The 288,358-nt window shown below is 42.0% G+C and overlaps 2 protein-coding genes and 1 pseudogene across 2 annotated transcripts; 2 read left to right on the forward strand and 1 right to left on the reverse strand.

The window, feature by feature from the left end:
• Positions 1 to 27,230: 27,230 nt before the first annotated feature.
• On the reverse strand, positions 27,231 to 154,684 carry LOC124776704 (WD repeat domain phosphoinositide-interacting protein 3). The gene is made up of 8 exons (XM_047251814.1): positions 154,477 to 154,684; positions 154,214 to 154,390; positions 153,905 to 154,087; positions 124,266 to 124,456; positions 84,854 to 84,939; positions 56,094 to 56,195; positions 55,657 to 55,778; positions 27,231 to 27,625 (listed from the first exon to the last, which is right to left on the reverse strand). The coding sequence occupies exons 1-8, from the start codon at positions 154,541 to 154,543 to the stop codon at positions 27,519 to 27,521; spliced, it is 1,035 nt and encodes a 344-aa protein (XP_047107770.1). The 5' UTR covers positions 154,544 to 154,684; the 3' UTR covers positions 27,231 to 27,518.
• On the forward strand, positions 75,429 to 75,546 carry LOC124778458 (annotated as a pseudogene).
• A 28-nt stretch (positions 154,685 to 154,712) lies between the features above and the next one.
• Positions 154,713 to 225,678, forward strand: LOC124776705 (rRNA methyltransferase 2, mitochondrial). Its single transcript, XM_047251816.1, has 4 exons — positions 154,713 to 154,982; positions 155,055 to 155,194; positions 204,037 to 204,326; positions 225,318 to 225,678. Exons 1-4 carry the CDS (start codon positions 154,792 to 154,794, stop codon positions 225,459 to 225,461), a joined length of 765 nt encoding a protein of 254 aa, XP_047107772.1. The 5' UTR covers positions 154,713 to 154,791; the 3' UTR covers positions 225,462 to 225,678.
• Positions 225,679 to 288,358: the final 62,680 nt, after the last annotated feature.

Here is a 288,358-nt window from a genome sequence, read left to right on the forward strand (position 1 = left end):
GCTTCCTCTTACATTTCTTAGCCCCAATCCATATTCACCTACTATGTTTCCTTTTCTCCCTTTTCCTACTGTCGAATTCCAGTCACCCATGACTACTAAATTTTCATCTCCCTTCACTACCTGAATAATTTCTTTTATCTCATCATATATTTCTTCTATTTCTTCGTCATCTGCAGAGCTAGTTGGCATATAAACTTGTACTACTGTAGTAGGCATAGGCTTCGTGTCTATCTTGGCCACTATAATACATTCACTATGCTGTTTGTAGTAGCTTAACCGCATTCCTATTTTTTTATTCATTATTAAACCTACTCCTGCATTACCCCTATTTGATTTTGTATTTATAACCCTGTATTCACCTGACCAGAAGTCTTGTTCCTCCTGCCACCAAACTTCACTAATTCCCACTATATCTAACTTTAACCTATCCATTTCCCTTTTTAAATTTTCTAACCTACCTGCCTGATTAATGGATCTGACATTCCACACTCCGATCCGTAGAATGCCAGTTTTCTTTCTCCTGATAACAACATCCTCTTGAGTAGTCCCCGCCCGGGGTTCCGAATGGGGGACTATTTTACCTCCGGAATATTTTACTCAAGAGGATGCCATCATCATTTAACCATACAGTAAAGCTGCATGCCCTTGGGAAAAATTACGGCTGTAGTTTCCCCTTGCTTTCAGCCGTTCGCAGTACCACAACAGCAAGGCCGTTTTGGTTAGTGTTACAAGGCCAGATTAGTCAATCATCCAGACTGTTGCCCCTGCAACTACTGAAAAGGCTGCTGCCCCTCTTCAGGAACCACACGTTTGTCTGGCCTCTCAACAGATACCCCTCCGTTGCGGTTGCACCTACGGTACGGCTATCTGTATCGTTGAGGCACGCAAGCCTCCCCACCAATGGCAAGGTCCATGGTTCATGGCGGTGGGGGGGAGGGGGGGGGGGAGGGGAGGGGGAAGTTTGCATATAGACGTAATTTATTTGAAGTGCAGAGGAGATACAACTTGTAATCGCAATTATCAAGAAAAAAAAATTTCTCTTATCAGAAAGAAGGTAAATATCATCTACAAACATTTATCTGATGTTAGGTCCCCAGACCTTCATAAAAACTATTAGTTTGTCTAGCAATAGAGTGCACAGTGATTTCTTTGCAAATTAACAATACTGGGAGAATCTGCTACTATCACGGTCTGAACGATGCTAGTGTGTTAAAGACGCTCCCTAAGCGACCAGTTTGTTAGTCAGAATATATCATACTGCTACTGTTGTTCAGCCTTCTCAATCTGAAAGTGTTTTCAGAAAATCTTATGGTGACTGTGAGTACTTTAGCTGCCAAGAGAGACGGAGTCTTCATTGAGAGTTGTAGCAATTTTCTCAGACCTTGCCTGGCATACTCAGAGAACTGGAGAAACAGAAACCTCCAACTGCCAAATCATCCTGTATGTAACCGTTCTCTCCTTACAGCAACCATGAAGAAAACATTATCATCTATAGTCAAATTGTTTTCACAGGTTTTTATCGTAGGCAGGTAAAAACTTTTTAAATGTATGCATCTAGGCAAAAAAATCAAAAGAGAGTTTAAATGCAGTACCTGTCTTATCTGTGTCAAAGTCAAAGGTCATGTTATTTATTTATTTTTATTTACATTTTATGGCCTTTATTGGACCACTCTAGCCAACTTTACAGAAAGAATTTTCCAGTTTTCTGTCAGCCCAGTACTTCTTCATTCTCTCAGATGTTATCCTTCTTTCTTCATCAGAATCATCCTTCCTATTGTCTGTTTGTTGATTCTTGTTTGCAGTCTGGTTTGTTTGTCTGCGAGTCTCCTAGTTTTGTTTCTTAGGTCTTCCAATGTAATCTGTAGCTCATCCATATCTTCCTTGATTTCTGTAATCCACTTAATGTTGTACTTATTATCCCACAATTTTTCTATTATTCTCCTGATCATCCTGTTCTCTGGTGTTCTGATTAGATGTCCAAAAAATGAAATGCATTTCTTCTTGATTGTACTCATTACTGGTTCTGTTTCCTTGTATACTGTTCCATTTGTAGCTACTCTCCAGCATCCATCTTTCTGGTACGATTTGTTGGTGCGCGTTTTGATAATTCTTCTCTCTATTTTGAGTATTCTGTCTGTTTGTGCAGTGTTAGTTGTTTTAAAGATAGTTTCACTTGCATACGTTATTTCTAGGTGAGTGACTGTTTTGTAGTGTTTTAAGTTTGTTGCTATTGACAGACACTTTTTTTTTTTTGTAGGTGTTCTTGGTGATATATTGTGCTCTAGTCAGTTTGTTTATTCTGTTATGCCATGTTGGCATTTCATTGAGGTTATATGTTATGATTTCTCCCAGATATTTAAATTTATCTACAATTTTGATTTCTTGGTTTCCTATGGCAATTATGTTTATGAGTGATGGGTCAGTTAACATGATGACTGCAGTGAGATAACACTAGACTCTAGCAACAGTGAATCACGATATGTGACGTAGTTCACAGAAGTTACCACATCCAGTTGAAGGCATTGCGAGTATTATCTTTGAAGATGAAATTTTTGGCGGGCAGAAAGATCTGTGTTTGTTATTGTTTTTGTCGAGGTGGTATATGCTGTGTGGAACTTTTGTAGTAACTAAGTAATAGGCTTCGTGGTATTGTGATTTCTAAGAGACGAAAAGTGGAACGAAAAAATTGTTGGAGAGAAAACAGGAAACGTCATATAAATTCACATTCTGGGAGGCAAACAAGCTGATCGGTTAAAATGATTGTGGTTAGAATATCGTATTTTCTCAAAGAATATAAATGTATAGAAGTTATTTAATACTGAGATGTATGTGCTCAAGCTGCCTGTGTAGTGTTTTACTTATGAACATTATAAATGGCTGATTTAGCTCCACAGCTGTGTGGTATGCAACTTAGTACTGTGGTAGTGGCTGTTGGAAGGGCCAGCCGGAGTGGCCAGGCGGCTCTAGGCGCTTCAGTCTGGAACCGCGCGACCGCTATGGTCGCAGGTTCGAATCCTGCCTCGGGCATGGATGTGTGTGATGTCCTTAGGTTAGTTAGGTTTAAGCAGTTCTACGTTCTAGGGGACTGATGACCTTAGATGTTAAGTCACATAGTGCTCAGAGCCATTTTGCTGTTGGAAGGCTTCTTCAAAGGTAACGCTTGTTTAAAAATGAGATGTTGATTAATGGAGTTGTTGGACTTTATTTTTAGTCATTGAAGTATATAGCGATGAAGCTCGCTTTAAACAGGAAGAAAAATGCAGCATAACTGAAGATACATTGGGAAATTTGCATTTGCAAAACAAGATGCTAAAATAGCAGGCAAGGATTCATACGAATGTCTTGCCTGACATTCAGAAAATTCACAAATCAAATCAATATCTAGTAAATTCACTCCTCGTTATTAATCATAAGTACCACTAGGGAGTAAATGGTTTATGATGTAAGTATTAGAATTTCAATGTAAGAGTGGACAATTTTTAGTTTTTAGCTGCACTGCTTAGAAAGAAAATGCTGTAGGACAGATTGAATAAAAGTATTCTGTTTGTGGGCCAGTACAGTGAGAAACATCTCCTAAGTGCAAAGCAGGCAGTACTGGCCTTCTTGTGGCGTACCAAAAAGATTCAAACTCTGAACAAATGTTCCAACAGTAACCAAGTTTCATTCTTGATAATTTAGTCCTGCTTTCTTGTCAATTTGCAGTCATTGCATCATCACTATTTCCTACCTGAGGCTAATGTGAGGTTATTCACTCAAGATCAGGTGCTGATGCTACATCCATCTGCTTTGACCCATAATGTCATGGTGAGCCTTGATGTTTTTGAGTCTTTGTCTTTGTAAGTTGTGTGTTGTAGTATTTGGTGGCTCTCTGTTGTGCTGTATGTTTGTTAGTGATTAGTTTGACATTAATTGAATGTTTCCTGTTGGTATTGAAAGAATTTGTGCTGGCTTTCTGGTGAGTTACTTTGAATTTGCATATTTTAGCTGATGGATTCACTTTTATGTTTGGAAATCTTAGTGCAGTATGTTTCTTGTGGCCGGGGATTTAATATTTTTCTTTTTTCTTCTGTGGTGAAGAAGATATAGATATTTATGAGTAGCTCATTGCTTGTTGCAATGGGCAAATTTGTTAGTGTATATTGAAATTGGTGGTGATGAAAGTTTTCATGAATTTTTGGGATTTCCTTGTTAGTGTTTTGTAATTGTTGAATTGTTATTGGTAGGTATCATGGGTACTGATGTACCATTGTTGTTTAGAATACATTTCTGATATTAGTCATATGAGCATGGTTTTGTTTGTTGTACAGAGAACTTTGGTTTAGATAGAGTAAGTGAAAGGCTTTGCTTGAGCTTTGTGGGTGAAGTGAAATTTGCAACACCATGTTTTAGAGTAGATGGTTCCTGGTATCAAGGGCTTTGTTGGCGCTGTGTAGCTCAAGTGAAAATTGTGTTGAGTTTTTTAGTTCTGTATGGGTTACTTGTATTGAGGTCTTCATTTGAGATGTATAGGTCATGTGAAATTTACAACACCAATAGTTTTCATTTTTGTAATTTTTTATTAAGTTTTGAGTATTTTGTGTGCTTCATTTTTGGTTGAATATTTGTTTAGCAGTGATGACACTATTCTTATTGTCATTTATTTAGTTTGTCCTCTTCATTTGGTTGTCCTGTTAGTTTCATTCTATTGTTGGAGTGAAATACTTCACATGCTATTTATGTTTGTTCGCAGGTGTAATGAGTGATGTGTTCACCATATTGTATGTGTTTGAAATAGTGTACACCTTGTTGATGGCATTACTGGTCCAATGGTCCAAACAGCCAGGTGGAGTCATGACTTTACACCAATCTACCTTTTATAATTGAGAAGTAGATCACTTTATATAAACTGATTTTGTTCTTCGGATATAGTTTGTGTGTGTTTTGATTAGTTAAAAATAATGCTGTGTTCCAAGGACCACTGGTCTGTTTCTATCAAAATGGTGTAGATTACTTTGCATTTACACTCTGTGTCTTTGTTTATGGCTACATACTGGCTATTTACAGATTACCAGCTAGCTTAATGTGGTAACAGTAAACTGCAGGAGCATCTATAGAAAGATCCCAGAACTACTCTCATTAATAAACGGTCACAATGCCCACATAGTTCTAGGGACAGAAAGTTGGCTGAAACCAAATGTAAACAGTAATGAAATTATAAACTCAGATTGGAATGTATACCGCAGAGACAGTCTGGACAGTGAAGGGGGAGGCATGTTTATAGCGATAAAATGTGCAATAGTATCAACGGAAATTGGCAGAGATCCGAAATGTGAAATAATTTGTGTGAAGGTGATGGTTAAAGCAGGCTCAAACATGGTAATTGGATGTCTCTATAGATCCCCTGGCTCAGCAGCTGTTGTGGGAGAGCACCTGAAGGGAAATTTGGAAAATATTTCGAGTAGATTTCCCCACCATGTTATAGTTCTGGGTGGAGAATTTAATTTGCCAGATATAGACTGGGAGACTCAAATGTTTATAACAGGTGGCAGGGACAAAGAACCCAGTGAAATTTTTTGAGTGCTTTATCTGAAAACTACCTTGAGCAGTTAAACAGAGAACCGACTCATGGTGATAACATAGTAGACCTTCTGGTGACAATACTAAATGTCTTTTTCCAAAGCTTTTTCACAGAGGAAGACTGCACTGTAGTTCCTTCTCTAGATTGTCACACAGATGACAAAATGGTAGATATCGAAATAGACGACAGTGGGATAGAGAAACAATTAAAATTGCTCAAAAGAGGAAAGGCCGCTGGACCCGATGGGTTACCAGTTCGATTTTACACAGAATATGCGGAGGAACTTGCCCCCCTTCTTGCAGCGCTGTACCATAGGTCTCTAGAAGAGCGTAGCGTTCCAAAGGATTGGAAAAGGGCACAGGTCATGCCCGTTTTCAAGAAGGGACGTCGAACAGATGTGCACAACTCTAGACCTATATCTCTAACGTCGATCAGTTGTAGAATTTTGGAACACATACTATGTTCGAGTATAATGACTTTTCTGAAGACTAGAAATCTACTCTGTAGGAATCAGCATGGGTTTCAAAAAAGACAATAGTGTGAAACCCAGCTCACGCTATTCGTCCACGAGACTCAAAGGGCCATAGACACGGGTTCCCAGGTAAATGCCATGTTTCTTGACTTCCGCAAGATGTTCAATACAGTTCCCCACAGTCGTTTAATGAACAAAGTAAGAGCATATGGACTATCAGACCAATTGTGTGATTGGATTGAAGAGTTCCTATATAACAGAACACAGCATGTCATTCTCAATGGAGAGAGTGATTTCAGGTGTGCCACAGGGGAGTGTCGTAGGACCGTTGCTATTCACAATATACATAAATGACCTAGTGGATAACATCAGAAGTTCACTGCTTTTTGTGGATGATGCTGTGGTATATCAAGAGTTTGTAACAATGGAAAATTGTACTGAAATGCAGGAGGATCTGCAGCAAATTGACGCATGGTGCAGGGAATGGCAATTGAATCTCAATGTAGACAAGTGTAATGTCCTGTGAATACATAGAAAGAAAGATCCTTTATCATTTAGCTACAATATAGCAGGTCAGCAACTGGAAGCAGTTAATTCCATAAATTATCTGGGAGTAGGCATTAGGAGTGATTTAAAATGGAATGATCATATAAAGTTGATCGCCGGTAAAGCAGATGCCAGACTGAGATTCATTGGAAGAATCCTAAGGAAATGCAATCTGAAAACAAAGGAAGTAGGTTACAGTTCACTTATTCGCCCACTGCTTGAATACTGCTCAGCAGTATGGGATCTGTACCAGATAGGGTTGATAGAAGAGATAGAGAAGATCCAACAGAGAGCAGCGCGCTTTGTTACAGGATCATTTAGTAATCGTGAAAGCATTACAGAGATGATAGATAAACTCCAGTGGAAGACTCTGCAGGAGAGACGCTCAGTAGCTCGGTACGGGCTTTTATTGAAGTTTTGAGAACATACCTTCACCAAGGAGTCAAGCAGTATATTGCTCCCTCCTATGTATATCTTGAGAAGAGACCATGAGGATAAAATTAGAGAGATTAGAGCCCACACAGAGGCATACTGACCATCCTTCTTTCCATGAACAATACGAGACTGCAATAGAAGGGAGAACTGATAGAGGTACTCAAGGTATCCTCCGCCACACACCGTCAGGTGGCTTGCGGAGTATGGATGTAGATGTAGATATAGATTGGCTGAAAAGTAATGATAAGGAACATATTGGTCTCTGTCACTGCTCATGTTACTGTTACAGAATGTTTACGTCTACTTTTAAATAGCACAAGCAATCATTGTAGTCTTTTTATACCACAAGGTTTTTGTTAAATATGCATCTTTGGAGCAGAAGTTGCCAGAAGCAGCAATTTCAGTTCCGATTTAAATTTTTGTAAAGGTTTACAGCAGCCAGTTGTCTTTGGTTTTATTCTTTCGTTTCTATTTACTATGACTGGTTTTAAATTAACAAGCAATTTATCATCAGATGGTACATATTTACTGCATATTTACAGCATTCTTGTGGATCATGTAGTTATGGCAAGAGAAAGAAACATATATGCACCAAATTTGGTTAGAAGTATGTACAGTTCACACCTGGCCACAGCTGCACAACTCCAACAAAGCTGTAAACATGCAATAAATATGTACCATCTGATGATAGTGATTCAAAACTGGTCTCGGTAAATAAAGATTGAAAAATAATACAAATGGTGGCTGACAGTAATTTCTGGAAAGTTTTTCTTCTTCTTCATCCTCCCCCCCCTTTCTTTTAGCACCTCTCAGATTATATTAGTGGGACAATAATAAAAAACTTTTTTGGCTATTGTTGAATGCTTTTGTGAACCTTTGGCAGACTTAGGAATAAACAATGATTATGTTTTCTTCTAAATTTTGATTAAAATAACCTCTTGGTTGACAGACAGCTATGGTGGTGCAGAGTCGTTCGTTATATACTCATTCCACATACTTAGAACGAACAAGAGCTGCACATGCAATGCAAATAGAGCAAAACGTACATTCAGATTACTTTTATTGTTGTCATTGTCAGTAGCAGTGGGAAGTACATCAGTGGGGATAGTGGATAGGGCAACAGTTGTCTCTCGCCTTCCTGAGCATCATACTGCAGCTGTGTGGTGCCTAAAAAATCAGTCATTATAGCGGGCACATAGGTGTCAAGAAAGAATGGCAATTGGCTGACTCTTAGCCACTGCTACAATCACGGAGTTATTCTAATCAAGGCATAGTGTGGTTGTAAAAAAATCAGTTCAACCTGAAATTTGATCTGCGCTATCAATACAAGACAGAAATATAACTTTTGTGTAAACTTTGCATCCTTAACTAGGATTTAACAAAGTTATGTACTATGGCATGAAGATATCTGAGGAGCTCCCATCTGACATTCAAGAAGTAATTAGCTATCTCAGCAACTCCAAAGAAAAATTTAAAACATATCTCATTAGTGACTCCTTCCACTGATTATCTTAGTGCAAGGATTTGATTCCTTCTTTAGATGAATGACAGGTAGTGTGTTGTAAACTGTCCTATGTAATTACATATTTAGGTTACTGTTTTCTTTGAAAAAAATACTTGATTAATGAAGTAAATATTATGTTTCTTATAACACATCCTGCAGCTACCTAATGTAAGTGAAGTAGCAGCAGCTTTCTTTCTAATTCACTAGAACACATTTAACTAGCATAAACAGGACTAGCATTAAGCAGTATTGTGATAGTTTCTCGTTAATAAGCAATGTTTGGTTGTCTTTTGTTAATGTTTACCTTCACTTGCTCCCTGTAGGTTCACCTTCTTGGTGGGATGTACAGAATATGATGAATGAGTAGAATAAATTTCTATTCTTTTGAAATTGTGATGGTTTATGTGTGTCAAGCCACGTTAGTAAATGTATATAATGTGAAAGTGCTGTTAGAATGTTTAATGCCTTGAACACGCACCTACATATTGACTGTTGGTAAATCTGTAGCATCACTATTTTCAGCAGCCCATTTGCAATGTGAATTCAATACATGATCATATTAGCTGATTATATGTTCAGCCATTTAACAGCTTAATATGTTCTCAAATGTAGGAGTTTTTATTCCTAGGTACTTCATTTGAGATTGATTTGCACCTCATTGGTGACAGAGTGGTGTATTCTACATACAAAATTCATGTTACTGATCAGTACATACTTAATTCTTTTCTAATTTGACATGTGGTGATGTTATTCTAATTGGACATCTAGTAATGTTATTCTACTTACTGTTTGTTCTTTCCATTACTGCCAGGTTCTATCAAGAAATATTCAATAATTCATTCAATACATCTTTGATTTGTTTTCAAAAACACATTGCAAATCCAGCTGGCCGGTGGGGCCGAGTGGTTCTAGGCGCTCCACTCTGGAATCGCAGGACCGCCATGGTTGCAGGTTCGAATCCTGCCTCAGGCATGGATGTGTGTGATGTCCTTAGATAGTTAGGTTTAAGTAGTTCTAAGTTCTAGGGGATTGATGACCTCAGAAGTTAAGTCCCATAGTGCTCAGAGCCATTTTTTGCAAATCCAGTACCACAACAGAGTGACTATAGGATTGCACAACTAAACGTTCTCTGCCACCACCCTATATTTTCTGGAATGGTTACTAGGGATAGGCAACAGCCAGTACCCAAGATGATTATTTTTATTTTAGCATGTGTGTCAAATTAATTTGTCTGGTAATATATTAATGTTATATTACTGTCTGTAGTAGTATCATAGATACACTTTAAGAAAATGAAATGGTTTACATTTCACTGCGAAAACCCACTGTCATAAAATGTTTATTGGCGTGGATGACACTTGTATCTCTTGTGTTGGAGTTACTGTTGCGATGAATGTGAATTTGTAATATGACATGTCAAAAACAACTGCAGGAAAATAAATTTGTTTATTGCAAAAGGAGTTATGTCTTTTACATATGTTGTATTGTCCCATTTTATATGCGTGTTGTTCACAATCCCTACTCCCATCCCCACCCAGAGAAAGTAATTATAGAATCAAGAATCATTGCATAGTGTGTGTGTGTGTGTGTGTGTGTGTGTGTGTGTGTGTGTGTGCAAGGGGGGGGGGGGCAGGAGAGGAGGAGGAGCATCCGCTAATGATTATAGGTTCAAGGATAATATTTTTTGGCTGAGTTGCTTGCCTTTATTCAAAAGTAAAACTGTAAAAAGTATGAAATTAAAACATTTTGTGATTGGTTCTGCATGGAATGTTGAATGTTTTGTTATATTGTATTCAATTATTCAATGGTTCTGCATGGAATGTTGAATGTTTTGTTATAATGTATTCAATTATTCAAAATTTATTCGTTTACTGTGAACTATCAGACTTCAGCTGTATTAGGTATATTAGTGACATATGAAAATTTCTGCCGGACTGCAACTTGAGCCTCATCAAAGATTCACTGTGTATGTGTTTAGAATACGGTATAATGAGCCAATTGTAACACATTCAGCCAATGATAGCTTCTTATTTGGCATGTGTTCAGTTCTTTCTCTTTGATTCTTTCCACAAATCACCTCTCCTCTGCTTTTCACTTCAGATTGATCAGTCTGTGAGTGTACATAATGAGCCATCAAAATGAACACTTATTTACAACAGTTTCTTCTAGATATGTTCAGTTTGGTTTGACCTTTTGGATGTGACATGATCTTGAAGAAATAAAACAAGTAGAAGTAGTAACAGTGCTTGATTTATAAGAAAGAAGAGGTACCAATACTGTGACTTAACAGAGGTATCGGTATGGCGTACCATCACAAATCGAGCACTGGTCATAACAACAAAAGTTGTTGTTTGGTTTAAAATAGTGATGCCTGTACCTGGATTGCTTTGTCTTCTCACAGCAATGAAAAAGGAAGATTTATGTTTGACAGTATTATGAAAAGGATAGTTGCTACCCACCATATAGTGGAGTCGCTGATTCGCAGATAGGCACAGCAAAAAGTCTGTCAAACACAGCTTTCGGCGAAACAGGTCTTCATTAGATTTAGACAGCACACAACACAACACACAAACACACCATGCACAGATGTGGCCACAGTCTCTGGCTGCCAAGGCAAGACTTTGAGCATCTAGCACTGCTGCTCACATTCTGGCCTTGGCAGCCAGAGACTGTGGTCAGGTATGTATGTTTGAGTTGTGTTTATGCACACTGCCACCCAAAGAAACTGATAAACAAAATTGGTCTTATGAATTTTTGTGTGGTGGAGGGGGGGGGGGGGGGGGGGGGGGTTGCACTGCTCACATGGAAAAATCTGTCTTAGTATGTGTTAACTAAGAAATCCCAACCTAATCATGGATCTGCCATTATAGATTTATCATTGAGTCAACATAACAGAATTAAAAAAAATTTGAAAGTGATGAATGAAATTAAAATATTTTGTGATTGGCTCAGCAAGGGATGTGAACCATGTCACATTTGTCTTTTTTTTTTTTTTGTAATATATTTGGTTACACTGAAGCAAAACTTCAGAAAAAGTACACAAGATGCAAGCTCCATGAAAAGAAGACTGATGGAAAAAAAGTAAGTTAACTATTTAATATTTCAAAAGTAATCACCATAGCTGTGAATACATTTATGCCACTGTGAGACAAAATGGTCAATCGCTTCATGGAAAAATGTTTGCAGTGTTCTACAAAACCATGGTTGTACCCAAGTGTGCAGCTCTTGGTGTGAACCAAACGAATGGCCAAGAATGTTTCTTTAGGGCTCCAAAAATATGGAAATCACATCAGAAGAGATTGGGACTGTATGGAGGTTGTGTGAAGGCTTCCCAGACAAAACTAGGTGCAGCATAGTTTAAGAAACCTGCCAATAAAATGCCTGCCAAGGCTGTATAGGGTACGTTGTAAAAGTTTTGCTGGGAAACACATGTTCTCCATAAAGTCCCAATCTCTCCCCATGTGATTTCCATATTTTTAAAGTGCTGAAGAAAGAAGTTCATGGCTGTCCCTTTGCTTCAGAGAAAGTGGTGTGTGCCTGGCAACATTTTTCCACAAAGATGTTGACAATTTAAGGCAATTACAGTGGAATAAATGGGTTAACAACAAAGGCAAGTACTTCAGTATTAATGAATAGTTTACTTTCTTTCCACCTTTTTCATATTAATTTGACTGTCCTTGTATGCCACTCTCTTAAGTTTGCTTTTGTAGATCTGTGAACTATGTACACAAGTGCTCTATCATTATTTTACAGCATTTTATTTTTTTTAAATGCCATGTTCCCCTCAGAAACTTGCAGCTGTGTGCTGGGTTAAAGATATCCCAAATTTGATAGGTTTTCATAATCCAGATAGGTTATCTGCAGTGCTAAAGCAAGTAACAGTAGCTTCATAGACACTGATTGACATGCACCATTATGGCTTTGAGAACTGTACACTCACTTTTTTAAGGTGGGGACAGTAGAATACGTACTTCTATTGTACAAGTGAGGAACTTGAAACTTAACAAGTTGGAGTAACTCCATTTGCTACAAGTCTACTCCTTAGATAACGTTCTTATTTCTTTTTTTATATTTTGCTGGTAGTAGATGTACCACATTTACATAAAGCATCAAAATTCCTATTTAGGTGATGTTTCAGTAAAATTCATTATCTATCAGTTTAACTGATTTCTGCTAATGCCGACACTGTGTGTGTTCTTTTAAGAGAAATCTGTAATTTGCTTTATTCAGAAGCCATATGCTCTGGAACGTATTGTGAGCTAACAATTGTTTATTTCTAGAATGACATAAATTATTTGAAAGCCCTCATTTCACTCTATCAGTAAACATTTTATTATTTGTGAAAAGTCATTAACTAAAATGTTATTCATAATTAAAGTTTTCACACCCAGAAAATAATGTTATTATTTGGACCTTTAGTATGTTTATAAAATCATAGGTTTAGTTATAATTTTCTTGCTGTAATTTTTCTGAACTAGAAAATAGCTTTGGTTATCAGAGTAATTTGACAATTAAGAAACGGAGACAACTACTACCCTGTTAAACTTACAAGAGGCTTGGTAAATTCCCACAGCTTAATATGAATAAAATAATCCACCCAACTTTTTTTATTTCCCAATCATCTATCACATAGATAAACCTAATTATTAGTTGCTTCCCCATAATGTCATTGACACTAATTTCAAAATTGTTCACTTTATATAGCAATAGGAATATTGGGCCTAGTAATCGTTACAGTAACTTCTCCTCGGCAGAGTCACAATTAGCTATTTTCATCTTAATATCTCAATGTAAAAATCCATAGAGTTAACTCATCCATTCCACATTTCAATGTCAATGTCACTAATATGAGCAGACCTTACTGTTACAGTCACTCAGTGTAATTATTTAATGCACTTGTTTGGAAAATCTGTCTGTAGTCATCCACATAACTTCTCTGTGTTAAAGTGTTAGTAAAGCTTCAGTGACTGATTTCTTTCAAATGCTATTTTCTGAAGATTTACTTTTTTGTAGACTTGGATGATGACTTCGCCATGGAAAGAACCTGCCACAGTTTAGAGTTCATCAAGTGTAGTAGCTGACTTGGTCTATTTGAACTATACAAATAGTTATAGCAGAAGTTAATCTTCATCATTGTGTGTTTTGCACTAAGAAATGTGAAATAAACTCATGTTTAGATCAATGATGTCATGCCCATCAATGAACTAGAATACATCTTCAACCAATTTCAGAGAATGTTAAAAGTGCAGGGAGTGTATCAGGCAGCGCAAACGTCTGCCTGAGGGCAGTTAAAAGGGGACAGTCCAACAAAATGTAGACCACTGTCAACGCAGAACCACAGCAAAAGAGGGGTGGGTCCTCGCTGTGCAGTAAATAACCGTGTGTCAGCCAGGTGTGGCCAATGTGTAGCCGGCAGAGTACAACGGAGTCTTTGTGAGAGGCCCGCAAGGAGGAGCACTGCCCACCGGTAGTGTCCTTGATGGCCTGAAGTGCGTGACTGGAGATCACACTCTGGAAGGCCAATCACCAGGGCCAGTGCACTGACAGACTGTTTGGTCAGCCTGTCAACCCGTTCATTGCCGGGATGCCGAGATGATCCGGGATCCACACAAAGACCACAAAGCGGCCGCAATGGGCAAGAGTGTGGAGGGACTCCTGGAAAGTAATCATCAGACAAGAGTGAGAAAAACACTGGTCGATAGCTCGTAAACAGCTCAGGGGTCACTACAGATGACGAAGGACTCACCTGGGCAGGAGCAGACATACTCTAGGGCAGTGAAAACACTGCAGCCATCCATCAATGACTATTGTTCAGAGTGATCCCCAAGAGTAAAAGCATAACCAACGTGACCAGCAGCCATCGAACCGTCGGTATAGACTACAGTAGAGCCGGGAAACGCGGCAAGGATGGAAAGAAAGCAGCAGCGGAGGGCCTCAGGAGGAACTGAGTCTTTCGAACCTTGTGCCAAATTCAGCTGAAGGCATGAACGGGGCACACACCACAGGGGTATACGGGCATGGGCCCAGAAAGGAGGTGGGAGAGGGAAAAACTCAAGCCCAGAGAGAAGGGACCAAACGCGATTTGCAATAGGACACCCTAACTGGGGCCACTGATCCGGAAGATGGATGACTGAGTTGGGGAACAGGAGACAGTAATTGGGACGCCCGGGCTAGCTACAAACATGCACAGCATAAGCGGCCAGCAGTCACTGGTACTGGATCCGCAATGGAGGGACCCAGTCTCCACAAGTAGGCTGTCGACAGGGCTCATGAGGAAAGCTCCAGTGGCAAGTCAGATCCCGCAGTGAAGGATGGGGGCAAGCAACCACAACACTGAAGGCGATGAAGAACCATAAGCCAGGCTCCCATAACCGAGACAGGACTGAATCAATGCATGATACAATCGGAGAAGGGTAGACCGATTGGCACCCCAGCTACTGTGACTCAAGCAACAAAGAGTGTTAAGATGGCACCAGAATGTTTGTTTATGCTGCCAAATATGAGGGAGCCAAGTCAACTGGGCATCAAAAAGCAAGCCCAAAAATCAATGCGTCTCCACCACGGCAATAGGTTCGCCGTCAAGATGTGTCTCAGGAAGAACAGTGCGACACCGGCAGAAATGCATGATGCAGGTCTTGGTAGCCGAGAACTGGAAGCCGTGCGTGACGGCCCAAGACTGTGCCCTGCGGATAGTGCCCTGTAGCTGCCTTTCAGCAACCACAATGCTAGTGGAGCTATAGTACAGCCAAAAGTCATCAGCATACAAAGAAGCTGATATGGATGTTCCCACAGCTGCAGCTAGCCCATGATAGCAACTAAAAAAGGCAGACACACAAGACAGAGCCCCATTCTCCTGGACTCAGGAGGAACTATGGGAGGGACTACCTTGCACGTGGGAGCAACAAAGTGACAGAAAATTTTGAATAAAAATTGGGACTGGGTCCAAACACCCGACCCATGAAGCGTGGTGAGGATGTGATACCATCATGTTGTATCGTATGCCTTCCACACATCGAAAAAGATAGCAACCAGATGCTGACAGCGGGCAAATGCTCTGCGGATGGCAGAATCCAGGCAGACCAGATTATTGGTAGCAGAGCGGCCCTTACGGAACCCACCCTGTGATGGAGCCAGAAGGCCCTGATACTCAAGTACCTCCAGCTCACTATGCATTCAAGCAACTTGCACGGAATGTTGGTGAGGCTAATGGGGCGGTAGCTGTCCACCTCCAGTGGATTCTTGCCAGGTTTCAACATGGGGATGATGATGCTTTCCCGCCACTGTGATGGGAACTCACCCTCAACCCAGATATGGTTGAAAAGGTCTAGAAGGCGTCACTGGCAGTTCGCCAAGAGGTGTTTGAGCATTTATAGTGGGTGCGATCCGGCCTGGGAGCTGTATCAGGGAAAGCGGCTAGGGCACTTTGGAATTCCCGCTCATTGAGTGGAGCATTGTATGATTCGGGGTGGCGTGTATGGAATGAAAGGCTCAAAAGTTCCAACTGCTCTTTCAGGGAGTGGAAGGCCAGTGGGTAATTCGTAGAAGCGGAACTCTGAGCATAATGCTCTGCTAAGAGTTCTGCAATTATGTCTGATTCAGTACAGACGGCTCCATTCAGGGAAAGCCCACGGACGCTGACAGAGGTCTGAAACCCACAGAGTCACCTAATCTTGCTTCAAACCTGATGGAGAGGTATGGATGCCAATGGTGGAGACATACCTTTTCCAGCACACCTGCTTCCGTCAGCCAATAAGACGACAGGCTCGTGCACGGAGCCGCTTAAAGGCAATGGGGTGGTCCAGGGATGGGAGCCTCTTACGACATTGGAGGGCCCGCCTGTGATCTCGAACTGCCTCAGCAATCTCTGGTGACCACCAAGGCACAGTCCTCTGCCAAGTGGATCCGGAACAGCAGGAGATTGCAGATTCTGCCGCAGAAACGATTCCAGTGGTGACCGTGTGAACTACCACATCAATGGCATCTTGAGAAAGAGGCACAATAGTGGCAATGGAGGTAAATGAGTCCCAGTCAGCCTTATTCAAAGCCCACCTGGGGAGGTGCCCAGAAGAGTGATGCTGCGGCAGTGACAGAAAGATCGGGAAGTGGTCACTACCACACAAGTTATCGTGCGCACTCCAATGGATGGATGGTAGAAGGCCAGGGCTACAGACCGAAAGGGCAATGGCTGAGTACATGCTATGCGCCACACTAAAATGTGTGGAGGCACCATTATTTAAGAGAGAAAGGTTGAGCTGCAACAACACATGCTCAACAACAGTGCCTCGACCCATTGCCATCAATCCACCCCACAAAGGGTTATGGGCGTTAAAGGCATCCAGTAACATAAAAGGTGGCAGCAGTTGGGTCACCAGCGCAGCCAATACATGCTGCTGGATATCACCATCCTATGGAAGATAAAGGCTGCAGACAGTAACAGCCTGCAGGGTCCATACCTTAACAACAACAGCCTCTAAAGGTGTTTGAAGAGGGACATGCTCAGTGTAAGGAGAGTGAAGAATGTAGACGCAAACTCCACCAGATACCCTCTCATAAGCTGCCTGGTTTTTATAACAACCCCGATAGCCACAGAGGATGGGGGTTCACAGTGCTTGAAACCAAGTTTCCTGGAGTGCAATGCAGAAGAAAGGGTGGAGGCTGAGAAGTTGTCGAAGCTCAGCAAGGTGGTGGAAAAAACTGCTGCAGTTCCACTGGAGGATGACATTGTCCGCAGCCGAAAAAGGTGTAAAGGGACTGAGGAGGCAGATTATGCCACTGGGTCATCGACAGCCACCGAAGGGTAGCCGGAATTGAAAATCATTGCGTCTCAGGCAGCGGCAAGATTGAGGTCGTTGGGGGATGCCAAAATCTGCAAATCGTCCTCAGACGCAGAGCTGGTAGGAACAGGGGGGCACAAAGGCAACCTGCACCTCGTCCGTATTACCCAGCCTATTCTTCTTCTTCTTCTTCTTCTTCTTCTCTGCCTCCTTCCGCTGCTCCTTTGGAGCAACCCAGGAGGGAGTCTCAGAAGGAGTGTCAGGGACAGACAAAGAGCAGGAAGCTCTTCGAGCTGCCGCTCACGGCTCCCTGAGCCACTGACTGATGTCAGCTGTCGCACTGGAGGATGCCTTACAAGGTAGACATCGAAGGGACCGTTTCCATGTGAGAGAAGCCGGAGGAGGCTGGCATACCTCTGGGGGTGGGGGTCTGATATCCCCATCAGTTTGGAGGGTAGGTCTCCCAAAGGAGGTACCTTGGGAGCAAAGTCCCCCATCACTGACACGGGGGAAGAGCCAGGGCAGCACCGAGGACCCACTGGAGGTTGAACAACTGCAGGGACAACGAAGTCACAGTTGCAGCACATGATGTAGTCATCTGCACAGGATGAAGTCGTTTGTATTTCCTCTTCGCATCCAGATAGGTGAGCCTGCCCAGGGTTTTGATTTCCATGATGCGCCGCTCCTTACGGAGAACAGGGCAGTCAGGCGAGCAGGGGGAGTGATGCTTCTCACAGTTGACACAAGTCGGAGGAGGCACATACGGAGTGCCCAGGTGCAGAGGATGACCACAATCCCTACATGTGGCACTGGAAGTACAATGAGATGACATGTGACCAAACTTCCGACACTTGAAGCATCTCATAGGCATATGAACATATGGTTTTATGTCACAACAGTAAACCATCACCTTGACCTTTCCAGGCAACGAGTCACCCTCAAACGCCAATATGAAGGCACCGGTAGCAACCCTGTTGTCTCTGGGTTCCCTATGCACACACCGGGCAAAGTGGACACCCCGTTGCTCTTAAGTTGGCGCGTAGTTCCTCATCTGACTGAAAATGGAGGTCGCGATGGAAAATAAGACCCTGGACCAAATTAAGGCTTTTATGGGGAGCAATTGAGATGGAGATATCAGCCAGTTTGTCACAGGTGAGCAATGCCTGCGATTGGACTGGGGAGGCTGCTTGGATCAAAATAGCCCCGCTGCGCATTTTAGACAACTCCGCCATTTCCCCAAACCTACCTTCAAGGTGGTCTACGAAAAACTTGGACGTCGTTGCCTGAAAGGTCTCTCAGTCCTGCTGCAAATTAGTACCGAGGTGAATATGGCTCTCGTGATCTGGTTGCCCTACGGTCCTCCCAAGGTATAGCCACGGAGGGGAATGATTGGGAATCATAGGTTGCAGCATAAAAATCATTTCTGACATACTTGAAGACTGCTGGGGCTGAGTGACCACCAGCATGATTCGATTTAACCTGTTTCATTGCGGGTCATCCGTCCTGATGCCACCCACTCCGACCAGGGGCTCTCCCCATGGGTGCCACCCAGCCTCAGCAAGGGCCACCTGGCGGGATGGCCATTGCTGGGAGTCCTGGTGCCCCAGAAGGATGGGCACCTACTCCTTGGCATACACAAGGAGGTCTCAGCTCAGGCATCAGCAGTGCGATGCCTGTATTGTCTGGGGGCTACCACCAAGAGGGTACATGACAACCCCACCACAACGGACGGACTGGCTACCGCGCTGGATTTTGGGTGTCAAAATGGTAGAGAATGGTCATGGGCGTGAAGGATGGTACAGTGCAGGAGACGAGAAGTAGGCAACCTACAAGAATGAGGGGGCCAAGCCCGCCACACGTAAGGCGTCCTTCCCCAAATGGCACGTACTATCAACAGAAATTTGGAAAAGGTGGAGGTGAAATCCAAGAGGGGACCATCACAGAAAAGCTGAAACTTTGGAGACCCCTTTTAGTCACCTCTTAGGACAGGCAGGAATACCGCGGGCCAATTCTAACCCCCGAACAGCCCAATTCTCACAAAGGGAAATAGACAGGAGTATAGACTATGGAAGCAAGGAATTTGCTAACAGGACACTGTCAAAATACAGGTGCTGATATGGAAGATCCAAGGAGGAGATGTTGGCTCTTGTGTTAGGCTTGTTGAAGGTCCATACTTACCTGGAGGGATATGAGATGGTGGTGTTAACTGACCAGACAGCAAAAACCAGTCATAGGAACAGTTTTTTGAATGGGAGGCTGCTGAGATGATTGATGCATTGTTACTTTAGATAAATATGAATGTGTGGAAGAAGGTGAACCACAAATAGAGTAAAAAAATGTTGTATGTGAAAGGAAATTAAATCTGTGTTTAAAGATATTAGGCATTTTCTGAATGAAGAATGCAAACTGAAATTAGCAAAAATATATTTTAATAGGAAAATGTATGCAAAGTTATAGTACTCAGGAGAAAACATAAAAGCTGAGAACAAAGAGAACGTATTCCTCAGGGAATAGGTCCCTATCTTGATTTTATGCAATGTAAAAGCACACTGTGGCCCTAAAAGTGTGTGTGTATGTCATCTTATAACTAAACACAAGAGTTAGAAAAATAACTGGCTCCCTGTGATAAATGGAAATGTGTCAAACAAAGGGTATAAGGAAACTACATATACAAAACTTTAGTATGTGCAGGAGATAAAGTGAAACACTTTTTTATGTGACAAAAATGTCACATCCACACTGTTTCCCTACTTGGAGTCCTTGAAGGTTTTGACACTAGTGAGATTCTGAGATGGCGTTCAAACTGTCGTGTGATGATTAATGCTCTACAGATGCTGCTAAAAATGTCACACATATATATTAATGCACAACTGACATTTACATGCTAAAACAATCAAAACAACCAGGTATTAAATGAATAATGGTTGCATCTTCAGATAAACAGGCAACCATCTCTTCTGGAGCATCTATTGGTGTTTCATACCCTGAAAGCTCCATCTCATCCCACAAAAAGGAATCCAAACGAGTGAGGTAAGGAAAATGTGGTTGCCATGGTACTGGCCTGCCCCTCCTAACCCAACAATGGGGAAAACATCGTCTAAATGTTCTCAGACATCAGCAATGAAGTTTGGTGAGGCCCTGTCACACTGGAACCATAATCGTTACCTGAGTGCAAACAGGAAATTCTCTAACATTTCTGGTAGTACTTCATGGAGAAAGATCAATAACTTCCTCCAGGGGTGGATGGTTGTAGGACACCCCTCAATAGGTCAGGTGTGTACTACACACTGGAAGCTGCTACATGGGTAGCACAGTACTTGTGGCATGCACATGGGGGTCTTTTTTAAGATTAGGTTCCTCCCCATGGGAAACAAACTGTTGGCCTGAAAAATTACCAGTTCATGACACTGATGTGGGTGTGCGAACTGTAAAAATTATTAGTTTGCCTAAACAGGTCATTCCAAAGGATTTAAATATGCTAAATCTCACGTCAGTAAATAATCGAAGTGTCTGTAGCAAGATCCCCAAGTTACTCTCCGAAATAAACGGTAGTAATGCCAATATTGTATAAGGTACCAAAAGCTGTTTGAAACTAGACACAAATAGAAGTGAAATTTTGAACTCGGATTGGACAATGTTTAGGAAGGATAGGACTGACGCTAGGGAGGTGGTGTGTTCATCGCACTTAAAAGTTTGAACGCAGTTGAGATCGATACTGGGTCAGATTGTGAAATAGTCTGGATAAAGCTGTCAATCAGACAAGGAGTGACCATTGTACTGGTATTATGATGTTTTTATAGATCACCAGCAATCGCAACAAATGCCGCAGAACGTTTCAGGGAAAGTCTTGAGTACATAGGAAATAAATATCCAAATTATCCATTAGTTATGGGTGGAGACTTAAATCTGGTGTCCATTGACTGGGAAAATTACACATTTACCACAGGAGGCAGAAGCAAAGACTCGTGTTAAGTTATTACAGGAGTGCTCTCAACATACAACCTTGAGCAATTGGTTAGAAAACCAACTCGAGAAGGGAACATATTAGATATCTAGGTGACAAACAGACCTGATCTTTCTGAGGAAGTTAATCTAGAAGAGGGTATTAGCGACCTTAATATCATTGTGGCTTCTAAGTCAGTGGAAGTTGCACAAAAAAACAAAAAAACCAGAGAAACAGTGTAGAGCTTCCTTATTTGGGAAAGCAAATAAAAGTGTCATTAATAAATATCTTCATACTCAGCTCTAAACATTCACCGCGGAACACAAAGATATTGAGCATCTTTGGTCGGAATTTAGAGGTATTGTCCACCACGTGCTAGAGAAATGTGTGTATAGCAAAAATATAGGGGAGGGAAAGGATCCACCTTGGTTCAACAAACATATTAGGAAGTTGCTGAGAAAGCAGAGAATTTTGCACAGTTGTTTTAAACGTAGTCACTGCCCCGCTGACAAACAGAAATTATGCAAAATGAAAGCAGCTATCAAAAGGTTAATGAGAGATTCTTTTAATGAATTTGAAAGCAATATTTTATCTGCAGATTCTAAAAATAACCCCAAAAAATTTTGGTTATACGTAAGATCTATGAACCGTACACATAATTCAATACCTTCTCTTGCTGACAGCCAACGGCCTTGCTGCAGTGGATACACTGGTTCCCGTGAGATCACCGAAGTTAAGCGCTGTTGAGTGTGGTCGGCACTTGGATGGGTGACCATCAAGGCCGCCATGCGCTGTTGCCATTTTTCGGGGTGCACTCAGCCTCATGATGCCAATTGAGGAGCTACTCGACCTAATAGTAGCGCCTTCGGTCAAGAATACCATCTTAACGACCGGGAGAGCGGTGTGCTGACCCCACGCCCCTCCTATCCATATCCACCACTGAGGATGACATGGCGGTCAGATGGTCCCGGTAGGTCACTTGTGGCCTGAAGACGAAGTGCTTCTCTTGCTGACAGTACGAGTAATGTAACGGATGATGATAAACAGAAGGCCAAAATTCTAAACCTAGCTTTCAAAAACTCGTTTACAATAGAGGACTGCAGCACCATTCCGCCTTTCAATTATTGAACAAACGTAAGGATGGTTCCTACCTTCCAGACTTCACAGAAGATCTCCTGCGACTCTTGCAAACTTGGCGAGTTTATGGTTCTATTCATACTACAATCATATTTGTACACACAATACTTTGAAAAATACAGAGCTTTGAAATCAAATGAGTTATTAATAAAATATTATCAGGTTTCAGACCGTATCACGTGGTTGACTGCCCACAAAATTTAGGCAGAGGCCTTTTCTATCATTGTCAAGCAGTTGATTGTCGCCTGTAGCTGCTGCTGATGTCACTGGTGCTCAGTCTGACGCCATATGTGGTATGGGTTTGTGGTGCAACTGTCACCCTCACTTCAACTCGCCAATCACAGGATCCCTGGCTGCAATCCACCATCTTTATTGATGGCTTTAACTGATATTTTGATCTCTATTGCTTTGTTTATTACACTATCCCACAAACTGTTGGTCTGTTTGATAATAAAAGTCTCATCAAATGCAATTTGGTGTCCATTTTCCAGTGCATGTTCTGCTACAGCTGATTTATCATTATTTATAGTAGCTCTCTATAATTGTTTATGCAGGGGTATAGATGCTGTTTGTAGTTATGAAAACCTGCCCTTACTAGCAGCAAGATGTAACTGCGTTGCAATCAAACTACAGCATCAATGTGTTCCATTCAAAGCAATCTAAAGAACTGGGAACATTGGCCTAACAGAAATCCACCATCAAAGATTCCTAGGGTGAAATGGCGCACCTATAATACTGGCATCAATTAACTGAAGTGTCCCTTTTTCTCCCCTCTTAACTCCACAATTTTTTTTAATCATACTGGATATAGGCTGTTTCAAAAAGATTCATCTCTTTTCATGTAGAACACGAATGACGATAGGAACTTCTGGTGAATTTTAGGTTAAGCAAAGGTGTACAAATGGACCATTCAATTCTACAGACGTATCCCTTTTACATGCTTGCACATACACCCTTGGGGCATTTTTCACCATTGTGATTGGAACTGAAGTTTTTGTTTGTCTTTCATAAATGTTCAATGTGTCTCCCACCGGATACACAACACACATCCAGATGACAGTCATACCCTTTCCATACTTCTATGATAATGTCTGGAACTACCTCATTCACTGCTGTCGCTGTATAATGTCACACTTCACTCAAAGTTATTGGAAGGGCAGACACATACGAGGTGTGATTGGAAAGTTTTAAGAATGGGCTTGTAATTATGCAATGGTGGTACTTACATGCTACTGTGATGCATCTCCCTCAAAACAGTCACCTTCTGACTGAACACACTGACTCCAACTGTGTTTCCACTTTTGGAAACATTCCTGGAATTTTTTTCCTTAAGTGTGTTAAGGGTGCTGTCCATATTTGCCTGGATGTCTTCAATCGAACCAAATCGCTTCCCTTTCAGTGAAAATTACAGTTTAGGAAACAGTTAGAAGTCCGCAGGAGCCAAATCAGGGGAATATGGCAGTTGTGGAAGAACAGGAATTTTAAATTTGGTCAAAAATTCAATGATGGAGAAGGTATGATGAGCCGGAGTATAGTCATGGAGTAGCACCCAACTTCTGTCTTTCCACAATGCAGGCCTTTTCTTCCACATCTTTTCACACAAATGCTCAAGGACACATCTGTAGTATTCCTGGTTAATTGTCTGTTTTCCGGGGGTAAATTCATGATGCACAATACCGGCAGAATCGAAAAAAATCACCAACATTGTCTTCACCATCAACCGACTTTTCGGTCGTGGTGAAGCTGGAGTCAGACTGCACTTTGGTTTCAGGATCATATCCATATACCAACAATTCATCACCTGTGATTACCCTATTTAACAAATCTGGGTAATTTTTAGTCTGATTCATCAGTTCTTGGGACACTTCAAGTCGGTGTTGTCTCTGGTCACTCGACAACACTTTTGGAATGAATTTTGAGGACACTCGACGCATATTCAGATCGTCAGTTAAAAATAGCTGCACTGCATAGAAACTTAAATTAAGTTCATCAGCCATCTCCCTAATTATAAGTCTATGATCAGAGCACACTAAGTCAGGAACTTTCACAGCATTTTCATTCGTTTTTAAGGTGGAAGAACGGCCGGACCGTGGTTCATCTTCAAATGATTCATGGCTATTTTTAAATCTGTTGAACCAGACAAAAACATTTGACTGGTTGATACAATTATCTCCAAAAGTTGTTTTAATTGTTTGTCTCAGAAGCTGATGTTCCGGTTTTAAAACAAAATTTCATACAAACTCATTGCTCTGTTGTCATGTCCATTTTCACACAGATAGAATCCGGCAACAAGCCCTAACAGACCCGCACTCAACCAGTTGCCACAACAAACTGAATGAAGGAAAAGGAGTTTCCAGGAGGGCGTTCAAGGACAAGTCAATGACTCACCCACCACGCTCTGTGAACCTGCCCGCCAAACCAGTAAGCAATAGCGGATCCATTCTTAAAACTTTCCGATCACACCTCGTACTCGGAGTCTTTCACAAAACCCTTCCACAGTGTCTCGGCAGTTAACTCTTAACTTAGAGGCACTATGACAACTCTTAAGTAACAGTGGTAATACATTTGAGTTGTTGAACAGGAATTGATTTGTGTTGTATTTACAAGAATACAAAAGTAAAAATTCTACAGAATATGATTTTAGTTCTCTGTTTACTGAAACTTCAAGTGAGCACAACAGCCTTGACATATTACACACTGTTGTTTACTCTGTTGGTTACTCTGCTATATTTCCTAAACCCACAGTTGTTTATCGATGGAATTTAATTAAAAAAATTAAGCTGCAAATGATATTACGGGCACTAGAATAGATGAGATGTCACTGCACCAAGAAAGTTCGTCTTCTCTAGTCCTCCTTCAGAATATACTGCATACATACTCAGCAGACACTTATGCCCAGACTTTGCTGGATTCCATTCTTACATTCTGCTGGTTACCAGGGAAGTTAGCTGCTTCACTGCTAAGGATAATTGTATATCAGAAATGCAGAGACACACTAGGATCACCCTGTCCAAGTAAAAAGCCATATATCAATGAAATTGATTATCTAGTTAAGGCATGGCTCATTCTAGCCACAGAGAAGAGAGAAAATTATTCCCACGATATTCCAGTTAGCACTGTTGCTTGACATGGGGAAGACCCATCGATGTGTGGCACTCATATTGACAGAATACAAAATGTTTCCTAATGAAAAAGATGTCCAGGGTCTCAAGTAATCAGTGCTCTTCCTTTTGTGCAATGGCAGAAAAAAAATTACATTTTTCAGCTCACATTCTCATCTGCAAAATTTGACAGGTAAGACCACTGTTTCTGTTCTAATCATAATGTTGTCAGTATGCCATATCTTCCCTTACAGACATATTTTTATAGTTATTTAGAATTATTTCTGCTTACAGATTTCTTTTTCACCCCTGTTACTGATTTATGACCTTTAGTGGTGCAATTTATATTTAATTCGTCCAAAGTGGAGGTTGCTAAGGTTAGCACTGTAGTGCGTCCTTAAACCCACAACAACCAATGAAACTTTATTAAAGTGAATAAAAATACATATAGTGCAAGACTAAATTATGTAATTCAAAGCATAGAAGAGTGATCTTGAAAAACAGTATAATAAATGTAGTTGAGTATTACCTCTTTCTGACTCCAGTGGAAAAATTCAGTAAGCATGAACTTATGCCCGTCCAACTATTTAAAAGGCCAGTAATCATTTATCTTCCTTTCATGTTAAAACTAAGATTTTTGACATCTTGTAATCTTGTGTTTGTGAGGAAAATATTTCATGTTTTACTATTGCCATGCAGGCTTTACTGCGTAATTATGAAGGGAGCTAAATATGGTTAGCATCAGTATGACATTTTATGCATTATAACAGCACACAAAACTGTTAAAGAACTATGTTCCTTATATCATTTAGGGAAAAAAACCACACTGAATATAAGGTCTTCAATAATTTGTAACATATATTTTATATTCTAAAATGCTAGACACACTTTAAAAAATTTTTAATGACAGAATGACATTTTAGCTATATAGTTAAAAAGCTTAATAACAAGGCAATAAATATACAGGACATCACTTTCAAAAAATTCCTAACAATACAGTATTTACAAACATGGTCTAGCGCAACTTTTAGGGGTTTTATCTTATTAAAGGAACAACAATAATTTTGTAAGTCATTTACAAATCAAACAACTTGTGAATTACATAATAACAAAATTTATATAAGTATCATTACAGGTGGTTTTTACAGTGCTCTCACAGCACAGACCATTTAACATCTTGATGCACAAAAAAATTTCAAACATAAGAAGGTAATAGATATCACTACATAAATAAATTTTTTAAGAGGAACATCATGGTACTGTGGCAGTCATCTTGCAATGTCATTTTTCTGAAGGCACAAAGTATTCAATAAGCCCATTGACTGCAATGCGATCTTGGTGGTTTTCGTACTGCCCTGCACCACCCCCCCCCCCCCCCTCCCGCCCCCAGCGAAATGTTTCTGCTGAAAATTGCTTTACTGAGCAGAAGAAAAAGGCACAGATAATAGTTGAATCTTTATGTGAAGATCTCTTACCACCACATCACACAGCTCTATTACCATCATCAATAACACTAAACACTTTCTGTTCTCATTTGTACACTTTTCCAATGATATCAGTTCTCTATGTTTCACTGATATTCTCAACTTTTTCAGTCACTTTTCCCTGCCGTAAACTCTCAACATCAATTTATTGTGAGAGTCTGAACCTAAAAATATTTTTTGAAAAAGTACATGGAGCTGATGTGCATGAAGACACTGATAGTCTAATGACACATTTTACATAAATGCATTCAGTACAAGCTCTCAAACACAAGAACTACAGCTGCAGCACAATGGAATGCAGTTTTCTTCCAGGCTATAAAATAATACCACTTAAAAACCACACACACTCTGATAATTGGGAACTAAGGAACATAAATGCTTGCTTGTCCATCAGGTGAAAGAGAGAGAGACTGGGAAACCTACATAACTATTCAGTGCACCTGATTGCTGAAGTAGCCACATTATCACATAGAAATATTACTCACAACTGATGAGCTCATTCACAATCACAGTCTGAATGCACCTGACTTTTCACAATATTGATGAAGTGCTCATGGTACTTATGTTACAATTTATCATCTGTCATTTCTAAATATTGTGCATATACATCTCTAGAGCATTCACCCTTGTTGTTGAACAGGAACTTGTAGTAACTGCCATCTGCACACACAACTGCAAATCAGAAAAGAAGAGTCACATGAAGGTGTTTCAATTAGAATCTAAATTTTTAAATATGTGGAACTCTGTCTCATTTCTACCATAAACTGCAGTTACAAGAAATTAAAATTTTGTTAAATATTTGTGGCTATCAAGAAGTAGCTGACATGTTGAAACTTACCAGAAAAGCGATGAATTTTTGAATATCATGAATTGGTTATGACAACAGAAAATATAAAATGGCAGATGTACACTAGTCAAAATTCATCTCAGTGGTGCATGCGAGCACCAAAACACACACACACACACACACACACACACACACACACACACACACTCCCCTGCCATTTTTGAAGAGCACAGCCTGTGATCTGTCACACTACTACAATCTTCTGAAGATAATAAACATACATAAAAGATTCCAATTTCTTTTGTGCTCTTGTTTACGATATCTTTAAAATAAATGGTGACTGCCACTTATACAATAGAGAGTCTTGACACTAAGCACCACCTTTCCCCCCCCCACCCCCCTCCCTCTACCCCACCCCCACCCACTCCTGATCATAGAGATGACATTGCTGTTGATGCCTTTGCTGTCTAGGACTCCTGATGAAAGCAGTGCCTCTAATTCTCAATATAAGCTTAATTCCTTTACAATGTGAGGCATCACCTAGTAATCCACAAAATCACAATACTTGATTTACAATACCTTCCATATGTGTGATTATTAGTTTTTAGTATGAGCATAGTTAAAAGCTGAGGTGAAAAAACTAAAGAGAGCTTTGTTAAACAACTGACTGATTTAAGTAATTGTCAGTGTCATGAGAGGAAAGATATGTTTATATTTCTTTGCATGAGTATCTTTACTATGAAAATATGTTTGTATTTCTGGAGCAGTACATAAAATAAGGGATTCACCTACAGTGGATGAATGCATAGTGCACAGTAACACACAACAGAAAACAGCATTCACAACAGCTTTTAAGCACTAGCTCTTTTGCAGAAACAGTATACACATTTACACACACAACCACACAGACACCCAAACACACACTCCCGTGGACACAACAAGACTAACTGGTACTTGATTATTGAAAGCAGTTACCTGAGCGGGTGAAGGGAAGGGTAAAGAGGTATAGATGACACATTGGGCTGCAGATAGGCACAATGAAAAGACTGTCACACATTAAAGTTTTGATCAAGCCTTCATCAGAAAAGAGGTGCGCGCATGTGCATGCGCATGCCCATGCCTATGCCCCCCCCCCCCCTTACACACACACACACACACACACACACACACACACACACACAATCATACAAAAGCCTCCTATCCTCCTGATATGGACTCAGGGACAGGACATCTTATCCTCATTTCTTCACAACCTCAACACCTTCTATGTAAGTCCATCTTTACACTGGATGGTTGCAGGACCTCAGCTTTTCACCATAAAATGTCAAATCAAAACACCTTCGGCCATCTAAATTTCCAGTTTTATTTTATTTTGGTACCAGTTTCAGAGTTGCACTATGCCATTTTCAGGCCCCATAATTCATCCTACATGTCTATCAAAGGGCCTGAAGATGGTGTAGTGTATTGCTGAAACTGCAAGCAAAAATAAAATAAAGCTGGAAATTTAGACAGCTTAAGGTGTTTTGATTTGACATTTCAACACCTTCTCTCCCATCCATTTCACTTTGACCTTCTCAACGCAGAGTGCCACATTTCTGGACATTGAGCACCTCCTCTTTGAGGACTCTCTCCACATTAAGCCCACAAACCACCAACAGTTCCTGCATTTTGACAGTTGCCATCCCTTCCACAACAAAAAAACTGCACCATACAGCCTAACCACCCAGGGACAGTTTTTCTACAGTGACAGCAGCTTCCCTGCCCAGTACACTGTAAGTCTCACAAAGGCCTTCACAGACAGGCTCTATCATCCAGACCTAGTCTGCAAACAGACATCTCATGCCACATATGAACACACCCCAAATCCTGCCCCCCTCCCCACAGGAACCAGCTACAAAAGAGCGCCCCCCTACCCCCAGTCACCAAATACCACAATGAAATAGGGAATAACTGAACCACATCCTTTGTCAGGGCTTGGATTATATATCATCATGCCTTGATAAAGAGGGACATCCTACTCCTCCTAAAGTGGTATTCCACTGCCCCCACAACATCCTAATCCATCCCTATGCCACCTCCAACCTCAACCCCTTGCCACACAGACAGTATCCCTGTGGAAGACCAAGGTGCAAGACCTACCCAATCCACCCACCCAGCACTCCCTATTCCTGTCTTGTCAAAGGCTTAACCTACGCCATCAGAGATTGGGCCAACTGAGAAAGCAGCCGTGTCACGTACCAGCTCTACTGCAATCACTGCTCAACTTTTTATATTGGTAAAACTATGAAAAAGCTATCTATCAGGATGAATAACCACTGCCAAACTGTGGCCAAGAGTAAAGTGAACCACCCTGTTGCACAATATGTAGCTGAACATAAGATGATCGAGTTCAATGGCTGCTTCACATTTCAAGCTATCTGGATCCTCCCTTCCACCACCAGCTTTTCTGAACTACAGAGATGGGAATTAACCTTACAACATATTCTCCACTCCTGAAATCATTCTGACCTCAACCTACAGTAATCTACTCTCTGCAAGCGATCTGTCCCAACAGTTTCTGCCCCCTCTGTCCTATCAACACCTCCCAATTCAAGTCCCCACCTTCACTGCTCACCACTCTCTGCCACTGCACCAATTGACCTTCTCCCCTTCTCTGCTCCTTTCCTTTCCACTCCCCTTTTCCCTTCCCTCCCTCACATCCTCCCCATGCAGCATCAGGTAGCCTTGTCTACTACCTCTAGTCCCTGCCTGCTGCATCAGGCAGCACTGTTCCCTCTTCTGCCATCTCTACCCTGCTACCCCTTCCTCTTCTTACTATGGACTGTTGGTCCCATTCAACATGTTTCAGTTTCAATCTGACATGAGCTGCTAGAGGAAGTTGCTCACCTCATATGCAGTTACATTCGGGCTTAGTGCACACAGATGACCATGGACATTTGTGTGTGAGCTGTGCTTGTGTTAATACATGAGTGTGTCTGAATGCATGTGTTTTCCTCGTTTCTGATTAAGGCTTGGCCGAAAGCTTAATGTGTAACAGTTTTTTTCATTTTGCTTATCTGCAACTCCATGTGTCATCTCTGCAGTGAGTAGCAATCTATTTTTCCACAACAGTAGATATCTTATTATTCTATTAAATGATTTGTCACAAAAATGACATCACGGAAAAAATCTTTCCTCTTTCACAAAATTTTTAAGTATCTTGTTTGGCATTCATTGAATATGCCAACCTTCTGATGCGGCATCGTTCTTCATTTATAATCACAGAGTTTTTAGGGATGGCTCCACTTAAACCAATACAATAGTGACAAACATTCTTGTGTTTGTACAATATCACAATGTGAATTTTCAAGGGAAATCTTTAATTTAAAACAATGGAAAGTGAATGATGTCATAACAATGGAAAGTGCATGATGGAATAGCAACAATCTGTAACAATTCCCTAGTTCCTGTCTACCACCAACCTATCACCTTCTCTGCTTCCACTCCAGCATTACACAAGCCTTCTACACCACTTACGCACCTATTGTCACCCCCCGCCCCGTATGCACATGTGCAGCCCCGGTCCCATATGCACATGTGCAGCTACCCAATGCTGCACCCTGCAGACCTATCCTGTTCCCACCATGTCCCTCCATGCTTCCACAGGCAGCACTTATTATGTCCCCCCCATCCTACCCTGCTATCCTGCCCCTCCCTGACCTGTGCCTTTTCCATACCACCACTACCAACCCCACTTAGATTGCTGTGGTGTGTGTGTGTCCATGTTTTTCTTTTTCAGGAGGACTTTCTTGTTCGAAAGCTTAGCCCCCGTCTTCTTCTTGTGGCTGTCTGTGGTCAGTACGAATCTTTAATTTCTTTAGATAGGGATGATGGTGTAGCTTAATTTTGTCATACATCACTTTCCTGGTGTTTTTATGTGGCAAAACCAAATTGTTAGTCACTTCATATTTTTAATAATATGCATATGAATGGTACTAAATTACACTAAATTATATGCAAATGATACTGGTTTTCAGCCTTTCAGAAAATTTTTAATGAAATTTTCACTTCCATTTCTTTTGATGTGTGCAATGTGTGGATGGATTTACAGCTAGAATTATTGGCCCAAAGTGTGAAATGCAGTTGCTTGACAAAGTCCTTCCTCTTCTGTTATGGAAAAGACCCTCTGCCCATTCCAGCCACAGAGGAAATTGTTGCCCAAGTTCCACTGCTCTTTCAATGTCTCTTCAACCATTCGACATATGAGATGAAATTCCTTCTGGTAATTTTCTTTCCTGCATTCTGTTCAGTGTGAGAGCTATCTTTAATTTCTTTGATTTTACCTCCTATTTCACATATATTCAGGTCCCTCCAAACTAAGTCATTTTTAAAGCTTTTTCATTAATTCAGAAAAGATTTTGACTCAGTGCCACAGCAAAGCTCATTAACCAAATCAAACTAAATTTGAGACTGGATTGGGGATTTCTTGTTAGGGAGGTTGAAGCAAGTTAGTTTGGAAGAAGAATTAATAAATACTAACAGAGAGATAGAGGGGCTGGCCAGTACTTACCTCAGCTCAGTACAGCCGATAGATACACATAAAACAGAACCGAAAATTTACGTTCCTAGCTTTCGGAACAAATGTTCCTTCATCGGGGAGGAGAGAGGGGAAAGAAAGGGAAGAAGGGAAAGGAGATTCAGTTACTCACAACAATCTCCCTAACCCTCACAAACACCAACCACAACAGAACCTTCAACAAACACCCCTCATAGCCAACAAACCTAGCCTAGCCACTCTACTCAATCTCCCCATCCCAGCACATACCCCACACAGACCAAATCTCAACTATAACCACAGTCAAATGCCACATATCACCAGTCCCAATTCAGTCCTAAACCTCTCATCCAGATCCCTCTCTCCTCCAGAGACATCTGTTCTATCAAAAGGCTTAACCTTTAGCCCCACGCCTAAATTCAACCACACTGCCCTGGTTAAAGATCTCCTCTCATTCACCCGGAACCTCAACTGGAAATATCACTTCACTACCCAAACACAGCCCCCAGATACTAGACCCAGTGTTGAACCCTGTCTAGAACAGTTCCGACTGCCTTCTCAAAGGGATCCTCTTCCCCTCCCCCAAAACCATCCCTTGCAGACATTTCAGGAATTCCTCACATCCAGTGTTGCCTCCCAGTCCTTCTTGAAGAACATCCCAACAACCCCCAACATCACCCCAGCTGAATCCCGTGCCATTAAGGAGCTGAAAATAGACCGCTCTATTGTCATCCTCCCGGCGGATAAAGGCTCCACAACTGTCGTACTTGACCGTGTGGAGTATGTGGCAGAAGAACTGCGTCAACTCTCCGACACCTCAACCTACAAAGCTGTTACCCAGGATCCCATTCCCTCCATCCAGACTGAGCTGCAAAAAATCCTAAAAATCCTAGGTCCCTCACAAGGCCTCACAATGGCTTCCATAGACTTACTCACTCCACCTGAGCCACGTACCCCTACCTTCTACCTATTACCCAAAATCCACAAAGAGAACCATCCTGGCCGTCCCATTGTGGCAGGCTTCAAAGCCCCAACCGAACGTATCTCAGCTCTGGTAGACCAGCACCTCCAACCTATCACCCGCAGACTCCCATCCTACATCAAAGACACAAACCACTTGCTAGAACGCCTCAAATCCATTCCCACTCCTCTCCCACCTGAAACCTTTCTTGTCACCATAGATGCTACATCCCTTTACACAAACATCCCACATACCCATGGTCTCTCTGCCCTTGAGCACTACCTCTCCCAATGCCCACCCGAAGATCTTACAAAAACCTCATTCCTTATCACACTTACCAACTTCATCCTCACCCATAATTACTTACCCAGACCTACAAACAAATCAGGGGAACGGCCATGGGAACCAGGATGGCTCCGTCCTATGCCAACCTCTTCATGGGCCGCATGGAGGAGGCTTTCCTGAAGACCCAACAGCTGCTTCCCCTGGCCTGGTATAGGTTTATAGATGACATCTTTGTGGTCTGGACTCATGGTGAAGAAACACTCCTTAATTTCCTCCATAACCTCAACTCCTTTTCGAATCTGAATTTCACCTGGTCCTTCTCCAAAACCCAAGCCACCTTCCTGGATGTTGACCTTCATCTTGTTGAAGCTCACATCCACACCTCTGTCCATATCAAACCCACAAACAAACAACAGTACCTTCACTTTGATAGCTGCCATCCTTTCCACATCAAACGCTCCCTTCCCTACAGCCTAGGTATTCGTGGCAAACGTATCTGCTCCAGTGACGAATCCCTCAACAATTACACCAATAACCTGACCAATGCTTTCCTCTCCCGCAACTATCCTGCAGACCTTGTCCGCAAACAGATTTCCCGAGCAATACATTCCTCCCCATCCAACAACAATGTTCCTACCCCAAGACCACACAGAAGCATCCCCCTTGTCACCCAATATTATCCTGGCCTCGAAAACATCAACAAATTACTCCGCCAGGGATATGACTTTCTCAAGTCAACCCCTGAAATGAGATCATCCCTTGACAAAATTCTCCCCACACCACCCAGAGTTGCCTTTCGTCGCCCCTCTAACCTCCGTAACATCCTTGTTAAACCCTACAATATTCCCAGACTACCTTCCCCACCCAGCGGTTCCTACCCCTGTAACCGACCCCGCTGCAAAACCTGCCCCATGCATCCCCACACAACCACCTACTCCAGCCCCGCTACTGGTAAAACATACACAATTCAAGGCAGGGCCACGTGTGAAACTACACGTCATTTATCAACTGACATGCCTGCACTGCACAGCCTTTTACATCGGCATGACAACAACTAAACTGGCTGAGCGCATGAACGGACACAGACGAACTGTCCGCCTAGGCGATGCCCAATACCCAGTAGCGGAGCATGCCCTCCAGCATAATTCTAGGGACCTAGGAACCTGCTACACCGTATGTGCCATTTGGCTTCTCCCACCCAACACCAGTCCCTCTGAACTGCGGAGATGGGAACTTGCACTCCAACACATCCTTTCATCCTGTCATCCCCCTGGACTGAACCTACGTTAAACAACCTCAATCCCATTTACTCTTCAGTCTTCTCCTCTTTCCCTTTCCTCTTTAGCCATTCATGCATCTTTTCATCCTACATAGTTGTGTTTATCTTTATACTATATACCTCTTTACTTCTGTATGCATCCTCTTTGGTTTGAAGCTGGCACAGTACTTACAGTAGAATATCTTTGGCTTCCCTCTGACAACCATGCCTCCATCCTTGCTACCCTCCCTATTTTCCTTTCCCTGTTGCTTCATAACCTGGGTTGTGAGTAACTGAATCTCCTTTCCCTTCTTCCCTTTCTTTCCCCTCTCTCCTCCCCGATGAAGGAACATTTGTTCCGAAAGCTAGGAACGTAAATTTTCGGTTCTGTTTTATGTGTTTTATGTGTATCTATCGGCTGTACTGAGCTGAGGTAAGTACTGGCCAGCCCCTCTATCTCTTTGTTAGTATTTGTTTCACATATCATATGAGATTTTCCATTAATCATTTAGAAGAATTAATAAACACAGGTGTGCACCAGGAAAGGTTTTGGGACCCTTACTGTTCATGCTGCATATTATTAATTTGGCAGACAATAATAATAGTAATCTCAGAGTTCTCGCCGGTGTTGGAATAGTGAACAAAGATACACCATCTGCAAAAAGCTTGATGACATGTTAAATGGTGCAAAGACTAGCAACTTGTTTAAAATGTTCAGAAATGTTAAAAGCGCATGCACACACAAGGTAAAGTTAAATGGCTTGTTCCATGTACAACCTTGTACTTATTCAGTTTGTGACACATCTTGTTCAGCCAGTCTTGGTCTTTTATGCAAAATTTCTTGTTATATACTGAGCAAATCTGTTGAAAATAATACACAGATCTCTGAAGGCCATCCTCAGCTCCTGAAGAAGCTGGTTAAGAGGCTTGCATACGTGCACTGCCTGGTGAATGAAATAAGCATAATAAGAAATCTTCCCCAAAAGACTGGGTTCCTTCAGCTTCTTAACTGCTAGCAGGCCTGACAATAGACTCAATGTTGTCACCAGTGAGGATGAGACCACCTTTACTAAGCAGATGAACCAAACAATGCACCTTTGTGGAGAAAAATCTGCACTTTTCTAGCTTGCTATTTTCCAGGAGGCATTGGAAAACCATCTCAAGGTTCTGTAAATGAACCTCCTGCACATAGGGCCCTTGACCCAGATGTCATCAAGGTAATGTTCTGAATCAATTGTTCCAAATATCATAGGTAAATTCCTGGCACAGATGAGATTTCAAAATGCAAGTGATTAAATTGATAAAGCAAAAAAGGGAAGATGAGGAAGAGGCAAGTCTGAGAAACTGTGTCCAATAGTAATGGCCGGTGTACGAACCTGCGACACATTGTTGACTGTTTGTTTAAAATCACTGCAAAGGCACATGGCACCATCGGGCTTCTGAATTACCACCAAAGGGATGGTCTACTGACTCGACAAAACAGAATGAACACACCCTGAATGTGCCAACATTGCAGTGCAGCCTTTACCATGGTGACAAAACTTTGGGAGCACCAACAGCTTAGGAGAAATATGTGCCTCAAAATTTTCTGCCTGGCTATACGTACTCTCAAGCAGCAGGCTGTAGGGCCGCAGTAAGAAGTCCAAATCATGAAAAGGAATGGAGAAACTAAATGCACTTTGTCCATGGTCTGAAGGCCAAAAACAGAAAATGCGTCAAATCTAAAGATATTTTGCACCAATGGTGAATTGACTATTAACAATGTAAGTTACCACTAGACATTTTATTAACACGAGGATACGGAGAACTGCCCTTGCAAGGGTATGCACTGTTTACTTTAAGACGCAACCTAATGGAGTTGATCTTGTAACTCTGGGCACCCCAAGATCCCTGTATGTCACACATCTGACAGTATACCCCACATATGGCCTTCACATGCAGACAGTCTGGACGAAAATGCAACAAATGACAGTCAGGGCATGACCAGTGGCTCGCCCAATGAGTGGAAGGAGAACAATGCCGAGGACTCACGAGTGCTTATGTGCTTCCATAATTCATCTGCAAGAGAGTGATTGCCTGTCAACAGTTTTTGCTAATTTTCACATAAAAAACTAAAAACTTAAATAATGCTTAAGCTGTTTCCAGCCAGTAAGAAAGTACAAACTAACAACATGGCCGTATCTTTTAGGCCATGGTGATAGCTGTTATGTATAGTACATGTCTTTCTCTCAATATTGCATATTTTAGGCCAGATATATTATTAGTATGGGAAAGAAGAAGAATACTGTTTGCATAAAGGTCAACAGGATGTTATCTTCATGGAAATAATTATATGAAAAGGAGCTGACATGACTACTCAACAGGAATACTCCATGTCTTGTAACCCTGCTACACATATCAATACTGTCGATAAATCTCACAATACCTAAATACACTGCAGTCACTCTGAGCAGTGAGCATCACAGCATCTCTGGCTGGCAGGTTGCACAGGCAGTAGCTCGGCCAATCAAAGGCCAAGTGGCTGCAGGCAAAATCTCACTTCTGTTTGCCAGTTGATGCATTCCTTGCCGTGGACAACTGAAGTATTGCCAATAACTCTGCGTGACACTTTATTCTTTGGACTTCCAGTATTATGACTGGGCCTGCTGGTAATCTGTGTGTAAGTGACTGTCTTCTGGCTGCTATGAAGTTCTTTTCCAGTGGACTGTTTGATCAGTTGGCTAAGTGATTCATTTCTGCCAACGGAAACTACAGGCTGGAATATCAACAATACTACAAAGAGAATAGATTGCTAGTCACCATAAAGATCACCCACTGAGGGTAGCACTCTATCCTTTTCCTAGTATGATTGGTTGAATTCTGCCTCACCTATGAGCAGTTTCCACCGCAGTATTTCAAACTGTGCCTACATAACTGTTTTCATTTGCAGTCCTGAGAACTTCTCAAGATCAATAACTTTTTTCAAACGATGTTGAAGTGTATTTAGCAAGTGTTAATAAATGTCTTTTGTGCTGTAAATTGGGTACTATAAATCTATGAATGGTCTGGTCAAGTCATTGAAATACTTGCTTGGCAAAACAATAATTTATTATTAGAACTGGTTCATGACATGGCAAAGTTTTAGCTGTAACAGTGACGTGTTGCACTCATTTTACTTAAAACTTACAACAACAAAAACTTCATTGTCACACTCTAAAAACATTGCTTCACGGAAAACTGTTAGGTTATGACTAACTCTCAGAATGGTATACAAGATCAGCCCAGCTTCATGTTACCGTACAGCGCTGTAAATAATTTACCCAAATGATGAATCACTAAAAACAATATGAAATCAGAAAAAAAATTCACTAACAAGTTTAATATCATAAATAATTTGGGGATTTATACTATCATGAGTCGAGGTGCTTTTTCCGTTATTGTTGTTGTTACTGTTATCGTTGTGAACTTTGGTCTGCAGATTAGTGCAATTTAGCTTTAGGTGTTAGTATATCCTGTGCAAGCCTCTACATCTCTGCACAACAACTGCAACCTACATCCACTCAAACTTGCTCACTGTAGTCAAGACTACATTTCCCTCAATGTTTACCTCCTCACATGCCCCTCCATCACCAAACTGACTATTCACTGATGCCTCAGGGTGTACCTTATCAACTGCTCCCTTCTTTCCATCAAGTTAATTCCCCTCTTTTCTTTTTTATTCTCTCCACTTCAGCCACTGTCTGTTATTTTACTGCCAAAATAGCAAAATTCATGTACTACTTTTGGTGTCTCATTTGCTAATCTAATTCCCTCAGCACCTTCTAATTTAATTTGATTATCCACTCTCTCTCTCTCTCTCTCTCTCTCTCTCTCTCTCTCTCTCTCTCTCTCTCTCTCTCTTTTAATACCATGAATCTCATAATCTGTTTTCTGGAAGCTATTCATTCCATTTAAGTGTTCTTCCAAGTCTTTTACCATCTCAGACAACTGCAATGTCATCTGCAAACCTCATGATTTTTATTTCTTCTAGCTGAAAATCAATATGCTTCCAGAATTTTTCTTTGGATTCCTTCATAGCTTTCTCTGTGTACAGACTGAACAACATGACAGATAGGCTGCAACCATGTATCACTTCTTTCTCAACTACCACTTCATTTTTAAGTTCACTGACTCTATATACCCGCAGTCTTCTTTCTGTACAAGTTGTAGATAATCTTTTGTTCCCTGTATTTTATCCCTGACACCTGCAGAATTTTGAAGAGTGTATTGCAGGCAACTCTCCTAATAACTTTCTCTAAATCTACAAAGGCTATACACTAAGGAGTGCCTTACCTGAACCTACTTCCTTAAGAGGTCATAAGCTCACTATTCTCCCATGTGTTTCCACATTCTGTAAAACCCAAACTTATCTTCCCTCAGATTGGTTTCAACCAGTTTTTCCACTCTTTTGTACATAATTCACATCAGTATTTTTCAACCATGATGAAATTGATGGTTCTGTATGATTCAAAATTGTCATTCTTTGAAAATGGGATTATTACAGTCTTCTTGATATGTGGGGGCATTCCATTTTACGTCTCATATCTTGCATACAGTTGGTATAGTTTTGTCATGATGGGTTCTCTGAGGGGCTCTTCTGAGAGAATGTTGTCCAGTCTAGTTTCCCTGTTTCTACTCAGGACATTCAGTGTTCTATTAAATTCTTTTCACACTACCATATCTTCCATCACTTTCCACAATACTGTCTTGAAGTTTATTTATTTTGTATCACGTTTCTTTAAATTACTTTCATCTTTCAGCCTTCCCTTCTTTGCTAAGCACTGGCTTGGTATCTGGTCTCTTGATATTCTTATAGCTGCTTCTCTTATCTTCAAAAGTTTCTTTAATTTTCCTGTTGATGACATCTATCTTTCAGGTGGTCAGGTGGTCAGGCATGCTTCTACAACTTTTCAAATCTCTTCTAGCAGTTCCTGCTTTGCCGTTTTACACTCCCTGTTGATCACATTCTTTACACATCTGTATTCCTTTCACATGCTTTATTTGCTCTATTTTTATATTTCCTTATTTTACCAGTTAAATAAATTTCTTATTGTGTCAATGAACTTTTTAAATTATTTTGTGAATATCTCACGTGTTATCCAAAAATTTCTATTGGATCTTGTCTTTTTTTCCTACTTGGTTGCCTGCTGCCTTCGGAATTCTGTAACCTTCTGGTTCTTTCAATGTATTCAGGCCCTATGTTCTTAATTTCCTACCCACTGTTTAAAAAAACCCTGAACAGGTATTTATTGAGCCCAGATTAATTATTAAATATATATGGAGGATTTATGATGAAGAAAAGCCTAAAGAACAAGAAATATTGTTTCTCATCTGCCTGACTGACTTAAGTTTTAATAACAGAAACAATTGCTTGGAAATGACCAAATATATCAAAAGAAAAAAGTTAAGAGAAAAAGTTAACTCAGAGAAGGATTTTTCCATTTTATTGGAGGAAAAACAAGGGTTCTTACTACATTATTCACTGGTTAAACTACCTAAACTCCTAAGATATGTGATCAAGCTGTCTATGACACAAAGCAGATGCACTGTTACACTTTCGATGCCGTGAACTGTTGATCATAAGACTGCAGTGATACAAAAACCTAAGCTGTCTGATGAAAGAGCATATGCAAAATAAAAAAATGTAAGTCCAGAATGGCATAATGACAATATTGTGAAAAGGACAGATTGGTACTCGCCATAGAGAAGTGGTGATGAGTTGCAGACAGGAACAACAAAAAGGCACCACTGTGTCTGACAGCAGCCAGAGACAGAGGCCATGTGCATGCTTGTGCGAATATTTTCTACATCAGAAGAAGGTCTTTTGGACAAAAGCTTAGTACACTGCAGCTTTTTGTTGTGCCCACCTATGACTCAATGTTTCCTCTGTCGGTGAATAGCAATCTATCCTTTTCATTATACTGTCAAAATAGCATGTGCTGCATACAATGATTTTCAGTCACATCCAGACCAATAAGCCTCACCGCAGACAGACATTCAAGGCAAAACGAAAACATAACTATGTCATCAATGTGTTACAAATTACTTTTTGATGTACTGGCTGTAATAGAAAATGTTTTAGTGCAAGTACATGGCAACATTAACAGAAACACAGACAACAGAAAGTAGGGATAATTATGTACTATTCCAAACCTAATGGGAAAAGACAGCAAGTGATAGCCTATTCAATTATAATTGTAATGAATTTCAGGTCTATTTGCCCTCTAAGTGCATGTTCCGGATGTATGATTTAGTGAAGCTGGGGCTTCACAACTAAGAAAGAATTACGGTAAAATGTTCCAAAGTTGGCACATCTGAGGCTGATCCCTCTGGTAGGTTCTCAGAGTCATCCATGGAAGAAATAAAATTGACATCGTAAACCAATGTATATGTTTTGCATATGAGATGCCACAGCAATTCATGTTTGTGACATGTAAAGACTGCTAATGTATGAAACTGAGAATACTTGAAAATATTACATGAAGTAATCTTAATTATTACTATGAGTATAACAGTGAAATAGGACAGACCGCATAAAGGAGGCAATGAGTGGCAGACAGGTACATTTAAAGGTAGACTAAGCTATTAAACCAAATTCTTAGTCAAGAAATTCAGGCCTCAACTCAACGACCAGATATGGTCATTTGTGTGTGTGTGTGGGGGGGGGGGGGGTGGAGGGGGGGAGAGAGGGAGAGAGGGAGAGAGAGAGAGAGAGAGAGAGAGAGGGAGAGGGAGAGGGAGAGAGAGAGGGGGGGAGAGGGAGAGAGAGGGGGGGGGGAAAGGGAGAGAGAGGGAGGGAGGGAGAGAGAGAGAGAGAGAGAGAGAGAGAGAGAGAGAGACTGACTGACTTAGACTTTGCCTGATAGCTTAGTCTACTTTTAAACGTGGTTGTCTGCCGCTCAACATCATCTACCTTCTACATGAGGAGTAGCATTCTACCCTATTTCACGGTTGATTCATCCTTGATTTTTCATTGTTTAATATGAATGTACTTGTCCACCCACTGGGAAAGTTATTGCCTGAAATGTGTAAATTTCCCAAAGTCATCATTTGAAAATTACAGGAATATCTTACATTCATAGACAAAGCATTGGTTGCTGATGTCAGCATTTTTATGTTAATCAAACAATGGAAAATACAGGCTGGAATGTAACAATATTATGAAAACGATAGTTGCAACTCACCATATACAAGAGATGCTATGTTGCAGATAGGCACACCAAAAGGGCTGCTGGGAAGTGAGCTTCCAGCTAACAAGACCTTTTTCAAAAATGGGCAAAACACGCGGGCATGCGCACGCACACACATGGAAATGCAACTCACACACACATGACCAGTCCCTGGGAGCTGATGCCAAAGACTGTGGCCGTACGTGTGTGAGCTGCATTTTGGTGTGTGTGTGTGTGTGTGTGTGTGTACATAGTCAATTTTCAACAAAGGCCTTGTTGGCCAAAAGTTCACTTTTTACTATCTTTTTATTGTGCCCATCTGCGACTCAGCATCTGCGCTATATGGTGAGTAAAACTATCCTTTTCATAATATTTTTTTGTTAACAGCTTAATATAGGGGTCATCTTAATTCTCAGATGAAGCATTGGCTGTTGAGTTCACGTGCAGATTGGGCAATTTTGGAGATGTGGGTGAAATGAATTGCAGTTACATCAACTTGGACGAATGTATGGAGGTTAGTGGCAAGCATGCAGAAAATTTTGATGTAGTGCCAATTATAGGAATTCATTCAGAAATATGTTCACACATAACATTCAAAATCTGGCACAACACATGAAACACTACTAAAGCAACTACTGCTCTACAGCATTGATGTTTTTCAAGGATAGCAACAAATGATGAAGTTAACCCAAAGGGGTCCGATTTCTGCTATTTCAGTCATAGGGAGCTAGTTGTTATTAAGTTTGCTTAATGGCGGGAGATAAGCAAATTGTAGCTATCAGTAATGGATTCAAAAACAGCCATGACTGTTGAGAAACATGGATCTACAAGTTTGCAGTTCATAAATGGCTTATGTACACAATATTACACTAACTTAAGTTAATGTGTTATTCATGAAGCAAAGGCTACAAACTACTATGCAGCAGGAAGAAAACTTATCATCACAGAAGTTAATGTTCTTAGGTGGCATTAGATGAAAAATAAATTAAATTAATAAATTAAAGGTACCCAACTCTACAGGTCAGACTGTCAGGGGACCAAATCAGGTGAGGATTCATGAATTGGAGAAGCAAGTTCTTCAGCATGTGTGAAACAAATGCAATTAATGTTTCTGGATCACTTGAGAAATTATCCAAATGAAAGCACTGCAGACAAAACGGAACTTTCTAATTGCATGCAGAATTCAAAACCTAGACCCATAATAGTGAATGTGAGGATCTCACTTCTGAAAGACTACAGATTTCAAACATTGTGACCTCACGATCTGAGCAACAAAACATGTGGACTAACAACAAGTTAACAGTCAACACCGAAAAAGGGAAAAGATCAGTCTCCAAGGCAGATGAACTCAAATGCCTGAGCTTTAGGAGCGAAAACATCTGAACTCTTGCTGCCTCTAGTTTTTGTGCGTTTATTTTTCTCTCTTTATTCTGTAAACAAACAATTTATTTTTTGTAATACTTTCCTTTAAATAGTTTCATGTTACTATCATTTGTTTGTTTAGGTTTACTTTTAGTACTAATTATAAATTTTCTGCTCAATTCTCATACTTTCATTACCAATATTTCTTTAAAACAGTTTCATGTTATTATCATTTGTTTGGTTAAGTCTACTTTTAATAATAATTATAAATTTTCCGTTAAATTCTCATACTTCCAGAAATAATATAGTGTGCTATTCCACTATTATTTCAATATTCTCCCACAACACAGATTCAGACTATTAATTTACTCTCTTTCTACCATTTTTATTTACTGCTGATTTACCATCATATTACTATTGTTACTCATCATTAGAACCTCTTAATACACACTTTTTTATTCTGTTTCTCTTGCTTTCAATCTGTTGTGTACAGATTACTCTAGTGTCGTTTAGCAAGTTCTGTTTCCTGTCTCCAGTCAGCTGTTCAGTGACTGGCTGGTCTTGGTCGCAATTCCTCCCCTCTGCCTGAAGACGCCTGCCACTTTTTACTTCCAGAAATCCCAATCCTCTACCTCCCCAGGAAGCTGCTTCAGTATGCATTGTTTCCTCACTCTCACAGGCCCACTGTCACTAACGTCCACCAGCAGCATCCTTGCAAGCTTTGTGACCGAATGAACTACACACCATATTGCACACTGTAATGAGACAAACCGTGTATATTAACTGAACATTACAGCACACCAAATTAGTATACAACCTGATACCAAACATCTGACATCTCTGTGTATTTTACTTAACTGTATTGCCACAAACTATATGGTGGAATGTAATATTAATAACACTTGTAAAGAAACAGATTTTGAGAACTGCCAGAAATATGAAACTCACCGAGAAAACTGGAAAAGATACATTACTTTGACTACCTAATTATCTAGCTCTTAATGCAGTGACACAGACAATGAGGAACATGATAATGTCACAGTTCACACTTGGAACATACATTTACTGCTTTGTGAAAAGACAACCTAAAGAATTTAAATTGTCATGTTATTGTGGACATTTAGTGTACACTTATCCTGCTGTAATAAGTTATATAAAGGAAAACCTAAAAAGTATATTGTACCTATTTTCTGATTCACATTCTATAGGAAAGATAATTTTTGTCATTAAGTTTCAATTCATAGTTACGTAATGATTATTATAAATACTTCTATATTTTCGCCAATACAGTTTCTTTGTAACATGGTAGTTTGGAATTTGTGAAATTCCCAAGTTTTATTGAACTCTTTAACTTCTGTACAAACACAGTCATTTGGTATTATTTCTTGTGATAATTCTTCTCATTACTGTATATGCGTATCTGCCTGCTGCTATCTATTATCGTGGTACCACTGATCATGCTGGCAGCACCTCATGCATGCAGCCCTGTATTTACTGCATGGGCCACATGGGCCCAGGTCCTGAGTGGCATATTCTTAGGGGTGGCAAAATCTTGTGGGAATTATTATTAGCTTCATTCGAGTTAGGTCAAAACAGTTTTGACTGTGCTAATGTGTTTGAGTCTACTTCAGACTCCGAGTCTCTAATGAAACAGTGGTTTGCAAAACTTATTTGAAGGTGATATACTGAAGACAAATTATTTAATTATACTGAACAGACTATCCACAGAGCTCAATAATCATCTTAGTGTCTACAAAGAGCTTTCTGAAAGGTTCTCTTTCTTACCCAGTTTGATGGAAATGGACCCTGCTGAAGTTTATATTGCTGCAATTAACAGCTGCAGCATATTTACTCTGGGGATATACATCTACATCTACATGATTACTCTGCTATTCATAATTAAGAGCATGGCAGAGCATTCAACGAACCACCTTCAAGCTGTCTCTCTACCATTCCACTCTCGAATGGCAAGCGGGACGAACGAGCACTTAAATTTTTCTGTGCGAGCCCTGACTTCTCTTATTTTATCGTGATGATCATTTCTCCCTGTGTAGGTAGGTGCCAACAGAATGTTTTTGCAATTGGAGGTGGAACTGGTGATTGAATTTCATAAGAAGATCCTGTTGCAATGAAAAACTCCTTTGTTTTAATGATTGCCACTTCAATTCATGTATCATGTCTGTGGCACTATCTCCCTTATTTCGCGATAAAACAAAACGAGCCACCCTTCTTTGAACTTTTTCGATGTCATCTGTCAGTCCCACCTCATGCGGGTCCCACACCGCACAGCAATACTCCAGACAAGTGTAGTGTAAACAGCCTCTTTAGCAGATCTGTTGCACCTCCTAAGTGTTCTGCCAATGAATCGCAGTCTTTGATTTGCTCTACCAACAACATTACCTATGTGATCATTCCAATTTAGATTATTTGTATCGAGAATGAGATTTTCACTCTGCAGCGGAGTGTGCGCTGATATGAAACTTCCTGGCAGATTAAAACTGTGTGCCCGACTGAGACTCAAACTCGGGACCTTTGCCTTTCGCGGGCAAGTGCTCTACCATCTGAGCTACCGAAGCACGACTCACGCCCGGTACTCACAGCTTTACTTCTGCCAGTACCTCGCCTCCTACCTTCCAAACTTTACAGAAGCTCTCCTGCGAACCTTGCAGAACTAGCACTCCTGAAAGAAAGGATATTGCGGAGACATGGCTTAGCCACAGCCTGGGGGCTGTTTCCAGAATGAGATTTTCACTCTGCAGCAGAGTGTGCGCTGATATGAAACTTCCTTGCAGTTCTGCAAGGTTCGCAGGAGAGCTTCTGTAAAGTTTGGAAGGTAGGAGGCGAGGTACTGGCAGAAGTAAAGCTGTGAGTACCGGGCGTGAGTCGTGCTTCAGTAGCTCAGATGGTAGAGCACTTGCCCGTGATAGGCAAAGGTCCCGAGTTCGAGTCTCGGTCGGGCACGCAGTTTTAATCTGCCAGGAAGTTTCATATCAGCGCACACTCTGCTGCAGAGTGAAAATCTCATTCTGGAAACATCCCCCAGGCTGTGGCTAAGCCATGTCTCCGCAATATCCTTTCTTTCAGGAGTGCTAGTTCTGCAAGGTTCGCAGGAGAGCTTCTGTAAAGTTTGGAAGGTAGAAGGCGAGGTACTGGCAGAAGTAAAGCTGTGAGTACCGGACGTGAGTCGTGCTTCGGTAGCTCACATGGTAGAGCACTTGCCTGCGAAAGGCAAAGGTCCAGAGTTCGAGTCTCGGTCGGGCACACAGTTTTAATCTGCCAGGAAGTTTCATAGGTTATTTGTAATTGTAATACCTAAGTATTTAGTTGAACTTACAGTCTTCAGATTTGTGTGACTTATCGTGCAATCGAAATTTAGCGGATTTGTTTTAGTACTCATGTGAATAACTTTACACTTTTCTTTATTTGGTGTCAATTGCCACTTTTTGCACCACACAGATATTGTATCTAAATCATTTTGCAATTCATTTTTGTCATCTGATGACTGATTTCCATCTATTACTACAAAGTGTGACCTTTCTGACTGGAAATCACAAACCCAGTCACACAACTGAGGCAATATTCCATAGGTACGCAGTTTGGTTATAAGACGCTTGTAAGGAACAGCGTCAAAAGGCTTCTGGAAATCTAAAAATATGGAATCAATTTGACATCCCTTGTCAATAGCACTCATTACTTCATGAGTATAAAGAGTTGGTTGTGTTTCACAAGATAATGTTTCCTGAATCCGTGCTGACTATGTGTCAATAAATCGTTTTCTTCGAGGTAATTCATAATGTTCAAACACAGTATAGGTTCCAAAAACATATTACAAATTGACGTTAGTGATATGGGCCTATAATTGCGCAGATTAATCTTATTTCCCTTTTTGGGCATTGGTGTGACCTGAACAATTTTACAGTCTTTAGGTACAGAACTTCCTGTGAGCGAGCGGTTGTATATAATTGATAAATATGGAGCTACTGCATAAGCATACTCTGAAAGGAGCCTGACTGGTACACAATCTGGACTGGAGGCCTTGCCTTTATTAAGTGATTTAAGTTGCCTTGCTACACCGAAGATATCTACTTCTATGTTTCTCATCTTTGCAGTTTTTCTTGACTGTAATTCGGGAATATTTACTTCAGCTTCTTTGGTGAAAGGGTTTAGGAAAACCGCATTTAAAAACTCTGCTTTAGTGGCACTGTCATCAGTGACTTCACCGTTATTACGTAGTGAAGGTATTGATTGCATCTTGCCACTGGTGTGCTTTATATATGACCAGAATCTCTTTGGATTTTCTGCCAGATTCCAAGACATAGTTTCGTTGTGGAAATTATTAAAAGCATCTCGCATTGAAGCACACGCTATATTTCGAACTTCCGCAAAACTTTGGCCTTTGTGTTCTTTTAAATTTGGCATGCTTTTTTCATTGCTTCTGCAAACAGCGATCTGACCCTTTTTGTGTACTATGGCGGATAAGTATCATCACTTATTAATTTATGTGGTATATATCTCTCAATTGCCGTCGATACTATCTCTTTCAAATCATTCCATATCTTTTCTACGCTTACGTGATCAGATCGGAAGGAGTGGATACTCGTCTCTTAAAAAGGCATTAAGAGCATTTTTATCAGCTTTTTTTAAATAGATGTACTTTGTGTTTCTTTTTTTGGCTGTGGGTGTTACGGTATTCAGCCTAGCAGCAACTGCCTTGTGGTCGCTAATCCCTATATATGTCATGACGCTCCCTATCTGTCCTAGATTATTTGTTGCCAAGAGGTCACGTATGCTTTCGCAACCATTTATGCTTCGAGTTGGCTCATGAACTAATTGTTCGAAATAATTTTCTGGGAAAGCAATTCTTTTGGAACAGAATGTATCCACCTCAAAAGCTTCCTCTTCAGTTATGGATATGAGAATGGTCCTTCTTTACCAGTCTTAAATAAAATGCTATGGAGAGAAATATCTCGTTGATATTTATCCAAAAATCAGAATCACTCTGCTGAACGCTCCTTTTCAGTTCTTAAGAACTACTTGCATGCTTCTCAGACTCAAGATCGTTTGAATGCCTGGGCTGTATTGGCAACAGAAAATGATGTGACTGTGAAACTGGACTTTGAAAATGTGATAAATGTGTTTGCTGATAAGGCAAAAAGAAAGGCATTGAACTGATGACATTCTTTGTTGATATAATAATCAGTTACCATAATTTCATTCAAAGATGTAAAGTGGTGTTAATTTTTAGGAAACCTAGGTCCCATAAATTATGAACACACACACTCAAAGACAGATTTGTACCCTAAATTCTATGTGAAGGACTACCAAACATGGGAGGATTCCAACATACTAAAGTTATGCATAGTAACACTATTTGTTTGAAAGTTCATCACTGGTTTTATTTAAAGTATAAACATCCATCCTTGATTAGTATATGGTATATAATAATATGACAGCTCATCTCAATTAATTCCGTCATTTATTTCAAGACACAAAAATCTGTATTAACACTTCTGTCAGAGATCTGGCGTAAACCAAATACTCCCACAAGTTCAGTAAACATAGTCAGATGTAACCAATGAGTGGGTGGAGGACAGGCATACATAAGCTCTGATTTATCACATACTGTGCTACACAACTCCAACAATAATGAAGACAAAGAAGTGGAATGCATGTTCACAGAGATCAAATTCCTGAATAGGAAGTGACAGATGTGTCTCCCATACAAACCACCTAAAGTATGTGGATTTGCCTACTGCGAAACTGCTCTTTCACGTCTCGAACTGATATACGAGCACGTAATTACAACTGGTTGCACTAATAGAAATCTTCTATATCACAATCCATCCATTGTGAAATTTAAGCAGACGCTTTCTTTTTCAAATGTGAAATTACTTCAGCTTGCTCCTACCCATCACACAAACAGTAATTACATTATCACGGACATATTTCCAACAAAACCCCCAAACATAGACATTTGTATTTCTCAAATATCTGCATGACATAATTTTTATGACACACTAGCTAGAATGTCCAAGAAAGAAACTGCAACCGACTACATACAGACTCTTCAGACACATTAATTTATCTGAAGTTGCAACTGATGCACACGAAATAGCTTGGGGACATCATCTATTTCTTTCTCAGATATGAAAGAAAAACTTCATAGGTTTACTAACAAACTTACTGAACTATATGATAAATATGCCTCCTTAAATACTATAAAAGTAAAACCAAAACTTACACCTTAGTTAACTACAGAACTAAAACAGCTGATGAATCTCAGAAAACTGCACACTGGGCATACAAACAGTGTCTATCCCACACCTGAAAATCATATTACTTACAAGCACAAGCAGAACAGATTCAGTCAAGCTGTGAGAAATGCAAAACTCAGGCATACCCATGCATTGATCGACAACAGGAATAGACTAGCTGTGCTATGGAAAAACCTGCGTGGTCCGGGTATATGTGAAGTAAAAGCTGCAGCTCATCCCGCTGTCCCAGCCAACGACAAACTAAACTGGTATTTTACATTGCATATGACGACAAACAAACCACAAACAAAACAAAGACTCATTGATTACGTCATGAGGGTAAATGTCTTCAGCCAAAAAGTTTTTTATCTGAAGCATGTCACTTGCAACACTATCAAAAAAGTCATCATGCGTATCAGATCAGCATCTACTGGACACGAATGATGAAGCTTATTGCTGACCCACTACTGCCCACTATAACAGATATTTTCAAGCAATTCTTAACCACACGTGTTTTCCCTGATGCTTGGCAAGATGAACTATTTAGGCCATCACCTAAAAAGGACACTGCCACAGTACCCTCTGATCAACGACCTATGTTCATTCTTCCTGCACTGTCCAAGACCTTAGAATCTATAGTCCACAACCAGCTAATGCACTACCTAACTACAAACAACCTACTAGAAAAATACCAATCAGCCTTCCATAAACATCACAGCACAACCTCTGCCTTAACAAAGGTAAGACATGAAACTTGTCATGGGTGCACAAGAGACAACTATCATGTGCTTTCTAGACTTTATGAAAGTCTTTGACACAGATGGATATGACACTTACTTGCCAAACTCAGCAACCTAAATTTCGCTCACACCTGATACCTCGCCAGCACCATGAAGTCACAATGAGGGAAGGTAGTATCAGGGGTTCCCTTGAGATCAGTATTAGATCCTATACCCTTTTCATTGTGAATAAATGATGAGTCATCAGTTTCGTCCTACTGCAAATACCACTTGTGTGCTGATGACATCCAGTTGTATCTAAGTGCAGAACCAATAAATCTGTAGACAGCTTTGAGAATCTCAATACTGATTTGTGAGCTTCCAAGCAGTTCTGGTTGGTCATTCTTCTTGAGTCATAAGCCCGAAATACCTGAAATCCCTACCATCTTTAACCCTAAAATGGGAGAAATATCAACTTCACTCCTTCAGCAAAGTATCTAGGAGTAATAATATAAGAAAATTTATATTTGACTGAGCACATAGCTGGACTGTGTGTGAAGGCATCAGCAGCTTTCCACGTCCTACAAAAAATGAAAAGCTCTTCCCTCTTGGCTTGGAAAAGAAACTTGTACAAACACTTATACTTCCAGTTATTCATTACAGCATTCCTCAGGAATGCTCACGGCACCTGGAACTGGTTATGAATTCCTGTGTTCATTATATGTCATTTCGATTCTATGATCACATTTCATCATCATATGCACACCTATCCTGAATGCATTCAGACAAGCGCAGAGATTTCCATATTGTCTGTCTTCTCTACTGTCTTATCACTGAACACTGCCTTCATCCCTTTCCTCGGTCTTAATGCTTGTGTCTAAACAACATGGTGGAAACACCTGCTCCCATCAGAGTAAAATTCTTTCTACCCAACTAAATCATTCAGCCACCTTCTTAAAGTCCTTCTCAGTAGCAGGAAGCTGACTCTGAAATAGCCTCCCACATTATATGAGAGAACTAAGTAACATCTCCAACTTCAGAAGACAGGTAGTGACATATCTGCTAAAGCAACAATAAGGCTTATCATTGTCCCTGTAAGCACTTATTACCCTTAGAGATCACTCCTTCCAACCTGATTTTCCTCATTCCTCAATATTCTTAGAGGACACAGTCTTCTTAAATTTTCTTTTCCCAGAACTCACCTTACAGAAAACTTCTATTTTGTACACCCATAAATTCATCTTTTATATGCCACTATCATTACTGTTATTAATATACAGTTCTGTTATCATCATCATCAGCAGCAGCAGCAGAATATGCAGTAGTACAAGTAATGATGGTATTGACTTTATTAGTTCGTAGTCAGTATAATTTACTCATACTGTCACTTCAGACACTCAAATCATTTTAATACTAGCTGTCATATTATAATTTTTATTTCTTAGGTAACTATGATTTAATGGATACTGTAGGTGTGAAACCCTGGTTCAATGTAAGAGAGGGCCTTATGGCCCTAATCAGACCACGTTAAAGAAATAAATAAATAGAATAAGATAAAATAAATGTAGCAAATACCAGCTGGTGTGCGAAAATGAAGAAGATGCGGTGGGGTGTGAAACAGAATATCACTAGCTTAGCGAGTTGCCTTCCTGTAGTCTTTGATGAACAGCTACATGAGTATAAGAATCATATAATCTAAGAAAACACCACAAATTGTTTACAAGAGACAAGATTAACTTTTTAGGCAGCCTTAAGACACTTTATATCACTAAAGATATGTTAAAATTAATCAAGAAGCCTCTTCAAAGAAAGGACCATCTTACAGTTGGGTAAATACAGCATTTACATAGTAGAGGAGTCCGATCTACTTATCTTGTGACAAAAAGACCATTCAAATTTGGCTACCAAACTGACAACAACAATGAGGGTAACTGTTGTCATTACCAATGTTTTGCTTTGGTTGAATTATTAACTCATGTGACTCAATTTAAAGTAAAGGCAAGATTCCAACAGGAATCACTCTTTCCTAAAAGAAACTGCATATTAATTCCTCAGAGGTCATAGATGTTTACAAGGAATAAATAACAGTAACACAGTCCACATAGGAACAGTTCATATTATTCTTCTGGTTGTTACACACTCAGTTACTAGCAAACAAAGTCTTCTTAAGCATTGCGAAGAAGATAATAAATTTTGGGACACAACTTCTCTTGAAAGAATGTCATACTACTTTTTCAGTATTACGGATCAGTGATAAACATAAATGAAAAGCTTTTGGCTATGTGAAAGGTCTTCAAACAGTGATCTCTGAAATTGATTATATTAAATCAAATGATGGGCAAAATGTTACAACTCCCACCACACACCAAACCCATACTACTAACAGACACGCAGCAGTGTGACCATTTATCACCCACTATCAGATTACCATAAATACCTACAGTATTTTATGGACCATACGATGCTATGATCTACAAGACACATCTTCACCTCTAAGCAATTTTTTTAAAAATAACATTTTTACCACTTCTATTATTAGACTGAAAAGGCAGTCTAAAAAATTTCTTAGTTTATAAAACCAAATTGCCCTTTAAAATCCCCGAAAATCGTCATTTGAACCTCCTACTCCTACTTCTTCTTCTTCTTCTTCTTCTCCTCCTCCTCCTCCTCCTCCTTCTACCTCTTTGTTGTCATCATTGTCCTCTTCATATATAAGATGGTGTTCACCGCCTTCGAGAGCCTTACTCATGCCACACTTCTTGAAAGATTTAACAATAATGTCTTCTCTCACTCTAAACCACAACTATTTTATCTACTGACACACTTGTTTGATTGTAGGTGATTTTAAAGTGCACTTTGGTGTGAATTCATGATCCATTTGTTCCATTCCTCTCTCATATACACTATATCTGGTTTATTTATTAAGACATCACGAGGTGGCAATTGTGAAGCAAGTCCTCCCAGAATAACAGCAAGCTCTGTATTTCCCTGTCTCAATTTCTCGTTCAAACAATTTTTCAAATGACTACTAAACTGATCTAATACAAGAAGAGAACTCTTCTTCAATAAAGCAACCTTTCCTTCTCTCCCACACACTATTAATCCATAACTTCATACCAGCCTCATACATCCAACCCTTCTCAGATATTGTTTTGCGTTTGAAAATGATCACTGGATTAAGTTTAGTACTGATGGCACAACATGAAAGGACAAAAGTGTAGTGCATTTTTTTTTTCATGTTCACTTGTTTTTATAGTTCCAGTTTCAGCAACTTTCATGGCAACAGTTCTGTTACTTGTCACATCAAATGTCAGAGGAGTTTCATCCATATTTGCTATTTGGCTTAGTTCCACACTGTTTTTCTTTTGGTGTTGAATAATAGAGCAATGGGAAAATAATATTTGCTCTTCATACTCTTGTGGTATTTTCTGAGATATTTTAGCTTTGGTTTTGATAAATCTGTAGCGCCAACCAACTACACCTCTAAAGTATGTTAAGTTTCACTGTATTGCTTGCTTACAAGTGTGTATTTGAATCATTTGTGTATCAATTCCAATGCGATTTTGATGGTGTTCTAGAATCCATTTCAATACGTCATCTTCTCGTTTAGGCAACTTTGCATTCAGTCCTCTACACATTTAGTGTTCCACATTTTTTTTACTTCTTTATTGGCCCATCAATCGTGTATTGTTTTTCTTTGTTGAAGGGCCAAAATGCTGCTCAGCTGCTCTGTTTCCAAATTATTCTGCATATACTATTAGCTTCAATGTACAGGCTGCATCATGTGAATATCTTTTCCCTTTTTTTTTTTTTTTTTTTAGTGAAACCTGCTACCAACAAAAATAATGTGCTGTTAACAACAACACAAATCACTTTCAATTCATTTTACTAGCACTGTAGAATGGAATGACGCATCATAGGCTAGACAGTGTTCTGGATTTATGATGGCGGGGCAGGAGGGAGTCATTGTTAACAAGCTTGTGAATTACTGCAACTCATGTTCATTGTGTCAGTGCACTGCTGCTGCCAGCTGAATCCAATATTGCCAGACAGAGATAGGTTTCCAGCAGCATCAAATACATGGCCCTTTTAAAGACTGGTGGGAATTTTAAATCAAACAATGGACATTTTTATATTAATTTCGAGTATAAGATGTACCTGCATTGTGGAGGCAATTTTTCGAAGAAAAAAGTACATCTTATAGTCCTTAAAATATGGTAGACAGATATACAGATACGAAGGGTAGTCATACAGTTTAATTATCACTTCATGAGGAATAATAAATACGTCATTAATTTTTTGTTTGTTTGCAGGTACATGTCTGGCATTTTGGTAGTGTAGTGCAGGTGGCTATTCCTACAGCATCAACTTCAGATTTGAGAAATTATGCATGCCTGTTATGCCCAGCAGGTGCCCTTATGATTAGCAACCAGGCAAGAGTGTATGCTGTAGTGATTATACTACTCAGATGAGGTACATTATATGACAGGTTTTTGTTACACAACAAATACAGGCTTCAGAAGTTCAGTTTTATTTCAGAGTGTATTGCCAGCAACACATACTATTCTATGGACTTAGTTAGTTTTATTTTTATCGGTTGCATCCAGTGATTACAAAACATATTTGGCAGATAAATTGGGATCTACCAGAGGTAGGATGGTATATCTTTTGTCACTAGCCTGGCAATAACATTTTTGGGTATTCTTTTCTTCATCATCTTGACGATGATTCACACTGTTCCTATAACCATGTTTATCAGATATTATGATGACTCATATCAATATCTAAATATTCCTTAAAACAGTTGCTGTGTTTGACTTTCATTTCCTGGTATTCATATTTAGTTGAATTTTCGCAAAGTGTGTAACAACTGATCTATGGGATTAACACTATAATCAGACTGTTTAATACTCCTTCTATCAGAAACAAGAGCAGTACTGGACAGGTTTATTTCCTTCTTCAATATTTATCAAGTCCACTTAACACACTTCTTTCATTTTACCTGAATCATGTTTTCACATACTACCATTTTTAAATTAATGATTATATTGAGTTTTTGACAACATTCATTATTAAGTGATGGTGCTGTTTATACTCATGCAATGAAATGAGTTTATAGCCTCCGTTGTTATGTTTATTCTGATAATGTCTGGGATTTACTAACTAGTGGTGGTGAGAATTCTTGTATTTTTATCTTTCATAATAACACATCAATGAGCAGTTATTTTATCATTCATAACCTATTTGCATCCATATATATAAATGTATACAGAAGGACAATATATATACAAGAGGGAGAGGGAGAGGGACTGACTTCAGAAATCTAAATGTGTAGACAGCAGAAAAGGTACCATACCTATGACTGAGTTGTTGTCTGAACCAAATGCACACATACATTGAGGACCACCTGGAACTTGGAATTTGCAGAAACTCCAGCTTGAACTGAAGTACTTTGGTAAAAATGTAGCAGACGCCAAGCTAAAAAAAAAGTGATTGAAAATTACACCATTTATATGAGAGGACTGGGCTAAAGAAAATAGCTCAGACCACTGCACATTCATCATAAAATTCAGCAATCTCAAAATGCCACATTTAGCAATTCAGTTTTGGAGCATAGTTCAAAATATTCTTGTATGCAAAATATGTTCATATAAACTTCATTCAATATGTTATATTTAAGGAACAATATTCATTCTGAAAACTGCAGATTTTAAAAATCCTCTCTATTATAATACAAAACATGCTACATTACTACAGAATAACGTACAATAAATTTTATATTGAAGAACTTACCTGGACTGCTTATTCAGTTTCTGATCTTCAACTGCAAATATATGTACTGTCCCATGATCACTTGCCACACAAAGACATGTGGAATCATGGTTGAAGTTTATACTGAAACAATTTTAAACAAACTTATTTTAGTGGTGTAGTACAGTAGTGTAGTGGAAAGTGTCTGTAGAAAATGGGTAGTGTCTTCAACTACCAGTCCAAAGGACCTGGGTTTATTTACAGACACTGTTTATATTCTGAATGAAAATCATACAAACTGGTGGCCAAATACTCCTGGTATACAGAGTTGTCCACATTCTACAATTATTGTCAAAAGAGGGTGGAGGGTACCCTCTTACCTTTGGGTTAGGTAGCGGGCCCTAAAGGTGGAAAAATTAGCATTGATCAATGAAATGAGGAGCAATAGGTATTAGAAACCACTGCATTAAAGACAAACACAATGTAATCACAAGATATGGACTCTTCATAAAATAAGTCCAAGATTACCACTTCCTTCTCAAACAATTCCTCACATAAACTAGCCCCCTTCGGATCTCTGGGCAGGAACTGTCCAGGAGGGGATTTTCAAGACTAGGATAAACAACAACTCTACTGTTCTACAAATTGGAGCACGGAATATTATATGTACGAAACTTGTACGGGAACTGAAGAATCTGGAAAGAGAGATGAGAAGGTTCAATTTAGACTTTTATGGATTAGTGAAGTGTAATAGAAAGAAAAGAGAGATTTCTAGTCAGACGATTATAGAATAATAGTAACAGCATTGGTGACTGGTGTAACAGCTGTTAGTATAATTATGAATGGAAAAGCATTTAACAAGTTGAATTATTATGAGCAACACTGTGGCCAATTTTTCTTCTGAGAACTGAAACTAAGCCAACACCATACCACCATTCCACACAGTTACATGATCACATCACAAACTGATGGTGAGGAAATGAGAGAATGTATGAGGACATGGATAAACTGATAAAATGCATGAAGGGTGATGAAAATTTGATAGTCCTCTGTGACTGAAACATTATTATAGGAGAGGTAATGGAAGGTGAAGCTACTGGATGAATAAACTGTAAAACCATGTCAGCCACTGAGGCATTGTCTGCTAACATCAAGGGTAGCAAGTCAGCAAGGGAGAGGGGGGCAAGAGACTTCTACAGTTCTGTCACAGGTTTCAACTGGTTGCAAGAAACATCCTTTTCCAAAATCACAAGAGACATTGGAATAGACTAGGAGACACTTGGAGATATCAACTACATTACATCATAGTAATGGTAAGATCTGGCAGAACATAAATAATATAGGTTGGTTGTTTAAAGTGTTGAAGTGATCAAACTATGAAGGCACTAGTCTCCTCTACCCACAACAGGCAAGGCAACAAAACTATGCACCAAAGAACAGTACAGTATGCGGAATCCAAGGAAGGAAAACCCCAAGGTCTAGCAAAGGCCAACAGAGCCTTGATAAAGGAACGAGGAAGAAGAAAAGGGGAAAAGAAAGAAAGATGGGAAAGGTGCACCATTCACGGAACAGCCACAGGTCCTCAAAAGCAGACACTACAATGGGGACGTATGCCCCAGCACTTACCAGAGGCACCCCACCCAACAACATAGTTAAGACTAACAACATGGACAGAGCGAGTGAAGCACAGGAAAACAGAGGAAGATCACCAAGTCAGATAGAACACATGAGAAACAGAAGAAGAGCAAAAGGATGAGTAGTGTGGAGGCTGGGGCAGACCACCTAGCCTAAATAGCCATTGCCCAGTCAAGTCTGAGGAGGTAACAGGGTGTCCTGCCAATCCCTAACTGGACTGACAAGTCTGACGTGTTCTCTCTTAGAGAGAGTGACAAAAAAACCCTCCATGAATAAACTGTAAAACCATGTCAGCCACTGAGGCATCGTCTGCTAATATCAAGGGTAGCAAGTCAGCAAGAGTAAGTGTCTGCCGCAGGTAGGCTAGGTTAGAACAGTCCAGCAAAATGTGGACCACCATCGAATGGGCAGCACAACAGCCGGGAGAATCTTCATGATGAAGGAGATGACCATGGGTTAGCCAAGTATGGCTGATGCGGATCTGGCAAAGGATGAGAGAGTCCTTGCGAGAGGCCCACATAGAGGACCTCCACAAATTTGTGGTCTTGAGGACCTCCACAAATTTGTGGTCCTCTTTATTGCCCATAGTTCGTTTGGCGACATCAGAGTATGCCTTTTTGTATTCCAAATCCTTAGAACTTGACGGAATAATGCCAAGCAAAGATCCACTGCTGGAATATAGATATCAAAACGCAGCTTGGCAGTAGCCAATTCGGCCAGCCTGTCAGCAAGTTCACTCCTGGGATCCCAATATGACCTGGGGCCAAGATAAAAACATCTAAGCGTCCATATTGTTTGAGGGTAAAAAGGGAATCCCTGGTTAGTCAGAGCCAAGAGATGCCAAGAGTAACACTGGTCACGAGCTTGTACACTGTGCACAAGGAGTCGCTACGGATGAGCATTCACTGGTGCTGGAACAGATATGCTCAAGAGCACGGGAGATTGCTACCAGCTCCGCAGTGAAAACACTGCAGCCATCCAGCAATGAGTGAAGTTCCTTGTAGCCCGTAAGAACACAAGCAAAGCCTGTGTGGCCAGCAACCATCAAGCCATCAGTATAGATGACTTCTGAACCCTGAAACACACTGAGAATGGAGAAGAACAGGTGGCAGAAAGCCTCAGCGGGAGCCGAGTCTTTCATATCTTGTGGTAGGTCAAGATACAGATGTGGACAGGGGACGCTCTATGGAGGTGTATGTGAGCAGGTCAGGTGGACAGGTGGTAGAGGGGAACATGAAGTTCTGAAAAACAGGACTGAATGAGGATGATGATTGTAACCCCACACCTGGGCCACCATTGCAGAAGGCAGATCTATGTACCTGCAAAAAAGATGTGTCTGTAATGTCAAAGGTGACGTTGAGCTGTATGTGAAAATCCTGTAATCTAGACAGAACTGGACCAATGCTTTGTAAAGCCACAGCAGAGTAGAGTGGTCCATGCCCCCATTGATATTACTGATGGATCGAAGAGCATTCAGGTGCAAGTAACATGTCTGGTTTAGTTGACTAAAATGGGGAAGCCATGTCAACCGTGCATCAAATACCAATCCCAAAAAACTATGAGAGTCCACCACATTGAGGGACTTGTCATCAAGGTACAGATCTGGATGAGGATGCACTGTACAGTGATGACTGAAATTCATAATTCTTGTCTTTGGCATCCAAAAATTGAAAGCCATGAGTAAGAGTCCAAGATTGTGCTCTGTGTACTGGTCACTGCAGTTTGTATTCAGCAACACCCATTATTGACGAACAAAAATAAATGCAAAAGTTATCAGCATACAAAGAGGGGGACACTGTAGGTCCCACAGCCACCACTAGACCATTGATAGGCACTAAAAAGAGGAGACACTCTAAACACAACCCTGCAATACCCCATTCTCCTGCATATAGGAGATGCTATGGGAGTCACCAACATTTGCCTAAAAAGTGTGACATGAAAGAAAGTTCTGGTTAAAAATCAGGAGCAGACCATGGAGGCTTGACTCATGTAATGTGGCAAGGATATGGTGGCATCATGTGGTATCATAAGCTTTATGCAGATCAGAAAAGGCTGCAACAAGGTGTTGACAACGGGTAAAAGCCATATGGACTGCAGACTCCACATGAACTAAATTATCTGCAGGACAGTAGCCTCAGTGAAAACCACCCTGGATTGAAGCCAAAAGGTCCTGGGAGTCAAGTATTCAATACAGCCTTTGACTCACCATACATTCAAGTAATTTGAAAACAGCAGTGGTTAAACTGATCAGGTAACAGCTGTTCATCTGCAGAGGCATTTACCCGATTTCAAAACTATAATAATGACACTTTCTTACCACTGGGAAGGGAATTCCCTCCCGCTCCAGAGACGGATGAGAAGGGCAAGTATATGGCATTGGCTAGCCACCAATAAGTACTGAAGCATTTGGTTGTGTACCCAGTCTGGTCTGGGAGTCATCTTGGGGCAGAGAGTGAGGCCGATGGTGAACTCCCACTCACTAAATGGTGTGTTACAAGGCTTCAGATGATGGGAAACAATAGATACAGGGAATCGTTCCAGACAGTGTTTGAGAAGACAGAACACGGGTGCATAGTGGATCAATGCTGAAGCCTGAGCAAAATGCTCAGTCATAGGAGTTTGAGCTGGTGAGGATAATACCATTTAGGGAAATTCCTGGGACACCTGTTGGAGGACAGCGACCACACATGTGCCTGATCTTTGCCCGTACCTGCGAAGAGGGAGTATGCAGCCCTACGGTAGTGACACATTGTTCCCAACAAATCTGTTCCTAACATTTAATTAGATACCAGGGCCAGGCATGAAGCCATTTAAAGGCCAGGAATTGGTCAAGAGAGGGATGCCATTTGTAGCTTTGGAAGGCATGATGGTGGTCTTTACCAACCATAGAAATTTCAGGGGTCCACCAAAGGATAGTCTTCCATCGGGTAGATACCGAGGAAGAGGGAACTGCTGAAGCAGCTGCTGAAAGGTTGGCATCAGTCAAACTCTGTACGAAGTCATCAAAGCCGCCATATGGTGGAGTGATTTGGATGGCAGCCAAAGAAAAACATCCCATTCCACACTAATAAAGGCCCACCTGGAAGGGCATCCGGGTGATTTATGCTGAAGAAAAGATAAGACAATTGGAAAATGATTGCTGTCACACAAATCATCATGAACTTCTCATTGAATGGAGGGTAGGAATTGTGGGCTACAAAGGGAAAGATCAATAGCTGAGAAAGTTTACCAACTTGCTGCATGCTGCACATGAAAAATAGGTCCGCAACTTGTCTTATAATTGAAATAAATAGTTGTAGCTCCATCACAAGTTGTATTGTGAAGTATTTATTTTTTTTTCCTTGATGGTGACTAGTTTCGGACACTTGTGTCCACTTTCAAACCATCCGTAAGTGTGACAAATACAGGCAACAGCCCATGTGCAGAAACTGCCCCTGAGGTGATGAAAGCGGTCCTATGGCCAGCTCAACAACAGTCAGTCATAGTACCACCTTGATCACTGCAGGGCATTTCTGTACGTGGATTATTGCCTGTATTTGTCACACTTACGGATAATTTGAAAGTGGACACAGGTGTCCGAAGCTAGTCACCATCAAGAAATAAAAAAAAAAGATATTACTCAATTCAACTTATGACAGAGCTAAACCACTTATTTCAAGCTAAAGAAGTGCCATGTGCCATACTGAAGTATGTGGGAGCTTCAGTCTCGTTGAGGCAGAGATCATGCTCTGCCAGCAGCACCACCACACAGAGGGTTCTGATAAATGAAAGTTAGAAGCACTGATGTCCAGTTTTGATTTGATCTCGAAGGTAACATTTCCAATAAGAATAGAATGAGATAGTGCAATAGTGACTGCTAATTTATTTTTAAATTGAACTATCTTTCATGAAATAGATGTCAGACACATAATAAATGTTTTATCTAAACAAAATTATCAAATGGCAGTAATAAAGCAAATTCAGTTTAACTACGGAGGGAATAGCACAATTTTACAGAATCATAAATGCTGACTTAGTTGCACTATTTATGGACAATTTACAGAATAAAATATGGAAATAGGTTTCCTTGGAAACACAGAAGATGAGAAATTACAATAGATCTGGGACAACTACAATGGAAGTGTATAGAAAGTGTGGCTAATATCTGGATCTTCTGCAGCATGAGAGAGCTTAACTGATTACAGGACAAGCCCTAATCAAGACTTAAAGATGTACTACAAGTAGTATTGAAAACGTAGTCATCATTTTATCAAAATGGTGAAAAGCACATACTATACATGCCAAAATTCAATATTCCAAGAACAAAGAAAAGGAAATGTTGAGAATTATAAGGAATGAAACTAATAATCTCAGTAAGGCAGATGATAATTCACTCCCTGATGACAACAGTAGTGACAAAGATAATATTAAACTCACATTATTGACCACTAATTTCAATAAACTCTTCCAGACAGCAGCTGAAAAAAAGGGGAAAAAAGGAACCCTTGAAAGTTTACTTAGCCAGGCACTGCATACACAATCCCCAAATAACAGTTCAGCCAAATCATCTGTTAGGAAATTGTTGAGGATTTCAGGGCCACTTGTTGATGCACTGCCTATTGGCTTCCATCTCACAATTTTCACCAAATGTCTGTTCAATGAATTTCTTGATGTTTTGTCTGCACAAGTGGCTGGCACTGTCTTAGGTTCACCCTCCATTGATGATGGTACACTGGCATCAAGCCTATGGCTGGAGATTATATGTACCTGTGCACACCATTGCCTCAGGGCTTTTCCCTGGCCATTACAGCTGTGGTTCCTCCCTGTTACCTGCAACAGTTGTTCGCTGCAGTAAGAGAATCCAGGGTCATTGAAATTTACACTGTCAATTTCTCGACATCAGCTGTATTACTACAAATAGTGATATATGAGTATCTGTGCCAGATCGGGACTCGAACCCACATTTCCCACTCATCGTGAGCAGTCATGTTAGCCATTTCAACCATCTATGCATGTTCCATGGAACAACCCAAACTTTCACATGTCACACTTCCTACATCCTTCTATCACAATCCAGTAAATTCATAACCTTATGCTCGCAACATTAGTTGGATTCCTGCACAAAGAGAAGAAGACAAGAAGGAATTGAGACCAATGTTGCTGCTGTTGTGTGGCTGTCTTAGCTTGTAATAAATTGTACAACTGGGATTGAGTGCAGGTCCAGCACAGATTTTCACATGTCACTACTGACTAATAGATCTTTACCAAAGACAGCTGACGTTAATGCATTTGCAGTCAATGAATAAACTTCAAAGTATATCATGGAGCTGTGGTTTGCCAACAGTGTCTGTTCTTTCAAACATGCATGTAAGTAATCCAGGATCTGTTTACTTGAGGCTTTCTTCTTTCTTGTTGAAACTATGCATGTTGTCCGTAAATGCTCCTGGTTCATCGACTTTCACCAACTACTGAAACACTTGGCCCCTCTGCTACAACCACAATTGGGAAAGAACAAAAGATATATACAACACTAGGGACATTTCATTCAGAAACTGAAGAAACTAAAACTTGGACCAAATGACACTGGTCAGCTTTGAGATTATTTTTTTTTTATAAAAATGCTATCCAGTGACTATCTGGAGCATATCAGTTCCCTTTCCTAAGCTCTTTCATGCATGTCTTACCATGAACTACTTTATCTAGAATGGCTATTTCTACGAGCAGCTGGAATGTGACGTTATGGGTATTCAACTCAGTTCAGTGGTTACCAATCTCTTTGTGGAGCGATCACAGAGTTAATGACCAGAGGAAAGTTCACAGATGTTTGCACGACATTTACCTATAATCTCTGGCCACTGGCTCAACTCCTGACTGCTGCCAGCAGTGATGGTTGAACCTCTGAAATTCGGGCCACTTGTGCTGCAAAATCGTTCAACAAAAGTCCCCTGAAGATCCCAAGACAGAAGCCAACAGGCAATACATTATCTCTTAGGAACATCATTAGTTCACTAAAGGAAGCAGTGATTATTAAAAAGCAATGCTTTTCTGGCTATGATGGTATTTCAATCCGAATAGTACAATATTGGCCTTACTTAGTGGCATCCTGTATTGGATCATCTTTGTAAATGATCAATGAGACAAGGAATACTTCCTGAAAGACTGAAGCACAAGATACTAGTAACCATTTATTGAAGTGAGTGACCTGTAATGTGACCTGTACTGTTGGTAGCCCTGCACCTGCTATACAGACGTCTGAGTCACAGCTCTCGTACAAGGTAAGTAATTTAAGTAGTAATGAACTGTTTTTACCACTTTAAAAATTAATTTATTAGGCTAATTATAGTGCTCTTCAAGCGTACCATTAAAGGTTTTTGTCTTACTCGCGATTTTCACAGTAATCACGTAAAGTTCGTTTTGTTTACATATCGCGGCCAGGCCGAACTTTTGAGCTTTCAGATGAAACTTCATACTGCAATTTTAAGTGCATTTACTGATAGCTTAGTGTGCTAAATACGTTTGCTGCCCCTTTATATCTGTAGAGTATCGTCATCTCTTAAGTAATTTCCAGTAAAAAACTTCTGAACCACTGTTTACATAGTCGCGAGTAGGCCTAATTTTTCATACACGTATTTTCATTGTTTTCCGGTAACTTAATTGTCTTTCTGTCACTAAAATCGATTTGTACCATGAGTGTAAAGTGCCTGACATGCCGTAGAATCGTTAGCTCCGGGGTCTGGTGTGATGGATGTAGTAATATTTTTCATTGGGGCGATTGTAGTGGCGTGGGAATTGGGAAAATGAGCGAGACTCATCAGTGGTTCTGTAGGCTATGCAGTAGAGATAGAAAGATTGTGGAACAGGAGGGGAAAATTGCTGCCCTTCAGGCTGAGTTAGATGAGGATAGGCGAGAACTGGGCAGGTTAAGGGGGGAGAAGGGTAAACAGGGGTGGGAAGTGGCAACAGGCATAAGGAACAGGCCAAGAAATTCTTCTGACAGCTTTGTTATTAATGTACAAAATAGGTTTGACCTGTTGCCTCTGTCAGAAACAGATGAGCCTCTCACAGAAGTAGATGTAGACAGCGCTCAACAAGCTTTCAGCAGCAAATTGAATAAGAATGTAGGGAAGTATGCAAAGAGAAAGAAAGTCTTGTTGCTACGTAGTTCGCATGCTAGGGGTGTGGGCCAACTTCTGCAGGATGAATTAGGGTCAGAATACCAGGTCACAAGTTTTTTCAAACCTAGTGCTGGACTGGGGCAGGTTACAGAGGATTTACGTTCACTATGTAGAGGCTTTACTAAGGAAGATACTGTGGTTACTGTGGGTCGGCCGGGCAACAGTATTGACAGAGATCCGGGGTACAGCGTAGAGTGTGACCTGGCAAAGATTGCATCAACATCGAGTCATACCAGTGTTGGGTTTGTGTCGGTTCTGGAGCGCCACGACCGACCTCATTTGAGCTCTTCTGTCAGGAGAGTTAATTTGGAGTTGGAACGGCTACTTGGATCTGGTGCAGGGTCACACATTGGTGTGGTTTCTGTTGATTCACTCTGTAGGTGGGATTATATATAGACATGGCCTACACCTCAACAAGAAAGGGAAGGGTAAACTGGCTGGGCTGATAGCAGGAAATTTAAAGGGGGGAGGAACTACCTCTCATGGTGGAAACTCTTTTTTAGTGTAAGATCAGTGTCCAGTGGGAAACCCAGCCAGGCAGGTACTAAAGATGTTAAAAAAGTTAAAGATACACACAAAAGTAAAGTGAAAAATAATGTTAGTATATTTCATCAAAATATTGGGGGGTTGAAGAATAAAATTGATGAGCTTCTGCTTTGTTTAGAAGATATAGAAACTGAGAATGTAGTAGATGTACTATGCCTGTCTGAGCATCACATTGTCACTGATATGCAAAAGGTTAGCATCAATGGGTACAAATTAGCTGCACATGTAAGTAGAGATAATATGATGAGAGGAGGAATTGCCATATATGTCAAAAGCTTCCACAGTGTAAAAAATTTAGAAACTAAAAAATTTTGTGTAGAGCAACACATGGAAGCATGTGCCACTGAACTTAAACTAAATTATGGCACTTTCATAATTGTAACAGTGTATAGGTCCCCCTCAGGGAATTTCCAGCTATTTCTAGAAAACTTGGATGCTTTGTTGTGCTATCTGTCAGACAGGGGGAAGCAAATTATCATTTGTGGGGATTTCAATGTTGATTCCCTGAAAGAGTGTAATAGGAAGAATGACCTTTAGTATTACTCAATTCTTTCAATTTGAGCTCCGTCATTGATTTTCCTACTCGGATAACAAAGAACAGCAGTACATTGATAGATAACTTTTTTATAGACCAAGATAAGTTTAAAGACATAAATGTTTATCCTGTTGAGAATGGTCTTTCAGATCATGGTGCACAGCTAGTTACAGTACATGACATAGCTCCATGCAGTATATCAAATCAGACTTTCAAAGCAGTGCGTTCAATTAACAATATAAATATTGCAAACTTTAGGATGCAAACTTGAAATATAACTTATTTCACGATACATTTTTAAGGGTATTTGAAAATTGTTTTCCCAAGAAAATAGTTAAACATAATTCCAAGAAAACATATAAAAAACCTTGGCTAACTAAAGGAATAAGAATATCTTGCAACCATAAAAGAGAACTGTATCTAACAGCAAGAGGGAGTACTGACCCCGAAATTGTTCAATATTATAAAAACTATTGTGCGGTACTAAGAAAAGTTATTAAAAAGTCCAGAAGCATGTGTATCATGTCTGAGATCAGTAACTCTGATAATAAAATTAAAGCAATTTGGAATATTATTGAAAGGGAAACAGGGCAACCAAGAGCACAGGAAGACTTTAGTGCCATAAAAACTGAATGACAAGTGTACTAACAAACAACCAGAAATTGAAAATATTTTCAATAATCATTTTTTAAATGTTGTGGAGAAAATATGATCTAGATCTTCACTAGAAGAGGCAAGGCTACTAATAGAAGAGGCCGCACCTGTGCAGTTTGAAACAACTGTAATTTCACCAACCTCTCCCTCTGAAATCAGTAAAATAATAAACTCACTGAAAAGTAAAAGCTCTTACGGAATTGATGGCATTTCCAGCAAGGTACTTAAAGCTTGTTCACCACAGATAAGTAGGATTCTCAGCCACGTATGTAATAGCTCTTTGGAGCAGGGCGTTTTCCCCAATAGACTGAAATATGCCATTGTAAAACCATTGCACGTCGGATGTCAACAACTACCGCCCAATCTCTCTTCTGACAGCTCTATCAAAAATTTTTGAGAAAGTAATGCATTCAAGAGTAGCCTCCCATATTTGTAAAAATAAAGTACTAACAAAATGTCAGTTTGGTTTTCAGAAAGGCTTTTCAACAGAAAATGCCATATACACTTTCACTGATCAAATATTAAATGCTCTGAATAACCGGACATCACCCATTGGTATTTTTTGTGATCTCTCAAACGCCTTTGATTGTGTAAATCATGGAATTCTTTTAGATAAGCTAAATCATGATGTGTTGTTTAAAGCTTTCCCGGCGTACTGATTGTTCCATAAAAACACGGGAGAACTGCCGGATATCAGTAACTTCCTGCCACGATATTTCGGCGCAGAGTCTTCTGGCCATCTTCAGGTGAATGCCACTGTAGTAGTACTACAGCAGTACTACTACAGTGGCATTCACCTGAAGATGGCCAGAAGACTCTGCGCCGAAATATCGTGGCAGGAAGTACTACAGCAGTACTACTACAGTGGCATTCACCTGAAGATGGCCAGAAGACTCTGCGCCGAAATATCGTGGCAGGAAGTTACTGATATCCGGCAGTTCTCCCGTGTTTTTATGGAATAAATCATTATGGTTTGAGGGGGACAGTGCACAAATGGTTTAATTCATACTTAACTGGAAGAATGCAGAAAGTTGAAATAAGTGATTCATGTAATGTTAAAACAACAGCTGATTCCTCAAACTGGGGGGCTATTAAGTACAGGGTCCCACAGGGTACGGTTTTAGGTCCTTTATTGTTCTTGATATACATTAATGACTTACCATTCCACATTAATGAAGATGCAAAGTTAGTTCTTTTTGCTGATGATACAAGTATAGTAATAACATCCAAAAACCAAGAACTATGTGATGTAATTGTAAATGATGTTTTTCACAAAATTATTAAGTGGTTCTCAGAAAACGGACTCTCTTTAAATTTTGATAAAACACAGTATATACAGTTCCGTACAGTAAATGGCACAACTCCAGTAATAAATATAGACTTTGAACAGAAGTCTGTAGCTAAGGTAGTATTTTCAAAATTTTTAGGTGTGTCCATTGATGAGAGGTTAAACTGGAAGCAACACATTGATGGTCTGCTGAAACGTCTGAGTTCAGCTATGTATGCTATTAGGGTTATTGCAAATTTTGGTGATAAGAATCTCAGTAAATTAGCTTACTATGCCTACTTTCATTCACTGCTTTCGTATGGCATCATATTCTGGGGTAATTCATCGTTGAGTAGAAAAGTATTCATTGCTCAAAAACGTGTAATCAGAATAATTGCTGGAGCCCACCCATGATCATCCTGCAGACATCTATTTAAGGATCTAGGGATCCTCACAGTAACCTCACAGTATATATATTCACTTATGAAATTCGTTGTTAATAATCCAACCCAGTTCAAAAGTAATAGCAGTGTACATAGCTATAACCAGGAGAAAGGATGATCTTCACTATGCAAGGTTAAATCTGACTTTGGCACAGAAAGGGGTGAATTATGCTGCCACAAAAGTCTTTGGTCATCAAAAGCCTGACAGATAGCCAACTAATATTTAAAAATAAATTAAAAGAATTTCTAGATGACAACTCCTCCTACTTAATGGCTGAATTTTTAGATACAAATTAAGGGCAAAAAAACAACTTAAACATTAGTGTCATGCAATATTTTGTGTAATGTAATATCTTGTACAGACATCTTTTATTAACCTGACACGTTCCACATCATTACGAAGTGTCTATGGAACAAGTATTAATCTAATCTAATCTAGAACATCTCTATCTTTCCTGTGTTCTTAAAAACTTTTGAGAAGGTAGCTTACAACAGAATAAAAAATTGCCTTTCTGAGAATAACCTTTTAAAAACGGCTCAGTCAGGCTTCCAAAAAGGCTTCTTTACTAAGAAAACAATATATAATGTCACACACTCAGAATTAGACAAGTAAAATTATCCGAGGTTTTGTCAATGCCTTCAAACAATATATAATGTCACACTCTCAGAGTTAGACAAATAAAATTATCTGAGGTCTTGTCAATGCCTTCAACTGTGTAAATCATAAAATTGTACTAGGGACAGTACAACAGTATGACATTTAAGGCATTCCTCTTGTGTGGCGATAGTTAAGAACAACAGAAAACAGAGATTCCCATTAACAAATTATATGATGATACAATAGTAATGAGATTACATTCAGAGTGGTGAAACACAAAAACATGATGTTCTACAATGTTTGGTCCTTGGGCCACTCCTGTTCTTGCCCTACATACATGAATTATCTGCAACACTGGGGAGCTCTTCAAAATTGTGATGTCAGCTGATCACACAAATATACCGATGAAAGACTCACATACATCCACACCACACACTGCCAGGAGAACAATGGCAATGGTCTACAAATTGTCCACAGTAAATGGTACAGCCATTAATCTTACAACTCACGTTACACAATTCTATATGAATAAAAATAAAGACATGAGACTTCCCAAAAACAAAAATAACTTACATGTGGCAAAAGTAGAGATCAATGGACACATGCTGGGCATCCAGAATATGAATAAATTAATCAAAAAGATCAATAATGGAAATTCCTGGGTGGAGAAATATATAACATAAGGGAAAGGAAACCACTCACCTATAGTAGGTCAAAGTATGGAGCACAGTAACACACAAACACTTAACAGAAAACAGCATGTGTTACTGTGCTCCACACACTTATCTGCTCAATTCACCCCTGGCATAACTCCCTTTTAAAATATTGGTGTTACAAAAAGATATCTGTGCCGCATTCTGCTTTGGGCAACAACTTCTACCCTGAATGATGGTATAAACTTTGTTAAAAAGATAGCCACACTGGAAATTGTAACTTAAATTTTTAACTGTATTTTGAGTGTTGCTGTAGCTACTCAGCTCATTAGTTAGCTAGTGTTTTGGCCTGTAAAAAGCATTTTCAATTGTGCTGCTGTATCAGCATAGTCTTACTAAGGAAGAGCTTTTGAATATTCTGGAGAACTCAGATACTGAATCAGTTATCAGAGTCAGATGGGGATTTTCTGCCACTGACGATGATGAAGAGGCGGAGAAGATGCCATTAGTAGATGTCTTCCTGTTTCAAATCTTTCCCCAAATTATTCCGAGAACTCAGCTGGTGCAGTGAGGTACATGGCTAGAGATGGACTGAAGTACATGATCACTAACACACCATTGCCTGCTTTGAAAGTCCTGAAGGAGAGAAGAGGGTTCACTGCACTAGTCTACCACCGAGTGGGTGACTTCGTAATCAGTGCCTTCAGATTTCTTTTTGACAAACTGATGCTGCTTATCATTAAAAGCTCAGAATACAATGCCCAGAATGAAATGAAAAATGGCACCTGGACAGTGTTGTTGGAGGAATTAAGGCAATGATTAGTACCACTTATGCCAGATGTGCTTTTCTGTACTATAGGTGTTACCTTGGATGACATTTGTTCACGTTCTTGGGGCCTTAATTTTATCAGGGATAAAATGGCAAGAGACAGATTCTGAACTGATCAGATTACTTGCCACTCCAGTGGGGTGCGCGCTGATATAAAACTTCCTAGAAGATTAAAACTGTGAGCCGGGCCAAGATTCGAACTCGGGACCTTTGCCTTTTGCTACAGACTGAAAATCTCATTCTGGAAACATCCCCAAGCTGTGGCTAAGCCATGTATGTGCAACATCCTTTCTTCCAGGAGTGCTAGTTCTGCATGTTTCACAGAAGAGCTTCTGTAAAGTTTGGAAGGTAAGAGACGAGATACTGGCAGAACTGAAGCTGTGAGGATGGGTCATAAGCCGTGCTTGGGTAACTCAGCTAGTAGAAGACTTGCCCGTGAAAGGCAAAGGTCCCAAGTTTGAGTCTCAGTCTGCCAAACAGTTTTCATATGCCAGGATGTTTCATATCAGTACACACTCCGCTGCAAAGTGAAAATCTCATTCTGATTTAGCAGTTACTCCCAAACAAAGCCTAGAGCAGATTTACAAACCTGACAAATGTGGCATCCAAGTACAACTGTAATACTTTCTTGGGCCTTGGCAAGAATGAAATTGACCAGACAACCAGCCACTGGGACACAATGTCAGTTTTTGCCTCATTGATTCATTTATAAATAAAAGGAATAGACAAAAGACAACTTTTTCACATCCCTTCAGCTTGCTAAGAAACTTCAATAGACGAGAACTTTCATAGTGGGAATATGAACACGATTTGCTGAGGTATCTCCAAATGCATGAGCAATTCTCACATTACAAAATTGTTAAGGCTTTCGTGGCCACTTGTTGACAAACTGCCTATTGGCTTCTGTCTCGGGTTCTTCGGCCGACGTTCATCTAATGATTTTTCTGATGTTTCGCCAGCACGAGTGGCTGGCATTGTCAAAGCTTCACCCGCCATTGCCGGTGGTGAACTGGAGGGCAATGGAGGGTGAAGCTTTGACAATGCCAGCCACTCGGGCTGGCGAAACGTCAGAAAAAATCATTAGATGAACGTTGGCCGAAGAACCCGAGACAGAAGCCAATAGGCAGTTTGTCAATTCTCACATTCCATCACCTCACTGGAAAAAAAGAAGAAAAATAATAATAACCCATAGTGCACCCTGACAGTGTACTAAAGAAAGGAGAATAAGAATGTCACAACTATCAGCACACTACATCCTGAAGAAGCAATGAGTGAAGAAGGGAAGAAGAAAATAGAAACTGTTATCCTCTATAACATCACAAAGTATGGTTCCGATCATGTTGATCAAATTATTCATAATTATGCAACTAAAATTACTCACAGAAGATGGTTGATGCATGTCTTTTAACAGTGCCCTAGATGTGGCACTAATAAATGCATGGATTATCTGTAATCAATTATTAAAAAATAATCTGAAGAGAAATGTTTCACTCTGCAGCTGGTAAATAAATGGGAAACAACAAAGAGCAAAACAGGAGCAATAAGTCAGTTGAGGGCCGGACGAAAACAAAAAAGTGGAAGTGTCGAATTGGAATGTGCAAAGGAAACAAGAATGAGAAATGCAAAAAATCTGGCTTTGCAAAATGTGTACAAAAAGTAACATTAATCTGCCCAAAGTGCAATTTCAATGTTTGTTTCAAAATAATGGAAATAAATTAAGAAATTTCAGGAACTCAAGAAACAGGCTGCATTTCGGGGATATGCAATGTGTTGTACCCAAAACAGTAATCTAAAGGTGTTAGAACTCTTGAGGTACAGCTTGAGTGAAATGTGTACAACATACAAATGAATGGAAAAAAAGGCCTTACTTTAACCATCTCGTGGATTTTTATGCACTAACTGGCCAAATGACCCCTTACCGCTGCTGTTTGCCCACTTTTACAATTTTGAGAAAAACACATCAATAAATTCTGGGGGGAACTCATCTCTGGGAAACAACAAAAGGATGCCATCAGAATAATACGTGATGCTCACCCACAACTCTGTTGCAGACAACTATGTAGACATAGTTACTTCAACTAGAACATCAAATTACATATTTTCTTCCATTAAATTTGCTGTCAATAGCCCATTAGAGTCCAGAAAAAAAATGATGTTGTGCACAACTGCAGCTCTAGACAAAAAAGACTTATTCTTCTTAAACTGACTTCAGCGTAGAAAGGAGTTAATAATCCCACTGCCAAAAATCTTTGATTATATAACCACTGATTAGATGTTTGGCAGTGAAGCTAAATTTGAAAATGAGCTAAAAAGTTCCTTCTGGTGACCTCCTTCAGAAGCATTACATACATGTCTCTGTTATTAAACTAAATATTATTTTAATTATGTGGACTCATCTGTGAATGGTCATCTCATTGGCCATATTTATTAGGTGTAGTCAAAGTTTTAATGATCACATCTCAAAAAATTTCAAATTATGACCTTCAAATTTGGTGGTGGTGTGAGTCCATCTTTACGTGTTCACCTTTCGTGTAACATTTTTCCCAACTTTTGGATGACTCGGGATAATTTTGTTGTAGAGGTCTGTATCTTGGCTGTATACAAAACATTCTGCCTCAAAAATCACCTTGTAATCATTTAGAATTGCCTACTACACAATGATTTCTTCTTCCAAAAAGGAGGAAATAGTCACTGGGTGTTTTGTCATGAGAATACAGGTGCTGAGGCAAAATTTGATAGCCCAAAGAAGCAGCATGTGTGACTGTGCCCTGTGCAGAATAAGCTGGAGTACTACCATGGAGCAAAAACACCTCTTCAACAGCTTTTCGTGACACTTGACCTTAACAGTCTCCCATAACCTAAAAAGAAATTTCAGCAGTATACTCCTGTGACAATTTGCCCATATAAGGGTAAAAATAACAAAGGACGTCCCATAGGGTTCAATTCTGTGTCCACTCCTATTCCTTATATATGTGAATGACCTTCCACTTACCATTCAACAAGTAAAATTGGCACTTTTTGCAGATGACACTAGTGTTATAATAAATCCTAATACAGAAAAAGCAGCATGAGAGTTAGTAAATGATATTTTCCAAATACGAGGGCAGTTCCATAAGTAATGCAACACATTTTTTTTCTCGGCCAATTTTGGTTGAAAAAACCGGAAATTTCTTGTGGAATATTTTCAAACATTCTCGCTTCCTCTCGTATAGTTTCATTGACTTCTGACAGGTGGCAGCGCTGTACGGAGCTGTTAAAATGGCGTCTGTAACGGATGTGCGTTGCAAACAACGGGCAGTGATCGAGTTTCTTTTGGCGGAAAACCAGGGCATCTCAGATATTCATAGGCACTTGCAGAATGTCTACGGTGATCTGGCAGTGGACAAAAGCACGGTGAGTCGTTGGGCAAAGCGTGTGTCATCATCGCCGCAAGGTCAAGCAAGACTGTCTGATCTCCCGCGTGCAGGCCGGCCGTGCACAGCTGTGACTCCTGCAATGGCGGAGTGTGCGAACACACTCGTTCGAGATGATCGACGGATCACCATCAAACAACTCGGTGCTCAACTTGACATCTCTGTTGGTAGTGCTGTCACAATTGTTCACCAGTTGGGATATTCAAAGGTTTGTTCCCGCTGGGTCCCTCGTTGTCTAACCGAACACCATAAAGAGCAAAGGAGAACCATCTGTGCGGAATTGCTTGCTCGTCATGTGGCTGAGGGTGACAATTTCTTATCAAAGATTGTTACAGGCGATGAAACATGGGTTCATCACTTCGAACCTGAAACAAAACGGCAATCAATGGAGTGGCGCCACACCCACTCCCCTACCAAGAAAAAGTTTAAAGCCATACCCTCAGCCGGTAAAGTCATGGTTACAGTCTTCTGGGACGCTGAAGGGGTTATTCTGTTCGATGTCCTTCCCCATGGTCAAACGATCAACTCTGAAGTGTATTGTGCTACTCTTCAGAAATTGAAGAAACGACTTCAGCGTGTTCGTAGGCACAAAAATCTGAACGAACTTCTACTTCTTCATGACAACGCAAGACCTCACACAAGTCTTCGCATCCGAGAGGAGCTCACAAAACTTCAGTGGACTGTTCTTCCTCATGCACCCTACAGCCCCGATCTCGCACCGTCGGATTTCCATATGTTTGGCCCAATGAAGGACGCAATCTGTGGGAGGCACTACGCGGATGATGAAGAAGTTATTGATGCAGTACGACGTTGGCTCCGACATCGACCAGTGGAATGGTACCGTGCAGGCATACAGGCCCTCATTTCAAGGTGGCGTAAGGCCGTAGCATTGACTGGAGATTACGTTGAAAAATAGTGTTGTGTAGCTAAAAGATTGGGGAATAACCTGGTGTATTTCAATGCTGAATAAAACAACCCCTGTTTCAGAAAAAAAAATGTGTTGCATTACTTATTGAACTGTTCTCGTAATTAGTAAGAGGTTCTCTGAAAATGGACTCTCACCAAATTTTGAAAATACACACTACAATCAGTGTATAGAGTCATACCAACAATTGATGTAGCACAGGAGCAGGAATCAGTAACTATGGTAGAATGTAATTTTTTGAGGTACATATTAATGAACATTTGAACTGGAAGAAGCATATTACTGAGCTTCTGAAACAAATAAGCTCAGCTATTCTTGCTTTTTGTATAACCACTAAACTCTGAAACAAACATATCAACCTCCTGACATATTTCAACACAGTACTGTCGAATAGATTAATTTTTTGGCGTAACTCATCACTTAGGAAGTACTGATTGCGCAAAAGTGAGCAGTAAGAATACCGTATTTAACCGAGTATAAGATGACTCTGAATATAAAACTACTCCCATTTTTTTAAAATGCTCCTCAAGAAAAATTTATTTTTAACATATTCTGACTGATCAAAATTACAAACTGTTTCACTGATATAAAGCATTCGCCAAAAAGTTAACATTATACATATTCTAAACTTATGTCATTTACTGACTGTCTACATTTTGATAATACTGGGGGAAACAAAATAAATAAAAAGAAATGGATACATTAATTTTGCTTACTAACCCTGTGCCAACGGCCTTGCCACAGTGGTAACACCAGTTCCCGTCAAATCACCGAAGTTAAGAGCTGTTGGGCTGGTCTAGCACTTGGATGGGTGACCATCTGGTCTGCCGAGGGCTGTTGGCAAACGGGGTGCACTCACTCCTTGTGAGGCAAACTGAGGAGCTACTTCCAGTGATGCCTGTGGACTGAGGATGACACAGCGGCGGTCAGTACCACTGGGCCTTCCAAGGCCTGTTTGGACTGAATTTAGTGTACTAACACTGTAGTCTGTGTTATCACTATTTTTAATCATCATCATCATCATCATCCTAATACGACAGCTGCAAAATTTATATCTTCACTGTCACAAATATCTGGTTGTTTCTTCCAAATATGTTGCTATTTCTGAGGTTGTCGTTTTGGTGGGACCAGAGAACACAGCCTTTTTTTTGGAGGGATAGATATCGGATTTCGCTTCTATACTGATGATGTGACGAAGCAAGCTGGAATCTTTTTACTTCCTCTCTTGTTTTGCCATCTGCTTCCTTAAATTCATTTTTTCATTTTTAACTAATTACTATTATCATACGTACGTATAATCTGCATTTTCATAAAGAGAAAGGATGACCCTCAGCTTTAAAGAATATAGCACCAGATCTAATTTTGTGCTTATTTTTGTGTATGACAACAATTTCCTAATTTATTTTGACTATTTCTAGTTAATATCTTTTGTTATAGGGTGAAATCAGTAATTGTTCTGTGACTTAGATTCTATTGTTGACTTATAAACACACATAAATTCTGTATCAGTTATAAACGAACCACTACCATTCTTTTAGTATTTATTTGGCTCTATTTGAAAACGTGTTAGCAAAGCCAGCCATTAATTAATTCCAAAATAATTACCACATTTGTCAAAAGTATTGTTTGTATAACTATATCTGTTAATTTCATCATTTAAACAAATAACTTGGTCTATCCCTTGTCGTAGAAGAAACTGTTAAAAAGAAGGAATTTTTCTATATATTCAGTTAACTGAATGAGTTATGTTATAATTGTAATTTCTGTAAATGAAACATCGAACAATGTATAGTTTCAGTACCTGTTATGAGGTTATATAAAGGCCCAGTTCTTGGTCCCGAGACAATCAGTCTATGACCGATTTTCAGACGAGAAACCTGTATTGGTTAGAACAACAACAATGCATCAACTTGTATGCTGACATTTACCTGCAAACTATTAATGAGGCTTATCAAAAGTTAACCAATAGTGAACTGGCCACGTTAGCTGTGTAACATTGGGGGGTTGTGAACAGTGAAAGTAAAGAACTGTTAAATGCAACTGTTAGCTACATATTTACAGTAGTCAGCGTTGAAGACAAAACAAGTGAAATTTAGGCTTGTACAGATGGGAACGAAACTAACTGACAGTGTTACAGTAAATGGTACTCTCCACATTCACGTTATGGTGGCTTGTAAGAGTATTTATGTATGTAGATGTACAGGTAAATGCATATTAGGCATCTAAAGAAGTCATCTGGATTGGCCTGATATGGCTGCTACACTTCTGCTGCTGCCTGAGTTCGGCGGGCTTTATGAATGAGTGTGGGCAGCCACAGAAATCATCAGTTGGCGACATCTGTCATTGCAAGATGTTGAAAACTGATAAATAACTTATTTTCAATTTTTCTACTATCATCTTGAATGTGACACACCAGTCTTCAAGCACCTGGACTTCCACTTCTCTTGGAATTCCCAATTCTTCAGAAAGAGATAGTCTTTGTTCTTCATCATTCAAACTTCTCTGATCACACTGGAAACATCTGTGACATCTCACCACTGCATCATATGATGGTGCATTGTTGCCATACATTTCTACAAACTCTCTGTGGATTACTGCAGCTAAGTTAATAACAGGCAGACCTTATATCCAGTAATTAATATTATGTATAAATCAACTCATTTTGTGTCATTACAACACATCAAGCAAATGACCCGTGGAAGGGAGGGAAGGAAGGAAAATTAGATTTAACATACTGATGATGACAAGGTGGCTAGAGAAGGACCAAAAGTTGGGACTAGGGAAGAATGAGAAAGAAAACTGGCCAATGTCAATTTCAAATAAATTGTGTGATAAACGGTGAGTATAATTTAACTGAGTAATAAATGCATTCTCAGAAGAGCACCTTGAATTCTGATTCCCCATAAGAGGGATGTAAAAAAACAGACAAGACATCCTGGCAGCATTTTATGCGACAGTCAACCCTTTGATTGTGTGGAATATAACAATTGAATACTGAAACACTATGCCACTCCTCTTGAAAACATCAACCCTTTGATTGTGTGGAATATAACAATTGAATACTAAAACATTATGCCAATCCTCTTGAAAGCACTGAGTGTCAGCTTCATAATAGGCAACAGACAGTCAAAATTACAAGCTGTGCTGCAGTGTAAAACTTAACATAGAATAAGAGAACATAAAATATGCTGTCCCACAAGGGTTTGTATTGGATTCAGTCCTACTCTTAGCTTATGTAGAAGACTATCCAAAGCCTTTAAGAAACTGTCCAAAAGTTGTAGGGTTTGCTGAAGATACAAATATACTAATCAAGAGCCTCAACACACCCAACAGGGCCCATGTGATGGCTGAATAGGGCCATGACTGGTTCACAGCAAATGCTTTGTATTTATCTTACAAGAACTACAACATTACTTCAAATAAACAAAAGTGTTCCCCTGGTTCCAAAAGAATGCATTAATGAATATTGAAACAAAAAATAAAGCAGAATATGTGAAATGTTCTGTGTAGTCAGATAATAAGCTACAATGACTGTTTATAAGCTATCAAATTACTTAGTTTGCATACATTCACGCATTTCTTGACAATCATGGAACCTATCAAGAAGAAGATTATTCTGGGATGTTTAATGATTCAAGATATAGTGACAGAATCTTCTTGGGTGATCAGTTGATTGGTGGCATCATCTTGTCACAAGGTTTCAATGAGTTTCATAACCATTGCCACCTGGCAAAGAAGATGGGTACAAAATTCATTGAAATGTTGCGAGAAGATGCCACCACTTGGCTAATCACCTGAAAGGATTTAATCACTGGAATATGCTGACAAAGCCTGCAATCAAGATATACACTGAAAACAGATACATTAAGATGTACATTAACAAAAGAGAAGCAACATTTAGAAACTTAAGCTGTACACCATATTAACAGGAAAGTACCACTACATTGTGCAGTAGCCACCAGAAAGATCGCGGGAGACGCACATCGGCACGGCGCGTCATGGACAGTAGTTGCCGCAAGTAAAGTCCCGTCCACCAGAGGGCATGCGAGAATTCGGCTACGCCCTCTGCCGGCGGAACAACAACAACTCAGGCAGCACGGGCCGTGCCCAGTCAGTTTTACATCGGGCATGCCTAGCAGACATTCCCGGTCTACACTATGTGAAGTACGACGGACAACGTGTTTCGTGTTAATACACAACTGGTGGCGAGTAGGGTCGTTCTTTCGCGTGTTGCGTCGCCGTTACGGTTTCGCAGCTTATCCACGGCACGGAGGATTTAGTGCGGGTTTTGGTTGAGCAGCAGATGGAGCTCATGGCAACCATGAAACAAGCACTTCTGGCGTTGCTCTCCACGCAGTCTGCTCCGGCGCCGTTCCCTCCTCCCTTTCCCCTGTATGATGAGACGGCGGAGGATTGGGACGCATATGAACATTGCCTTTGGCAGCATTTCCAGGCATTTCATGTTTCCGATGCAGTGGTATGTCGTGCCCTTTTCTTATCTTGGATATCTCCCTCACTGTATCAAGTTTTGCGCCAGCTAACGACATTGCAGGAACCCTCATCCTTCGCCGCCGCACGCATGTTGTAGCGGCTAGAGTTGAGTTCTATCAATGCAAGAAACAGCCCCATCAGTCTTACCGGGCGTGGGCCGCTACCCTGCACGGTCTTAGTCGCAAGTGTCACTTTGTCACGGTGCAGTCGCGAGAGTCGTATGCCCATGTTATGGTGTGCGACATCATTGTTCGTTCGGCCCCTGATAGGGAGGTCCAGTACCGAGCCCTGCAGTTGGAAGACCCTTCCCTCGAGGAAGTCTTGTCCATTGCTCAATCGTATGAAGTCTCTCACGCCCCTGGTCAACAGTTGGAAGCGTGGTGCGACGTTGGGGTGGTTCAGGGCAGTGCGGCCGTGTCCACTGCATCCGGGATGGACAATGTGCGAGTGGTACAATCTGGCCATTACGGCCGCTCCCGCATGGCGCGTAAACAGAGTTCCAGCCGCCGGCCCGTTACCGTCCTGTGCGTCGTACTATGTACATCATGATCGGTCAGAGTGTCCCCAGCATTGGGCCATTTGTCGCAAATGTAATATAAAAGGACACATTGCTAAAGTTTGCCACTCAGCTTCAAAAGACTTGAAGGAAGCAGGTACAGAGGACATGGACGTTGACATTCAGGAAGTTTCATCGGGCCAGGCTCCCGACGCTTTGGCACACAAACTCTTTATCGAGGTGTCAGTTCGGTTGCGCCGATTACAACTGCAAGTAGATACGAGCGCGGCAGTTTCCTTGTTGAACGCACAAACTTCCTCCGACCTTGGGTCGCCCCCGTTGGCACCAGTTTACCAGTGTCTCCGCAGTTATGGTAAATAGTTCATTCCCCTACTGGGTCAATTCACTACCGACATTACTTACAAATCAGTCACTCGGCCTCTTACTTTTATTGTTGACAATGATGCGAGCTCCGCTAACCTTTTTGGATTGGATGCCTTTCAAACTTTCGGTTTTTCTATCGCAGACACCATACAGTTGGTCTCCGAAGATGTTCCCTATCAATCATTGGATTCCTTGACCTCTGACTTTAAGGATATCTGGGGCGTGTTTCAGACTTTGAAGCTCACTTAACATTGAAGGCGTCGCCTCGCCCGCATTTTCTACGCACGAGGCAGATCCTCTTGGCTCTCCGCCTTCAGGTAAAAGCAGAGCTAGACTGGCTGACAGCCCTTGGGATCATTCTTCCCATCTCTTCTAGTGGGTGGGCTTCGCCCATCGTTATTGTCAGGAAACCCTCGGGAAAATTACGTCTTTGTAGTGATTTCAACGCCACCATTTTAATTCCCAATTGGTGGTGGACACCTATCCCTTGCCTCGTTCTGATGAATTGTTCTCCCACGTGGTGCGAGGCCAATATTTTTCGAAAATCGATCTTTCGGAGGCTTATCATCAGATATCACTTGATGAGGACTCCTAATGGCCGGCGGTCGTCAACATCCCTCATTGTATTAATTACCTGGACGACATAATTGTCACAGGCCACAGCACGAAGGAACACTTGCACAACCTTCGCACCCTCTTTCTCAAATTCAGGTCCATGGGCCTGCGTTGCAACCTGCGTAAGTCAAACTTCTTCCAACCGTCCATTGAGTATGTGGGCTATACCATCTATCGGCACGGCGTCCAGCCGCTAGGAAGTTTGGTCCAAGGTATCGTCGACCTTCCACGGCCCGCTTCGCTGAAGGAGTTACAAGCTTTTTTAGGCAAGATTGCCTATTACCACCATTTCATTCCCAGGGCTTCCACCACAGCCCGCTCCCTGTACTGCCTTCTGCGCAAGGGTGTTCCTTTTGATTGTTCGCCTGCATGCGAGCGCGCATTCACCTCGTTGAAGGGCCTCCTCATGTCAGTGCCTTGTTTGGCTACTTTGGCTACAATAAGCTATGGCTACAATAAGCCATTGGTCCTGGCTACAGATGCTTTGCAGTACGGGGTTGGGGCGGTCCTGGCCCATGGCAATGTGGATGGCTCCGAGTAGCCACTGGCGTTTGCGTCCAAAACTCTTAGTTCCGCGCAGGCCCATTACTCCCAGGTGGAAAAAGAGGCTTGGCCATTGTCTACGCTGTTACCAAGTTTCACCCTTTCTTGTATGGCACTAAGTTTCAGTTAATCACTGACCATAAGCCACTAATATCATTATTTGGCCCCACCTCTCAGATTCCGGATAGGGTGGCCCACAGACTGCAGCGCTGGGCCTTGTTCCTCTCTAAGTACCATTATGACATTCATTTTCGCCCTTCCGGACAGCATGCCAATGCCGACGCTCTTTCCCGTCTTCCGGTGGGCCCGGATCCTAAGTTCGATCGGGAGGAAATTATGTTTTTTCATTTGGATGTGGCGTCCCACCAAGCGGTTGATGGCTTTCCGATCACTAGTTCTAGAGTCGCCAGGGAAACGGCAGTTGACCCGGTTCTCCAGCAAGTAGTTCGCCTCGTTCAGCAGGGGTGGTTGCCGTGACCCCCAGGCTGGGCCTCGGACCCTCTTCGTAATTATTTTGTTCTACGAGACCACCTCTCAGTCTTGGAAGGAGTTCTCCTTCTGGCTACCGATGATACGGCTCCTCTCGTGGTTGTTCCTGCAAGTCTGTGAAGGGAGGTCCTCACGTTATTATATGAGGGGCACTGGGGTGTTTCTCGTACTAAAACCTTGGCTCGCAGACATGTGTATTGGCCCGGTATTGACAGAAATTGAGCACTTGGTGGCCACCTGTTCCCAGTGTGCGAGCCAACATGCGTCTCCCAGGTCAGCATTCTCTTCATGACCGCCTGCAACCCAGGCATGGGAACGTGTTCACACAGATTTTGCGGGCGCGTTTCTCAATGGCTTTTGGCTCATTGTCATTGATGCTTATTCCCAATTCCCATATGTGGTTCGCTGCTCCTCAACCATTTCAGAAGTTGCAATCCAGGCACCCGCAAAAATCTTTTCTATGGAAGGTCTGCCAGTCACCCTGGTATCAGACAATGGACCTCAGTTTATTTCGCAGACCTTCCAGGATTTTTGTAGGCACTTCGGCATTCGGCACGTTTGCTCTCCCCCCTTTCATCCACAATCGAATGGGGAAGCTGAGCACATGGTGCGCACGTTTAAGACGCAGATGAGAAAGTATGTGCACGAATTTCCTGCGAAGGAGGCGTTGACATTTTTCCTGACGGCATACCGGACCACACCGATGGGAGAATGCAGCCCTGCAGAGCTCCTACATGGGCGCCAACCTAGGACTCTGCTGCACCTCCTCTGGCCAGGTCTTCACCAGTCTTCACCAAAAGGGGTACCGCTATCCACCGGGTATGTCGGTCTGGGTATGTGGGTTTGGTCGCAATCCACGTTGGATACCGGCGGTGGTCCTGCGCCGCAATGGCTGCCGGCTCTATACCTTGCAGGCAGGGGACCGGGAGGTACGTCGTCACCAAAATCAGCTAGGTCCACGTTTGGGCACCCACCCTCCGACCCCTCAGGTGCTGGATTCCCCATTTCTCAGGGGACGCTACAGCCCCTCCCAACTGTGACTCCACCACACTGCGACGGTTCTCAGCCTTGGTGGCTTCCAGTAGCTCCAGCACCGGCATCGCCATCGTTAGAGATGTCCCGGCGAGAGCTGGCCCCCCTCGCAGGCCCGGTTTCTCTGGAGGCTGGTTCACCTGTGGTCGTGCCTTCCCCATCGTCCCCGCCACTGGGTCTTGCCCCTCCTGAGGTGGAACGGGATCCGAAGTTCGACAGCTTGTCACCCGTTCTGTCCCGGGCTCCAGTGGTGGGACGACGGGGGCCTCTTCGTGTGGGTTACTTCCAACTGTATTCGAAGGTTCGGGCTCGAGGGTTGACAGATCCCCCCGACTCCAGCATTCCAATGGATGTGGAGGTCATCGCTACTACACGACACTCCACCTTCCGACACAGTGGATCACAGTGGCTTCACCTCCCGAAGGAGGAGGAGTGCAGTAGCCACCAGAAAGATTGGGAGGGGCGCACATCGGCACGGCGCATCACAGACAGTAGTTGCCGCAAGTAAAGTCCCGTCCACCAGAGGGCATGCGAGAATTCGGCTGCACCCTCTGGAGGCGGAACAACAACAACTCAGGCAGCACGGGCCGTGCCCAGTCAGTTTTACATCGGGCATGCCTAGCAGACAGTTCCCGATCTACACTATGTGAAGTGCGACGGACAATGTGAATCGTGTTAATACACATTGCATATATATGTTTTTGTAATTACTAAATGTAACTAAGTAAAATTCTACTTTGGAAACAGCTGCTACTTTCTCAGCAATATTAAACAGCTGCTTTTATGTCTTACAGCCAGCTTAAGATTTCCATGAATACAATGGCATTTTCAGACTCACTTCCCAATACAGTTACTCATTAACTGCAGTTTTTCTAATAATAAAAAATACATATTATTGAAGATTCTGGATGGGGTACTGAATTATGGTGAGTGCTTCAATGAGCTGCCTGTAGGCTTAAGGGGTAAAAATGAAAATGTCTGAGAATCACAAAAAACATTAAAAGCACAACTCTTACAAAGTATCTCACCATTTAGATTCACAGACTGAAAACCGCTGTCAAGGCACACTCACACATTGTCTTTTTCTGTTCTACTTCGTGCCCATGCTTGGTCAATTTTATAATGAAAGGAAAGCATGCATTTCACACAAGAGCACTTAACTGAAAATGGATGACATGCATCAAAGTGCAAAGCTTGTTTTTATTGCTGGGAATCTCGTGTGCCATTATATGTCAACAACCAAATGTGATTAGCCTGTACATAACAGCTCAATCTTGGGTATAAATAATAAGCTTTCAGGTAACTAAGCATTACTACCAGCCTTAATGTCAATGGAAATTGTCTTATGCAACCTTACACTGCTTAGAGACAGACATTGCTAGTTTCCCAACCAGAATACGAAAACCTTACAGTGGATTACTATAACTTTGAGATAGCATGTGGATGCCATACTGACCACATTTCCACTGTGTGCATTCAGCCAATATATGTGCATGTCTTTTTGCTCCTGGCTATTGTGTGGATGTACCTTTAGCAACTTGATAAGCAGGTATGTCTGATGTATATATACCAACATTTTTCAGTAACAACTGTTGTCATAGTCATGCAAATAACACAATACCATTTTCCAAACAGTGGCTTTCTGACAACTGTGTTATGTTAATTTACACTGGTACAGTGGATCAATGCGACTTAATTCTTAATACAGCCTACATTACTGGTTTCTCAGAGCTACTTTTCTCTGGCAATGTATACCCTGACACATTCAACATCCTGATTAATTATTCCCTATAGCACATTCCATAAAACATGACGAGTGAATCAATATCATTTATGCTAACTTCCAAGGTGCCAAATAATTAGTAAAGCTGTCATCAATCACAGTCTTGTTGGGATTAGTAAGCCATCCTCTTGCCTTTGAGAATTGACGTACCCTGCTAGTTATAGGGGGACCGAAAGTTCAACACGGATTTCAAACCACGGTGCAATTTGGAATTTTACATATCAACAAACATTGCCAAACGATCATTTACAGTAAAAATGGCACTTTCTGGGAAGTAGATGCTAATTAGTACTTCAGCTTATTAAGAATAAACTTACCAGTAAATGTTAGCAGTGTGTGCCCCTCTACGAAGTTCATTTATCATCAACCCAGTAGATGTATCGAACACACGGATTAATGTTCCCTGCAAGAATAAACAATACTAAACAAAAAGAATAGCTATTTTAACAGAAAATATCAAGTCTAATTTAGCTGCTCCTCACTGGGTAATTGGCAAGTATCTATATCCAGAGTTCTGCACTATGGAAAGGCTAGATTGCTACTCAACACACAGAGAGTGCACTGAATCACAGACAGGTACAATGAAAAGAAAGCTAGAGATATTCAGCTTTCACACAAAGTCCTTCATCAGAAGCTGAAAACACACACATATTAGCACAAGCACAACTTACAAACACATGGCCACTGACATCTCTGGGCACTAAGGCCTGATTACAACTGCATCTGGGGTGGGGAGTGGGAGTAAGGTAGTCGCATGGAGCGGAGAGGGGATGGGATGGGATGGGATGGGATGGGATGGGATGGGATGGCAGGCTAGGGTTGGGGGAAGATGCTAGTGCTGCCTGTGGGACCATGCTGGAGCATGATGGGAACAGGATACACCTGCTACATGCAACATTGGAACAGAAGGGGAAAGGACTACATATGTGCACTGACAGGATGCATGGCATGTACAGTACTAGAGTACAAGCAAGGAAGGGGATACGCAGCCAGAGAACAAGTGCAAGTAAAGATTACAACCCAGAGGGGTTATGGGAATAGAAGGTGTGTTGTATGGGGAGTTCCCACCTGGTGTCAGTGGAAAGAATCCAGAAGGCACAGGCTGTGAAGCACTCATTAAGGTGAAGCACATTGCGTTGTAAGGCATGCTAAGCAATGGGATAGTCCAGCTCTCTGTTGGTTGTCATGCCCAAGTAGAATGTGACACAGTGATACCCCTACTCCCAACCCCTTACCCTCTGCCTCACGCCTCATATCAATGCAACAGACTTATATGCAAGACTTATCTCATACTGTCACCCATTACCACCTACTCCAGTCCTGGCACAGGCATCTTCTACCCCATCAAAGACAGGCCCACATGAGAAAACAGTCACATGATCTGCCAACTTAGCTGAAACCACCTGTAAGGACTACTGCTATCTTCAATGTCATAATTTATTGATATTGTACTCCTTAATTATAGGTGGCTTCTCGAACAGTAATGAGAATTAACTGTGAATAACAGTTTCGAGTATACATGTGGAGAAAGTAATAAAACAGCTTCATCGCAGACAAATTCTGCATGAAACAGAAATCTACGGCATCTTCGATTGATATGGTTCGAGACGACCATCATGACAACACAAGGGAGTGATGCAGGTTGCAGCATTAAACACAGCAACTAACAGTCACCATAAAAAGTATATCCCTATAGCATGATGGAGAACAGTTAGTTAGGCTTGTGTTTTGTACTTTCGAATTTTGAGCGTAAAAATCTCATCAGCGAACAAACAAGTACCAGTAGTTAGTCTTGTACGAATTCAGTTCAAAAGTAAGACAACCGGGGAAGCACGGAAAAGGGTTATAGAAAAGGAGATGGATGAGAAAATGGAGGAATTGCAAAATGCATCTACTGTTCTTACAGACTGTATGTCACCCGAGGAGTCAGATTTTTTAAGCAGATTTAGACACCCACTTGTTCACTGAAATGCCTAGTTCTGACATGAACATGTCAAGCAGAAAGTCAGCTAATGCAATTTTAGATGTTGAAGCAACTAATACATGCATCAAACGTGATAATAATCAATCAAATGCACAAATTCCTGGTGTGGATCCAGATGTCTTTTTCTGTGGGTAAGGAGCATACTCCACAGAAGAATATTCAAGCAGAGGATGAGAAGGTTATTATTGCACAGAAGCCGGAGCAAAATTATGTGGGGGAAAGAAAAGAGACTCAGAAGAAAAATGTCAGAGTCTGTCAGACTTTGATAAGAAACATAACGATATGTTGTCTTTGAAGGAAGAATAAGAAAGTTTATCATACACAGAGGAAGGTAAGGAGATGTCCTTGGGTACTGTAAAGAAGACAGACTCAAGCAGCTGATACAAAGATTATCATCATATGGAAGATGGAGCAAACTGGTATGAAATAAAAATAAGATTTAGAAAAAGAAAGTCAAAGTTTGTTAGACAGAGAGAGGAAAATTGAAGATATATTGTTTAGGAACCAAGAAGAAGTAAACTAATCATACGAAGACGTTGAACAGATGTTCTTGGATAAATACCAGTCTAAAAACAAGAAAGCTGCGAGTTTAAATTTTATTTGCAATGATCCATACTACCAGAGATATGATGAAATGTATGCAGAATTTTTGGGAAAGGAATTAAGAACCTACCAGTAGTTTTTTAAGTATAGTATTAATAGAATAACATCGTAAGCAGGACGAAGTAACAGCTAATATGAGATGTTTGTGGTGTTCTGCCTGGTGCAACAACCGGAAAAGTAGAGCAGGTATTACAAAGACCCACAGAAAGCAGAACAGAGAAGAAGCAATGAGAGTCAAGAGGAAGCACAAGCAAAAGAAAGAAGAGAAGACACAATTACCACCGTAAATAAGTGCTAGATTTTTACGGCGTGCTGCTTTAAGGAAAGAAATTCAGAAAGAAGTGGAATTAGAGGGGAGCGATCGGTCAAGGTCAAAGGCATGCATGAAGCAGAGCAAGTCAAGCTGAGATGGCATTGTTGGTTGATCGCTTACAAGGACATAAATATTACGCAGTGGGAGAGGAGAAAAAACTACAGGGAAAAAGAGATCAACACAATGTGTTGTGCCTGAGTGGTACTTGCAACTAAAAGAATGGTCAAATATTTTTGAACAGTGATTTGTTTAGCAATTTTATATACAGTGCCAGTGTTAGGCTATCAGCAATGTAGACTGTCATTACAAAAAATAGTAAAATTTCTTTTCTGTTTGGTATTTCGTAATCCTGTCACCTACAAAGTGCATGTGTTTTTTCTTGTTGGGCATACAGACATTAAGCCATGCTAATTGTTTTCATGTTTGCTACATTTCGATGTCAGAGAGTGGGGGTTCCAGTAACACAGTCAAATGGCTCTGAGCATTATGGGGCTTAACATCTGAGAGCATCAGTCCCCTAGAGCTCAGAACTACTTAAACCTAATTAACCTAAGGACACCACACACCTCCATGCCTGAGGCGGGATTCGAACTGGTGACCATAGTGGTTGCGCGGTTCCAGACTGAAGCGCCTTGAACCGCTCGGCCACACCGGCCGGCAGTACGCAGTCAGCACTACCAATTTGGCTCTTCTCATCTGTTGCCTAGTAGATGGGGGAGCACTGTTTCAAATGCATACTAGCAGTGGTACTCTTCACACGCTGCTTCCTTCACACAATTGATGTCACACGGAGAGATCTGTGCACTTGGTACATTTACATCTCATCCAGGCCACTGGAGGACACTGAGTTTCATTTGCACAGCCGCTGCCTATATGATGCTGATCACTGCCGGTACCCTACTACACAGCCAGCAAGCATAATGTTTCCTGCCCCCTGCCATGATACAAGAAATGATGACTTTTGGCCATGTCATCAGCGGCTATCCAGAAAATCAATGCTCGCAGTGCCCATATGGTGTCATGAATCAGCCACTATGTCCATCTGTCAGTGAGTGTGTGTTGCGAAAGGAGTTTTGTGGTAAACTCCTCATTTGTTACGTGATCCATCCATCTAATCTTCAGCATTCTTCTGCAGCACCAGATTTCAAAAGCTTTTATTCTCTTCTTTTCTGCACCATTTATCATCCACGTTTCACTTTCATACACAGCTACAATCCATACAAATACTTTCAGAAAAGACTTCATAAGATTTTAATCTAAATTTGATGTTAATAAATTTCCCTGCTTGAAAAACACTTTTCTTGCCATTGCCAGTCTACTTTTACATCCTCTCTACCTCAGCCATCACAGTTATTTAGTTACCCAAATAGCAAAATCTACCTACTACTTTAAGTGTCTCGTTTCCTAATCTAATTCTCACATCATCACGTGATTTAAATCAACTATATTCTAATATCTTCATTTTGCTTTTGTTGGTGTTAATCTTGTATTCTCCTTAGAAGACACTGTCTCTGTTCAAATGCCCTTCCAAGGCCTTCGCAGTCTCTGGCAGAATTACAATATCACCGGCAAACCTCCAAGTTTTAATTTTTTTCCCCTGAACTTTAATTCATACACCAAATTTTTCTTTCGTTTCCTTTACTGCTTGCTTCATAAACAGATTGGATAACATTGGGGTTACGCTACAACCCTGTCTCACTCCCTTCTTAACCACTGCTTCCCTTTCATGGCCCCTTGACTCTTATAGCTGCCATACGGTTCAGCCTGAGCCAGTGTGGTGAGCTGCTGTCACACGCTCCACTACTAAGGCTGAAGGATAGCTCGTGAAGAAGTGTCGTGCTGTGGTTGTGGGCAAAAGTAGCAACTGCCGTGCATTGTTCTCACAATGAAGCAACATTGTCATGTTTCTCTTCGCCACAGCATGGTCGGAAAAGGTGGACAGAATAAAGCTGCTACCATGAAGAGGCCCTCGATCAGGGCAAACCAGTGGGCATGCCGAACGGTCCAAGAAGATCCGAGAAGAAGAAGAAGAGGAAGAAGAAGAAGAATCTTATACGTCTTTACCCCCCCCCCCCCCCCCCCTCCCTTGTACACTGAGTGCAAAGGTATTGGGTGGACAGAGCTGTATGAAAAAATGACAAATTGCTGCAAGAAAAACATGGCAATTGAGTCTGTCAACTCTGACTCACCCATCTGCATGCAAGCAGTGAGCACGGTTGACCAAAGGGCTATCAGGAGCACTGTAGCCGCCCATATCGTCGACATTCTGCAGGTGAGAGAGAAGATAACTTCAAAGCAATCAGAGAAGCTGACCAAGGTACTTTTAAGGGGGCTACCCTGGTGTTGTCATGAAGGGGCAGTCTGAGAAGAGCTGCTATGCACTGGGTTTGCTAATGCAGCAGTAAGGCTGCGTAACAGGAGGAACCTATGCTATTTACTGTGACCATGCTAGCGGCAAGTGACTCAGGTGACATCATCTCTCTGTGGAAGCTCCTGAGCTTCTTTGTGACTATGGAAGCTCCCCCGTTCGGCATGGACCCTCAGCCCCAGTGCTTCAGGTGCCAGGAGCGAGGGCCATGTCGTCAAGTACTGCCGTTATACTGTATGGCATGTGAAGTGCTACGGAGAGCACAGCAGCTGCACCTGCAACTGCGGTAGACACATCGTACCAATGTACACTTGCTGTGGTGGGCTCCTTGTCGCCAGCTGGTGAGGTTGTCTAGCTTTCTCAAGCAACAGCAATACTACTGCTCTTACTATTCATCCAGAGTGTCACAGAGGTTTTTTCCCTTTGTGCTTGCCTAGGCACTTTTTTGCCCTCTACCTTTAAACCCCCTACCCTCTGTTCACTTTTCGATCTCCATCCCCTACGTGGGCCTGTAATAGTGGGTCTCCACCCTTTTCTTTTAGTCTGGTTTCTGTAAAAATTGTAACTAGTCTTTCACCCCTTGTATTTCACCTCTGCCACCTTCAGAATTTCAAAGAGAGTACTCCACTCAACATTTTGAAAAGTTTCCTCTATGTCTACAAATGCTATAAATGTTGTTTGTCTTTCCTTAACGTATCTTTTAAGGTAGTTGTAGGGTCAATAGTGCCTGGTGTGTTCCAACAGTTCTGCATAATCCAAACTGATCTTCCATGATGCTGACATCTACCAGTTTTTTCCATTCTTCTGTGAAGAATGTGTGTTAGTATCTTGCAACCATGACTAATGGATATAATATTATTTTGCTTAGGCTGATCAGTGTTTGAGTACAAAAGACCACTGAAGTATTGTAATTTCCAATCTTATGGAAGTATATTGCTACAATACATTACAGTTACAAAAATGTAGTATGTAACTTCTGCAGACTTACATGGCATAACGGTAGAATGGTTAAGACACGTTGTATGTTATATGCATTTAAACAGATTGAGTTTAACTTTTTTTTTCTTCACAGCCTGTGCCATCTGAATTCTTTCCAACAACACCAGCTTCTCTGAGCTGCAAAATATCCTTCATTACCTTAATTACCCTGGCGTCGATCTTTTAGTTTTCACCAGCCCCCATTCTCCACCTGCCTATCTGCTTCCTTGCTCCCTGCTCAGTACTACACATACCTTCTGTCTCATCAATGCAGGTCCTTTCTCATACTTCTCTCCTCTCCCGCCCCCACTCCTCCTCCTCCAAGTGCAGCCTCCCAATGCTGCATCCCACAGCCCTCCTGCCCTCACCACGTCCTGCACGCTCCCACAGGCAACACTAACATCTCCCTCCACCCCTATCCCGCTAGCCCTTCTCCTTAGTGTCTCATGCATTTGCATTTGTGTGAATGTGTTTTCTACTTCTTATTAAGGATTTTATCCGAAAGCTGAACATTTCTAGCATTCTTGTCATTGTACCTATCTGCGAGTCAATGCCTTCTGTGTGTGGTTGTTATAAATCCATCATTTCCATATTGTTGTTATTCCGTACTTTAGTTTACATTGTTTGTTTACATCTAGTCATATACTCCACAAGCCACTGTACGGAGCAAGAGGAAAATTTCTGTGTATATTCTTCTGTACATGCTCTAAGATCTATCTTTTTTCTTGTGCTTCATGTGTGACATAAACAACAAAGACAACAGAGATGTTGCATAGTCTACACCGAATACTGATTTTGTAAATACATCCAACTGGCTTCCATCAAAACAAATTTAAATTCAATAAGCATTTCTTTACTCCTTTGGTTTGTCAAAAATGCTGACACAACAAAGGCCACAAATACAGGGACAGTATTCTGGAACAGCTGCTGTTTAATTGACATATAAGCTGTATTTTCCCAGAATTCTGCAAAAAGTTTATTTTTATGGAGCATATCTGTTCCATAGAAATGATCATGGATGCAGTCTTCTTTAAGAGAATAAATCGTAGTACATAATAGTAATACTTCTTAAAATACTTAGGAAACAATAGGCCTCATTTTTTGGTGTCAGTTCAAATTACTGCAACAAGAAATCCATAAGTGTTATAAATCTGTTAATAAGTCATAATAGTTATTTCTGTTAACTAAGAATGATAGACATAACAAGAGAAAATATTTTTGGATAATCAAACCAACAGATTTCAGTTGCAACAGACAGCTAACTATCACAAAATGTTTGATCAAAGAATAAATACGTCTATTCCACTAATGGAATAACAAATGGCTTCAATTTTTTTTTTTTGTATGTTTGCATGCAATGGAAAGTCAAGGTTAGAATTACGACAACAGGGCGTATATGCTCCAGGACATTTGTGAAAAAGCCCGGGAATTTTTTCATCTGGGAGAAAACCAGGAAAAACCCAGGAATTTTTCATTGTTTAATCTTCAGGTAATTTTTTGTAATTTTGACTGTTAAGAACTTATAAACAGCAACATGTGACAAAGTCTTTAGGATGAAGACTACAGAATACTTCATAACAATAAACTGCTGCCAGCGAGCGTGACATCAAAACTGTTTACATTAAGTTCGTTTGAGCAGTTGCCCGCAGGCAGGCGCAGTTGAGTTGCAGATGGGCAGTACCTTCTCCCACTTCCGGCTACTTGAAGTGTGGCTGTTAGCCATATCAGCAGTAGCAACAAGCAGCCAGAGGCTACCCGGAAAAATTTTCTGGCCTACCCATGCTGCCAGATTCGCGCATGCGCATAGCAGTCCGGGTTGTAGTGGGGAGGGGGTTAGTCTCCACGTAAGTCGTGTTTATGTTTAGTGATTTTACTGTTTCCCCTTCGTTTATACTTCTCACATCAAATGAAAACAAGACGGATTTCTGGGTGGGTGGAAGCTATCAAGTGAATTAAAATACATTCACGTAATTACGGAAGGCTAAATATTTTATTAGTTTCAGTTTTCTGATTTTATTTTATTTCCACATTTTTGGCAGTCAAGCATTAAACCACCTTACAGAACAGTGAAGCTATTTTTGTTGGTTTGTGAAATAAATGTGACTTTTATTAATCTTTTCCCTAGAGGCAGTCAGTTCATTGGAAAAAGTGTTTCCGCGCTACTGGCTAGTTTCAACTGTTCACTGAATTTTAAGTGCACATTTGCATCTTATGGCACATATGGCATTATGCCATAATAAAGAACTACACATGAGATAATTCAGTATTGCTACTCCAAGAAAATTTGCATCCCGAAAATCGCACTAAAAAGCTTAATATCAGGTTGGTGCCTACTTCACTGTGAACCTGGACATATGAAAGTCCACTTTCAGCATAATTATGCATTTTAGTATGGTTTATGGGGACAATGGTCTTGCCGCAGTGGACACACCAGTTCCCGTCAGATCACTGAAGTCAAGCGCTGTCGGACGTGGCCGGCACTTGGATTGGTGACCATCCGGGCTGCCATGTACTGTTGCCATTTTTCGGGGTGCACTCAGCCTCATGATGCCAACTGAGGAGCTACTTGACCAAATAGTAGCAGCTCCGGTCACAGAAAACCATCATAACGACTGGGAGAGTGGTGTGCTGACCACACGCCCCTCCTATCCGCATCCTCAGCTGAGATGACACGGCGGTCGGATGGTCCCGATGGACCACTTGTGGCCTGAAGACGATGTGCTTTTAGTATGGTTTATGAAATTTGAATGCTCTTAAGAGTATCCTCTGATGACCTGTTTCCTTTATGACGTAATGTAAGCTCTCTTAACACTATACAGGCTTCCTACGTCACTGTAGCTGCCCACGAACAGTAACACCTGTTTTCTGGCGCTTGCTGGCAACTGCTGAAGCCACGCTATTTCTAAAAGGTCGCAGGAAAATACTGTGAATGGTGCTTTCAAAAGTGTTAGTTTCAAAGTAGATTTCCCTTTATGCAAAATGAATTATGCTATGCGTGTGAATGTGCAATGAATTTCTTAAATCAAAGAGCATTTGACTCTCATTTAAAACTTAACACATTGACGACTAACCACTTAGAAAACCTTCGAGCACAGAAGACCAAACAGTATCATTATTTAAAATTTTGTGGAACATTTGTGTGATGTATCATAAAGAGCAACACACACAAAAAAGACAGTATTATACGTGAAAGCTTAGCTTTTCTTGTAGCTACACTATGTACATTAATTTAAACCATTAACTTTTCCTATTTGTGTGTTCACACTACTTAACAGTGATATTGCTATTGGCTGGCTACATCATCTTTCCTCTGCTTGGATATCTGCTGTCATTGGCTAGTGAGATCAGGTGATATAAGTTATGAATAGCTTATGAAAGTGCTTTTCAATCCAGATTTCAGTGCTTCGGAAACTAATGTGATGTGTTTAGCGAAATTTGAATCTATATTTTCGTAGATTATGAAAGCGCTTTTCAATCCAGAGTTCAGTGCTTCGGAAACTAACGTGCTGTGTTTAGTGAAATTTGAATCTATATTTTCGTAATATGAATACTTTCATATGCAGCATATGATAATATGAAAATATGCAGTGCAAACGTTGCTGCACATCACAGATCTTTGTAATTTTTTTTTTTTTTTTTGTTCTCTGAAGTTCCACTCTGGTGTATAAAACCTTTACCATTCAAAGGATTAATATTTTTACAGCTCCGAGGGAAAGTATACTGTCATTTATCATGGAAAAAGCATATTTTTCACCTTGGAAGAAGTGTACTTTCACATGGGAAAAAAAGCGTTTTTAACTGGGGAATCTGGAAATTTATTTATTTATTTATTTTCTTGTCCACAGATACACACTGAACAATATTATGCGGAATGAGTGGTGGTGGTTCAGTCAACAGAGGGAGGGTCACATGTTGTGATGCTTGATTTAAGGGCAGCTGTGGCGGTCACCATCTCAGTCAGTTCCAAGCAGACAGTGAGCTGCAATGACAATGTCTTCAGGGCCGATGGTAGGTTTGGGCAGCAGCTACACTTCAAATGCTAGTCTCTACTGTTCCAATGTTCCGGTCATTGTTGTTTGGCCTGTCAGTGTCACCCAGTGGGCACCTTTTTCTGACATGGTGGTTGAACCTGTACTTGTGCTTTGAGTTTGAATATCTGAAGGAACCCTGTGTCAGCTTTAGTAGAAGGTTTGGCCATATGCTAATGGTGGTTTATGGTCTGTTGGATCCTGAATGACGCTCAATGGTAAAAGCACCCATTTGCTAGCATGTTATTTGGGGGCTGCTGTTGATTACCTCATCAATTCTCAGAAATGACGGTGAGCTTTTTTAAAAAATTTTAAATGTACCGAGTGTCTTCTGAATTATACTGATCAGGAAGTTATATTTAAATATTGTCCCAGACAGAAATATCCTTTGTGTCACCATAAGCACCACAGAATAGTGTGTTCAGTTACAGAGAACAGGTCTCCTCTTCAGCTGTCTCACTTGAATCCACAACAGCCTAGGTTCTTATTACATTTTTAGAACAATATCCTGAGGTTTTGATGGATAGGCTTGGTGTCACCAAAAAGAATTTAGAAAGCTATGTATCACCTTATGTGCCCTAATATTTTTGATACCCAAGGCAGGTGGTCAAGGGTACCATCTGGTGGTTGACTACTGTCAGCTGAATCTGAAACTGATCTTAGAATCAGTCCCACTTCCAGATTAGAATGACTGTTTAACTTGTTTCTTGGAGGCAGAATATTTTTCCGTGCTTGACCTAAACCAAGCATACCATCAAGTACTATTTACGGAAGAGTCCAAGCCCCTGACTGCTTTCCGTACAGACTGGGCTTTATTTAAGTACAACTGAGTGCCCTTTGGATTGACCACAGGGGCCGCAGTCTTGTTCCACATTTAGATTCTATTTTGGGTGACTTAAAGTACGAGAATGTATATAATTACTTTGAAGACGATGTTATTTATAGCTAAATATTTGAAGTCCACGTGCACTGTGTAAGGCGGGTATTATGCCAGCTGCGTTAAGTCATCAAAAGTTAACCTCACGAAGGGGAGGTGTTCTTCCCAGGTCACGTTGTTTCAGTCAGTGGTGTTACGATAGAACAAGACTGCAACAAAGCCTTCCATCAGTTTCCATTGCCCAAAAATAAGTAAAAAATGTTAGGTTTAATGACTTCACAGTGTTTTTTTTTTTTTTTTAAATTGGTCCAGAACTTCTCCCAGCTGGCACCTCTCCTCAACCAACCAATGTTAAAGGGAGAGGTTTTAAAATGGGATGAATCTCAGCACACACATTTTCATGCTCTCAAGGTTGCATTCAGGAATTGTTGTGGTCCTCTCACAGGAAAGTGAAGGGGAAAGACAACGCATCACTTACACCTCTAGATCTTTGTCTCGTGCAGAGAAGAAATATACAGTATACGAATTAGAGGTACTAGTGCTGTTGTTCGAGATAGAACATTTTAAATTCTATCTCGAAGCTAAGTTATTTAATCTGGAGACACACAATCAAGCATTGTTGTGGGTGCTGGCTCGACCCCATACGACTGGGTGTTTAGCCATATAGACACAGATTTTCGCCTCCTGTTGTCAGGCACATCACATAAAGAGTACTGACAATCAAGTAGCTGATGCCCTACGTTGAATGCTTTTTGAGGAGCATGAGTCCGGGGAACCCAACGAATGTATCCACCAGCATGTTTGCATTGGAACAGTGTTAAGTGATATTCCGGCCTTGATTGGAGATTTAGGGGAGTGGCAGAATGCAGACCCACAGCTACATCAGCAGAAGCTCTGAGAAGGGAAAAAAGTTTTGGGGCATTCCCTTAAAAAGGGACACACCCTTTCGAACTCAGTCGATGGGAAAGACAAGTTATATCTCCTCAAGAAGTTGATTCCTGCTATGTTCAAATATTTCCCAGTCATTATGTGGTGCTCATTTGGGAATAAATTAAACTATTTACATTTACACTGATTACTTTGCAATTCACCATTAAGTCGCCTGGAAGAGGGTTCATCAAACCACCTTGAGCTACTTTTCTCTCACCATATAGCGGAGATGCTGAGTTGCAATAGGAACAATAAAAAGATTCACACAATTAAACCTTTTGGCCAGTAAGGCCTTTATCAGCAGTAGACACACACACACACACACACAAATGCAACTTGCACACACATCTGCAGTCTCAGAGAGCTGAGACCACACTGCGAACAGCAGCACCAGTGCATGATGGGAGTGGCAACTGGGTGGGGGTAAGGAGGAGGATGGGGTGGGGAGGGGGAGGGATAGTATGGTGGGAGTGGCGGACAGTCAAGTGTTGCAGTTTAGACGGAAGGCAGGAGAGAAGGTGTGTAGGGGGGTGGGGGTAAGTATAGGAAAGGAGAGAAATAAAAGAAATTAAAAGACTGGGTGTGGCAGTGAAATGACAGCTGAGTGGTGCTGGAATGGGAACAGGGAGAGGGCTGGATGGGTGAGGACAGTGACTAACGAAGGTTGAGGCCAGGAGGGTTACGGGAATGTAGGATGTATTGCAGGGAAAGTTCCCACCTGCGCAGTGCATCAAAAAAGCTGGTGTTGGTGGGAAAAATCCATATGGCACAGGCTGTGAAGCAGTCATTAAGATGAGGGATATCATGTTTGGCAGCGTGTTCAGCAACAGGGTGGTCCACTTGTCTCTTGGCCACAGTTTGTTGGTGGCCGTTCAAGCAGACAGCTTGTTGGTTGTCATGCCTACATAGAATGCAGCACAGAGGTTGCAGCTTAGCTTGTGAATCACATGACTGGTTTCACAGGTAGCCCTGTCTTTGATGGGATAGGTGATGTTAGTGACCGGACTGGAGTAGGTGGTGGTAGGAGGGTGTATGGGACAGGTCTTGCATCTAGGTCTGTTACAGGGGTATGAGCCACGAGGTAAGGGATTGGGAGCAGCGGCTGTGTAAGGATGGACAAGTATATTGTGTAGGTTTTTGTGGATGGTGGAATACCACGATAGGAGGGGTGGGAAGGAGAGTGGGCAGGACATTTTTCATTTCAGGGCATGACGAGAGGTAATCAAAACCCTGGTGGAGAATGTAATTCAAATTTTCCTTCTCTGGTACTGTTACATTCCATCCTGGATTTTCCATTGTTTGACCTACTTTTCTTCCATTCCACTCTTGCACGGCATGCAGGAAAAACGAACACTTAAATTTTCAGTCACACAACCAACACAATACTCCACAGACACCCAATTTAATTAGAAGTTGCTTGTGAGGGACGGTGTCAAAAGCCTTCTGGAAACCTAAAAATGTGGTATTAGTTGAAAACAGTCTTAGTTGCAATTTTAGTTTTTTATTTACCAACTACACGTTTCACTTCATTTAGGCATCTTCAGGCTGATCTACATAGAAAACAGAGAACAAATATATTTATTTAAGGATCGTGACCACGTTGTGCAGACTTGGATAACCTAAAACCATGTATAAACAGATCAAATACTGAAAAAGCAAATACCTTAATTTGGTATTTCTTAGGACGATCCTTTAGACAGTGTAGCTAAAGGGCGTTGTCGAGTACATCAGGCCAACGTCGCCTTTGTTAACCTCAGTAAATAGTGGAAACATAAAATAGTAAAAATGGATAAGAGACTTGACCAATGATCGGACACTCAGAAATGCAATCATATTGCCGAAGCCTTATGATAAGGCTTCACATTTCTAGATGAACCTGAGTGACTCCAAGAGCTGCTTAACGCGTACACGTTCACAGGAGCAAACAATACAATAAGATGGGGCTTAAGTAGTTTGCAAAATGCACAACAGTGTTGTGTGGTAGTACTGATGCCTATGTTTTATGTGCATTATAATTATAAAGTTTTAGTGACAATGTATATCCAGTTTACAATCTCTCATTCTTACCAGCAGCTGCGTGGCAGCGCCATCTAATGAGGTGATTCTGTACTAGGCATCAGTACTAGCACACGACGCTGTGGTGCATTTTGCTAACTACTTAAGCCCCATCTTATTCTATTATTTGCTCCTGTGAACATGTATGTGTTATGCAGGTGTTGGAGTCACTCACGTCCAGCTAGAAAGGTAAGGCCTTATCGTAAGGCTTTGGCAATATGATTGCATTTCTGAGTGTCCGATCATAGGTCAAGTCTCTTATCCAGTTTTACTATTTTATATTTCTAGTATTTACTGAGGTTAACAAAGGCGATGTTGGCCTGATGTACTCGATGATGTCCTTTAGCTACACCGTCTAAAGGATTGTCCTAAGAAATACCAAATTAAGGTATTTGCTTTTTCAGTATTTGGTCTGTTTATACATGCTTTTAGGTTATCCAGGTCTGTAAAATGCAATTGTGATCCTTAAATAGATGTATTTGTTCTCTGTTTTCTACGTAGATCACCCTGAAGATGCATAAATAAGGCAAAACTCGTAGTTGATAAATAAAAAAATAAAATTGCAACCAAGACTGTTTTCAACTAATACTATTAAACACTGGTTTGCTGACTCATGCCACAGATGGATTGGAAAAATTTCTGTAGTATGCTGTCTAGTCGGGCAGAAAAACGTGTGGCTTCATCTCTGCATAACATCAAAAACAAGATTATGAAAGCCTCTATGAACATTTCATTTAATAAGGAGTGTTTAGAGTGTAAGATGATTCCCGCTTATGTGTATAAGTTTCTTAGAATGGCAAAAGGTTGTTATCCAAGTAGCATTATGCTTAAGTGTGCACACTGAGTTATGTTGGGAGAAATTAGACGCTGGTAGGCTATAAAAAATAGATTGAATGTGTTGGCATATAATTTGTATTTTTCTGTGGTGGCGATATTTGAGCCGGTCTCTTTTGATTTGTGTATGCAACTCACAAATGCTGTCATGTGGGAGGAGAAGCATCTCATCTTGCAGAAGCATGCTTATAAATTTGAAATACTTAGGTTGCAACGTCGAACTGCTATTTCACAGCAGTATATTACTCCTAAAAATGCCTTTACTTTCGCTAAAAGAGTGATTCATCACACCCAACTTACATTCGATGAAAAAAAATATCTACTTCTGAATAAAGGCCTAAAATATAGTATTCAGCCTAAGCTTGATGGTAGTAAGATCGCTACTTTAGTAGCAGATGTAAAAATGGTCATCGATGCTTCGAAGTGTACTAAAGAAGCAGATGTCAAATTGGCCTGTAGGGTGAGTGATATAACAACTAAGGCAGTAAAAAGGCAAGCCCATAATGACGAGATGTCAATTTTGAGATCTATAAACAAAAACTCAAGGATGAGGAAGCCCTTGTTACTCGCGCAGATAAAATAAGGAAGGTTTCCCTATCTGCCCGTTAATTAATGCAAGAGGGAATATAGGAGAGCCTGTGCAATGATTTCTTCTGAAGCTCTTGAAAAAAGAATTAGTCTTTGAGGAGACTTTGACGTTAACAAGTCGAAAAGAACTGGTTACGTTGTTGCATGACCAGGTCTTCCCAACAGGCTGTCGGCTGTTATCCCTTGACATACAGAATTTATACACAAATGTACTGATAGAAGAAACCATTATGATTATCCAGGAGAACCTCTTTCATAATAAGCGACTGACAACAGAAGAAATTAGTGAGGTTATCTCTCTCCTTCGAATTCTTACGGCATGTAATTTTTTCTCGTTTAATGACAACATGTACAGTCAGAAAGATGGCCTGTCTATGGGCAGCATTTTGGCTGGTTTCTTACCTAATGATTTTGTTAACTACATTGAACTCTAGGTGTATAAAAGCAAGTCCTATTTCTGTCAAAAAATTCTACTTTATCGGCGTTGTGTTGACGACATTCTGATCATGTTTAATGGCGATGAATCAGAAATTTTGGGTTTAGTTGATGAATTTAATGCCCTTCACCCGAAGATGATTTTCACACATGAGGATATGAATATTGACGGGGTCCTCAATTACCTAGATCTGCAGTTACAGCTACGTGATAACAAAGTATCCATAGATATTTTTAGGAAATCCACGACCACAGATGCTATTATTCATGCTTCCTCCTGCCATCCTCGCCAGCATAAGGTTAATTTTTTCAGAGCTATGATCACGCGTCTATGCGAATTGCCATTATCTGAAGACACCATTAATAGAGAACTTGACAATCTAAAGTATATCGCCCTTAATAATGGCTACAGTATCGCGCTTGTTGAAAAATTATACCAAGACTAAATAACAATGCCACTTCGGAGTACACCCATTGCAGCTTCTGTCAAGGAGCACAATTACACTTCTTTGCCATTTATGGGCAATTCTAGTTATGAACTGGCAAAACTTTTTCCGGGAGTGAACTCTCGTATAGTATTTTCCGCTTCTGCCAATCTCCAGTTTATGTACATAATGAATCACCTACAAAGAACAACCATTTGGCACTGGGGGTATATCTGCTGGATTGTCACGATTGTAATGTAGGATATGTTGGACAAATAGGCAGAACCTTTACAATTAGATTACAAGAACATCTCCTCAATAGATGGGGACAGGTAAAACAGAACTCTGCTTTGCTCAACACCTTAAAACCAGTGGCCATAGTCCTCTGCAAGCACAAAATCTTAATATTTTGCATTTTGCACGAAAGGGTAAGAAGTTAAACATTTTGGAAGAAACTGACATATTTAGGCATATGGAGGACAAAGATTTGTCCCTCCGTAACGACCAAATATTTGGCGCTAATCAGTTATGAAATCGGTGTTATTAATTTAAACCTGGGACACTCGTATTTCTGCCTAAATATAAGCCCTTTTCCTGTCTCATCTTTTTAGCCAAACTCTTAGAGTTTTTTGACTAGAAAATGATATTGTGAGTTTGTCACTTCAAATGTCAACATATCTTACATATTTTAATGTAAATATAAAATGGAAATGGGAAAAAAGTTCACCCGCATCATGTCTCCCTCCTATGCTGGTGTGTATCTTTTATGCGTAATAATTTTACTTTGTTATTTTTGTAAAAAGAATTTTCTTGTTAGTTTGTTAGTTAGAAGTTCTTACTCTATATGACGCGTTACTGTGTGTTATTGGTGGGCTTCTGCATTCGAAATTATGGTCCTGTGTTAGTAATGTTTTCGTTCTAGTGATATATGATACGTAATAACTGATTAGGCACCGCATCTGTGTGTCGTACTATACACCCTGGTATTATATTTTAAATTTACTGCCTTCTTTTGTGTTTTTACTCTGTCATAATTTTTGGATAAATTAATGCACAGGTGTTGCTTCTAGCAATTCTAGCTTATTAATGTTTATGTGCATTATAATTCTAAAGTTTTAGTGGCAGTTTACAATCTCTCATTCTTACCAGCAGCTGCATGGCAGCGCCATCTAATGAGGTGATTTTGTATTAGGCATCAGTACTAGCACAATACACTGTGGTGCATTTAGCTAACTACTTAAGCCCCATCTTATTCTACTATTTGCTCCTGTGAACGCATACGTGTTATGCAGGTCTTTGAGTCACTCACATCAATCTAGAAAGGTAAGGCCTTATCATAAGGCTTTGGCAATATGATTGCATTTCTGAGTATCCGATCATTGGTCAAGTCTCTCATCCGTTTTTACTATTTTATATTGCTAGTATTTATTCAGGTTAACAAAGGCATTGTTGGCCTGATGTACTCAACGATGCCCTTTAGCTACACTGTCTAAAGGATTGTCCTAAGACATACCAAATTAAGGTATTTGCTTTTTCAGTATTTGGTCTGTTTATACATGCTTTTAGGTTATCCAGGTCTGTAAAATGCAATTGTGATCCTTAAATAGATGTATTTGTTCTCTGTTTTCTATGTAGATCACCCTGAAGATGCCTAAATAAGGCGAAATGTGTAGTTGATAAAATAAAAAACTAAAATTGCAACCAAGACTGTTTTCAACTAATACTATTAAGCACTGTTTTGCTGACTCATGCCACAGATGGACTGGAAGAATTTCTAAAAATGTGGAATCAATTTGAATGAAGAACTAGTTGTGTTTCATAAGAATGACATTTTCTGAATCCATGTTGGCTATTTGTCAATAAATCTTTTCTTTGAGGTGATACACAATGTTTGAGTGTAATATATGTTCCAAAATCCAACTGCAAATCAATGTCAGCGATATGGTTCTGTGATTCAGTGGATTATTCTTATTTCCTTTCTTGGGTATTTATGTGACTTCTACAATTTTACAGTTCTGGGCACGAGTCTTTCTACGAGTGAGGGTTTTATATGATTGTTAAGGAGGGGGAGGAGGAGATTACTGTTTAACGTCCCGTCGACAACGAGGTCATTAGAGATGGAGCACAAGCTCAGATTAGGGAAGGATGGGGAACGAAATCAGCCGTGCCCTTTCTAAGGAAACATCCCAGCATTTGCCCGAAACAATTTAGGGAAATCACAGAAAACTTAAATCAGGATGGCCGGACGCGGGATTGAACCGTCGTCCTCCCAAATGAGAGTCCAGTGTGCTAACTACTGCGCCAACTCGCTCGGTTACGATTGTAAAGCATGGAGCTATTGCATCGGCATACTCTGAAAGGAACCTTACTGGTATACAATCTCGACCGGAAGCCTTGCATTTCATAAGTGTTTTAAGCTCGTTTGCTACACCAAGGGTATCTATTTCTCAGTTACTCATGTTGACAGTTGTTCTTGTTTAGAATTGTGGACTATTTACTTCACAATCTTTTGCAAAGAAATTTTAGAAATGCGTGTTTAGCAATTCTGTTTCAGTGGTGTATCATCAATAACTTAAACATTTTTATCGTGCAGTGAAAGTAATAATACTGTCTTAGCACTCAAGTACTTTACATACAGCCAGGATCTCCGGATTTTGTGCCAGATTTCAAGGCAGAGTTTCATTGTGGAAACTATTAAAAGCATCTCGCATTGAAGTTCGCACTAAATTTCAAGCTTCTGTAGAACTTCACCAATCTTGTAGATTTTGTGTCATTTTAAATTAAATTTGGTATGCTTTTGCATTGCTTCTGCAACAGTGTTCAGACTGGTTTTGTGTATCATGGGGGATCAGTGCCATGTTGTTGTTGTTGCTGTTGTTGTGGTCTTCAGTCCAGAGACTGGTTTGATGCAGCTCTCCATGCTACTCTATCCTGTGTAAGCTTCTTCATCTCCCAGTACCTACTGCAACCTACGTCCTTCTGAATCTGCTTAGTGTATTCATCTCTCGGTCTCCCGCTATGATTTTTACCCTCCACACTGCCCTCCAATGCTAAATTGGTGATCCCTTGATGCCTCAGAATATGTCCTACCAACCGATCCCTTCTTCTAGGGAAGTTGTGCCACAAATTTCTCTTCTCTCCAATTCTATTCAATACCTCCTCATTAGTCATGTGATCTACCATCTAATCTTCAGCATTCTTCTGTAGCACCACATTTTGAAAGCTTCTATTCTCTTCTTGTCTAAAATATTTATTGTCCATGTTTCACTTCCATACATGGCTACACTCCATACAAATACTTTCAGAAGTGACTTCCTGTCACTTAAATCTATACACAATGTTAACAAATTTCTCTTCTTCAGAAACGCTTTCCTTGCCATTGCCAGTCTACGTTTTATATCCTCTCTACTTCGACCATCATCAGTTATTTTGCTCCACAAATAGCAAAACTCCTTTACTACTTTAAGTGTCTCATTTCCTAATCTAATTCCCTCAGCATCACCCGATTTAATTCGACTACATTCCATTATCCCTGTTTTACTTTTATTGATGCTCATCTTATATCTGCCTTTCAAGACACTGTCCATTCCCTTCAGCTGCTCTTCCAGATGCTGTGCTGTCTCTGACAGAATTACAATGTCATCTGTGAACTTCAAAGTTTTTATTTCTTCTCCATGGATTTTAATTCCTACTTTTGTTTCCTTTACTGCTTGCTCAATATACAGATTGAATAACATCAGGAATAGGCTACAACCTTGTCTCACTCCCTTCCCAACCACTGCTTCCCTTTCATGCCCCTCGACTCTTATAACTGCCATCTGGTTTCTGTACAAATTGTAAATAGCTTTTGCTCCCTGTATTTTAGCACTGTCACCTTCAGATTTGAAAGAGAGTATTCCAGTCAACATCGTCAAAAGCTTCTCTAAGTCTACAAATGCTAGAAACATAGGTTTGCCTTTTCTTAATCTATTTTCTAAGATAAGTCGTAGGGTCAGTATTGCCTCAAGTGTTCCAACAGTTCTACAGAATCCAAACTGATCTTCCCCGAGGTCAGCTTCTATGAGTTTTTCCATTCGTCTGTAAAGAATTCGTGTTAGAATTTTGCGGCCGTGACTTATTAAACTGATTTTCGGTAATTTTCACATCTGTCAACACCTGCTTTCTTTGGGATTAGAATTATTATATTCTTCTTGAAGTCTGAGGGTATTTCGCCTGTCTCATACATCTTGCTCACCAGATGGAAGAGTTTGTCAGGGCTGGTTCTCCCATGGCTATCAGTAGTTCTAATGGAATGTTGTCTACTCCCGGGGCCTTGTTTCGACTTAGGTCTTTCAGTGCTCTGTCAAACTCTTCACGCAGTATCATATCTCCCATTTCATCTTCATCTACATCCTCTTCCATTTCCATAATATTGTCCTCAAGTACATCGCCCTTGTATAGACCCCTATATACTCCTTACACCTTTCCGCTTTTCCTTCTCTGCTTAGAACTGGGTTTCCATCTGAGTTATTGATATTCATACAAGTGGCTCTCTTTTCTGCAAATGTCTCTTTAATTTTCCTGTAGGCAGTATCTATCTTACCCCTAGTGATATAAGCCCCTACATCCTTACATTTGTCCTCTAGCCTTCCCTGATTAGCTATTTTGCACTTCCTGTCGATCTCATTTTTGAGACGTTTGTATTCCTTTTTGCCTGCTTCATTTACTGCACTTTCTCTTTTCATCAATTAAATTCAATATCTCTTCTGTTACCCAATGATTTCTACTAGCCCTCGTCTTTTTACCTACTTGATCCTCTGCTGCCCTCACTATTTCATCTCTCAAAGCTACCCATTCTTCTTCTACTGTATTTCTTCCCCCCCCCTTCCTGTCAATCATTCCCTATTGCTCTCCCTGAAACTCTCTGCAACTTCTGGTTCTGTCAGTTTATCCAGGTCCCATCTCTTTAAATTCCCACCTTTTTGCAGTTACTTCAGTTTTAATGTACAGTTCATAACCAACAGATTGTGGTCAGAGTCCACATTTGCTCCTGGAAATGGCTTACAATTTAAAACCTCGTTCCTAAATCTCTGTCGTGCCATTATATAATCTATCTGAAACATGTCAGTATCTCCAGGCTTCTTCCATGTACACAACCTTCTTTTATGATTCTTGAACCAAGTGTTAGCTATTATTAGGTTATGCTCTGTGCAAAATTCTACCAGGCGGCTTCCTCTTTCATTCCTTACCCCCATTTCATATTCACCTACTACATTTCCTTCTCTTTCTTTTCCTACTATCGAATTCCAGTCACCCATGACTATTAAATTTTCGTCTCCCTTCACTATCTGAATAATTTCTTTTATCTCATCATACATTTCATTAATCTCTTCATCATCTGCGGGGCTAGTTGGCATATAAACCTGTACTACTGTGGTAGGCTTGGGCTTCATATCTATTTTGGCCACAGTAATGCGTTCACTATGCTGTTTGTAGTAGCTTATCCACATTCCTATTTTCCTATTCATTATTAAACCTACTCCTGCATTACCACTATTTGATTTTGTATTTATAACCCTGTATTCACATGACCAGAAGTCTTGTTCCTCCTGCCACCAAACTTCACTAATTCCCACTATATCTGATTTTAACCTATCCATTTCCCTTTTTAAATTTGCTAACATAAATTTACTAAATTTGTTGACTGGAATACTCTCTTTCAAATTCTGAAGGTGGCAGGGGTAAAATACAGGAAGCGAAAGGCTATTTACAATTTGTACAGAAACCAGATGGCAGTTATAAGAGCCAAGAGACATGAAAGGGAAGCAGTGGTTGGGAAGGGAGTGAGACAAGGTTGTAGCCTCTCTCCGATGTTGTTCAATCTGTATATTGAGCAAGCAGTAAAGGAAACAAAAGAAAAATTCGGAGTAGGTATTAAAATCCATGGAGAAGAAATAAAAACTTTGAGGTTCGCCGATGAGATTGTAATTCTGTCAGAGACAGCAAAGGACTTGGAAGAGCAGTTGAACGGAATGGACAGTGTCTTGAAAGGAAGATATAAGACGACCATCAACAAAAGCAAAACGAGGATAATGGAATGTAGTCGAATTAAGTCGGGTGATGCTAAGGGAATTAGATTAGGAAATGACACACTTAAAGTAGTAAATCAGTTTTGCTATTTGGGGAGCAAAATAACTCATGATGGTCAAAGTAGAGACGATGTAAAACGTAGACTGGCAATGGCAAGGAAAGCGTTTCTGAAGAAGAGAAATTTGTTAACATCGTGTATAGATTTAAGTGACAGGAAGTCACTTCTGAACATATTTGTATGGAGTGTAGCCATGTATGGAAGTGAAACATGGACAATAAATAGTTTAGACAAGAAGAGAATAGAAGCTTTCAAAATGTGGTGCTACAGAAGAATGCTGAAGATTAGATGGGTAGATCACATAACTAATGAGGAGGTATTGAATAGAATTGGGGAGAAGAGAAATTTGTGGCACAACTTGACTAGAAGAAGGGATCAGTTGGTAGGACATATTCTGAGGCATCAAGAGATCACCAATTTAGTATTGGAGGGCAGTGTGGAGGGTAAAAATCATAGAAGGAGACCAAGAGATGAATACACTAAGCAGATTCAGAAGGACGTAGGTTGCAGTAGGTACTGGGAGATGAAGAAGCTTACACAGGATAGAGTAGCATGGAGAGCTGCATCAAACCAGTCTCTGGACTGAAGACCACAACAACAACAACAACCTACCTGCCCGATTAAGGGATCTGACATTCCATGCTCCAATCTGTAGAATGCCAGTTTTCTTTCTCCTGATAACAACATGCTCCTGAGTAGTCCCTGCCCAGAGATCCGAATGGGGGACTATTTTACCCAAGAGGATGCCATTATCATTTAACCATACAGTAAAGCTGCATGCCCTCGGGAAAAATTATGGCTGTAGTGTCCCCTTGCTTTCAGCTGTTCGCAGTACCAGCACAGCAAAGGCAGTTTTGGTTAGTATTACAAGGCCAGATCAGTCAATCATCCAGACTGTTGCCCCTGCAACTACTGAAAAGGCTGCTGCCCCTCTTCAGGAACCACACATTTGACTGGCCTCTGAATAGATACCCCTCTGTTGTGGTTGCACCTACAGTATGGCTATCTGTATCGCTGAGGCACACAAGCTCAGTGCCATCTCTTATTAATTTATTTGGTATATATCTCTCAAATGCCACTGATACTACTACTTTGAATTTAAACCACATCTGGTCTATCATATTGGAATGAGTGGAGACTGTCTCTTAGGAAGGTTTCACGTGAATTTATCCCTGCCTTTTTAAATAGATGTATTTTGCATTTATTTTTAGTGGGTTTGGATGTTCCAGCATTCAGTCCAGCTACAACAACCTTGTGATCACTAATCCTTGTATCTGTTATGATGCCCCTTATTTGGTTAGGAATATTTATTGCCAATATGTCAAATATGTTTTCATAACCATTTACACTCTGAGTATGCTCCTGAACTAGTTGATCAAAATAATTTTCTTAGAAGGTGTTCAGTATGATTTTGGGTGGCATCTTATGCCTACCACCGACTTTAAATATGTATTTTTTGTCAACATATCAAGTGCAGATTGAAGTCACTGCCAACTATAATTGAATGAATGGAGCACCTATTTGAAATGATACTAAAGTTTTCTTTGTACTGTTCAACAACTGTATCATCTGAGTCAGGGGGTCAATAAAAGGAACTAATTATTGATTTATTCCAGTTGTCAGGTATAACCTCTCCCCATACTGACTCACAGAAACAGTCTATTTCAATTTCACTACAAGGTAAAATGTTTCTCACAGCAATAACAGTTCACCACCAACTGTATTTAATCTATCCTTTCCGAACACAGTTAGGTCCATTGTAAAAATTTTGGCTGAGCTTATTTGTAGCTTTAACCAGTTTCCGTACCTACAATAATTTGAGATTTGGTGCTTTCTATTAGCACTTGGAGCTCTGATTCTTTCCCAACACAGCTACGGCAATTTACAACTACAATATTGATTGTTCAATGAGATTTAGGGATTGCAGCCGGTTGCAATCCCAAAACCTCATCGAACATTCAGTACGCTGGGAAAGCTTCAAGAATCACACAATATTGATTGTTCCAAAGTCTACCCTCTTCCTGTGTTCATTCTGCACCCTTTAAAACTGAAGCCCTTTGTGCACATTCCCAAGACTGTCTAACCTAAAAAACCACCTACTCCCCTCCACACATCCCCCGCTACCTGTATAGCCACTTCCTGTACGTAGTTGACACTTGTTCTATTTAGTGAGGGCTGGAAACCAACCACCCTATGGCGCAAGTCGAGGAATCTGCAACCTACACGGTTGCAGAACCATCTGAACCTCTGAATCAGATCCTCCACTCGACTCTGTACCAAAGGACCACAGTCTGTTCTGTCGATGACACTACTGACGGTGAGTTCCGCCTTCATCTTGCAAGCAACACTGGCAGCCTTTACTACTTCAGCTAGCCAGACAAAACCAGAGAGAACCTCTTCTGATCCAAAGTGATACACAATGTTAGTACCAACATGAGCCATCACCTGCAGTTGACTGCACCCTGCACCTTTCATGACATCTGGAACCACCCATTCCACATCAAGAGTGGCTCCTCCCGGCATGCACACAGAGTGCACATCAGATTTCTTCCCCTCCTTCACTGCCATATCCCTAAGGCGGCCCATTACTCACCTAACATTGGAGCTCCCAACTACCAGTAAACTATAATGAAAATAAAGCAACACCTAACCTGGCCAACCCTGAAAGGGGATGTTTGGAAGCTAGTGAATCAGTTCCAAGACTGTAACAAAGCACACCCCAATCTGAACACATGTAGAGGACAGCTTGCTTCAACATGGAAGGAAAATCCAATGGACAACATTTCTGTAACTTATCTTGGTTCCTTACCGCACACTATGCAAGAGAACAGCAATTTATCTGTAGTAGCTGATGCCATCCCTAGGTTTGTGTGGCTGCGGCCGGCACACTGGAGACCACTGGAACCCCGATTGAACATCCAACTCGGATATTTGCTGTGTTTGGTCCTTTCAGAGTACTAGTGAGTGATAACACACTGGCCTGCCTCAAAGGCATTCAATAAGTTCTTTCTCTGATGTGAGATATCCCATGTGAGAACAACTCTCCACTATCCTTAGCCCTTTTTTGCCACGCAGGTGAACTGTAATTTAAAGTTGGCTCTTACCAACTTTCTTTCACAGTCACACGCCAAATGGCATCACTCAATACAGTGGTTAAATTTTGTGTTCATCACAGTTGCTCGTGAGGCCCACAAGACAGCTCCTGCTAGCTTGATTTACACCTTCACTGTGAATCTGCCCCTCGCCAACTTACGTGGAATCAATGATTTACCACTGGAGGACAGTGATACTCATGAGAAACTGGGAGGCTGCTAAGAAAAACATTCAGTTGGCATGCAGAAGGGAGGCCACTAGCTATAATCAGAGGACGCATCCTATCTCACTACAGGTGGGCAGTGTGGTATATTTAAAGAACTTCTGGGTGTGAAGTAAAGGGGCCCTGAAGATCACCTCAAAAATGCTACCTAGATTACTGGGGCCCCATAACGATGTTAAATCCATTTCCTTTGTCATTCCAAATAGGTATCTCTCTCATCCAATTACAGTTGGCAGTGACTTCGAACTGCACTTGATATGTTGACAAAAAAACATATTTAAAGTCGGTGGTAGGCGTAAGATGTTACCTGATATCATACTGAACATCTTCAGCATCCATCTTCCCCAAAACTTATTAGGGCTCACATATATCAACTTAAAGCTGCCATGGATAACCACGATAGCAGGGTAATGTCTTGCAGTTAACCCACTCCACCCCCTCCCACCACCCCACCTGTTCAAGCTTAAGGGGGCAGGGGGAAATTTGTGACATGTGGATATCTTTTCTTTTTGCATTCTATCAATTGGTGCCTCAGGTTGCACCAAGGCTGGTTGTGGCAGTGGAACGAGTGGTGGATCAGCCACCAGAGGGAAGGTCGCACATTGTGATGCAGGATTTAAGGGCAGCCGTGTTGGTCAGCAGCTCAGTCAGTTCAGGGAAGGCAGTGACCTGCGAGCAAGGATGGCATCTTCGGAGCTGGTAGTAGGTTTGGGCAGCAGCTAAATTTCAGACGCTAGCCTATTCTGTTCTGATGTGCTAGTCATTACAGTTTGAACAGCATGTTGGTCGAACCTTTACTTGTGCTTTGATTATGAATATCTGAAGGAACCCTTGTCGGCTGTGGTGGCAGGTTTGCTACATGTCAGTCAATTCCAATTACTGTTTGTTGGGCTGACTGTGCATTACAGTCTGCTGGGTCCTGAACAACAGATATATGGCAAAAGCACCCATTTGCTGGCAGACTTGTTTATTTGGGGGCTGCTATTGGTTTCTTCATTATCAGAAATGACAGTGAGTTGTGGTGTTAAATGACCTTGCAATCTCTGTGGTCACTGTGTAACACCAATATCGATTAGAAATAGGTTTATACTATGTAACAATGTGTCTGTGATTATGAAGTATTTGTTCTTTGTTAATTAATGTCATTGATTTGTGTCAAGAAATTTAAAGTTTGTATTGTATGTATGAAAAAAGATAAATGACGTTTAAAATAATGAAATTTAATCAAATATGTACGTTCATAAAGAAAAATTTGTATATTGGAAGCTGTTTCATGCTTAGGGAATTTGTATTGTGAAATGTAAAAGCTGTTAGGAAGTGTAGTAACACGGTTCACGTTTTCCATCGCACTTCACATAGCGTAGACTGGGAACTGTCTCCTAGGCATGCCCAATGTTAACTGACGGGGCACGGCCCATGGTGCCTCTGTTGTCGTTGTTGTTGTTCCGCCGGCAGAGGTCACGGCAGAATTCTCGCGTGCCCTCTGGTGGACGGGACTCTACTTGCGGCAACTACCGTCCGTGATGCGCTGTGCCGATGTGCGCCTCCCGCGATCTTTCTGGTGGCTACTGCAGGAAGCCCCTCTGCAACGGAAGTGGCTTGGTGCAAGGTGAAAGGTGGTTTTGGTGGTCAATCTGGGTGGCTCCTTTGAGAGAACAGCAGGCAGGCAAGGGCCAGCCGTTGCACGGTAAACATTGAGGGTGCCAAGGGAGGCATTTGGAAGCCATTTTGCATGGAAATTTGGCTGTTGCATGGTGCTATTGGCAATAAGGAATGGCTCTAATACGATATAAATCCGTCACCAAGAAGAAATTATAAAGAGCATTCAATATCAAGAGCCGTGAATACAGTTAGCCACCATGTCGCTTGCCACCACTATTTCGCCACTGCTCCACCAACTTCAGGCACGCAGATATGCATTATAGCATGGGCCAGATAATTTGTGTGTTTCCAATAATAATCCAAGTGCTATAAACCTTTGTTTTGAACCCTAACATTATCCCAATCATGAACCGATGCAGGATCCCCTCCTAAGTGTGCAGAAAACTGAGTATCCTGTTTCTAACAAAATAGTGATTAGTTTCTGTGAATTAAGTGTGCAAAAATTCTGTGCCAGTGTGTGTATATATTACTATCTAAAATACCTACTTCACAGGCGATGAAAAGGGCACACAAATTTTAATTTAGCTTTGATTGCTATCGTTTTCCTGTCATATTAGAAAGATATTTGAAATATTATCACTACTAAAGAAACCTGATGCATTTCCATAAATGAGAATGTAAACAGTGTAACTGAAGTATTATTTAATTTTATTTGCGGTATTTGTATGTTAGTTAAGTCAGAAATCTTTTCATGCCCAACTTTAGTTCAGTGTTCCCAAAGTAACATCTCAGTGCTGTGAAAATAGTAATTGCAACTGTTAATGTTATGAGTGGAGTACTATTTGGCTTTCTGTAATTACTGGCTTATGCATTGATGGTAGCTACTGCAACCCATAACTTACGTTGTCCTGTATTCGTGTGTATCCAGTGTGCTACTAAAAGGGAGTTGGAATGAAGGTCACTACGACAACTAATATTCAATTTCCTGAAACATAATGTTTCAAATTAATATGCCTAATTTGGCTGGTGACCGTTTATTGTTTCATTCGTATGAACTTTTCTACTTTCATTATCCCCAAAGAAAAACCTGGTTTAGTTTTTCTATTAATTGCATTATATATCTAAATTACTGTCTGATAATTTTATCTGTTAGACACACACAAGCTCAAAGCATAAAAGTCCTCCCAGAGGGTAACACTAATTTGTGATAGTGTTATAACTGTCCTGGTTACTCAAAAATTAGTCAGAAACACAGTAGCATAAGTGAACTAGTTATACCAGGTTGGCTGCTAAGTGATTTCCAACTGATAGTTTGTTATTTGTCTTACGGTATCAGTGGAGCCACTAGACGAAGTCGGGTCATGTTTAAGTGTATGTTCTGTTCAGATGGCAAAGCTGTATGCAATTTAAGTCGCTCCTGTGATGTGGTAGTTATCCTTTATTTACTGTGCCTTGCTGTAACTTGTGTCGACAAGCAGTCCGTGAATGTCAAAGTGGTCTGTTCTGTGTATGTACAGGTTGTAAAAAATTTTGATTGTTTTTCTGTTCTTCATGTGTTTCAGAAAGCAGCCCCTTGTAATTCTTTCTGTTGATTTTGGGTGCTCTTGGACCCCAGAACTGTAGCCAGCATACTATATGTTGTAACAATAAATATGGTGGGCAGTTGTTTACTTCATTGGATCATTTTATTAAATTTGCCAATAGTTGCTTTCTGTATTTTGCATTTTACTAAATTCTACCACCAGTTGCTTTCAATAAGTTGTCACAGTAAATCTCCCCTAACTCACTGTAGTGAATCATTTTATTATATTCTTTTACCAAATGCTTTCCTTAGGTTGTAACAGTAAATCTGGTGTGCAACTGCTATTTAACTCCATGGATCATTTTATTAATCCTGGCAGCAGTTGCTCTTCTTGAATTGTAGTGGTAGTCTTGATGGCAGCTGCTGTCTTAATACTAATTTTATTTAAATTCTGTGAACAGCTGCTTTTATTAAACTGTAATAGTAAATGTTGTTGGCAGTGTCACTTAGTATTAATGTCATTAAAATGCTGTGTTGCAGGTTGTTTTTTTGTGTTAAGTCATATTAAGGAATGCTACAGATATGAGCTGTTCGTATTTGGAATATTTTACACTTGTGAAGTTTTCTGCTTGTTTAAATAAAGTGGTTTCTTTCAATTTGAATCAACTACTTCTGGTGCAGCACCTTACCACTCAACACCAGCTCCCTACTGCTTTCACCACCCTTTTCATAGTATTGTTGATATTCCAATCTATTCCAACCTGGATTTTTAATGGTTTGATTTTGCCTAACAGCTTTCCTTCCATCCCGCAACCCAGCAATGATTTCCTTTGTTCCTATTCTCTGAAGCATTACTCTACACAGTGTCCATTCTCTCTCTTCTTTCTTGCGTTTTTCCATTGCCTTCTAAACTGTACACATCCAAACCACACAATATCAATACTCTCGTCTGCACACAACACACAGCTATGTGATCTTTAAGACTGTTGGTGCAGCATCTCATGCCCCAATTTCTTCCCATGGTTAATTACAATTATTCCTATTCACCACATTTCCAACCCTCATCCTTGCATATTTTCGCATGTTATTTTCCACACTCCCTGAGCCACACAAATAAATGAACCTCGACTTAACCAACAGCCCCTCCCCCACTCTCTCTCTCTCCTTATCCCAACACACACACACACACACACACACACACACTCTTCAACTGTTCTGTCCTTTTTCCCACATTTTTGTATATTTGTTATGTATTTATGTATGTCTGTGCATGTTTTTACATATCTATGTGTATTTTACCATACCTGTATGTACTTTTACATCTAGCTCCTGTCACAACCACCTAATGCTTTCATTTGCCCATTTCCCACGTGCCATCCCTGCCACTATGGACTCCTACTCCATCTTCCTGCAGTAGTTCATAAAAGTATCCCCTTCCCTGTCTAAAACCCAGTCCCACATCTTGTTTCTTAAATGCTGTCTACACCATGGGACCCCCTCTGACCCACCTAACCATAAAAATTCCTTTCTGTGGATCCCGCCCCTCTGTTCTCAATGACCTTTACTTTTTCTGACTGCACCAGTTCCTGACCTCACAAACATAGTACCACAAAAACTATCTTTATGACACAGGCATCCCAGAACCACCTCTGCTCCCTCAGCACGATACTGTTACTGTTCAATCCCTGCATAACATCTCTGAAATTGAATCCCTTAAACTCCAGCATTTGGAAGAACATTCCTGACACTACCTCCATAAGTTATCCAACCTGCTGACATCCTACAACCACCTTACGGTACCACTATCCAATCCTACCCACAGTCTTCCGGTCAGCTCCTCCTAGCACCCAGACCCTGCATAACTTACCTTTTCAACTTGCCACATTCCTCCAATACTCCCTACCAACACTCCACTAAACCCAGAGCCAAAACAATCCCAGAACACTGTTGTTAACCTTTCCAGCAAAATCCACAGCTGCACAGAAGATTCAGTCCTATCCAAAGGCTTCACCTTCAACCCCTCACCCAAATTTAATCATTTTGGCCTTGTCAAAGACCTACCCTCCTCCTCCTCCCGACCCCTGCAATTGGAAACACTTCTTTGCCACCAAAGCCTCCAACCAACACCAATCTAATTGCAACAGTGAACCCTGCCCCTACCAGTTCACACCACCATCCATTCGTGACCCTCCTCCCCCTCCTCCTTCAACCTCCCACCTACCCCCTGGTCACTGTACAGGAATTCCTTACCTCACCATCCTTTTCCAGGCCCCTTCTTAAGGACACCAATCTTTCAGCAGAACAAAGGATAGACATACACAGCCTAACAAGAGATCTTGACCTAATTATCACATCTTCAGACAAAGGTTCCCCCACTGCCATTATGAAATACAGTGACTGCCTGGCAGAAGACCTCTGCAAACTGTCTGATCTCTCTAACTATGTACTTGTCAGGGTGATCCCATCCCAGAAGTCCAACATAACCTCCAATCCCAGCTTGAAAGCTTAGGCTCATCGGAGAATCTACCCCCTGAATCCATTTCCCTCCTCACCCCAATGACACTCCGCACACCCACCTTCTACATGCTCCCCAAAACCCACAAATTCAATGATCATTGGCGCCCCCATTGTAGCTGGTTATTGTGCTCCAACTGAAAGAATTTTGGCCCTCACCGACCAACAATTCCAACCAATTTCCCATAATCTAAGCTCCCATGTCAATGGTACCAACCCATTTCCTTACCGCCTATCCACTATTCCCATTCCTTTACCTTCTGGATTCCTACTCATCACTGTTGAAGCCATTCCCCTACATACCAGGATCCCTCATGCCTATCGTCTCATAGCCACTACCTCTTCCCAATGCCCTTCAGACTCCAAACTCACTACCTTATTCCTCATACACCTTACTAATTTTATCCTAACACACACCTACTATTGCTTTGAAGGAGAAGTATACAAACTAATCTACACCACAGCCATAGACACCTACATGGCATACTCCTATGCTAATCACCTTTTCTCTGATGGCTTCATCAACACTTTTGTGCACATTAAAAGCCACCAACAGTACCTGCATTTTGACAGCAGCCAAACACTCTATACCAAAAAATCACTCCCTTACTGCCCGTCCACCAGGAGACAGCATATCTTCAGTGACAAGAACTCCCCAGCCCCTTCACACGCAGGCACTATGTCCCAGAACTAGTCTGCAAACTGATATCTAATGCCGTATCCCCAAACATCCCTAATACTCATTCCAGTCCCAAAGAGTGTCCCCCTCCTGATCCAATACCACTCTGTACAACCAAATAGCTGCCCACCAGGATGAATGGCCACCAACAGTGTGTGGCCACGACAAAGTTGTCCACCCTGTAGCAAAATGTGCAGCTGAGTGGAACGAGCTTGATTTCAGTGTTTGCTTTGCAACCTGGGCCACCTGAATCCTCCCCTCTGCCCCCAGCTCTACTCTCAACCTAACGTGACCTATTGTTGTCACACTCCCCACCAAACAGTTTCCGTCCCCTCGGTCCTATCACCTCCTCCCAACTTATGTTCCCTTACCCTAATTGTGTGCCGCTCTTTGCCAATGCATCCACCAGTCTTTTCCTCTCCTCTGCTCCTCTCCTTTTCCACTCCCTCCCCTCTGTCCGCTCCGTAGCCTCCCAATGCTGCACTCGGCAGCCTTGTCCTGCCACCATCAGTCAGCCAGCATCAGCCAGCCGAGACAGAAGCAGCAACATGAAAGTAACCAATTTTGTCATTCTTACGAGTTCCTAACCAAGAGTGAATTGTATAATTTCATCTGTGTGCTTTGATAGTTTAGTTTCTTGAATTTCTATGAATTAATTTAATATCTAATGGACAGAATTCTTGTGTTTTCATTTGCGTCTGAAAGAAAACTGATTTTGTGATATATTACAAGCTCCCTAATCAAGGGCAAATTATTTTGTCTCACCTGAGTGCTTCGGTAGATCAGTTCCTGAATCTCTGCATATTAATCTAGTTTACAAGACATAGTTCTTCCATTTTCATAAGGGTGTGCAGTAAAGTTCCGCACTATGTGTCAATAGTCCATTTGTCGCAGTAGTTTAGTTTTCTCCCACCTTAGTATGGATAGGGGCTGTGAGTGTTGTGCACGGATGTGAGCAGAGTTGGTGACACTTCGTTCTCAGCTCCAGGCTGTGCTGGCTTCTGTTACACAGCTTGAAGCTGCAGTGGATGGGCATCAAAGTTGTGGGCTGGCCATGGGGATCCAATGGACATCCAGCAGATCTGAGTCCTCCAATCAGTCCTCACCGGTGGCCAGTTCAGTTACTGCTCAAACCCCTCACCAGTGGTCAAGTGGGGGGGGGGGGGGGGGGGTCGCCTCAGGGCATGGCAGGTGGCAAAAGACTTCCCAGGAGGCCATATGTAAGGCCTCCCTGGTTAGTCTGACAAATAGGTTCCAGGTGCAGTCTGTGGCCGACACTGTTGCTCAGCCAGATGCAGTCACCTGTCCTGTTTCAGAGAAAACCTCTCAGCCTGTAACATCGAGGCAATGACAGAGGGTGGCACTATTGGTAGTTGGGAGGTCCAACATTATGAACATTATGGGGCCCCTTGGGGACATGGCTGCCAAGAAGGGGAGAAAGCCAATGAGCACTCCGTGTGCATACCAGGTGGTGTCATTCCAGATGTGGAACTGATTCTTCTGGATGCCATGAAGAGCACAGGGTGCAGCCAGCTGCAGGTGGTGGCTCATGTAAGTATCAATGATGTATGTTGCTCTGGATCAGACGAGATTATCTCTGGTTTCGAAAGGCTAACAGAAGAGGTAAAGCCTGCCAGTCTTGCTTGCAAGATGAAAGTAGAGCTCACCCTTTGCAGCATAGGCGACAGGACCAACTGCGGATCTCTGGTACGCAGCCAAGTGGAGGGTCTGAATCAAAGACTCAGACACTTCTGTGCCTTTGTAGGCTCAAATTCTTCAATTTGTGCCACAGGGTGGTTGGGTTTTGGGTTCCAACGAATAGGTCAGGAGTCCACTATACACAGAAGGTGGCTACATGGGTAGCAGGGGCTGTGTGGCATGGACAGGGCGGTTTTTTAGGTTAGAGGGTCTCGGGAAAACACAATAAGAACTTCAGTCTCAAAGGGTGTAGGCCAAACACAGGAAGAACGTAGATACAGGAACCACTGGTTTAACAGTTGTAAACTGTCGTAGCTGTGTTGGAAAGTACCGGAGTGTTAAGCACTAATAGGAAGCACTAATGCTCAAATCGTTATAGGCACTGAAAGCTGGCAAAAGCTGGAGATAAGTTCAGACAAAATCATTGCTAAGAACCTGTGTTCTGAAAGAATAGGCTAAACACAGTTGGCAGTGGTGTGTTTGTTGCTGTTAGAAGTAGTTTCTCTTGTCATGAAACTGAAGTAGATAGTTATTGTGAGTCATTCTTGGCAACCGGAATAAAATAATAATTGCATCCTTTTACTGACCTCCCAATTCAGATGATACAATTGCTCAAAGGATCAAATAAAACTAGAGTTTAATTTCAGATATGTACCCGACTCGTACAGTTATAGTTGGTGGTAACTAATTTACCCACAATATGTTGGTGAAAATACATGTTTGAATCTGGAGGTACACGCTGAACATCATCCGAAATTGTGCTAAATCCATTCTCTGAAAATTATTTCGAGCATTTAGTTCATGAGCCCTTGTGAATAGTTAACAGTTGTGAAAACACACTTGACCTTTTAGCAACAAATAATCCTGAGGTAATAACAAGCATAAAAATGGATACAGGGATTATTGAACACAGGGTTGTCATAGTAAGATTGAATATTTTAACCCCCAAATACATCAAAAATAGATGAGAAATATAGCTATTCAAAAAAGCAGATAAAAATTCATGACATCTTCCTGAGAGATAATCTTCACTGCTTCCAAATTAACAATGTAAGTGTAGACCAGATGATGTTTGAATTCAGAGAAATAGTATCAGCAGCAATTGAGAGATTTGTACCAAATAGATTAAGAAATGATGGAGCTGACCCTCCTTCGTACACAAAACGGGTTAGAACACTGTTCCAGAAACAACGAAAAAAATATGACAAATTTAAACAGACATAAAATCTCCAAGACTGGTGATGTTTTACAGCAGCTCAAAATTTAGCACGGACTTCAATGCGAGATGCTTATAATAGTTTCCACAGCAAAACTTTGTCTCAAAACCTGACAGGAAATCCAGAGAGATTGTGGTTGTATATGAAGTATGCTAACGCTGAGACACAATCAATGCCTTCTCTGCACAATAGCAATGGAAATGGAAACGATCGATGACAGTGCTGCCAAAGCAGTTATTACACATAGCCTTCTTAAATTCCTTCACCAGAATTCGAATAAAAAATAGCTGCAAACATGAGTAACGTATAAATAGATATCCTCGGAGTAATGAAGCAACTTAAATCACTTAACAAAAACAAGTCTTGCAGTCCACACTGTACACCAGTTAGGTTCCTGTCAGAGTATGCTGATACAATAACTCCAAACTTAACAATCATATATAACCGTTCGCTCGCCGAAAGATCCATACTCGAAGACTGGAAAGTTGCACAGGTCACCAACATGCAAGAAAGGTGGTACGAGTAATCCACTAAATTACAGGCCCGTATCATTTACATCGATATGCAACAGGATTTTAGAACATAAATTGTATTCGAACATTTTGCACTACCTCCAGGTGAATGGTCGATTGACACAGAGTCAACATGGATTTAGGCAACATCGTTCTTGTGAAACACAACTAGTCTTACTCAAACAAAGTGTTGAGTGATACAGACACTGAATTTCAAATGGGTTAGGTATTTCTAGATTTCCGGAAGACTTTTGACGTTGTACCAAACAAGTGGCTTGCAGTGAAATTGCGTGCTTATGGAATACTGTCTCAGTTATGTGACTGCATTCGTGATTTCCTGTCGGAGAGGTCACAGTTCATAGAACCTGATGGACAGTTATTGAGTAAAACTGAACTGATTTCTGGTGTTCCCCAAGGTAGTGTAACAGGCCCTTTGCTGTTCCTTATCTACATAAACAATATAGGAGACAATCTGAGCAGCCATCTCACATTGCTTGCAGATGATGCTGTTGTTTGTCGTCTACCAAACTCATCGAAGATCAAAACAAATTGCAAAATGATTTAGAAAAGATATCCGTATGGTGAAAAAACTGGCGATTGATCCTAAATAACGATAAGTGTGAGGTCATCCACATGAGTGCTAAAAGGAATCCATTAAACTTCAGTTACATGATAAATCAGTCAAATATAAAGGCCAAAAATTCAAATTAATACCTAGGAAATACAATTATGAACAACTTAAAGTGGAAGGAACACACAACAAAAGATTTGGGGAAGGCTAATCAAAGACTGTATTTTATTGGCAGGGCACTTAGAAAATGTAACAGATCTACTAAAGAGGCTGCCTACACTACGCTTATCTGTTCTCTTTTAGAATACTGGTGCAGGGATCCTTACCAGACAGGACAGCCTGAGTACATCAACAAAGTTCAAAGAAGGGCAGCATGTTTTATATTATTGCAAATAGGGGAGAGAGAGTCACTGACATGACACAGGATTTGGGGTGGACATCATTAAAACAAAGGCGTATTTTGTTGTGGCAGACTCTTTTCGCGAAACTTCAGTCACCAACTTTCTCCTGTGAATGTAAAATATTTTATTGATGTTGACATATGTAGGGAGAAATGATCATCATAATAAAATAAGGGAAATCAGAACTCATACAGAAATATATAGGTCCCGAGTTCGAGTCTCGGTCGGGCACACAGTTTTAATCTGCCAGGAAGTTTCATATCAGCGCACACTCCGCTGCAGAGTGAAAATCTCATTCTGGAAACATCCCCCAGGCTGTGGCTAAGCCATGTCTCCGCAATATCCTTTCTTTCAGGAGTGCTAGTTCTGCAAGGTTCGCAGGAGAGCTTCTGTAAAGTTTGGAAGGTAGGAGATGAGGTACTGGCAGAAGTAAAGCTGTGAGTACCGGGCGTGAGTCATGCTTCGGTAGCTCAGTTGGTAGAGCACTTGCCCGCGAAAGGCAAGGTCCCGAGTTCGAGTCTCGGTCGGGCACACAGTTTTAATCTGCCAGGAAGTTTAATATATAGGTGTTCGTTTTTTCCACGTGCTGTACGAGATTGGAAAAATAAGAGGATTATTTGAAGGTGGTTTGATGAACACTCTGCCAGGCACTTAAATATGATTTGCAGAGTATCGATGTAGATGTAGATCTAGTCCCTGTGCTCCCTTCTCTCTCCCCACACATACCAGGCTATTGGTCCCCCTTCCCACTTTTGATTGCTGCTTCTGTTCAATGCAGTTGCATTCTGGCCAGAACGTCACAAAAAGCAGTCGTGTGTGTGAGGTGTGATTGCCTGTGTGTATGTGTCTGTATTTCCTTTTTGAAAAAGGCTTTGGCATAAAGCTCAATGTGTAATAATCTTTTTGCTGTGCCCATCTGCCACTCAACGAGACATCTTTATGGGTGAACAGCAATCTATCCTTTTCATAACATTGTTCATATTCCACCAAGCTACACATCTTCATTCAAGCTCAATTTCATTACAAAACACACCCAAATGTAGTATGTGCACTGTCCACAAAAATAAAGCAAATACTACACTAAAGAACACTACACTGTCAGCCGATTAAAAAAACTGTATCTTCATCTCAGTTCTGTTGTTGCAGGATATATAACTGATGAAAATTTGATAATTTTTATTTTGTCAGTCTCAGTTGCACGAGTATACAATTTATTGCTACAGTGGTTAACGGTTTTGGGCTGACTCACCATCATCAAGCTACACACCTTGTTATTAACTGTAGCTAGTTACACAACATAGTGCTAAAAGGCACGAACTTGGTGTTACAAAGTCAAGCTGTGAGAAACATATACTCTCACTGATTTGACAGCCTATGTGTCTACTGAATGACACAATGAAACTACTCATAAGAATAAAGTTTCATTGTGTTGTTTAGGTGAAACAACAGACAGTTAGGTTGTCATATCAATGAGCGTATTCGTTGTTCACATTTTGACTTTCTTGTATTGAGAGGTTGTGCCTTTTGGCGCCATGCTGTATAATTAGTAAACAGTTAATAACAAGATGTGTGTTTGAGTATGGGCATGTCAGCCTCAAACTAGTAACCACTGCAGCAATAAAATGTATATTCACATGCAACTGAGATGAACAAAATAAACATTTATGAAATTTTCATAAATATTATACACTTGCAGACCTACCATTCAGGAGCAACTTGCCTTGAATCAGGAAGGAGAGGGTGTACATGAAGCCCAGAAAATAAGTTCCTACATTTTTCCCAGCTGAAGATACACTATACCCCAGGTGAAAACACAATATACCCTGGGTGAAAGCATATTTTTTCTGTGTCAAGTGGCAATATACTCTTCCTTGGACTGTAGAACATCAATCCTTTGAATGGTAGCTTCTGAATGCTGAAATAGAGCTTGCACTTTCGTCAGCGAATCACAGCTCGCATCATGTGATCTTGCCAGCTAATGACAGCAGCTATTCAGAGCACAGGACATGTGATGTAGTCAGCCAATAGCAAAATCACTGTTAAGTAGTGTAAACACACAAATGGTTTAAAGTAATATACATTCAGTATAGATACAGGAAAAGCTAAGCTATTACTTATAATATTGGGCATCAAAAATGTTTTGCTGTTTTGTTTTCAGAAAGTGTGGTTAGGTAGAATCCTAAGAGCACAGCTTAAACTTCAGCAGTTGAATATTTCTGACAAGCATCACTGTAAATTTCACTGCTGTGCACCAAATAATGCTGAATAAATGTTCTGTCGAGCACTTTGCCTTTTCCACAGAAAAGCTGCTAGTGTGTGAAATTGCTCAAGAACTCACCTCTCACTTTTTAAGGCTAATTATACTTTTTGCCATCATTACTGCATAATTTGTAATCTATGAAAGAACCAAAACAGACACCAAAAACTAACCTTGAAGCTTGGTCCTTTTACTACATGTTACTCTTTAAGGTGCATGAAACACAAATGTGCCAGGCAAATTTTAAATAATGGTATAAATGACAGTCTGCTGGGCCCAAAATTTTTCTAAATAGCTGGTCCTCAAAGTGTTATGTTTTGAATGAGAATCAAAAGCTCCATGATTAAAGAAATTCATTGCACATTCTCACACATAACATAATTTATCTTGCGTAAATAGAGATTTACTTTGAGAGTAACGCTTCTCAAATCACTATTCACTATACTTTCCTGCGTCCTGTTAGAAATGTAAACAGTAATGACATCATACTCATCGGAAGAAATTTGTTGTTACAAAGTATTGCACAGTCTTCACCCTAAAGCCTCGGACACATTTTGCTGTCTGCAGATGCTTGTGTGTGCACTGTTTTTTGTTGTTGTAAATGTGCATTTTCATTGGAACTAAAGTTTTGGTGTTATTCTCTCATTTACGTATTATTGCCAAGTTATTTTTCCGCAGTAGCGGGCTAAAAATAATTCTTTGTTCAACAAAAGTTTAAATGAAAACTGAAACAGTGGAAAGCTCCCGGAATTCTAAAAAATTCCCGGGTTTTTCCCAGATTACCCAGTTGTCCCGAGGCATACACAGTATTACCATGTCATGAAACCATGCAGTCTGTAACAGAAATATGGAACATACATTAATTTCAACTATCCTACAGGCTTAGCAGCAATACCTTCTCAGATGCTGTGGCAAGACGTGTGCCCTGGAGATTGAGAGCAATACAACTGAGAGGTGCTTCATGGGCTGCTATGTCCAGTGGAGCTCTCTCAGTGTTCGCCAAATCAACTAACTGGACCTGTCCTGAATGCCGACCAGGAAAGGCAAGTAGAGAGTTATTGCTATTGGGACAAAGCACACAGAGACCTGTAAGAAAGAAGTCTAGATATAAAACCTACAGAATTCACAGGAAATAATGAGAACAAAAAAAATTACAGATTACAAACATGGCTGCAAATGATGATCCAATAAAGAATATGATCAGGAGTTCTGTCTACAGATATTCTTTTTCTGGGCACTAAAGCGGAAATTGAAATGAGAAAATATGCCATGATAGGGCAATGACTTTTTTTTTTACTGTGGAGGATACAGAAAAAATTAACATGAAATAAGACAGTACCTACCACATCTTTAGGATTCAAAATATTAGTTTTATTATATGTGTATGCCACACTTGCCAGAACAGTGTAGGTTACTAGACAGAACTGATAAATACAGTGAAAACACTGCCAGCAGTTACTTACATAACATGAACTATAACAAATTCCACAGTATTTTGTGTATATTCAGTTGTTGGCTTTTTGTGTATTTCATATAAAATGTAAACACCTACGATAACCCATATCTCAAATTATTACCTTTTTTATGGTGAGTTGAAATGTAGGTACACAAAACAGTGTATATGCCAGGATGGTATCAGGAGGTCAGGTGGACATTTGGGTAGTTTTTCCTACATTTAAAATGAGAAATGCCAGGATTCACGGAAAAATGGGTTTTATTCCCAAGAACTACCATTAAGGGGTGCAACATTCTTGAAAACTGGCTATGGCCATGGAGTAAACTGCACATGGTATGGAAAGAGCATTTCACCCTCAATAGGATGGACATGTCTGGAGGGTAAGGATGCTGGCAGGCAAGGGAGCAACCTGCAGTTGTGGCTGTTACCTCACTGACCCTCTTGCATATCTCATGTGATGGCACCCAGTTCTCTCACTGGCAGGTTTGTGGCAGAAAGTTGATGTGTCTCACTCAGCAATAATGTAGTGGCGTCCATAACTCAGCATAATAGCATGGGAGCTGGCCACAAGTACTGCAGAGTAGTTTACATAACTGTTCACGCCACTGCCTGAGCCTAAGTTAAAATGATGGAAGCAGAATACACTACAATTTTTTACTTTTGCTGCACATTACCATGTACAACAGAAAACATTGGAAAGATGTCAGGGGGGACAATATAGGTATTCAGTGCCTACAGATATAGAACAGCAATAAGAAATAAAAATACAGAAATTGCAGAGATTCATAAGAAAATCTTTCTAAATTTTATAAAGCAACTGATAATGTGAAAACAGAATATACACATTTTATGATGATTAATTTAATTTAATTCAGTATCGGCTTTTATCACTCATGAGCAAAGCATAACCATAGTGAAACGTATCAACGGACTGTGTTAATGTGCGATCTAAGCAAGGAGTATTGAGAGCAGGTGTGGGATGAGACTGTGATTGGATGTGTGTACCATATCTAATTAAAGTTAAAGAGAGCTTAGACCACAGAGCGAGATTATAATGGCTTGGTGCATAAATTCATAGTGTTTTTACATAAGTTTGATAAACACAACAGGTACACATAACAGAGATTTTAGTCAACAATAATATATTATCCTTCACCATTTACAACAGTCTGCCAGTGGTGGGGTAACTTTTCAAAACTGCCACTGTAGAAATCACGTGGATTTGAGGTGAAGAGCTCATTGAGCCACTTTAAGAAAGGAAGTCCCTTGAAGGTCTTTTGATACAGAGTGGTAAAGGTGAAAATCTGAAGGCGCAAGATCAGGTGAGTAAGGTGGGTGTAGAATGACTTCCCAACCAACTCCTGTATAGTGTTTTTTGTCAGTCTGGCAGAATGCAGATGGGTGTCGTCGTGGGCTAGCATCACTTCACACAGTCTCCCTGGTTGCTGTTTCTGGATTGCATCTGTAAGACATCTCAGTTGTTGACAATAAATGTCAACAGTGATGGTTACATCTTGGGGGGAGCAATTCATAGTACATCACACAGCCACTGTTTCACAAGATGTGTAACATTATCTTCTGTGGATACGTGCATATCTTTGTAAGGGGAGTTGCTGCTTTGTTTGGGCTCAACCATTCCTTTCTTTTCCTTATGGTAGCATAAAGACACCATTTCTCCTCACCAGTAATGAAAAAGGACCCTGAAGGTCTTCCTGAAAATGGAGAGCCCCTAATGTCAAATCAATCATACTTAAAATGAGAAAACCATTTTCTTGCCATGCTCTATCCCATGACATTATCCCCATATACGATGCATATGTTTCTGGCTGCCTCTGCTGCCCTCATCCTATACTGAACTTAAGCAGAAGACTGTGACATAGCAATAGCAAACTACAGATAAAAGATGACAATCGATAAATAAACCTGCAGCAAATGGAATACCAACATGCAAAATAAAAACGCCATGAACATATGTGCCAACTTAATGGTAACAAGTGTTCGAATTACTATTTCCAATATCACCAAAGCAAGCAGATGTTGATCAGGTATGTGTGTAACATTGCGAGTTTGAGACTCGAAATTTGTGGAGCAGTTGGAAGTTGTTCACCTTCACATTCACATTCACCATTTTGCTCAGTCTTCTAGAAACAAAAGAAAATACCCAAATATAAATCTATTGACTGTCTGCCATATAATGAGGCACATAGAAACTGTGAATGCTCACACACTACTGATAAGACCTTCAATTAATTGAAAGTGCCAGCCATAACTCCCACTACCTCCATCTTTTCAAAACCAGTTCTCCCACCATCTTCATCTCTTGTGTTTCCTATGGCATCGTATTTGAGAACCACTTCCCATACCTGACCAGACAGCCAGTTAACTCCTCCAGTGATCATTCCCCATCACTCAGTGGTTATATTGCATTCTCTCGGAGCTGTGCAGACCCTGAGAGAGCACCTGGAGGAGTCTGTACATTAATTTGCACAAATGTCAGTGAATGGATTTGAAAGCAGCAGCAGCAGCAGCGTGAGTGCAAACAACCTCAACAATCACCATTTGCTATGAAAATTTCACTCTTCAGCAGAGTGTGCGTTGCCTTTGGAAGGCAAACGTCCCAAGTTCGAGTCTCAGTCCAGCACATAGTTTTAATCTGCCAGCAAGTTTCTTACCATCTGCAATGTTTACATATCTTCAGGCAGGCCTCTTGCTTACCTTGAGTTGACCACCTTAATCCAACAACTCTCTCCTCACCCTACCCATTTTCTCCTACTTGAGGATTACAACGGAGACCACCCCCTTTGGGGGAGTACCACTGTCTCTGGTAGGGGCCTTCTACTTGACCAGCTTCTTACTGACCATGATCTGTCTCTCTTCAATGATGGTACTCCTGCTCACTTCAGTGTCACCCATGGCACCTTTTCAGCTATAGAACAAACAATCTCTTTCCTCAATGTTGTAGCTTCACTGCACTGGTCACTACATGATGATCTTTGTGACAGTGACCACTTCCGATGATTGTGTCACTTTCTTGCCATCAGAAGACGGACCGACTAGCATGATGAGTGCTTCGAAGAATCAACTGACAGTTGTATGCCACTGCTGCTACCTGTGTCCCTTCTCTGTCAGACTGCATTGACGAGAATGTGCAAATCATCTCCAGCGTGATCATCTATGATACCGGAACTGCTATTCCTCCTTTCTACAGGTCCCCCCACCACCATCTGGTGCCATGGTGGACCAAAGACACTGCAATAGTTGTTCAGGATCACTAAAGAGCCCTGCAACAATTCAAGCGACATCCTTCTCAGACAAACCTTATCTCTTTTAATCAGTTTCACATTAAGGCTTGCTGTCTACTTAAACATAGTAAGAAAGAATGCTGGAAGAGACTTCTGCTCCCTGAGAATGTGTGCCTCTTCATCGGAGGAGTGGGCCAAACTCTGTAGTCTTCCAAAACTCCACTGGGTCTAGTCCTGCAGGATCATCTTTGTATTGATGCAATGACTTTTCCTGACACTTTGCAACAGCATCAGCATCCTCTTCCTACCTATCTACTGTAATGCCCCAAGGACAGAAAACCCCAATTAACAAACTTTGTGGAAACTTAAAGTAGGGAAGTGAGTTATCTTGACAGTAACAGCAACTATTGATGATAAAATCTACACTGGTAATATTTTGATTAACACCTATATTATTAAATACTGAGAATAGCCTACAAAAAGGGGAGATAAAAGGAAGGATTATCATAGATTCTTTATCAAGCACCTATAGAATAAATTCAAAATCATATGAATGAAGGTTAAATCCAAGAAAGTAATTCAGTCAAAGATAACATTTATCATGGAAGAGAGTTGTAACGGCATCAAAAAGGAAATTCAATGCGACTACAATGCAACTCGGATATGGAAATCTAGAGTACTTCTGTGATAGTTGTCTGGACACAAACGCTATTAGATTGTTTCAGTTTTGGAAGTTTGAAAATTTGTGAGGTAGAGACTGAAGTATTGCTCAGTCATTCGACTGATGAAAGTTAATCTTTACCGTTCGCAACGCGACGGTATAGTAAGACGAGTGTTAGACTTCACCTTTGTCCTGATGAATAGTCACAAACTTTGAGAGCAATGAATCAACAACAGAAAAACAATTTGTAGTCTTGAGTAGGACACAATAAGATGAAGACACGAAAAAAGACAAGTATGCCGATTAGTCAAAAGTTGTTGTCAGCATGACAATTACTGAACTGAACAGAGGTTAATCTTGAATGACATATCGGTGTGCATGTGTTGTAGGGCCAAACTATTAATTACAGAAAGAACAATAAAATCTGAATGAAAAGATAAACCTTATGTGTCGCCTAACTCTTTAAACACTTAAAGTGACTGAGTACATGAATAATGGGCAGTGAAGAGTGATTAGTTTAAACCAGTATTACAGTGTATTTAAATAATAATAATAATAATAATAATCATTTACTTCAACATAAGTTATCTCTGGAGTTACATCAGACCGTTGTTAATAACTAGACGTAGCAATGGCATCGCAACGGAATAGTAGACAGAAAAATTTCATCCTTTTATGTATGACGTGAAAAACAACCATAATGACGAAATCAAGAATCAAGATTTTACTTCATCACGGAACTAACCAGGCATAAAAATAAAAATAAACGATTGCAGTTTAACAGTTCGCACAAACTGAGAAGACTGTTGCAGCCGGATAACTGAATATTTCTAAACTACGTGAGGAGTTGTGTTCTTACGAGGGTTACAGGTGCTGTTCCACGTCACACCGACGAGGACGAACATCGTTACGAGTCACGTCTCGTCCCGGCAAGTGAAGAGGGAGGGAAGGGACGTCACACTACCTTTCTACTGCATAAACAACGTCCCCATGTTTCACCCCCCCCCCTTCTCCCCAAACTGAATCATATAATGATCCTTTCACTGACTGGGAACTGCTTCAGCCTCTTGCCTTGTTTCACAACATGGCCCCAGGCCCTGACTCAATTCACAATCAGTCAATTCAACGCCTGAATGTTTCTAAAAGGTTACATCTACTAAGGGTTTTCATGCATACTTGGTTCCATGGTGTTCTCTCTTCAAAATGGCGAGATAGTATTATCGTCGAAATCCTTAACACAGGCAAAAACCTAACATCTCTCAACAGCTCCCATCAATTAGCCTTAACAAAGTGTTCTATAAACTGCATGGAAGAGTGGTTCCTTGTGTTTACAAAGATTTCTCAAGTCTGGGGACCTTTTTTCCCCCCAATCAGTGTGGCTTCCAGTAGAATGATTTCCTTTTCAACCTACATAAGGCATATGGCACCACTTGACACCACCACATTTACCTTACCGTATATGACTGGGGCTTTTGAAGCTCCCTATCATTTTTTTCATCATAGGGCTCTGTCCTGAGTGTCATATACTTTGTCATCACTATCAACAATGTAACGTCTCCTGTCAGGCTGCTGGTCACCCATTTGCTGCATGTAAATGACTTTCACATTTGGTACAGCTCCAACTAAGTAGTTCGGCTGAACACCAACTCCAAGAGAGCATCCAACAGACCTCTGTGTGGACCCTTTCCCATGGTTTCCAATTCTCTCCTGCAGAACTCTATTCGCATACTCAGCACTTGGAAGTTGTTGCACCGTTCTGTTTTTTGGGCCTTCTTTTTGATAAAAAAGCTGACTTACCTGCCCCATATTTGTTACTTAAAGACTAACTACATGTGGAATCTTATCGCTCTCTGCTTCCTTGCCCACATCTCTTGGGGCGTGGATTGTGCTACTCTTCTCTGTATTTACCAGGCCCTGGTCTCATCCCAACTAGACTATGGTTGCCAGGTTTATGCTTGGTGGCACCTCCGGCTTCAAAATTGTTAGACCCAGTCCATCATCATGAAGATTGTCTGTCAACTGGTGCCTTCTCGACTAGTCCCGTGGACTGGTTTCCTAGCTGAAGCAGGGATCTTACCTCTCCAGTTCTGATGGTATCAATTCTTGCTCTCCTATGCACCCACCATTCAACAATTACTTGATCATGAATGTATCCCATACTTTTTGTGTACAAGGGGCATCAAGCTGAATGGGCCTCCCTTGATTGCATTTTAATATGTAGAGATTCAATGAGCTGTCTTTAGTCCACCGACCTATATTACTATTAACACCATGTGATCTCTGTTATTCATGAAGTTCTTACTGAACTTAGTCATCCTAACTGTTCAGTGGTTTTGAACTTGGTCATCCTGACGGCTCAATTTTTTTTTTTTTTTTTTTTCTGTGTCTCTAATCATGTGGGTGTCCCAGGGAATGAAATGGCTGATTGTTTGGCTAGAGGAACAATTACTCATCTTCAATTGCTTTGCTGGTCCCAGGAGCAGGTTTGCAGGTGCGAATGAGACATCTGCTCACTTGGAGATGGGATGACATCTGGTTGGCTATTATTGCCCCCTAAGATCTGCACAATCAAAGAGACTACTGCTGCATGGTGCTCTTCCTTCCCTTCCCACAGGAAGGTATCCACCATCCTATGTTGCCTCCACATTGGTCATACCATGCTAACCCATAGTCTTATTTTATGAAATGAGGTACCCCAAACATGTAGCTATGGAGCCTTAAGACAGTAGCTCATATCCTGGTGGAATGCCCCCTTCCTCTGGCCTCCATGATAAGCATGGCCTTCCAAATTCTTTCCCTCAAATAATGACAGATGATTCACAGATAATTGAACTGGTTCTCCATTTACTCTGTGAAAGTGGTTTTTATTTTCAGATGTTTAGCTTTAAGCTACCTTCGGGCAGGGGTGGGATGGTTGGAGTTTGGGTATCCCCTGCTGCATGCTGGGTCTAGGAACCTCTGCCTTTACTTCTTTGATCAGCTCACCCTTTCATCCCTCTCTTACGCTGCTTTTAATTGTTTTTCAATGGTTCACCTCCTTTTCTACCACAACCTATTTTCAATTTTAGAGGTAGCACTTAGTTAAATGGTGGTTGTTCCTTAAAGACACCTGGCTACAGTGTTTTAGGATGACTCCCACTGCATGCAGAGCCTTGAGGATGCCCACCTAATCTACTGACTTGAAGACATTCTTTCCTCTGTACTGTATTTGCCCTTCATCAGGCTATTGGGGGTAGGATGTCGGATGGTGCTCGTCAGGCTAGAGGGGGTCAGATGTGAAATGGGAGTTTTCTTGCCAGTGGTTCAGCCTTGGGAAGACCCTTCGTCTGCTGTGACCTGTGTACTGGCCAAATCTGTACACTTCTTCATAAATTCTTTCTCAGCTCTGGCATCAGTACTGCTTTCAATGATTTGGTCTTACTGCTCCTACATACTTGCAACATCAGAACTTGTCCTTTAAGGAATCACTAATTCTTGAAGAACTACTCCTGGACTGAGGGACTGATGACCTCGCTGTTTAGTCTTCTAACCACCAATTAACCAGCCAAACAAGATCATTCAACAAGCTTGTGCAAGGAGGAGTCTGAAGCATTTAAATTATCAAGAATACAAGCCTGATTCAACAGCTACTGTAAAGGAACCCAGTACATCACAACCAAAAATAAAAAATGCAGACGTGTATAACTTTCCATATTGACAAGCAATTGGAGTGCTGATGTACCTGAAGCTTGGGATGAAACCTAATTTAGCTTCCAGTATGAGCTCTCTGTCTTAAACATTTTACTTTGCATTAATGGGAGATGCAGTGAGACTAAAATGAGTATTCCCGTATGTAGCAGGTACATGTCACCTAAGCATAATCTACTGTCCACATTAGCTTCCTTGCATATTGGACTCGACAGTGATGTGGATTTTGGAGGGTGCACAAAAACTGGTCGGTCAACATCTGGTGTCCTCATTTCACATGCAGGTGAAGCTATTTCCTGGCTCTGCTGAAGACATATCTGTAATTGGTGCAGAGTTGGTAGCTGGAACACAAGCTGCTAAGGAAATAGTTTAATTGTGTACACTTTTCAGAGGGACAAGAAAAAGTTCATAGTTATGTTTCTGTATTTAAGTAAGTATTGAGGAAGGTTGATAGCACTTACTGCTAGGAAAATAATCTCCATGTACTATGTTCAACTGTTTCTCGAAAAATTTATGATTGAGAATAAAATGTCACTGCAAATTAGATAATATGTAAACTATTAAATTTAATAAAAGCAACCACATCTACACCAACCCCAATGGTCCCATCCCCTAACCCAAATAACACCCTCTAAAAATCTGTAGCACTCAAACAGAAATTCCACAAAAACAAACAAAAAAATACAAATAAACACAACTCAATAACCTCCTTCCCCCCAAAGCATCCCCTATCATTCAACTTACTACACTTGGCCTATACTTTCTCCCAGTTAATCTTAAAAACCCCTGAAAACAACATGACCTATCAGGAACTCTCTTCTGTCGGTGATAATCATCAAAATGAGCTTGCAAAACAGGAAAGTACCTTTCCTGTAATCCATTAGACTGCATCCCAATATGCCTCAATTGTGTTTGTGCATGGCTCAATCTCATAAGTTTTAAATTTACCTGATGATTTATGACTAACATGGAAACCACATGGCAATTGGAGTTTTGTAATTTTTATATTAATAGTACATAAATTTCAGGAAAATTGACTTTGTAAATGATTATACCCCTTCCTCCTCAATCCCTCATACAAAGCAAACACATAAAAAACTATACTACACCAGTCAGCAACATATTCCTCAATCAATGCAACTACAACTTTCTTACTACAATATTCTACTGCTTGGAAACAATACTTGTACACCTTCCCTGCAAGTCAGAAACAGCAGCACTTCCAAAACCAAAGACCCACAACACTGTGTTCTCTCCATTACTTCCCTTTTCTAAAACAAGAATTGTCTATTTCTGCCACCTCATAATTTCCCCTATTGGACCCAAATAATTAATAAATTCCTCATAAACTTCCAAAGTCTACTTATTTACCCCATTCTGTGTATGGCAAAAGAAACAGAAGGTGGAGGGGGGGGGGGGGGGGCAGGGGGGAAGGTGGAGAGAGTCAACATGAGAAAAATGGAAAGTGGGAGACTCAATTTTTCAAACCAAATTGCCACAAATTATCCTCAGGCCACTACCATGAGTGTGAATCTGATGAATTTGCAAGTGCAGTTTCATAAGCACATATTTTGACCACAAATGTGGAAAAGAAAAAAGGACAGCTCTCTCTAAAAATACCAATTGTTGCTAGAGGAAATTGTGGACTACATATTGGATCTCTCTTCTTACAACATATGACTAATAAACACCACAATAGACTCCACTCTGTGAGGAGGGAGAACTAAATCAGAGCAAATATCTGTTCACGGTAAAAACAATGCAGATCACACAAATTTCAAACTTACTCCACCAACACACAAATCATAGCACTCTCATTACATCACAAGTGGTAGTGAACACAGAAAAAGAGGGAGAAGGGAATATCTGTGCCTGTTATGAAGTGGGGATGGGGGGGGGGGGGAGATAGATAGAGAGAGAGAGAGAGAGAGAGAGAGAGAGAGAGAGAGAGAGGGAGAGAGAGAGGGGGGGGGGGGTGTAGGGTGAACTTACAAAAAATGCCATTTATCCTAAACGACTTGCACTACACTCCTGCAACAAACACCACTGACATTCTAATTTAGCCTACTTTTAGTTTGTTGATGTCAATAGGCATTGTTCCACTTAGCAAAAGTGTATGTTTGTACAAAAAATACGTATTCTAAGTATTATTACAATCTGTTTATTGGCCAACAATATGTTGTCCCTGATTAGTAATCCATTCTGGGAAAACAGCACATCAATATAATTTTCCATTTCCGCAATATTTGTGGTGCAAGTTTTGGGTGATTCATCCTGTATATGCCTAGAGAGATACATATTAAACACAGCTGAGCAGTATAAATGACTGTATGAGAAATAAAGTAAATAAAATTCCCGAATTTATTGCCCGCCAGTAAATAAAATTCCCGAATTTATTGCCCGCCAGGAAACTTCTCACACTCAAATTATTCTCGGGACCAGGAGCTGGCTGAAACCTGAAGTAGAAGGCTCTAAGATATTTAGCAATTCATGGAACGTATACCAAAAAGACAAGACTAGGTGTCATACAACAGGGTGTGTTCATTGCGGTTGACAAAAATATTGTGTCTACTGAGGTAGAATCTGGGTATGACAGAGAAGATACCTGGTCACATATAACAGGTTTAGATGAGATTAAGTTAATTGTTGGATGTTTTTACTGGCCATCTGATTCCACTGTGATGGTTTTAGAGACATTGGAAGAAAATCTACGGACAGTAGCATAGAAATACCCAGTAAGAGTCTAGACTGGGCCAGTGGCGTACTTACGTGTTTCGTGTACAAATGTTGTCAGTACGTGCTATGAGACATGGTGGGATCAAAAGAATGTGTGCCACCAGATTTTTTTTATTTTATTTTTTTATTTTTTTTATGCAGCCAATAATAGAGCAGCAAACTGATGATATGTTTTGAATACATTTGGAAAACAAACTGAAGCCTTGCCGTAAAAGATTATAAATGTAATGTAAGGGCAGTGTCGCAACCCTTGACATAATACAAAAAACTGTTAAATATATCTCTGCTCTATGTTGCTAACCAACTGATCATTGCAAGCACACTGAGTAAGTGGGTCAATGTTTTTTAATTAAATCGTGGGAGGACGGAGGTAGATTAATGTTTTCTATTAAATCATGGGAGGAGATAGGTGGATACTAAATCTGCGAAACCACTCCACTTCGCACCATTTGCAGACATAATCCCAGAATCTCTCTCTAAACTCACTAATGCACCAAAAAACAGCAAACAAGAAAATGGTTTCAATTTTGTCACTAGAAATACATTGCCCACATTCTTGCCTATCACTGGTTATTTGAAAGTATCATGCCAATGGCTACGTGAAACTGACATACTGCCAATCTACGAGCAGTTCATAAGTTCCGTCCTGACTGCCGCTGGCCCTGATCTAGACTTTAGCCAGGCCACGTAATATTAGTTGCGGGTGACTTTAACCCACTGAGTACAGACTGAGACGTCTGATTCAATGCAGGAGGTACCAACAGTCTTGCGAAGTTCTTCTTAACACTTTTCCGAAAATTGTCTCGAGTGGCTAGTTTGACAGACCACAAAAAATGGAAACATTTTAGACCTTGTAGCTATGAACAGGCCTGATCCAATCGACAATGGCAGAGGCAGGGATTAATGACCATGATTTCATCATAATGACTTTTGTTACTAACATTAATAAATGAACCAAGGAAACTAGAAAGAGCATACAGACAATAGTTAGAATCCCACTTCGACAAAGGACTGACATCATTTAGTTCCAGTTTGATGGACGTACAGAAATCATGGACAAAGTTTAAAAGAGACTGTAAATCATGCTCTGGAGAAGTATGTGCCAAACAAGTGGACTAAGGGTGGAAAAGACCCACTGGTTTAACAACAAATTTCAAAAAATGCTGATGAAGCAGAGGCTGTTGCATTCCCGGTTCAAAAGAAAATGCGCAAATGACAATAGGCAAAAATTTGTAGAAATATGCATGTCCGTAAAAAGATCAATGCGTAGAGCTTACAACTACAACCTACATGCCTTAGCAAAAGACCTGCCGAGAAGAAATTTCTGGTCTTCCACAGAATCACTAAGTGAGACTAAGGCTCCAATCCAGTCACTCGTTGACCAGTCTGGTGTGACAGTAAGTTGTTGTTGTTGTTGTTGTGGTCTTCAGTCCAGAGTCTGGTTTGATGCAGCTCTCCATGCAACTCTATCCTGGGCAAGCTTCTTCATCTCCCAGTACCTACTGCAACCTACATTCTTCTGAATCTGTTTAGTGTACTCATCGCTTGGTCTCCCTCTACGATTTTTACCCTCCACGCTGCCCTCCAATACTAAATTGGTGATCCCTTGATGCCTCAGAATATGCCCTACCAAGCGATCCCTTCTTCTAGTCAAGCTCTGCCACAAATTTCTCTTCTCTCCAATTCTATTCAGTACCTCCTCATTAGTTATGTGATCTACCCATCTAATCTTCAACATTCTTCTGTAGCACCACATTTTGAAAGCTTCTATTCTCTTCTTGTCTAAACTATTTATCGCCCACGTTGCACTTCCATACATGGCTACACTCCATACAAATACTTTCAGAAACGACTTCCTGACATTTAAATCTATACTCTGTTCTTCAGAAATGCTTTCCTTGCTATTGCCAGTCTACATTTTATATCCTCTCTAGTTCGACAATCATCAGTTATTTTGCTCCCCAAATAGCAAAACTCCTTTACTACTTTAAGTATCTCATTTCCTAATCTGATTCCGGCAGCATCGCCCAATTTAATTCGACTACATTCCATTATCCTCGTTTTGCTATTGTTGATGTTCATCTTATATCCTCCTTTCAAGACACTGTCCATTCCGTTCAACTGCTCTTCCAGGTCCTTTGCTGTCTCTGACAGAATTACAATGTCATCGGCGAACCTCAAAGTTTTTATTTCTTCTCCATGGATTTTAATTCCTACTCCAAATTTTTCTTTTGTTTCCTTTACTGCTTGCTCAATATACAGATTGAATAACATCGGGGATAGGCTACAACCCTATCGCACTCCCTTCCCAACCACTGCTTCCCTTTCATGCCCCTCGACTCTTATAACTGCCATCTGGTTTCTGTACAATTTGAAAATAGCCCTTCCCTCCCTGTATTTTACCCCTGCCACCTACAGAATTTTAAAGATAGTATTCCACTCAACATTGTCAAAAGCTTTCTCTAAGTCTACAAATGCTAGAAACGTAGGTTTGCTTTTCATTAATCTATTTTCTAAGATAAGTCGTAGGGTCAGTATTGCCTCACGTGTTCCAACATTTTCACGTAATCCAAACTGATCTTCCCCGAGGTCGGCTTCTATGAGTTTTTCCATTTGTCTGTAATGAATTCGTGTTAGTATTTTGCAGCTGTGGCTTATTAAACTGATAGTTCGGTAATTTTCCCATCTGTCAACACCTGCTTGCTTTGGGATTTGAATTATCATATTCTTCTTGAAGTCAGGGTATTTCGCCTGTCTCATACATCTTGCTCACCAGATGGAAGAGTTTCATCAGGGCTGGCTCTCCCAAGGCTATCAGTAGTTCTAATGGAATGTTGCCTATTCCCGGGGCCTTGTTTCGACTTAGGTCTTTCAGTGCTCTGTCAAACTCTTCACGCAGTATCATATCTCCCATTTCATCTTCATCTACATCCTCTTCCATTTCCTCAAGAACATCGCCCTTGTATACACCCTCTATATACTTCTTGCTCCTTTCTGCTCTCCCTTCATTACTTAGAACTGGGTTTCCATCTGAGCTCTTGATATTCGTGCAAGTGGTTCTCTTTTCTCCAAAGGTCTCTTCAATTTTCCTGTAGGCAGTATCTATCTTACCCCTAGTCATATACACCCCTACATCCTTACATGTGTCCTTTAGCCATCCTTGCTTAGCCATTTTGCACTTCCTGTCGATCTCATTTTTGAGACGTTTGTATTCCTTTTTGCCTGCTTCATTTACTGCATTTTCTCTTTTCATCAATTAAATTCAATATCTCTTCTGTTACCCAATGATTTCTACTAGCCCTCGTCTTTTTACCTACTTGATCCTCTGCTGCCCTCACTATTTCATCTCTCAAAGCTACCCATTCTTCTTCTACTGTATTTCTTTCCCCCCCCCCCCCCCCCCCCTTCCTGTCAATCATTCCCTATTGCTCTCCCTGAAACTCTCTGCAACTTCTGGTTCTGTCAGTTTATCCAGGTCCCATCTCTTTAAATTCCCACCTTTTTGCAGTTACTTCAGTTTTAATGTACAGTTCATAACCAACAGATTGTGGTCAGAGTCCACATCTGCTCCTGGAAATGGCTTACAATTTAAAACCTCGTTCCTAAATCTCTGCCGTGCCATTATATAATCTATCTGAAACATGTCAGTATCTCCAGGCTTCTTCCATGTACACAACCTTCTTTTATGATTCTTGAACCAAGTGTTAGCTATTATTAGGTTATGTTCTGTGCAAAATTCTACCAGGCGGCTTCCTCTTTCATTCCTTACCCCCATTTCATATTCACCTACTACATTTCCTTCTCTTCCTTTTCCTACTGTCGAGTTCCAGTCACCCATGACCATTAAATTTTCGTCTCCCTTCACTATCTGAATAATTTCTTTTATCTCATCATACATTTCATTAACCTCTTCGTCATCTGCGGCATATAAACTTGTACTATTGTGGTAGGCGTGGGATTCGTATCTATCTTGGCCAGAATAATGCATTCACTATGCTGTTTGTAGTAGCTTACCTGCATTTCTATTTTCCTATTCATTATTAAACCTACTCCTGCATTACCCCTATTTGATTTTGTATTCACCTAACCAGAAGTCTTGTTCCTCCTGCCACCGAACTTCACTAATTCCCACTATATCTAACTTTAATCTATCCATTTCCTGGCATGACAGTAAAAGATAGCAAAAGTAAAGCCAAAGTTTTAAATTTGGTTTTTAAGAAATTGTTCATGCAAGAGAATCATATAAACATATCGTTATATAAATGATATGGATATAATAGAGAGAAACATTCCACGTGGGAAAAATATATCTAAAAACAAAGATGATGTGACTTACCAAACGAAAGTGCTGGCAGGTCGATAGACACACAAACAAACACAAACATACACACAAAATTCATGCTTTCGCAACCGACGGTTGCTTCATCAGGAAAGAGGGAAGGAGGGGGAAAGACGAAAGGAAGTGGGTTTTAAGGGAGAGGGTAAGGAGTCATTCCAATCCCGGGAGAGGAAAGACTTACCTTAGGGGGAAAAGAGACAGGTATACACTCGCACTCACACACATATCCATCGGCACATATACAGACACAACCAGACATATGTAAGGGCAAAGAGTTTGGGCAGAGATGTCAGTCGAGGCGGAAATACAGAGGCAAAGATGTTGTTGAGTGACAAGTGATGTACAATGGGCGGCAACTTGAAATTAGGGGAGGTTGAGGCCTGGTGGGTAGCGGGAAGAGAGGATATATTGAAGGGCAAGTTCCCATCTCCGGAGTTCTGATAGGTTGGTGTCAGTGGGAAGTATCCAGATAACCCGGACGGTGTAACATTGTGCCAAGATGTGCTGGCCGTGCACCAAGGCATGTTTAGCCACAGGGTGATCCTCATTACCAACGAACACTGTCTGCCTGTGTCCATTCATGCGAATGGACAGTTTGGTTGGTTGCTTTTGGGGAGAAGGAGACCAGACAGCGAGGTCATCGGTCTCATCGGATTAGGGAAGGAAGTCGGCCGTGCCCTTTGAAAGGAACCATCCCGGCATTTGCCTGGAGCGATTTAGGGAAATCACGGAAAACCTAAATCAGGATGGCCGGACGCGGGATTGAACCATCGTCCTTCCGAATGCGAGTCCAGTGTGCTAACCACGCGAATGGACAGTTTGTTGCTGGTCATTCCCACATAGAACACTTCACAGTGTAGGCATGTCAGTTGGTAAATCACGTGGGTGCTTTCACACATGGCTTTGCCTTTGATCGTGTACAACTTCCGGGTTACATGACTGGAGTAGGTGGTGGTGGGAGGGTGCATGGGACAGGTCTTACACTGGGGGCAGTTACAACGGTAGGAGCCAGAGGTCAGGGAAGGTGGTTTGGGGATTTCATAGGGATGAACCAAGAGGTTAAGACAAGGCGGAAAGACACTCTTGCTGGAGTGGGGAGGATTTCATGAAGGATGGATCTCATTTCAGGGCAGGATTTGAGGAAGTCGCATCCCTGCTGGAGAGCCACATTCAGAGTCTGGTCCAGTCCCGGAAAGTATCCTGTCACAAGTGGGGCACTTTTGGGTTTCTTCTGTGGGAGATTCTGGGTTTGAGGGGATGAGGAAGTGGCTCTAGCTATTTGCTTCTGTACCAGGTCGGGAGGGCAGTTGCGGGATGCGAAGGCTGTTTTCAGGTTATTGGTGTAATGGTTCAGGGATTCAGGACTGGAGCAGATTCGTTTGCCACAAAGACCTAAGCTGTAGGGAAGCGACCGTTTGATATGGAATGGGTGGCAGCTGTCAAAATTGAGGTACTGTTGCTTGTTGGTGGGTTTGATGTGGACGGATGTGTGAAGCTGGCCATTGGACAGATGGAGGTCAACGTCAAGGAAAGTGGCATGGGATCTGGAGTAGGACCAGGTGAATCTGATGGAACCAAAGGAGTTGAGGTTACAGAGGAAATTCCAGAGTTCTTCATCACTGTGAGTCGAGATCATGAAGATGTCATCAATAAATCTGTACCAAACTTTGGGTTGGCAGGCTTGGGTAACCAAGAAGGCTTCCTCTAAGAGAGCCATAAATAGGTTGGACATGCGGGATATTTGTGTATAAGGAAGTGTCCAGGGCCTCGTTACGATGGAGCAATTCCCTTCATGCCGATCACCTGCTACCCTACCTAAAACCTCTTTCCTCATTACCTTAGCCAGCTTCATCCTAACCCACAACTTCTTCACTTTTGAAGGGCAGACATACCAACAATTGAAGGGAACAGCCATGGGTACCAGGATGGCCCCCTCGTACGCCAACCTATTTATGGGTCACTTAGAGGAAGCCTTCTTGGTTACCCAAGCCTGCCAACCCAAAGTTTGGTACAGATTTATTGATGACATCTTCATGATCTGGACTCACAGTGAAGAAGAACTCTGGAATTTCCTCTCCAACCTCAACTCCTTTGGTTCCATCAGATTCACCTGGTCCTGCTCCAAATCCCATGCCACTTTCCTTGACGTTGACCTCCATCTGTCCAATGGCCAGCTTCACACATCCGTCCACATCAAACCCACCAACAAGCAACAGTACCTCAATTTTGACAGCTGCCACCCATTCCATATCAAACGGTCGCTTCCCTACAGCTTAGGTCTTTGTGGCAAACGAATCTGCTCCAGTCCGGAATCCCTGAACCATTACACCAATAACCTGAAAACAGCCTTCGCATCCCGCAACTACCCTCCAGACCTGGTACAGAAGCAAATAGCTAGAGCCACTTCCTCATCCCCTCAAACCCAGAACCTCCCACAGAAGAACCCCAAAAGTGCCCCACTTGTGACAGGATACTTTCCGGGACTGGATCAGACTCTGAATGTGGCCCTCCAGCAGGGATACGACTTCCTCAAATCCTGCCCTGAAATGAGATCCATCCTTCATGAAATCCTCCCCACTCCAGCAAGAGTGTCTTTCCGCCGTGTCTTAACCTCTTGGTTCATCCCTATGAAATCCCCAAACCACCTTCCCTAGCCTCTGGCTCCTACCCTTGTAACCGCCCCCGGTGTAAGACCTGTCCCATGCACCCTCTCACCACCACCTACCCCAGTCATGTAACCCGGAAGTTGTACAGGATCAAAGGCAGAGCCATGTGTGAAAGCACCCACGTGATTTACCAACTGACATGCCTACACTGTGAAGTGTTCTATGTGGGAATGACCAGCAACAAACTGTCCATTCGCATGAACGGACACAGGCAGACAGTGTTTGTTGGTAATGAGGATCACCCTGTGGCTAAACATGCCTTGGTGCACGGCCAGCACATCTTGGCACAATGTTACACCGTCCGGGTTATCTGGATACTTTCCACTGACACCAACCTATCAGAACTCCGGAGATGGGAACTTGCCCTTCAATATATCCTCTCTTCCTGCTACCCACCAGGCCTCAACCTCCACTAATTTCAAGTTGCCGCCCCTTGTACATCACTTGTCACCCAACAACATCTTTGCTTCTGTACTTCCACCTTGACTGACATCTCTGCCCAAACTCTTTGCCTTTACATATGTCTGCTTGTGTCTGTATATGTGCCGATGGATGTGTGTGTGTGTGAGAGAGAGAGAGAGAGAGAGAGAGAGAGAGAGAGAGTATACCTGGTGTGTGTGTGTGTGTGTGTGTGTGTGTGTGTGTGTGAGAGAGAGAGAGAGAGAGAGAGAGAGAGAGAGAGAGAGAGAGAGAGAGAGAGTGTGTGTGTGTGTGTGTATACCTGTCCCTTTTCCCCCTAAGGTAAGTCTTTCCGCTCCCGGGGTTGGAATGACCCCTTATCCTCTCCCTTAAAACCCACATCCTTTTGTCTTTCCCTCTCCTTCCCTCTTTCCTGATGAAGCAACCGTGGGTTGCGAAAGCTTGAAATTTGTGTGTGTGTTTGTGTGTTTTTTTATTGTCTCCTATCAACATACCAATGCTTTTGTTTGGTAAGTTACAGCTTCTTTGTTTTTAGTTATATAAACATATATTAACACACAGACTCCCATATGGAGAACACAGTAATAAGGATCCATGGCGTAGAGAAACAACTGAAAGCTAGTAAGTCTCCACATTCTGATGGAATTCCAATTCAATTTAGCAAAGACTACTCTGCAACACTGGTCCCTTACTTAGCTTGCATTTATTGCGAATCTCTCCCCCAGCACAAAGGCCCAAGGTATTAGAAAAAGAAGCATGTCACTCCTATATACAAGAAGTGTAAAACAACAGACCTGCAAAATTACAGACCAATATCCTTCACTTTGGTGTGCTGCAGAATCCTTGAACATATTCTCAGTTCGAATATAATAAATATCTTCGAGAAGAATAAGCTTCTGTCCACAGATAAGCAAGGTTTTAGAAAGCACCACTCGATCGAAACTCAGCTTGACCTTTTCTCACATGATATCTCGTGAACTATGGATGAAGGGCAACAGGCAGATTCTATATTCCTAGATTTCTGTAAAGTATCTGACACGGTGCCACATTGCTGACAGTTAACAAACACATGAGCCTATGGAATAGGTTCCCAGATATGTGAGTGGCTTGAAAATATCTTAAGTAACAAAACCCAGTACGCTGTCCTCGACAGCGACTGTCCTTCAGAGATGAGTGTATCATCAGGAGTGCCCCAGGGAAATGTGATAAGACTGCTGTTATTTTCTATATACATAAATGATCTGGTGGATGGGGTAAGTAGCTGTTTGTTGATGATACTATGTATACGGGAAGGTGTCAAAGCTGAGTGACAATAGGATGATACACGATGACTAAGACAAAATTTCTAGTTGATGTGTGATGAGTGGCAGCTAGACCTACATGCAGAAAAATGTAAGTTAATGCACATGAGTAGGGCAAACAAAGCAGTAATGTTTGAATACAGGATCAGTAGTGTGCTGCTTGACAGAGTCACATCACTTAAATATCTAGGTGTAATGTTGCAAAGAAATATGAAATGGAATGAGCGTAAGGATTATAGTAAGGATGGTGAATGGTCAACTTCAGTTTATAGGGAGAATTTCCGGAAAGTGTGGTTCATCTGTAAAGGGGACCGCATGTAGGGTACTGTTGGAATTGTGTGAACAAAATATTTCGTGTGAGATGGCAGCAAAGTGCATCTTGTGAAATATAATACAGTAGAACCCCTCTAATCCGAACTCGGATGGTCCGTCACTCCGGTTAGTCCGACCATGCTGAGGCTCGCGAGCCTGTGCCAACTTGTCACTGACTGCACGCCTGTCGGGCCATTGTTGGGATGTCTATCACTGTGCATATTGTTATACTGTATGTTATTGTGCAGTTTTATCCTTTGTTGGGATTAAAAAACGTCGTCATTTGCTTTATTCCATGTTTTCTACAGTACTTATTACTGCAGATTCATTGTGTGTACAGTTGTCTGTTTTTCAACATGTCTGGATTCAAATTTAAACACACAACTCTTTCACTAAACGAAAAATTAGCAGTGCTACAATGACTGGACGAAGGAAAATCGCTCAAAAAAATTGCAAAGGAACTGAATGTAGGTGTTACGACAGTTAAGGACTGGAGGAAGCACCGGAAACACATTTAATCCTATACAGTTACGACTGATGGTGAAAACACACTGAAGAATCGCAAAACATTAAAAAAGTCTAAGCTTGAACTGCTTGATAATGCATTGTGGATGTGGTTTTGTCAAGAAAGAAGGAAAGGAACTCCAATATCCGGGCCAATTCTCAAAGAAAAAGTGATAGTTTTGCACAAAAAACTGGAAGCCGAAAGTAAATTTGCTGCCAGTGAAGGCTGGATTGATCGTTGGAAAACTCGTCATGGTGTCTGATTTGTTTCTATTTACGGTGAAAAACTATCTGCCGACGCCGCAACTGCTAAGGAGTTTTCTGTTAAGTTTAAAGAAATTGTAGAAGAAAATCAACTGTTACCCTGCCAAGTGTATAACATCGACGAGACAGGGCTGAACTTTAAAATGTTGCCAACAAAAACGCTCGCAGCTTCAAATGAATCCGTGGTAGGAACGAAACTTATTACTGATAGAATAACAGTCATTCCTTGTAGCAAAACAGATGATACCCACAAGCTCCTCTTGTTCGTCACTGGCAAATCTACAAAGCCAAGGGCATTCAAAAATATAAACTTATCTTCCTTGCCGGTTTATTACCGCAATAAAAAAATCTGCTTAGATGGACTGCAACATTTTTAAATACTGGTTTTTCGAGGAGTTTGTGCCATCGGTCAAAAAAGACTTGAAGCAAAAAATCTGCATGTTCGTGCTCTACTGCTCTTGGATAACGCACCATCAGACCCATCTGAGGAAGATTGGGTGAAAGGGGACATAAAAGCTCTCTTTCTGCCTCCTAATGTGACCTCACTCATCCAACCAATTGATCAAGGCGTTATCGAATGGTTAAAAAGGCGATATCGCAGAAAGTATATCAGCTCAATCTTGGAAAAATCTTATTTGAGGCAATGAAATCCCTGAACATCAAAGATGCTATTTACACAACCGCTGCAGCAAGGGACAAACTGAAACCTGACACACTGCGAAAATCGTGGCGTAAGCTTTGGGCACAAGTTATGACTGAAAATGAGCATACCGAAGATGGGCAAAACAATGACGCACTGGAAATCGCTAAAGATCTACAAACTCTGGAGCCGAACGTCCCTGCCACTGAAGTTGAAGAGTGGCTCAACGAATGTAAAGAGCTCAATGACGACCAGATTGTTGCCACTGTTAGCCAGGAAACTGTCAATGAGGACTCGGACGGCGAAGACGAATCCCCCACCCGGACTTCACACAAGATGTAAAAAACGCTTTTTACATCGCCCTTCAATACATCGAGCAGAATCCAACTTCAACTCCAGTGGACATTTTGTGCCTAAAAAATGGAGGGACACTACAGCTAAATCTAGAATAACATCTGCTAAGCACAAATGTATCACTGACATTTTTTCCAAGTTATTTGTTTTTGTTTATACTGTAAAAACAATGCATACAGTATAATCATTTCTTAGTTTATACATACAGTAGTATATTTCTTTGTAAAAAATTTCTTTTTATTTGCAGTGCTATAAACATTTTTTAGTTTACAGTATATATCATTTATACGTTATTAAGTACAGTATAGTACTGTAATTTGTTTGTTGTTTTTCCTTTTAAAACCAATACATATTATAGTGTGTGTAGACATTTTTTAGTTAATATATTGTTGAACACTGTGTAAAAAAACATCTTTTTATATTGCTGTAGATGTCTTTTAGTTCTTAAATCGTTTAATTTTTTGTGCTAAATGTCTTTTTATATTTTTTTGGATAATCCGACCTTTTTTTTGTTCTGACCATGGTCCCGGTCCCAAAGGTGACGGATTAGAGGGGTTCTACTGTAGACCTCTCTGGTGCTATTGTATGGTCCGAGCTTTGTGTGTGTAAAATAATGATCCTTGGTTGTTGTGTATGATGTATTTTACCTGTAAGCACAAATATATTTACTGGCACTAAATGACTTTTACTCACTATTACTTACTTAACTGTGTCGACTCGAATAGGTTATGGGCCCAGCGTAGCATTTGGAATAAGTATATCCATAACATAGTGGTGAGAAAGTATTGAAAAAGTTCCAGGTAGTGCACTTGCATGAAGTATGGGTTATTCTTACACGATGGATGCAACTCTTTTGTATTATTCTTTACGTTAAGAAAGATCAAAGTTACTGTTAAAATGAGTACAGCACAAATTCCACAGATTGAAAGACTAATGGGTTGCGAAAACAATGCAATGTGGAAATTTGCAGTAGAAGCGTTTTTACGTCTGGATGACCTATGGGATGTGGTGGATGGGACAATGAAATCCACAGATCAGAATTATTCAAGTATATCACTGGTTGACTCGGTGAATTATATTCACCTTGAAAAAGCTGCGACAGCGAAAGAAGTCTGGGACAAATTACGAAGTGCATTTCAGGATGGAGGTCTTACAAGAAAAGTAGGATTATTAAGTGAGTTAATTACCACTCAGCTGGACAAATTCAAACTTGTAGACAAATACGCCACCTCGAACCGACTGAGAAACATTGGGTTTGAGATTGTTGATGAATGGATAGGGACACTACCGTTGGTAGGACTGCCCGAAAGGTATGCACCTACGATTAAGGGGATGGAAAGTTCAAGCATACCGATCACAGGCGACAGTGTTAAAGTGAAAATCCTACAGGATGTAAAGAATACTTACAGCTGTCATGTGTTGAGGAAGGAAACTGCATCTGCTCTTTATTAAAAAAACAAAAGGAAGAAATCAGTGAGGTGCTACAGATGTCAGAAGAAGGGGAATATTGCATCTCAGTGCAGAGAAAAAGTAAACCCAAGGTCAGACATGCAGCACAAGAGGTATTTTGCTGATAGCCCAGAGGCAGGGACCAATAATAAAGGTAAGGCGCTCTCATGTTTTTATTCTTTTGGAGATGTGAGTAACTGTCCACTGAAATGGATTTTAGATTCCGGTGCAACTGTGCATGTTGTTAAAGACAAATCTATTCTTTATGATGTTAAAGATAAGACTCATATAGGAATATCTACTGTTGATGGCAGCAAGCTCCAATGTCATTTGGCTCAGGAACTAGACCTACATGTAAGTGTAAATGGTGAACCCAATATGGTTGCAGCACATGACGTTCATTATGTAAAAAATGTTGTGAGTAACCTACTGTCTGTAGGAGAAATTGTCAAGAAGGAAATACAGTCACTTTTGACATGCATGGAGCAACAGTAATCAACAAAAATGGTGAAGTTATAACTACAGCAAGGAACAAAAGGGGTATTTTTTAAGTTGGATACCACTGCAGTAAACTAGAAATGTTAGTCATTCATTATACTCAGCGGAAGGTTTTTTTATAGCACCACAGACTTGAACACTTAAATAGAAAGAGTATATCCTTAATAAAGGTAATGGTAAAGGGAATGCAGAATTATAGTGTATCCAACGACCCTTGTGAGATATGCATAAAAGGAAAACAAACGAGGCTACCTTTTAAAACTAGTAAAAGCAAATCTGCAGAGGTCTTATAGTTAGTTAATCCATACAGATGTATGTGGCCCAAAGGAGTGCAAATCTATGGGAGTTGTTATTTTCTTACGTTTATTGATGATTATTCACAATATACTCATGTTTATTTTCTTAGTTCCAAAGACCAAGTGTGTGTGACTTTTGAGAAATATCATAATATGGTGAAAAGGTATATGGGAAAGAAGATTAAGATCATCAGGTATGACAACGGGAGAGTATATAATAACCAGAAATTGAAGACACTTCTTGCAAAAATGGGAATCAGGCATCAAACTACAATGAAGTACAACCCATCTCAAAACCGGGTCTGAGAGGAATAGGACCATTCTCAAAAAAGCAAGGAGCATGATAACTGATGCTGGATTATCCAAAGATTTTTGGGCAGAGGCAGTATCAACGGTCATATATTTGAACACTAGATCACCTACAAAAGCATTCAGGAATAGAACCCCCTATGAGATATGGGTAGGAAGGAAACCTGATCTAAGCAATACAAGGGTTTTTGGTTGTGATGCAATGGTGCACATTCCAAAACAGACGAGAGGAAAATGGGACCCAATAAAAAGTACATTTTTGTAGGCTATTGTGAGAAATTCAAAGGGCTACCGATTACTGGATCCATTGAATAAAAGGATAGTCACAAGCAGAGATGTAGTATTCTTTGAAAATAAAAAGGACACTGAAGAGGTCAAGACTACTAAGTTAACTGCACCTAATTCCAAGAGTGAAACCTTAGGTGAAGAAAGAGAAAGTGAAAACAGAAGGAGGATAGTCAAAGGCAAATGGAGACTAACTGTGATGGCAATGAGTTTGAGGATGAACAAAATGAAGAGAACAACGTAAGGCATTCTTCTTGCGTTCAAAAACCAAAAGAATATCTGGACTTCGAGATGTACGCAGTTCTGTCTTTTAATGATGAGCCAGCAACAGCAGAAGAAGCAATGAGCGGCCTGAACTCTCAAGAACGGAAAGAAGCAATGAAGAGAGAATTGGAATCTTTATTTCAGAATGAAACCTCTGAATAGGTAAAAATGCAGCCGATAATAAACCATTACAGGCAAGATGGGTATTCACTTTGAAGAGCCCTGAAAACTCATCACCAAGATATAAAGGACGACTTGTAAAAAAAAAAAGATATTCGCAAAACAAGGGGTAGATTACAAGGAAACTTTTTCACCTGTAGTCAAGTATGCCTCACTGAGATAGCTTTGAGCCTTGGCAGCAAAATGAAATTTAAAAATTCATCATATGGATGTAAAAACAGCATATTTAAATGGGAAATTGGAGGAGGAGATATATGTCATTCCACCAAGAGAAGTCATGAGAACCAGATTGGAAAGGGAAAAGATGTGGCATTTGTGAAAAAGTGCACATTGCTGGAATCGATGTCTACATAAAAAATAAATATGAACATGAAGCAATCTATGGCAGATCCCAGTATATACTATAAAAGGGGAAGAGATAATAATAATGGCAATATGGGTGGACAACTTCTTTATCCTGACTGAAAACGAAAGCCAAATGGGAATTTGTAAGAAACAGCTGCAAACCAAGTTTAAGGTGCATGATTTGGGAGAAGTTAAACATTATTTAGGTATGCAGATCACTGAGGATGAAGAGAGACAAGAATTGAGCATAAAATCAATCATCATGTACATAAAAAATCTAAAGGAAATTTGGCATGAGTGACTGTAAACCCATAACTATGCCAATGGAAGTAGGAGTGAAGTTAAATACAAATGAGACACATGTGGCATGTGTCAAGAATGTTCCATATTTAGAAGCAGTAGGGAGCCTGTTATATTCGTCTCAAACGTCACAACCTGACATTGCTTTTGCCACCAACGCAGTGAACAGACATTGCAGAGACCCACAGGAAAAGCACTGGGAAGCTCTGAAAAGGACATTTCAATATCTAAGAGGAACATCAAACCACGAATTAAGATATCATAATAAAGAAGGCAATGCAAAACTAGAAAGCTACAGTGATGCGGACTGGTGGAGTGAATTAGGAGATAGGCACTCCACTACTGGCTGCTGCTTTAAATTAAGGGTCGGCCTCACTTCATGGTACTGTCAGAAGCAAAAAACAGTCGCATTGAGTACCATATAGGCCAAGTTTTTGGCACCATCTTACACCACACAGGAAGCACTATGGCTAAAAACATTAATATGTGAAATAGAACTCAATTTAATTGTGTAATTGTGGAACATATAACAATCTTCTGTGACAATAAAGGTGCCATTAACCTACCTAAAATTGATGTCACAAGTGCTAGGACAAAACATATTGATCAAAGGCACCATTTTATTCGGGACCTCATAAAGCGACAATACATTGCCGTGGACTACCTGCGCACAGAAGACATGTTGGCTGTCCTGCTGACAAAACCCTTGGATGAAGAGAAATTTGAAAAGGCTGTGGGGCTATTTGGTTTATCTTATGAAGGCAAAACACACAATATATGTTCAAAGGCGATGTTGGAATTGGAATTGTGTGAACAATATATTTAATGTGAGACGGCGGCAAAATGCATCGTGTGAAATATAATAGACCTCTCTGGTGCTATTGTATGCTTTGATTTTTATGTGTGTAATATAACGTTCCTTGGTTGTTGTGTTCGATGTATTTTACCTGCAAGTGCAAATATAGTTACTGGCACTAAATGTCTTTTACTCACTATTACTTATTCAACTGTGTTGACTCTAATAGATACTAGTGCAAATCATTGTTGAGTACTGTTCGAGTGTTTGGGATCTGCACCAAGTGGTATTAAAGGAAGACTTCGAAGCAGTTCAGAAGTGGGGTGAAATCAAATGGGAATCACTGGAGGATGGGTAACATTCTTCTCAAGGAGTGCTATTGACAAAATTTAGAGAATTGGCAACTATAAGGGTGAGGTCATAACAAAAATCCATGGAATGTGCAAATAACTAAACTAATGAATAGTTAGTGAACAAAGATGTCTGACAGTTGCAGTAGGATTGGTGTGGCTGCTTCATGTGTCTACCTGAACCAACCATGTAATGCCATTCCATGTGTTTCTCTGTGGCAACATTTTAGTGTTGTCACAACTCTATAGATCACTATTGTTTTCATCACAGCCACTTGCAGTTCAATTGAAAGATGGTAAAAGCACTGCCAGCTGTCAGGAATCATTTTTTGCCAATTCTACTAGACAGTAAAAGAAGTGCTACTCAAGGGCAAATCTTTACTTTAACCCCAAGTTCCGCATGAGTACGCTGCAACCCAATTTGAATGATTATGTATATTTGCTGGGATTGCAACCCTGTTTGAATTAAGAAGAGTGTTGCCAAAATGCTGAAGAATTTGTTGCAGCAACATTCAGAAAAGAACTCCCAACATCTCAAGTGCATCTACTGGCAAGTCTCTATTTCCAGAAGGCAATCTACAAATGGTCGTCCGCCTTCTACTTATCACTCTCATAGGAACCACACAGATAAAACTGGCCTACAAGTCATCGACCAACTGGAAACTAATTACAAGTGGTGTCCCACAAGTTACCATCTTAGGCCTCTTACTTTTTCTTGTGTCCATTAATGCCCTTTAAACAGCAATATTACCAGAAGCCAAATTTGTTATGTCTGCAGATGACACAAACATCACCATAAATAGCAAAACAGTCCAGTTTTAAAACAGTGGTTAATGCAATTTTTGGGTCAATGGAAGTGTCCGATTCCACCCATCTGCTGACCCATGACGTAAGGGTGTTGTGGTGTGTGACGCCATTAAGGCGTGCAGTTTATGAACTGGTTATGTTTGTAGATGTCGTCTTGTTATGTTTGATGGTGCCCTGTGTGTATGTGTGTGTGTGTGTGTGTGTGTGTGTGTGTGTGTGTGTGTGAGGGGGTTTGACCTGCTTTGCAGTGCCAAAATTTGAGGTCAACTGCAGCTGCCGATACCGAAACACCAACTACTACAACAAAAACTACGGAAACTGGAATCAGACAAATCCCTTGACCACAGATGACGATACCAAAACACCGATACCTGCATATAAAACTCTACGAAAATTGTAATCAGTCATGTCCCGTGACCGTAACTATTGATATGAAAAAACCAACACCTACAACTATGAAAAACAGAACCAAAACAACAGCACCTCAAAAAATTCAAAAGTCAAACATCCCAACATAGATTAACACATTTGATACACAATAAATACACAAAACATTACAACTTGAGAAACATTGACCCAAAAAAACAATTACCTACCACCAACAAATTTTGGTCAAAGGGAAGTGTCCGATTCCTGTAGATTTTGTAATTATATTTTTTATTCATCATTTTGTGTGGTTTTCTTTTTTTTTTTTTTTTTTTTTTTTTTCCCCCCCCTCCCTAAAACCCCCAATTTTTCATGGTTGTCCTTAGTTTGATTGTGTTTTTGGAGGGAGATGCTATTGTCTTATTCATACGTATTTTCACGTTTTTTGCTGTATGTATGTAGAGACATCATAGGCACTATATTGGAGAAGCTGAGAATAGCCACTTCCACCATATTGATGACGTCATGGGTCAAAGCAGACGGGTGGAATCAGACACTTCTGTAATCCTCAAAATTTCATGGACAATAATAAATGATTTCTATGAATTTTGCAATCAAACTTTGAAAAGACAGACTATATGCAGTTAAAAACTTGCAGGAGACTATGTGTAAAATATGATAAGCATGTAGAAGAGAGACTGAGAATGCAACATTCTTGGGATTACAACTTGATGAAAAATTCAATTGAGAGGAGCATATCGCAGAATGGCTTAAAAAAGTATCTTAATAAATCTATGTGCAATGTGGAAACTGCCCGACACAGGTGATAAGTGTGAATATACAATCCAAAACATGTTGTCATAGCAATCATTAACATTATGTCACTGTCAGAGCCAATGACTTGTATTTAATATTCTTCTTGACACATAATGCCATATGCCAGCACCCATAAAAGTTTGGCTACCAATAAAGTTTAGCTTAAAAGAAGTGTGGAAGATTTATCAATGACCAAATCCTTGGGACTAGTGTAGCGGGGGATACAACCCGTCGGCTTTGGACAATGACGTCACAAGTCGCCAAACGAGAAGCGATTCTTCTTAGTGTTGTAGCTCCCTTCAGTAGCTGATAAGTGTTTTTTGGCTTTTTTAAAAAAACTCACGAGATAGAATAAACAGATCCACTTTATTAAGCAATCAGTAAAAAAACGAAACTGAAACATAACAGCAAAAGCGAAAATGGTAAACTGCTCTCTGGCGACTTGTGACGTCATTGTCCAAAGCCGACGGGTTGTATCCCCTGCTACACTAGACCCAAATCCTTTTATTCCAATGATAAATTTTTTAGCAGAACCAATTAATATACAAATCAGAAATTTATCAAATATTATGTTACTGGTACAAAAAATCTGACTTATGCACATCTGAAATGACGTGATGTGATAAATTTAAATAAGTGTTGTAAACTAAGTGTATTTCTGATGATGACTGGCCACAATAGCCAAAGTTTTATCATGTGTAATTCGGGTTGTGATAAGTTAATTACTAGGCCTACCTCTCAAATGAATGTATGTTCAACATTTTTTGACTTATCTTGCAGCTACGAAGGCCATTTCACTTAGGGTCAAATCGACACATTTGCTGGTAGTCACTTATTTAGTTATGCAGTATTTAGTCACACATTTTGCTGAACTATAATCTATCAACTCACCCTTAGGATTTGGATTAGTTTCAAACACGTGTAGCTGTTGTGGATTTGCTGTGAATGTGTAGACTTTGATTACACCTTCCAGTATAACGACAATTCTATCTCTCCTGAGACGTACTCCTCGGACAGGTGCATTGAATTCCATCGCAATGACAGGTGACTTCTTCAAATCATCCCATATCATCACTAAACAGAACAAAGCATTACATACACCGATGAATACATAACAATAAAACTATTACGTCTACATGTGTTCGAGGTAATTTGAAATACACATATCTTACTATTACTTATATGTAGCTATGTAGTAACCTCTGTTCGGAGGGTAGAGCGGCCGGGGTCCACCTCCGACAAGCGCCAAATAATTGCACCGGAACAGCATTTCAACATAACCAAGACCACCTTCAGAAAAATCTTGTCGTTCTTTTTCTTTTAGTGGATCACAGTTATACACTCGAAAACCATTCTCCATTCCGCATGCAAAGCATCCTGAAATGTCGAACGTCTGTAAGCAAAACTGCGCACGTTGTACACTGTACACATTGCGGTGTCACCACGCGCACGACAATTCTCACCTTGGTCCTGATTGAAACCCGCATACAGGAGCCCATTATTGTATGGATTGGTGGTTCCTAAATTCATGTCTCTTGTAATCGTGTGCGGTGCCAAGATAAAGAAAATTTAACCTAATTTTATCTACATGCCTTCCCAGTAGTGCTGTAACCACTACTCTACTGCAGCCATTTTTATTGACATTCGCGTCCAACCAATAAGATTTTTTATTTCCCCACCGTAGACGCGGCCAAAACAAAACATAGTCGCAAAGCGGTAAGTGTTTGGTTGTGAAAGAGGATACATGATCCACTCTGTTGTCTGAGGGGTTATATGAAATGTATGGCCAAGTGTTAACGCCTGTCCACGTTAGAGGCATTGCCAGTAGAACCTGTCGCTGTGTTTTCAGCACTACAACTGGAAATATGAAACAACAGATCCCACGAAAGAAAGGAAAAAGTTCTCATCTGTGGTTGCTCCGTCAATTTTCAGACCCTTACGTGGAGAAAGCCAAGATGTCAAACTACAGGTTAATGTAATTGATATCGGAATTTTTTAAATAGTCTGTTTGTGACTAAATAATCTTAATCGTGGTTGATAGGTGTCGCAGTGCATTCAAGTTGAGGGAGATAGATGACAGATTCCATATACTGAGTCCTGGCCAGTGTGTTATAGATTGTGGGGCTGCTCCTGGCAGTTGGACCCAAGTTGCTGTTGAACGGGTTAACGCATTGGGGACAGGTAAAACATTGCATCATTTTTTATATGTTTGTACATGGTCCATTTTAATAACAGCGAGACACATGAAGGAGTAAAACACAAAAATATACAAATGTAAAGAAAATTATTGGTTGCTATTAATAGTGACTTTGTTATCCACTGTAAACATTTAGTAGTTTGTAAAGTTTTTAATCTGATGTTAACAGTTAATGTCGTCTGTATTACATGGTAACTGAGTGTTAGAGTGCCTGTGCCATTCACATTACGAAAGTTCCACGTTTTTATTAGTATTATTCCTTTAATTCGAAAAAGTTCGTCAGGAGAGAAATAGCTGGCGTAGGTTTAAATATGTTCACGCTAAAAACGGAGTAAATATCGTCTTGATGAATTTATTTGCGTTTCTATTGTTGTTGTGGTCTGCAGTCCACATACTGGTTTGATGCGGCTCCCCATGCAACTCTATCCTGTGCAAGCTTCTTCATTTCCAAGTAACTACTGCACCCAACATCCTTCTGAATCTGCTTAATGTATTCGTCTCTTGGTCTCCCAGTACAATTTTTACCCTCCACAGTGCCCTCCAATACTAAATTAGTGATCCCTTGATGCCTCAGAACAATTCCTACCAACCAATCCCTTCTTCTAGACAAGTTGTGCCACAAATTCCTCTTCTTCCCAATTCTATTCAGTACCTCCTCATTAGTTACGTGATCTACCCATCTAATCTTCAGCATTCTCTTGTAGCACCACATCTCAAAGGCTTCTATTATCTTCTTGTCTGAACTATTTATCGTCCATGTTTCACATCCATACATGGCTTCACTCCACACAAATACTTTGAGAAAAGACTTTCTGACACTTCAATCTATACTTGATGTTAACAAATTTCTCTTCTTCAGAAACGCTTTTCTTGCCATTGCCAGTCTAAATTTTTTGTCCTCCCTACTTCGACCATCATCAGTTATTTTGCCCCCCAAATAGCAAAAGGGTCATTCCATGTCAGTTCAACCAGGGGCTCCAGCTCTTAGTCTCAGATTTGACTGAAATTCAGTACACTAATTCTACCATGTGTGGAACACTCGTCTACAAAGTATTAGTTTCCCCTGCCAATTAGTTCCAGAATTATGACTTGTGAAAGAAGGTGGCATCACCCGGAAATTGCAACCCGCACCTGGCAGTCTATCTTCAGACTCAACTTCAGGTCTTCATAACTTTTGAACTATTCCGCACTGTCCAGTGAATTTTTTACAACCCAGTAACATCCATTTAGAGAACACATTCCATGAATCAAAACACCAACAACATATTTCTGAAGGGAAATAAAAAATTCCAAAATGTGATTAAAAAAATGTAATACGTTAAAAGGTACATATTGTAGGTGCCCTCTATGCCAAATATAATTCACTCAAAAAGGGTATAAATTTTTTTGTGGTAAGCATAATGTGGCCTAAACACACACACAGAACTCATCATGCCCATATCAGTCACAAAAATGAGTTACATGCACACGAAAATACAAAAATTTGAAAAATTACCTGAAAAATATGGATTTTTGAAATGTGGTAGCACAAAAGGGACAAGTGGTATCCAAGCCAAATTTCACACACTGCATAAGTAGACCATAATGATATACATCTCAAAATTTCAGCATGTTATTGCAAGACATTAGTGTACAATGCATTAATGTTTACTGCACCTTAACTGCTAAAAACCAGTCAATTGTGCTTCGAACAGAAGTTTTCCCACACTTTAGCTACTGTACTCTGTACATTGAGTGGCAAGTTGTACTGTCTTCCTGACACTGTGGTAGGAACTGGAACTGTCATAAGAATATGTTCAAAAGTAATCCAACACCTGTCTGCCAAACGTGGTCAATGAAATGATCTTGCTGGTCCTGCTGTTGCCATGAAGTTCACAAATATATCACCTTCTGCTTCACAGCACTCTGCAACACATCCTAAGTACCATTTGTCATCATAAAAAGCAATAACATAGCAACCTGGTTGTATGTTGCTACTTTTGCTTCTGAATCCTGAGTCAGACACACTGTGAAGAGACATGTTGTGCATGCACCTATAGTTATAACCAGACAATCTGCACATTGTCACAGTCCGCTGGAGAGAAGTGATGATGGCTCCTTATGCCTGCAACAGTTTAACGTGTTCTAGTCTGCTTTTTAGCAACTCTTTGACTGATTTCACCTCATCTTTCGAAACATAGAATGATTGTATGCCAGAGATATTTTTCTGTACCCGGATAAATAATTGAAGAGGTGTTAAAATGTGACCTTCTGTAGCGTGCTGCGGACTAGCTCGTGATGCCATGCACTTAATGGTAGCACCAATACAATCACATACATTTTTACCCTGACTTGTTGCGAAAAAATTCCATTCTGCGCAAATCTGAAAATCGTGGTAATGCTTGCATAAATTTTTGAGATTTTTACAGTTTTTGTACTGACCAGCTGCCTCATCACTGAAGTATTTCACAAAATGTATGTGAGGCAGCTTGTTTTTCACATATGCCATGACAGTGCGAATGTGGGCATGAACTGCAATGGCATCATGAAGTAAACAGTCACTAAAAATGCACAGGTTCATGACAGACACATCACCTGATTCACCTCTATAGTAAATCGCAAATGGCTGGAGAGTTGCTTGACTGTTGTCCCAATGATATCCTTGGATGGCATCTTGAACTGTAAATGCATAATTTTCAGAAAAGTCTAGTATTACCATAATTTCAACTTGTTTCAAATTATCCTTACAAAACTGGAGCTAAGCCGATTGTGCTGTTGCTGTGATGGTGTGTGTGGTCAGTTTGTCCGTTTTTTGACAACACATTTCAACAAAATCTTCCACTGTACTTTGCTTTGTTTCAAGACTTGTGCGATCCATGTGTGTCCGTTGTTTATAAGAAACAAGTTCATCGTCATCCATAGGGAGTTCACCATAAAGTTTGTTATTCATGTGTTCTGCAAGACTTGCCTTACCGGGACACTTTTAACACCTGTGTATCATGCACTGGTAGGAACTGATGTCACACACTAGCAGCTTCATTGCACGTTTGTAATCCAGACCAGAGGCCTTTATAGCAGCAAACATGAGCTTAGAATTTTGATGGGTCTCACATACACAAACATTGTGTGTGCCCCTTGCACTTACAGGCACAACCCATTTTGGCCGAAGATTGAAAAAAGATGATAAACCTACTTTGGTATTGGGATACTTTTCCTTGAATTCTACATATGGTTCTGATATGTTGCATAGCAAGTCTTTTTTTTATCTGTACACGTACATTTCCCATTTTCACCATTACATAGTCTCCTTTTTCCAGGCATTATTTGGCTGTAGTCATTATTTTCATAAAACTCTGACCCAGAAAGGTGGCGCAGTGTGTAGCACACTGGACTCACGTTTGGGAGGACAATGGTTCAATCTCGTCTCCGGCCATCCTGATTTAGGTTTTCCGTGATTTCCCTAAATCGCTTCAGGCAAATGCTGGGATGGTTCCTTTGAAAGGGCATGGCCGATTTCCTTGCCCATCCTTCCCTCACCCGAGCTTGCACTCCGTTTCTAATGACCTCGTTGTCGACGGGACGTTAAACAGTAATCTCCTCCTCCATAAAACTCCGACACTAGCACCTTTATTTCTGAACTATGTTGCTTATCCTGCTGAAGTTGTGGAAGCACTCCTTGGGTTGCTTTTATTTTCCTAGCTTGCTTTACCATATATGTAGAAACACTGAATTCCATTGCAGTGTAGTCAATAGACCAGCTGGAAGGTGCAAGGGTAAGAATAGCTACTTTTTTCTGGCATGTGGATATGAAACATTTTTCTTTTAAATCATGCACAATTTTGTCCAAATCAGGGTATTTCTGGCATGATTTCCGTTCCTTTGGAGCAGATAGTTCTTCCCCTTCCACCATTAGTGTGTCAGCTATTTGTGTTTTAATTCCATTTGAGCTCCTTGTAGTTTTCTTCTACCATACCTGGTCCTGTCTCTTTTCCCAACTTTGTGTGTCTTCATGGGAGACAAACGAAGAGCAGTCACTGAAGTATTTAATTGCTCATCCGCTGTGGTTGTAGGTGGCTGATACTCTTCGTCACTGTCATGTAAATTATCAGAATATTCTTCATTTTTTAGCAGTGTAAGACACCTCGAACATAACTTTTGCCCTGGTTTCATGTTAAGTCGCATGCACTGATTCACTTTCAATACTGATTTTATATCAATTTCTCTGAGGCTACACTTCACACTTCACTGTCTTCTTATGAGTCTGAAATGGATCAAAACAACAACTTTGTAGGAAAGAATACTTATCCAGAAACACTTTCATATGATGATAACAAACACTAAAGTTTCCTGGAACTGTACTTCTTGTGCCCACAGGGTGTATCCCGTATCTCCATAGCAACAAATCTTGGTCCGATTCATCCAGATCATAAAGTACAAAGCGAATGCCACATTTTGTTCCATATGTTGTTTTAAGACATTCAGATGTTTGTGCTCTACCAATACTTCAACTTGTTTGAACAAAAGCACCACTAGTACACTCATCTGCCTCCATACTGACTTTCCACAATAGTACTGACCAGTCTGAACTAGAATCTTAAAAACATAAGTAACCTGTAATTGTTGCTTGTTTCCTTTGTTGTTCCTACCTAACAATGACTCACTCTGTCCCTGAAGACTACCACTGTTTAACTTTCTGTTGCCTAATGGTTCCTAACAATTGTTGCAGCTTTATCTCAAACAAGCTGTCTGCATCATCACTATTACTTGCTGAATCGTGTTAAAAGAAACGTAACCAAATACATCTCTGTCAACTTTTATTGTACATAAATGCCTTGCAATAACAAGTTGAAAGTTTGCCACATATTATATTAAGGTATACTTATGCAGTGTTTGAAATTTGTCTTGGATACCACGTGTCCCTTTTGTGCTACCACACTTTGAAAATCCATGTTTTTCAGGTAATTTTTCAAATTTTTGTATTTTCCTGTGCACGTAACTCATTTTTGTAACTGATATGGGCATGATGAGTTCTGTGTATGTTTAGGCCACATTAAGCTTACCACAAAAAATTTATACCCTTTTTGAGTGAATTATATTTGGCATAGAGGGCACCCACAATATGTACCTTTTAAGGTATTACATTTTTAAAATCACGTTTTGGATTTTTTTATTTTCCCTCAGAAATATGTTTTTGGTGTTTTGATTCATAGAGTGTGTTCTCTAAGTGGATGTTACTGGGTTGTAAAAATTTCACTGGACTGTGCGGAATAGTTCCAAAGTTATTAAGACCTGAAGTTGGGTCTGAAGATAGATTGCCAGATGCGGGTTGCAATTTCCTGGTCACGCCACTTTCTTTCACAAGCCATAATTCTGGAACTAATTGGCAGTAGAACTTAAAATTTTGTACATGAGTGTTCCACACTTGGTAGCATTGGTGTGCTAAATTTCAGCCAAATCTGAGAGTATCAGCTGGAACATTTTCTCAAATTGGTTGAATTGACATGGAATGACCCAAAATTTATCTACTACTGTAAGTGTCTCATTTCCTAATCTAATTCCCTCAACATCACCTGATTTAATTAGACTACATTCCCATATCCTCATTTTGCGTTTGTTGATGTTCATCTTCGAAGACATTGTCTATTCTGTCCAACAGTTCTTCCACGTCCTTTACTGCCTCTGACAAAATTACAATGACATTGGCAAATAAAATTTTTTATTTCTTCCCCATGGATTTTAATTCCTACTCCAAATTTTTCTTTTGTTTCCTTTACTGCTTGCTCAATGTATATATTGAATAACATCGGGAATAGGCTACAACCCGTCTCACTCCCTTCCCAACCACTGCTTCCCATTCATGCCCCTCAACTCTTATAACTGCCATCTGGTTTCTGTAGAAATTGTAAATAGCCTTTTGCTCCCTGTATTTTACCCCTGCCACCTTTAGAATTTGAAAGAGAGTACTCCAGTCAACATTGTCAAAAGCTTTCTCTATGTCTACAAATGCTGGAAATGTAGGTTTGCCTTTCCTTAATCTATCTTCTAAGATAAGTCATAGGGTCAGTATACCCTCACATGTTCCAGTATTTCTACAGAATCCAAACTGATCTTTCCCCAAGGTCAGCTCGTACCAGTTTTTCGATTCGCCTGTAAAGAATTCATGTCAGTATTTTGCAGCCGTGTCTTATTAAACTGATAGTTTGATAATTTTCACACCTTTCAACAACTGCTTTCTTTGGGATTGGAATTATTATGTTCTTCTTGAAGTCTGAGGGTATTTCGCCTGTCTCATACATCTTGCTCGCCAGGTGGAAGATTTTTGTCAGGGCTGGCTTCTCCAAGGCTATCAGTAGTTCTAATGGAATGTTGTCTATTCCCGGTGCCTTGTTTTGACTTAGATCTTTCAGTGCTCTGTCAAATTCTTCACGCAGTATCATATCTCCCATTTCATCTTCACCTACGTCCTCTTCAAATCGTGTAAAAATGTGAGAGTTCATAATGTTTGTGTACATGAATTACCCACATCTGATTTTGGTAAGTTTATACTAGAGGATTCAGTGTTAGAAGTCTTGCCTGGTATCACTAATTTTTTTCACTCATATCAGTGTGTGTAAACACAACTGTAAAAGGTCACTAATATGTACAAACACATAGGTACCTATCTGCATGATTGTTGTTAATGTTATGACCGTGAATGACAACTGTGCATGTTGCCTCAGATTACTTAGTATTTTGGGAATTAGTGTGTTGGGATTGTGAACTGCTGTTTCACTGGGCCCAATGCAGTGGGTCAGAAGGAGGGATTTCTACGGAGGCTATTTAGATTAAGTGTAAAAAAAAAAAAAGACAAGAAGTTCACAGAACAAGACATGCTTCAGGCAGAGACTGAGGCCACAAAAATTGACTTAGACCAACTGGGGGGGGGGGGGGGGGGGGGAGGAGGAGGAGGAGGAGGAGGAGGAGGAAGTGGGACATGTGAAGGGGTAATAGGAAAGGATCAAAAAGGGAATTGTTCAGAATAGATTGTTATTTTATCTTTGTGCTAAAGACAGATGTAGCCGAAAAGGAATTTGAGCGAAGAAGATCTGATATTGATAGTTAGGAGAGGAGGTAGCAACATGGCCAAGAATAAGTAATAATAGTCATTAGTGAATGACTTCTCCCAACATAATGGGCAGTGCTAGATTCCAGGTGGCACTTAATTGAAAAACCTGCATCCCTATTGATTAAATTGTCCACCATAAGGATATGTATGGCCTCCTTAGGAACACAGTCCCATAAAGACATTGCTGAGGCTAAAACTTCAGTCTTGTTGTGAAATGTGATTCCCTGTGTCCAGGCACTGCTTCGCTACTACTGATTTATCAGGTTGCCCCAGCCGTGTGTGATGATGGTATTCAATACAACATTCTTGCATAGTTTGGCATGGGATCATATATACTCCATGTTTGCTAAGGCCAAGATTGTCTTTGACTGAACACAACAAATTCTTCACTTTTTTTTTGTGCCAACAAAACACTTGATGTCATTTCTCTTCAGAATTCTTTCTATTCTTGAAGACATGCTGCCAAAATACAGCAAGAAATCATTGCAATGGGTGCCTCTGAACCTTCGTTTACATTGCTGCTCTGAACTTGCTTAGAGCAGAATGTGTGGCGTATCTGTTTATCAGAATAGCCATTGTGTTCGAATACCATTTTTAGGTGTTGTAGTTCACCAGGCAGACTGTCGGTGTGGGAGACCTCATGTGCTATATGTACCAAAGAGTGTAAGACACTAGTGTGTTTTACAGGATGATGACAGCATGTGGCCCGCAGATATAACCCTATGCGAGTTGGTTTGCGGTATATGCTATGTCCAACTGTATCATCAGATTTTCTTCTAACCGTGACTGCCAGGAATTTTAAGATACCATCTTTCTCCATTTCCACGGTAAACTGCATATTTGGATGGAACGAGTTCATGTGTTGGAGAAACATTGGTAATGTCTGTATTCCATTTATCATATACATACCTCCAGTAGCAAGAAGGTTGGAGACGTGCCGACTAAAGTGCCTTTTCCTCGAAGTCTTCCAATAATAGTTGACCACCAAGGGAGACAGACAACTTCCCACGGTGACACTGTCCACTTAATCAAAATGTTGGTTTTTTACTAGTAAATAAGTGTAGGTAAACACAAGTCTAAACAGTGCCAGAATACCTTTCTCAAATGTACTGCTGATAACTTCTAATGTGTTCTGCCCAGAGGTATTTTCGTAAATGAAGATACAACATCAAAGCTAACCGAAATATGTTTGTAGCTTAAGAGTCTTCAGGCATCCTATAAAGTCTTCTGAATTCCAGAGATGATGATCACATTTGGCTGTGAGTGGCCCCAACAGTGAAGTAAGATATTTAGCTGGGAAATATGTAGGAGCTCCAGTGTTGCTCATGGACATGCTGTAACAAGCAAACTATCCAACATTTGCTGAATTTAAAAATCAAATTGACACTTCACCCAATGCTAGAATTAAACAAAAGGCAAGTGCAGCCCCAGTGAGAGACAGAAGGTACGTTATACATGACAAGAACAGCATACTATCACTGCATCCAAATATCTCTTCAAATGTCTCAGCTAAGTCCTGGGACTGGGCAGATAACTTCACCAGAGCACCAGCAGACTGGTGTAAACAACAAGCTAAGGCTCACCAAATATCCAAGTGTAGCATTTCGAGCAGTCAGAAAATATGCCAGAGCAGAAGTGAGTGGCAACGGAGTGAGCCACAGGCTGGCCAGAATGTTATGCATTGCAACGCAGAACACGGCTGACTGGCATTGCGAAGCAGAGCCAGCTGGGCATGGTATAGCACAGCCGACTCTGCAATACACTAGCGGGAGAACAGAAGTCTTCCTCACTTGCCAACACGAAAGTGTTTAGAGTATGTGCCTTAAGCCTCAACCATTTTTGTACTAAATGATTCTCAGTATCACAGCCTACACTACAAGCTTGTGATACTTGGAGCAACATCCCAGAATGCAGTATTGGGTCGGCTGTTTGATCACGAGACAGGGCAGCCTGCCCTGAGTCTCGAGGGAGACACCTGCCTACTGGAGGAAGTTCACGGGCATTGTCAGCTGTGCTGCCACACTTCATCACAGTTGCAGCCAGAGATGTTGCTGACAGTGGCATTCAACTGATGCCATGCTCTTTGTGCTGTCAGCAATGCTGGACATGTGTGGTTTCACATGAGAGGCAACTGGATGCCTCCAACAAACTGTTTCTGATGTACTATGGCTGAGGGCCAGAATAAAGAAATTAATTGAACAAATCTACTGTCATCCTGACATCTCATTTCTCTCCACAGGTGATAACCCAAGTATCATTTAACACTGTTGTCGGAACACTGACATCGCCTTCGTAGAACAGTGTCTGAGCCTACAGCCTATGGTACAGTAAGTCAAAGAAAAAAATGCTATATTTTGGTCATGGAGGAGCAGTTTGACAGTAGTGTGTTTTGTAAAGTAGATTTTATTGGAAGTAGAGACCCAGTGGATTTGTTTAGTTTTAGAGGTAATGGAAGTCATGATTGGTTAGTGCCTGTTTGGTGTGTTCAGTGTAACCTTGTAACATTGAGGGCCACACAGCGCCATGTACGAAATCAGTTCCAGTAAAATGTAATTATTGGGGGCTTTTGGCTAGGCAGTGCCAGGAGTTGAGATGGCTCATGGTTTGACGTAAAAATTAAGTTAATGTATTTTGTTTTCTTGTCTTGTAAATGTTAGTTCTCAAAATGGGTGTTGTCAAGGACAAAGCTTCAGCAGAACCAGAGATGCAAGGTGTGTCAGAACCGGAAGCAGTACACCAACTGTTAGGAAAGGTGGCACAATGTAAAACTGCTTGGGTTGGTAAAATCGTGATTGTCACAACGGGGTATAGATTTGTCAGTCAAAAGTTTAATTGCTCCTTTTTCTGTTAAAGCAACCGAGGATGTGCAGTCCTTTGTGGAAGACTTGGAAATCTGGCTCAGATGGAAGGTGGGACTGATAAGCGATTATTGAGTGTTGCAAAATTGAGACTAACAGGGGAAGGGAAAACTTATGAGGGGCTTACAGAAGCTCGTAAGGGAACCATAACTTTCGAGGAATGTAAAGATGGGTTAGTTCAGAGATATAACGAAATGAAATAGTGACTGATGTTATAGGGAATGATCATGGGTAATAACAAAGAAAAGTACAGAAACTGTGGAACAATTTGCAGGTAGGATGAGGATAATTAATGGGTGTACCTATGAATTAGGACAGGATGCCATAGTTTATGAATTCCAGTGGATTGACTACCCCAAGCACAAAAGCAGCAGAAGGAAGCTGAACACCAAAGGGGGTGGTATTAAGAATAATAAAAGCTTATAAGTTGGGAATAGAGAATTAGAAGTGATTGTGCAAGAAGCCTAGTAATGAAATAAGTTTCATGGTGTTTGAATTAAGGAGAAGGGCAAGAGGGCCTGTGGAAATGTGTGATATTAAGTGATAGGGTTAAGGGAACCAGTCATTGGAATAATTCTTAAGAGGCGAAATAGGGCCAGAAGGGCTGGTTGCCATTGCCAGGAACTCTAGTGTAAAGGTTAAACTAGTATGGTGAGGGACTGGGTTTTGATGAAAAGGAGGGCAGTGTTGCATAGCGACCATATTCAGCCAAAAAATATGCCAGAGTCGAAATGATTTGCAACAGAGACAGCCACAGGCAGACGAGAATGTTATGCATTGCAAAGCTAAACATGGATGAATGGCATTGTGGAGAGGAGCCAGCTGGGTGCAGTATAGCAACAGCCGACACTGCAATATGCTAGTGGAAGGACAGAAGCACTCCCTCAGTTGCCACCATGGAAGTGTTTACATGCCTGAAGCACTATGCAATGATAATCTGGAGCTTATAGGTGCTCAGCCTTTTGATGTACTAAATGTCAACCTACACCATGAGCCTGTGACAACCCCGGTGACATCCCAGAATGCCGTCTGGGGTTCTCTGTTTGACCCCAAGACAGGGCAGCCTGCCCTGAATCACGAGATAGCCTCCAACTCACTGGACAAATTTCATGGCCACCGCTAACTGTGCTGCCATAATGTCATCACGGTTGCAGCTGGCGACATTGCTGACAGCGGCATTTGAATGATACCAATCTTGGCCCCACTTTTTGCACTTGTAACAATGCCGGACGTCTATTTTTTTTGGATGAGGGGCAACTGGATGCTTCCACAAAGCTGTTCATGATGTACTATGGCCAAGGGCCGGAATAAAGAAATTAATTGAACAAATGTGCTGTCGTTGTGATGTTTCATCTCACTCGCCATTCGTGAAGGTCCAAGAGTCATTTAACACAAGTATAATCGTCCTGAGGCTCAATCACAAGATGGAAATGCACCAAGTCAATTCGGAGTGTTTAATCTCATGGATAGGATTTTGATGATGCAGCGGTTTCGATGCTTGAGAAAGGGTTGAACTATGCACCAACACCTGGGACAACTCCAAGCCAAGATGTAATAGCTGGCAAAGAACAAGAAATTTTGAAACTTCCCAGTGATGTTACAGAAGAGATTAAGAGGGACACCTGCCAAATTTTAACCCAAACCCCACCAAAAAAGTTTAATATCAGTTCAACAGAAAGGAAGGATGTGCAAGACCTGAGGGCGGAAAAAGACCTCGTCATTTTGTCTGCCAACAAGAGAGATGCCACCATCCTTCTCTCACGAGCTGAATACAACAGTGAGATAGAGGCATTGCTGGATGATCGTGCTTATTGCTAGCGAAGAGAGGATCCGACAGCCAAGTTCCAGAGGAAAACATTAGACCTTCTCAAGATGATTTCTGTTTCAACTAAATAAGGACCCGCACCAACAATGGTGCTCAGAGCCATTTGAACTTGCACCAACAGGCTGCAGTTCCCCCAAGACTGAACGGCCTACTGAAGATACATAGCCAGTAGTGAGCAACATTGGAGCTCCTATCTATTTCCTTCTAGAGATCCTACTTCACTGTTGGGACCGCTCATAGGCAAATGTGACCATCATGTCAGGAATTCAGAGTATCTCATAGGATGCTTGAAGACACTTAAGCTACAACTGTTAGCTAATTTGTTAGCTTTGACCTTTTATCTTTATTTATTAAAGTACCTCTGCAGGTTTCATTAGAGATTATGAGCAGCAAGTTTGAGAAATATGTTGTGGCATTGGTTAAACATGTGTGTACCTCAACTTATTTCTTATTCAATAACCAATGTTTTGATCAAGTGGACGGTGTTGTCGTGGGCAGTTATCTGTCTGCCATAGTGGCCAACTATTTTATGAAAGACTTTGGGGAAAAAAGCACTGCAGTTGGCAAGTCTCCAACCTTCCTTCTGGCGGTATGTAGATGATATATTTGTGGTATGGCCTCATGGAATAGAAACATTATATATGTTTCTCCAACATCTGAACTTGCTCCATCTGAATATCAGTTCACCATGGAAGTGGAGAAAGGTGGAATGTTAACATTCCTGGATGTCGTGGATAAAAGAAAAGCCGATGGTACACTCAAAAATAGTGTATACCGCAAACCAACTCTCTCGCAGTAGTGTTTTATGTTTTTTGGTACATAGAGCACATGTTGTCTTAGAGACCAACAGTCTGCCTGATGAGCTACAACTCCTAAGAATAGTATTCCAACAGAACAGCTGTTGTGATAGACAGATAACCATGCATTCTGTTCTAAGCAAGCTCAGAGCAGGGATGTAAATGAAGATATGGTAGCTGCCATTGCAATGCCATTCGTGCCATATTTTGGCAGCATGTCTTCAAGCATACAAAGAACCATCAAGTGTGTTTTCTGAGGACTCCATTGTGTTTGGTCAAAGACGATCTAGGAAATGTGTGTATAAGATCCCATGCTAGTGTGTGAGACACCATTGTCATACACGCCTGAGAAACCTGATAAATCAGCTGTAGCAGAGCATTGCCTGGACATTGGGTATCACATGTTTTACAACAAGACTGAAGTCTTAACCTTAGGTGGTGTCTTTCTGGGACTGTTCTTAAGGGGGCCTTACATATCTGTCCAGCAGGCAATCTTATCAACAGGGATGCAGGTGTTCAATTAAGCACTGCCTGGACTCCAGCACTGGCTGCCATTAAATTAAAACAGAAGAAACAAGAACTTCTGATTCATGAACTGATGCAGTGCACTGCCCACAGTGCAAGTGTGGAAGGCCTTTCTGCCGCTCGCTGCAGGAGGCACTATGAGTGATGCTTTCCTCTAACTGTGACTATCTTCCCATGCATTATATTGCAGCTCCTGACCTGATAAATGTCACCGCCATGGGTCAGTACTCATCAGTCGCATCTTGTAGCAGTGATCACCTGAACGTGTAGGTTAGTTGTATCAATGAAATTTTGTGGGATTTGCACAATATGATCCATAGACAAAACTGAGAAGTATATTATCATGTAATGCATAGTATGCTCTTCATTTATTAACAATTTTCACACATCCAGTAAGTCACGTACTGGTCACAGCAGCTGTTGCTTTATAACACCTTTACAGTGACTAATGCTTTGGCCTAACATTGGCCCTTACAGAATTTTGACAATAGCTTTTACTATTAGTACTATTATAATTATAGCGGAGTCAGCCTTATTTGATCCCCGACAGTTGCAATGGGCTGGGCACTGCAGCTTCAAGGGCCTACCTCAGACAGTAATGTAACATGATTTTATAAATGTCTCTACAGCAGTGCCACAATGTTGTCACATAAACAAATATACTTTTGTAACATTCAGTGTACAATTCAGCACCTTTATTTGTAAAAATAATTGAGAGTGTAGTTATTGCTGTTGTAGGTAATTAAATGGCTGCTGTTTTCACCTGAAGCTGAACTTTTTGAAATGCTCATAGCAGTGTATACCATTTGTATCATGACAAAAGTGCTTGAAATGTTTAAGAAGTAATTAGTAATTTCACCGTCAACACCTGTGTTAATATTCATATCTCCATTTACAGTATTAGAATAGTTTTTTTTTTTTTTTTTTTGGGGGGGGGGCAGAGTCTTTCTCCAGGACTTAGTTAATTTGTTGAAGGAAGTATCTACAAGACCACTAGGTGAACAGTAAACACAGAGAGTGATAAGTTTCTTATAAGCACTTCATTTCAAAATGTTTATCTATACCAGCTGTGGTCAGATATTCTCTAAATTTAAAGTGTGTACAACTCCTGATATAGATACATGATCCCTCAACCTTTAATGTAGATCTACAGTAGCAACTTGCACATTCATCTGATCTGATGATAACAATATATGCTGCACTTCATCATCTCTACAACAGTGCTGTGAAATGCACACTACCATGCTGCCCAAACACTGTAATTCATGTCATGCTGATGTACTTTGTTGAACTGCACTTTTGTTGAATAACAGATAATTCTGAGCAAAATTACATGGTGACTGCACACTACAGTGTGCTACCTGCTATTTCCCTTTTACGTGTTGCAGAAGTCTCTAAGCTGGTCGAGATGCTTTTAAAAGAAGGGCACTTGTCGTCATGGTTTATCCTAAAAAAGGTGTAGTATTCTTACCCATGACAAGACATACTTGTCCATGTCTGTCCCCACACCCACTCACCATCCTCTCGTTAATCAACTTCACCAGCCTCCCTCCCCCAAATCTGTTGAGGTGCAGACTATGCCTAGTGTTGCCCTGTCTCCTGATAGTCCCTTCTGGCACCACTGCAATGTGCTCCCGGCAAACAGTCATCACCACCATCTCCAGCTTTGCATTGACATGTTTTACATGCTGCTGGAACAGCCCCACCATGTTCACATTGGTGCAACCAGAATTCTTTAGTTTCAAATCTTTCAGAAAATTAGTAGTAAAATCTCCACAGACTATCATTTTTTTTTTGTTTTGCCTGCTAGGGGGCATAATAAACAGTCAAATTGTTCTTAGATGATTAAAAATTTTCCCAGTGGGGATCTCTATATTGATAATTATAGATAAATTTCCGATTCCAGCAATTCATAATTGCAGGCTTCCAATTGTAGGTCGAAGCAGATACTTCTGATATCAGTATATTTGAAATTGAATTTCTCTCTTATGTAATGATAGCTCCTCTTTTTTCCATGTTTTTGCTAAAGAAATGGTGATAATCCTTGAGAGATTTCAGATTTGCAGAATGATATTTTTCACTCTGCAGCAGAGTGTGCGCAAATGTGAAACTTCCTGGCAGATTAAAACTGTGTGCCGGACTGAGACTCAAACTCAGGACCTTTGCCTTTCGTGGGCAAGTGCTCTACCATCTGAGCTACCCAAGCATGACTCACGCCCAGTCCTCACAGCTTCACTTCTGCCAGTACCTCATCTCCTACCTTCCGAACTTCACAGAAGCTCTCCTGCGAACCTTGCAGAACGAGCACTCCTGGAAGAAAGGAAATAGCAAAGTTTGGAAGGTAGGAGACGAGGTACTGGCGGAAGTGAAGCTGTGAGGAAGGGGCATGAGTCGTGCTTGGGTAGCTCAGATGGTAGAGCACTTACCCACGAAAGGCAAAGGTCCTGAGTTTGAGTCTTGGTCCGGCACACAGTTTTAATCTCCCAGGAAGTTTCACATCAGCGCACACTCTGCTGCAGAGTGAAAAATCTCATTCTGGAAACATCCCCCAGGCTGTCGAAAAGCCATGTCTCCTCTATTTCCTTTCTTCCAGGAGTGCTAGTTCTCCAAGATTTGCAGGAGAGCTACTGTGAAGTTTGAAAGGTAGGAGATGAGGTACTGGCGGAAGTGAAGCCGTGAGGACAGGGCTTGCATTGTGCTTGAGTAGCTCAGATGGTAGAGCACTTGCCTGCGAAAGGCAAAGGTCCCAAGTTCGAGTCTTGGTCTGGCACACAGTTTTAATCTGCCAGGAAGTTTCAAATTATTTTTGCATTCAAATTCATAAAGTTTTTGATTTTCTGGTGTACAGGAATGAGGATTATTATACACACCTTGTGTTTGATGCTCATCAGTGTGTGTTTTGATCAGCAGCTTGGCAGCAGGAGTAAATGAATGTTTTAAAAGTCAGTGTAGTTCACCAAACAGGAGAAGAGTATCATCACTATAGTCATAGAAAATCATTACAGAACCCACCATGTTAGACTGGCTACCACATTGGCTTTTAAGAGCATTTATTGTATTGTATCCTCCAGTAATAATATCTAGCCAGCAGTAACAATGTATAAAGGTCTCTCAGATTTGCCACAAAGCCAGCATTGTCCGGTAATCATTCAGTTTGACATCGGTATCTCCGTAATATTACCTCTCCCCCCTTTGATGTTGACCCAGCGATCCCCTATGTTCCACTTTCCTTTCTTGAGATATTCATTTCTGTACTTTACATCACCTTGTTTCTGAGACAAGTTTTGGTCCCCTTCTGGATTTGACTTTTGTTTTCAACATTTTTCTGCAGTGTGGAATGACTGAGGAAGAACACCTTAAACAACACCTACTGCATGCAGTGTTAAACCTCATCTGTGCAAAATAAATACTCTTAAAAGCCATTGCAGAAGCCAGTCCAACATTGGAGGTTCTGTAACAATTTTCTTCCTGATGACTGTAATGGTGATACTATTCTCCTTTTTGGTGAACTACGTTTACACTTACATTTATTACTTTCCTGATATTTATTTCTGTTCGTCATGAATGAGGTTTCTTCCACTAATAAAATACATAACTCAATTCAAATTAAACACCATTTCTTAATGTCGATCAACTCTTAGTCATGTAAACATTTCAAAATATCCATTTGTTGCTAGTATTGTATGCCACTAAATAACATGAAACAATCTTTTGTCCGAGCCTGCCCATGGCTCACCGCTCTCAGGTGCCAACTGCTCTGTTTGCCAAGCCTGCTGTTAAGCATTGTTGGTGTTAGCAATTACATTAGATTCATAGCATGGCAAGGGTACTGTATCCTTACAAGCTGTACCCTTTTGGTACAGCAACTTGACAACACAGGAATCACATTGCTGATGCCTGAGCTGCTAGTTCCCTGTGCATGCCAAGGAGTAGATGCCCATCTTCCTGCAGGGTCAGGAGTCCCAGCAACACTTGCTGTGCCAGATGACCTTTGCTGCAGCTAGGTTGTGCTAGTGGAGAGAGCTTTTGGTCAGAGTGGGTAGTACCAGGGAGACATTTCACACAGATTTGTGAACTGCTTGTTGATATACCAGTGACAATTGCACACATATTGCTGTGAATATGGTCCAAGGAATCATCTTCCACAGAGACGTTACATCCCAGCTATGGGCTAATATCAGATGACAAAGTACACATTTTGTCCGGCATGTACAAAAGGTCCGAAGGATAATCAGACAGATGCTTGATCTTTCATTTTAGCCTTTGAAGGAAATGTGCTTTCAAAAAAGGTTAAGTTATGCTGTACTGCTGGGATGTCGAGCCTTACGTCCAATCACCCATGAAGTTTTTCAGAGGTTTACGCTTTGGTCATATATCATCCCTCTGCACAGCAGACCCACACCATCCTCCATGTTCATAGGTGTGCCCAGTCTTTAAGAATTTTGCCGGTGCACACCGCATACCATTTTTCTGCTCTGGAATTTGCAAGTTGACTGAGGGTGAATGCAACACCTCTGTGTGTGTGTGTGTGTGTGTGTGTGTGTGTGTGTGTGTGTGTGTGTGTGTGTGTGTGTGTGTGTGTCTATATATACGAGGGTTGACTGAAAAGTAATGCCTCTATCTTCGTAACTCTTCAACAGTTGGCAGCATTGATATGCAGCAGGGTCTGGCTTGTTCCATACAGCTCCAGTTGGTGGGAAGCCTTAGCATTGAACGATTGTGTTGTTACAGTGAAAAGTATGGAACCCTGCACAGGCGGACAGTCAATGCAATTTAAGCAACATGCAGTCATTGAATTCTTGACAGCAAAGGAAATTCATCAGAGAATGAAAGCAGTTTATGGTGATTGTGTTGATGTGAGTACTGGGCATTGTTGGGCAATTTAGTTTAAAGATGTGGCGGGAACATCTGACCTGCATGACAAACAATGAGTTGGACGTGCTGTAACAGCAACCACTGTGTTTCATAAACAAAATGTTGTCACATTGATTCAGGACTATCATCGTATCACTCGGAGAGAAATTGCAAGCTCAATTGGCATTTCACAAGAACGTGTGTGTCACATTATTACTTTGCTTGGCCATTGGAAGATCTGTGCACGATGGGTACCCTAAATGCTGATGCCTGAAATGAAATCGCACAGACTTGAAATTTGCCAGAAACTCCTCTCGCATTACAAGAATGAAGATGTACAGTACTCACATCAACATGATCACCGTAAACTGCTTTCATTCTCTGATGAATCGCCTTTGGTGTGACACCTTCTGCTGTCAAGAATTCAATGACTGCAAGTTGCTTAAATTGCATTGACCGACTGTCTGCACAGGGTTCCATACTTTTCACTGTGACAACACAACCGTTCAATGCTAAGGCTTACCACCAACTGAAGCTGTAGAGAAGAGGCTATGGAACAAGCCAGTGCTTGCTGTATACCAATGCTGCTGGTTTGAACCATGCTGGCCGTGAGGGGACATCTGTGGAGGTCCTTTCTTTCTTTCTTTCTTTCTTCGTTCTCCATCGTCTCCCCTTCCTCCACTTTGATGTTTGGAGTTTCTCCTCTCTCCCTGTGTGCTCCTGAAGGCCAGCCCACACGTTTGACACATAACAGGTGACCGGGTAACATGTAATTCCCAGCCCCAGGTCAACAGGTAGGGTTCACGTGTTCCCCCTGGTACAAGCCATGCTCAGGGAACCCCCCCCCCCAATTGGAAGGAGCACCCCATTGGAGATGCTGACAATCATGGGGAATTTTTTCGCAGTGAGCCAATCCCCATTTCAGTCTACATCTATTACACATTAACAGAATGAGGCTAAAGATTCAAAAACTCTCTCAGCTGCACCTCGGTTCCTCACGGTATCATATAACAAAGAAAATCAGTCCTTTGCTATGGTTAATCTGTTTATTAGTTAGAAATAAGTTGATGCAATTGCAGGCCCTATGAAATCCTGTTCTCACTTATGTAATGGGACTGTGCTTCTGGAGACCAATTGCAATTTTCAAGACCAACACCTGCTTAAAACAGTATTGGTCCTCTACAGGTATCCTGTTTGTGTTGAGGCCCATCAAATGCTGAATTCTTCATGAGATGCTATTTACACTTGGTTACTTGATGGTCTGACTGAGGTAGAAATCGTAACTTATCTCTCTGATCAGGGCATCACTGCATTCCATCAGGTCACGAGAAAGGTTGATGCAACCTTAGGGTGTACACGCACTCTTTTTCTCATGTTTGATTGATTAGTGCTTCCATCAAAGATCAAAGCAGAGTATGAAGTCATGACAGTCTGGCAGTACATTCCAAACCTAATGTGATGCTACCAGTGTCAACGGGCACTCACATGTCCTGTCAAAATACAGCCAAACGTGTTACTTGTGGCAGGGATGCTCACAAGCATGATTGCCCATCTCCTTCTTCTTGCTGTATCAATTGTAATGGCAACCATGCAGCCTCATCCCATGAATGTCCCTTGTATTTCACTGAACGGACCTTCCAGTAGGTCCGGTTGAAGGAAAAATACCTTACCATGTCGTTCGCAAGCTGTTGACTAGTCGAAAGCCCTGGATTTTACCATCTGGCACTTTTAGTTCGATTCTTGCTATGCCTCGCTCCACGAAAGACATGGCCACATGGACTTGAGACCTCCAATTCAGTAATGCAGTTGTAAAATTGCCTAGTATCACAGTAGCATCCCTGCCTCCTCCTCCTACAGCCGTGCAACAAGCCACCGAATCTTTAACCCCAGCAGCGAAATCACCTGCTACGCAACTTGCAGACTATAAAGGATAAAACGAATTCTCCCACAAAGACTTTTTACATCCCTCCAGCCAACAACTGTCTGCCAGTCATAAAGGATCTAAGAAATCGAATAAAGGCAAATGATCTTGTTCTTACCCGACTTGGAGATCATCTTCAACAGTGTCACTAAGTGATGCCCTCACCCAGCTGACCTTCATTTTGCTGGTGCAAACTACGTACCATTTTTCTGCTCTGGAATCTGTAGGCTGACGCAGGGAGAATGCCAACATCTCCATAGATTTCATAAGACATGATCCTCCAGCCTCTGCACCCTGTAGTAGCGAGTCTTCAAAGGCCAACACTCGGGATCTGCCGTGGTGACTACCTTCCATTGTTCCCTCCTCCCCATTCCCCATTATGACTCTTCTCCTGCGGAACATTCATGGCATCAGATCCAACAAGGACATTTAGCCTCTAGTTTAGGACCGCAATTGTCTCTAAGGCATAAAGTGTGGACGTTTCACTAGGAGGAAGTTCTTGTTCTTAGCTCTCTTTCCTTCCATTGATTGGATTTAACATGTAGTCATATTAGTGTTCTAAGGTTATGACCTGGGCACATATGACCTTAGTTAAAACAAAACAAACAAACAATTGTTAAATAAGTAAACGATAAGTAAATTGAATAAGTTTATTTAAGGTTTATAATTTTTATAAAAAACAGCTACCAGCCACATGTATGGTTTAAAAAGGTTTATTCTCTTCAGACCATGACTGGTTTCGGATTTTTCTTTACAAATCCGTCTTCAGATGGCAGATTACAAGCATTCTTGGTTGGACCTAGTTTTGCTTTGTGTTATCAGTTTGGTGCACTAGGAAAGAAAAGAAATATTTTTGTTGTCATATCGGTAATGGTATTACTACGAAAGATTTACTTCTTTTACAAAATCTAATTGCTCATGAGATGGTTTTTATAAACATTAGTAAACTTGCAGGATTAGTGTACTTACGAGCTGTGTAGTTCTGTCTGACGAAATATTCGTGCGTTTATGTTTTCGATCGCCAGCTTGATACACTTTTCAATATGCACTATGTAAGTGCTATTCCAGTGAATGGACGTCACTTTAAACCTCATCATCTTAATTACACACGCAGCACACACGAATAACGTTTACAAAACGTGGCCCAGCTTCACATTACAAACGAAAACAATATTTGCAAAGAGCTTACAGTCATAACGATGTTAACTTACAGATGCTGTATAGTCGATATGGGTACAGTAAAACATCTCTAGCTGTTACATGAAATTAATCTAAAACGGAATAAATAAAATTACATACAGATAAGATTACAAAATTTATATGTAGTACAGAATTACTGTGTGTTACTAATTAGTTGTTACAATAGTAAGAGATAAATTCTAATATATGACATAATATGCAATGCATATGTTTTCAATTATGCAATTTTATTTTATTTTTTTTTTTTCCCAGTGACATATAAGCAGTTTTTGGGGCCTGTATACTGAATGTTTTTGATGGAATATTGGACTTAAGTTAATTTTAAAAAAGTAAAAACTTCTTCAAAGTTATTTAAGAAGGGGGTGTTAACTGACTCTGTCTGTTCATTCAAAATGAGATCAGGGAACCTGTTTTTATGTTTATGAATCTCAATCTCCTCTAGGAGATTCAATGTGAAACCTTTGTCTTTGAGGTGTAATATCTGCAGGTTGTTTTCTATATTCTCAACTGTATGATTGTTTTCTGCAAGATGGGTGGCAAAAGCAGATTTGCTTAGGTTTTTCAGACATAGGGCATCAAGGTGTTCCTTGAATCTTGTTTCAAAAGCTCTACCTGTTTGGCCAATGTAGAATTTAGGACAGTTGTTACACTTCAGTTTATAAATTCCAGATCTTTTATGGGGTATGGTATTGTGTGGGAGTGAGTGTATGACTCTTTGTTAATATGTAGCCCTACCATATATAGGCCCACTTTCATATAAAATTTCCAACTTATTCAAGAAGAAGAATGTCAAAATCAGTTTCTCTACCAATAACAAACTCCAACAAAGAGTCATACACTCACTCCCACACAATAGCATACCCCATAAAAGATCTGGAATTTATAAACTGAAGTGTAACAACTGTCCTAAATTCTACATTGGCCAAACAGGTAGAGCTTTTGAAACAAGATTCAAGGAACACCTTGATGCCCTACGTCTGAAAAACCTAAGCAAATCTGCTTTTGCCACCCATCTTGCAGAAAACAATCATACAGTTGAGAATATAGAAAACAACCTGCAGATATTACACCTCAAAGACAAAGGTTTCACATTGAATCTCCTAGAGGAGATTGAGATTCATAAACATAAAAACAGGTTCCCTGATCTCATTTTGAATGAACAGACAGAGTCAGTTAACACCCCCTTCTTAAATAACTTTGAAGAAGTTTTTACTTTTTTAAAATTAACTTAAGTCCAATATTCCATCAAAAACATTCAGTATACAGGCCCCAAAAACTGCTTATATGTCACTCTAATGTTTATAAAAACCATCTCATGAGCAATTAGATTTTGTAAAAGAAGTAAATCTTTCGTAGTAATACCATTACCGATATGACAACAAAAATATTTCTTTTCTTTCCTAGTGCAGCAAACGAATAACACAAAGCAAAACTAGGTCCAACCAAGAATGCTTGTAATCTGCCATCTCAAGATGGATTTGTAAAGAAAAATCCGAAACCGGTCATGGTCTGAAGAGAATAAACCTTTTTAAACCATACATGTGGCTGGTAGCTGTTTTTTATATAAATTATAAACCTTAAGTACAACAGCCACGTTTCTCAACATGTCGACTTTCGACAAAATAGCGTTAAGTTTATTTAAGTTGGATCGTGACACACACATGTATAAAAGTGATATCTTGCAGTATAGAAAGACTACTCATCGTAGGGTAGTTCTATCACCAGGATGTGATGCTAATAAGATGGAGATATACAAAGTAGACTAACACTGTTTAGAACAATTTACCTGAAATTAAACAACAAAATTGAAAAGACTTGTTATTAAAAATGAAGTTTTATTTCTTTTTAAAGAGGAAAAACATTTTGAGTGTTTTTAAGTAAGTAGGTTGTTTATAGTTGTATGTTAATGTGACTAAATTAATAGACAAAGATAAATATGTTAGATATTACGTAAGTGACAGATCTCATGAAGTGTTCTGCCTCAGCTTTAACTACAAGGAGAAAGCCAGCAGCTACATAAAATTCTAAACCAACAAGAAAAAACACTCCACAACACAGAAACCAGCTACTTGGTTCCTTCAACATGAGAGAAATCGCTGTTGCTCTTCAGGGAATAGCTTCTCGTTTCAGTGACATCCGTACCGAATTACTCTAATATTTCAGTAACTACGGCAGAAAGTGGCTTGACAGATTTTTCACTGATATCTTGTAGACAAGCAGTGTTCCCCATCAGCCCGAGAATACTAAGATCATTGCCATCTTAAAATCTGAAAAAACCAATTATTCCTCACAGAACCTTAGATCAGTTGTACTGTTCAGCATGGTTTATGAACTATTGGAAAAATTACTTAGATATTTTCTCAATTGAACAGGCAAGATTTCACCGTCATCGAAGCAGCTCGGATCAAGTTCCCTCATTAACAGTATTCATAGAAGCAGGCTACCAAAAACAGCTGAAAACATCAGCTGTGCTTATTGATCTTAGTGCAGCTTGTGACACAGTTTGGTGAGAGCATGATGTTAAAACTCATGAAAGCAGTCCCCTGAGAAATTACCATCAATCTGAACAGTGCCTTGCTTTCTAACAAATGCTGCCAAGTGAATGTCAGTAATAGATTGAACACTCAACTGAAGCTGAACAATGGTCTTCCACAGGTATGTGTTCTGGCTGCTGTGTTACTGAGCTTTTACATATCTGATATGCTTGAAACCACCTCACAGAAGTTGAAGTATACCAATGATTGGGCCATGGCAGTATGTTGTAGAGATACAGAGGCCATAGAGGATATCATAACGAAGGACCCAGCAGCTATTGGGAAATATTTTTGCCATTGAAGATTGCAACCCAGTGTTAAAAAGTCAGAAGTTTACATTCCACCTCAACAGCAAGTTAGCCAACAGAGAAATCGGTATTTACATTGATAATGAACAATTGTCCCCCAGTTGATACCCAAAATATCCAGGCATCACTTTCGATAAAATACTGAGCATCAAAAGTCATTTGTCAAACACAGCTGCCAAACTTGGAACTTGCAGCAGCATCTTGCAGAAACTTGCCAGCACATCATTGTGGTCCTCAGGTGCCCCTTTCGGTCTTCAGCTATACGTCTAGTCCATCCCATAGCAGAATGTCGTACACCAGTTTGTATCAACAGTATTCACATTAGTTGCATTGATGTCCAGCTAAATCAAACTATACGCTTTGTAACAGACACATTAAAGGCGACTGAACTTCTTGGCTACCAGCACTATGCAATGTAGCTCCTCTCCATCTGTGACAACAGAAATTGCTCATTAGTGTGTAGTGACCTACATAGATCTAAACCCAAGATCTGGCTTTGCATTTGTAAGGCATTCCGCAGTAGTTGGCAGATACAGTGAGAAGTTTGACACTACTCATGGATGCAGGTGCACCCTCTCCTCCGCGCACTGTATCGGGCTCCCGACTGCTTTCAGAGATGGGCCCTCCCAGCTGTAACTTGGTTACATGTTTACCTCTGCGTATGTGTTATCGGACCATTATTGTGAGCCACTCCCTGGCTAGTGTACACATTATAATAAATTATCTAGACTTAATAAAGTTTTTTGTGTCAGTCATTGTGTGGTATTCTCTTGTGGTAGTAGAACACATTAGTCATGAGTAGCTTCCTATCTCCTCGTGTTTTTTGTTGTGCAGTTGCTTTTTTTTGCGCCAGCATTCCTCTCCAAAAACTCATCTCTGAATCCATTCCCTCCTCAGTTCCCGCCATTTGATGAGGCAGCAGACATTGGAAGGCATATGAACACTGTCTATGGCAGCATTTTCGTGCCTTGCACATTATGGCTGCTGAGGTATGTTGTGCACTGTTTTTCTCAAGAATTTCTCCACCTTGTATCACAAGTTGTGACTGTTGGCCCCATTGCAGGAAGCATCCTCGTTGTAATTTGACTCCTTATGTTCATTGTCATCTTCCTAGTATCATCACTGCATGCACATCGTGGCTGCTTGGGGTGAACTTCGCCAATGCAAAAAGCACTCATCAGTCTTATCGTGCCCGGGCTGTGACCCTCCATGGCCTTAGTTGCAAGTGATATTTTGTCATGGACAAGTCAAGAGAGTCATATTAAGATGTCATGGTTTGCAGCGTTATCATCCGCTTCAGCCTGGGTAAGCAAGTCTGGTAACAGGACATCCAGTTAGGTGGCTCATGCACAGCAGATACGCAGCATCCCAGTCGCTGCTCCCTGCTGATGTCGTTTCACTCCAAACATGACAGATCGGAGTGTCCCCAGCATTGGCACTCTGTCGTGTCAGAAAAAAAAGGCCACATTGTGGTAGTCTGCCACTCAGCTGCACAAAATGCAGCATCAGAGACCACGGATATGGATATTCAAGAAGTGTCGTTATCTGGGCTGTTTCCCGATCGTGATTCCAGCAAGCTTTTTAGGGAGGATTTGGTTCTCTTGTGACGGCTGCATCTGCAGGTGGACACTGGTGCAGCTGTTTCCCTGATTAATGCTCAAACATATTCAGACCTGGGCTCTCTGCAATTGTTTCCAGTAAACAGATATCTGAGGAGATACGGTAAACAGCAAATCCCATTGCTTGGCCAGTTCATGGTGGAAGTAGCCTATAAATCAGTGACTCAAAATGCTACTTTTATTGTCATGCAGGACATGACTTCAGCAAACTTTTTCGTGTTTGATACTTTTCAGGCCTTTGGCATTTCGGTCATGGACTCCATACAGGTGCTACCTGCTGAGGTCCACTATCAGTGTTTGGAATCTCTGTGCTCAGTATTTCAGGATATGTTTTCGGGAGGCCTAGAGTGCACCTCAGACTTTAAAGCCCACATAACTTTGAAGCACTCTGCTTGTCCTAGAATATTTTTGTGCTAAGCAGAGTCCCCTGGCTCTTTAAGCCAAGGTGGAGCTGGCCTCGCTTGCCTCTCACAGGGTTGTGGGTCCCACTTCTTTTAGTCAATGGGCCATGCCCCTTGTCATCATTAAGAAAATCTCTTATAAATTACACCTTTGCAGCAATTTTAAGGCCACTGTGAATTCACAGTCCATGGTCAACACATACCCAGTGCCGCATCTTAAGGAAATGTTCATGCACCTAGCAGGGGGTCAATTCTTTTCCAGACTTCATCTTTGATGCCTTTTCTTTGACATATTTTCTCCTGGATGATGAGTCCAAGCATATAATGATCAATAACATGCCATTTGGACTTCATCAAGCAGTGATACAATTATGATACTCATTTTCATCCCACAGGTTGCCATGCCAACACAGACACCTTATCCTGGCTGCCCATTGGCCCAGACCCCAAGTTCGATCAGAAAGAGCTTGTATGTTAACATTTGGATGTCTCCTCCTACCAATTAGTAAATGGTTTTCTGATCAGTGCCCAAATTGCCAAGGCAACTGCTGCCAACTCTGTCTTCAAGCAGGTAGTTTGCCCGGTCCAACAGGGTTGGTCTTCTTGTCCTCTGGGGTGCTTGTCCAGTCCGCTTCACAACTACTTTGTCTTGCACCATCGTCTCTTGATGTTAGATTGTATCCTTCTCATCTCCATGGACAATACAGCTCTCTGGGCAGTCATTCCTGGGCGTTTGTGGAGGGAGGTTTTACAGCTATTACGTGAGGGGCACTGGGGTGCTTTCTAGACCAAGGCCATGGCTCCCAAACATGTTTACAGGCCACCGCTGACTGGGAGCTGGAACACTTGGTTGCTGCTTGTCCCCAGTGTGTATTCAAGAGGCGGCTCCCAGGTAACTGTTCTCTTCGTTGCCTCCAGCAACCCAACCCTGGGAATGCATCTATTTTGATTTTTAAGGTCCTTTGCTGAATGTGTTCTGCTCATTGTCATTTACATATTTTCGCAGTTTCCATATGTGCTCAGGTTCGTCTAGGCCACTATTGAAGTCACTACTCAAGGTATTTCCAAAAAATTTTCTGTGGTAGGTCTTCCAGTTACCCTAGTTTCTGACAATGGACCCAGTTCCTGTCTCAGGTGTTCAGTGATTTCTGTGTGCATTCAGGCATTTGCCATGTTCACTCCCCTCCTCATCTACAATCTAATAGGGAAGCTGAGCGCAAGGTTTGCACCTTTAAGACCCAGATGAATAAATATATACAAGACAAAGAGGCATTAAATTTTTTTCTGTCAGCCTAATGTATGAGTCCGATGGGTTCTTGTGGCCCAACGAGATTCTCCACAGGCACAAGCAAAGGAGCTGCTCCGTCTCCTCCTTCCTGCATCTCGCCCACCATAGTGTTCCAGCATACTGGGTCTTACATCGAGGCAGCAGTCTGGGCATGTGGTTTTGGTTGATGCCCTGCTAGATACTGGCAGTCATCGTTTGCAAGAATGTCCACCACTTCTACACTGTACAGACAAGGGTCCAAGAGCTCTGGTGCCATTTAAATCAGCTCCATCTGGATGGGCATCCACACCCTCCATCCCGGCTGCAACACCACCATCACTGGTAGCCCGGCCACTGGGCACCACTTTACCTGTAATGGCTCCAGCCTCCTCTTCCATCTGCAGCAGTGGCTCTGCCTGAAGAGACTATGCCTTCACAGCCTCTGGCAGCAGTTCTCGTGGGTTCCAGCCTCCTCTTCCAGCTGCTGCAGTGGCTCTGCCTGAAGAGGCTATGCTTTCACAGACTCTGGCAGCAATTCCGGTGGCACACCAGCTGGAGTGCTTGCCGTCTCTGGTCCAATGTTACAGGAAAAGCCTCAACCTGTGGCGGTGTCTATCCACCTTCCACACCACCACTGGACATCGCCATGGATTCTGACTTGGACTGCTCATTGCTGATTCTGTTCTCTTGTGGGCCAACGGGGCTCGCCTTATCCCAGCCATTTGGCCCATATCCCCAGGTCTTTGGTGATCAGGGGTTGCTTGCTTCTCTTGCCTCTGGAGCCTCCATGCACGTGAACACCATCTCCACATCACAGCCATCCACGATACTCCCCAGGAATTAACAACACACCATCCCCCTGAGGGGTAGGGCTGTAGCGACTCACATATATCCACATCTGAGATGCAGGCGTGCAGTTGTAGGCTCACCACGTAAGTCAGCAGACACAGCTTGAAGTTCAACAACCGTCAGAGTCTGCCTCTCATGGATGCTGCGTGTGCAGCCTCTTGTCCGTACAGTCCACTGGCCTGCTGACGTGTTTTAGAGATGGACTGGGCCAGCTCTAACTCAGTTACGTGTTTACATCTGCATATGTGTTGTTGGACTGTTATTGTGAGCCACTCTATGGCAAATGTACCAATTATAATAAATTGTTTTGTAGACTTAATAAAGTTTGTTATATCAATCATTGTGTAGTGTTCTCTTGTAGAATTAGATCATGGAGAACTCAAAAAGATTGAGAACAACTGTCTTCTACAAACCTACCAAGGTACCCTCAACAGTGAAAGTACCAGCCTCCGCTCTACAGATCCACCCTGTAAAGAGTGGAACAATTTTGGGTGAAAATGGATGCAGCTCAGTTGATCACAGGAAATAGGTATGGACTGAACAGGCAACCTCTGTCTTTTGTAATATGCCTTGTCCCATCACCTCACCACCCAGGTTTGATAAGCCTTACAAAACCTGGTCTACCTGAGATAGAATTTGAACAGGCTGTTGAAGATGTGCTGACTAATTGTACGTATAGGAGAAAATAATGTCTCCCAAGTGTGATTGTCAAGCCATTAAGAAAATGGTTAAACAAATGTTTGAAGACTGCCAAGTGACAGCCTTTTCTGATGACTACTCCATATTCCTGTATGCTAATGGAATGCTAGTAGAACATATCACAACATGAACATTTGGCTGTAGTTGTGTTTGTTTGTGTTTTATTGTTTTATGTGTGTTTATAGCTATTATTTTTTTATATCCTGTGTGTTTTATATACATACATGTTTGTATTTATATTATGTATATTTAATTAATTCATATGATGTGCTTCACCATATGCCAGACAGATAAATAAATTGATTTAAATATTTTAAAAAGTTTTTCTGTAACAATGATATCCAGCTCTGAGTTGTCAGTCTTCTGACTGGTTTGATGAGGCCCACCACTAGGTCCTCTCCTGTGCCAATCTCTTCATCTCAGTGTAGCACTTGCAACCTACATCCTCAATTATTTGCTGAATGTATACCAATCTCTGTCTTCTTCTACAGTTTTTGCCCTCTACAGCTCCCTCTAGTATTATGGAAGTCATTCCCTGATGTCTTAACAGATGTCCTATCATCCTGTCCCTTCTCTGTGTCAGTGTTTTCCACATATCCCTTTCCTGTCTGATTCTGTGCAGAACCTCCTCGTTTCTCATTTTATCAGTCCATCTAATTTTCAACATTCATCTGTAGCACCACATCTCAAATGCTTTGATTCTCTTCTGTTCCGTTTTTCCCACAGTCCAAGTTTCACTACCATACAATGCTGTGCTCCAGACGTACATTCTCAGAAATTTTTTCCTCAAATTAAGCCTATGTTCGACACTAGTAGACTTATCTTGGCCATGAATGCCCTTTTTACCAGTGCTAGTCTGGTTTTGGTGTCCTCCTTGCTCCGTCCATCACTGGTTACTTTGCTGCTTAGGTAGCAGAATTCCTTAACTGCATCTACTTTGTGACCACCAATCCTGATGTCAAGTTTCTCACTATTCTCATTCTGGTACTTCTCATTACTTTCATCTTTCTTCAATTTACTCTCAATCCATATTTTGTACTCATTAGACTCCTCATTCCATTGAACAAATCATTTAATTCTTCTTCACTTTCACTCAGCATACCAATGTCATCAGCGAATCGTATCATTGGTATCCTTTCACCTTGAATTTTAATCCCATTCCTGAACCTTTCTTTTATTTCCATCATTGATACTTCGATGTACAGATTGAACAGTAGGGGTGAAAGACTATGTCCCTGTCTTACACCCTTTTTAATTCAAGCACTTCGTTCTTGGTCATCCACTATCATTATTCCCCCTTGGCTCTATTATTATTACTTGTCTCTCCCTATAGCTTACCACTATTTTTCTCAGAATTTCAAACGTTTTGCACCATTTTACATTGTCAAACACTTTTTCCAGGTCAACAGATCCTATGAACGGGTCTTGATTTTTCTTTAGTCTTGCTTCCATTATCAACCGCAGTGTCAGAATTGCCTCTCTGGAGCCTTTACCTTTCTTAAGGCTAAACTTATAGTCATCTAACACATTCTCAATTTTCCTTTTGATTCTTCTGTGTATTATTCTTGTCAGCAACTTGGAGTATGCATGAGTTGTTACGCTGATTGTGTGATAATTCTCACACTTGTCAGCTCTTGCAGTCTTCAGAATTGTGTGAATGATATTTTTCTGAAACTCGGATGGCATGTCACAAGACTCGTACATTCCAGGCAGCCATGTGAATAGTTGTTTTGTTGCCACTTCCCCCAATGATTTTAAGAATTCTGGTGGAATGTTATCTATCCCTTCAGCCTTATTTGAACTTGCGTTCTCCAAAGCTTTCTTAAATTCTGATTCTATTATGGATCCCCTATCTCTTTTAAATTAACTCCTGTTTCTTTTTCTATCACATGAGACATATCTTTCCTCTATAGAGGGCTTCAATGTACTCTTTCCACCTATCCGCTCTCTCCTCTGCATTTCGCAGTGGAATTCTTGTTGCTCTCTTAATGTTACCACCCTTGCTTTTAATTTCATCGAAGGTTGTTTTGACTTTCTTGTATGCTGAGTCAGTGCTGCCAACCATCATTACTTTCTTCGCCCAGGGGGCTCACCACTCTTTGGCAGGTTCGTGCTTGGCTACCACGGGACCCCAGCCTTTGCAGCACTTTTTCCCTTCCATGCTGCATGTCTATCCTCTTGCTATTCTTTTTCCTTTCCCTTGGGGAACATATCTGGGGTATTATTGGGAATGTTTTGCATTCTGTTGCTGACCTGTGAACAGTCTCAACTTTCTTTCTGGCTCCTTTTTTCCTTTCTGCTCTCATTACTCTGCTTTGGCATTTGAGGATCCTCTTTTTTTTTTTCTTCCTCCCTGTGCGCTCCTGAAGCCCGGCCCACGAGTCTGACGTGTAAAAAGTGACTGGGTAATGTGTAATTCCCAGCCCCGGGTCGACAGGTAGGGTTTGCACATACCAGGCCCAGGGAGGGGTGATTGCCTGAGCTGTAACCTTCCCAGATTGCCCATTCGTCCCTACATCAGGTGTTCGCGAGGTGTGACCTGAGATGTGAACAATCACCTAAGGCGGGTGCGCCCCCTTGTGAAGGGGGCCCCCAGTTGGAAGGACCGTGCCGTCAGAGAAGCTGGCAGTCATGGTGGATTTCGTCGTGTTGAGTCACTCATCCTCGCCATCGACGTCGATGAAACGTAAATGTAATTAGGCTACTGATTCGGATACCCTTCCCGCTGCACCACGGTTCCTTGTGTTATCACATAGTGATGACGGTCAGTCCTTCACCACGGTCAATCTGTTCACTATTCAGAAAGGTGTTGATGCTGGCCCTGTGAAATCCTGCTGGCCCTGTGAAATCCTGCTCTCATTTATGGAATGGCACTTTGCTTTTGGAGACGGCTTCTGAAGCTCAAGCACAACTACTACTTGCTGCCTCACTTCTCCGCGGCTACCCGTTCGTGTCAAGTCACATAGAACTTGGAATTCTTCCCGTGGTGTAATTTACACTAGGCTGCTTGACGGTCTAACCGAGTCTGAAATACAGTCTTACCTCTCTGATCAGGGTGTCATTGCTGTCCATCGTGTAAGGAAAAAGGTAGAGTCCTCCTTGGTGACCACCCGCACTCTTTTCCTTACCTTTCATAGGGTGCTGCTGCCATCCAAGATTAAAGCAGGCTATGAAATCACCATAGTCAGGCCATACATTCCGAATCTGATGTGCTGTTACCAGTGTCATTGGTTCACTCACACTAAAACGTCTTGTCGACACCCAGACAAATGCGTAACATGTGGCAGGGATGCACACGAGGGCGAATGTCTGGCTCCTTCTCCTTGCTGTATCAACTGCAATGGTGGCCATGCTGCCTCCTCCTGGGATTGTTGCATGTATCTAGACGAATGGGCTGTTGAAGAGATGTGGGTAAAGTAAAAAGTGCCTTATCCAGTAGCTTGCAAGTTACTGGCTAGCCACAAACCCTGTGTTCTCCCTTCTGGCACTTATAATTCTGTTCTTGTTACCCTTCACTCCATGAGGTACATGGTTACGCAGACATGCGACCTCAAATTTGGCTCTAAGGTTGTGAAGTCACCCGGTGTCAAGGTAGCATTGCCGTCCCCCCCGTCCCGCTGTGCAACAAACTGTCAAACTCTCGCCTAAAGGGACGAAGCTACCCACTACACAACTGGCAGGCAGGAAAGGACAGGAAGAGTACTCCCGAGAAGACTTCCTCCATCCCTCCTGCCAAACAACACCCAAGTCTTCCTCTAACCAGAAGGGCTTGAAGTCCGCTAAAGACAAATGGTCATCCCTTCACCAACTCGAAGATCCTGCTCGACAGTGTCACCATGTGGTCACTTAGCCCGGCCAGCCTCTGTCTCACCAGTGTGCACCACCAACCATTTTTCAGCGTTGGACTCCACCAACCAGCCGCACAAGCACGCCGATGCTTCTGTGGACCCCATGGAGCAGGATCCTCCTGCTTCTGTGCCCTGTAGTAGCGACTCTCCACTGGCTGTCCCTCAGCAGACATGGAGTTGTCACCCCTACATCTCTTCCTTCTCGTGACTGTCCTCCAATGGAACGTTCATGGCCTTTGGTCCCACAAAGAGGATTTACAGCTGCTTCTAGCATCGCAGCATCCCCTTGTACTTTGCCTTCAGGAAACTAAATTACGCCCTCAAGACCACTTTGAGCTTCCACATTACTTACCGATTTGTTTTGAGCTTGCCTCTGAGGTCAGCATCCCATCTCATGGGGGCATCATGCTGCTTATATGGGATGACCTTCATAGTCAACCCATCTCCCTGACTACCCATCTTCAAGCTGTTGCCGTTCGCCTTTTCCTTCCCCACCTGACTTTCTCCCTCTGTACAATTTATGCACCTCCACCCTTTGATGTCACCAGGGAAGACTTCCTTCAGCTTCTTGGTCAGCTACTCGGTGACTTTAATGCCCATCATCCCCTTTGGGTTTCTCCCAGGACCTGCCAGAGAGGTGCCCTCTTGGCTGATATTCTTAACCAACTGAACCTCTTCTCCCTTAACACTGGTGCACCCACTTTGCTCTCTGACTCCTCACACACCTATTCCCATTTGGACCTATCCTATTCCCATTTGGACCTATCCTTTTGCACTGCCCAGCTTGCCCATCATCTTGAATGGTCCTTTCTTTCTGACCCCTACTCGAGCAACCATTTCCCGTGTGCTCTCGATGTGCTGACTCCTACCTCATCCACATGCATGCCCAAATGGCCGCTTTTTAAGGCTGACTGGCAGCTTTACTCCTCCCTGTCAACCTTCGCAGAACAAGATATCCCCAGTTGCAATGACCAGGTGGACTATCTCACCAACGATATCCTTACTGCTGCAGAAAGTTCCATTCCTCACACTTCCTCGTTACCACACCGTGTCCTAGTCCCTTGGTTGACTGAGGCTTGCCGTGATGCAGTTAATGCATGGAGACGTGCTCTTCATATTTTTAACCTCCACCCTACGCTGGAAAACTGCATTCATTATAAACAGATGCGTGCAAAGTGTTGTCAAGTTCTTCGGATAGCAAAAGAGCTCGTTGGATTTCATTCACAAGTTCTTTTAAAAGTTACACACTGTCCTCTGTCATGTGGGCCAGCCTCCAATGGCTCTGTGGAACCAAGATCCATTCCCCCATTTCTGGCCTGACAGTAGGTGCCGATGACATCATGGATCCTGTTGGTATCTCCAACACCTTGGCCCACCATTTTGCGGAAGTTTCGAGCTCTTCTCATTATCACCCTGCCTTTATCCATTGGAAATGAGTGGAGAATGTGGGCAAGCACTTTCTGCTCAACACATATAACCGCATCCCAGCTGAGGGCACATTTCCTGGACTCTGGCGTGAAGCCACAGTCATACCCATACCTATACCCGGTAAGGACAAAAACCTCCTCCTAGCTACCGCCCATCTCTCTTACCAGTTGCGTTTGCAAGGTGATAGAACGTATGATTCATGCCCGGCTGGTGTGGTGGCTCGAATCTCGCCATTTACTCATGAACACACAGTGTGGATTTCGAGTGCGGCGTTCTGCAGTTGACCATCTCGTTACTTTGTCCACCCATGTCATGAATGGTTTTCTGTGGAAATCTCAGGCTGTGGACATGAGTTTCGATTTGGAGAAGGCCTACAACTCCTGCTGGAGAACTGGTATCCTCTGTACTCTTTACACGTGGGGCTTCCATGGGTGCCTGCCCTGTTTTCTTCGGGCATTTTTACAAGAGCGAATTTTCAAGGTGCATGTGGGTTCTGCTTTGTCAGACACCTTTATTCAGGTAAACGGTGTGCCTCATCCTCTTTGCTATCGCCATTAACACTGTAATGGCATCTCCGGCTCTTTGTTTGTCGATGATTTTACCATCTAGTTCAGTTCTCCATGGACCTGTCTCACTGAGCAGCATCTTCAGTGCTGTCTTGATCATCTTTACTCCTTGAGGATCGTCAATGGCTTTCGCTTTTCCACTGACAAAACCATCTGTACGAATTTCTGGCGTCACATATGGTTTCTCCCACCATCTCTACATCTTGTGCCTGTGCCCTTCCGTTCGTTGACTCTACGAAATTCCTGGGGCCCATGCTCAATAGGAAACACTCTTGGTCCTCCCATGTCTCTTACCTGTCAGCCTGCTGTACGCAGTCCCTCAATGTCCTACATGTCCTCAATGGTACTTCTTGGGGCCCCGATCGAACTACCCTCCTCCGTTTGTACAGGTCCCTTGTCCGTTAGAAACTGGACTATGGGTGCTTTGTTTATGCATCTGCATGCCTATCCCTTTTACGCCGTCTCAACACTATCCATCAAGATGGCATCCATTTGGCCACGGTCACCTTTTACACCAGCCGGTTGAGTCTGTATGCTGAAGTTGCTGAACTGCCACTGTCCTACCGCCATGACTTTCTCCTTTGCAAGTATGCAAGCCGTTTGTCTGCCATGCGTGACTACCCTTCCTATGCTTCCTTCTGCGATGATTCCTTATATCATCAGTATGGGGCTCGTCCCTCTTCTCTGTTACCTCCTGGAGTCCGCTTTAGCCACTTGCTACAGCGACTTAACTTCAAGCTACCTGCAGCTTTCCCTGTGGGTGTGAACCCTTCACCACCTTGGCTTCGTAAAGTGGCCCATGTTAACCTTGGTCATCGTTTGCTTCCTAAGGACATTACTCCAGCCTCGGTCTATCGCCTTCAGTTTCACAACCTTTGCGTGGAACTTAGCGCTAGTACCTTTGTATACACTGGTGGCTCTCGGACTGACCATGGGGTCGGGTGTGCATTCATCATTGGCACCTGCGTCTTTCGATATTGGCTTCCACCCCACTCCTCAGTATTCACAGCCGAGCTTTTCATCTTGTATCAGGCCATGGAGTAAGTCTGGTGACACAGCCTTCCCAGTTGTGTCCTCTGCTCAGACTCACTCAGCACCCTCCAAAGTATCTGTGCGCTGTACACTGCTCATCCCTTAGTGCAGTGAATGCAATGGGTCCAGGAAAACTGTCACTTGCTCAGTCTTAGTGGAGCCAATGTCATGTTTCTGTGGGTCCCTGGTCATGTTGGTCTGCCATGAAACGAGGCTGCTGATACTGCTGCCAAGGCTGCATTCCTCGTACCTCAGCCCGCAAATACCGCTATTCCTTCCGATGATCTCTGCGTTGTCGTCTGTCAGGAGGTAGTGTCCCTTTGGCATCGCCAATGATCCTCCCTTCACGGGGATATGCTTCGGCTTATTAAGCCTCTCCCGCCGCCTCCTCTCAGCCCTCCTGCCGGGAGGAGATTATTTTAACTCACCTGCGTATTGGGCACTGCCTTTTTAGCCATCGTCATTTGCTCAGTGGCGCTGCCCCACCACTTTGTGTACATTGTGCCCAAATTTTAACTGTCCACCACTACGTGCTGGAATGCTTTTTTTTTTTTTTTTTTTTTTTTTTTTTTTTTACCAATGTACGTTCCATTTTGGGTTTGCCATCTGATTTATGAGCCATTTTAGCAAATGACACGCGGGCTGTCGCCTGCGTTTTACTTTTTATCCGCCGAAGAGATATGGTGAAGGCCATTTAATTTTTAGCTTTGGATCTCCATTTTTGTATGGTTTTTTCCCACATGCCTTGTTTAGATGTCTCCTATTCTGTCCCTTAGGACTGACATATAGTCATTTCCCAAATCTCTCTGTTTGTGTTCTATAGTTTTGACTTGGGCATGTATGACCTCAGTTGTTTTTTCCACTCTAAAACAAAACAAAACAAACCATCATTTCTTTATTGATTTCTCCACATTTTTCATGCAGCCATTTTGTCTTAGTTTCCCTGCACTTCCTATTTATGTCATTCCTCAGTGACTTGTATTTCTGTATTCCTGAATTTCTCTGAACATTTTTGCACTTCCTTCTTTCATCAATCAATTCAAGTATTTCTTCTGTTAGCCATGGTTTCTTCGCATTTATCTTCTGTGTACCAATGGTTTTTTTTCCAACTTCTGTAATTGCTCTTTTTTAGAAATGTCCATTCCTCTTGAACTGCACTGCCTACTGAGCTATTTCTTATTGCTGTATCTACGGCCGTAGAGAACTTCAAGTGTGACTCATCATTCCTTAGTACTTTCGTATCCCACTTCTTTGCGTATGGATTCTTACTGACTAATCTCTTCAGACTACTCTTCATCACTATTACATTGTGATTTGAGTCTATATCTGCTCCTGGGTATGCCTTGCAATGGATTGTCTAAATGTAGAATCTTTGCCTGACCACGATGTAATCTAACTGAAATCTTCCCATATCACCCAGCCTTTTCCAGGTATACCTTGTCCTCTAGTGATTCTTGAAAAGACTATTCGCTATTACTAGTGGAAATTTATTACAGAACTCAATTAGTCTTTCTCCTCCCTCACTCCTTGTCCCAAGCCCATATTCTCCTATAACCTTTTCTTCTACTCCTTCCCCTGCAACTGCATTTCAGTCCCCCATAACTCAGATTTTCATCTCCCTTTGTATTACCCTTTCAATATCCTCGTATACTTTCTCTATCTCTTCATCTTCAGTTTGTGACATCGGCATGTGTAATTGAACTGTCATTGTTGGTGTTGTTTTGTTGTCGATTTTGATAAGAGCAACCCTATCACTGAACTGTTCACAGTAACACACTCTCTACCCTACCTTCCTATTCGTAACAAATCCTACTCCCGTTATACTATTTGCTGCTGCTGTTGATATTACTTTATACTCGACTGACTAGAAACCATTGTTGTCTTTCCATTTCACTTCACTGACCCATACTACATCTAGATTGAGCCTTTTCATTTCCCTTTTCAGATTTTCTAGCATTCGTACCACATTCAAGCTCCTGACATTCCATGCCCTGACTTTTAGAACATTATCCTTTCGTTGGTTTTTCAAACTTTTTCTCATGGTCACCTCCCCATTGACAGTTCCCTCCTGGAGAGCTGAATGGGGAACTGTTCTGGAATCTTTTGCCAATGGAGAGATCATCATGATACTTTTTCAGTTACAGGTGGCATGTCCAAGCTCACGCCATTGATCATTGCTGATTATTCCACCTTTAGGGGCAGTTTCCCAACCCATCTTTTTGACAAGGTCATTTGTAGAATGAGGGTGACTTCTTATGCTGGAAGTCTTCGATCACCAATGCTAATTATTAATAAAAATTCAAGCAGTGGCAGGTTTTGAAACCGTGACCAAGGACATTTTTGTTACTAATCAAAGATTTTACCCCTAGACCACAGATCTGTACAAAAAGCCAATGTAAGAAACTAATCTCTTTCAAGAAGTTTATGATCGCTGTTGATCCTGTTGCACTAAAACATTGACTACAAGAAGATGGTAATTTTGTTTTTTGTTGTTGCTGCTGCTGCTGCTTGCCCCATTGTTAACTGCTTCATTGTCCTTGTTAGAGTCTCTTTCTTTTTAAAGTTAGGTGACTGTTTTCCTGATCATCATCTTCCTCTGAACAGTATGTCACATTTTTTGGGTTATACAAATAATAAACAGATAATGTTGTTTCAGTATTAAAACAGTCCCTGTTCCAAGCTCCCAGAAAATAGGGCACGATATTTGTGATACCATTACTACATGGATTCCTAATACAATGGAATTTAACCCATTACTGGCCAAAACTCTATCGGATAATTTTTTGCAAACTTTTATACATAAATACGTTACACTGAGTGATTAATTGAATAAAAAGTTGTTTTGAAAATTTTCAGTTTATTAGAACAAAAACTACAGACCGTCCCATTTTTGGGACATTGGCCAAATGCACTATGCAAATTCACAACCTTATTCTCCATGCATAATATTGTAAAAAACAACACAAACAATAAATAAAGAATGTTTTAATATTAGTGAATGTCTATTCAGTATAAAATGAAGCAAAACACTTTTTTTCACCAACATTGCACCTATCACAAATTTTTGTTGTTTTTTTCTTGCAGTAAGCACATCTCTTCTGTGTTTTACTTGGCACAATGAAATAATTTCCTGGATCTAGTCGTACATCTGTGCTCACCCGTCTTTCCTTCTATTTACTTCCTTGTGGTCCTCTGCATTTGGGTACTGATCCTGTTTTCTTTTATAGGTAAAACGTCACTACTCTTTGTCGGACATCCAAAGGTGAGAGCTTCTCATTAGAGTTAGCAATTTGGTATGCATGCCATGTGTTTATTATGCAGATATCTATCATCTGTGTGAATAATGGCCACCACCATTTCTTTGACCTTATCCTCGTCCTATAAAGTGATATCTGCTTGTCCAGTAGATCTACGCCACCCGTATGGGCATTGTATTCTTCAATGAGATGTGGCATTGTAACAGATATTTCCTTTTTCTTTGCCCGTGAGTATCTTTTAGTAGAACTCACAGGAGTAATAGTACTGTAATTTGTCGCTGCACATACTAGCGTGTTGTCATTCCATTTCACAACCAGAACTTCGTTATCTTTGTCAAACATGTAGTCATAGAATCCTCATTCCTTTTCTTTTGCCATTCTTTTCGAGTCAATCAAAGGCCATGCATTAGTTCGGATCTCTCTTATTGTTCCTGTAGCTTTCATTTTACTCTTTACGGGTGTGATCAGTGTGTCAACATTGGTGAAAAAGTTTCAAAGAATAGCTTATAATTCGGATACTCTGATTCTGGAATCATGCTGGTTAGTTCATTTATTACCCTTGCACCTAAAGGCTCCTGTTTGTTATCAGTCTTGCCACAGTATGGCGAAAAATATAAACCAAGCCATTGGAACATGTAAGACACCAAATTTTATATCCAAATTTGATAGGCTTTCCCCTCAGAAGCATTTTAGGTGAATGTTTGCCATAATAACGTACCATCATTTCATCAACTGAGAGTTCTGAATGAAATACGCCAAATTTACCAAATTCCTTTTTCAGCATTTCAAAGTACAACCTCAGTTTGTACATCTTGTCGTTTCTGTCTATTTTGGAGTTGTCATTGAGATGAATGAATCGCTTTATTTCCCGAAACCTATTTCTTGACATGGAGTTGAAGAGTAAAGAAAGACTGACATCAGGAGCCTATTCGCAGTACATATTCTCATGGGGAAGCTTATGATAACCACTCAGAAGTAGTATGCCAATAAATGATTGTAGTTCTTCTTTGGTTAGCAGAAAATTTATTTTGTTATGTTGGCAAGCATAGATTTCGCTTTGTTCAATAATAGTATCTATTAGCTTCTCAGCAAAAATACCTCAAACACCTGGGGCACTGTCTTATTTGCTAGACATTCCGCAACATAATGTTCGTTGCTCTTCCGTGGTTCACTAGTGTTTGTGTACGTGGGTTGATATTTATACCACTTATATTTATATTTTTTTGTAGATAACGTACCACTTTCTGCTCCATCTCCTAACGCTTTCCTTCTTTTGGCTTCTGGAGGTACAACTGTAGCATTAGCTTCATCTCGGCTTGTTATGAGCTCTAAAGTACCGGCTACATCTTGTACAACAGACTCATTGTTCAGTACATTTTCGACAATGTCTTCTTCATCTGTTATTACATCTGCATCGGGTGGAATAATCACTAATTCTATGTCATCATCTTCATCATCACTCTCTTGATGGTTCTCTAGTTCTGCTAGAATTTCTTCAAGTGTAAGTCCACGTGGCATGTTTTTATCCTGTTGGAATCGTAAAATTTGAATAGAATATGAAAAAAAGCAGATATAAAGAATGTAAAATGCAGTTCTTCTCTGTATAATATGTGTATACAAGAATAGGGCATATCAACAATAAATGATAGTGTAACATGCCATTGTCCCATTATTGGGACGCATAAAATATATAGATATTGCACTTACTTGAAAAAATCTGAAGTATACTTAATCTTACACAGACATCCATATGTTCATAACAAACATGCCCAGACAACTAAATCACAGCTCATTGCCGTCCAGGAACTACCAGCAGACATACAGTGCTGCCGAGTGCGAGAACAAAAAATTGCCAAGTTTATAATTTTCCTGACGTGAAGTACTTAGAAAAAAGTTATTTATTTTACATTTACAGGCATTGTAGCAGTTTGTTGAACCTGCAGGTGCAACAATAAAGGCGAAAAGATCCATTGCTTATGTAGAAATAAGTAAAATATACGCGTCCCAAAAAAAGGGACAATGGCCAGTAATGGGTTAAAGCCAAATGGTAAATGTGAAATTAATTGTGGCCATAAACTATGATCAGTTTTCATCATCATCATCATCAGCAGCAGCAGCAGCAGCAGCAGCATCATCAGGATTTCCTTCCAGCGAGCCAGGTAGGGACTTTGTGAACGATATGCCTCCATTGGTTTCTCTCCTGGTATAGCTTTTCCCTCTCCACTACATCCCATGTTACTCCTCTCCTCTTGAGATCTTCTTTAACCTGGTCTGTCCATCTATTTCTAGGCTGCCCAATTGGTCTTCTTGCTGGAACCTTCTCTCCAAATACTGGTGTGGAGTTCGTGTCAGGTGCATTTGCTTCACATGACCGAACCACTTCAGTCTCAATGCACACATCCTCTCCTCTGTAGTCAATGTCACCTGCAGGTCTCCCTTTACATAATCATTCCTGGCTCTGTCTCTCCTAGTTTTTTGTAGAGCTGACCTAAGGAACTTCATTTCACATGCTTGTATTTGATTCTCTTCTCTCTTATTTATGACGCAGGCCTCCAGACTATACATCATTATTGGCAGGAGATAAGTTTTATACATGGTCTGTTCGGCCCTTTGAGGGACTTCCTTTTCCCAGATTAGATTTCGTACTTGGTGGAAGAAGCTAGATCCTTTTGTTATTCTGTTTAAGACTTCTAGCTTGAAACTTCCATCACGTGATATGATGCTACCCAGATAATTGAAGCTTTTCACACATTCAGCCTACTCCCCCTCCAGTATGATGTGACAAGGTGTGGGTGTCCTGCTCATCTTCATTGCCACTGTCTTGTTCCTACTCACAGTTAACTTGAATTTTTTAAAATTTTGTGTTCCAGTAATCTAATCTCCTCTGAACCTCCATTTCTGTCTCTCCCCAAATTGCGATGTCATCAGCAAAAACAAAAGCGTTGAGCTCTTCATTTTCTTCTTCCTTGATTTCTTTCAAGATTGTGTCCATAAGTGTAATTAAGAGTAAAGGGGAGAGCGAACTGCCTTGCTGAAGACCTCTCTTTGTCTTAAACCATTTTGATCTTCCACCTCCTACTTGTACACTGATCTCACAACCATTTTACAGCACCTGGACTTTTTTATTTAATGAATCAGGAGCATTGTTTTCTCAAGCATTCCCATATTTCATCTCTTGGTACACTGTCATATGCTTTTTCCAAATGCACGAATACTACTATCAAGTCCTTTCGTTTTTCCCAGTATTTCTCCATTAACTGACGGAGGAAGAAAATGAGATTTATTGTTCCCCTATTACTTCTGAACCCATGCCGTTGTTCCTCTAATTGGTGTTCTAGAATTTTCTGCAATCTTTTTTCTATGGCCTTTTCCATTATCTTAAAGCAATGTGATTCCTCGGTAGTTGGTGCATTTCTTTCTACTACCTTACTTGAACAATAGTATTTTTATTCCTTTTTTCCATTCATCCGGCACTTTGTATTCTTTCCATATCACTCCCAGCACCCGGTGTAACCATTGTATTCCATGGATTCCTGCGGCTTTAATCATAACCGCTGTTAGCTCATCTACTCCAGCTGCCTTCCCACTTTTCATCTCTTTCAGGGAATTCTCAGTTTCTAACCAAGAGATTGGCTCCTGCTCTTTCTTTAATTCAATGATTTCGGTGTTCCTTTCTTGTGCACCTTCCCCATCCAATAAGATTTCAAAATAATTCTTCATCTCTTCTCTGATACCTTCCATGTCCCTGATAATATCCCCATCCTCTGTTTCAATCGCTTTTATGTCTTCTCTGTCAGATCTTTTACTTTTCAATAACCCATATAGCAGTTTTTGGTTCCCTTTGCTATCCTGCTCTAGTTCCTGGGTGAATATTTCCCAACTCTTCTCCTTTTCTTCTTTCACAGTTCTCTTTGCTTGAAGTTCCTTTGTTGGTATTCCTTCTCCAGTGTTGTCACCTTGTGTTCATCTTTTGGTACCAGCCCCTGGTTCTGATTTCTTTTTTCAAACTCCATGTTTTTCTTTGCCAGATTACATTTTTAATTGCATCTTTTACTCTATCGTTCCACCAACTGGTTTCTTTGTCTTTCACTTTACCCTTTGTTTTGCCGCATATCTGCACAGCACTGTTAACTATTGTTGTTTTAAATAGGTTCCACTCTTCCTCTCCACTACCCCTTTCAGTTTTGGGCAATTTTTGTACTACTAAATTTTGGAAACTTTTCTTATTTTCTTCTTCTGTCAACTTCCACTACTTAATTTTTGGCATTCTTTCTACAGCATTCAAACTTTTCATCTTATAATTTAGATCAGCGACTAGTAACCTGTGGTCGCTATCCAAGTGCTCACTTGGTATGATTTAAGTGTCCCTTACTTTTGCTCCAAATAATTTGTCCGTTAATAAATAGTCTATAACTGTCTTAGATTTGCCATCCCAGCCATATCTGGTAATCTTATGGCTATCTCGTTTCTTGAAGAATGTATTCTTCACTAAAAGATAATTCCTTATGCACAGAAACCAAAAAATTGCATTAAAACAAGCGTTCAGTGCATAGTGCTGTGGAATGTGGAAAAAACAGCAAACTGGCGCTCATAGGAAGAAGAACAACACGAAAAATGCAACAAGAGCGTAATATGTAAGAAACTGTCTACGCAACCTGCCACTGATGATGCCTTGCAGAAAATAAAGGCGAAACGCGTATGGCACTAAAATTGTGTTTTATTCAGTTGCTGTCAGACGGTCCATAAGTGAAACTTATCAATATACCGTAGCACAGATTTAGAATTGCTTCACTCTCAACATTTTGTCATTTTGTGTTCCGTATCCAAAGGGGCCCTTCACCTCCTCATATCCATTTCTATCCATGTCAATCTGAGCATTCAGACCCCCAATTATCTTACTTGGTCTTCCAGGTCTTTTAGTAATTTCGTTTTTTCTTCCTCACTGCACCCTTGCAGAGGTGCGTACCGTTGGAGTATAGTAAAACTATTCTTTCCTAAGTTCATTCTTGCTCCAAGTATCCTTTCGCTTACAAAGCTCACATCTGCAACTGGTTCAATGTCTTTGTGAAATGCAAACCCCACTCCATTTTTTGCCTCTTTATTGTGACCCTGCCAGTATAATTTGTACCCACCTCTCAGCAATTTAGAGTTTTTTCCCTTCCACTTGGTCTCACTCAATCCAAGGATATGAATATTTCTCCTGTCCGTCATTTCTACAATCTCTTCAGTCTTTCCTGTGAAGGTTATTACATTTAATGTTCCCACGCTCAACTTGTTTTTGGCTTTTTGTTTAGTGTATCTTCTTGCGTTCCTTGGTTTTTCTTCAGGCTGTGAAGGGCTGTCATTTGTTCTAGGCGAACAAGAAGTGCTGTCTACATTAAGTATTTTTAATCCAAGGCTCGTTCTTTGATTTGAAAGCAGTAACAACTTTTTCTCATCTGCTGGCCTGCTAAGCCTAACGCATCTGAGGATGTTCTTTCAGGGTTTACTCCCTCAGCCTTTGAAGATCCCTCTTCACCACAAGGCAGTTGTTCCGCTCCTCATTTGCCTTTAGGAGGGAAAGGGTGCCTCCTCCGCCAGCTGCCGTACCAAAGATGTTCTCCTCGGTCGTAGCTGCCATTAAGGATTTCGCCGTATCCCTGGCAAGGGTTTGATAATGGTAAGGAAAAAAGAAGAGGTTTAGGATAGGATAGGATAGGAGACAGGCTAATGATAGGTCATTGTGGGACTCACTTTGTCTGGCTCCTCCGCTTTGGCCTGTCCTGCATGGGTGACCTTACTGGTGGCTACACTACCGCCGGCATAGCCCTCCGGATCCAGAGCAAGCAAACCTCCTCACTCGGGAGTTATTGAATTGCACCACTGATAATGTTGTGGAGATATAGACAACCAGTTGATTTATTCTGCTGCCTTTTTTGTGGTATGGGACCAAACCAACACTGTATTGTCACAAGCGTTACCCTAAATGCCGTGAGGCATGGTACAGGTTTCACACACCATTTCCGTAGCATTATTATCTTGTGACAGGCCACAGACTGCACAAACTTGACACCTTTGTTTCATTGTTTGTTCAACAACAAAAGCAGGAGCTTAACCATAAATCAATTCGGTTCTTTAAAACTTTTGGTCACTTGGAATTTGTCTATGGTGTTGAAGTGCCCTGTGTTGTCAGTGTGAAGCCCGATGCCATCCATATAGCTAGGCTCTGTGCATCCCTTGGATGTGATGCGATAAATACTTTTGAAAAACAGTTGAAGCAGTTGTGACTTCAAATAATTATCTTTTATATTTGTAGATTCTGAATGTTACATTGAACACAGGTATTTTTTGTGTTTCCACTTCTAACAGCAAATGCAAATATGTGTCTGCTAAATTGATTTTTGAATAGTAGTGGCCTCCATCTTACTTGTCCAGCAAGTCATCCAGATGCAGAACCAGATATAAATCTGTATTATCCTGTGCATTAAGTTTGACTGTGAAGCTCCCAAAAATTCATTTTTTAATGACTATCATGGGCGTTAGTCCATTGATTGACAAGGCAGGGGTGACAGCACTTACGGCATGTAATCAATCAAGTTCTGTTTTGAGAGAATCTGCATTACGAAAGTTACTGTTTGAGCATGACAAAAATGTTGCTGGACTTGGGATTATAACGGCACATGAATGAAAAATTTTGCACAGGCCGACAAAGATTCAAATAACTGCACAATACATGCAGCTCATTAAATAGAGTGGTTTATCTTGCTCATTGATTTGGAAGCTAAACAACGAAATTGCATGTAGCCGAAAAATGTTTGCAAGTATTGGGGAAGCTCTCACTAATAATGTTAGTGGTCTGTAGACATTCTTATACTTAGCTATGCTGATTTGGCCTCTTAGTAGCACTGATTGACTTCTATAAACAGTCAATTGCCACTGTGGGGCTAGGAGTGGCAGTGAGCATAGTTCGTAATGTGCATCCAGATTGATGAGTGACACGGCTGTGCCCAAGTCAGTTTGAAACTATTTTGCAGATGCTGATTTCAAGCTTACTCTTCAGCATGCCAGAACAAAATTGTTAAGGGGCACTGCCAGTGAACTACATGACACCTACTAAAATTATGGGCTGCTTATTACTGACTACTATTCTGTTGTCTACATGGCAGCCTTTTGCCAGTTTCTTTCTATTTTGGGAATTGTTGGTACTGACATGTTGCACACCCACGAGAATCATCTCATTTTTTGGATCTGTGGAACAAAATTGAATCTAATCTAATTTAATCTGACTTTCTCATTAAAGTTGCTGTAGCTAGTCTTGCTCCCTACTGAACTTGAGTCTGAAGCCCTTGCCGCTTCGGACTGACCACTACATTCCTCAATCATTTGAGGTAGTGTCATCAATGCAGTAGGCACTTGATACCCTGATGACGAAGCAGGTGTAGGATACATTGAATTCATTACACAAAAAATTGCATATACAATTAAGACCTTGGTGGTCAGCACTCTGTTAATCATACAGTTATTAGCACATTGATTAAATTACAATTAAGGTGTTGCCTTGTGTATTTGCTGACCATAAGGTTGGGTCAAAAAATCAATAGTATGATTGAATTTTATACTACTGGAGTCAGTGTGTGGCTGTAATTTTTGTGCCACTTAACACAAATAATTAAAAGAATTTTGTGAAAGAAATTTTTTTTTTTTTTTTTTTTTTTTTTTTTTTTTTACACAGGCTGTTCTTTATGTCTATTTTATTTCCATTTTGTGTATTACATCATTTCAGCTGTACAGCTACATAAATATAGGAAAAGCATAATTAGAATACAAGGTACAAAGTAACCAATGATTATAGTCACCAGAATATAAAGAGCACTTACAATATTTGACCCATTAAGCACATGTTTTGGGTTACAGTCATATAATTTCATCGGCAGAGCATCATTGGCCTGATATGCAATAAACTAAAATAAAAATTAAACATTATGTAAGTACAGATAAAATGATATGTATACAGTAGGTGAAAATGCCATAAAATAAAATGGTTTACCTCATAACCAGGGTTGAGCTTGTAGTATCTGGTTCAATACAAATGGCCAATGCAGTAAACTAGTTTCATTCAAGTAGTTTATCATGGCTCTGGATCCTGTTGCACTAAAACATTGACTGCAAGAAAACAGTAATAAAGCTTACTCAATGGTGGGATCAGCAAGATTGCAGGAAAGCATAAATAAATTTCCCAAGTCTCCTTAGACCTACCAAAACTGTCAATGACATTGATGTAGGAGATGAAACTGGGTTCTTTTATTGATCAACTTGTTGCATTAACATCATTTGTTGTTGCTGCTGCTGCTTCTCTTGTTCTTGATAATGCAACAACTGCTCTAGTTGTAACTTAATTTGCTATCAACACAATAAAAAAATAAAAATACTGTCAGGATTTGCAGAGTAAGTATTCATCAGCAACTTTTGTACCTGTGCAGATACCCAAACAATTGCGACGTTTGCCTGCTTTATTACTTCGTTGACAGCCCTTGGTGTCGACATATTGCATTGTTATACTGGCTGAAAAATGCGGGGTGGAAGTTCAACACTAATTACTGTAAATGATGTAGCTGACAGTTGCATTTCACATTTCTTTACTTTCACTGTTCACCCCCCCTCCCCAATATTACAGTTATACGGCCAGTTAGCTATTGGCAAATTTTGATAAGCCTCATTAATAGGTTGCAGGCAAACATCAGCATACTGCTACAATAGTTTACTGTTGAATATCTATGAGCAGTAAAAACCTAACCCCACAGCTCATAGTTCTTTCAGAATAATATGGCATGTATTGAACAGACATTGTCATTGTTGTAACACATGGCCTATTTGTGTTACACTTCTTTCACAGTTAAGTTGATGCATTGTTGTTGACCTAACCAGCATGCGTTTCTTGTCTGAAAATTGACTGTGGACTGACTGTCTTGGGACAAAAAATTCGACCTTTATATATCATCACAATAATAATTAATGAAACTATACATTGTTTGATGTTTAACTTACAGAAACTGCAATTAAAACATAACTCATTAAATTAACTGAATACACCAAGAAAGCGGTTCTCTTTAACAGTTTCTTCTACCGAGAGATTTAAGCTGTATTATTTGTTTAAATGATGAAATTAACAGATAAAGTTATAGAAAAGACACTTTTGACAAAATGGATAATTGCTTTGGAATTAATTAAGAGCTGGCTTTGCTAACATGTTTTCAAATAGAGCCAAATAAATACTTAAAGAATGCCAGAATTTATATTTGTTTATACATCAACAATAGAATTTAAGTTATGAAACAATCAATGATTTCACCCTTTACCAAAAGATATTAACTAGGAATAGTCAAAATAAATTAGGAAACTGATGACATACACAAAACTAAGCTCAAAGCTAGATCTGGTGTTACATTCTTTAAAACTGATGGCCAACCTTTCTCTTTTAATGAAAATGCAGATTATACTCACATATGTTAATGATAATTAGTCAAAAATAAAAAATGAATTTAAGGAGGCAGATGGCAAAACAAGAGAGAAAGTAAAAAGATCCCAGCTTACTTTGTCACACACTGCTCTAACATACAATGCGTTAAATCCCAATTGAGTCTTGTACTTTAATGAAATGCATAAAAAAAACAGTGTTGAGTTAATGAGAACACTTCAAACAGATACAGTGTAAAGTCCAGGTAATTGTAAGGTCATTTATAGGAAACAGTGTATGGAGCTAAATGATAAGAGGCATAAATTACAGTGAACTGTCTTGGCCATGAGAGTTACATTTGCAGTGGCTATATACAATGAATGCTGAAACTGTGTTAATTTAATTTGTGCTATAGAAACATGTTACACACCATATACCACAGAATTTCTCATAATTATAAAACATAACAAACAAATTTTTGTGAGGAATACTGATTTTTATATTTGTACTTTTTGTTTCAGAAGAAAAACAGCCAGTGGGACATGTAATTGCTGTGGATTGTCTGCCTATATACCCTGTCAATGGTGCAATCATTCTGGGTGGTCATGATTTCACTGAGCAAACAACTCAAAAGAAACTTACAGAACATTTGAACAACTTTGGCCCAGCTGATGTGATACTGAGTGATATGGCTCCGAATGCAACTGGAGTGCGTGTTCTGGATCAAGAGAATATATTGGTATTAGCTTATGCAGCATTCAAGTTTGCACTTACTGTCTCAAAGCCAGGATCAGCAATGCTTTTGGTTAAGGTTTGTTGTGCAATGGTTTTAATGTTACACTTTTATTTGTGATGAATGTTGAGAAGTGAAAGTCTCATATTTTTACCCATAATGTCTTACTTGTAAAACTTTCCTCACACAATGTTAATTACAAAGATATTTTCTTTTCAAAGCTATATTATGTGCAGTGGAAATAATCATTTATTATTGTGCTGTACATATCAAGAGTGGGAGCAATAAAAATTGAAAATTAAGAATGATAAGCTCGTATTATGAATAATGTAAGGCAAAATTGCACTGTATAAATTATGTTGTTTAGAGGAGATAGATACCTATCTTAAATTTCAAAGATGACAAAGCCCCACTGGCTAAAAGTGAAGAATATCTGGAATTGTAGAATGAACTGGACAGCATATAAGAGAATACCAGTTGTTGGTACTCAAAGTTGAAATGAATTTCACAAACAATAGGAAAAAGAATAACAGTGACTTCATAATCATCACAATTGGGGAAAATATAAGAATGCTGTTGTGAGTGTAAACTATCCCCTTAATTATTGTGGGACTTTATTGCGGTACTTCTGATACGACATCCTTCCAGTGTCAATTCTTGCTTCATTTATTACACACTGTTTGTAGAATTTGAGGAATGAATAGCATCATTCCATAGTGCTTAAAGAAAAAGTTTGACTTGTGAGTTTGACAAGTAGAGTGTCAAAGGCATCAGGCTGTGACTTTTTGCAGAAATCTGACCACCATTTGTCTAAAACATTTATTGAGGATAAGTAATTGTAAGCTTATTGTGAAATACACATTCTAAAGCATTAGATAAAAACTTGGATAATCATTTTACAGTGAGGTGACAAAAGTCGTCGGATAGTGATAAGCACAGTACAGATGGCAGCAGTATCATGTACACCAGGTATAAGTGGACAGTGCATTGGCAATGCTGTCATTTGTACTCAGGTGATTCATGTGAATTGATGTCTGATGTGATTACAGCTGCACGATGGGAATTAACAGACTTTGAACACGGAATGCTAGTTGGAGGGGGACACCCCATTTTGGAAATAATTAGGGAATTCAGTATTCTGTGATCCATGGTGTTAAGAATGTGCCAAGGATACCAAATTTTAGGCATTACCTCTCACTACGAACAATGCAGTGGCCATTGACCTTCGCTTAATGACTGAAAGCAGTGGTGTTTGCGTAGAGTTGTCAACACTAACAGACAAACAGCATAGTGTGAAGTAACTGCAGAAATCAATGTGGGATGCGTGACGAGCATGTCCACTAGGACAGTGCGGAGAAATTTAGTGTCGATGGGCTGTGGCAGCAGAAGACAGATGCGAGTGCCTTTGCTAACAGCATGACATTGCCTACAGTGCCTCTTCTGGGTTTGTGACCATATTGATTGCACGGTAGATTACTAGAAAACTGTAGTCTGGACAGATGAGTCCGATTTCCATTTGATAAGAGCTGATGGTAGGGTTCAAGTGTGGTGCAGACCCCACAAAGCCATGGACGAAAGTTGTCTCAACAAGGCATTGTGCAAGTTGGTGGTGGCTCCACAGTGGTATGGGCTGTGTTTATGTGAAATGGGCTGGGTCCTCCATTCCAGCTGAACCAATCATGGTTATGTTCGGCTACTTGGAGACCATTTGCAGCCATTCATGGACTTCATGTTTACAAACAATGATGGCATTTTTATGGTTGACAATGTGCCATGTCACTGGACCACAATTGTTCATGATTGGTTTGAAGGACATTCTGGATAATTCGAGTCAATGATGTGGCCATTCAGATCACCCATCATGAATTCCATAATAATGAATAATGGGAAGATCAGTTCACGCGCAGGATCCTGTACAGGCAATACTTTTGCAGTTACGGACGTCTATAGAAGTAGCATGGCTCAATATTTCTACAGGGGGCTTCCAATGACTTGTTGAGTCCATGCCACATAGAGTTCTTGGACTATGTCGGACAAAAGCAGGTCCAACACAATATTAGGAGGTATCACATGACTTTCGTTACTGCAGTGTATAAGTTCCTGCTTCCAGGCTGTCAGGTAGATGCTGGAAGTCAGAGAGTAGTGAAATATGTCCATTAATTTGGACATTAGTGGACTAGAAAATGAGGTAGTTCATTTGCATTGTAATATAATCATGTCCAGCAGCTTTCAAACAAATCTGTGCAATTGATTTCTTGCGGTATCGAAGGCTGCATAATGAAGAAAAATGTTTAGTTCACACCAACCAAGGGTTTATTCAGGGAACTGAATGTTTGTGCTGTTTTGTTGGTCAAGTAAGGGCATCAGTGTGATGAAATACTAATTTTGGACCTTGACGGGAGTTAGGGGTTCAGCTTTAGATTTGTCTATTCCTACACTCTGTAGATTTTGCCACAGGATGATGGATCTGCGAATGTCCTCAATTAATGAATGAGCATATGTAAGCAATGAGTTTTTAATTTCTTACAGGTTGAGTAGCTTGGTTCCATATTTTCTTGTTAGTGAGATAGTTGTCACAGGTCGGGTGCAGTTTTTGTGTTCTGTGAACTGTGTCTGATACTCATAAGGTGTTTAAGTCATGGTGCAGTTTGTCTCATACAGGTTTCAGAGGAGTGTGTTTATCATGTAAACTAAATGAACTCCACCCGAACATGTCATAGAGGCCCAGTGGTACTGACCAGCCACTGTGTCATCCTCAACCCACAGGCGTCACTGGATGTGGATATGGAGGGGCATGTGGTCAGCACACTGCTCTCCCAGCCATATGTCAGTTTATGAGATCGGAACCGCTAAATCTCGATAAGTAGCTCCTCAGTTTGCCTCACAAGGGCTGAGTGCACTCTGCTTGCCAACAGCACTCGGCAGACCAGATGGTCACTCGTCCAAGTGCTAGCCCAGCCTGACAGCGCTTAACTTCGGTGATCTGACAGGAACTGGTGCTACCACTGTGTCAAGGCCGTTGACTACTGAGTCAAAATTTATATTGATCTTATTTCATGCCATTGCCTCCAAAGAAATTTCATAGGCATTAGCTTAAGTTGAAACATAGTCATGTACTTAAAATTTGTAAATGTTGTTTGGATATTTTAATGAGTAATTCATAAATGTTACATCATGAACAGATATGTCTGATGCAGAGACACCGAAATGATACTTCTGCCATTTTACTGCACAAAATTCTTTATTTTATATTACTATCATGATTTTGGCCTTAAGCTATTTCAAGTACAACAGTGTTGGGTATAATTGGATTTTGTTAATGAAGTCATCATCAAGATATATTGAACTGGGTGTCCCAGAATGCAGATAAGTGCAAAGTCACAAAAATGTTCAGCAGACAGGTAGCAAACATGTTTTCAAAAAAAGAAGTTTATACAGTCGAATGACAGAAATATCGTTCAAACATTATCGCATGACTGTGGCCCCAAAAATATGAGAAGATTAACAAAGATCTCTGGAGGTTTGGTTGCAAATATGTAGATAAACATATGATTGTCTGCCATAAGGCGAGTTGGTCCAAATGGAAGCGACAAATGGTTTGAGTAGAACAGTATAAACCTGAATTTTGAAATGGAGGAAGTGTTGTTTAGAAAATTTGTGTTAATACCCCTGACTACAATATGTTTTCATACAAAAATTAAGGCCTGAAAGCACAAATTCAAAGCTGAAAACCTGTAAAACTTGTAAGGGTGTTGTTGCAGGGTAGGTTGTGTTGAGAAATAAGAAATTCAATATGTTGCACTATTTCCAAGTAAATTAGCACTGAAGTTAGCCAATCAAGCCATAGCATGTGCAAATTCAAACGACATGCCAGATGCAGTTAGTCTCAGTTGTTCTCATGGCATAGATGATATTGCACGAGACGGCTCAGCCTTTGGCTCAGCTTCAATCCTTACTACCATCCCATGTCCAATTTTTGTATCCCTCTCTTGTTTGGTTTCAGGAAAGCAAAGAACACATTTGGCTACTGTTTCTGGTGGACTGCTTGAATTTGCCCACATAATGACCATAAGGGCTAACTTCAATACTAATTAACTCAGAAATGATGCAACATATTGAATTTTTTTCTTAACAATTGTTTCTTAGTCTGCCCTGCAACATCCTTATGAGCTTTTCAGACTGTTTCTGACCACCCTGTATGTATACTGCTGTACCTTCCTCCTCTGACTGGTAAGCATTCTCGGCTTCAATCATGCCTGAACGGGAGTAAGATATGAAAGTGGAGGTTCTGAAATACCCAGTAGGATGCAGCCAATTGGACTGGTAAGGACTGCGTGTTTGCTTGGTCAAGATGCAGTGTGGAGCCATCGCGGGTTGCTTCTGGGATAATCTGGCAGGTAGACAGGACAGTTGGCTGTGGGTCACTAGCCAGCCCAACATGTTTTAGGATCTTGACTTTTGAATCTTACTCCCGTTCGAGCATGGCTGCAGCCAAAAATCCCTTCCGGGTGAAGTTGAAGTGCAGTAAAGTATTAGTCCATACTTCAACTTTTGCTTATTGAAAATGTAAAAGTTGGAGCAGGATATTAGTAATTATGATTAAAAGTAGCTCTAAGAATTGAACAGTAAGTTTACAAAACTATACTTGTAGAGCCTGTATTACCAGATGTAGTGTCTTCCGTCTAATATATTTATATGTTACAAATTTTCATTATCTTACTTCATACATAATTAGTCTCAAAAATTACACATGAAAATTAAACCTTAAAACAAAATTACAGCAATTTAACTATCCATTTTAGATAGTATGGTGGAACTACTCAAATATTGCTCACTTGCTTTTGAAGTACTTTTGACACAATGCCTGATATTTTGAATTTTCGTTTTCAGTGGCTGCAGAAGAATACTTTTTTTCATTGTGTTTCAGTTTGTAATGGAACCAATAGACTAGTGTTTCTGATCATAAGTCACGATAATTCTTCCTCCTTAACCACAGTGTAAGCCACAGAGCTGCTGCTGCTGCAATACATGATGAAGCTAGTTAGTAAGTTATTTTAGTATCCTGTGGCTCACAATTGTGACCTCTTGCTATGTTGTGGAACAAGTTAGTTCTATAATTGTATCACTCTGTTTTTTCATGCATACAGTGATTTGTACTTATTGACCCCCCTGCCCCTCTCCGCCCTGCCCCCCTCTCTCCCCCGCCCTGCCCCCCTCTCTCCCCCGCCCTGCCCCCCTCGCTCCCCCACCCTGCCCCCCTCGCTCCCCCACCCTGCCCCCCTCTCTCCCCCGCCCTGCCCCCCTCGCTCCCCCACCCTGCCCCCCTCTCTCCCCCGCCCTGCCCCCCTCGCTCCCCCACCCTGCCCCCCTCTCTCTCCCGCCCTGCCCCCCTCGCTCCCCCACCCTGCCCCCCCTCTCTCCCCCACCCTGCCCCCCTCTCTCCCCCACCCTGCCCCCCTCTATCCCCCCTGCCCGTTCAGGGGTTACAGTAGGCCTGAGGTATTCCTGCCTGTTGTAAGGGGTGACTAAAGGAGTCTCACATGTTTCGGTCTTTATGTGATGGTCCCCTGTAGAGTTTGACCTTCATTCTTCCAAATTTTTCTGAAGAGCAAGTCAATTGGGGAAGGGCGCCTTACACGGTGCATCTTGCACTGAGACCTCTCGCATCCTTCGTCAATGTGGATCTCCACTTCTGCCCATTCTCCAGCTGTTGGGCGAGGTCACCCTCCTGGGTGCATTTTCCTCCATAGACTGTGTAGTATCGTTTTTTGCGCTGATGGTGATAATGGACTTGTTTGCACTTGATATCCAGCACGGTAGCCAGTCCGTTGTGGTGGGGCCGCCATGTACCCTATTGGTTGCAGCCTCCTGACTACACAGGGATTGCTCTGCTGATGCCTGCACCGTTAACTCCCCACTTATACCAAGGAGTAGATGCCCAACACCCTGGGGCATTGGGTCTCCGGCAATGGCAATCCTGACAGGTGGCCTTTGCTGTGGTTGGGTAGCGCCCGTTGGGAGGGCCCCTGGTCGCAGTGGGTGGCATCAGGGCAGACGACACGCAAGGAAGTGTACTATGTCATCTCTTGCTGCTGGCCCAATGCCAGCAGTCTCTAAGTGGTCGAGGTCTTAGCTACAATGTGAAAAAGTATGACCCCAAATTGTTCCCCTCCCTGGCCACACCATGGGAGGAACTCCAGGCTAAGGATGGCAGTGGATCTTACTCCCCCCTGTACCTCGTACGCGAGAGCTGATGGGGCATCCTTCATGTTGACGAAGCCTCAGTTTTTTTGTGGAGCATTTAGAGGACAAGTTGGGGGAGTTGACAGGATTGTCCAAAATGCAATCAGGGTCAGTCATAATAAAAACAGCATCCTCTGCCCAATCATGGGCACTACTCGCCTGTGACAAGCTGGTGGATCTTTGTGTTTCCATCACACCAGAGTATTATATTTCACACAGATCTTCTTTTGCAGTCTGATGACGAGCTGTGTGCCAACATAGAGTGACGAGGAGTTCATTTCATCCATCACGTACATAGGGGTCCAAAGGATAATCAGTTAGCCATGGGTGCCTTCATCTTGGCCTTTGAGGATGACGCATACCCGAGAAGATAAAGTTGATGGTATACTGGTGTGATGTCAAGCCACTGATGCGATGCTTTATGTGCTGGAAGTTCGGGCATATGTCTTCCCAATGTACTTCCAGCATAATATGTGGACTCCATCACATCCCAATACTTCATGTGCCCCGCCTCCCATCTGTGTCAACTGTGGAGAGCACCATTCCCCTTGCTCACCAGACTGCAGGATTCTCCAGAAGGAACAGAAAATCGTGGAATACAAGACCCTGGACCGACTGACCTACACTGAGGCTAAGAGGAAATTTGACCTCCTGCATCCTGTACCTATGACATCTTCTTACTTCGCTGCTGTGAGAACAGTTCTAGCCCCATCCGTTCAGTCAATTCCAGTTGACTCTGAGCCGTAAGACCACACCTGCCCTCTTGATGCTGGGGGGCACTTCCCTGCCTGTTGCTTCCGCATCACCTATCTTGGGAGCACTGCCCCACCAACCATTGGGGACATTTGTCCCCACTTCTCAGCCAGAAAAGCTTAAGTCTTCTTCGGCTCCTCTCACTAGGAAGGGGTCCTTTGGGTCCCTCCCTTTCCAGGTCTCTACTAGTGGAAAAGATGACACCCACCAGTAGCTGAAGTGCCCAAAAGCAGCTGGTCATAGGGCTTCATGATTCTCCTCAGCAGGGTGTATACGACCCGGGACATCCGGGAGATCTGGGAAAAACCCGGGAATTTCTTCGTCCAGGAGAAAACCTGGAAAAATCCGGGAATTTTTTAGAATTCCGGGAACTTTTCCTTGTTTTAGTTACCAGTTAAATTTTTGTGATTTTGACCGGTAAGAACCAATACTCTAACGAAGGATATAAGTCGCAAAGGAAATGCGCCATATACAACAACAAAACACAGTGCTCATACAAGCATCTGCCAACCAAAGTGTGTCAAAGGCTTTAGGAAGAATATGCAGTGCTTCCTAACAACAAATTGCCTCCGATGAGCCTGACATGACAGCTGTTTACATTTGGTTCATTTGAGCAGTTGCGGGCAGGCTCTTGCGCATGCGCAGTTGAGTTGCCTATGAGTAGTACCTTCTCCCGCTTCTGGTTACAGATGTATGGCTAGGCGCCACTTTCTAAATTGCTCTGGTTTGGAAATATTGTAGATCCAGGGCTGATGCACAGAGCAGTCAGAGTTGTAGTGGGGAGGTGGGTAGTCTCCATGTGACCTGTGTTTACGTTTAGTGATTTTGCTGTTTCCCTTTCGTTTATTGCTCTCACATTAAATGAAAACAAAACTGATTTCTGTGGCCAGGAGCTACCAAATGAATTAAAATACATTCGCATAATTACGGAAGCTAAAATATGTTGTTAGTTTCAGGTTTTATTTCCACCTTTCTGACAGTCAAGCATTAATCACCTTGCAGAACAATGAAGTTATTTTTGTCGGTTTGCTAAAGAAATTAGGCTTGTATTAATCTTTTGCACTGAGGCAGTCAATTTATTTGAAACGAAGTGTTTAATTTCACACTGTTGGCTAGTATCAACTGTTCGCTGCATTTCAAGTGCATGTTTTCCATCTTCTAGCTCGTATGGCATTATGCCATAATAAGTAACCAAACGTGAGATAATACAGTACTGGTACTCAAGAAAATTTACATCCGAATCTGCACATACGATTGTGCGCTTTAAGCCGAATTATGCATTTTAGTATAGTTCACGAAATTCCGATGCTCCTGAAGTATCCTTTGATGTCTTGTTTCTGTTATGACATAATGCAAGATCTTTTAATATTTTACACATATGAACATGCGGGCTTCCTGCGTCATTGTAACTGTGCAGGCGCGGTGACGCCTGTTATCTGGCGCTCTCTGGCGACTGCCGAAACGAACCAATTTCTAACAGGTCACGGGAAATTGCGAATGGTGGTTTGAAAAGTGTTACTTTCAAAGTAAATTTCCTTTGACGCAAGATGAACTATGTGCGAGAATGTATGATGAATTTCTTAAGTCACAGAGCGTTTGACTCTCATTTAAAAATAAACTCTTTGAGGACAACCATCTAGAAGAATTCCAAGCCCAGAAGATCAGACATTTACGTCATTATTAAAAATTTTACTGGCACATATGTGTGATGTATCTTAAAGTGTAACACGCACAAAATGATCGTCATTATATGTGGAAGCTTAGCTTCTCTTGCAGCTTATTAATCTTAGAGACCAGTATTATTTGTGAAAGCTTTGTTTTTCTTCTAGCAAAACTATGTATATTAATTTAAACCATTAACTTTTCTTTTTGTGTGTTTGTGCTACTTAAGAGTGATCTTGCTATCGGTTGACTACACTACGTGTCCTGTGCTGTCATCAAGTGCTGAGATCACGTGACATGAGCTATGACTGGCTTGCAAAAGCGCGTCGCAATCTCTAATTCATTGCTTCGGAAATATCATGCAGTGTTTGGTAGAATTCGAATTTATACCTCCGTAAAATGAAGAAATGCAGTGTACATGTTGCTGCACATCAAAGATCTTTCCAAAACTTGTTTTTTTCCCCCTGTGTTTCGTTTTCTAAAGTGCCGGCAAATTCTACGTCTGTGTAGAAAACCATAAACATTCTAAGGATTGATAAGTTTTACAGTGCCGAGGAAAAGTATACTGTTATTTAACACGGAAAAAGTGTATTTTCAACCAGGAAATCCGGGAAAAATCTGGGAATTTTTTTTCCTTGTCCACGTATACACCCTGCTCAGTCCTGGTGACTGAATCAAAGAAGCCCTCCCAGCCAGAGAAACCTAAGCAGCAGTGAGAGAAATCTCAAAAGAAGACCCCCAAGAACAAGGAAATTGCAGTGGCGCTCACACAACCACTATCTATAAGCCCTGCGTCTGAGGATGAGGTGGAGATACTGGCATCCATTGAGGACCTAGATCTCGCTGGACCCTCAGACACAATGGACATAGACTACTCAGGAACTAAGTTGGTGGCAGCAGGTGACCCTGATTCGTATACTGCCTCATGATAATGTCATCCTCCAGTGGAATTGCTGCGGTTTTTCCACCATATGGCTGAGCTGTGGCAACTGTTAAGCTTTACACCTGCTTTCTGCATTGCCCTCCAGGAAACCTGGTTCCCGGCAATGCAGAAAGCAAGTGTAAAGCTTAACAGTTGCCACAGCTCAGCCATATGGTTGGAAAAAACCGCAGCAATTCCACTGGAGGATGACATTATCATGAGGCAGTATACGAATCAGGGTCACCTGCTGCCACCAACTTAGTTCCTGAGTAGTCTATGTCCATTGTGTCTGAGGGTCCAGCGAGATCTAGGTCCTCAGTGGATGCCAGTATCTCCACCTCATCCTCAGACACAGGGATATAATAGAGTGTCAGGTGGAGTTTGTGTCTATGTCCTGAACTCAGTCTGTAGTGAACCTGTGCCCCTTGACACTCCTCTTGAAATTGTGTCTGTCATTATAAGGACGACACAGGAAATAACTGTCTGCAATGTATATCTTCCTCCAGATAGTGTGGTATCCTGAACGTCTTGGTTGCACTGATTCATCAACTCCTTAAACATTTTCTACTTTTGGTAGATTTTAATGCCCATAACCCCTTGTGACATGGTACCATGCTTACTGGTCGAGGTAGAGAGGTCAAAGATTTACTGTCTCAGCTCGACCTCTGCCTCCTAAATACTGGGGTTTCCAGACATTTTAGTGTGGTTCATGGCATTTACTTCGCCATTGATTTATCAATTTGCAGCCCAGGACTTCTCCCATCTGTCCACTGGAGCGTCCAAGATGATTTGTGTGGTAGTGACCACTTCCCTCTCTTCTTGTTACTCCCCAGTGTCATGCCCAAGGATGCCTACCTGGATGGGCTCTAAACAAGACAGATTGTGAAGCTTTCACGTCTGCTGTCACCATTGACTCTCCCCCCCACATGGTACCATCGATGTTGTGGGTCACTAGAATGATCATTTCTGCGGCAGAAAACGCGATCCCTTGTTCTCTAGGGTGCCCCCAGCGAAAGACAGTATCTTGGTGGTACTGAGCATTGGGAGGCTCTACAGCAGCATAAGCAGCATCCATCTATGGAGCACCTAGTAGCTTTTAAATGGCTCCATGCCTGCATTAGCCAGCTTCTAAAAAGACAGAAACAGGAGTGTTGGGAGAGGTATGTCTTGACCATTGGGTGCCATGCATCACCTTCCCAAGTCTGGATGAAGATCAGACGTGTTTTTGGGTACCAACCCCCAAGTGCCCCTGGTGTTACCATCGATGGTGTGTTATCTACCGACACAAATGTGAGCACTTTGCTGAGCTCTATGCTCGAGCCTCTGCGTCTGAGGATTACTCCCCAGCGTTTTGCACTCTCAAACAGCACATGGAAGGGAAAGTCCTCTTGTTCACTACATGCCACAGTAAATCATATAATGCCCCATTTACAGAGTGGGAGCTCCTCAGCCCCCTTGCACATTGCCCCAACGCAGCTCCTTGGCCAGATCGGATCCACAGCCAGATGATTAAACATCTCTCATCTGACTACAAGCGACATATCCTCATCATATTCAACCGGATCTGGTGTGATGGCATCTTTCTATCCCAATGGTGGGAGAGCACCATCATTCCGGTGCTCAAACCCAGTAAAAACATGCTTGATGTGGATTGCTATTGGCCCATCAGCCTCACCGTTCTTTGTAAGCTGCTGGACCGTATGGTATGTCGGCAGTTGGGTTGGGTATTGGAGTCATGCAGCCTACTGGTTCCATGCCAGGGCAGTTTTTGCCAGGGTCACTCTACCACAGATAATCTTGTGTCCCTCGAGTCTGCCTTCTGAGCAGCCTTTTCCAGATGCAAAACACCTAGTTGCCGTCTTTTGTGATTTACGAAAAGCTTATGACATGACCTGGCGATATCATATCCTTGCCGCGTTGTGTGAGTGGTGTCTCTGGTGCCTGCTCCTGATTTTTATCCAAAATGTCCTGTCACTCCATACCAGGAGAATGGGGTCCTGCAGGGCTCTGTATTGAGTGTATCTCTACTTTAGTGGCCATTAACATCCTAGCAGCAGCTGTAGGACCGTCTGTCTCACCTTCTCTGTATGCAGACGACTTCTGTATTTCGTACTGCTGCTCCAGTACTGGTATTGCTGAGCGACGCCCACAGGAAGCCATCCACAAGTCACAGTCGTGGGCTGTAGCCCACGGCTTCCGGTTTTCAGCTGCAAAGTCGTGTGTCATGCACTTCTATCGGTGTCGTACCGTTCATCCGGAACCAGAACTTTACCTTAATGATGATCCACTCACTGCAGTAGAAACATATCGATTCTTAGGACTGGTTTTTGATGCCCGATTGTCTTGGCTTCCTCGCCTCTGTCAGCTTAAGCGGAAGTGCTGGCAAAACCTCAATGCTATCCACTGCCTGAGCAACACCAACTGGGGTGCAGATCGCTATACACTGCTGCAGCTCTACAGAGCCCTTGTTAAATCCCACCTTGACTATGGGAGTATGGTTTATGGTTCAGCGGCACCCTCACCATTGCTTTTACTCAATCCAGTGCACCACTGTGGTGTTCGACTAGCAACGGTAGCTTTTAGGACAAGTCCTGTGACCAGTGTCCTGGTGGAGGCCGGAGTCCCTCCAGTGAAGGTTAGACGTGCACAACTGCCCACCATTCACGTTGCACACATTCATAATTCTCCTGTGCATCCGAATTACTGTCTCATTTTCCCAACCACCACAATTCATCTCCCACATCGGCGGCCCAGGTCAGGGCTCACAATTGCGGTTCACGTCTGATTGCTTCTGTCTGAACTAGAGTCCTTTCCTTTACCACTTCCATTTGAGGTCCAGTCACATATGTCTCCATGGTGTAAACCTCGACCGAAGCTTTGCCAGGACATTTTGAATGGCCCTAAGGACTCAGTTACCCACCGTGGCTCTCCGCTGCCACTTCCCCTTGATTCTTGACATCTTCTGGGGCTCTGAAGAGGTTTACACCAATGGCTCGATGGCTGATGGTCATGTTGGCTTTGCCTACATTCAAGGAGGCCATATTGAACAGCATTCCTTGCCCGATGGCTGCAGTGTTTTCACTGCAGAGCTGATGGCTACATTTCGTTCTCTTGAACACATCCATTCATGCCCTGGGGAGTCATTTCTTCCCTGTACTGACTCCTTGAGCAGCCTGCAAGCTATCGACCAGTGCTACCCTTGTCATCCTTTGGTAGCGACCATCCAAGGAGTCCGTCTATGCTCTGGAACAATCCAGTCATTTAGTGGTGTTTGTGTGGACCCCAGATCACGTTGGAATCCCAGGCAACGAACTTGCTGACAGGCTACACAGAAACTGCTTATGGAGATCAGCATTCCAATAATTGACCTGAGTTCATTATTATGCCCCAAGGTTTTTCAGCTTTGAGAGACGGAATGACGTATTCTCAGTACACACAACAAACTACGTGCCATTGAGGAGACTGCGAATGTATGGAAGGCCTCCATGCGGGCCTCTCGCAGGGACTCTGTGGTTCTCTGCCGGCTCCGCATCATTGGTCACACTTGGTCGACCCACAGCTACCTCCTGTGCTGTGAAGACCCACCTCAGTGTCGGTGCGGCACCTGGTTGACAGCGGCCCATATTCTTTTGCACTGCCCTAGCTTGGCTGCCCTGAGAGATCACCTTCGGTTACTGGACTCGTTATCATTAATTTTAGCAGACAACGCCTCATCGGCTGATTTGGTTTTACATTTTATACGTGAGGGTGGGTTTTATCATTTGATCTAAATTTTAGTGCATGTCCTTTGTCCCTCAGTGTCCTCCACCCTAGTGCTTTTAGGGTGGAGGTTTTAATGTGTTGCAGAGTGGCTGGCTTATTCTTTTATTTTCATAGATAGCCAACCTGCTCTCCTCTTTTACTTTCTTCTATCTGTGTTTTTCTTGTCCTATCATGTTCCTTGCAGTGTTCGTTGCTCTTCTGTCTTTCTTGTGGTTTTTCCTTCCTTTCAGTATTGTGTTGTATGTCTTGTTTGTTTTATTCTTTCCCTTGTGGAATTGTTACAATAGGAAAAAGGGACCATTGACCAAGCAGTTTGGTCCCTTCCCCCCCCTCCCCCTTTCAAACAAACCTACCAGCCAACCAACCAACCAACCCACTCCCCCCAGGGGACTCGCCACTCTTTGGTGGGTTCATGCTTGGCTACCATGGGGCCCCTACCTTTGCAGCATTTTTCCCCCATCTGTGCTGCATATCTATATCATATGTCTTACATCATCATATATATTATATCATTATTATGTTATATCATATATCCTCATGCTATTCTTTTCCCCTTCACCTGGGGAACATGTCTGGGATGTTATTGGGAATGTTCTGCATTGTCTGTTGCTGATGTACGAGCAGTCTCACTTTTGTTTTTCGCTCTCTTTTCCTTTCTTTGTTTCCCTTCTCCTCTCATTCCTCTGCTTCAGCGTTCCAGGTCCCTCTTTTTCTTCTTCCTCCCTGTGCGCTCCTGAAGGCCGACCCATGCCTCTGACGTGTAACTGGTGACCGGGTGCATTGTCATTCCCTGCCCCGTGTCGACAGGTAGGGTTTGCACATACACCCTGGTACAGGCCAGGCCCAGGGAGGGGTGATTGCCTGAGCTGCAACCCTCCCAAATTGCTGATTGGTCCATCTGTCAGATGTTTGGGAGGTGTGACCTGAGATGTGAACAATCGCCTAAGGCGGGTGCGCCCTCTTGTGAAGGGAGCCCCCAGTTGGAAGGAGCATGCCACTGGAGACACTGGCAATCATGGGGGATTTTCTCACAATGCGTCAATCATCTTCCCAATCAACGTCTATGAAATGTAAATGTAATTAGGCTACTGATTCAGAGACCCTTCCCACTGCACGACAGTTCCTCAAGGTCTCATGTACTGAAGACAGTCAGTCCTTTGCTACAGTAAATCTGTTTGTTATTCAGAAAGGTGCTGATGCAATTGCTGACCCTGTGAAATCCTGCTCTCGTTTATGGAATGCCACTTTGCTTTTGGAGACTGCTTCTGATTCTCAAGAGCAACTGCTTGCTTCCTTGCTTCTCCAAGGCTACCCTGTTCATGTTGAGGCCCATGGAATCTTCAGTTCTTCCCGTGGTGTAATTTACACCAGGCTGCTCAATGGTCTAACAGAGGCAGAAATCCAGTCTTACCTCTCTGATCAGGGTGCCATTGCTGTCCATTGTGGAATGAAAAAGGTAGATTCCTCCTTAGTGCCCGCCCATGCTCTTTTCCTCACCTTTGATAGAGTGGTGCTGCCATCAGAGATCAAAGCAGGCCATGAAATTATCACAGTCTGGCCGTACATTCCAAACCCAATACGCTGCTACCAGTGTCATCGTTTCAACCACACTAGAACGTCTTGTTGACACCCAGCCAAATGTGTAACCTGTGGTAGGGATGCACATGAGGGCTATTGTCTGCCTCCTTTTCCCCGCTGTATCAACTGCAGTGGCAGCCCTGCCGCCTCCTCTTGGAATTGCCCTGTGTATCTTGATGAGCTGGCTGTCCAAGAGATTCGGGTGAAGGAAAAAGTGCCTTATCCAGTAGCTTGCAAGTTACTGGCTGGTCGCAAACCCTGTGTTCTCCTGCCTGGCACTTGTAGTTCTGTTCTTGTTACCCCTCGTTACATGAAGGACATGGCCATGCTGACATGCAGCCTCAAATTCAGCTCTGAGGTTGTGAAATCGCCATTGTCAAGATAGCATCACCATCCCCCCATCCCGCTGTGCAACAAACTGTCAAACTCTCTCTCAAGGGTCGAAGCCACCAGCTACACAACCAGTAGGCAGGAAAGGACAGAAGTACTCGCATGAAGGCTTCCTCTGTGCCTCCAGCCAAACAACACCAGAGTCTTCCTCTAACCGGAAAGGCTCAAAGAAGTCCACCAAAGGCAAACGGTCTTCTCCTTCGCCAACTCTAAGATCCTGTTCAACGGTGTCACCATGTGGTACCTTAGCCGGGCCAGCCTCTGTCTCACTGGTGCGCACCATCAACCATTTTTCAGCGTTGGACTCCACGGACCGACCTCACAACCAAGCGGATGCTTCTGTGGACCCCATGGAGCAGGATCCTGCTGCTTCTGTGCCCTGTAGTAGCAACTCTCCACCAGCTGGCCACTTTTTAAGGCTGACTGGCAGCTTTACTCCTCCCTGGCAACCATCGCAGAACAAGATATCCTCAGTTGCAACGTTATCCTTACTGCTGCAGAACGTTCCATTCCTCACACTTCCTCATTACCACACCAAGTCCCAGTTCCTTGGTGGACTGAGGTGTGCCGCGACGCAGTTCACACATGGAGATGTGCTCTCCACCCTACACTGTAAAACTGCCTTCATTAGAAACAGATGCATGCAAAGTGTCATCGAGTTCTTCGGGATAGCAAAAGAGCTAGTTGGATTTCATTCACAAGTTCTTTTAACAGTTCCATCCCTTCCTCTGTCATGTGGGCCAACCTCCGACGGCTCTCTAGAACCAAGCTCCATTCCCCCATTTCTGCCCTGACAGTAGGTGCCGATGACATCATGGATCCTGTTGGTATCTCCAACACCTTGGCCCACCATTTTGCGGATGTTTTGAGCTCTTCTCACTATCACCCTGCGTTTATCCATCGGAAATGAGTGGAGGAAGCTCGGGCAATACTCTTCTCTTCTCACAATCGTGAGTGCTACAATGCTGCCTTCACTATGAGGGAGCTAGATCATGCTCTCAGTTCATCTCGGTCATTCGCCCCAGGACAGGACGCTATCCACATTCAGATGTTGCAGCACCTCTCTCTTGTGGGCAAGCACTTTCTGCTCAACACATTCAACTGCATCTGGGCTGAGGGCACATTTCCTGGACGCTGGCATGAAGCCACAGTCATACCCATACCTAAACCCGATAAGGACAAGAGCTTTCCTTCTAACTACTGCCCCATCTCTCTTACCAGTATCATTTGCAAGGTGATGTAACATATGATTGCTGCCCGGCTGGTATGATGGCTTGAGTCTCGCAATTTACTAACAAATGCACAGTGTGGATTTAGAGCACGGGGTTCTGCAGTTGACCATCTTGTTACTTTGTCCATCCCTGGCATGGATAGTTTTTTGCATGAATCCCAGACTGGTCGTATTTTTCGATTTGGATTAGGCCTAAGACACCAGCTGGAGAACACATATCCTCCGTATTCTTCCATGGCCACCTGCCCTGTTTCCTTCAGGCATTTTTACAAGACTGAGTTTTCAAGGTGCATGTGGGTTTTGCCTTGTTGGACACCTTTATCCAGGAAAACTGTGCTTCAGGGATCCGTCCTGATTGTCATTCTCTTTGCTATCACCATTGGGCCTGTCTCCCACCGGGCATCTCTAGCTCCATTTTTGTTGACGAGTTTGCCATTTATTGCAGTTCTCCACATACCTGTCTCACTGAGGGGCATCTTCAACAGTGTCTTGATCGTCTTTACTCCTGGAGCATCAACAATGGCTTTCACTTCTCCACTGACAAACCCGTCTCTATGAATTTCGGGCGACGCAAGTGGTTTGGCCCACCATCTTTACATCTTGGGCCCGTTGCCCTTCAGCTCGTAGAAACTACAAAATTCCTGGGGCTCATGCTCAATAGGAAAAACTCTTGGTCCTCCCATGTATCTTACCTGGCAGCCCGCTGTACATGGTTCCTGAATGTCCTATGTGTCCTCATTGGTACTTCCTGGGGAGCTGATTGTACCACCCTCCTCCATTTGTACCGGTCCCTTGTCCATTCAAAACTGGACTATGGGTGTTTTTGTTTATGCATCTGCATGCCCATCCCTCTTAAGCCGTCTCAACACTATCCACCATCATGGCATCTGTGTGGCCACAGGCACCTTTTACACCAGCTTGGTTGAGACTGTGAATGCTGAAGCTGCTGAACTACCCCTGTCCTACTGCCATGACTTTCTCCTCAGCAGGTATGCATGCCATTTCTCATGCGTGGCCACCCATCCTATCCTCCTCCTCTGATGATTGCTTTGATCGTCAGTATGGGACTCGTGCTGCTTCTCTGTTACCCCCTGGAGTCTGCTTTCTGCACTTGCTATGGCGACTTGACTTCACACTACCTGCACCTTTCTCGGTGGGTGTGAACCATTCACCACCTTGGCTTTGTGAAGTAGCCCATGTTAACTCCGGCCTTCATTCGCTTTCTAAGGACACTACTCCAGCCTTGGTCTATCGCCTTGAGTTTCACCACCATTGCATGGAACTTCGCGATAGTACCTTTGTATATGGTGATGGGTCTCAGACTGACCGTGGGGTCGCTTGTGCCTTCATCGTTGTCACTTGTGTCTTTCGATATCGGCTTCCGGCACACTCCTCAGTATTTACAGCTGAGCTCTTCGCCTTGTATCAGGCCACTGAGTACATCTGACGACACAGCCTTTTCAGTTGGTTCTCTGCTCAGACTCACTCAGTGCCCTTCAAAGTCTGTGTGCATTGTGCATTGTACACCTCCCATCCCATAGTGCAACGGGTCCAGGAAAACACTGCTCACTCTTGGTGCAGCCAGTGTGTTGTTTATGTGCGTTCCAGGTCGTGTCGGTCTGCCAGGAAACAAGGCTGCTGACGCTGCTGCCAGGGCTGCAGTCCTTGTACATCAGCCCGAGAATACCTATATTCCCTCCAATGATCTCTGTGCTGCCGTCTGTTAGAAGGTGGTGTTGCTTTGGCATTGCCGATGGTCCTCCCTTCACAGGAATAAGCTCCGGCTTATTAAGCCTCTCCCAGCAGCTTACACGACCTCCTCTCGGCCCTCCCGCTGGGAGGAGGTTATTTTAAATCGGCTGTGTATTGGGCACTGCCTTTTTAGCCATCGTCATTTGCTAAGTGGTGCTACCCCACCACTTTCTACACATTGCACTCAAGTTTTAACTGTCTGCCACATCCTGATGGACTGTCCATTTCTTAACCTTTTACATTCCTGTGTGGGTTTGCCATCTGAGTTGTTGGCTGTTTTAGCAAATATGGCAAAGGCTATTTAATTCTTACTTTTGGACCTCCATTTCTGTTTGGTATCTTCTTTAGCCCTTTTTCCAAGTGCTGGTTTTTAGCTGTCTTCTATTACATCAACTGGGACTGACGTGTAGTCTTTGTGTTCTTTAGTTTTGACTTGGGCGCATATGACCCCAGTTGTTTTTGCGCCCCAGAGCAAAACAAAATCAAACCCCCTCCTACTCTCCCCCACTCCCACTCCTGCTCCCCCTTACCACTCCTGTCCCCACCACTTCCGACCCCCCACCACTCCCGCCCCCCCACCACTCCCGCCCCCCACCACACCTGCTCCCCCCCCCACCACCACCACCACTCCAGCTCCCCCACCACCACCACCATCACCACTCCCGCTCCCCCACCACCACCACCACCACCACCACTCCCACCACCACCACCACCACCACCACCACCACCACCACCACTCCCACTCCCCCACCACCACCAACACCACCACCACTCCCACTTCACCACCACCACCACCACTCCCGCTCCCCCCACCACCACTCCCCCCACCACCACTCCCACTCCCGCTCCCCCCACCACCACTCCCACTCCCCCCACCACCACTCCCACTCCCGCTCCACCCACCACCACTCCCACTCCCCCCACCACCACTCCCACTCCCGCTCCACCCACCACCACTCCCACTCCCCTGCCTCTCGCACTCCCCACTCCCCCTCCCTTCCCCCCACTCCCACTCCCCCGTCTCTCGCACTCCCTTTTTATAATGTTTTGTGAACATTGGCAGTCTGGCAATGTTTGAGCCTCATTGCACAGTCACCTTAAGATATCTTTGCAACGATAAGATTGTCTTTGCTTCACTGGATACCAGAGTTTAAAAAATTAGAAGAAATGCTCAAAAATATATTATAAATAACACATTTAACAAACTGCTATACATTCACTGCAGCAGCAAGAACCATATAAAGTGGGGAAAAATGTGCAAGTTTTGTGCGTTTAGTTCAAATATATTGTGGGTCACACTAAATAAGTATTCAGAAAAAGAGGTAATGAATTGGGTGGACAATTATGCCATGGTGTAGCAATTCTGTCAAAAGGTGTCCTAGAGAACAATGCGGTAAATTCAACAGTGATCATTATCCTGCAGACAGTTGAATGAAAATAAATAGGAGACTGTTTGTTTTCTTTTCAAATAAATATATAATGTACTGAAATTTGTAAAATGTTGGTAGCTTTCATTGTATTATTGATAATGAAAGCAATCTCTTTTGTCACTTATTAATTGTAATGTTGCTCAAACACAATAATAGAAAACTGTTATAAGTTCTGTGTTCAAAAAAATCATTCATGGAATAAAATTTTGCCAACTCACAGGTGCGTAAACTGAAAATTCGGAATAAATCTTATGAAGATGGAAAGCTACTGTTGATAAAATCTAGGACATAGGATAAAAGTTCATAGGCTTCCATGGATGGTGTCATTGTGGGTAAAATAATTTTGGATATTGGGACGCATGATTTTAAACTACTGAAACAACTAAACTGCTGGCATTTTGAACAATTTTCTGCAGTCCTTTCTTGCCTTCCAGTCAGCCACCATGGTAGCACATGCAGTAGCATACTGTACAGTCACCTTCTCCATAACAACCTCTTCATATTGTCCAGTGACATCTCAGATTTGTGATTTCAGTAGCCATCAAATAACAAAAAATGGCAGTAACATAAAGGAAGACAATCAGTAGCGTACAGCAATGATCCGTCATGAATAGGACCGCTGCAAGTCAGATGAGACATTGGCAGTTTAGTTGTTTTAGTAGTTTACAGTGACGCAGCCCAATACCCAAAATTAGGTTATCCATAAAGGACATATGATCTTCGGTGTTCTGGCTACATCCTGTACTGAATATGCAATATAACTGACACCTTCCTGAGAAACAGTATAATGAAGGCTTTTGCCAGGGCAATGGGGAAAAAGGGAGGGAATGAAAATTGGGGTTTACAGACTGCCAATGATGAGTTTGGCTCTCAAGCTCAGAATGAGCAAAGATGGTGAAGAAAACTTTTGCTTCAGGCGATACAGAGAAACCATGGATACTTAAAATCAGGATGTCTGGACAGTGATTTGAATCTTTCTTCTGAATGTTATACCTGCCAAGTCACTTGGTAGTAGTTCATTCTAGTTTTAAATAGACAGGGACACGAATGTGCAGAACAGTTGCTGTGTATTACTAACATTAATTAGTAGTAGACTTTTAGGATATTGCTGTACTCGTAAATGATGATTTTTCTGAAAACCGAATATAGCTTTAGCAGTATATATATTCCAGACACAGCATATACGTGGAACTTTGTGTACTTTGTTCTTTTGTGAAATTCTGGTATTTTATTCCATGTTTTTGTTCCAGGAAAGCCACACTCATTAATGATGAATTTGAGTACTCTGAACTGTTGTAAAGGCTTATGTGCAGACAGTGTTTCTAATATTTATGGTTTTCTTTCAGATATGGGATGGAGGTGGTGTGCCCTCACTTTGTACTGATCTGAACAGATATTATGAGTCTGTGAAGGTAGTCAAACCAGCAGCAAGTCGAACTGATTCTGCAGAGAAATTCATTCTTGCTAGAGGGTTTAAGAAGTCTGTATAAAGTGGTGAATTATATTTATTACTAAAATGATCCTAAGATTGTGCCAGAATGGAACTTCTCTTTGACTCCCTCTGTAATCGCTGTAGTATGTTTTACTAATTACCACATAACTTTCCAATTGTGTAGTTACATTTCTGGTTATGGAAAAATCAATACTGTTGTAATTCTCTGTTAACAGTTTGTACCAGAATAAAATTGATTTTTTTTAAAATCCTTAGATATGTCAGAACATCAGACTATTTGTGTGCAAAACTTTCCAGTTAATCATATCAAGTTTTTACTTTAAGTATGGTACTTTGCAGTGTAATGTAACGATCATGACTTCGATCAGAGAAAAGTGTGGACATACGAAATGAAGCAACATGTCTGTGTCAATCTACAGTTCCCATTTTCTGGTCTTTTCTGATCTCCAGATTATCTCCCCCTGCGGGTCTGGGGGTAAGAATAGGCCCGAGGTATTCCTGCCTTCATAAGAAGCCACTAAAAGGAGTTTCACAGGTTTAGGCCATTATGTGATAGGGTTTGACCTCAATTCTTCAAAATTTTCCTGAAGAGCGAGCCAACTGGGGAAGGGCACCTTACATGGTGCTTCGTGTCCATTGTGGATTGAGATCTTTAGCCCACTTTCTCGTCATCGCATTTCACTCCCGCTCATTCTCCATCTCTTCGGAGAGGACACCTTCCTGGGTGTGATTTCCACCATGCACTAAGCAGTGTCACTTTCTGTGTCGACAATGACCATGGACTTCTTTGCACCTGATACCTGATATCCAGCATGGCAGCCAGTCCATTGTGGTGGGGCTGCCATGTACCCTGTTGGTTGTAGCCCCCTGACCACACAGGGATCGCTCTGCTGATGCCTGCACCATTAACTCCCCACGTATGCCAAGGGGTACATGCCCATCTCCCTGGGGCATTGGGACTCCTGGCAATAGTCATCCTGCGAGGTAGCCTTTTCTGTGGCTGGTCGGAGTGGGTGGCATCAGGAAGGATGGATGACACGAGATGAAGCATAGTCCATCATCTCTTGCTGGTGGTGAAACACCAGCAATCTCTAAGCATTCATGAGCTCAGTTCAATGAACAGAAGTACGACCCCAAATTGTTCCCCTCCCTGGCCACACCATGGGAGGAATGTCAGGTTAAGGATGGCAGCGGCTCTTATTCGCCCCGTTGTGTGTTCGAGAGCTGATGGGGAATCTTTCATGATGATGAAGCCTCAGTTTTTTGTTGAACATTTAGAGGAAAGGTTTGAGGAGGTGGAGGGATTGTCCAAAATGCAGTCACGGTCACTCTTGATCAAAACACCATCCTCTGCCCAGTCACGGGTGTTACTCACTTGTGACAATCTGGGGGACGTTTCTGTAACAATCACTCCCCAAAAGAGCTCAAATATGGTCCAGGGTATCATATTTAACAGGGACCTTCTTTTACAGTTTGACGGTGAGCTGCGCGCCATTTTAGAACGACAATGTGTACATTTCCCATCCCTGGAGCACCTCATAGCATTTAAATGCCTCCGTGCCTGTGTTTGCAAACTTACCAAACAACAGAAGCAGGAGTGTTGGGAGAGATACATCTTGACCATTGGGTGCCATACATCTTCTTCCCAAGCCTGGGCAAATATCGAACGTATTTTCGGGTACCAGACCCCAACAGGTGTTCCAGGTGTTACCATAAATGGCGTGTTATATACCGTCACAAACGCGATTGACAAGAATTTTGCTTAGCACTGTGCTTGATCCTCTGTATCGGAGAATTACCCCTCCCCCCAACCTTTCGCACTCTCAAACGGCGGCTGGAAGGGAATGTCCTCTCATTCACTACATGCCACAGTGAATCCTATAACACCCCATTTACAGAGTGGGAGCTCCTCAGCCCCCTTGCACATTGCCCCAACGCAGCTCCTGGGCCAAATCGGATCCACAGCTAGATGATTAAACATCTCTCATCTGACTACAAGCGACATCATCTCGTCGTCTTCAACCGGATGTGGTGCGATGGCATCTTACCATCGCAATGGCGGGAGAGCACCATCGTTCTAGTGCCCAAACCCGGTAAAAAGCCACTTGATGTGGATAGCTATTGGCCTCTCAGCCTCGTCAGCCTCTTTGTAAGCTGCTGGAACGTATAGTGTGTCGGTGGTTGGGTTGGGTCCTGGAGTCACGTGGCCTGCTGGTTCCCTGTCAGGGTGGCTTCCGTCAGGGTCGCTCTACCACTGATAATCTTGTGTCCCTCTTGTCTGCCATCCGAACAGCCTTTTCTAGATGCCAACACCTGGTTGCCGTCTTTTTTGACTTAGCATTAAGCATACAGCATGACCTGGCGATGTCACATCCTTGCCACATTGTATGAGTGGTGTCTCCGGGGCCCACTCCTGATTTTTATCCAAAACTTCCCGTTGCTCCGTACTTCCTGTGTCCAAGTTGACCACTGAGGGAATGCACTGCTGATGCCTGCACCGTTAACTCCCCGTGTATGCCCTGGGGCATCGGGACTCCAGGCAATGGCCACCCTGCCAGGTGGCCTTTGCTGTGGCTGGTCGGAGCGGGTGGCATCAGGGTGGATGACACGCAATGCAGTGTAGTTCATCATCTCTTGCTGGTGGCGAAACACCAGCAGTCTCTAAGCATTCACGAGCTCAAATCATTGCCCAGAAGTACGACCCCAAATTGTTCCCCTCCATGGCCACACCATGGGAGGAATGTCAGGCCAAGGATGGCAGTGCTCTTCCCCGCCCCGGTACCTTGTATGTTCGAGAGCTGATGGGGAATCTTTCATGATGATGAAGCCTCAGTTTTTTGTTGAGCATGTAGAGGACAAGTTTGGGGACATGGAGGGATTGTCCAAAATGCCGTCAGTGTCAGTCTTGATCAAAACAGCATCCTCTGCCCAGTCACGGGTGTTACTCACTTGTGACAAGCTGGGGGATATTTCTGTAACCATCACACCCCATAAGAGCTTAAATATGGTCCAGGGTATCATATTTCACTGGGACCTACTTTTGCAGTCCGAGGATGAGGTGCGCGCCAATTTAGAACAGTGAGGTGTACATTTCGTCCAGCGTGTCCACCAGGGTCCGAAGAATAATCTGGTTGCCACCGGCACCTTCATCTTGGCCTTTGAGGGTGATATATTGCCCGAGAAGGTCAAGGTGATGGTCTGCTGCTGTGATGTGAAGCTCTATATCTCTCCCCCATGCGGTGCTTTAAGTGCTGGAAGTTCGGCCGTATGTCTTCCCGCTGTACTTCCAGCGTCACATGTCAAGATCGCGGACACCCATCACATCCCAATACACCATGTGCCCCGCCTTCCATCTGTGTCAGCTGTGGAGTGCTACATTGGCCTTGCTCATCAGACTGCAGGATTCTCCAGAAAGAAAGGAAAATCATGGAGTACAAGACCCTGGACCAACTGACCTACACTGAGGCTAAGAGAAACTTTGAACACCTGCATCCAGGACGTATGACATTGTCTTACGCTGCCACTACAACGTTTCTGGCACCATCAGCTCCACCAACCCCCATCACCTCTCAGGCTGAAATTCCCTCCCTGTTGCTCCCGCACCACCTACTTTGGGAGCAACACCCCCCCCAACCATCAGGGTCATCCATCTCCACTTCTAAGCCTGAGAAGTGTAAGTCTTCTTCAGCTTCTCTCACTAGGAAGAGGTCCCTTGGGTCACTCCGTTCCCAGGTTTCTGCTAGTGGAAAAGATGACACCAACCAGTGGCTGAAGAGCCCAAAAGCAGCTGTTCATGGGTCTTCACGCTCACCCTCATTCTCGGAGACTGAGCCAGTGAAGTCCTCCCAGACATGGAAACCCAAGGAGCAGCGAGAGAAATCCAAAAAGAAGACCCCTAAGACCAAGGGAATTGTGGTGGCACCCACATCACCACTACCTACAAGCTCTGCCTCTGAGGATGGAGTGGAGACTGTGGCATCCGCTGAAGACCTAGATCTTGTCAGACCCTCAGATACAATGAATATAGACTGCTCAGGCAATAAATTGGGGGGCAGCAGGTGACTCTGAGGTGTAAACTGCCTCATTGAATGTTCCATGCCTTCCCAGCCTCATGATCATGTCATCCTCCAGTGGAATTGCAGCAATTTTTTCCACCACATGGTTGAGCTTCGGCAAATGTAAAGAGAAACCTGGTTCCTGGCAATGCGGACCCTTCCCCTCTGTGGCTATAAGGGATATTACAGGAACCTTAGCGACTATAATTGAGTGTCAGGTGGAGTTTGCGTTTATGTCCTGAACTCAGTCTGTAGTGACACTGTGCTCCTACAAACCCCTCTTGAAGCTGTGGCTCTCAGAATAAGGACGACGCAGGAAATAACTGTCTGCAATGTATATCTTCTTCCAGATGGTGCAATACCCCTGAACATATTAGCTGCACTGATTGATCAACTTCCTAAACCTTCCCTACTTTTGGGAGATTTTAATGGCCATAACCCCTTGTGGGGTGGCACCGTGCTTACTGGCCGAGGCAGAGATGTTGAAACTTGTAGGTCGAAGCTTTGCCTGGACCTATCGCATGGCCGTAAGGACTCCGGCTCTTTGTTGTCTCTTCCACTCAATTCTTGAAGTGTTCCAATGCTCTGAAGTTGTTTACACCGACAACTCGATGGCTGATGGTAATGTTGGCTTTGCGTTTGTCCGCAGAGGCCATATTGAACAGCATTCCTTGCCTGATGGCTGCAGTGTATTCACTGCAGAGCTGGTGACAATATCTCGTGCACTTAAGTATATCCATTCATGCCCCGAGGAATTGTTTCTTCTGTGTACTGACTCCTTGAGCAGCCTACAAGTTATCAACCAGTGTTACCCTCACTATGCTTTGGTGGCATCCATCCAGGAGTCCGTCTATGCCCTGGACTGGTCCTGTTGTTCAGTGATGTTTGTGTGGACCCCAGGACACGTTAGCATCCCAGGCAACGAAATTGCCGACAGGCTGGCCCAAACAGGCCATGCAGAAACTGCTTGTGGAGATGGGCATCTCTGAACCTGACCTGTCTTCTGACTTATGCCACAGGGTTTTTCGGCTTTGGGAGATGGAATGACATAACAGTACGCACAACAAACTGCATGTCATTAAGGAGACTTCAAATGTGTGGAAGTGCTCTCTGCGGGCCTCTCACAGGGAATCAGTTGTCCTCTGCCAGCTCCATATTGGCCACTCTTGGGCATCCCACAGTTACCTCTAGTGCCGTGAAGACTCGCCTCAGTGTTGGTGTGGCCCATATTTTGGTGCACTTTCCCACTTTGGCTGCTCAGCAATGAAATCGTGGGTTACCAGACTCGTTGCCACTCATTTTATCTGACAACACCCCATTGTCATTGGGCGATTTAGTTTTATGTTTTATTCGTGAGGGTGGGTTTTATCATTTGAGCTAAATTTTAGCACATGTTCTTTGTCCCTCTCCCCCCTCCACCCTAGTGCTTTTAGAGTGGAGGTTTTAATGTGTTGCAGAGTGGCTGGCTTTTCCTTTTTATTCTCGTCGTTGGCCAGCGATTGTAATCTGCTTTCTTGTTTTACTCTCTTCTGTTTCTAGTGTCTCTGTTGTTTTCTTGTCCTCTTTTGTTCCTTCTAGTGTTCCTTGCCTTTCCTTTGTTCTTGTGATTTTTCCTTTCTTTTTGTTTTGTGTTTAATTTCTCGTCTGTTTTATTCTCACATTTGTGGCATTGTTTTATTAGGAACAAGGGACCAATGACCTCGTAGTTTGGTCCCTTCCCCCCTCTTTTAAACCAAACAACCAATCTAAATTATCAGACCAATGTGGAAGTAGACTTAACTAAAGTACATCATGACATATTGTTTATTATTGATTCCATGCCCTAAAAACTCAACATTCCTGGTATTTGTTCCTTTATTTACACTTTGCATTAGGCTGTTTAGATTCTGAAATGAAAAAAAGTTTGTATCTTGTGTGAAGTTTTGACCAGTATATTTTCAAAGCATGATGCTATTGCACTTGCAGTGTTCTTTTTATCACAGTCCTACATCTGTATTAGGATAACCTATTAAAATAATATACTCAAATGTTTAATAATTTACTATTTCTGAAAGCACTTTTCCAGTTGCTGTTAAACTTGGTTTAAAGTTATTACTGTACCACAGTAACAAGCAACTACTGACTGTGTGCTTGCCCCCAAAGTATCTCAAATTGGGTGAATCAATTTCATTGCTCCTGGTTATTGACACTCTGCACTCCGACTCTAATATATGTATGTAAAAACATTTCTACAATAAATGATTGGAGCCCTATGTGTTTCTTTGCACCAGATAAATTTGTACATATCCATTCTCATACATGGCAAATGATCCCCACAACTTTCAGCTCGACTTTGAGTGATTCATTGTTCATAGTGTCCAACAGACACAATTTTTCAGTGATCAGACATGTCGCCATCGTTAGGTGTGCTGACGAACTGTGCTCCTGAGGGCATGTGGCCGACTAACATCCCCTGCCCCTCGAGCTGCTCCATCTGCAGCCATATATTGGTGTTGGCAGTCATGGAGACACTAGCATCAGCAGCCGTAGTGATGTTGATGTAAGTTCTCCATCCGCCCTGATCACCAGATCGTGTTGTTAGCTGAGAGTCTTCTTAATTAAATTCAGTGCTGGTTCCCGTGGACTGTGGATGGAGCAGCTCGTGGGTGCAGGAGATGTTAGTCAGCCGCTCACCCTCGGGAGCTCAGTTTGTCAGAGCACCTGACGACTGTGAATGTCTGATTGCTGAAATATTGTGCCCATTGGACACTATGAGTGACAGTACACCTGTGGACTGTTAAATCAACAGAGACATTGGGAGAAACTGAAGAATCACACCATATACCTTTACAGGGAGGAGATGTATTGCAGCATGAAGAAGTTTGACAATCTCCACCAGTGAAGGTACTGCGTGCTGTACTCTTGCATTTCTGATGAGATGTCATGCCGAGCATGTAATGCCAAACTTTTCTAAGGTCACACCTTTCATTGATTCCACAACAGCCAGGAAAATTAAGAAGCGAGCCAGCCTTGCTCTGGAATGTGAGAGAACGCACTTTGCCTTTATTTAGACTACGTTTACAACTGGCCAATCATTTTAATTCCTGGACCTGGGATTGGATTGATGGTGTTACCTGGGTGGCAGCTGATTCCACCTATAGAAAGGCCACACGACGTCAAATATCAAAATTCTTACATATGTCTCTGACAAACCATCTCTAAAGGACCTGTACGAGATGGTCATCAATCTGACTGACTGACATGGAGCTGAGTGATGATGGGTTTCAGTTATGGAGAAGGGACTTCACTTTGCTCGCTCTCCCCCCTCCTCCCCCCCCCCCCCCTCCCCCGCCCTCCTCCCTCCCCCAAGTAGACTTTAGTTGTGAACATCATCAGTGCAGTTGAATAAGATACGTCTTAATTACCAGATGAAGTAGTATGCCATGAAACTTGTCACACTCTGATGATAACTAAGCCTACAAAGTCACCCATTACCAACAGAGAGCAGGCGGTGATTCAGGATCTGGGAGAGAGCCCCAAAATTGTTGTCTTACATGCTGACAAAGGCTTATTATTGTTCTTTCCCACAAGGACTACTTTCAGAAAATGCATAGCCTGCTAGACGACAACTCGTACAGGAAGATCAACACCAACCCCGCAAAGAAAGTGGAGATCAATACTAGGGCTCTTCTCAAGGACGTAGGTCTACCAGAGGGTGTAACCAAGAAACTGCTATGTCAAGGACCTCTACTGCCAAGACTTTGTCTCCCTAATGTTCACAAAGATAGGATGCTGTTGCACCCCATTGTCAGCAACATTGGGGCACCCACATATTTGCTGCAAAATACATACTGGAAATACCAAGCACTTATGTGTTATATGCAGTCATCATATCTGCAGTTCTTTGGATTTTGTAAAAAGCCTTCAGGGTGAAAGACTTAGCTATCTGGTGAGTTTTGATGCCATTTCATTATTCACCAAGGTACCTCTGTGAGAGTCATTAGGGCTTATTGGTCTGGAATTTGATGAGAAGACCACCGACCTTTTCAGGCATGTCCTGACCTCCAAATATTTTAATGGAGAATATTACGAACAAATGGATAGAGTTGCAATGGGCAGCTCACTCTTAGGAGGAGGAAAAGGCGGTCACTGTCTTTATACCATATACTGGTACACTATCGGGAAAAATAGGATTTATATTGAAAAAGCACCAACTAGAAACCATTGTTTTCCCACCTAATAAACCACAAGCATTATTGGGAAGTGTCACAGATAACCTCGATTTGCGGAAGACTGGCGTATACCAGATTGCACAATCTATGTGGGAAGACATATGTTGGACATACAGTGTGGACTGTCAAAGCACATCACAAGATGGAGTATGCATGTACCAGGATCTTGCCAAGATTGCTTTCCTTTAGAACAGGGCTTAACAACTGGCTGGTTTTGAGCGCGAGTACTCGCGTCTACTCAGGCACGTGCTCGCAAGCATGTGCAAGGTCGCGGAGTAGGGAGGGAGGGGAAATGCGCGCGCACGTATGAATAGGACCGCAGCGTGCCTATTGAATTCGCACCGACTGTGTAACGTTAAAAGTACTACGATCAGCTCTAACAGTCACTTCGCTGGTTAAGAATCATGTCAAGTTGCTGTTGTGTTACCCCAACCATGCTTTCGCGGTTCAACCCCCATTGGGAGGAATTGTATCTGTTTACAGAAAAAGATGGTGTTGCAAAATGTTTAGTATGTCACAAAACGCTGAATTCTTTTAGGAAATTTAATTTGCAGCGCCATTATATGTTGTACGACGCGAAAGACTATGGAAGTGGAAAATGTGATGGACCAGATCGTGCACAGGAAGTTATTAAACTTAAAAGGAAGCTATCCGAAGAAGATCTGGATGACGAAGAAAAATCAGCTGAGGCAGCTCTCAGAGTGAGCTACAAAATTGCTTTGTTTTTAGCAAAATCCCTGCGCCCCTTCACCGATGGTGATTTAATAAAAGATGTTTGGTAGTTGCAGCGGAACATTTGTGTCCATCTCAAGTTGAACAGTTTCGGATTGTGCCATTATCTGACATGACCATTATGCGTCACATACAGGACATGTCAGACGACGTCCAGAGCCAGCTTGCAAATATCTATAAAGATTTTATGGCGTATTCTCTAGCTCTGGACGAAAGTGTTGATATCACTGGAACAGCGCAGCTTTCCATATTTATTAGAGGTGTTAATAGAGATCTTCAGGTGAGGAAGGAGCTCCTCGATGTAGTAGCCATGAAGAACACTACAACCGGAGGTGATATTTTAAGTAGTGTTGAAGAAAGTGTTGAAAATATAGGATTGTCATGGAATTCTTTAGTTTCAGTGTCTACAGACGGTGCACCAGCGATGACAGGGAAAAAATTAGGTTTCGTTGCGCTGTTGAAGGAGAAAATGCAAAAACTGACCGTGCCGAATGAAATAAGGGCCGTTCACTGTGTGATCCACCAGGAAAACTTATGTGCAAAGAGTATCACTCTAAAAAATGTGATGAGTGTTGTTGTTCGTACAACCAATTATATAAAGAAGCATGGGCTACAACACAGACAATTTAAAAGCTTTCTTGAGGATGTAGAAAGCCAGTATGGTAGCCTGCCTTATTACAGCGAGGTCCGCTGGCTTATTCGTGGCGAATTATTAAATCGAATTTTTGCCTATTAGATGAGATAAATATGTTCATGGAAATAAATGACATGTGTGTTCCTGAACTGAAAGAGCCTTCATGGAAATGTGATCTCGCGTTCTTGGCAGATTTAACTAGCCATCTGAATGCTTTGAACATTTCACTACAAGGTAAAGATCTGCTAATTACTCATTTCATAGATCGAATACGAGCTTTTAAAATGAGATTGACACTTTGGGTGAGTCAGCTGGAAACAGGAAATCTAGCTCGTTTTCCTAAATTATCATCCATGCAAGATGTTCACAAAGACTGTGAACGTTATTGACATAGTTTAGTTGCCCTTAAGGAAGAATTTGATCAACGCTTTCAAGATCTGACAGCACTAGACAGTGATTCTGATCTGTTCTCCTCTCCATATTCAGCAAATATTGAAGAGATTCGTCCTGAGCTGCAACTAGAAGTTATTGACCTGCAGTGTGACAGAGAATACAGAGACAAATTTCAGAACAAGAAAAACATTTTGGAATTTTACAGACACTTCCCTCAGGATAGATTTCCTCATTTGCACAAACTGGCGGCTACAATAATATCAATGTTCGGTTCCATGTATGTTTGTGAATAACTGTTCTCTGCAATGAAATGTAACAAGACGCGCCTGAGAAACGCATTGTCTGATCGAAATTTAAACTGCACGCTGCGCCTACGATGCACAAGAACAATTACTCCGAACATAGACGCAATTGTAAAGGGCAAAAAGTACAAGATAACAGAGAATCCCCCACTTCAGTGACACCTTTTATTGTGTAACAGTTCACAAATTAATACGAATGTAGAGACATACACTAAGCTAATAAAATTATGTGGCACATGTACATTCTCCTTTATTTGTTTCGTTTGTCACAGTAATAATTCGTGGGTGATATCCCTGCAGGTGGCCGCAGATTTACATTGAGTGGCGGCAGCTGTTGTGTGCCCGACGTGACTCTCCCCACTTTCCGCTTTGGTCCGGTAGTGGGGGTAGCGTGCTCGTGCTGCTCACAGCTTGCTCCGCGAGCACGTATGTTGTGAAGCCCTGCTTCAGAACATTCTAAGCAGGGTACTAGCAGTAAAAGGCAGCCATGATGGCTGACTAGTGGGATAAGGATATCATGTAGAACAAAGTAGGAATTCTATCAAAATGTCAGAAGTAGTCACAGTCGAGCTACAGTAGCCATTACAAAAGGTATTGTAAGGTGTTTAAAAATGTTGTTACGAAGGCAAAGATTGTGTGGTACCCAAATAGAATAGCTAATTCACAGGTAAAGTTAAAACCATATAGTCAGTTGTGAAAGAAGTGTCTGGTCAGCAGCACAATGTCATAAAATCAGTTTGTGATACAAATATTTCTGTTACTGATGAGTCAGATATATGTACAGTATTCAGCAATCACTTTCTGAGAATTGCTGGTGAGTTAAATAAAAACTTAGTTGCTACTAGGAATCCTATAACTCTATCGGAAAATACCTTTCCGAGGCTGATGTCTGGAATACTCCTCTGTGATACTGACAAGGGGGAGATTGAGTCAGTGATTAAATTATTGAAGAGTAAGGACTCTCATGGATATGATAGAGTATGTGGCATATGTTAGCCCAGTGCTTAACCATATTTGTAATTTTTCCTTTAAGAATGGTCAGTTTCCTGAATGATTAAAGTACTCAGTAGTAAAGCCGTTTTATAAACAGGGGGGAAGGGATAATGCAGACAATTTTAGACCAACTCCTATGCCAACTGGAAAAGTTGTGTATCTAAGGATAATTTATCATTTTATTTCACACAATTTACTATCAAATGTACAGTTCAGTTTTAGAAGTCGTTTAACAACTGAAAATGCTATATTCTCTTTTTTTAGATGGATTAAACGAAAGGTTTCAAATGCTAGGCATCCTTTTTGATTTAACTAAGGCACTTGATTGTGTTGATCACAAAATACTGCTCTAGGAGTTGGACCATTATGGAATATGGGGAATATCTCACAACTGGTTCACCTCTTACTTTAACAACAGACCAAAAGGTCGTTATCCAAAGCGTTGAGAATGGCTATGATGTGGGGTTTGAGTGAGGTATGGTCAAATCGCGGGTGCCCCAGGGATCAGTGATGGGGCCTCTCCTGTTCTGTATTTATATAAGTGATATGCCATCTAGTATTAAAGGGAATTCCAAAATATTTCTGTTCACTGATGACACTAGCTTGGTAGTAAAGTATGTTGTGGGCAACATTGGCAGCCAGCCGTTGTGGCCGTGCAGTTCTAGGCGCTTCAGTCTGGAACCGAGTGACCGCTACGGTCGCAGGTTCGAATCCTGCCTCGGGCATGGATGTGTGTGATGTCCTTATGTTAGTTAGGTTTAACTAGTTCTAAGTTCTAGGGGACTGATGACTACAGATGTTAAGTCCCATAGTGCTCAGAGCCATTTGAACCAACATTGGCACTGTTTCAAATCGAGCAATTCATGCACGTAAGTTCATGGCTTGTAAAAAATTAATTAATGCTAAATGACAGTTTTTACATTTTCTAAGACACAGTTCAACAAAATTCGCTATGGTTCCTGTAATATCCCTTATGGCCGTGGAGGGCAGGTGTCTGCATTGCCGGGAACCAGGTTTCCTGGAGGGCAATGCAGAAAGCAGGTGTAAAGCTTAGCAGTTGCCGCAGCTCAGCCAGGCGGTGGAGAAAATCGCCACAATTCCACTGGAGGATAACGTCACCTTGAGACTGGGAAAGCATGACACATTCAATGAGGCAGTTTACGCTTCAGGGTCACCTGGTGCCACCGACTTTTTGCCTGTGCAGTCTGTATCCATTTTGTCTGAGAGTCCGGCAATATCTAGGTCTAGATTCTGGCAGATGCCAGAATCTCCACCTCCTCCACAGACACAGAGCATGGAGGTGTGGGTGCCACCGCAATTCCCTTGGTCTTGGAGACCTTCTTTTTGGATTTCTCTCGCTGTTCCTTGAGTTTCTCTGGCTGGGAGGACTTCACTGATTCAGTCTCCAGGACTGAGGATGAGCGTGAAGCCGTGCAACCAGCTGCTTTTGAGCTCTTCAGCCACTGGCACTTGTCATCTTTTCCACTAGCAGAAACTTGGGAAGGGAGTGATCCATAGGACCCCTTCCTAGCAAGAGCAGCTGAAGAAGTTGTACACTTCTGCAGCTTAGAAGTGGGGACAAACATCCTCGATAGTTGGGGGGGGGGGGGGGGGTGTTGCTCCTGAACTATGGTGTGCGGGAGCAACAGGGTGGGAAGTGCCCCCTCCCCCCTGCTCCCCCCACCATCAAGGGGGCAGGGTAGTCTTCCGGAGCTGAGAGGTGACTGGGGTTGGCAGAGCTGATGGGGCTAGGGCTAGAACTGTTGTAACAGCGGCTTAAGACAATGTCGTGCGTACAGGACGTACGCGGTCAAATTTCCTCTTAGCCTCAGTGTAGGTTGGCCCAGGGTCTTGTACTCCTTGATTTTCCTTCCTTTCTGGAGAATCCTTGAGTCTACCGAGCAAGGTGAATGGTGCTCTCCACAATTGACACAGATAGGAGGCGAGACACATGGAGTATTGGGATGCAATGGGGGTCCGCAATCTCGACATGTGATGCTAGAAGTACAGCAGGAAGACATAGGACCAAACTTCCAACATGTAAAGCAACGCACTGAGGGAGGGATATAGGGTTTTACATCATAGCGGTAGACCTTCCAACTTGACCTTCTCAGGTAATGTATCACCCTCGACGGCCAAGATGAAGGCACTGGTGGCAACCTGATTATCCATCAGACCCCGGTGGACATGCCAAACAAAATGTACACCTTGCTGTTCTAAATTGCCGTGCAGCTCATTGTCGGACTGCAAAAGTAGGTCCCTGTGAAATATGATACCGTGGACCATATTTAAGCTCTTATGGGGTGTGATGGTTACAGAAACATCCCCCAGCTTGTCACAAGTGGGTAACACCCGTGACTGAGCAGGGGATGCTGTTTTGATCAAGACTGACCCTGACTGCATTTTGGACAATCCCTCCATCTCCCCAAACTTGTCCTATAAATGCTCAACAAAAAACTGAGCCTTCATCGTCATGAAAGATTCCCCATCATCTCTCGAACATACAAGGTACTAGGGAGAATAAGAGCCGCTGCCATCCTTAGCCTGATGTTCCTCTGTGGTGTAGCCAGGAAGCGGAACGATGTGGTGTCATACTTTTGTGCACTGAACTGAGCCTGTGAACACTTAGAGACTGCTGGTATGTGACCACCAGCAAGGATGGCCATTGCCGGGAGTCCCAATGCTCCAGGGGGATGGGCATCTACCCCTTGGAATACATGGGAAGTTAATGGCGCAGGCATCAGCAGAGCAATCCCTGTGTGGTCAGGGGGCTACAGCCAACGGGTACATGGTGGCCCCACCACAACGGACACCTCTGCTGTCACTGTTGAATCTCCCCCACACGGGAACATCGACGTGATGGTTGAGCAGGTGACTACAACAGTCGTTTCTGTGGCAGAAATCACGATCCCTCTCTCTTTAGGGTGCCCTGGCAAAAGACAGTTCCTTGGTGGTCACTGGAAGTTGCTGAAGCAATTAAGGATGGTTGGCGAGCTCTACAGTGGCATAAGTGGCAACCTTCCCTGGTGCATCTCAGAGCCTTTAAACGGCTCCATGCTCGCATTCACCAACTTACCAAATGAAGGGAGGAGGAGTGTTGGGAGAGAGATTTCTCGACCATTGGGTGCCATATGTCACCTTCCCAAGTCTCGGTAAAGATCAAATGTCTTTTCGGATACCAGACCCCAACAGGTGTTCCCGGTGTTACCATAGATGGCGTGTTATCTACAGCGCAAATGCGACTGCTGAGCACTTTGCTCAAGCCTCTGCATCGGAGAATTGCCCCCAGTCTGTCACACTCTCAAATGGTGGCTGGAAGGGAAAGTACTCTCGTTTACTACACGCCACAGTGAATCCTGTAACGCCCCATTTACTCAGTGGAAGTTCCTTTGTGCCCTTGCACATTGCCCCGACACAGCTCCTGGACCAGACAGATCCACAGTCAGAAGATTAAACATCTCTCATCTGACTACAAGCACTATCTCCTCGTCATCTTCTAGCGGATCTGGTGCGATGGTGTCTTTCCATCGCAGTGGTGGGAGAGCGCCATCATTCCAGTGCTCAAACCCAGTAAAAACCCACTTGATGTGGATAGCTGTTGGCCCATCAGCCTCACCAACGTTCTTTGTAAGCTGCTGGAACGTATGGTATGTTGCTGGTTGGGTTGGGTCCTGGAGTAACGTGGCCTACTGGCTCCATGTCAGAGCGGCTGCCGCCAGGGTCGCTGCACCGTTGATAACCTTGTGTCCCCAGAGTCTGCCATTCGAACAGCCTTTTCCAGACGCCAACACCTGGTTGCCGTCTTTTTTTATTTATGAAAAGCATATGACACGTCCTGGCGAAATCATATCCTTGCCACATTATGAGAGTGGGGTCTCCGAGATCCACTCCCGATTTTTATCCAGAATTTCCTGTTGCTCCATACTTTCCTTGTCCAAGTTGGTGCCTCCCATGGTTCCCCCCATATCCAGGAGAATTGAGTCCTGCAGTGCTCTGTATTGAGTGTCTCTGTTTTTAGTGGCCATTAATGGTCTAGCAGCAGCTGTCGGGCCCTCCGTCCCACTTTCTCTGTATGCAGACGACTTCTGCATTTCGTATTGCTCCACCAGTACTGGTGTTGCCAAGTGGCGCCTGCAGGGAGCCATCCACAAGGCACAGTCATGGGCTCTAGCCCATGGTTTTCAGTTTTCAGCCGCAAAGTCATGTGTTATGCACCTCTGTCGGCATCGTACCATTCATCCAGAACCAGAACTTTACCTTAATGATGATCCACTCAGTGTAATGGAGACATATCAATTTTTGGGACTGATTTTCGATATCCAATTGACTTGGCTTCCTCACCTTTGTCAACTTAAGCAGAAGTGCTGGCATCGCCTCAATACTCTCTGCTACCTGAGCAACACCAACTGGGGTGCAGATCGCTTTACGCTGCTGCAGCTCTACAGAGCACTTGTTCAATCCCACCTTGACTATGGGAGTCTGGTTTATGGTTCGGTAGCGCCCTCAGCATTGCGTTTACTCGACACAGTGTGCCACTGTTGTGTTCGCCTAGCAACAGGAGCCTTTAGGACAAGTCCAGTGACCAGCGTCCTTGTGGAAGCCAGAGTGCCTTCATTGCAGGTTAGGCATGTACAACTGCTGGCCATTTACATAGCACCCGTTCGTAGTTCTCCTGCGCATCTGAATCACCATCTCCTTTTCCCACCCATGGCGGTTCATCCCCACATCCCCAGCCCAGGTCAGGGCTTCCAGTTGCAGTTAGTGTCCAATCCCTTCTTTCTGAACTGGAGTCCTTGCCTTTTCCACCTATACTTGAGGCCCATTCACGTACACCTCCATGGTGGACACCTAGGCTGCAGCTTTGCCCGGACCTTTCACATGGCCCTAAGGAGTCAGTTAACCCTGCAGCTCTCCGCTACCATTTCCTCTCGATTCTTGACAAGTACCAAGGCCCCGAAGTGGTTTACACTGATGGCTGATGCTCACGTCGGATTTGCGTATGTCCAAGGATGACATATTGAAGAGCAATCCTTGCCCGATGGCTGCAGTTTTTTCACTGCAGATCACTGGAATGGTCTGGTCGTTCAGTGGTGTTTGTCTGGACCCCAGGTCGCGCCAGAATCCCAGGCAACGAACTTGCCAACAGGCTGGCCAAACAGGCTACGCAGATACTGCTTGTGGAGATTGGCTTCTCTGCAACTGACCTGCGTTCAGTACTATGCCGTAAGGTTTTGCGGCTTTGGGAAATGAAATGGTATAACCTCACCATGCACACCAAACAGTGTGCCATTAAGGAGACTACAAGTGTGTGGCAGTCCTCCATGTGGGCCTCTCACAGGGATTGTGTGGTTCTCTCTCGGCTCCGCATTGGCCATGCTTGGGTGACACATGGCTACCTCCTGCACCGTGATGACCCACCTCAGAGTCGGTGCGGTACCCAGCTTACAGTGGCCCATATCTTGTTGAGCTGTCCTTCTTTGGCTGCCCTGCGACGGACTCTTCAGTTACCGGACTTGTTGCCATTAATTTTAGCTGACAACGCCTCACTGGCTAATTTACTTTTACTTTTTATATGCGACTGTGGGTTTTATCATTCTATATAAGTTTTAGCACATGCCCTTTGTCCCTTTGTGTTTTCCGTTCTAATGCTTTTAGGGTGGATGTTTTAATGTGTCGCAAAGTGGCTAGCTTCTCCTCTTTCTTCTCATGGTCGGCCAGCCACAGTCATCTGCTCTCTTGTTTTTACCTCTTCTACCTGTTTCTTGCTTCTCTCTATGGTTTTCTTTTCCTGTTTTTATCCATAGTAGTGTTGGTTGTCCTCCTGTCATTCTTCTGGTTCTTCCTTTCTCTTGTTGTTATGCTGTATGTCTCCTTTCTTTTCTTCTTTCTGTTGTGTAATTATTTTTTTGGGAACAAGGGACCAATGACCTCGCAGTTTGGTCCCTTCCCCTCTCTTTTAAACCAACCAACCAACTAACCAACCACTGATACTGGCATGTGCCTGCAGGCACGTACCATGGCTGGAGCGGCTCATGGGGGCAGAGGACAGTAGTCGACCACGCGCCACCAGGAGCTAAGTTCGTCAGCACACCTGACGATGGTGACGTGTCTGATTGCCAAAATACTGTACTCATTGGACGCTGTGAACCACCAGTGTACCCTTGGACTGGTTGATCAACATATATGTCTTGAGAAACTGAAGAATCACTTTGTTGGGCAGTTCTTGGGAGTGCACAGACTTGTAATAGTGCCTAAAACTTGTTATAAGTTTTCAAGAAAAAATTACAGCAAGTAATAGCCCATTTGGCAAAGATGGTTAAAATATCTGGAATCCTATTGCTGTCCATTTCATTATTCCTAGTCATGAAAATAGTAGATTTTGATATCATGAAAGGTTTTCCATTTAGTTCTGATACCCCAAAAGCAGTTAGTTCATCCTTCTTGAAGTGTGTTGAATAATTTTAGCTGCATTTTTGAACAGATTTATCTGTTATGCAACCAATGTTTTAGTCCATATCAGATATGATTCATGGATTACTACTTATAGTTTTGAGCAGATTAATCCCCCACAGCCACCTGATTGAACACTGATGGACCAGTCACTGCTTCGTGGACAGGAACATTATTATGGTGGTGGCTGCACGTTTTAAGTACTAGGTTGTTAATCCAAAAGTTGCATCACTGGATATTGACAGTGAGATAGATGCAGACTCAATGGAGACTGTTCATCCAAAGAGAACAGGGCGGCACTGATATTGTCAGCACATCCTGTGGCCAAGCTCATTGTAACAATCTGCCCATAAAGATTACAGTATGTGACAATTGTGTCCCATACCACTGGGCTGTATGCTGACTTAGCATTAGTGGATTCCTGTATGTGCACTGAACTGTCATACTAGTCATTATTTATATCAGGTATCAGCAACTGTGAAACATTGGTGAACATTTTTCTCACAAGTACAAAACTGATTATAAGAACATTAGATTCTCATTAATGTAACAGAAAGTGCGCGTTAAGGGTAAAAATAGGTAGTAATTTAACCGCTTCATAGCCTCTGACACTCACTTGACTGCCAACATTTTCACTGTTAGCTGAATGTTTCTGGTAAGAGATCAACTTACTCAAATTTTTTATCTTTGCCAATGCAAGATATGTTTTGCTTGTTAAAGAAATTTGCACCATGTGCCAGACCCAGTAACCGTGAATTTGCTCCAGCTCGCCCCTTCTTAAAAAAAAAGAGCGCTAAAATTATCTGGCCGAACTAACCACACTTTTCTAAAACCCATCTTCCAGTTGCATTATCGGTAACCATCAAATTGGGCTTCACAACAGTTTTCTGGATACAAAAAACACCTTGAAGTGATGACAAACATGATAGAAACTCTTATGGAATAACCAGTGCACTTGCTGTTTTCCAGCAGCTTTCAGAACAGCCAATGCTGTCAACTGTGGTGCATGCCATGTTGTGTAGTTGTTAGTGCTGCTCTCAGGTCACCAGTTTAATCCCATTTGTTATGTAGTATTTATAATTTCTGTAAGGTTTTTGAAATATGTTATTTGTGCAGTGTTTGTATATTGTGGAATATTTGATGTTATTATAAATAGCAGCATTCTGAAATGTTCCATCTTTTTATAAATAGCAGCACTCTCAGTACAGGAGTTCAGCTCTTTTCTGGCTGTATGTTGGTGACAGTAGTAAACATACTTTCAGTACTAGGTGTAGACCTTAACTGACGACCCTGCCCATCATTTTTGGACTTCATTGTGGTTTAGACATGACACTGTTTGGGGGAGATGCAGAGTACTCCAAACTTCAAAACATCTACATTACCGTGGCTCCAGATATATAATGTAGAAGCCATTGTCTACGTAGACAGGAATGGGAACACAAGCAGTACCTTGTCCCAGTGATTCATGTATTCAGGGGACAAATGGATTCCAAAACAGCAATAAGTCAGCTGCACACAAGGCATCCATCATTGTTTTCTGGAGAGGTTGGTCAGAACCTGACAAAATAGCTGAAAGGATTCAACTGAGTCACCATATACAACAAGTAGGATGACATGATACGTTTGGCAAATGTGTACTTCTACTTGGGCAGCACAGCCCAGCAGCGGTTCAGCAATGATGGAGAGAAGCTGAATACCAGTACAAATTCCAAGCCGAACTGAAGAAAGTGTTTGGCAGCGTCAGTAGCCAAGTGCACTTATTGGAAGAACAAAATTAAGAACAGAGACCATCATAGGAAAAACGACACATCATATGTACAGAATGTTATGGTACTGTGTCACATTGTTAAACCAAATAAGACAGAAGCCAACTAAATCACATACTTGATGAAAGAAGTTGCAGGAGACATGCACAAGCTTATTTAGGCTGTCACAACAGGTGCTACCAGTGAATTGAGGGAATGCAACAGAAAAGCATGTCGCAAAAGACATATGAGTGCCTACTGAATATGGTCCCTTTAACAGTTGTGGACGACTACCATGAGCTAGCCATTCTTTACATCAAATAGTAACGGAAGAGATATGGCAGTGCATGATGGCCAGAAACTTTGGACAAAATACATAAGAGAAGGCAGCCATGAATGTTAACCCCATCTGTCAGGAGGTGATAGAGAATATCGAAGAAGAGTTATATTGATCCTTAGCACCAATTTTTGCCACTAGTTGAACATGCCAGGAAGAATGGACTTGACCAACTCAGAGTTATGCAACATGACAACCCAGCATCTGACCAACCTTGGCACAACCATGTCCTCCACCAGATACATTGCCCTGCAGAAGTACAAACATTTGGAGGACAGAGAAGAACACAACAGCATGCTTTTCACTGTGCATGCCAGTCAACTGCAGATGATTGTAGTTGACAATAGGGATGACGCCCATTGTCATACCTTGGATAAGGTCGTTCCCAGATACACTGTATCCATTCCCTATTGCTATACAGAGGTACCAGCTCCTTGTCTAGCCGCCAACTTCAGAAAAACTAAGCGATGTGACCTGGACGACAATTCACGTCCCCATCGTGCACATCTTGTGAATGGTTTCCCTCAGGATAACAACATTGCTCGACTAGAGTGGTCAGCATGTTCTCCAGACATGAACCCTATCAGAACATACCTGGGATAGATTGAAAAGGGCTGTTTATGGAAGACGAGACCCACCAACCATTTTGAGGGATCTATGCCAAATTGCTGTTGGGGAGTGGGACATTCTGGACCAATAGTTCCTTGATGAACTTGTGGATAGTATGCCACAACGAATACAGCCATGCATCGATGCAAGAGGATGTGCTACTGGGTATTAGAAATACTAGGTGTACAGCAATCTGGACCACCACCTCTGAAGGTCTCACTGTGTGGTGGCACAATGTGCAATGTGTGGTTTTCATGAGCAATAAAAAGAGTGGAAATGATTAGGTTGATCTCTCTTCCAATTTTCTGTACAGGTTCTGGAACTTGCGGAACCGAGGTGATCCAAAACTTTTTTTGATGTATGTATGTCACAGATTATCTGGGTAAGAGCAAGAAATTGTAGTATTTGAAAATGTAAAAGAAACAGAATGTGGAACCTATGGCTCCTACTTGTGAGACCATTCCCACTGCAAGATTTACCCTATGCACCCTCCTACCACCTACCACCTGCCCTGTAACTGGCAAAACATATACTATCAAAGGGAGAGCAGTCACCTGTGAAACAACACGTCATATAAGAGTTGTTATGTAAACATTGTTCGACATTTGACAAATTGGCATGATTATTACCAAATTATCATTTAGGATGAATGGGCATAGACAGAATGTGTATACGGGCAACACACACTATCCTATTGCTGAGCATGCTCTACGTGACAGTTGTGACATCGATGCCTGTTTCTCCATACGCACCATCTTCCCCCAGACTCCAGTTTCTCAGAACTCCGCAGGTGGGAACTTGATTCTCGCTACCCACCTAGCCATAATTTACGTTAATTTCTTCTGTCTCAACATTTTTTCCTCAGCAACCACTCCTTTCATCACTTTATTTTAGTTTTCTACATCTTTCATTTTCTTACCTGTCTATTTTTCGCTCTGCAGTTCCCACATCTGTTACATACAATGCACTTAGCTTTGTACTCTTATTAACTCGTGCACAGTGTTTTAGCAGTAATCTCTGTCTTGTATATTACGCTGTCCTCTACCTTTAAGCTCTCAGGTTTTCAAATCTCGTCCGGTGCAGTCCCCACAATCAGCCTTTCCTTCTCATCCCGTCTGGTAAGTTTCCCCTTACCCACGATTCCGGATGACTTTTCCAGACTCTACCCCTTTTCCTAGACTTCTCCAATCCTTTTACTTCGCCCCTCTTGCTTCCCCTTCAACACTTCTGCCGGAAGAAGGAGCCACTGGCTCCAAAAGCTTGCATAATTATAAACTTTTTTTATGTGCGTGTTCTGCCGCCGCTTGGTGAGTAGATTTTTTTATCTATCCAATTACATTATATTGTCAAAAATTGATAGTTTTACTATTAAGATACATAGGTCTTCTTCTAGAAAAAATTACTAAAGTCTGAAATGGTCACCTTATCGATCCGTGTGAGATTTCACTCTAAGAAAAAAAACACCCATGAAGGAGTTATGCAAACTGGTTACAAACTGATAGTCGTACAGGTATCGAAAATTTTGGCAACCGATAGATGAATGTGTGACGCTGCAGATTTTGACGATGTAACGCACCAATTGGTCATAATTTGGCACACTATCCCTCAGGAGGACATGCGACAAATTTGTCAGTCAAGGCCAATCCGAATTTTTGCTTGCATAAGGGCCAGAAGTGGGTCGATGCGTTATTGACTGACTCAGTTCGTGAAGCTCTTTCACTTGAATAAATTATGCTGTTTTTGTGAAATTGTAATTACTTGTCTGTGTGTACATGTACTCCACATCTACCGATTTCTGTCCCTTCATGGAGCGCCTTGTTAGTGTATAAGTGTTAAATGGAAGTAACATGGATTCGTGAATACACAATATAGATACGGTAATCTTCAGATGCAGTACATGTTTGTTGCAAGTAAAATTAAATCAAATTAAGGCTGTTGTCATACAATGCAACTGTTGAAAGAAAAGTGACATTCAAAACATTTAGTAGCCTAGACAATTACGATCGTGATTCATATTGCGATTGCTGTTATTAATTAGTGTAACATACTAATTTATATAAGTTACCAATTATTACCAAGACTGGTAGTGGAAGATGAAGTAAAGTGGCCAGGACGGGAAAAGTGCCCATTGCATATTTTTTGCCCCGAACAGCGCAGTTGCCTGCCGAGAAGCGGTCACACTGGTTCTGATATACATCGCTATTGTTGTCAGTGAGACTGACAGTCGAAGCTTGTTCCGTTATTTTAGTTAAAACATTTTTTTTGTCGTCTGATGCAAAATAAGTCATTTATATTGTTACATTACCTCACTTGTATGGAGAGTAACAAGTTTTTCTAAATAATATCTTTAGGCCTTCAAATGCCTGTTTGATAGTTTCTTCTGTTGATCACTGTTTTTGATATGGCATCCGATCGGGAAAAATGGCCACACTACTCATCGGGAATAGTGGTCAAGGTGTTCACCTCAACAACATTTAGTTGCTTCCAAAAAACACACTTACGGATAAAGCTGGCTTCAAACTCCTGTTATATACAAAACTGTCATCCCCCCCTCCCTCATGCGGCCCGACATGTCGCCCCTCAATGTCGATATTAGCTCTTAAGCAAAATAGCTTGATGACGACTGATCTAGATAGTGGGTCCAGCAAAATAAATATATAAAAGACAGGAGGAGGACGCCTTTCTCTTCATCTCTAGCAAAGAAGAAGAAGGGAAAAAAAGGAAATTTAAAAGGAAGTAGGGTGTAGAATAATGACCGCTACCTGTCACAATAAAAGGTAATTTTATTTAATGCACGAGCTATTTCGGGTTTGTGCCCATCTTGATGTTGTTTTGCGTTCAGTTACATGTTTCAGTGCTCAACGTTGGAGATCACTCTTTAAATAAGAAACGAATAATGTGATGATGACTAAATAGGCATAACTGGAAGCTGATAAGTGACGTGTTGTAAAGTATTACAGCACTTAAATATAGCTTGAGTATCCATGTCGTTTCCGCATTTCATTCATCACATTCGATTTTTTACACATTAACCGTATGTTATACATCATGGTAAATATTGGTGCTTCCGTGTTATGCCTTCGATGCAGTAGATGAACAACTTCAGAAGGACATACATTCATAACATCTAACCTTTGGGTCCATTTCAAGAAGGAAGAATAGTTACAGATTTATTAAAAAGGAAGCCAATTTCCTCGTCTGTATGGTGGATATAGATGGTAAACACGGACTGTGGATCCCTTTATTGAGCTACAAAACTGTTTTTCTTACTGTTGCTAGCTTTGTGTGGTTCTCACTACAGTTCATCTCTACTGACTGAAGCATATGTTAGATTGTCAGATACAACTGTGTTCAAGAGTTCATTAATGTGTAAGAAGTTAGTTGAAAATAAACTAAATTCCGTCAAAGCAGGCAGTTGTGTGAAGACTGTAATTACTTTCCTCTTGTAATTGTTGTTGTTGAAGGTTTTGTTCGGTATGTTATCCTTCATACTGTGTCCGTTCGAAGGCAGTTTTGAAGATGCCGGTAGGTACTGTAAAATGTGGCGTGTGTTGCACACCTTTTTAACCGGGTGAAGTATTGTCTGAAAAATTTCCACAAACATTCAGTCAGATCTTCGTAAGTTTTCAAACTGATGCAAAGACTGGCAGCTTACTTTAAATGTTCAAAAATGTAAAATCGTGCACTTCACAGAACCAAAGGGAGAAGTATCTTGCGTCTATAGTATCAACGAGTCGCAGTTGGAGTCAATCAACTCACACAAGCATCTGAATGTAACGCTCTGTGGAGTTGTGAAATGGAACGATCGCATAGGCTCGTTTGTAGGTAAAGCAGGTGGCACTCGTCGGTTTATTAGTATAACACTACAGAAAAGCAACCGCTCTACAAAGAAGAATACGTACAAAAAACTCCTGCAACGTATATTAGAATACTGCTCAAAGCGCTGGACCTCAGAGATTTTTTTTTCTTTTGAGTCGTAAGTCTTCTGATTGGCTTGATGTGGTCCGCCACGAATTCCTTTCCTGCGCCAACCTTTTCATCCTAGAGTAGCACTAGCAACATAGGTCCTCAGTTATTTATTGGATGTATTTCAATCTCTGTCTTCCTCTATAAAGTTTTAACCCTCTACAGTACCAAATCGGAGAACCTCCACATTCCTTACCTTATCAGTCCACCAGTCTTCAACATTCTTTTGTAGCACCACATTTCAGATGCTTCGATTCTCTTCCCTTCCGTTTTCCCCAAAGTCCATGTTTCTAGTGAAACCATACGGTGCTGTGTCCAAAAGTGCATTCACAGAAATTTCTTCCTGAAATTAAGGCCAGTGTCTGATACTAGTAGACTTCTTTTGGCCAGGAATTCCCTTTTTGCCTATGCTAGTCTGCGATTTATCTCCTCCTTGCTCCGTCCATAATGGGTTATTACGCTGCCTAGGTGGTACAAATCGTTAACTTCATCTATTTCGTCATCACGAAATTTGATCGTAAGTTTCTCCCTGTTCCCCAGTTCTACTAATTCTCATTACTTTTGTCTTTCCTCGGTTTACTCTCAATCTATATTCTGTACTCATTAGACTGTTTATTCCATCCAACAGATCCTGTAATTCTGCTTCACGCTCACTGGGGTCTGTAATTCCATACGCAAATCTTATCATTGATATCTCTTCACCGTGGATTTTAATCCAACTTTTGAACCTTTCTTTTATTTCTGGCATTGCTTATAGCCTTGGAGACCTTCAGCTGCCGGCGGTGGTGGCCGAGCGGCTCTAGGCGCTACAGTCTGGAACCGCGCGACCACTACGGTCGCAGGTTCGAATCCTGCCTCGGGCATGGATGTGTGTGATGTCCTTAGGTTAGTTAGGTTTAAGTAGTTCTAAGTTCTAGGGGACTGATGACCTCAGAAGTTAAGTCCCATAGCGCTCAGAGCCATTTGAACCTTCAGCTGTATGTCTTCATTCCTTATTACTTCCGTATCCCATTTCTTTGTGCAATGTTTCTTCCTGGCTAATCTCTTAAACTTCAGCCTACTCTTCATCCATATTAAATTGTGATATGAGTCTATATCTGCTCCTGGGCACGCCTTACAATCCAATATCTGATTTCGGAATTTCTGCCTGACCATGATGTAATCTAGCTGAAATCTTCCCCTATCTCCTGGCCTTTCCCAAGTATGCCTCCTTCTCCTTGATTCTTGGAAAGTGTAGTCACTATTACTAGCTGAAATTTATTGCAGAACTCAATTAGTCTACCTCCTATCCCTCTCCTACAACCAAGCCCATATTCTTCCGCAACCCTTTCTTCTACTTCTTCTCCTACAACGGCATTTCAATCCCCCATGACTATTAGATTTTCGTTTCCTTTTACTTACTGAATTACCTGCTCAATTTCCTCATACTCTGTCTCTTCATCTTCTGCTTGCGATGCCAGTATGTATACCTGAACTACAACGGCGATGTCGGTTTGCTGTCGATTCTGATGAGAACAAACCTATCACTGAACTGTTCACAGTAGCTCAATCTGTGCCCTATCTTCCAGTTCATAATGAATTAGTCCAGTTATATGATTTGCTGTTCGTGCTGCTGTTGATATTACCCAATACTCGTGTGCCGAGAAATCCTTGTCTTCTTTCCATTTCACTTCACTGACCCCACTACATCTAGATTGAGCCGTAGCATTTCCCTTTTCAGATTTTCTAGCATCCCTACCACGTTCAAACTCCTTACATTCCACGCCACAACTCATAGAACGTTATCCTTTCGTTGGTTATCCAACCAGCAGGGTATACTGAATGTATGCAGAGAAAGGCAGCACAAATGTTCACAAGTTTGTCTGATCTGTTTAAGAGTATCACAGCGATGCTGGAGGTACCGAACTGAATCCACCTGAAGACATCATGAAGACCGTCTTGAAAAAGCCTCGCTTCTGTAGGGATAGTGAGGACAAGATTAGATTAACTGCAGTGCGCACAGAGGCATTTAAACCGTTATTCTTCCCCCCTCCATTCGTAAATGGAATGGGAAAAAACCCTACTAACTAAACCAGAGGGTAGTACCCACAGCCATGCGCTTCATCGGCTGTTGAACGTATGACAAAAACTTGATGAAGATAACATAAAAACATGGTGTGTGTTGCACTATTTTGTGCGTGATCGAGATGGATACAGATCTGAAGAGACTTTGACTACTTATGGTTTACGTGACATGTCAACAAACGCAATACAAGCTTAGAGAAATGTAAAATATCTTCATGACAATCTTACAGGCATATTTGTGAGCACAAAGGGACAACTAAGACGTCAATTGTTTTCTAAATGAGTTTACTTTACTCAGCATCTCACTTAAATGAAGCATACTTTCTATACTTATTAGTTTGATAAAAATCAGGATGTGGTAAATGTCCAGTTCGCTAATAATTCTTTTTATGACACTCATCAACTGCCTTCGTCTCTGAAGTACCTTTGTCTCCAGATTGCAGTGAAAACTTAGAGAGGACTGCCGCTTCAAGTTGCATGTCGATGGATATTTTTCAACAACATAGATGAAATTTGTACTGACTTCCACCTCTGTCCTACACTGTGATCCACGCTGCCAAACGCCAGTGACTAGAGTTACCAATTCGTCAGGTGCCGATTGGTTGCACACTGACGGGTAAAAGTCGCAACGCCAAAAAGAATTAATGTAGAGTAATGAAATTTCGTGAATGCGTTTGCCTGGGTAACATATTTGAGTGATTAACATGGTAAGATCTCAGGTTAATGCAAGTTCGAGACAAGCCATTGCAAATTTGAAATGCTGGTGCATCAATAACAGATGTAAACGCCAGGATTTTGAGTTCAAGCATGCAGAAGTGCTGGCATTGTGGTGTATAGATGCTGGATGTCAGTTTGTGGGGTGGAATTCCATGCCTGTTGCACTTGGTCGGTCAATACAGGGACGGTTAATGCTGTTTGTGGATGACGCTAAAGTTGTTATACGATAGTGTCTCATATGTATTCGAGTGGAAACATGTCTGGTGATCGAGTGGGCCACGGCAACATGTCGGCACTCTGTAGAGCATGTTGGGTTACAACAGCGGTATGTGGGCGAGCTTTATCCTGTTGGAAAACATCCCCCTGGAGCACTGTTGATGAATGGGAGCACAACAGGTCGAATCACCAGACAGACACAATATTGGAGTCAGGATGCGAGGATAGCCACAAGAGTGCTCCTGCTGTCATACGAAATTGCACCCCAGACCATAACTCCCTGTGAATGTCAAGTGCGTTAAACATGCAGACGATCTGGTTGCAGGCCCTCGACTAGCCTCCTAACCAACACAAGGCCATCACTGGCACCAAGGCAGAACTAGCTTTAAATTCTTGTCGGGTCTTCAGCCGGATCAAACTATCATCAGCGCACAATGTTTCCGCGGTCCGCCTGTCCGCCATCATCAGGTAAGAAAAGCTAAGCCGCTTTCGCCGATAACTGATTCAACTCGTGAACGACTGAACCTTTGTGAGCAGCGAAAACACGAAAGCGCTTGCGCTAAGGTAAGGCGCAAGCGCTCAATCGTTGCTGCTGCTCCCTGGCTCCTGCAATGGCGAACATTGTCGAAAAACGACATCTCTTTGAAAATTAATACTCATGGCCGGCCGATTCATACCTCATAAAACAGGATTCCAAGTATTACTTGGCGGTTATCCATTATCATGGTCAATAATATTATCTGTTAGCCTGATTTCGACAGATTCTTTTAAAACGCAATCCCAGTAACGCGAAGCGTTCTCGGCCACTTGGGTCTTATTGTATAGCAGCCTATGTCCCTCTCTAAGACAGAGCTCAGCCACCACAGATTTGTCAGGATGTAATAACCGCGTATGGCGATGATATTCAACACATCTGTCATTGACAGTACGAATAGCTTGACAAATGTGTATTTTACCGCACTCACGTGGTATTTTATAAACGCCAGGCTTTCTCAAAAATATCGTCCTTAACAGAGCTAAGAGGTGCTTTGATCGTAGCCGTGGACGAAATACACATCTGATTTCATGTTTCTTCAAATACCTACCTATCTTCGCAGACATCCGTTTCCAGCATATGGAAGGAAAGTCGCAGAATAAAAATGTTTTCAGCTGGTTTAGGAAATGGTCCAAACTCAAAAGCACGTCGAATCTGTCTGTCTGTATAGCCGTTATGATTAAACACGTCCAGATGTTGCAGCTCTTCTGGCAAATTCTCTCCTACATGTTGAAACGGTGGGTACATGTAAATACCTATCAGTAGGTGTTAACATGCTACCAGCTGTCATCCAGCGTTTCAACGTAAAGGAGTCCTACGGACTTTGGTCAAAAGAGCGTGCGCTATCTCGGATGCTGAGAATAATATTTAACGACGTATCGTTTTTCGACAATACCCACGACTGGAGGTGCTGCAACTCTTCTTGCGCCAGGGGGCGGCAGCAACGATTGAGCGCTTGCACATTACCTTAGCGCATGCGGTTTCGTATTTTCTCACATGATGATGGCGACCAGCTTCAGAAAAAAATGGATGATTTATTCAAGAGCAAGAGCTTCACAAATTGAGCAAGTCAATAACACTTGGGTCCACCTCTGGCCTTTATGCATGCAGTTATTCGACTTGGCATTGATTGACAAAGGTGTTGGATGTCCCCCTGAGAGATGTCGTGCCAAATTCTGTCCAGCTGGTGAGTTAGATCGTCAAAATCCTGATCTGGCGGGAGGGCCCTACCCATAATGCTCCACGCTTTCTCAACTGGAGGGAAAGATCTGGTGACCTTCCAGGCCAAGGTAGTGTTTGGCAAGCCCGAAGATAACCAGTAGAAACTCTCGCCATGTGTGGGCGACCATTATCTTGCTGAAATGTAAGCCAGGATGGCTTGCCATGAATGATAACAACACGGAGCATAGAATATCGTCGATGTGCCGCCGTACTATAAGGGCGCCGTGGATGATAACCAGATGGCACCCTAGACCATCACTCCCAGTTGATGGGCCGTGTGATGGGCGACAGTCAGGTTGGTATCCTACTGCTGTGTGGGACATCTCCAGACACATCTTCGATGTGGAATCTCATTGACTGAAGTAGATTGTCTTCACAGATTAGTCCTGCTTCTAACTGAGCCTTGATTATCAGCTCTACCTTGGACAGCAAAGTCGCCGGATCTCTCCCCAACTGAGAAAGTTTGAAGCGTTATGGGCAGGGCCCTCTAACCATCTCGGGATTTTGACGATGTAATGCGCCAATTGGACAGAATTTGGCACGATATCCATCTGGAGTACATCCTACAACTCTATCAATCAGTTCCAAGCTGAATAACTCCTTGCATAAGGGCCAGAGGTGGACCAACGCATTATTGACTCCCGTCCCATTCGGATAATTGCTTCGTGGTGCATTTCTTTTCTTTTTCTTTTGTCTTGTAGTGTATCTTGTAAGGGAATCTGCTATCTTTGATACCATAATGTAATTGCATCGTTTTCCGTAACTTATCGCCGGCTTCTGGGACTATGGAAGCCACATCGAGGATAAGTAGTAGGAAGAAGTTGGTTGGAAGTGAAATTAATAGCCGACAATGTTACGTCGATTTGTAGAAGGAAAGTATATTAGTAATTCAGTTATTTCGCGGAAAGGCACGCAGGATTAATTAACCGATTTATGGTTGATACTGTGTCGTGTGTGAGAATTAGTAACTGTCATAGAGAAACATATAGATAGCAGACCGTAAAATGAAAAGGCTTCCGTGATCATCTACATCTATATTCTGCAAACCAATGTGAGGTGCATGGCAATGGGTACGTCCCATTGTTCCAGTTATTAGGGTTTCTTTCAGTTCCATTCACGTATGGAGCGTGGGAAGAATGATTGAATGCCTCTGCGCGTGCAGCAATTAATCTAATCTTACCTTCACGATCAATATGTGAGCGATACGTAGGAGGTTGTAGTATATTTCTAGAGCCATCATTTAAACCTGGGTCTTGAAACTTTGTTAATAGACTTTCTCAGGATAGAATGCGCCTATCTTCAAGAGACTTCCAGTTCAGTTCCTTCAGTATCCCTATGACAATCTGCCATGGATCAAACGAACTTGTGACCGTTTGTACTGCCATTCGCTTTATACGTTCAATATCACCTGTAAATCCTATTTGGTAAGGGTCCCATACACTTGAGCAATAGTCTAGAACGCAGTTGATACCTGTTTGACCTATGGCAGCGCCATCTAGCGGGCCAGCCATAGCGCCATCTGGTTTCCCCATTCAAGCTAGACGAGTTTCGTTCGTTGTAGTTTTTTCGTTTGATGCTTATTTCGTGAGATATTTGGCCCGGTCACTATCAATGGACCACTCTGTATACAATCGAGTTTTGTTCCCATTACGAACTGTCCTATTGGTACATATCTGTCCAGTGCAAATTTGAGCCATAGTTCCTCTACATTCTCCTGTCCTATGCTGAAAGTTTCAAGTTCCTTACTGAAATACGAATTTTCTGTTTTTTATCTAGTTTAGTGAACATATATATCTATGTGCTTGTTTTAGTTGTTCTTTATACTTTGGTAATCATTGTGCCCACTACCGCATCATGGTACTGGAATCAGTTTCGATGTGGATATTCTCAAAGAGGTCAGGTCTATTTGTTGCCGTTATATCCAATATATTTTCATCATGGGTAGGGTTCAAAATGGTTCAAATGGCTCTGAGCACTATGGGACTTAACATCTATGGTCATCAGTCCCCTAGAACTTAGAACTACTTAAACCTAACTAACCTAAGGACAGCACACAACACCCAGCCATCACGAGGCAGAGGGTAGGGTTCCTAACCCGCTGTTCTATGTAGTTTTCAGAGAAGGCAGTTAGTAATGTTTCGAAGGATATCTTATCACGCCCATCATTAACAAAACTCTAGTTTTCCCTGTTAATTGTTATATGATTAAAGTCTCCACCGATGATTACAGTGTGACAGGGGAACTTACGTACAAGTGAATTGAAGTCTTCTCTTAAGCTTTCGCTTGAGTCAGGAGATGAATCTGGTGGGCGATATAAGGATCCAATTATCGTTTTATGCACACCCCTGATACTGAGTCTTGCCCAAACAATCTCACATGCAGCTTCAATTTCTATCTCGGTGGTTTTGAATGTCTTGTCTACTGCGACAAATACACCACCTCCATTTCCGATTTGCCTTTCCTTTCGACATACACTCAAATCTTCCCCAAAAATCTCACTGCTGTCAATTTCAGGTTTCAACCAGCTTTTTGTACCTAGTATTATGTGAGCTTCACAGTTTTTCGGGAGTGCTTCAAGCTCCGGCACACTGTTGCGGCCGGCCGGAGTGGCCGTGCGGTTCTAGGAGCTACAGTCTGGAGCCGAGCGACCGCTACGGTCGCAGGTTCGAATCCTGTCTCGGGCATGGATGTGTGTGATGTCCTTAGGTTAGTTAGGTTTAATTAGTTCTAAGTTCTAGGCGACTGATGGCCTCAGAAGTTAAATCGGATAGTGCTCAGAGCCAACACTGTTGCGAATGCTTCGGCAGTTAGCTATTAGGATTTTAATACCCTCACCTGTAGGAGGCATTTCTTTCGATCTTACACCGATACTTCTGGGTATCCTGCAGCTATCGTTATCTGGGTTGTATGGAGAGTCGCCTAACCTGAGAAACCCTTGTGTGCATCCCTCACGCAGCCAGCTACCTGAGTAGCAGCCTCAAGTGTAGTGCTCACCTGGCCCATTTAGGGGGACCGTACAGTTCTCAACTATATGGCGCAAATTCAGTAAGTCGCAGCCTAGCTTGGCACAGAACCTTTGAAGTCTCTGGTTCAGTCCTTCCACTCGGCACAGAACCAAAGGCCCAGTATCTGTTCTGGGGACAGTGGTGCGAATACATTAAATAAATTCGTAGTTGCGATTAAGGACAACCATTAACTGTAGAATGGAATGACGACAACAAACGGACGGGGACTCGAAGCCGGCTTTCCCGCTATCTCGAGCGGTCGCGTTACCATCTGGCTATCCGTGCATGGCTCACGGCCAGACCCCAACTTCCATATGTCGTCAATCACGCGTCTACGACCTGTGCTCGTACATCCATTACCTATATTCTCGTACAAGTCAGACGTTCTACTTGAAAGTCACTTGCCCAGCGTCGGCAAATAGATTCGAGTCCTGTAGACAGGCGTGCATGTCCAAAGGAACTTTGCATCGTAATCAGAATAACACAGCACTCCGTCTTCAGCCCACGAGTGGCCTACCGGGACCATCCGACCGTCGTGTCATCCTCAGCGGAGGATGCAGAGAGGAGGGGCGTAAGGTCAGCACACCGCTCTCCCGGTCGTTATGATGGTTTTCTTTACCGAAGCCGCTACTATTCGGTCGAGTAGCTACTCAATTGGCATCACGAGGCTGAGTGCAGCCCGAAAAATGGCAATAGCGCATGGCGGCCTGGATGGTCACCCATCCAAGTGCCGACCACGCCTGACAGCGCCTTAACATCGGTGATCTCACGGGAATCGGTGTATCCACTGCGGCAAGGCCGTTGCCCCCAGAATAAGACAGGCACTGCAATATCGTTTTAATTTCTATTTTATTTGGTCATCAGTCTACTGACTGGTTTGATGCGGCCCGCCACGAATTCCTTTCCTGTGCTAACCTCTTCATCTCAGAGTAGCACTTGCAACCTACGTCCTCAATTATTTGCTTGACGTATCCCAGTCTCTGTCTTCCTCTACAGTTTTTGCCCTCTACAGCTCCCTCTAGTACCATGGAAGTCATTCCCTCATGTCTTAGCAGATGTCCTAGCATCCTGTCCCTTCTCCTTATCAGTGTTTTCCACATATTCCTTTCCTCTCCGATTCTGCGTAGAACCTCCTCATTTCTTACCTTATCAGTCCACCTAATTTTCAACATTCGTCTATAGCACCATATCTCAAATGCTTCGATTCTCTTCTGTTCCGGTTTTCCCACAGTCCAAGTTTCACTACCATACAATGCTGCACTCCAGACGTACATCCTCAGAAATTTCTTCTTCAAATTAAGGCCGGTATTTGATATTAGTAGACTTCTCTTGGCCAGAAATGCCTTTTTTGCCATAGCGAGTCTGCTTTTGATGTCCTCCTTGCTCCGTCCGTCATTGGTTATTTTACTGCCTAGGTAACAGAATTCCTTAACTTCATTGACTTCTTGACCATCAATCCTGATGTTAAGTTTCTCGCTGTTCTCATTTCTACTACTTCTCATTACCTTCGTCTGTCTCCGATTTACTCTCAAACCATACTGTGTACTCATTAGACTGTTCATTCCGTTCAGCAGATCATTTAATTTTTCTTCACTTTCACTGAGGATAGCAATGTCATCAGAGAATCGTATCATTGATATCCTTTCACCTTGTATTTTAATTCCACTCCTGAACCTTTCTTTTACTTCCGTCATTGCTTCCTCGATGTACAGATTGAAGAGTAGGGGCGAAAGCCTACAGCCTTGTCTTACACCCTTCTTAATACGAGCACTTCGTTCTTGATCGTCCACTCTTATTATTCCCTCTTGGTTGTTGTACATATTGTGTATGACCCTTCTCTCCCTATAGCTTACCCCTACTTTTTTCAGAATCTCGAACAGCTTGCACCATTTTATATTGTCGAACGCTTTTTCCAGGTCGACAAATCCTATGAAAGTGCCTTGATTTTTCTTTAGCCTTGCTTCCATTACTAGCCGTAACGTCAGAATTGCCTCTCTCGTCCCTTTACTTTTCCTAAAGCCAAACTGATCGTCACCTAGCGCATTCTCAATTTTCTTTCCCATTCTTCTGTATATTATTCTTGTAAGCAGCTTCGATGCATGAGCTGTTAAGCTGATTGTGCGATAATGCTCGCACTTGTCAGCTCCTGCCGCCTTCGGAATTGTGTGGATGATGCTTTTCCGAAAGTCAGAGGGTATGTAGCCAGACTCATATAGTCTACACACCAACGTGAATAGTCGTTTTGTTGCCACTTCCCCCAATGATTTTAGTAATTCTGATGGAATGTTATCTATCCCTTCTGCCTTATTTGACCGTAAGTCCTCCAAAGCTCTTTTAAATTCCGATTCTAATACTGGATCCCCTATCTCTTCTAAATCGACTCCTGTTTCTTCTTCTATCACATCAGACAAATCTTCATCCTCATAGAGGCTTTCAATGTATTCTTTCCACCTATCTGCTCTCTCCTCTGCATTTGACAGTGGAATTCCCGTTGCACTCTTAATGTTACCACCGTTCTTTTAATGTCACCAAAGGTTGTTTTGACTTTCCTGTATGCTGAGTCTGTCCTTCCGACAATCATATCTTTTTCGGTGTCTTCACATTTTTCCTGCAGCCATTTCGTCTTAGCTTCCCTGCACTTCCTATTTATTTCATTCCTCAGCGACTTGTATTTCTGTATTCCTGATTTTCCCGGAACATGTTTGTACTTCCTCCTTTCATCAATCAACTGAGGTATTTCTTCTGTTACCCATGGTTTCTTCGCAGCTACCTTCTTTGTACCTATGTTTTCCTTCCCAGCTTCTGTGATGGCCCTTTTTAGAGATGTCCATTCCTCTTCAACTGTACTGCCTACTGCGCTACTCCTTATTGCTGTATCTATAGCGTTAGAGATCTTCAAACGTATCTCGTCATTCCTTAGTACTTCCGTGTCCCACTTCTTTGCGTATTGATTCTTCCTGACTAATGTCTTGAACTTCAGCCTACTCTTCATCACTACTATATTGTGATCTGAGTCTATATCTGCTCCTGGGTACGCCTTACAATCCAGTATCTGATTTCGGAATCTCTGTCTGACCATGATGTAATCTAATGGAAATATTCCCGTATCTCCCGGCCTTTTCCAAGTATACCTCCTCCTCTTGTGATTCTTGAACAGGGTATTCGCTATTAGTAGCTGAAACTTGTTACAGAACTCAATTAGTCTTTCTCCTCTTTCATTCCTTGTCCCAAGCCCATATTCTCCTGTAACCTTTTCTTCTACTCCTTCCCCTACAACTGCATTCCAGTCGCCCATGACTATTAGATTTTCGTCCCCCTTTACATACTGCATTACCCTTTCAATATCCTCATACACTTTCTCTATCTGTTCAGCTTGCGACGTCGGCATGTATACCTGAACTATCGTTGTCGATGTTGGTCTGCTGTCGATTCTGATTAGAACAACCCGGTCACTGAACTGTTCACAGTAACACAACCTCTGCCCTACCTTCCTTTTCATAACGAATCCTGCACCTGTTATACCATTTTCTGCTGCTGTTGATATTACCCGATACTCATCTGATCAGAAATCCTTGTCTTCCTTCCACTTCACTTCACTTCACTGACCCCTACTATATCTAGATTGAGCCTTTGCATTCCCCTTTTCAGATTTTCTAGTTTCCCTACCACGTTCAAGCTTCTGACATTCCACGCCCCGACTCGTAGAACGTTATCCTTTCGTTGATTATTCAATCTTTTTCTCATGATAACCTCCCCCTTGGCAGTCCCCTCCCGGAGATCCGAATGGGGGACTATTCCGGAATCTTTTACCAATGGAGAGATCATCATGACACTTCTTCAAATACAGGCCACATGTCCTGTGGATGCACGTTACATTTCTTTAATGCAGTGGTTTCCATTCCTTCTGCATCCTCATGTCGTTGATCATTGCTGATTCTTCCGCCTTTAGGGGCAATTTCCCACCCCTATGACAAGAGAGTGCCCTGAGCCTCTATCCGCTCCTCCGCCCTCTTTGACAAGGCCGTTGGCAGAAGGAGACTGACTTCTTATGCCGGAAGTCTTCGGCCGCCAATGCTGATTATTTATCGAAATTTAGGCAGTGGCAGGGATCGCAGGGATCGAACCCGGGACCGAAGACGTTTTGATTATGACTCAAAGACGCTACCCCCTTTTTTTTTGTTCGCTGTAGTTCGTTGCATCTGCTTGGGGCGGACGTCGTAAGACATCCATTTACGTTCGTTGTTGATCTGTTAACTCAGTTTTTTTTTTTTATTACAGAGGGCGCATTACCCTCTGACCGAACACGCTGAGCTACCGTGCCAGCATAAAATCTCATTTTGTTCGCTGTTGTTCGTTGCATCTGCCCGGGGCGGACGTCGTTAGACAACCGTTTAAGTTCGTTATTGATCGATTAACTCAGTTTTTTTTTTATTACAGAGGGCACGTAACCCTCTGACCGAACAAGCTGAGCTACCGTGCCGGCGCCCCTAGACCACGGGTACCTTGCAATATCGTAATGCTGCAAATTGTGAGCTCTGTTGAAACTCCATGCGCAGTGCAGGTCTTCTCAACCTTCCAGTCGGTGAAATGACCCAAGTACGACTTCGGAGCCCAGACGACTGGCATCATTTATTCCAATGTGCGCCGCAATCTGCAGCTGGCTGCTCCCTGTTCCCTCAATGGCTGCTGGAATAGTCTGTTCAACATGTTGAATGAGGCTCTCAGGCATACACGCTGAATGCACCTGATGTCCTTTCCTGTCTATTGCTGCCATTTACCTAAGGGGCACCATCATTCGCCGTAGGTTTGAACTGCCGACGGTTAATAGACCCATACCCTTTAGCGGTTGCATCTTCTTGACACCAGGCAGAATAGGTTTCCCCATAACAGGAGGGCTGAGTCCCACTGGCTCAGTTTCAGTTTCAGTGAAAGACAGTACCTCAGACGTGTTGGTCAGGCGGATTGGTACAACATCCTGAGTCCTCCCTGGTCCCCATCCACCCTTCATAGGACGCCTAGATTTACCAGTGACACGGTACTCGCAGTCGAGTGGATGAGTAATGACGGATCCTTTGCTTTCCGAAAAGAAAGAGACTGATCCACAGGAGAGGATAGTACTTGAGTTATTACCTGTTTAATTAATGCGGAAAGGCAACGTAACACGTTCAGTGTGAATGTAGAACAAACGTAACTGTGAAATGAGACTGAATGGCTGTAGCGTTCTTAGGGAAATGTGTTACGTGTAAAAAGAAAGTACTTTGAATTGTATGTTATTATTTGAAGGTGACCTTGTTCATTCTTTAATTGAGCAACTGTAACATTTGAAAAGTAAAAGAAACGTGTATTCGTATTGGACACGTGGTCTGGGTTATTTCGTAACAAACCGTATTCTTTATGTAAAGTTCTCATGTTTGAGTCTGATAGCCCGACAGCCAGAAAATTAAAATAAACAGAAAAATACAATAATAACGAGAGCAGGGCCGTAATCTGACGACGTGTGATAGGAGGACTGCTCTTCGCTGAAGAATAGTGATGTGAAAAGCAATAATAACAAGCAACTGTGAATAATAGCTACATGTGAAAAGAGTAATAAACAGTGTGTCATCGCCGACAGAACGTGTGTGAAACGGAAGTCTACGTTTCGGACTGAAGTGGTTCCGACGACCTCGACACAACAAAGCTGCGCATTTTGCAGCATCACACCACAACACAGCTACGAAGAGTCGCAGTAATAAACGTAAGTGTTGCAGTAATCTCAACTGCGTGTGCAATTGCTGCTGTAGGTGAAACTTTCCAGTCATGTGTGACGAACTTTGTACAGAGGGAGTTAGCTAGGCTTGTACTTGTAATTTCGAGTGCAAAAATGTCGTCAGTAAAGGAGCAAATACCGGCCGCTAGTGTTGTGAGAAAGCATCTCAATAAAGACGGTGATTTCGATTGTACAGGGATCCGGTGCTCAAAACGTGACTAACAGAGTGTCAGTTGACATGGAAGTAACGGAGCAATTAAGTGCGAATAAAACCTCAACGTCACTGATACAAAAACGAGGAGAACTAGAGGGGACCCCACATAGCAGTAAAAGCCAAGAACAGTTTATGAGGAAAATGCGGTAGAAAAGAAGGAAACTCAGGAGAAAATTGCGGAAGGTATAAAGCCAATATTTACGGAGGGTTGAGAAGAAATGAGGAAGAGATTCGAAGAGAGCCAAGAAGAGAAACATGCAGCCGTATGTAAAAATATGCAGAATACGCCTATTCTTACAGAATACCACAATTAGAAGCAACTTTGGATACCGAATTTTTAATTGAAACACTTAGCTTGGAACTTACCATGTCAAGCAGAATGCCAGGTAATGCGATCAGGTAATGCAACTGAAACGCCCGCTAAATCACGCAGGCAACAGGTAATTAGGTTTGTGGAAAGGGCCAAGGGAGTTGCGGCCGGATTCATTTCACAATTGTAATTTATTATCATTTAGTTCACAAATACACTTTTGAAAAAAAATTAAATTTGCTTCGCGGCTGAAGGCCTCCAAACAGATGCTTGAGAATAAGTTCAATTTTGAAAAGACATGACTCACAGTTAAACTTACGAATAAGATAAATCTTATACATAAATGAGATCAGTATGCGGAGCGGCTGAAGGCCGCCGGATTAAATCTTCAAAATTCCAAATATACTATGATGATTACTGAAGGCAGAAGGCCACAATGTTTTAAGATGCTAAAAGGGCTGATGGTCCGCAAGGTGCACAGAAAGAGATAAACAAACGCAATAAGATGGCCGAAGGCCTCAAGATAAAATTATGAAAATTAAGGAAATATGTATTGCAACAATTGGTAAAACAATACATTAAGTTTAATTTTTTTTTTGCAACACCAACGGTGGAAGGCCCACAATAACTTGTAAAATCTTTCAGAGGAAATTACAATAACCTTTCAAGAGCAGAAGGCGATAATGTTTGGACTTGAAGGAAACTCTGAGAACATGTTTCCAGGGCTGAAGGCCTACACCTAACCTTGTCAAATTAAAAAATATAAAATACAGTTAAATTACAAGAACATTAGCACTGCCAAAAGGATAATTATGAGAACGGGACTCAGGAGTCTCCAGTGGATCGGTCTTCCCTCGTTCACTTAGACGAGACAGGTGGAAAGTCCAACTATACTTAAATCGTGCGAACCCAACCCAGGGACAGTCACGGACCGACCCACCAACCGCTTTTTTGCCACTATGGATTACACGAGAATTCAAGGCCCCCAAAAAATTACAAGTATCTCTATCCCCAAACAAACGCGTATGTGAACTGAGCTGCCAAAACTACACACCATGTTGGGCAGCAACAACAGGTGAGGAGAAGACATTGCCTAAAACTACGTTAGCGGTCAGGGCAGGTAACCAGACACTAACGGCCACAAGGCAGAAAATTCCGCTGGTGCACTTGACTATGGGTAAATTGATTTGCTCAATTCCATCTGACGGCAGCTATCTCGAACACTTCACTCGTTGCTCACAGGAAAACCTCCACAACAGCAACGCCGGAACCAACAACGTAGTGCTCAAAACCATTCAACCTTCACGTCCTGGGTCGGCGAGCGACGATGCTCGTACCGAGCGGACAGTTCCAGACAGACTCCAACACTGCGCAGAGACCGCCAGCGGTCCCAGTCGACTACTCGCATGGAGATGTCCTCGGGCCAACCGACCGACCAATAGTTCACCAAAAGTCGGGCCCGGCTTAAGTGATGCGTTGCGGCAACGGTCGGGCGGGCGATGTCCACGCAGGGTTGACTGCTGCTGCAAGCGGGCGACAGGCTGGCCCGGGCTGCGCTCCACACGCATTGCAAATGACTGCCGGGGCCCAACTCACGACCCGAACTGCCGCCGTGAACCCTCCGCCTCGAACGTTCCGACTGACTCCACTCAGAATGCCGACAACATCTAAAATAGCCGTCAATGAAACTAACGCCAACTACACACACAACCTGACAAACACTTGCACGAAGATCTGAACAATACCCAACAGTAACTAAACACACACAAAGACAAATCGGGAGTGGATGCACACACATACACACACACAGCCGACTCATGAACGATCTGCGAGCCAAAACGCGTCGACCGACGATCCACCAAGACAGAGGCCCGGCTCAAGTGATGCGTGGCGGCAATGGTCGGGCGAGCCATGTCGACGGAGACCTCACTGCTAGTTCGTCATATGAAGAAGTTAAGAATATGTTCTTTAGGTAAATACCAGTCTAAAAGCACGAAAGATGGGAGTTTAAATTTTATTTACAACGATACATACAACTAAAGACACGACAAAATGTACGTAGAGTTTTTGAAAGGAATCAGTAAGAAATTAATATTTTGGGTACGATGTTGTTGTGGTCTTCAGTCCAGAGACTGGTTTGATGCTGCTCTCCACGCTTCTCTATCCTGTGCAAGCTTCTTCATCTCCCAGTACCTACTGCAACCTACATCCTTCTGGATCTGCTTGCGGTATTCATCTCTTGGTCTCCCTCACGATTTTTGCCCTCCACGCTGCCCTCCAGTACCAAATTGGTGATCCCTTGATGCCTCAGAACATGTCCTATCAACCGATCCCTTCTTCTAGTCAAGTTGTGCCACAAACTTCTCTTCTCCCCAATTCTATTCAATACCTCTTCATTAGTTATGTGATCTACCCATCTAATCTTCAGCATTCTTCTGTAGCACCATATTTCGAAAGCTTCTAATCTCTTCTTGTATAGCTAATTATCGTCCATGTTTCACTTGCATACATGGCTACACTCCATACAAATACTTTCAGAAACGATTTCCTGACACTTAAATCGATACTCGATGTTAAAAAATTTCTCTTCTTCAGAAACGCTTCCCTTGCCATTGCCAGTCTACATTTTATATCCTCTCTACTTCGACCATCATCAGTTATTTTGCTCCCCAAATAGCAAAACTCATTTACTACTTTAAGTGTCTCATTTCCTAATCTAATTCTCTCAGCATAACCCGAGTTAATTTGACTACATTCCATTATCCTCGTTTTGCTTTTGTTGATGTTCATCTTATATCCTCCTTTCAACACACTGTCCATTCCGTTCAACTGCTCTTCCAGGTCCGTTGCTGTCTCTGACAGAATTACAATGTCATCGGCGAACCTCAAAGTTTTTACTTTTTCTCGATGAATTTTAATACCTACTCCGAATGTTTCTTTTGTTTCCTTTACTGATTGCTCAATATACAGATTGAATAACATCGGTGATAGGTTGCAACCCTGTCGCACTCCCTTCCCAACCACTGCTTCCCTTTCATGCCCCTCGACTCTAATAACTGCCATCTGGTTTTTGTACAAATTGTAAATAGCCTTTCGTTCCCTGTATTTTACCCCTGACACCTTCAGAATTTGAAAGAGAGTATTCCAGTCAACATTGTCAAAAGCTTCATCTAAGTCTACAAATGCTAGAAAAGTAGGTTTGCCTTTCCTTAATCTGTCTTCTAAGATAAGTCATAGGGTCAGTGTTCCAACATTTCTACTGAATCCAAACTGATCTTCCCCGAGGTCGGCTTCTACCAGTTTTTCCATTCGTCTGTAAAGAATTCGTGTTAGAATTTTGCAGCCGTGACTTATTAAACTGATAGTTCGGTAATTTTCCCATCTGTCAACACCTGATTTCTTTGGGATTGGAATTATTGTATTCTTCTTGAAGTCTCAGGGTATTTCGCCTGTCTCATACATCTTGCTCACCAGATTGTAGAGTTTTGTCAGGACTGGCTCTCCCAAGGCTGTCAGTAGTTCCATTGGAATGTTGTCTACTCCGGGGCCTTGTTTCGACTCAGGTCTTTCAGTACTCTATCAAACTCTTCATGCAGTATTATATCTCCCATTTCATCTTCATTTCCATCCTCTTCCATTTCCATAATATTGTCCTCAAGTACATCGTCCTTGTATAGAGCCCTATATACTCCTTCCACCTTTCCGCTTTGCCTTCTTTGCTTAGAACTCGGTTTCTATCTGAGCTCTTGATATTCATACAAGTGGTTCTCTTTTCTGCAAAAGTCTCTTTAATTTTCCTGTAGGCGGTATCTATCTTACCCCTAGTGAGATAACCCTCTACATCCTTACATTTGTCCTCTAGCCACCCCTGCTTAGCCATTTTGCACTTCCTGTCGATCTCGTTTTTGAGACGTTTGTATTCCTTTTTGCATGCTTCATTTACTGAATTTTTATATTATCTCCTTTCATCAACTAAATTCAATATATTTTCTGTTACCCAAGGATTTCTGCTAGACCTTCTCTTTTTACCTACTTGATCCTCTGCTGCCTTCACTATTTCATCCTTCAAAGCTACCCATTCTTCTTCTACTGTGTTTCTTTCCCTCTTATTGTCAATCGTTCCCTAATGCTCTCCCTGAAACTCTGTACAACCTTTGGTTGTGTCAGTTTATCCCTGTCCCATCTCCTTAAATTCCCACCTTTTTGCAGTTTCTTTAGTTTTAATCTACAGTTCATAACCAACAGATTGTGGTCAGAGTCCACATCTACCTCTGGAAATGTCTTACAATTTAAAACCTGGTTCCGAAATCTCTGTCTTACCATTATATAATCTATCTGAAACCTTCCACTATCTCCAGGACTCTTCCATGTATACAACCTTCTTTCATGGTTCTTAAACCAAGTGTTGCTATGATTAAGTTATGCTCTGTGCAAAATTCTACCAGGCGGCTTCCTCTTTCATTTCTTACCCCCATTCCATATTCACCTACTACGTTTTCTTCGCTTCCTTTTCCTCCTATCGAATTCCAGTCACCCATGACTATGAAATTTTCATCTCCCTTCACTATCTGAATAAATTTTTTAATCTCATCATACATTTCATCAATCTCTTCGTCATCTGCGGAGCTAGTTGGCATATAAACTTGTGCTACTGTGATAAGCGTAGGCTTCGTGTCTATCTTGGCCACAATAATGCGTCACTATGCTGTTTGTAGTAGCTTAACCATACTCCTATTTTTTATTGATTATTAAACCTACTCCTGCATTACCCCTATTTGATTTTGTATTTATAACCCTGTATTCACCTGACCAAAAGTCTTGTTCCTCCTGCCACCGAACTTCACTAATTCCCGCTATATCTGATTTTAACCTATCCATTTCCCTTTTTAAATTTTCTAACCTACCTGCGCGATTAAGGGAACTGACATTCCACGCTCCGATCCGTAGAACGCCAGTTTTCTTTCTCCCGATAAGGACGTCCTCTTGAGTAGTCCCCTCCCGGAGATCTGAATGGGGGACTATTTTACCTCCGGAATACTTTACCCAAGAGGGCGCCATCATCATTTAACCATACAGTAAAGCTGCATGCCATCGGGAAAAATTACGGCTGTAGTTTGCCCTTGCTTTCAGCCGTTTGCAATACCAGCACACAAAGGCCGTTTTGGTTCGTGTTACAAGGCCAGATCAGTCAATCATCCCTGCAACTACTGAAAAGGCTGCTGCCCCTCTTCAGGAACCACACTGTACACTGGCCTCTCAACAGATACCCCTCCATAGTGGTTGCACTTACAGTACGGCTATCTGTATCGCTGAGGCACACAAGCCTCCCCACCAACGGCAAGGTCCATGGTTCACGCTTCACGCGGAGGGGGGGGGGGGGGGGGGGGGGGAAGTACGATATAAATAATATTGTACTCAAGGTGATGCAATGGCTAGTTCACCTAGTTCGTGTTCTTTTGCCTCACACAATAACTGGAACGGTGAAGGCATGCCGAAGAACCGCATGAAGCAGAACAGACAAGAGGCAACACGAGTCAAGAGGAAACAAAGGCGAAAGCAACAAGAGAAGACACAATTACCGCCGCGCACCCACAGCTCACCGACTTACGACTGGAAACATAGAAAGAGGTGGAATTATGAAATGAGTGTCTTCGCTATCAGTTAACGTCAAATGAGCGTTTGCGAACTGGCATGACGCAGAGCAGAAGTGAAATATTGTATGCTGATTGCTTACAGGGTGCAAATATTGTGCAATGGAAGAAGATAAGAAAGAAGAGGGAGAAAAGATTGACAATTATGCATTGTGTATGTTATACGTCCGCAGGAGGCCTGAGCGGCACTTGCAAATGAAAGCAAAGTCAAATATATATGAACAGTGCGTATTTTGAAATTACGTATTATTTTGTTAATATACTATACACTGATGTGACGAAAGTCGTGGGATAGCGATATGCACATACACAGATGGCGGCAGTATTGTGTACACAAGGCATAAAAGACCAGTGCATTGGGGGAACTGTCGTTTGTACTCATGTGATTCATGTGAAATAGTTTCCGACCTGATTATGGCTCCACAACGGGAGCTAACAGATTCTTATCGCAGAATAGTAGTTGGAGCTGGACGCATGGGATATTCTATTTCAGAAATCGTTAGGAATTTAATACACCGAGATCCACAGTGTCAAGAGTGTGCCGAGAATACCAAATTTCAGGCATTACCTCTCACCACGGACTACCCAGTGGCCGACTGCCTTCACTTAACGACCGAGCGCAGCGGCGTTTGCAACGAGTTGTCACTGCCAGCAGACAATCAACACTGCGTGAAATAACCGCAAAAGTCAATGTGGGACGAACATATCCACAGGACAATACGGCGAAATTTGGCGTTAATGGGCTACGGCTGCAGACGACATCGCCTGCAGCTCCTCCCCTGGGCTCGTGACCATGTCGCTACGATGAAATGATAATTAAATCAATACCTTAAGCTGTCCACAGGCGTTGAGATACATCAACGGAGACAGTTGAAAATGTGTGCCCCGAACGGGACTCGAACCCGGGAGCTCCTGCTTACATGGCAGATGCTCTATCCATCTGAGCCACCGAGGGCACAGAAGATAGTGCAACTGCAGGGATTTATCCCTTGCACGCTCCCCGTGAGACCCACATTCCCAACTTAATGTCCACGCACTACATTCGTAGTGCCCCTGCCCACTACACTCATTACTCGCGGATGAGAATCTTACCGAGTCCCGAAGAGTTCGGACAATGCGTGTGCATCCGCACAAAAGGAGGACAATGGCCGGTTAGCCCTAACAACACTACTGGGCATTAAAATTGCTACACCAAGAAGAAATGCAGATGATAAACGGGTATTCATTGGACAAATATATTATACTAGAACTGACATGTGATTACATTTTCACGCAATTTGGGTGCATAGATCCTGAGAAATCAGTACCCAGAACAACCACCTCTCGACGTAATAACGGCCTTGATACACCTATCAATTGAGTCAAACAGAGCTTGGATGGCGTGTACAGGTACAGCTGCCCATGCAGCTTCAACACGATACCACAGTCCATCAAGAGTAGTGACTGGCGTATTGTGGCGAGCCAGTTGCTCGGCCACCATTGACCAGGCGTTTACAATTGATGAGAGATCTGGAGAATGTGCTGGCCAGGGCAGCAGTCGAACATTTTCTGTATCCAGAAAGGCCCGTACAGGACCTGCAACATGCGGTCGTGCATTATCCTGCTGAAAATTAGAGTTTCGCAGGGATCGAATGAAGGGCAGAGCCACGGGTCGTAACACATATGAAATGTAACGTCAATGCGAACTAGAGGTGACCGAGACGTGTAACCAATGGCACCCCATACCATCACGCCAGGTGATACGCCAGTATGGCGATGACGAATACACGCCTCCAATGTGCGTTCACTGCGATGTCGCCAAACACAGATGCGACCATCATGATGCTGTAAACACAACCTGGCTTCGTCCGAAAAAATGACGTTTTGCCATTCGTGCACCCAGGTTCGTCGTTGAGTACACCATCGCACGCGCTCCTGTTTGTGATGCAGCGTCAAGGGTAACCGCAGGCACGGTCTCCGAGCTGATAGTCCATGCTGCTGCAAACGTCGTCGAACTGTTGGTGCTGATGGTTGTTGCCTTGCAAACGTCCCCATCTGTTGACTCAAGGATCGAGACGTGGCTGCACGATCCGTTACAGTCATGCGGATAAGATGCCTGTCATCTAGACCGCTGGTGATATGAGGCCGTTGGGATCCAGCACGGCGTTCCGTATTACCCTCCTGAACCCACCGATTCCATATTCTGCAAACAGTCATTGGATCTCGACCAACGCGAGCAGCAATGTCGCGATATGATAAATGGCAATCGCGAAAGGCTACAATCCGACCTTTATCAAAGTCGGAAACGTGATGGTACGCATTTCTCCTCCTTACACGAAGCATCACAACAACGTTTCACCAGGTAACGCCAGTCAACTGCTGTTTGTGTATGAGAAATCGGATGAAAACTTTCCTCATGTCAGAACGTTGTAGGTGTCGCCACCGGCGCCAACCTTGTGTGAATGTTCTGAAAAGCTAATCGTTTGCATATCACAGCATCTTCTTAGTGTCGGTTAAATTTCGCGTCTGTAGCACGTCATCTTCGTGGTGTAGCAATTTTAATAGCCAGTAGTGTATATAGAGATGGTATCTGTTCTTTCAGACATATCCGAAAATACAGATACCATATCCATAGTAGTAGGTGAATATGGATTGGGGGACAGAAATGAAAGAGGAAGCCGCCTGGTAGAATTTTGCACAGAGCACAACATAATCATAACTATCACTTGGTTTAAGAATCATGAAAGAAGGTTGTATACATGGAAGAACCCTGGAGATACTAAAAGGTATCAGATAGATTATATAATGGTAAGACAGAGATTTAGGAACCAGGTTTTAAATTGTAAGACATTTCCAGGGGCAGATATGGACTCCGACCACAATCTATTGGTTATGACCTGTAGATTAAAACTGAAGAAACTGCAAAAAGGTGGGAATTTAAGGAGATGGGACCTGGATAAACTAAAAGAACCAGAGGTTGTACAGAGATTCAGGGAGAGCATAAGGGAGCAATTGACAGGAACGGGGAAAATAATACAGTAGAAGAAGAATGGGTAGCTTTGAGGGATGAAGTAGTGAAGGCAGCAGAGGTTCAAGTAGGTATAAAGACGAGGGCTAGTAGAAATCCTTGGGTAACAGAAGAAATATTGAATTTAATTGATGAAAGGAGAAAATATAAAAATGCAGTAAGTGAAACAGGCAAAAAGGAATACAAACGTCTCAAAAATGAGATCGACAGGAAGTGCAAAATGGCTAAGCAGGAACGGCTAGAGGACAAATGTAAGGATGTAGAGGCCTATCTCACTAGGGGTAAGATAGATACCGCCTACAGGAAAATTAAAGAGACCTTTGGAGATAAGAGAACGACTTGTATGAATATCAAGAGTTCAGATGGAAACCCAGTTCTAAGCAAAGAAGGGAAAGCAGAAAGGTGGAAGGAGTATATAGAGGGTCTATACAAGGGCGATGTACTTGAGGACAATATTATGGAAATGGAAAAGGATGTAGATGAAGATGAAATTGGAGATACGATACTGCGTGAAGAGTTTGACAGAGCACTGAAAGACCTGAGTCGAAACAAGGCCTCCGGAGTAGACAATACTCCATTGGAACTACTGACGGCCGTGGGAGAGCCAGTCCTGACAAAACTCTACCATCTGGTGAGCAAGATGTATGAAACAGGCGAAATACCCTCAGACTTCAAGAAGAATATAATAATTCCAATCCCAAAGAAAGCAGGTGTTGACAGATGTGAAAATTACCGAACTATCAGCTTAATAAGTCACAGCTGCAAAATACTAACACGAATTCTTTACAGGCGAATGGAAAAACTAGTAGAAGCCAACCTCGGGGAAGATCAGTTTGGATTCCGTAGAAACACTGGAACACGTGAGGCAATACTGACCTTACGACTTATCTTAGAAGAAAGATTAAGGAAAGGCAAACCTACGTTTCTAGCATTTGTAGACTTAGAGAAAGCTTTTGACAATGTTGACTGGAATACTCTCTTTCAAATTCTAAAGGTGGCAGGGGTAAAATACAGGGAGCGAAAGGCTATTTACAATTTGTACAGAAACCAGATGGCAGTTATAAGAGTCGAGGGACATGAAAGGGAAGCAGTGGTTGGGAAGGGAGTAAGACAGGGTTGTAGCCTGTCCCCGATGTTGTTCAATCTGTATATTGAGCAAGCAGTAAAGGAAACAAAAGAAAAATTCGGAGTAGGTATTAAAATTCATGGAGAAGAAATAAAAACTTTGAGGTTCGCCGATGACATTGTAATTCTGTCAGAGACAGCAAAGGACTTGGAAGAGCAGTTGAATGGAATGGACAGTGTCTTGAAAGGAGGATATAAGATGAACATCAACAAAAGCAAAACAAGGATAATGGAATGTAGTCTAATTAAGTCGGGTGATGCTGAGGGAATTAGATTAGGAAATGAGGCACTTAAAGTAGTAAAGGAGTTTTGCTATTTGGGGAGCAAAATAACTGATGGTGGTCGAAGTAGAGAGGATATAAAATGTAGGCTGGCAATGGCAAGGAAAGCGTTTCTGAAGAAGAGAAATTTGTTAACATCCAGTATTGATTTAAGTGTCAGGAAGTCATTTCTGAAAGTATTCGTATGGAGTGTAGCCATGTATGGAAGTGAAACATGGACGATAAATAGTTTGGACAAGAAGAGAATAGAAGCTTTCGAAATGTGGTGCTACGGAAGAATGCTGAAGATTAGATGGGTAGATCACATAACTAATGAGGAAGTATTGAATAGGATTGGGGAGAAGAGAAGTTTGTGGCACAACTTGACCAGAAGAAGGGATCGGTTGGTAGGACATGTTCTGAGGCATCAAGGGATCACCAATTTAGTATTGGAGAGCAGCGTGGAGGGTAAAAATCGTAGGGGGAGACCAAGAGATGAATACACTAAGCAGATTCAGAAGGATGTAGGTTGCAGTAGGTATTGGGAGATGAAAAAGCTTGCACAGGATAGAGTAGCATGGAGAGCTGCATCAAACCAGTCTCAGGACTGAAGACCACAACAACAACAACAACAATATCCATGTATGTCGCTTGGACCCTAGATGATTGGAAAAGCGCGGTCTGGTGATATGTGTGCCGTTTGCAGTTGGTAAGAGCTGATGGTAGGGTTCGAGTGTGGTGCGGACCCCACGAACAAGTTGACGTAAGTTGTCAACAAGGCACTCTGCCAGCAGGTAGTGGCTCCATAATGGTGTGCGCGTTTATATGGAACGGACTGGATCTTCCGGTCCAACTGAACCGATCATTGATTGTAAATGGCTATGTTTGGCTCCTTGGAGACCATTTGCAGTCATGTTCAGAAACAACGATAGAATTTTTATGAATGACAATGCGCAATATCACCAGGCCCTATTTGTTTGAGTTCGGTTTGAAGTACATTGTGCACAGTTCGAGTGAATGATGTGGCCACCCACATCGCCCGACATGAATCCCATTGAACATTTGTGGTAAACAGTCGAGAGGTAGTTCGCGCACGAAATGCTGCACCGGCTGCACTTTCGCAACGAGGTGGATGGCTATAACAGGCAGTATGACTGAATATTTCCGTAGCAGGCTTGGAACGACTTGTTTGTTGCACATCAAATGAATTCGCAATTGCGAATAAGAACTAATATCAGCTGTAAAATAGAATGACGACGTCCCGGTCCGGCATGGATTTTCATTGTCGCCATCCCATTCTACTGCTGATGATAGTCCTTATTCGCAACTGCGAATTCATTTGATGTGTTTCGTAACGGCTGTGGTCGCCGCAGTGCATGTCCAAAAGAGCTTTGCGTCGTAATCAGAATAACACAGGCTCTGCAATATGGTACAGACCATTCCATGAATTACAACGACACAAAAATTTTGGCCCATAGATCAAACTTTTGGAGCTCGATTATCAATGAATCTGTGGAAATAAGGTTGTCTGACAACGACACTCTCATCAATCGAGATAACGGTTATCAGCTAAACTCTGCTTGGAATCCTGGTATAGAGAAACTTCGTAGTCGACGTAGCTATCTGCATAAAGATGGAAATCGACCTGGTACCGATACGCCAGGCTTTCACAGTGGAGGGCGCGAGGCGCAGCGTACGGAGCCGTTATGAAGGCGCACGCTGAGCAGCGCATGCGCAATGTCACCTCAGTACGGCTTTAAATAGCGGAGCTCAGCGCGTACTCGCCAGAAAAGAAAAAAAAAAGATAAAAAAAATGCACAAAGAGCCAAGCAGCACGACAAAACCAAGTCATTTTCTAGCCAAACCGTCATGACAGAAGGTGAAGCGCCTTGTTGCGCTAGTACTTCGCCCCCAGTCGAGGTTATCATCCTCAGTCCATTGTGCAGGTTCGTTCGTTCGTACTCGCCAGTACTACTACAGTGGTACTCACCTAAAGATGGCCAGAAGACTCTGTGCCGAAATATCGTGGAAGGACGTTACTTATATCCGGCAGTTCTCCCGTGTTTTTATGGAACAATCAGTACGCCGGGAAAGCTTTAAACATCACAGTATCGTACTTGTTTGTCGAGTCCATGCCACGTCGAGCTTTTTGCATTACGCTGAGCAAAAGAGGTCCGACACGATACTAGGAGGTATCTCATGATTTTTGTCATCTCATTGTAGATGTGTTAGGCTAACAATTGACATAATAATGAACAGTGAAATTTGCTCTCGTTTGCCATTCCATAATTGCAACACTTCGCGGGCCGGAGTGGCCGATCGGTTCTAGACGCTTCAGTGTGGACCTGCGCGACCGCTACGGTCGCAGGTTCGAATTCTGCCTCGGCCATGGATGTGTGTGATGTCCTTAGGTTAGTTAGGTTTAAGTAGATCTAAGTTCTAGGGGATGATGACTTCAGATGTTAAGTCCCATAGTGCTCAGAGCCATTTGAACCATTTTTTGGAACACTTCCAAAAGCAGGAGCGTCACGTGCAACGCGTGTTTTGATTTCTTTTCGGATGTACAGTCGCTGTGCCACTTGTTATTTACACTTCCGATAGTGGTATGGGGTACGACGTAAGGCAGCTCCCCTTTCCGTCTGGGCACGCTCGCTGCAACCCCATGGACACCACGCATGGAGCTGTGACTATCCTTCCGCAGTAGCACCCCTTGCTGCCATCACAGCGCGGCTGCAGAAGGGCTGCACACAGGACGCTGATCTTCAGAGATGCCATCAGCTGTTAAGCAGCACCCCGCCCGCCCTCGCAGGCACCGACCGCCAACCAGGCCTAGCGCTGCCTCTGCCGTGAGGCGAGAAACGGCGACCTTCGGCTGCTCTGCTAGCCACTACGCTCACTGCCCTCCGCTGGCGACCTCAGAGGACAGGTCACCATCAGCAGCTACATCAGTGAGGGTATGTGTTGTTAAAAGTGTTATGTGGCAAAGTAAAACGCGAAATACAGGGTGTTACAAAAAGGTACGACCAAACTTTCAGGAAACATTCTAACACACAAATAAAGAAAAGATGTTATGTGGACATGTGTCCGGAAGCGCTTAATTTCCATGTTAGAGCTCATTTTAGTTTCGTGAGTATGTACTGTACTTCCTCGATTCACCGCCAGTTGGCCCAACTGAAGGAAGGTAATGTTGACTTCGGTGCTTGTGTTGACGTGCGACTCATTGCTCTACAGTACTAGCATCAAGCACATCAGTACGTAGCATCAACAGGTTAGTGTTCATCACGAACGTGGTTTTGCAGTCAGTGCAATGTTTACAAATGCGGAGTTGGCAGATGCCCATTTGATGTATGGATTAGCACGGGGCAATAGCCGTGGCGCGGCACGTTTGTATCGAGACAGATTTCCAGAACGAAGGTGTCCCGACAGGAAGACGTTCGAAGCAATTGATAGGCGTCTTAGGGAGCACGGAACATTCCAGCCTATGACTCGCGACTGGGGAAGACCTAGAACGACGAGGACACCTGCAATGGACAAGGGAATTCTTCGTGCAGTTGACGATAACCCTAATGTCAGCGTCAGAGAAGTTGCTGCTGTACAAGGTAACGTTGACCACGTCACTGTATGGAGAGTGCTACGGGAGAACCAGTTGTTTCCGTACCATGTACAGCGTGTGCAGGCACTATCAGCAGCTGATTGGCCTCCACGGGTACACTTCTGCGAATGGTTCATCCAACAATGTGTCAATCCCCATTTCAGTGCAAATGTTCTCTTTACGGATGAGGCTTCATTCCAACGTGATCAAATAGTAAATTTTCACAATTAACATGTGTGGGCTGACGAGAATCCGCACGCAATTGTGCAATCACGTCATCAACACAGATTTTCTGTGAACGTTTGGGCAGGCATTGTTGGTGGTGTCTTGATTGGGCCTCACGTTCTTCCACCTACGCTCAATGGAGCACGTTATCATGATTTCATACGGGATACTCTACCTGTGCTGCTAGAACATGTGCCTTTACAAGTACGACACAACGTGTGGTTCATGCACGATGGAGCTCCTGCACATTTCAGTCGAAGTGTTCGTACGCTTCTCAACAACAGATTCGGTGACCGATGGATTGGTAGAGGCGGACCAATTCCATGGCCTCCACGCTCTCCTGACCTCAACCCTCTTGACTATCATTTATGGGGGCATTTGAAAGCTCTTGTCTACGCAACCCCGGTACCAAATGTAGAGACTCTTCGTGCTCGTATTGTGGACGGCTGTGATACAATACGCCATTCTCCAGGGCAGCATCAGCGCATCAGGGATTCCATGCGATGGAGGGTGGATGCATGTATCCTCTCTAACGGAGGACATTTTGAACATTTCCTGTAACGAAGTGTTTGACGTCATGCTGGTACGTTCTGTTGCTGTGTGTTTCCTTCCATGATTAATGTGATTTGAAGAGAAGTAATAAAATGAGCTCTAACATGGAAAGTAAGCGTTTCCGGACACATGTCCACATAACATATTTTCTTTCTTTGTGTGTGAGGAATGTTTCCTGAAAGTTGGCCGTACCTTTTTGTAACACCCTGTATAAGTGTGTTTGTGTCTTGTTTGCAGAGACTGGCCTTCAATTTGTATTAATTGCATTTCTAGGTCGTTATCAAATGCAGTTACCACATTTGCTTCCTGTTTTACATGACTTACACGAAACAAACCTTTATCTAATTCTTTACGTTATAAATATGTATCTAATTCTTTACATTATACTAAGTAACAATCTTGAACTGTCGTTCGTACTATACCTGATAATGGCATTTTGTTTACTCTTGAGACGTGAATAATTTTGATGTCAATCGCTGTGTCTATACCGGCAACGGCCACAGTGGATACATCGGTTCCCGTGAGTTCACCGAAGTTAAGCGCTGTCGGGAGTGGCCAGCACTTGGTTGGATGACCATCCGGGCCGCCATGCGCTGTTGCCATTTTTCGGGGTGCACTCAGCCTCATGATGCCAACTCAGGAGCTACTCGACCGAATAGTAGCGGATCCGGTCAAGAATACCATCGTAACGAGCTGGAGAGCGGCGTGCTGACCACACGCCCCTCCTATCCGCATCCTCATCTCAGGATGACATGCCGGTCGGATGGTCCCGATGGGCAACTTGTGGCCTGAAGACGGAGTGATTATGTGCCTATAAATGTGACAATATACAGTAAAACTCATTGACTGGAAGTATTGAAGGTAGTAACTATTCCTGTGTTTTTTTTTTAGTGGTTTTGTTGCTGGATCAAAATTTCTCGTTCGTTGTTATTGTTGTTGTTTGTCTTAGACTGTATCTTGCAAGAAGCACTGCGTCTTTGATATCATAACGTATCTATATTGTTTTCTTTACTTATAGCTGGTTTATGGAACTTTTGAAGCTACAGCAAGGATAAGTAGTAGGAAGAATTTGATGGAAAGCAGAATTAATAGTACAAAGTGTTACGTTGGTTTGTAGACGAAAAGTATTTTAGTAATTCACTTATTTTGCAGAAGGGGACGAGGGATTAACCAAAAGATTTCCCGTTGATACTATGTCATGTCTGAGAGTCAACACTTGTTGTAGAGAAACATATTGATAGTAGAGTGTAGAATGAAAAGGCTTCCATGGTCAGTGATTACCTGTTTAATTAATGTGGAAACGCACTGCAGCAATGTGACTGAACATATCTGTTGAACGAGACTGGATGAGTGCAGTCATTGTTAGGGAAGTGTGTTATATGCAAGGGAACAATAAGAGAAAGTATTTTGTCTTGTACTGGTTTTATTTCAGGGTGACGTAATTCATTCTTTAATTGAGTAACTTTAATATTTGAAAAGTAAAAGAGAGACATATTCATATTAGCCAAATGGTCGGGATTATTTCGTAATGAAGCGTGTTCTCTATTTAAGGCTCCTACCCTAGAGTCAGATAGTCCAATAGGTGGAAAATTAATGTAAAAACAGGAACAGACATTAATAACGAGAGCAGGAGCTTTGTAATCTATACAAACCTTTTATGTGTACACATATTGTTTCTGGTGATAAAATGTGTGCCTGGGAAAGGACGCAATCGACCATGGTTTTTGTGGTCTGGCCTTTACCACAGCAGCCACCTGATGACGTGAAGTTTTTCCAGAAACGACATGTCGCTCGTATTTCACGTTAAAATGTATGTCCCCTTTTCCCAGTTGGATAACTGGGGTAGATTAGGAACATGGAAGTCGCCGAAGTTGCGTGCAATTGAAAGACTTGAACTCGGCCATTCACCCACAAGAAAGTTTTTGCAGTGCCTCTACATTTTATAAATTATAGCCTCCTCCCTCGGTTTTTCTCTGTATGTGAACGCTAATCTCAGCAACTAGAGTAGGGATTTTTATATGGTTTTACTAATATACGGAATGAGTCACGAGATGTGTTTGCGTATATAATTTATTACAGACAGGCCGTCCGTCCTAGATACTTTGTACTACTTGTCCGAAGATGTGACAGACACTAGTACTTAAATAAAAGCAAATTTTTCGAAGATAAAACCACGATAATACTGTGAGACTGTGGTTGAGCATATCCCTAAGACGCTAACAAGATCTGAATCCTGTGGCCTATACTGTGAACAGACCCCTCCGCATTGATATGAAGAAGTCACGCAATGGAAACTAGAAAACATTTGAATTTAAACAGCGGTGGTCCAATTAAACACGAATATGGGTACCATAAGTTACGAAGAGAAAATGTGAAAGGGTGTTCCATTGACCTATGAACTGAAACCAAAGGTTACAATACTATATTGTTTATTACCAAGGTTAATTTATTTCCAGTAATTGAACAGGCAACACAAACGATTATAAAGCGCGCAATGTTCAAATGAATTGCTGAAGGTATATGATAATCATGGGTGGATTTGGAAACGAAGTGATACTATTAGCTAGGTTCACGTAAACCGCCAATGATTGCTGAAATAGCAACAGATTAGAGAACAGACTAAGGAAGGCACTTTCAAGCACCATTTCCTCGCCTAGGTGAATGCTGAGTTTAACTAACTGACTGCATGAGTCAATTGAGAAAAACAAGGCACTAACTTGCAACTTAAGATTCCGCAGTCCCCTCGTGAGGACGCACACAAATACAGGTCATGCTTACCATTGCTCTAAAATTAAGGAGCAGAGGATGGCTGTAGAGTTATCAGTTCAGTCCCGACGTTTATGATCAGCTCTAGGACGAAGCCCTCCCTCTCTGCAATTCTAAGACTGCAGACTGAAGCCCAAGTGTTCCCTTCATGGAGATTTGAGATGAAGTGTGCATCTGCTCTCCTCCTCAAAATCTTGCTGGCTCTACCAGCACCAGACAGACGGTAAACGCAGTAGACTTTTCGAGGTCTGACCAATGGAAAATTTATAGCATTAGCAACAGTCTCTCTTTTCCTAAGGAACCTGCTGCGATTAACCAATGATACACATTTCTCTCTTACAGTGGAGCAGAAAGCAGAACTTCTCTCCCACCGTCAAAGTGACTTCACGTTTCAACAAATGACAGTGGTTGCACGTACAGAATTGCTAATCTTCCTTCCCACTACAAAACTAATTCTGTTGAACAAACATGCGACTTTCTTAAACCATTTAAACATTGCTACTGCTGACCTCCTTTGAGTCCAACAGATTCTCCTCGCTCTAGGTGCATCTTGTTTCTCATCCCATTGCAGATCTGTGTCTACACAGCTGGAAACAATTAGTACAATCTTTTAGCGGTTCCCTATTCACTCAAGGTTTATTGTTGCAACAGTGCATGTGGAGTAGGTGAAATGATTACATTTACAGATCAATAGCACAAGCGGTTCTAAGGTACCAGAGATCGACCAACGCTGAAACACCCGTACCCCTTGTACGTGGTATAGCTTCCTCAGGGGGCATTGCAGGCAGGCGTTGATTCTGGAGTCTAGTGGATTGTGCAGATGGCGAATACTGTCCAGTCCAATACACGTGGCGTTTCTCCGAAAGAACCATCCCGCCACTCAGAGGGCCACAATCTGACTCCTTCCAAACTCGCTCATTTGGATATAGGTAGCATGGGTGCACGTCCGTGGCATGGCTGCCTGCATGTTTCACACCTCTGCATCACACTAAACCTTCTGGCTGTGAGTATTCCCTATTAAAGAGCAGACACAAATGGCGCCCTGCTAGCTACGCCACTACGCTATTGTTTGGCAGAGAGCGTTGAAACCACTGTCAGTACATCTACACTCCTGGAAATGGAAAAAAGAACACATTGACACCGGTGTGTCAGACCCACCATACTTGCTCCGGACACTGCGAGAGGGCTGTACAAGCAATGATCACACGCACTGCACAGCGGACACACCAGGAACCGCGGTGTTGGCCGTCGAATGGCGCTAGCTGCGCAGCATTTGTGCACCGCCGCCGTCAGTGTCAGCCAGTTTGCCGTGGCATACGGAGCTCCATCGCAGTCTTCAACACTGGTAGCATGCCGCGACAGTGTGGACGTGAACCGTATCTGCAGCTGACGGACTTTGAGCGAGGGCGTATAGTGGGCATGCGGGAGGCCGGGTGGACGTACCGCCGAATTGCTCAACACGTGGGGCGTGAGGTCTCCACAGTACATCGATGTTGTCGCCAGTGGTCGGCGGAAGGTGCATGTGCCCGTCGACCTGGGACCGGACCGTAGCGACGCGCGGATGCACGCCAAGACCGTAGGATCCTACGCAGTGCCGTAGGGGATCGCACCGCCACTTCCCAGCAAATTAGGGACACTGTTGCTCCTGGGGTATCGGCGAGGACCATTCGCAACCGTCTCCATGAAGCTGGGCTACGGTCCCGCACACCGTTAGGCCGTCTTCCGCTCACGCCCCAACATCGTGCAGCCCGCCTCCAGTGGTGTCGCGACAGGCGTGAATGGAGGGACGAATGGAGACGTGTCGTCTTCAGCGATGAGAGTCGCTTCTGCCTTGGTGCCAATGATGGTCGTATGCGTGTTTGGCGCCGTGCAGGTGAGCGCCACAATCAGGACTGCATACTACCGAGGCACACAGGGCCAACACCCGGCATCATGGTGTGGGGAGCGATCTCCTACACTGGCCGTACACCACTGGTGATCGTCGAGGGGACACTGAATAGTGCACGGTACATCCAAACCGTCATCGAACCCATCGTTCTACCATTCCTAGACCGGCAAGGGAACTTGCTGTTCCAACAGGACAATGCACGTCCGCTTGTATCCCGTGCCACCCAACGTGCTCTAGAAGGTGTAAGTCAACTACCCTGGCCAGCAAGATCTCCGGATCTGTCCCCCATTGAGCATGTTTGGGACTGGATGAAGCGTCGTCTCACGCGGTCTGCACGTCCAGCACGAACGCTGGTCCAACTGGGGCGCCAGGTGGAAATGGCATGGCAAGCCGTTCCACAGGACTACATCCAGCATCTCTACGATCGTCTCCATGGGAGAATAGCAGCCTGCATTGCTGCGAAAGGTGGATATACACTGTACTAGTGCCGACATTGTGCATGCTCTGTTGCCTGTGTCTATGTGCCTGTGGTTCTGTCAGTGTGATCATGTGATGTATCTGACCCCAGGAATGTGTCAATAAAGTTTCCCCTTCCTGGGACAATGAATTCACGGTGTTCTTATTTCAATTTCCGGGAGTGTACTTTCCCCCAGGTGGCTTCTGCCGCCATAGGATCAAAATCGACTTCGTCTTTCCAGGCATGCCAATTTTTTTTCCGGCCGCGTATTATGAGAGAATTCTTTGCGCTGCTCTGCAAAATGGAAGTTTACAACGTACCGAATTCCTTCTTCAGCCCTCTGTCAGACTTATCAGAATGTTGTACACTGTCTCTAACAGCGCCCGTCTGTCCCTTGCACCTGACATAGACCACAGCCTTTCAGCTAAGAACAGTTTTACGATTTGTTTGCCATGTCCTCCTGTGTCCTTAACTCTCCCAGAGACTGTCAGTAGATCCACTTTACAGAAAAACATATCTCCTATACCGAAGAAATGAAACTGACAGTTACCTATTAGATTCGCAATCATTGGTGTGTGATACAGTTATATCCACGAATTCATGTGTCACTAATAATTTTAATTAATTTGGATAGTGCGTTATTAATTAGATTACAGAGCAGTTTTGGGAAAAACTCTCCCTTAACGATACGAATGAGATGAAGTTGGAGATGTGGATTTTTCACGGTGACGATGGTGGCGGTTGGGTCTAGACAACTGTTATGTCAGGAATTTTTGTGATTGGTATTGGAGAGGTTGTTATGTGAAAAAGAACGTAGGAAATCTTTGGGGGAACGAACATACTACATTTTATAACAGTTTTTGTCTGGATTCGATTTATTGAATCTCTGGTAAGATTTATACAGTTTTCTTTTGGATGGTACAAAACTGAATGATCGCATAGGTGCTGTTGAGGATGCAACAAATTACGTACGTGAAATACTAACAGTTTACTCTAAAACTGTTCAGAAACCATTTGGTCTGTACTGGAGTGTTACTTGAGTACAGAGCAAATAATAATCTGCCTGACTGGAGAGTTGAACAGATGTGTTGAAACATCTGAAGAAAGGTGCCTCTCCTTTCTGACTTCACGACATGTCACTCATTATGGAGGGACATTGGCTCATTTTTTTTTCTTCAGACAAGCAAATGGTAAGTTGCGGTTCACAAAAATCAGCAAGTCATCGCCATGATACTGATCTCAACTGACAGTTTGTATACCTGGTGTTACATCAGGAAATAATGTGTTTATGGTGTGTGCGGTGATCGGTACTCAGAAGTGAATGACACTCACAGGTGTATGTCAGAAGCTCAGTTGACGCCATAAACTTTGTATCTGAGCAGTTCGTCTAGCGCAAGGTTTTTCGCATTATTAAATAACTTTTTTTACAAAGCAGTAATGTACGCTAGGGATAAGCTGAATGAGGCTACGCGTTACAAACAAATGGGCCTCGTATTCGATGGGATGCAGTCCACAGTTTCTGTTCGGCCATCCTGATCTCTGTTTCACGTGGGTTTCCTAAATTAATTCTGGCAAGTGTCGGGATGGTTGCTATTATAAGACCATCCTTGTCAAACTAGACTTGTGAACATGTGACAGTCCGTATGTATGATTTAAGTTGTTTTGTTCTTAAACTGTGATACCATGATATAGCCAACATCTTTGCAGAAGTGAGCCCTGTATTGTATAAAACTACAAGAAACTTACAAGAACAGTTTTTTTTTTAGATCCGAGTTTATAACTATTTTGATGCTTCTTGCAAACCGTCCATGAACATAAAAAAAGATGTTACAATCTTCAATAGGATCATAGCTAATAAAGCATTGATTTATTCAGACCCAAATGAGGACAGCTTCATTCACTCTCCTTTGATTATCAACGCAACACGTCATGTTATAGATCCTAAAACAGCTCCGATTTTATACTCAACTTGCGATCAAAAAACGTTTTAGTGATCCTTGAGGCACAGAAACTGTATGACGATCAAATGGTTTACAAGATCTGACCACTATAACCAAAACTGAACTTTTTTTTTAATTCTCCATGGTAGACAACACATTACTGAAGTTTTTGTAGCGATAATTTCTGAAATAATGTCCACAAAAACAAACGTTGGTTGTAATATAACCTTCAGTAAACTTGCTCGTATTTATTAATATTTCGTTCCAAGAAAGGCATAGATCCATATTTACGACACAAGGTCCTACTAATTCAACGTAATCTTTTGGCTTCGTGACATATATTAATTTTGCAGGATCAAAGTATTTTACGATACAAAGCTTCACTAATAACACTTCCAACAATTTTTACGAATCGAAAAAAATATGACACAATAACATATTGAGGCAACAATTTGTGCTTCAAAGGACAATATTAAAGACTACAGTGATTAAGCCATGCTAATCACAGTATAGACTGTGTCAGGGGGCGTAAGTGCAGATGTTTTTATTGGTGATTGAGGACAGTGTACCGAGCAACAACAGATCAGTATTTACTTCACTTGCAGACTAACAATTGTGCTATTAGGAGTAGTATGTTTTTAGGTTGGTTAGTATCTCTAAGTACATGTGGCAAGACACAGCCATTAATAATGATTTTTTCCCCTTGGCAACAGGTCAGGGGTGAAAGTGAGGATGCATGAACAGAAGCTGTTAGTCTGTGCTGGCAGACATCGTCCGCTTAGTGGTGCAGTTATGGCCATGCAAAAAACATCAGGTAGTAAATTATGTGAGGTGTTTGTCACAATATCTGCACTGATACCCGCAATACTCTGTAGATTAGCCCACTGGGCAAAATGTTCGTCACCTCTTAAGAGAGCTCATTAGTCGCTTGGGAGACTGTGTACATCTGGTACCAGGCGCTCATGTGACCCTCCAAGACTGACGCAAGCCGCACCGTAGTGCATGTGCGGAACAGTTGTTTAGGACCAGCGCTGTAAAATGACTACGTGGAGATGTGACAGAAGGCCCGAAAAGAGCTACCGTGTTTGGGCGTTTCCATGACCACACAGTGAATGAAGATGATCGTTTTGTTGGTGTACCAAAGTGGGCTCTCCAACACATCTGCAAGGAATCGTGTATCAATAGAAATGTGGTCGCAAAAAGAGCGTAGCTGACAGGAACCAGAGGCGCCACGTGTTGTCTGCAACAATCTGTTTTAAAACCGAAAGGGATTGCTGCTGTCAGTGAATGAGGGTCCATCTCAACCAGTTTCTAAGCCAACATCGTTAAGGAAGCAGGAAGCAATACACACTGGCAGCCTAGTACCTCGAAAGAGGGCATTGCTCACACTAGTAAATATAGCTGCATGTCTTCAGTAGGCCAAACTAAACTGAAACTGGGCATTAGCTGACAGAAGGTGTGTAGTGTGGTCCAACGAATCACGATCTTGCTCTTTTTCTGGTCAGATGAGGCGCCAAGAGCACCAATGGCCCGATGAGGCACTTAGCCCATAGTAAGCTGATGGTGTGGTTCAGGTCGGAGGTAATTGTACGATGTGTTGGGGGTGTCTTTCGTACCGTGTCTTGAGTGCACTTATTGACGTTACCATAGAAATGTACAAGGATGTTGGTTTCAGATTTATTGGTGACCGGGTTTTACCCTTTTTTTTCTACATCTTCATGATTATGATGTCGACACTCCTGTCTTCCAGGATTTCAACAGCCCTGTTTACAGTACTGGACGCATATGTCTCTAGATTGACGAACACTCAGGCACCCTGTCTCACCTCGGCTGGACAGCAAATTCACCCATACCGAACAGAAAATGTCTGGAGCTACTTGGAATAGCAGATGTCATCTCAGCATACCTGCAGTTTTGTAGTTCAAAGGGAGCTATTCATCAGTCAGTGAGTAACTTCAACTATATTTGCCGCACCTACAGAAACTTGTTCGGCTTTTTCCCCACAGAACTGAGGTCATTATCAGCGCTTGCGGTTGTGTTAGTCGTTATTGATGTGATGTCTGCTGGGGAGGGGGGGCGGGGGGACTACATTTTTTTTTTTACGGTGTGCATGCCATGGGCCTCTGTCAGGTTGCTCAGTTGTGTCCCATTGTAGCCTTGGTACCATTTGCATATTTAGTGTTCAGATAATCGACCATAAAGGCGGTCTGCCTGTTTTTGTTCACTTCCAAGGTCTCTGTGCAGCGCTTTGTCCTGTCCTCAATGGTCCCTTCTGGACAAGGTTCAGAGTCATTGCCCGGAACGATGAAATATGACTTGGGCTTGATACGTCTTGGTCTGCTCATCTCTTCATCAGCATGGACAGCCGCAGAGATCCAGTCGGCATCGATGGCAGCGTCCAGCAGCTGGCTGACGACACCAGGTCTCCCACTGTGCAGAAGGGCGACCAGCTGCACTAATGGCAGGCACAGGACAATCCACATGGTGTCAGGGCGCCATCACATCACCAGCACCAGCATCAGCATCAGCAGCACCACCACCTGCACACCAGATACACACTCAGTGCCTCTGGAAAAGTGTTAAATTCACAAAAAAGGTCACAATAACTCTTGGAGGTTAAGTTTTGCATCACAGTTCACTGATGGAAATGGAGATCACAATATTTATAACCAGAATCGTCTTAAAAACCTGGTGGGGATGACCCACCACACATCACTGGGGAATGTAATTAAAAAAATAAATAAAAACCTTACATTTCGCTATCTAACAACCGGTATGCAGATTGTACAAATTGTATGTCTTCTGGAGTTGACACAGCTACTGAACAGGCTACGGATAAAGAACTACGAAGCACACCGGACAAATATTTACATCGCTTTTGTCCCTGATAATGATCTAAATTCTTTAGATATGTCACATACAGCAGAAGCCTCTCATTGACGATTAGAACCCAATTACACAAAGCAACCGAATTGCAGGGATGTTGACACCTTTCACTTACTGTTTCTAATAG

Source organism: Schistocerca piceifrons, chromosome 2, assembly GCF_021461385.2.
Source record: "Schistocerca piceifrons isolate TAMUIC-IGC-003096 chromosome 2, iqSchPice1.1, whole genome shotgun sequence".
NCBI lineage: Eukaryota > Metazoa > Arthropoda > Insecta > Orthoptera > Acrididae > Schistocerca > Schistocerca piceifrons.

What these genes read in the sequence shown, in the direction of transcription:
- LOC124776704 (XM_047251814.1), bottom strand. Translation starts at nt 154,543, where the DNA reads ATGAATTTAGGAACCACCAATCCATACAATAATGGGCTCCTGTATGCG. An exon ending in GCTCTACCCTCCGAACAGAG is followed by an intron (nt 154,088 to 154,213) that starts GTTACTACATAG and finishes TGTTCTGTTTAG; the next exon opens with TGATGATATGGGATGATTTG. An exon ending in AGACAACAACTCAGTCATAG is followed by an intron (nt 27,626 to 55,656) that starts GTATGGTACCTT and finishes TCTGATTTGCAG; the next exon opens with TTGTGTGTGCAGATGGCAGT.
- LOC124776705 (XM_047251816.1), top strand. Translation starts at nt 154,792, where the DNA reads ATGTATGGCCAAGTGTTAACGCCTGTCCACGTTAGAGGCATTGCCAGT. An exon ending in GGTTAACGCATTGGGGACAG is followed by an intron (nt 155,195 to 204,036) that starts GTAAAACATTGC and finishes TTTTTGTTTCAG; the next exon opens with AAGAAAAACAGCCAGTGGGA. An exon ending in CAGCAATGCTTTTGGTTAAG is followed by an intron (nt 204,327 to 225,317) that starts GTTTGTTGTGCA and finishes GTTTTCTTTCAG; the next exon opens with ATATGGGATGGAGGTGGTGT.